Consider the following 288358-nt stretch of genomic DNA (forward strand, 5'->3'; position numbering starts at 1 on the left):
GCACCGTATTTCCTGGTCTAATTTTTGCTATGGAATGATCAGTTTCCAACCCACTTTCCCGTTCATCTGCAAGGGCCTTCATGGAGGAGGAACTCTGTGGAATCTGGACCAGTAGTTTCCAAATGAGGCTCCAGCTCATTTCAGCAGCTTCAATGAGAGGAACTCTAAATTTTACCCATTTTATACAGCGGGATACCAGATAAAATTTCATATTTTAAAAAGATGCTTTTTCTGCTTGAAAGTTTTTTTATACACTGACCTGTGATATCTGAAAGAAAAGATATGCAGGATGTAGAGAAGTCTCTGAGTTAGTTCAGATTTCAGTTGTTCCACTTACTGTGCAACAAGCTACTTAATTTATATCTGAGTTTCAATCTCCTCATCTACAAAGTGGGGAATATATGTGAACGTTTTCAGCACACTAGAGTTCACTTTCCATTTTCTTTTCTTTAAGAATAGATGAAAGGTAGGCTTCCCTGGTGGCTCAGTAGTAAGGAATCTGTCTGCCAATGCAGAAGACATGGGTTCAATCCCTGATCTGGGAAGATCCCACATGTCAAGGAGCAGCTAAGCCCATGTACCACAACCTATTAAACCTGTGCTCTAGAGCCTGGGAGCTGCAACCTCTGAGCCCATGTTCCCCCATAAAGCGAGTGTTCCACAACCTCTGAGCAGCTAGACAGTAGCCCCTGCTCTCTGAAACTAGAGGAAAACCCTCACAGCAACAAAGACCCAGCATAGCCAGATAAATAAATATAAAAGGCTTCCCAGGTAGTGCTAGCGGTAAAGAATCCGCCTGCCACTGCAGGAGACATCAGAGACTCAGGTTCAATCCCTAGGTTGGGAGGATCCCCTGGAGGAGGACACAGCAACCCTCCAAAACCCCACAAAAATCCACTCCAGGATTCTTGCCTGGAGAATCCCATGGACAGAGGAACCTGGCAGGCTACAGTCCATAGGGTCGCAGAGTCAGACACGACTGAAGTGACTTAGCACGCATGCATACTTAAAAAAAAAGAAATGCACACACAATCCTCACAGGATTATAAACAAAGAACAGATGGGAGTAAAGAAGGTCTTAGTGTATGATACCAGTTCAGAGTAAGAAACCATAAAATAGGACAAGCTCTTGGAGACCTAGAGATAATAATTACCATTCATGTGTGTGTGTGTTTTATTCTCGGATTTTTTGTTATCTGAAAGAGACTATGTGTTCGTTTGGAGGAATAACAGGAATGACTGAAGCTAGAGAAATTATCTTCTACTCCATGGCCACGCTTGAGGGATAAGGCTGACTGTTTCAGGGTCCAGGAGGTGGGGCAGCCCAGAAAAGCAGTAAGACTTGGCCCAAGTGCCTGGAACCACAATCACGAAGGGAAGAGCCCAGGCAACCAGCCAGCACTAGGACCATCTGGGCCTGGCAGGAGCCCTGGTTCATTGCCCACTTGGTCACAGCAGCAAATGAGACGCAGTATGCCTAGGGCTCTTCAGGAAGCACGTCAGCTGTTAGAATATCCCCAGTGGTACAGAACCCGGTTTCGGAACCTCACGCCCCTCGGAAAACCTGATAGACATATCTTACCCCAGTTCAGGTCAGAGTCTAGGAGGATAGTTCCCAGTAATTCCTTTTATCTTGTCAGAATTTTGCTCACTTTTTATCTGATAACCTTTCACTCACAAATGTGATTTGAAACACCTGAACATTTGGGTATTAGGAGATATTTCTTTTCTTGGTAAGTGGGTACCTTCTGCATCAAAACAACAACAACAACTGAGGATTTCTTATAAAGCTGAGCTCAGAGCCCTGGCTTCTTCACCTTCTTTTCTGTCCCAAACATGCAAAAAGAAAGTAACAAAGAGGCGAGGAAAGGAGGCTGTGAGTGATGTAAGGCCAGTGATGTGGTGCAAGACTGTGATGCAGGCTGGTGAGAGCCTGTGACATGGGGCAAGGTTGTGAGGTTGTGTAGGGGTCAGTCCTGGAGAAGCCTGCCTTAAAGAGGGGACTGAGGAACCACGATGGTGGAAACAGAAAGGGTTGGGCTGGGGGATAGATCGGAGTACTGAGCAAAATTCCTGTCTGGGACCCAGAACTGCTGGAAATAGACCCCTTCTCTGGAAATGGCCTATAGCAGCCATGCCTTTTTGAGCATGTTATGTTTTAAATAAGGAAAAGAAGATCCAAGAGTAGGGTGGTAAAATGGTAACTAGTTACTTTCTCCTCCTGATTCATCCCCAGGGGCCCTTGACACAACCTTACAAAGATCTCTGAGTAGACTAACTTAAAAACCTGTCTTTGGGGAGAAACCAAATGTCACATGTAGAAAATTACAGTCTCTGGGAAGTTAGCACTGATTTTTGGTGGTTTTAAGATGTAATTTTGTCCCATAGGAGACCAATAAGACTAATCCCAGGATAAATACAGCAAGTTGCCAACATTTCTTCGGATTGTACGTCCTCTGATGGCAGAGGCTACTTCTAGGATTCTCACTGAATACACAGTTCTTAAAGCAGACCCTTACAAAATGTTTACTGAGCGAATATTGTCTTTTCCTATTCAGAAACAACCAGTCTTTATAAAAATCCCTGTGAGTCTGTACAACTTTCTAACATTGTTCCATGTAAGCACTGGGAAGAAAGAGACCAGAACCAGCCTCATGAAATCTTCACTCAGCAGCGACACAGCCTCTATAAAAAAGGGCTAAATGTAAATTCTAGGGCTGACAAAATACAATAACTGAAAAGAAGATTCAATGGATTGTCTTGACACATACTGGAAGACAGATCACAGGGGAGAAAAAGAGTTGGTGAAGCTGAATACATTACCAAAATTTTTTTATTATCTTTTGGCTGCACCATACAGCACCTGGGATCTTCATTCCTCAACTAGGGATCAAATCCACACTCCCTGCAGTGGAAGTGCAGAGTCTTAGCCACTGGACCACCTGGGAAATCCCAAGCTGAATACATATGGATATAAATTTCTAATTTGAAGAACAGGGAAAGAAGGATTTCTCATATATTGAACATTAGGCAATAAAAACTGAAAAATAAATGCAGAAAATCCTACAGTTGCTCCAGTTTTCTGTCTAGGTATGGCTTTCAAACTTCAGTGCAGGGAGAGAAAACTGAGATGGAGTTCAGTAGACTCCTTGACTTGAGGAGACAAAGCTTAGAGAGTGACAAGGGCAAGGGAGCTAAAATTCATAGCACAGAGTAACAGAGCGAAGCTGCATGAAGAGAGCACTCTGGAGGTAGACACAGGGTCCCCATAGAGTCCTCAGCTGAGACGGCTCATTGCACGCCTATTAGAAAACTGCTCAAGCCTGAGGAAAAGAATCACATGAAAGGGTTTAGAAGGACAATTCTCAGAGTTCATCAGAACCAGGCACAGTTCCTATGATCATCTGTTACAGTGGGAAACATAATGCGTGGAGTAACAGGTTGAGGATTCAGGAGAGTTTTGCTTCAATAGTGCAATAAAAATGGTTGTAATATAAATATTGCTTTGGTTTCACCTAACAAAACATAAAGAAAAGCAAGATCAGAAAGGATCCAACTCTTACTAAGTAATTGAATAGCATCCCAAAACAAAGCATAATAACATTTGAAGGTATATAAAAGTATCCAGCAACTAACAAGGTAAAATTCACAGTACCTGGCATCCAGTTAAAAATTACATTAAAAGTGAAAGACACAGAAAAGAATCCTGAAAGTGGTCAGAGTTTTTAAAATTTCAAGCACACAAAGAAGAAAAACAAAACAAAACAAAAACAAAACCAATTCATTAAAGAATCAATCATAACTAACCTAGAAGTTATGATGATGACAGAATTAGTAAGCAAGAATACTAAGATATTTTTACTGCCTTCCATATGACTGAAAAAAAATCAAAGAAATATTGAGCAAGTTAAGTAGGGACAGGAAAGATATTTTCCAAAAAGTAAAACTTTTAATGACGAAAACCCTAATATCCGAGATGAAAAACACAAATGGAAAAGATGAAAAGCATATTAGAAATTACAGAAGAAAATATTAGCGAGCTTGAAAACAGGAACACAAACTACCCAAAAGGAAATGGTATCATCAACTCAATGGATGTGAGTTTGAGTAAATTCAGGGAGAGAGTGAAGAACAGGGAAGGCTGGTGTGCTGCAGTTCATGGGGTCGCAAAGGGTAGGACACAACTGAGCAACTGAACAACAAAATATGAAACACTGAGAAAAAAAAACTCAGTAAAAAATTATCAGTGACCTTAGGAAAACTTCAAATGGCCCAGCATACATGAAATTGGAGACTCCCAAGGACAGAAGGCAGGAAGGACAGAAAAAAAATTAATGACCAAAATTTACCAAAATTAATAGAAAACTACAATCCTAGTTTCCAACAGCTCAATGAACATCAAGAACAAAAACAAGAAACATACAAAGGCCACGCCATAAGCAAATGGCTTAACACCAGTGATGAGATCTCCACTTTGGCAGCAGCAGTTGATTGTAGAACAGTGGGTGATTCTCCATTCAGTTCAGTTCAGTCGCTCAGTCGTGTCCAACTCTTCGTGACCCCGTGCACCACAGCACGCCAGGCCTCCCTGTCCATCACCAACTCCCGGAGTCCTCTCAAACCCACGTCCATTGAGTCGGTGATGCCATCCAACCATCTCATCCTCTGTCATCCCCTTCTCCTCCCGCCTTCAATCTTTCCCAGCATCAGGGTCTCTTCCAATGAGTCAGCTCTTCTCATTAGGTGGCCAAAGTATTGGCGTTTCAATAGGTGATTCTAGTTTCCAGTTTTTTCCCCCTACGTTTTCAGAACCAGCATCACTGCACTGCCCCGCCCCCACCCACCCTGGAGGTAAACTATCCAGAATCGTCTCCCTCTTCTTCGAGCTTCCATGCCAGGCCTCCAGGGGTTCTCTCCTCTGTGTTTGTGAGGCATCAGCCCCGATGCTAGACAGTGCTTCTTCTTCAGTGGTCTGTGTCCACGCTCCCAGGGCCCTTCCCTTCTTCAGACTTCTAAATGCTGGAAAACCCAACCTCCTTCCCTGTGCAACCCTAGCCCAAGGGGCAGGGGGCTGCTTCCTATTATTCCCACCTCTGTGATGTCACATTGTTCTCTTTTTGCCTGTTTAACCAATTCCTTTTGTTAAATACTATTTAAACAACAGAGAAAGATGACTGCATCTTCTTGGGTAAAAGAATAAACATTTATGTGTATGCTTATATATTTTTACTTTATTCTTGTTGCTCCCACTAACGTAATCTCATGGAAAGACTTTGCCCGTCTTTTCACTATGATACTCACAGCATCAGAACCATTCCCGATACATAGGTGGATAAATAAATGAAATTTTTATAAGTTGGATGTTTGCTATAAGAGGTTATAGAATCCAATTCAAACTAAGACTGCAAAGTGGAGTTAGACAGAGACAATTTAAATTGGGCCAGGAAGTTCATTTTTACAAAGATCTAACCACTTAACAGTTCATTTTACAAAGATTTATTGAGCATCTACTATGTATCAGACACTATAGCAGAAACATTTTTTGATCATTTTATAGAATTTCAAGGATGTATAAAAGAGTGTATATGTAAGCTAAGTAGCCAGAGTTGAAACAGGTTGGTTATTGAGCTGTTCTCTCAGATTCAAATCTACCCCCTTTAGTCTCAGCTTTGTGATTTGGGGCTTTGCCAGGTGGGTGACCAATAGATTCTGCCACAGGGTCATAAGAAGCTAGACAGGGAACAAGGGACTTGCTTCCTTCTGTTTTGCTTCCTGTTTCTGTCACCATCACCTTAATAATAGCCCTCCACTTTGTAAGTAGCAATTGATTCCCAGTAGGTTCCAGTGTCTCCCAAGAGCAGCCTCCTTGTTCTCCCTGCGGAAATCCCAGTTTCAGCTGCCTGGCCTGCTGTCCTTAAATAGATATCTGAGTCCCAGCTCTGTGGATTTGCCCAACTATTTTATTTCTTTTTACTTTTTATTGGAGTATAGTTGTTTTACACTGCTGGGTCAGTTTCTACTACACAGCAAAATGAATCAGCTATACATATACATACACCCCCCTTTTTTTTTATTTACTTCATATTTAGGTCACCACAAAGCACTGAGCAGAGTCCCCTGTGCTATATAGTAGGTTCTTGTTCTCATTAGTTATCTGTTTTATACATACTGTCAATAGTGTATATGTTTCAATCCCAGTCTCCCAATTCATTCCCATCCTCCTCTTTCTCCCTTGGTATCCATACGTTTGTTCTCTATGTCTTTGTCTCTATTTCTGTTTTGTAAATAAGATCATCTATACCTATTTCTCTAGAACCCACATACATGTGTTAGTATATCGTATTTGTTTTTCTCTTTCTGACTTTATCCCACTACTGGGCATACACCCAGAAAGTGAAAGTGAAAGTCACTCAGTCGTGTCTGGCCCTTTGGTACCCCATGGACTATATCCATGGGGTTCTCCAGGCCAGAATACTGAAGTGAGTAGCCGTTCCTTCTCCAGGGGATCTTCCTGACCCAGGGATCAAACTGGTGTCTCCTGCATTGCAGGCAGATTCTTTACCAGCTGAGTTACCAGGGAAGCCCATACTCCCAGAGCAAACCATAATTCAAAAAGATCCATGTTCACTGCAGCACAATTTACAACAGCCAGGACATGGAAACAAACTAAATATCCATCAACAGAGCAGTGGATAGAGAAAGTGTGGTACATATATACAATGGGATTTTACTCAGCCATAAAAAAGAATAAAACTGGGTCATTTGTAAAGACATGGATGGGCCTATAGACTGTCATACAGAGTAAACTATTTTTTTTTTTTCCAGCTGAATTATTTTCTGAATTCCTAAGGCAACAGCACCAGTTTGGCTGTGCCCCTCTTCTGGGAGGTCTGTTTATTTACCAGTGGTGGGAACTTTTCTCCCAATTTCTCATCCCAGTAACCTAACTCCTCAGATGTCTGGATCAAATTCTCCCTCCAGCTTTTCAATTCCATGAATTCCAACTCTTCTCTTTGTCGCCACCACCCTGAAGGAGGTAAATACTTCCTGCAATTACTACCTCTGTGATATTTTCCTTTGGAATTTTATAGCATAAAGACATACTTATAAATGACACCAATTCTTTTCGAATCAGATTATACTATACTACACACAGGTTATTTTAACTTTCCTATCCTAATTTCTTTTGTCTTATCTCTACATTTTCAGAGATTTTCCATAAGGGCTAAGTTATAAATGTGCATCAGGAAACTTTCTGGTGGTCCAGGGGTTAGGACTCTGTGCTTCCACTGTCGGGGGAAGATGGGTTCAATCCTCAGTCAGGGGATTAAGGTCCTGCATTCCATGTGGTATGGCCAAAAAAATTTTTTTATTAAAAAATTAAAAACATTTAAAAATAAATAAGCAAATAATTTTTAAAAATAAATACATATGCATCCATGCTTATGAAATGGGAAAGATATACAATAACTGTTATTCTAATGTTTGTCTCACTTTGTCTGAGGGACAGTGCTTTGGGGGAGCTGAGAAATGGAAAACAAGAGGCTCTCATATCCCTCATGATTTGGGGAAAATTAACCTCTAGGAAGCTAATCCTCCTCACCTATAATATACAATTCACAGATTATTATAGCTCTCTAACAAGGCTTTATATGGAAGCACTTCATAATCACAAATGCGGAGTGTAAGTTTGTTTCTACTACTGGGATCAACTGGACTTGATGGTAGAAGAAAATGTGATGAAATAAGAGAGGTGGAAGAAAGAGAAACAATTGAAGAAAGTAATCTAGAGCAGTTTTTACCCACTCAGAACTTCACTGGAAATCAGTTTAAAAAGGAAAAAAAAAAAGTGGGCCTCTGTTTTCCCCATTCCACTCAACCGTGATCCCCATTCTTCACACCAAAGGTCCCTTTTGCCAATGAGACAGAAGCCATTTATTAACATACAGCAAATACTGTTTATTGCAGACTTTCCAGCTGACTCATGTGAAAAAGGCACTATGAAAATTAATGAATCTAGATAATCTCTCTAAATGGGTTTATGTTAAAATATACAACATTCTTACATAACATCTGTTTTATATATGTGAAATAATATAACATTTAATGACAAAAATCATGTTTCCAAAAATAACTTTGTTGAAGGTTAGGTCTCTTTCTTTTCTCTACCTAGAATCTTTCACAGGATCAAAATATGTGTGGATTATTTCTTATTACCAGAAAAACTTGACACAGATAAACACATAAGATGGCCCCAATTTGCTTTTAACTACGTATATCAATATTCAGGACTGAGGCCTTCATTAAGCAAAATACTGTAACACACACCAACGCAGGCTATTTCCTGTGACAGATTTTCAATGTATGTGACCTCTTTTGTGCTTTCTTATTATATAAGAACATGGTATAGATAATAGGCAGAATATAAACTAAACCAAAATACAAGCTATACAAGGAATTGTGAGCAACAGAGCCATGACAAATAAAATGTCTCAGGAATGTTCCAAAGGTTTCTATTTGTATGTCCAAGGCCTTGTTGTACTTTACAGTTCATTAAATGTTTCAATTTTTTTAAACTGTTGGCATTAAGAACTTTAAATAAATCTAAATAGTCTATATGTCCAAGAAGAGATCTAAGTAAGCAGAGACTAACCTAAAGTAAGCTACACCCTGGATGATACACAACATAGTCACAGGCAAAACTAAAAATATTTAGATTTTGAATCACGGACAAATCTATCTTTTTGTTTTGCTGCAATAAATAAATTCACCACTGTCAAAAAAAATTTGCTTATGCATTGAGACTGAGATGAAATAATCCATTAAAGGAAACCTCACCTTGGTCGAGTATGCAAAATATTTCCCAAGGTCAAAAATTCTGCTTAAAATTTTTAATTTTAATAAAAATAATGGGCCCAGAAACAAGTCCTCTGCTTACTTAGGTTTGCATTGTTTCTTTATGGCGATAAATTCTGTATACCAAGAAAGAAGAATCTGACATTCCTTTCATGGCTTCTTAAAACAAAGCATGGTGGAAACATGCCAAGAATAATGGGGTTTTGATACTAATTAGTGATGCTTCCCTCATCAAAAGACTCCACTCCTGAGTCGCTTGCAGCAGCACTGATTTTTTCCTGTCGTCTTCGCATGATTTCTTGCAACTCAGAGCTGCCGCTGTTATCCTGAAAAACAAACATGGTTCAGACAAGATGGTTACTGGTTTGTGAGGCTGCAGATCATATAATGAAATGGCTCAGGCTAAAAGTTCTTTGTGTTTTTCTTCTCACGTCTCTTGGCGGGGAACTGAAGGCTGCCCTCACCTAAGTGATGATTTGGACTTCACTAACCTCACTTTTTCACTTAGTGTCTAAAGACCATTCATTCACCATGCTTTCACTTGAACATGTTAAAGGTAAATCAGCAATGCATGTGGAATACTTTAGATTCCCTTGGAGAAAGAAGAGATTGTACAATAAGTACAAAAGGATGGTAACTTATCAAAGAATGCTCTTTAGGTCAAGCAAGATATTCATCTATCTGCTATAGGGGATTCTAAATCAGACCCAAAGACTGGGCTCAGAAAACACCAAGCTTCCCCACACCAAAGGATTCTGACCATCTGATATCTTGTTGGTTTTTGTCCTTTTGAAGTCTGACCTACAACCACTGTGCACCCACTATAATCCTCTCTGATCTACAGAAGTCTCTGGCAACACAGGTGAGTAAATAATGAACTAGATACAAGAGAAGGGCATGATGGGAAGGTGCCTGGGGAAGATGAAGAACCCCAGGTAACAAGTCTCTGCCTCCATTCACAACCAGAGGAAGAGGAAACAAGAGGCCAGGAGGACATGGGCAGTCAGGGAAAATGATAGCAATAGGGAGTCCGGACTGAAGGAACTCAGAAGTGTTAGGATTATGGAACTTACTTAACCCTTAGGGAGTAATTTACACATTCTCAATAAAATCAGAATGTATAATGGTAACTAAACAGTCTGAGGAAAAATATAATCCTGATTCATATTCAACAGACAGTAAGCCTAATATAGGACCAAGCAAGATCAATGTGGTAGGAAAATTTTCCAAGGGAAATATTTCTCCCGACTGAGAATGGTTACAGGGTTGCATGCACAAGGCTATTTCAGTACGTTATTTAACTGTTGAATTTATACAATATACCTGCTAGAGATAATTGTGTATTGATTTCACACCAAAGCCTATATCTTTTCATTTGAGTCTAATTTTTCACAAAAGCTATTAAGAGCTGAGAGATGTAACAGTTAGAAACTACTACCCTTACACAGCCCATGTTAAGTAGAGAAGGATATTGGAAGCTTAGGTGTATCCAATCTAGAAAAAATTTACTCTCCTGCTTCCATAGAGACAACTATAACTAAGGAACTACTCTTCAGGGCTCTCTGTTTCCAGTGGTCCCTACCTAATATTTTCCCTCTGATTATTTATATGTATAAGCGCCTGGTGGGCTGCCATCTATGGGATCACACAGAGTCGGACATGACTGAAGTGACTTAGCAGCAGCAGCAGCAGGCTTATCTGATAGCTCATTTGGTAACGAATCTGCCTGCAGTGCAGGAGACCTGGGTTCGATCCCTGGGTTGGGAAGATCCTCTGGAGAAGGGAAAGGCTACCCACTCCAGTATTCTGGCCTGGAGAATTCCATAAACTGTATAGTCCATGGGGTCGCAAAGAGTCGGGCTGAGCAACTTTCACTTCACTAAGCAGGCCTAAGGCACACAGCCCCGGTTTTAACACTTTATAACTTCAAACCTGGGTTTCCCTGGTGGCTCAGCGGTAAAGAATCTGCCTGCAGTGCGGGAGACCTGGGTTCCATCTCTGGGTTGGGAAGATCCCCTGAAGAAGGAAAGGGCACTCCACTCCAGTATTTTGCCTGGGAAATCCCATGGACAGAGGAGCCTGGTGGGCTGCAGTCGGTGGAGTCACAAGAGTCAGACACGACTTAGGAACTAAACAACAGCAATCTCTAACTTGCTAGTATCTACAAACTAAACATTAAGGACAGGCAAAAATGTTCTGGCCTCTTAGGTCATTTATCCACTTGAAGTAAATGAATAAACAAAATTCCTACAGAAGTAGTTAGCACATATAAAATGAAAGCGTTAGGCTTTTTAGTAGACATCCAAAAATACATGAAGCTCAAGCTTCACTCTGCAGGCACACTTGCAATAAATTAATCTCCCTAAAAGTGGCCACTGATGACTCCAGTAACAGATTATTAAACCTGATTCAAGTTGAATTCAGCTCTGTACGAAAGGCAGAGTGACCAGTAGGGACACAAACATTATTTCCAGAGCTTTCAAACTGCAGTCCACCCTCATGACTAATATAGAAAAACACCATCTTAGGTTGGCAAGTCATACCTCTAATGCAGCTTTCTGAACAGTGATTTGGCTAAAGACTCTGGCCCCTTCTGGGCAGACGGTTCTCAGTTCATCTTTATTGAGGGAGAAAAGTTGTGCACCATTTAATACTCCAAGACTATTAACAGTCCTGAGAAAACAAAAGAAAGAAAGGAAAAAAACAGAGCATTAAAAATACTGTCTGGACTTGTGGTGGCCAAGGGGCAGGGACGAACTGAGAGTCTGGAGTTGGCAGATGCAAACTATTATAGATAGGATGGATAAGCAACCAAGTCCTACTGTATAGCACACGGAACTATATTCAACATCCTGGGGTAAACCATATGGAAAAGAATATAAAAAAGAATGTACATAGATGCATAGCTGAGCCACTTTGCTTATAGCAGAAATTAACATGACACTGTAAATCAACTATATTTATATAAAAATAAATTACAAATACATACATACATATATACAAACTGTCTGGAAAAAACAAAAGGAAAATTTCTGTTCCTCTACAATCTCCCTTCTCTAGGTGTTCTATACACTGCAAATCATAAATGGTACTAGAGTGCTTAGGGCAACGACAGGGGGCTAGCTTGATAGTGACCTTGAGGTCATTATCACTAATAATAAGATCACTAATCATAAACAATCAAAAAAGAGCCATCTGGGTTTACTATTCTTATTATGTTGTAGCAATTCCTTGAAATGTGGTGTTCTGTAGAAGGAATAGATAACTTTCTAGCAGTCAGGCAACTGACTAACCAGTGTACCTCATTCTTTTCAGTAATAGGTGAGTTTGCAATGTGTCAGGTTCTCTTGGATATGTATTGTTCAAAGAGTTCAAATACATGTTCAAATATGTGTAACAAATATACACAAAATATTTACGATTTTTGAATAGAAAAATAAAACTTCGCTATGGATTTCCGAAAGGAAAAGCTCTATTAGGTTATAACCCATGATAAGTAATGTCATCTATTTTTTTATTTGCTTGGGATCTATATGCTGCAGCGGGAGGAAAGTTTCTGCTTTATGTCCTCTGTGGCCTAGGGAGTCAAGTTTAAGACCACAGTCTACACATGTGACTTTCTGAAGGATAAAGACAGCTGCTAACAGACTGCTTTAGAAACCAATGATGAACAGACACCACCATCTAGAAAATGGGGTGCCAACAAAAGACAGTTATTTCTGCTTCTTGCAATTCTTTTTTAACTATAAATGGCTAGAGTCATTTCCTAAGTATAACAGATGTAGCTTGGGTTCTCACATTTTCTAGGAATCACTTGTGCATCTTAGTGATCAAACTGAAAATACTGCATGCTTTACGCACAGAACTGTAAAGGGTCCCCAGAGAGACTTACACAGGGTTGAAGCCCTTTGACTGTAACCAGGTCTTCACCTCCTCTGGGGTGGAGTCATAGGTGATATTGACAACTGGCACATTCTGCCGTGGCACATGGAACTTCTTCTGGGCAGCGCTCCGACCGATGGTCAGTCTGTGGATAAGTTCATCCTGCACTTCCTCCATCTGAGATTTCCTCCCTAGATACCAACACAGAGGAGGTTATTTTTTTTGAAAGCCCCAACAACTCACTCTCTCTAGAACTCCAAAGCCAACCATCTTTTGACCCCAGCAGGGCTGACAATCTAGTATTCCTCCTATCTTCCCGTTCATTCTCACCAAGCATAAACTTCATGATCAATTATTAAAACCACTCCCTGTTTCTTCTCTGTCTTCACTGTATTCATTTGGCAAGACCCCCGCCCTTGTTAAATCTCACTTTCTTACTCTGTGCTGCACCTGCACACAGAATAGAACATAACAGTGCCGAGTGAGCTCATGTTAAATTCATGATCACGTACCTCCACTGGGCGGTTAATGCTCCCTGATAACCACACTACATTTCCTGAGGCCAGTGGTTTTCAACTGGGTGGGGGATTTTGACTCCAAGGGACATCTGGCAACAGCCAGAGACACTTGGAAGATGTCACAAATGGGGGTCGAGAAAGAAGGAAGCTACCATCATGCAGTGAGTAGAGGCCTGAGATGACAAGACAGGCTGCAATCCATGCAGGTCAGTCTCCTACAGCAGAGAGGTACGCAGCCTCAAACGTCCACAGGGCTCAAGGTGAGAAATCCCACGTTGGACCATGCAATTGCCTGCTGTTACACAAACATTGCCTATGTTCTTCCTTCCGTGAACCTCCCAACACCCAGTCTCCAATCCTTACCCTGAGCTGATGATCTCATTTTCATCATTTCTGGGTAAAATAAAGAAGTTAAACTGAGATCCCTAAGTTTCCTTAGCAGCTCTCCCCGCTAAGATCCCCTAGAAGCTCTCCTCACCACCAGCACCACCAGCACCTTCTCTGTACACTCTGCCAGCTGTCCTTCTATTGCATTAGAGACAAGTGACTCCACAGTCCTCAGGCAACCCCTCTACAAGTGCACTAGACCCCATGGCCTCTGTCGATTTAACAGTAATTTCCCCCTGCTTCTTCCATGTTATCTATTTTCCTCTTTGACTGAATCATTTCAACCAATTAACATGCTATTATTTTGTTACTTCTCTCACATTTAAATAAGAGCTTTTTTTTATTAAGATTTTTAAGTGGACCAATTTTAAAGTCGTTACTGAACTTGCTGCAATATGGCTTCTGTTTTTGTGTTTCGGTTTTGTGGCCGTGAGGCATATGGGATCTTAGTTAGCTTCCTGAGTGGGGATCAAACCTGCACCCCCTGCATTGGAAGGAGAAGTCCTAACCACTGGACTGCCAGGGACGTTCCTAAATAAGCCCTTTCTTAATCCCATGTCCCCTCTCAGCTACTGCCTATTTCTCTGCTCCTCTTTTAGCAAAACTAGAAAAACTGTCCAGACTAGCCTACTCAAACTCCTGTTCTTCAATTTCCTCTTAAATTCACTGCAGTTAGGCTATTGGTGCATCTCTCCACATCATTTTGCTAAGCTCCAATGGTTGATTCCCAGTCATTTACTTATGCCATCCATCAGCAACATTTGAAGAAGGCAACTCCTCCTTGAAACACCTTCTTATGGCCTTCAGGACACACACACCCTCTGATTTTTCTCCTGTCTCACAGGCCTCAATATCCTATTCTCGGAATTGTCTCATCTCCCTAACTCTCCAGGGCTCAGTCCTTAGACCTCTTTTCTCTGAACCAATGATCATTGTGGGTGGTTTCATGGCTTTAAACACCATTTAAAAGCTGGTGACTACCCAAATTATTTCTGCAGTCCAGGCTGGTCCTCAGAACTCTAGACTCATATTACACCAACTCTCTACTTGATATATTCATTTGGATGTCTACTAGATATCACAAATGTAACATGTCCACATTGGAATGACTCATCTTCTCCTGAAGCTTGCTTTTATGCTAGACTTCCCAACTTAGTTGGGAATTCTATTTTTCAGTTCCTCCAGCAAAATACCACTGAGGTATGCCTGATTCCCCTTTGCCCTCAATTACATCCAATCCACTGGCAAAACTTGTTAGTCCTACCATTAGAATACGCCACACATCCAACCACTTCACTCCATCTTTTTTCTGTTGCCAGCTTGGTCTGATCCACCTGCCTGTTCACAGATCTCTCTGTTGCTTCTCTCCATGACCCCACTCTTTGTTCTTCATTCTTTTCTCAATACAACAGCTAAATTTATCCATTTAAAATCTGAGTCAGAGACATACACATACATATCTGCAGTATATCACCTTCAAGGATTAAGTACAAAGAACTGATACAGTAATCCGATTTAACTAAGTTCGCAAGTGACAGTGACCTGGTCACTAAAGCGAGCTTTTGTGACCACTCTTCTGATTCTTTTTTTCAGGAAGAATATTTCAGAAAGTATTTGGTGTCCCTGGGAAATAAGTGAAAGTGTGTAAGTGAAAGTGTGAAATAATAAGATAGTGTTATTTTAGCCTAATTTTTTTTTAAATTCCTCAAGTACCCAGGAAAGCTTTTGAAGAAAAAAGAAGTCAAAAGAAAGAGAAATAAGTGAAAGGAAGAGAGGGAAGGAGGGAGTATGAGAGGCTAGAGAGAGAGGGAATATTACCAATGGTTACATTTAGCTAATACATGGCATGCATTTTATTAGTTAACTCTTTTAAATCACTACGATTTAGTCACACTGCCATACAACAGAGGAGAACATCTCAAAGAAATAATAAAAAAAAGTATCACCACACTAAAAGATTTATTTCCTTCTCTGTTGACTTAGCCACTGCAGGACCATCTCCAGTCTAAAGTATAACCTCTTTCCCAGGAATATAAAAACCTCTTGTGATGTGTTCCTGGCTTTGGTTTCCACTTGCAATGTTCTAGCACATAACAACATACTAGACTAACTTTACACCTCTCTCTAAAACAACACTTCTTATATTACTAAAGATTAAACTCAAATAAAAGAAGTAACATTTCAAAGGAAGCAGAAGACATGCAAAACAACTGAAGCATTGATCTCTTCAAAAGTGGGAAGAGGAGAGCCTTTTTGAAAATATGATGAATAGAACTGAATAGCTTATATGACAATAGAAAACAATAGAATGGGAAAGACTAGAGATCTCTTCAAGAAAATTAGAGATATCAAGGGAACATTTCATGCAAAGATGGGCAAAATTAAGGACAGAATTGGTATGGACCTAACAGAAGCAGAAGATATTAAGAAGAGGTGGCAAGAACACACAGAAGAACTATACAAAAAAGATCTTCATGACCCAGATAACCACGATGGTGTGATCACTCACCTACAGCCAGACATGCTGCAGTGAGAAGTCAAGTGGGCCTTAGGAAGCATCACGACGAACAAAGCTAGTGGAGGTGACGGAATTCCAGCTGAGCTATTTCAAATCCTAAAAGATGATGCTGTTAAAGTGCTGCACTCAACATGCCAGCAAATTTGGAAAACTCAGCAGTGGCCACAGGACTGGAAAAGATCAGTTCTCATTCCAGTCCCAAAGAAAGGCAATGCCAAAGAATGTTCCAACTACCACACAATTGCACTCATCTCACACGCTAGCAAAGTAATGCTCAAAATTCTCCAAGCTATGCTTCGACAGTAAGCGAACAGGGAAATTTTAGATGTTCAGGCTGGATTTAGAAAAGACAGAGGAATCAGAGATCAAATTGCCAACATCCACTGGATCATAGAAAAAGCAAGAGAATTCCAGAAAAACATGTACTTCTACTTCATTGACTACACTAAAGCCTTTGACTGTGGGATCACAACAAACTGTGAAAAACTCTTAAAGAGATGGGAATACCAGACCACTTTACCTGCCTCCTGAGAAATCTGTATGCAGGTCAACAGTTAGAACTGGACATGGAACAATGGACTGGTTCCAAATTGGGAAAGGAGTATGTCAAGGCTGTATACTGTCACCCTGTTGATTTAATTTATATGCAGAGTACATCATGTGAAATGCTGGGCTGGATGAAGCACCGCTGGAATCAAGATTGCTGGGAGAAATATCAATAACCTCAGATATGCAGATGACAACAACCTAATGGCAGAAAGCAAAAAGGAACTAAAGAGCCTCTTGATGAAAGTGAAAGAGGAGAGTGAAAAAGTTGGCTTAAAGCTCAACATTCAGAAAACTAAGATCATGGCATCCAGTCCCATCACTTCATGGGAAATAGATGGGGAGAAAGTGGAAACAGTGGTTGACTTTATTTTTTGGGGCTCCAAAATCACTGCAGATGGTGATTGCAGCCATGAAATTAAAAGACACTTACTCCTTGGAAGGAAAGTTATGACCAACCTAGATAGCATATTAAAAAGCAGAGACATTACTTTGCCAACAAGGCCTGTATAGTCAAAGCTGTGAATTTTCCAGTAGTCATGTATGGATGTGAGAATGGGACCATAAAGAAAGCTGAGTGCCAAAGAATAGATGCTTTTGAACTGTGGTGTTGGAGAAGACTCTTGAGAGTCCCTTGGACGGCAAGGAAAACAAACCAGTCAATCCTAAAGAAAATCAACCCTGGATATTCATTGGAAGGACTGACCCTGAAGCTGAAGCTCCAATACTTTGGCCATCTGATGTGAAGAACACTCATTAGAAAAGACCCTGATTCTGGGAAAGACTGAAGGCAGGAGGAGAAGGGGATGACAGAAGATAAGATGGTTGGATGGCATCACCAACTCAATGGGACATGAGATTGTGCAAGCTCCGGGAGTTGCTGGACAGTGAAGGATAGCTGATGGACAGTTGATGGACAGTGAAGCCTGGGGTGTCCTGCCTCTTTGTCCGACAAACAGTCGGACAAGACTGAGCAACTTGAACTGAACTGAACTGAGCTCATGTGACACAAGGCTCTAGCAGCTGGTTTGAATCAATGGACCTGTTGACTTTTTCTCCTTGTCCATGGCTATCTGGTAACATTTTTATGGGTGAGTATTCAAATTACAGCTCCTTCAATTTTATCTTATCAGAAGTCTTATCAGACTTATCAGAGACCATATGCAGAGAACACAGGTAGCACAAAATCTATATTTTGAAAGAAACCAGGCTACCGATAAAGAAACATGTCTGTTTGCTTCGAAAAGACTGTTGAGAAGCCCCAACATTCATTCAGAATAAATGTTCTCCAAAAAAGTACTCACAAAGATAAAAAGTTATCAAGAGGATATTTGTTTTACAAAAAGGATTATCTTTATTTAATGACAAACTATTTTTTGAGCTACCTTTAAAAGGAACATTATATAAGTAAATGTAGAATGTTACTAGTTTAAGGAAACAAGTACAAGTGTTAATTTGGGGAGAGATGTTTATGTTTTACATACCAATGTCACCCTTTTACTTATGAAAAACAGACTTAAAAATGATGAGTCACAATTATCAGGAGAGTTCTCTATCTTTAAAGAATTCTAACCACACCTCTTTCCCATTAGGTTATTCTTAGTTTCTTAGAGTAGGACAAAGAACAAATTGTCCCAGCCCACAGAATGTTCCAAAATTGGGCCTGGATGCCTATGAACCCTGATCCCAGGCCTGGAAAAAAAGTGCCACCATGTCAAAGATTACTGCACTGACGGATCAGGGAAGGGGGATATTATAAACTGGTGTAAGAAGGAAGAAACTCTCTGAGAGCAATGTTTTCCTTAGGGAAATCAACAAAGACATTTATAGAACTTTCTCATCTCAAAACTATGTCTTTATTGTCTGAAAAAAAAGAAAAGCAACCTTTTAAAAAATACAGGGAAATGTAGCCATTTTAAAATTTAGTAGCCAATTATACACACACTCTCAACCACACACGTGCGCAGGCATAGTTATTTTTGCTGCACAGAAAAAGTTCGTCATTTTTCCAAAACTTCATTTTTCCATTAGTTTGTTTGGTAAGGTCAAGATATAGATAAGAAGGTAATTTAAACTTTACTATACTTCAGTTGAGAAAGTAATGTATAAAAGTAGGTTTGTGCTTATTGTATTTAGCCAGAATTTCCAAAACAATTAAACAGTAATAGTTTCAGGGTCTTCTTTTAAAAAAACTTTTAATTTATCAAGAAGGACCACAACTGAATAGATGGGGCTATGATTTACTGAGATAAGAACCTGAATCTCAAGTATCCGATCCAGCTATAAAGTTAATAGTTCCAAGACATGTATCTGGATGCCAGAGATGAGATTTCACATGAAGATGAATTTTCACTCCAACAGTATAAATAATATTGAAAGTAAAGAAAATAGAGTGATCATCTACAGTAAAAGTATGTTTATATGAGCAAAGAACAGAATTCAGAACTAATTATATTAAGCTAGTGTGATTTTGTGTGTGTGTGTATACCTACCATATATACGATAGGGACAGAGTAAAGGGACAAAAGAAAGTGAAAAGTGTTAGTCGCTCAGTCATGTCCAATTCTTCGTGACCCCACGGACTGTGGCCCATCTGGTTCCTAAGTCCAAGGAATGCTCCAGGTAAGAATACTGATGTGGGTAGCCATTTCCTTCTCTAGGGTATCTTCCCTACCCAGTTGTCGAACCTGGCTTTCCCACATTGCAGGCTTTACCATCTGAGCCACCAAGGAAGCCAAGTAGGTGAGTAAATAGTTAATCCCACTACAGGATTGTAAGTAAAAAATATGGGAGACCCCTGTAAGTTAATGATTACTCAGGAAAGTAGGTTTGCTTAACTGCAAAACCAAGGAGGCATGCTTAACAACAAAACCATGCAAGAGAAGCATGAGATGTGTCCCAAAACAATAAAACAATGGTGGCATGACACCCACATCCTGCCCAGTGAGCTCAGGAAGTCAGTGATCCCTAGGACATGCTCTCTGCACACATAAACAATACTCTGTGGACCTAGTTTCACCAGGCAGGGACAAGAAAACTCCCTTGCCCGACCTTGAGGAGGAGCTGATGATGGAAGCATGACATCCACTCAACAAAGACAAAGAAGTTCTTCTTCCCCTCCTGATGTTTCCTTTGATTAGAAAACTGTAGCCCAGTAAGTTCTTGGGGCAAGACATCTCTCGCCCACCAGTTCATAAGCCTCATAAGTGTTTTATTCTCATAAATCACTTTTTATCTGTCTCTTTGCTTCTCGTTGAATTATTTTCTGCACTGAGACATCAAGGACTATGGTACTAGAGCTCTTCGGAGCCCCTGAACCAACACCCAACAGTTTCGTGTGTGTGTAAAGAATCTGCCTGCAATGTGGGAGCCTGGGTTTGATCCCTGGGTCAGGAAGATCCCCTGGAGAAGGAACTGGCAACCCAATCCAGTATTATTGCCTAGGAAATCCCATGGACAGAGGAACCCGGTGGGCTAGAGTCCATGGGTTTGCAAAGAGTCAGATATTAAAGTAGAGAGAAAATAATTATATTGTTGAAGGTCTCATGGCCAGCAAGTGATGTTTCACTATACAGACTCAAGTCTGTCTGGCTTCAGAGTCTGCATTCAGCCACCACAATATATTGGAATATGTGTAGAAATGCACACATTAGAGAGTAAAGAGGACTTCCTGTTTCTTAGAATTACTTGGAGGATGAGAAATGAGATATAAGGGACTTTGCAATCAATGAAGCACCATGCAAGTATAAAGGACTATTACATATATTTAATAATATTTATTACCAGCAGAGGGGCTTCCCTAGAGGCTCAGTGGTAAGGAATCCCTGAAATGTAGGAGCTTCAGGAGACACACGTTCAACCCCTGGGTCAGGAAGATTCCCTGGAGGAGGGCATGGCAGCTCACTCCAACATTCTTGCCTGGAGAATCCCATGGACAGAGGAGTCTGGTGGGCTACAGTCCATAGCGTCGCAGAGTTGGACATGACTGAAGGGACTTAGCATATACCAGCAGAAACAACACTCAAAATTTTTTACCTAGTAGTGCTTTTAATTCACAGGAGAAACTGTGTATTTTTGCCTCCCTGGGAAACTTACGGTCCACAGGAACTTGTTTTTGTCGCTGGCTGTCTCGCACAATACTGCCACCACTGTCGCTGGAGCTGCTGTTCTGACGGGTTATGTTTGCCGGGATCTTTGACACCGGAATAGGTGCTGGAGTGGAAGGTGGGAGGGGGACAGTGACAGGAGCCGGTGCTGGAGGAGGTGATGGGGCAGAAGGAATGTCGGTTGCTCTTGGGCCATACTCCATCCTTTGTTTCTACAAAGAAACAAATAATTCATTCAGAATTGTGAAGATATAAACCTAGGCTAGGAAAATAAATTATACTTTGACTGGATGTTGTTGGCTATTTATTTGTAAACTTACTTGCAGATCCATAGCAAATTTGTGGGTGCGTTAATGTACACACATGCACACATATAATCCTCCAATCCTACATGATGCAACAATTATTAAAAATTACTTTTAAATATTCTACACATTTCTTCAGAATCAAAATGTAAATTCAGCAGTCAAAAGTATATACCAATAGCAAACAGGAGTACTAATGACAGTAATAAATGACAAGAAAACTAAATTTGAACCAGGAATCATACAACAGCAGGGTAGGCAAAAGATGTCTGATATCAACAACATAAGGCATTAGTTACTCCTTATTTTAAATGCATGTTTTATTCAAAAGTGTTTAATTCTGTTGTTTCCAAGTAATTTGCTAAAAAGAAGGATAATATTTCAATAGATAAAAGGACTATGCTTTAAAATAAACAAATTTAAAATACTGTTAATTTTTTCAAACCATAACCTTTTTGGCCATCATCTTAAAGCTAACTGGTTAAATTTCTTGTTAAGTGGTGAGGGTCATGAGATAATCTTTAATTAAATGTTTATGACTACGTCTCAAAAGCATATTATTAGAAAAAAAGGTCATGTGGGGATTTTTATTTTAAAAGGTGGATGTGACAGAATATATAACTTTCAGTAATTTTTAAATGATTTAGGCTATTATAAAATAATATTTATATACATATATGTATTCCCTATTAAACTAAAAACAATAGTTAAAGCTTTAAACAAAATAACAGATAACTGTATTAGAATAAGTTCCAAATTCACAAAAGGCAATTTTTTGGATCAGATCAAAGCTACAGAGCAATGACTTATAATTTAGGTAGAGTTTAGATACAGTACTGGCACAATTTTAATTATTCTGAAATTCAGGATTAGCCAATAAAATGCAAAAAGCAAGCCTTTTGGTAATCTGGTTCTTTGGCTAGAAGAGTTTTTTAATTTCTAAATTGGCCCAAATATAAGGCAGTACTGATTTTAAAAGAGGCCTTCCCAATTTCCACAGAGATCAAAAATATCAAAACACACACCACACACATTCATCACTTTTTCTTACTTAAGAAACAACACACCATCCTCAGAGGCACCTTCACAGCAAATGAGTAACACCTGTGGAAACCAGATGGGGATGCAGCGTGGGTTCACTACTGTCTCTTTAAAAGCTTCCATTCACCCACCCGTGGGTAGGGGAGGCAGGGGGGTTATGAACCAAGGATGGGAGAAGAACTGAAAGAAGAGTTTATCCTGCTGCTATTTCTTGGAGGGAGATGGGAGGGCGGAGGAGTTAAATTCACAGAGCAAGCCATGGAGTTAAATGGGAGAGAAACAGACTTTGCTGGCCCCTCCACATCCAAGGCCTGGAAACATTTCTAACATTTGATAATCGAATACATTATTATTATGATGACGATCTAAAAAACAACGTTCCTATATTTGGGCCAATAAAATACTTCGAGCAATCAAAATACAGCAAACATCACAGACATGTAACACTTAGCACACACCAATGTCATCTGATTAATGTATATACAGTGTTCCCTTGACAAGAATGTCCTCGGCACATGATTTCATCAAAGGTTAGTGAATTCTCAAGTTAGGATTTCAAAAGTGTCAGCATTTAAATGATTGCTTTTAACGCTTAAACAAACCAAAAAATGCTATCAGCTTCTGCATTCCATGGTATGATTCATATTTTTCTGCTTTCAAAAAAACAAGAACAGCTCGTGTTTTGCTAGCCATCAAATAATACTGTGAACAACTGAATACCTGTGTTATTGTCACAATCAAGCCTGCACACAGGCTCGCCAAATCTTCTGTGCCTCATTTCAATCATCTGTCATTGCTACATAATACAACTTTATCAGTATAATCTATCACAGGCTTAAACAAACAAAATATATATATGTATGTGTGTATATATATGTGTATATATAATATACAGAGAAATCAAAGGAAAATGATCATGAACTAGGTTGTAAATTTTACTTACTTGCATATTTTCCCCTTTTCATGGTTCTCCTACCTGCCTCATGCTTTTATCCCTCATGGAATAAAAAAGGGATGGGGTGGGAAGCACTTTCCTTAAATCATTACAACCTGTTCTGAAACCAAGGTGGTTTTTACATGGAAATGGCTAAGTCATCCTCCATGGGAAGGAAAGAGAATCAGGCCTGACTCGTGAAATCCCTTTTCTCTCTCTGGGCCCCCATCCTCTCCACTGTTGTCTACTTACCACCCAGTCACTGCTCTTCTCCTCCTTCCCCTGCTTCTCGGTTACTTCTGGTTGGAAGTAGAGAGCTGATGGCCCATCAACTTAATGGAAAGTCTTAGAGAGTAGAACTCTACCCCGAACTTTCTTCTCCTGAACCAAGGGTGCTGAGTCTCCAAACCCAAAAAGAAATCTTGGCCAACTATTCCCATTTAGCCTGGGACCCTCCCAGGGTTAGCACTCAAAGTCCCACATCCCTTCAAAGCCCTCAGTACTGAGCAGACAGGGATGATGGGTCATCTCGGTGTGGCCCTACTTCTCTACCATCATCAGTACTTCCTAACTCTTGCCTTTTATCTCCCGCAAATATATTTCAAGTTCCACTTAAAACAAAATATCTCTTGTGTTTTTTTCTCTTTCTCAGAAAGTCAGAGTTGCTAGATTCCATGGAACATGTTGGCTTCCCAGATGGTGGCAGCGGTAAAGAACCTGCCTGCCAATGCAGGAGAGTCAAGAGACTAGAGTTTGATTCCTGGGTCGGTAAGATCCCCTGGAGTAGGAAACGGCAACCCACTCCCGTATTCCTGCCTAGAAAATTCTGTGAGGAGACTGGCAGACTACAGTCCATGGGGCCACAAAGAGCTGGACATGTGACCGAGTGACTGAGCACACATGGAACATGCACTTTCTGTTGATAATTAAGTCCAGTGAGTCACTTTTCTGTAGCAACTAAAGCTAAGTAGAAATTCTCAAGGATTAAAGAAAGAGATTTGTCAATATGTTCTTGATTCATGCAAGATATTGCTTCAGAGGGGAAATTATGCAAGCAAGCTCAACAAAGCCATTAAAATTGAACTGTTCTTAAAAATGGATCTCCACATTTTTCCCCCTCTAAATTTAGTCTCTTTGGCATTCTACAGTGAAAACTAGGCACAGCTGGAACATTTGGAGGGTGTTAAGTCCAGAGATTGAATCCAAAAAATTACATCAAAAAAGAAGTGCCTTGAGGGAATAAACGTGGGTTACCTCTGACAGCTCGCCAAGTAATTGCTATTAGGAAAATGGAGCAAATCACGTCAAATGAGAAAATTTAACATAGGAGATGGAAAATAATATCAATTATACTTCACATCAAGTATCAGAGAGTGTGAGATAATTAGCTTTTGACAGTAAAATTACCTGCCCACTAATCAACCAGAGAAAGAGCCTGTAAATATATAATTAATTTCCACCACTATCTAGTCATATAAAACAAATTATATAGACTCACACTATAGTATAAACAGTGTGGAATATTTCAGTGACTATTTGTGTATCCAAGTATTGTGTTTTAAAATACTAAGATAAGGGTTCATCTTATAGTTCATGAAGAATACAATTACAGTTCATTACATGTAAGACTAATTCTTCTTATAAGTTGCTTTACAAAAGGAAATACATATATATCATGGTGTGTTTTTTAGCAAGTTGAACTTGAAAGCACTTAAACAAAATTTTATAATTTTGTACACATGCATGTTGGGCAGGAATTTATACATACATGGAAAGAGAGAAAGACAGTAGGTATTATTCAAATTACTGCAAGAAATATTTGGAAAAATTTTCATGCATGAAGCAGAATAAAAGTATCTAAGACTATCCACCATCCCAGTCTAAAGACCATGCCTCTACTTAATAGATAAATAGAGTGTTCCAAGATTAACTTCAAAAAAAATTTTAAGAACTGAATATTATTAGGAAGTTGGTCTGCTGGAATGAATATAAAGACAGCTTTAGTAAACTTTTCCTCTCTGTCCAGCAGTATCTGAATATCAGGATTGAGCCTGAAAAACAGAGCATTCATAAGAGGAGCTGAAATTAGTAGCACACTGGTTTAGTATTCACCTGGAGAAAACATCTCCACTTTTAATTTAGGGCTACTTAAACATGTATAGAATATAAAAGAATTTTATATCTAGACTGGATTCTCGAGATCATGAAACTTGGCCCCTTCCATTTCACAACTCAGCAAACTGGAGCACAGAAAAATAATATATGAGTAGCTCATGGTGCTCAGTATCAGAAAGACAAACAACCCAATAAAAAAAACGGGCAGAAGACATAAACAGACATGTCTCCAAAGAAGACATCAGCTCAGTCAGTTCAGTCGCTCAGTCGTGTCCGACTCTTTGCGACCCCATGAACTGCAGCACGCCAGGCCTCCCTGCACATCACCAACTCCCGGAGTTCACCCAAAGAAGACATACAGGCAAATAAATACATGAAAAGACACTCAACATCGCTTATCATTAGAGAAATGCCAATCAAAACTACCATGAGATATCACCTCACACCGATTAGAATGGCCATCGTTTAAAAAATCTACAAACAGTAAATGCTGGAGAGGATGTGGAGAGAGGGGAACCCTCTTGCTTTGTTGGTGGGACTGTAAATTGATACAGCCACTGTGGAGAATAATATGGCGATTCCTTCAAAAACTAGAAATAAAACTATCATGTGACCCAACAATCCCACTACTCGGCATATACCCTGAGGAGATGCTTTCTTTAAGGTCATACAGCTACTCAGGGGCAGAGCCAGGACTAGAATCCTCATCGACCAGGACCTAGACTGGAGCTGTTTCCATAATACAACATCTCTTGCTCTGCAACAGAGCAGACAGGAAAACTTTCTGTTGAACTTACTGGACTATAATGACAAGACATTCAAAATTACATGCATCTTGGTAGGGTAGCATATCTAAAATAATAATAAGCAGAGACTTAACAATTAATAATAAATAAGAGTTCTTCAGTCAAGCCTCTGAGGATACTGGAAATAATAGAAGGGCAGGGGTTGGTTTCAGACTTGGCATTCAACATGAAAACCTATGTCATGGAGATCAGACTTATGGACACGGGGATAGATGAGGAGAGGGTGACGTGTATGGACAGAGTAATGTGGAAACTTACATTACCATATGTAAAATAGAGAGCCAATGGGAATTTGCTGTATGTCTCACAGAATTCAAACAGGGGCTCTGTATCAACCTAGGGGGGTGGGATGGGGAGGGAAATGGGAGGGAGGTTCAAGAAAGAGGGGACATATGTATACCTATGGCTGATTCATGTTGAGGTTTGACAGAAAACAACAAAATTCTGTAAAGCAATTATCCTTCAGTTAAAAATAAATTTTAAAAATAGAGATATAATATACAGCATGATTTTAAAAAACCTATGTCGGCAAAAGGGTGATTCTGGTAGACAAACAGTCCAAGTGTGAGACGTCAGGAAGTCAAGTCAGCAGACCTAGAGGAAACTTGATGTGGCAAGTAGACGCCAGGAGGGCAGGAAGCATCCTGGAGGTCCATGTGTTGCCCAGCGAAAGTAAGCCAGAGGCCTGGAATGCTCGATGACAGTCTTTTCATCAAAAGGTAGGTCATTTATGTTCATTTCTCCATCATCTCTCAGGAACATTTACTTTTTTTCCCCAGTGGTTTCATCCAACCTTTTCTTTAATGTCCTTTATCTTTCATAAATTCTTTATTACCTCCCTTCCCTTTAATTTTAAAGCTTTGCTGAAGCCATGGGGGGAAACACTTTCGCTGGGAACAGCTGTCTTTATAGAGAGCTGTTAAAATTCACTCCAAATGTGAGGATCTTAAGCAGCCTGGACTCATGGGGACATCAGGTGGCAACTCAACAACTATTTCAGACTGGTGCCAGGTATGAGCATCCCTGCCAACAGCAGACAATCTCTATCCAAAAGTGTTGAACCACAGGCAATGGTTGTTCTTATGCCCCTCCTCTAGCAACCGCCACTAGTTATTGATTGCCCCAAAAATTTGTTTGGGCTTTTCAGGAGCATTATATAGAAAACCTGGACAAACGTTTGGGCCAGCCAATTATATATACTTATTTACAAGAAATGTAAACATATGAGAATAACAGTCCTAACACTGTGCCTTTTAAAATTCAGTGCCTTGTAGATGCTGCATGGGCTTCCCAGGTGACTCAGGGGTAAAGACTTCGCCTGCCAATGCAGGAGACTCAGATTTGATCCCTGAGTTAGGAAGACACCCTGGAGAAGGGAAAGGCTACCCACTCCAGTATTCTTGCCTGGAGAATTCCATGGACAGAGGAACCTGGTGGGCTACTGTCCATGAGGTTGCAGAGTGAGACATGACTGAGTGATGAACACTTTAAGCTTTCACAGTGAACACTCTATGTCTATGCAAAACAGGGTATCAATCTTTTGTAAGCACTAATTTCCCATGTCAGTCAAGTATATTAGAGCGTGGGTTATGATTCTAGAGTCCCAGGGCCCCATTCTGCTTCATGCAGCTGTGTAATTGTGGGCAAGTTTCTTCTATGTACTTAAATTTCCTGATACATAAAATGTGCCTACTTCACAAGGTTGATGTATAAATTAAATATCCTAGTATTTGTGAGGTCCTTAATGGACATGGCAGATAGCCTGAGCATCTTTCTGTGGTACAGAGATTTAGAATGTTTTCATAAGAAGTTTCTTTAAATTTCTGTAAAATTTTGGTATCATTGGATGGACGAGACAGGGAGAAAAGTTGTCAGTCACTTCTGAGCAGAGAGAGGGTCACTGCTCCTGATACACAAAGTAGGGGCAAAGCCAGGGGAGATGGCCTGGAGATTTGATTCTGGGCGGCAGGCTTTTATAGAGGATCTGCTCAGTGCTAGGATTTTTGTCTTTCTCTTCATCAAGTGTGAGATGCTGGCACTCAATAAACATTTGCAGGGTGAAAGAATGAAAGATGAATAAGACACAGAATCCACTTTTGATATGTCTGTAATCCAGTGGAGTTCTATCAGATTAGGGTGTTAGGATTACTGTAACCAGTAATATGGTGGTATCTTTATTTATTGTCATTCTAAAAACAGCTGCATAATTTTTATTTAGATACTTGAAAGTATCTGGTAACACTTATAGAGACAAAATAACTGGCAAATATTTCTCAGGCTGTTTTTCTTTTCTTTTTTACTCTATCTAGTCACTTTTCTCTGAGTGTGTTACAAGTTCTTTGAGAATAGGAATTCTTTCAGAGTCATATTTATGCCAGATAGCAGATTTTCAAGCTTGCTTATTAAAATTTTACAAGATTCCGGTGGTTTTGCTGGGATCAGACCAAAGTTTTCAGGGGGTGTTAAAAAAAAAATAGATTGCTTTTAATACCTTTTAAAAGTGGTGCTTCCAAGCTAAGCGCACACACACACACAGCTTCTATCCACATTTCTATGTACTTTGCCACATTCAGAGCTATATCCAGAAAATTTCAACAGTCAGATAGTGTTGAAAAATTTAAAAGGAAAACAGCCCAAACAAGCAATCCCTACAAGTTTCTATTTACATAAAGTAGCCAAGCAAACTCCTGAAACCCATGAGCACTTAAAAAATTTCTTGGTTTTGCCAAAGTTGACAAAAAAATATCAGCTGAGGCTCTGTTCAAGGAAGGAGAAATAGATTTTATGTTCTCAGAAAGTACTCTACCTATGATATGTATTAATAGTTTGGGTTCAGGTTTAGACAGAAGCAACCTTTAAACAGAAAGTCAACTTATGGCCCAAGCCAGGAATCTGAACTGAAGAAAAAGACAAGACTGAACAGTAAACAGGGAAGGGTAAGAGAGGTTAAACTCCCCAGGAAATCTCAAGTGGGCAAAAATACTTAGAATTCATGTTTGTGTTTGCAAGTTTCAGGTGTCTTATTTTACGGGAGTTTGCCGTTCCTAGCAACAAATCACACAAATAAAAACACATTTGGCAAAGTGTTTCTAACATTTTAGATATAAAATCTGGGCTTCTGTTCACATACAGCAACTCAGGATATCCTTTGTGAATAGTGCTTCTTGTTGTTTACCATGAGTTAAATATTAAAAACAGTGCTTATAACATGTACACACTGCTATATTCAAAGTGGATAACCAACAAGGGCCTCCTGTATAGCACAGGGAACTCTGTTCAATGTTATGTGGCAGGCTGGATGGGAGAGGAGCTTGGGAGAGAATGGACGCATGTATACGTATGGCTGTCTACCTGAAACTATCCCAACATTGTTAATCAGCTCTACCCCAAGACAAACAAAACAGTTTAAAAAACAAAAACAGCTGCTACAGCTCAAAGGGTATACACTCCATCACTGGTTTAGGCATACACTCTAACACTGTTTAAGGCATTCAGTCAAAACCTCTATAGGAAAGAACACAAAGAATTGATATTTACAAACCAAATAGAAGCCTGATTTTGGTCAGATAATCACATCACAAAATCAGAAAAGTAAGAACTTAGGAAAGAAAAAAGTATTAAGACTCGATTAGAAAATTCACTTCATGGGAAACAGAGTAGACCATACCTTGAATAACTCAAACTCCTTCTTTGGCATCAAGAGCTAATGACAAATGATGAACATAAAATAAGTACATGATACATAAGCACAGCAGGCCAGCCCAAACATAAGCACAGCAAACAGGATTCCCACTGCCATCACTTTAAGTTATCAAGATACATAAATTGTACATCAATTCTTTATTTTAAATGTTTGCTTGATTCTGGAATTCCAGTAAGGTCAAATGTCTCTCCAGATAACTGTGGGATGCGTACTGGGCTTGAATGTTGTGTGAAGCCAGAAGTCCTCACAGATTGATGGTAACAGCACATGACCATAGTTCTAGGCTTGGACAACCTGTGTTTTACTAAGCCTAGGCATGGAATTTTACTATTTCACTGCATATTCTACATAGTTTCAGCTTCCACTCAAATCTTTGACACTATTATGCAGTCAGATGTGACCTTTTGCTCAAGATTCTGAAAATGAAAAGAATTTTCCCGGGGCCATGGGAAGGTAGTCACCGCGGGTTCAAAGGCTAAGCGTGGGACAGTCGGTCCATTCCATCTCTGCTGACAGGTCTGACTCTAGAGATCAGGTCACGGATTTCAAAGCACACGGTGCTGGCCCAAGTCTCACATGATTACCAAATGTGAAGAAAGATAATGGCGCTAAAAATTGGGTGGAGGGTCTGCCATGTGAAGGTAGTTTTTTAAAAGGGATTAGGATGCGATAGTTGGAAAGTTGAAAGCAAACAGACTATAATCAGTCTATTCAGAGGATGAGGGCAAAGTCTGGGGAAAATGAGCTGGTAGACACTCCAACCACTGTCTCAGTGTCATCCTCTATCAGGACCCTTGGACAGGGGGGCTCTGGGGAAGAGTGAAGAGGCAGAAATACTACTGGGTTGGCCAAAAAGTTTGCTCGAGTTTTTCTGTAACATCTTAAGGAAAAACCCGAATGAACCTTTTGGGCAAACCAATATTTCTCCAAATGTCAAAAATATTATATGGTAGAAAAACACAGTATTCAGAGAAAACAGTCACTGAGATAAAGACCTTAAGCAATTGTCTGAAGAAGTAAATCAGAAAATATATGTACAATTCTTCCTTACGTCCCTAGCCACTGTCCCAGCTACCTAGGGAAAAGAAAGGTATAAATTATACAATCAATGAAGTCTCAAAATGACTAGTACATAAAAAGTATTTAAGTTCTGTTGAGGGGCAATGAATCTAAAAATTTGAAAAAGTTAAATTTTTGCTCAAAAATCGTCATTACCTGTATGGTATGCATGTAAGGTGGATCAGCACGTCCTAATCCAGACTCTGGAGGTCTCACGATATCCAAAATGTTATTTGGCACAAATCCAGAGTCTCCACTTGCATTTCGAACTTTCCACCATTGCTTCCTATCGTCAAGGATCTGTCATCATGCAAGAAAATAAAGATGTCATTTCTGTACCAAACTAATCTATGAAGGAAGTTCAATCTTTATTCTTAGACTTCTAATACACTGACTCAACCCCAACATACTGTGGGTTAAGTGATTCTCAGGAATTACACTAAGAATTACAATGACTAATATAGAACAGGTATGGTACCATTCCACCCCCAGGTCCATATTACTTCCCAAGAATGTTTAACTATTTGTGGTATCAGAAGTGTTTAAGACGAGTCACTTGGAAAAGGTCTATTGTTTCCACCATTAGAACAGACAGGAAATATATCAAAAACATTTTTTTTACAGTAACTATTATGACCTGGCCACATTATATATTTAAAAAGATGACGTCTCAATTATAACTAAAGAAAGGGATTTTGGTCATGGTGGATTATTCCCAAAACCATTAGCACACTCACTGCTGGGAACATGTGTGCAAGGGTACTAAAATAGGAAGGAGGAAATGTTTTCTCTTATTAAAATAAGATGGTGTCCCACTACTGGGCATATACCCTGAGAAAACCATAATTCAAAAAGATGCATGCAACCCAGTGTTCATTGCAGCAGCATTAACAATATAGCCAGGATACAGAAGCAACCTAAATGTCCATTGAGAGATGAATGGATAAAGAATATGTGGTACATATATACAATAGGATATTACTTGGCCATAAGGAGGAAGGAAATTGGGTCATTTATAATGATGCAGATGAATTTAGGGTCTGTCAAACAGTGAAATAAGTCAGAAAGACAAAAAATATCATATATTAATGCATATATATATGGAATCTAGAAGGATGACACTAATGAACTTATTTGCAGGGCAGGAATGGAGATGCAGATGTAGAGAATGGGCATGTGGACACAGTGTGGAAGGGGAGGGTAGGACAAACTGAGGGAGCAGCATTGACATATACACCATCATGCGTAAAACAGATAACCAGGGGGAAGCTCACACACACCGGGAGTTCAGCCTGGTGCTCGTGATGACCTAGCGGGGTCGGATGGGGCGGTAGGCGGTAGGCTTAAGAGGGAGGAGACATATACACACACACACATATAGCTGATTCACATATAGCTGACTCACTTTGTTGTACAACAGAAACTAACACTGTAAAGCAATTACATTCCAATTAAAACAAAAGCAAAAATTATGGTGCATCTACATCTGAAGTGATAATCAGCCTTGATTCCAGAAAAAATAAAGGCCAGAAGAGGGAAGAGGCCAAAGTAAGCCAAGAAATCCAACCACATTCCCCACAAAACAAACACAAAAGAGACAAATCAGATATCCCTTCCTAAGCAGACACAGGTATCTATAATATGCTGTATCCTTGGAAAGGTAAAAGACACCAAAGAATAATTTCTTGACCTCAGCATTTCTTTGAGGAAGGTTTAGATATACACCAGAAAAGGAAAACAATAAGTTTACTTCATTAAGAGTATAAAAAGGTAAAATTCTATTACCTCTAAGATATCATCCTTTTGAACAGAGAGCTCACTGTTGTTCCTTGCCACAAAGTCATACTTGGATTTGGCATATTTCTTGGGTTGTAGATCATAGTTTCTACAAAAAGAAAGAAAAAACACGATTACCCCGCTAGCTTTTCCTAAGAAAAACAGAAGTAAAATGCTAAGGCAAGCCAATTTCTACCAGAAACCATTTGGACAAGTTATTTAGATAGTAGTTATTTTATTATACCTTCTAGAATACAAGAACTAAAAGAAACTTTGGCGATTTTACCATTAAAATGAACAAACTACGGCCAGGGTAAAAAAAATAATGCAAAATCACAAAGCTAGTTAGTGCAAAGCCAAATCTAGAATGCAAATCTTTGAATTCTTTGCCCATTAAATCCAATATCCAAAATACTGGATATTGTTTTGTAAACCAGCATTTCTACCATGAAAGGGCCAGGATAATGATCAATGTTACCATGTGTCATAAAATTAAAAGAGACTGATGATAATTTCCAATTGTGGTAATTTAAATTATATGTTGATTTCACTGATTCAAGCAATGACTTCAATTCATTAACCAAATAACTATGAAAACATTATGACTAGGTGATAACTTTTAGGAAATCTTTGTCTGGTTATCTAAATTGCAAAGGAAGGTATGGATTAAGTACAAGACAAATAGCATTACTTAATTTGTTAATTAATTTACTATAAACTTATTATAAGAGTAAGAATAGGTATATTTTAAAAAAAACTTTATTTTGTATTGGGGTACAGCCAATTGACAATGTTATATAAAGAACATAAACAACGTTATATAAATAGTTTTAGGTGAACAGCAAATGGATTCAAGACATAAATATACATGTATCCATTCTCCCTCAAACTCCTCTCCCATCCATCCAGGCTGCCACATAGCATTGAGCTGAGTTCCACGTGCTATACAGTAGGTTCCTGTTGGTTATCTGTTTTAAATATAGCAGTGCATACATGTCCATCCCAAACTCCCCAACTATCAAGAACATGAAAACCAAACACGTCCTTTAATCATTAAATGACAATTAACAGATTTAACAATGTACTTTTAAAATGCTTTTATATAATAAAATCAGACATATAAACAATATACTAATATTTTCATTGCAATAATGAAATAATAATTTTATTTAAAATTAATTTTACTCCCTAATCTTCTCCTCTATTTACATTCCCACGTTTCCTCATATATCTCTGTAAGAGAAAAAGCATGAAGGAACTAAAGATGCTTGGTCATTCTTCCCCTGGGAAGTGGCCATTCAACTTGTTGCCCGCCTAGATCATCTAGAATACTGAGTCACAGTGGGGCGTGCAGGACAGTCTTTGCTATTTTGTACGTCTTAGAAGTAACTGCCAGCATGCACTTACAAAGTGCTTTAGAATTTACATCTTCGTGGTTTATAGTTTCTTGCCCTCTATAGATTAAACATGGGTAAGACACCGACCATAGTCATCAATCTGAAAATCACACTTGGCAAATTTTTAGATGTACCAATGCTTCTTAAGAGATCTAGAATGTATCAAAAGGTATGGTCTCTGTTTCTGACATGGAGTAATAGATACACACCTGATATAGAGTCTGCATATAGAAATACACACCTGACATAGAGCAGACACAGAGAAGGTAATGATATGAGACTTCTAAAAAAAGCCATGAATTGCTTTTGAATAGCAGCAAACTACAATCCCTCAAAGGTGAGGGCTCTAAATTCAAAAAGTGCTTTCCCTAAATGACACTATAATTTCACTGAAGAGTGAAGATACTTCATATGGTATTTACTGCATTTCTGGCATGTAGTAAGAGTTTAAGATTAATAATAATTTAAAAAAAAAACCCAAACCTCTGTATTACATTTCAAACCAAAAAACTTTCAAATAGTTTTTGCAAGAATGATGACAAATTTTCTTAGCAACATCAAAGATCCAGGTGTCTATTAACTATTCAGCTTCTGTTATAATACGCCCAGCTGAGAGACTGGACCCCTGAAGATAATTGAAATATTCAATTTACTCCTTTAAAAAATTCTTTCTCTGGCTAAATATTGACAGTCTTAAGGTCTCTATACTTGAATATCCCTTCATGGAATTTCCTTCACTAATCTGAAATAATAGAATAATGACAGCTAAGACAGAGGAAAAAAAAAAAGGAAAAACAAAATACTAGGCTGAGGAACAAGTTACTCAAGAAGAATTTCAATGAAATAATTTTTAAACTTCAAAACTGATTTTCACCTGTATCTACTAAAAATTGAATCTATAATTAAAACTTCTTTCATATGTTGACATTTTCAAAATGTATTACTCATTGCTGACTTTTCTTTGTACTCAATTTAATATGTTACTAGTGCCCTTAGAATAATAACTGTATAATTTCCACATCTCATTTTACTCAAGTGTTACCTCTGTTATCACTCCTGACAAAAAAAAATTTTTAAACCCCACCTTCTCTAGATTCTATTAAGGAAAAATATATACTGAAATTAAGAGTGTCTAACACTCATAGTAAGAGATGCTTTGAGATAGGAAAGTACTGGGGCCAGCTCTCTACCCCACTTCATCTGAATGATCATTCTCCTATACCTTTGTTATCAACATTTCACCTTTTCCTTTCTCTTATGTATATGGGTCATCTCCATATAAACCTCACATGCAGTTTACATTGGAAACAAGATTGAAAAAGTGAACCTATTTCAATTTAATTTGTTTCTTTCCCATCTTAATTCTCCATTTTTGCCTATACTGATTTTTTTGAGAGAGGAAATATGGGAAAATAAATGAAATATGAAACTGAAAAGTAAAAATGAAATACAGAATGAAATGGTAAATAAGGCATTGATTCTATTTAAATATTCAGTTTATATTTAGTTTAAATACTTCTATCTAAAGGACGGTTTGTTTGTTTTTGCTGGGAGAGATAAAGATAGAAATTATTTCCTTTAAAAGTTACAGAGCTGGAAAGAGTCTTAGAGACCATCTGGTATACACTAGAGAGTTTCAAAACAACTCTTCTTAATTCACAGATTCTGTCAGAAGCATCTTTTAAAACATGGAAAGTCATCCAATGGCATTTGCGCTGTTAGAATTATAGACTGGAGACCTTGCTCACCAAAGCCAGCTCTACAAAGGAACAGCTGAAACTTTAACAGATAACTACTAGATGGGAAGTTTAAAGAAGTAGTGAACAATGCAGACACTGGCACCTCTATCTGCGTCAAACCAGAGATAATCATCTACAGCTCTCCAAATGAGGCCCATGAAAAGTTACCTATCTACGTGGCGAAGAGGAGTTGACTTAAAAGCAACAGCAGCCTCCCCTTGGTCCGAATGGGGCCCTCTTCCATAAATGTTACCGAATGCCGTGTACCCATCAGCTGAAGGATACTCTGATGCACTGGAGTGCTGAAAGACAAAGCCGGGAAGATTAAAAAATCACAAAAACTATTTGAATGAGCACTGGCATCAGTTAACAAGAACCATCTACACTGTGATCAGTTTCATTTTCAAGTGATTGACCATTACATGTTAATGTATTATGAAACGGGAGGGTGATACATTTTTGGCAAAAACCTACCTATAATAAAAAAAGGTAATCAGTGTAAAGACTAAATCTTAATTCCGGAAATAACCAGGTATAAAAACAAGAAATTCTTTCCTGTGTGTGCGTGGCTCAGTAGTGTCTGACTCTTTGTGACCCCATGGACTGTAGCCTGCCAGGCTCCTCTGCCCACGGAATTTTCCAGGCAAGAATACTGGAGTGGGTTGCCATTTCTTATTCCAGGGGATCTTCCCCACCTAGGGATCAAATCCACATCTCTGTATCTCCTGCATTGGCAGGAGGATTCTTTACCACTGAGCCACCTGGGAAGACTTCTTTACTCTGAAATTTCAATAATAGGTGATTTTGGTATTAGGCAGACTTTAACAGCTTGTATAAAATAAAACTGGTTGAAAACCAACAATAATAAAACTCTTAATCTTTGCTTCATATGTTTAAGAAACACACCTTTAACACTCTACCAAAGGAAATACTACTGCAAGAAAATCATCTGAACTCTACACATTAAAAGTATACTACTCTCTATTCTTGTTTTTAAATGTACATGGACACTATGTTTTTTTTTAAAATGGCACCACTACTATCAGATTTACTGTTAACAGAAAAACATTGATCTTGACAGCCAATAGTACAGGATAAGAAAATGCTGAAGTCATTTCCTTTTGCATTAACACAATGCGGACATGAGCCTACTGGGCTACTAAAAGGGAGAACCATTGCATATGGGTGCCATTAAGCAGCACAGCTTTAAAGATATGTGCCCCTCACAAAAGCAAACAAAAAAGCTCATCTAAGGATACTTGTACTGTTTCCTTATATAAAATGAACTGTGATAGTTATTCCCAGGTGGCACTAGTGGTAAAGAACCTGCCCGCCCACCTGCAGCCTATAGTCCATAGGGTCTCAAAGAGACAGACATGACCGAAGTGACTCAGCACACATGCATGCACACGGGAACTGCACAACAGAACCTAAAGCATCAGAACTCCTTGGCTATTTTAATTGTTTGTGGGTTCACTGGGACAAAATATTTGAAACTGGGAATGTTTCCAAAAAGTTTTGAATGCATCTTTACTATAGTTAATTCTAGTGACTAAGTTGGTAGGCATAGGGCTAAGTTCATCCACCGACAGATGAGGTGAAGATGTCTCCAATGGACTACTGCTGATGTCAAAATGCCCATTTCATGTAACTCCTGTGGAATATTTATCAGGATGTTTCACTTAACATACAAATACAGATAAACAATTTTTACCATTTGAATACCGTAGCTTAAACCATCAGCAGAGTGAAAAGGCAATTTATGAGATGGGACAAATCATGTATCTGATCATGTATCTGAGAAAGGGTTAATATCCAAAATATATAAAGAACTTAACTCAGTAGCAAAAAGCAAATAATCCAATTAGGAAATGGGCAGAGGAACTGGATAGACATTTCTCCAAAGACATACAAATGGTCAACACGTATATTATGTAAAGGTGTTCAACATCACTAATCATCCTGGAAAAGGAAATCAAAACCACACTGAGATATCATGTCACACCTGATAACAGCTATTGTCAAAAAGGCAAGGGATAACAAGCATTGGTAAGGATGTGGAGAAACGGGAACCCTTGTGCACTGTTAGTGGGAATGAAAACTGGTACAGCCAGTAAGGAAAACAGTTATGAAAGTTTCTCAAAAAACTGAAATAGAACTTTCATATGATTCAGCAGTCCCACTACTGAGTATAATCTTGAAGAAGATGAAATTAGGAATTCAAAGAGAATTCTGAACCTCAAAATTCACTGCAGCATTATTCATAATAACCAAGATATGGAAAGAACCTATGAGTCCATTACAGATGAGTAGATAAGGAACATGTGGTATGTGTGAATATACAATGGACTATTATTTGGTCATGTAAAGGAAGAATCCTGCCATTTGTGACAACATGGATAAACCTTGAAGACATTATGCTAAATGAAATAAGCCAGGCAGAGAAAGACAAACACCACTTGATATATGTGGTGTGTAAAAAAGAAAAAAATCAAATTCATAGAAACAGAGAATAAAAAAAGTGGTTGCCAGGGTTGGGGGATGGGAGAAATAGGGAGAGGTGGGTAAAAGGGTACAGACCTTCAGCCATAAATAAATAAGGTCTGAAGATCTAATGTAAAACGTGGGGACTACAATCGATAACATTGTATTATATAATTAAAACTTGCTAAGAGTAGAACAGAAATGTTCTCCACAACAGATAAATATGTGAGGTGACGGGTGTGTTAACTAAATAGATGGAGGGCAGGGAATCCTTTCACATTGTATACCTACATCAAATCACAATGATATAGACTTTAAAAAGCTCGTATTTTTATTTGTCAATACACTTCTACGAAACTGTAAGTAAAAAATAAAATAAAGAACAAATGGCTTAATTTAATTCAGTTTATCATTTCCGTAGGAGCGAGCACTGGCCGTAGATGATCAGGCCATTTTTATTAAACGCTATTATAAAGGGGAGAGTTGAAGAAACAAGAACCACCCATCCCTTCTGCCTGGCTCTGAGCATGACAGTGTGGTCAGACAGTGTGAAATCACTGGTTTTGAGAAGAACTGGGAATATTAGCAGGGAGGAGAGAAATGATGACAAGTCACTAACTGTGATGACTACACAACGCAGATCAGGCGGCTGCTGGTTTTGAGGAAGGAAAGAAGCTGAGTATCACCACCCATGTTTGCCACTCCTCATCACCTAGGCCTTTCAATTCAAAACAAAATCACCAGATCCTGAATCACCCAAGTCTTGTCCTGAGTGCCTCTACTATAGTTGCACTAAAGTATAATACAATCTCTCTTCTGGGGATGATTGCATTTTATGCATTGTTAAATCACCATTACTTCAGCCTCTTTTCCAACAAAATCTTAAGGCATAAAATCCCCAAGAACTGCTAGCAGGTGCTTTTCAGTTCCTTTTTTTCAAATGTCTGAATAAGTGCTCAAGCCATAAAATGGAAAATAGTTTACAATGGGAAAATGATAACTCATTACAAGGAAGAATTCTCAATAATTCTTTTAAAGATACTTATTCACTGAGAGTAGACAAACTTTTACACTGGAAGCCAGGACATATTACTCTCTCTTTAAATGCACAAAATGAAAGAGAACTCACAAAAGTGAATTTCTGAGGCATACATTATTAAATGGATAAATTTTCTTCTTTAAGATCTGAGGACTGTAAGCAAAAAATTTCTATGATTTGAAAGTACTCAGCTGTAACTATAGCAACAGCAAGTGTATCATAATTTCATGACTGATTACATTTTTTTTCCTCCAGAAAAGTTACCCTTTACGAGGAGGGAAAATTCATTGTGATGAGGTCTGAACTATAAAATACAGCTAGGGACATATGTCTGCTACACAGGGCCAAGAACTGTGAGGTCATCTTTTTAATCACGCAATTAGAGGGAAAGGCAGTTACAGAATTCACCCCAACCATTATCTGCAGCCAGAGGAAAAAACAGAGTAGAGAAAGATTATTTTCAGAGTAGTAATTTTGCCTTATTTATAAAATTTCAGAATTTAACTACTCTTTTATAACACTATGGCTATTGTCCAAAGAATTAATTTTAAGAAATTTAATTTATATAAATATTTCTCCCTAAAAGTGAGGATTTACTTTGATTTGCTATTTCATTCCTCGATATCACAGTTGCCACACTGTAAATACCCACAGGGATCTGGGAAAATTAAGGAATTCAACAAAGGAAATGAACAGGACTTCGAGGAGGATCTAGCCATGAATTTTGTGTTTCTCCTTCCAACTAGACCTCATTTGTCTAACTCCTCGGGTTCCAATCATGCTATTTGATTTCGTTCCACTTTAAATGGTGTTTAATTTTCTGTCATTACAAGAGGAGTCATAGAAAAACTCATTTTTAAGGAATGTGAAGAGATAGCATACCCAATTTGAATCCCTCGATCCACTCTCCCAATAAATTACAGTCTAAAGTCTACCAAAGATCATAGAAGATACAATAAATTTTACGATCTCCTCAGGGTGTAATAGTGGTATAAGTCATCCTTTGGACCTAGGACTTGAGTCCAGCAGAAGCTCTGGCCTTCTAGCCAGGCTGATAGGACTTGGGAAGGCTTAGTATGAGGCCAAAAAATAAAATAAAGAAAGAAATGAGGCATTCAGGAAAGAGCAGCTTGGAATAGGCTTAGAGGTCCTGGGTCCAAGGGACTGTCTTGAGGGTCTGATGTTGGGAGAGGAACATAAGAAAAATGAGCCCAGCCACAGCAAGGCATTTCCCTGATAAGGAGACAAAGTACAGAGTCCAAAAGACGGGATCATCAGGGCTCAAGAGCCCTGGCATGAAGGGCAGGGAGGAGAGCCAGCAGGCTGGGAGGGGTGATACCGACGGGATTCAGGCTTCACAGGGAAACAGAGCAACTGTCACCATGACAACGAGGTGAGAGGTATCTGAGAGCAGCAGGACATCGAGTCAGTGAGTCGAGGACAATCTTCAGGTCAATAAAGTGAGAACTCACCATCAGAATTACATGAGAATGCACAAATGACTGCACCTCCCTCAAAAGATGATGCCAAGGACGCCCCTGGTGGCTCAGTGGATGCGAATCCGCCCGCTTGCCAGGGCAGGGGACACCACTTCCATCCCTGGTCTGGGAAGATCCCACGTGCGGCAGGGCAACTAAGCCCCTGTGCCACAACTACTGAACCCTCCCGCCTCAACTGCTGAAGCCGGTGCTCCCCAACAGGAGAAGCCACCGCGATGAGAAGCCCCTGTAACGCGATGAAGGGCAGCCCCCGCTCACCACCCTAGAGAAAGTCTGCACAAGCATTAAAGACGCAGTGCAGCCAAAAATTAACAAATGTGTTTTAAAAAAAAAAAAAAGATGATGCTGAAAGACTACCTCTGTGGATAATCTCTTTGTTTCTTGCTTGCGATGATGTTCTGCTGCGTTTGCCACAGACTCATTCAGTTGAAAGAGATCTGGCTCCACGGATGATCCCATGAAGTTCAGCATCGGGGGCTCCCAACCACTGCGGAATCGCGGGACGTATGGTGGAATAAACTGTTCTTTTGGCCACTCTGCTCTGTGGGAGGACATTAAGACAGGTGAACAGTCTTAAGAAATTAAGAAATGCTTCTATGCTCAAAATGACCTTCAGTAAGGCTGGCCACACACACACAAAAACGAAAACAACAACAAAAACAATTCACACCTAGTCTGCCCTCTTTCCATCCAAACAGAGAACCTTACATGTTTATGCTTATATTTAATGGTGATACATGAAAGGAAGGCCAAGTTCTACTTCATGATCTGCTTCTGCGACATTGCCTTAATGCTCCATCAACTCAACTTTTAACATGGATATAGGTCTTTGACAATTTGAGGAAAGAATGCAAAGCTAGAAGTGTGATGAGTACTTAGTGCATAAGGTTCTCCAAGCATCTAAAGCAGTTTCTGATCTTCATCTTATTCATTCCCCTCCCATCACCATGATACTTTCTGATATATATTTTTCAAAGGAGAAACAGCAGACAACATTCTTAAGGCTCATGACTTTCTAAGTTATGAAGTCTCCTAAAATGAAGCAGATTACCGATTTTATATATTAAATGGATCAGCTAGATTTTCATCAGTAAAATCAAGTGAGGTCTATCTGTAATAAAATCATGATCCATTCATTACTTAATAACTCTGAGACTTAGTCCTGCAAGCTTCTAATCACTTATGAACCACAACAACTAAATGGAGAGACATTATTAAATTCTGCTAAAATATGTTGTTTATGTTTCACACATGACTTAATTCTTCAGGTTGTATTTCTACTATGATGAAGTGAGCTATCATTCAGATTGTTATGTACCTTTATGATTCTTTTTTTATCTTTGTGAGTTTTTAAGTCAGCATATTCATTTCCTAATACTCTAAATAATCAGAATAGGAAATGACCATTTTCTCAAGTCAAAAGCTAACAATATGAGTTCCTTTCAATGTAGTTTTCCTAGTAGTCATTAATTTTCTCATTTTGAGGTAGAACCCAAGACAAACTAAAAAGCCTAGACTATTTTACTACTATGAGGTCTGATAAATTGAATAAAGTTTAGAGAAAAAAATGAAAAGACCTCTACCTATGCTTACCACAAAATCATAATCTACATAAATCTAATAGATTTAAGAAATCTATTTAACCAGTTTTTACATAGTATGAGATATATAATACATTCTATATTAATATATAATAATATGCATAAACTAATTTAGATAATATTTTCAATATAAAAGCAGCAACAGCAGTGCTCTTTAAGAATCTTCTGCTTGGTAAACCACTTCACGTGTAAAGCATATTCCAACACAAGCAGTTGCCAAAGTCCAAAATCTAAGTGGGAAGGGTTTAGATATATTTCAATAGAAAAAAGGAGAAAAAGATATGAATTGGTCCATTACTTTTAGGCTAGTCTAAAAGCCTTAGGAAGACAAACTTCCAAGTGATCATATGAATGATTTACTCTACGCAGGGAGATTAATACAAAGACTGGAATAAATGAGGCGAGAAGACATTATTTAATCACATGTAATGAAATGAGAATCACATGTAATGAAATGAGAAATATTTTTGAAACTTGCTTGGCCCAGCAAACTCGAATCCTGCAGTTGATGATTTCTTTTCCACAGTCACCTTACTGACAAAACATAATTGTAAAATCATTCCCTCCCCTTTTCCATGTCGTCCACCACCACAGTTCTTGTCTCAGGGAATGCTGATTAATAAGGAACCTCTACAGTTGCATTACTGTCCCAAGGGTCCTCGTGCCTTGGGTGGATTTTGTCCACGTCACTACTAGACTTAACGACCAGACTGACCTTTGAGAGGTGTGGCTGTGTACGTGTCACACTCCCATTCACAGAGCTACTGGTTCTCCTTAGCATGGCACTGGGAGCCTTCGGACCAGCCTTGCTTGTCTCTGTAAACCTCATTCACCACCAATCTTCCACCCCCTGTTCTCCACACTCCTCTACAACCCAGATCTATACTCCAGCTAATTCCACACTCATATTCCATTCTCTTGACTGCCTGCTTCATGCCTTCACTCACGCCACTCTCTCAACTGGACAGGCCCTTTCCCTGACACATGTCTGGGGAAATCCTACTAAGCCTGTTGAAAGGCACCTAAGCAAAACAACTATGAACATCTACTCCAGGACCAGACTGCCTAGGTTCGCAGCCTAGCTCTGCCACTTATGAGTTGTTTGGCTTTCGGAAAATTACTTAATCTCTCTTTGCCCTAGTTTCCTCACCTGTAAAATAGGCAGAATACAGGGACCTATGTAAAGTGCATGGTAGAGTGCCTAGCAAACACTATATGGACACATATGATTATACACATGTATAACTGGTGTTATCATCTGATGATTTTAAATGCCAGCCCTTCTATGGAAGATCCCCTGGAGAAGGGAATGACAATCCACTCTAGTACTCTTTCCTGGAGAATTGCATGGACAGAGGAGTCTGGTGGGCTATACAGTCCATGGGGTCATGAAGAGTCGGACGTGACTGAACATGACAAACACACGGCTTCTTTGAAAGCTAACTGCTTTCCTCTGCAAACAGTCTTCCTGACGGCTCCATCTTGCCAAGTGACAGTTTTAATGAGTTTCTCCTAGGACTCATCACCTTACACTTCTGACTTCTCCACTAGACCTCCAGCTTTTTAAGAATTTAGGCCTTCTCATCTATAACATCTACTCCTTCAAACATAGAAGGTTTTAATGAAATAGCTCACTAGATTTGTGTACTAAACAAACAACACTTAAAAGTTATTATAGGTGTGCTGTCCTTAGTCATTCAGTCCTGTCTGACTCTTTGCGACCCCATGGACTGTAGCCCACCAAGCTCCTCTGTCCATGGAATTCTCCAGGCCAGAACACTGGAGTGGGTAGCCGTTCGCTTCTCTGGGGCATCTTCCCAAGCCAGGGATCGAACCCAGGTCTCCCGCATGGCAGGCGGATTCTTTACCATCTGAGCCAACAGGGAAGCCCTAGTAAATGTGCTGTGCTGTGCTTTAAAAAAGTTATTATAGGTATTCGATGCTAAACACGTACGTATGTTTACCTGGTTTTCATCCAAGAGTCTCCCAGTGACATCCACAGCTGCCTCTCATCGGCACTGACCGTGTAATTTAAGAAATCGATGGTGTCCTTCGTCAGCAGGGGGCTGAGCACTGAACCGGCCAGCTCAGGACCTCCTGTTGCCTGCACCACCTAAAGTGGCAACAAATCACTTTTTAGCAAGAAGATGATGATTATATGTACATTTTCAAAATGTGTAGATTTAAAAAAAAACATGAAAAAGACAAGTGGTCTTTATACACTCCAATTAAATCTTGATGCAGATCAACCTGCCCAGCCCAATGGTGACTAATAATTTAAAATGAAAAGTTAACAGTTTAACAGTTTTCACAGAATCTGTCTATTGGCTTCACATGACTGTACATTCCCTGGAAAATATTCATGGTTACCCAGAGAAATCTCAGTCAGATGGTTTAACTATTGCTGCCTTTTAATATATATATATATATATATGTCTTTACTGGAAAATCTATTATGCCAAACTTGAGAAATACAGTTCTCGAAATGAATACGCTAGGGAGAAACAAGGCTTGAGTTAACAGTCTATGACTGTGCCTATAAAGACATACAAAAATAAAGGGATTCAGAGGGAAAGGTGAGAGAAGAAGGAGAAATGGTCTTCTGAATCTACGGTATTGCTTCCCAGAATTTAATTCAAGGGAACGCCCTGATATAAAATAGATATCTTCATGATTAACAAATGCGAATAAACAGGTGCAACTTTCTGATAAGCAAAATGATGATAAGTAGATGTCTGAAATCTGCTCCAATGTTACTTCTAAGGGGCTGTTTCCTGGCTAAAGAATGGTAATCTCCTAGAGCAGAAACCAGAGCCCTTTTATAAAAATCTCACCTTCCCGGAGATATGGCACAAGAATAAAGGGATCTTTTTTTGAACGGCGCCAGACCAAGAGTCAGTTTCTCTCCAGTCATCCTCGTGTGCTGAGCCTGCCAAGCTGTTTTATGTCTGTGTCTCTGCACATGCTGGTTCCCAGCACCCCCAGAAGGCCCTTCCTCCTCATTTTAGAACTCTGCTCGGGTCCCACCTCTTCTGAGAAGCCCTTCCTAACCCCACAGTATAACTCTGATGCACCCTGGGGACCGCAAGTATGCATATCAGTCACACATTTCACTGTAACATGGACCTTATTTTTCAGTTCTCCTCCCTTGAGAACATGGACAAAAGTTTATCTGACTTTGAACTGCAGAAGACACAAGGTTAGGGGAATGAATGAGAATGCATGAAAGAAAAGATGAAGGATGAGGGAGGTAGGCAGACTCTTATTTGAGAACAAAACCTACCATGACAGCCTGGCACAGGGAAGTTTAAACTTCCAAGCCCTAGAACCTCTAATAAATAGGTAGCAATGACTAAGAGGGAAAGTAAGTAAGTAAAGAAACACTAAAATCTTTGGTTTAACAGTGGGAATAGGGAAGGGAACAAAAGAAAGTAAATGAAAGGCATGGGCCAAAGCCCCCTCTTACGAATGTAAGTAGGCATGTGTGCACATGTATGTGCTGTGGGTATGCTTGCATGGACATGCTGAGGACAGAGGGAGGTACCCACCAAGTCTTACGGTTTAATCAAATGTCTTTGTTTAAATTGGAGTATAATTGCTTTACAGTGTTACGATAGTTTCTGCTATACAACAAAGTGAACATGTATACACGTCTCCCGTCCCTCCGAGCCTCCCTCCCACCCAGCCCACCCCTCTAGGTCACCACAGAGCTCTGGGCTGAGCTCCCTGCGCCACACAGCAAGCTCCCCGCTCGCTATCTATTGTGCACATCGTAACTCACAGGGTTGAAAACCACAGAATTTTGTCTGGCTGGTAGCAGGCACTGAATAAATGCACCTATCCATTTCTCTTGTCTAAATAAAATGTCTGTGACTCAGTAGGCAGCACACTGGATGAAGCAACTGAAGCGTTATGTTTGGGAGACCGTTAATAAGGAGTCATTTTTGAGAAATGAAAATATAAAATAAATCAGTGTTTTCAGATGCATAGCCTGATTACAAAGACTAATTTTTGTATGTTAGGGAAACCAGTCCCATTATTTTGTAGCTCTGTTCTGTGTAATGTCTAGATACCTACTTACGATCTGTGAAAGACTGTGAACAGAATCAAAGGAGGTGGCAAAAACTGCTTTCTAAACAATACTTCCTAACACTCGAACTAAGATAGTTTCAAACGTGTTGAAGAATAAAGAATAAAAATTTTGTTAATGACCTAGAATCAGTTTCTTTGCATGTGGAGAGCCTTGATCCAATTTTTAAAAGTGCTTAAAAAGCAAGAATTATTCAACAATAACTAGGCAAGTAGAAATCAGATGCTCTATTTATAGCAACAACATAGGGACACGTTCATAAATTATTGATGTAGCCTTGAACTTTCATCTTCCAACTGCTTATCACCCAGTTCTGAAATTCATGTTGATAAGGTTACTTACTTTTCTATGTTTGTAAAGCCGTATTCATTTCTTATTCTACTTTAGGTCTTGTCTAGTTACCCTTGGGGAAAGAAGAATGAGGTGTATTCCTTTTTGTTACCTGGATTCTTTTTCTCATTTTTTTCTGACATTCAGGCAAAACCTATGAGAAATGCTTGAATTTGCTCCATTTTTTATAAAGATTGAAGAACTCAGTGGCCACGGTCTTCATATGCTCTAAATCAAATTAGTGAAATTTATCTGCTTCATAGTTACCATTCTTACCCTTTAAAAAAAGATCTCAGAAATAACACACAGAGCAGTCACATATCACTAACAATTATCATTATTGCTATTGTTATTCTAGAAAGCAATCATTCGCTCTTTTGACAGGATGAACCATTCAAAACCACTCCATCAAACAGAAAACTGTCCTTCTAGAGAGGTATTTAAAAGAAAGAGATTCTGTCTTCTCGCCGGGACTCCCTCACTTGCCCTCCCCACAAAAAGAGGAATGACATCAAATGTGTGGTCTTATACTGTATCTTAGAAAAGAGTGATTTGTAGCCCAGTCTCTTTTGGGACCTGTCTGTATGAAAAGCTAACAACTGTTCCATCTGCTTTCTGTTGCCATGCTTTTCTTAAATCTCAGTGCTTTTCTTTGAGCCCTCAAATATTATTTCAGCTAATTTTCTTAGTTGTCCAGGAGGATAAGACAGTGGTACACGCTAGCTTGGAAAACCCACTATTACATAGTTTGTAAATATAAGAAAGAGAAAATGGGAAGGAAAGTATATTACTGTACCTATTTCATTAATTGTATAAGAAAAGACCATACCTGGGTATGGAAAATCTAGAAGATGAAAATGTGTATCTTGGATCCTGGCCTAAGACACAAGTGGTATTACCGTTTGCTGGATAAAATCATGGAAATATCCAGCTTCTTCATAAAGTGACTGTTCCCAATGCACCATTTTGTTAGCTTCAAAAATTACACCTTATATAAAAATATACTTTTTACAAAAATACAAGAAGGGGAGTTTTCTGCAGGAAAACCTGTGTTATGAATATATCACTATACCTGGCATGTATGGGCCTTCAAAGACTGCTAACTATCCCCTAGTATCCATTCTCTCTTCTTACTTCTAAAAAGAGAAGTCCCTACATTTTAGATGGACTCATAGCTGCTCCAATGGAGATGCCATGCCTCTGGTGTTAGGCATGGCCATATGAGTAAGTTCACACCATTTGGATAATGCCAGTAACTGTTTAAGCTCAGTTACCTTCTTAAAATTATTTTTCTTTGCCATTGTATGACTGTTACAAGGAAATGGAGGTAAGTCAGCTTCCACATCAGAAATGCCTAGCTTGAGTATCTCAATTCCTCCTCTTGCAAACATTTTCTTCATTTGGCTTCTAGAATATCTACCATGATACTCCTGTTTTTCTTCTCCTGATTTCCTGTTTATTCTCACTTTTTTGCTGATTCTTCTCACTCTTTTATCACTGAACCTACCTAAGGCTCCATCACCCCTTCTTCTTTTTTATTTATCATCATTTCCTTGGTGGCACCATCCAATTTCATGGCCTTGTATGAAGAGGATCTTCACAGTTATAACTCTAGCCTGATTTCTCCATTGAACCCCAGATTCATACATTCAACTACCAATTCAAATTTCTCCATCTGGACATAACTCAGTTTTGACACTGTCTAAAGAAAATTCCTTACCGCCTGCTAAAAACCCATTTTACTCACAGTCTTCCCCATCTCAGTTAATAATTAGTCCATTCTTTCAGTCTTAAGCCAGAACTGTGGAGACGTCTTGGACTCCTACACAACACTTACAATCTGCCAGCAACTCCTGTTGCTTCTGTTTAATAACAAGAATCACACTTCTCACCACCTCCAATGTTACTTGGTGGCAACTACATAATCTCCCATCAGGATTATTTCCAGGGCCACCTCAGTCCCTTCCTCCCTCAAATTTCTAAACACTGCAGCCAAAGCAATCCTTTTCTACTGAAAATCCTCCAAAAGTGTCAAAGGTTTCACAATCATCTGTGAAGACCAATAGAATATGTCCTCCTGTTTGCTGACCTCATCTCCCTCTGGTAGAGCTCCCTCTTATTCCATTCAAGTGACAATACCCATTTCTCCCAAGAACAGGATTTACATGTACCGTCTCGGAGCATCAACATTAGCTGTTTTCTGCCTGGGAAGTCTCTTCCTTCCGAAATCCACATGACTCATTCCTTACTTCATTTCCTCAAATGATACCTTTTCAGTGAGTCGTTCCCTTAAACAACCCTATTCAAAAAAGTGTAATACTTCACAACACACACACATACACACACACACACACACGGCACTCCCTGTCTCCTCTGTATTTTTCCACACAGGTTTATTTTGAGTGAATTATTTACACATTTTTCAGATTATTGGCTGCCACTCCACAGTACAACGTAAGTTCCCATAAGAATTTATGTGTTCATGGTCCGAAAGGATACAAACACCCCAATGTTCACTGCAGCACTGTTTATAACAGCCAAGACATGGAAGCAACCTAAACATCCACTGACAGAGGAATGGATAAAGAAGATGAGGTACAGTGGAATATTACCTAACCATTAATAAGAATGAAATAATGCCATTTGCAACAACATGGATGGCCCTACAGACTACCATTCTGAGTGAAGTCAAAGAAGAAGAAATATTGTATTACAACCCTTAAATGTGGAATCTAAAAGGAAATGATACAAATGAACTTATTTACAAAATAGAAACAGACTCTCAGGCTTAGAGAATCAATGTATGGCTGCCAGGAGGGAAGAGGAGGAGGAAGGGACAGTTAGGTAGTTTGGGATGGACATGTATACACTGCTATATTTAAAATGCTTAACAACAAGGACATACTGTATAGCCCAGGGAACCCTGCTCAATGGTATGTGGCAGCCCGGATGGGAGGGGGGCTTGGGGGAGAATGGATACACACGTGGGTATGACTAATAAGCCCCTTTGCTGTCCACTTGAAACTATCACAACATTGTTAATTGGCTGTATTCCAATACAAATTAAAAAGGTTAAAAAAAGAATTTATGTGCTTTGTTATTGATGAGCTACCAATAATGCCAAGCATGTAGCAGGCTCTCAGTTAATGTTTGCTGAATAAATAAATGAACGAACAAGTGATTGAATCAGATGCAGCTCAGGAGATGGAGAACATCTCACTGAAAGAAATCTGGATCTCTGGATAACTTCATAGAGCAAAGCTGTCAGCATTGGACTCCTCATGTCTAGCCTGTTTTGAGAGAAATAAAACTTTCTATATTGTTCAAGCCATTTATGCTGTATACTAGTATATACTGAAACACAGGCATTCAATAAATCTTTCCTTTTTCTCATCTTCTTAGTTCTGTCAAAGACATCAGTTTCCTCAGCTATAAATTAAGTATTTGGACTAGGCAATTTCTACGTTTCTTTTCAGTTCAGTTCAGTCGCTCAGTCGTGTCTGATTCTTTGAGAACCCATGAACCGCAGCATACTAGGCCTCCCTGTCCATCACCAACTCCCAGAGTTTACCCAAACTCATGTCCATTGAGTCGGTGATGCCTTCCAACCATCTCATCCTCTGTCTTCCCCTTCTCTGCCTGCCCTCAACCTTTCCCAGCATCAGGGTCTTTTCAAATGAGTCAGCTCTTCACATCAGGTGGCCAAAGTATTGGAGTTTCAGCTTCAACATCAGTCCTTCCAATGAACACTCAGGACCGATCTTTAGGATGGACTGGTTGGATCTCCTTGCAGTCCAAGGGACTCTCAAGAGTCTTCTCCAACACCACAGTTCAAAAGCGCTCAAATTCTTCAGCACTCAGCTTTTTTTATAGCCCAACTCTCATATACATACATGACCACTGGAAAAACCATAGCCTTGACTAGACGGACCTTTGTTGACTAAGTGATGTCTCTGCTTTTTAATATGCTGTCTAGGTTGGTCATAACTTTCCTTCCAAGGGGTAACCGTCTTTTAATTTCAAGACTGCAATCACCATCTGCAGTGATTTTAGAGCCCCCAAAAATAAAGTCAGCCACTGTTTTCCCATCTATTTGCCATGAAGTGATGGGACCGGATGCCATGATCTTAGTTTTCTGAATGTTGAGCTTTAAGCCAACTTTGTCACTCTCCTCTTTCACTTTCATCAAGAGGCTCTTTAGCTCTTCTTTTAGGCTTTCAAATTTCACATCATCAATGTCTACAACAGACGCCAAAAGAAATAGTACCCAAGCAAGGCAATGAAGAAAAACTGTCTAGATAATCTAAACAGCTATGTGGGGTTGAAAAAACGCTAAGAATAATTACTTTCTGAAATTAACAAAATCTTACCATATTTAATGGAGTGAATAAAAAGTGAACCAAATCTGCAGCACTAGGATTCTGGATGTGAGATTTCAATTTGGCCTGTAAGATTAAAAAAGCAGGCAAATACATTACTACAATGTAATCAGGCCAAAGACAGACATTCAAAAAGGTTCAATACAGACCCAAAAGAAGAAGTTTTGCTACTAGTTTCACCTTTGGAATCTTAATTAGCAAGCACTGAATTAGACTAGGAGAATTTCATTTTAAAAATTAGAGTCATCCTTTTTTGATCAAGTCTCTTAGAAGTGTAAGTTTTACAATCTGCTATTCTAATTAAAGGCAAATAAAAACACATACAAAAAAAATCCACAATAACAGTGTAATCTCTTAATTTGATCAGGTGCATCCTGGCTAGACTCTGATCTCTTCCGTTTGTTGCTTCTAATCGTACATAAATAAATTTCACTTACCAGAAGGTTAAATCCATGTTTAAACTTTTGGAAACAGTCCACAAATGCATCAGGAGGTGGAGGTTTTGCCCGCAGTGTTAAAACACCCTCTAAAGAATGAAATAGGAGAAGGGGGTAGATGAGAGCAAAGTTCCAAGAAAACTTATTCAATGAAAAGAAAACACATTTCTGTTTGTAAAGTTTGATGATCACATCAGATATCATGCTACCTAGTTACCTTCCCATTTCTCATAGACTGACTATAACAAATTAAGATGACCCAACCTTTGAAATGGATTCCTGTACCCTTAGGCACTACCAGATTACTCATCAGGTTCCATAAATTTATATTGCAGCCCTTCTACATGCTAATCACTGTGTTTATCACCGTGAAGACTATAAAAATGCCTAAGTTGTGTAAGTTACACATCCTACTCCTAAGGCCCTAAAAATCCATAGACAATATGAATCAGATAAGTAATAGAGATGTGTCAACTGAGGCTACAAAGAGACTACAGATGAGGAAATGTGTACTTAAAGATGTGTTCTGGGAAAAGCAGTTTTTAGATGGGATTTGAAAAGTTTGTTCCAGGGCAGTTTGGTAAGAAAAATATCATGATTGAATAAAAGCAGCATTAGCAAAACCATGGAAAAAGGAAATAGTCTCTACATGAAACAACAAACAGAAAAGCAAAGACACACAAGAATGGAAAAATAGATCAAGGTGTGACTGTGAATGACCTTGACTGCCAGGGTGAGGAGTGTGACTTACATAAAGCAATAGAACATGGGATTAACAAGCTTTTCAGCAGAAAAAAATGAAGTAACTGCCTTACAGCTTTAAGAAGAATGTCCTCACAAAACGGAAGACTAGAGGCTTGAAGGTTACTTAGAAAGCTGGGTAAAAAAATGAGGTGCCGTGAAGCAGCTGCTGGATATGAAACCGAAAAGGGAAAAAAGCTATACAAGAGAGGCTGAAAAAATAAAATCAATGTTGGTTATCAACTAGAGAAGGGACTCACAAAAAAATCTATGGTTCTGAATTTGGATGACCAAGAAGACGGCATACCCTTTGTAAGGAGTACAAGAGCAGCAAGTACCTCAGAAAGCCATAATGCTGAGTTTCAGAATATATGAGGGAAAGTGTATCCACACACACACTTCTAGAAGACAGGTCTACTGTCATATGCTTACGATGTAGACAGAACTAGAGCAAGATGTGGAAGTCATGTGTAATGAAAAGAACATTTACTCTTCTCTTATATATTTCAATCTATACCATCTTGTTACAAAATTATAATTTTATATACCTTGAGGTCATTTTAAATAACTGAACTGCAGCATATGTAAAAACTGCTTGAAGGTGACCTGAACATACTGTTTGGAGTTTTGTGATAAAAAATTAAAATCCATTGACATTTTTAACTATTTTAATGAGAAGAGTCAATTCTTTAATTTAACAAAGTAACGAGGTTCTATATTTATAGTAAAATAAATTTAAATATGAGAAGAATGGTGCTATGACTTTCTTTAACAGACATTATCTTTACAATGTCTAACAAAAACTATAGACAGATGGCCACTATTGAATGAGTCTCTAATTAATTTAGGAAGAATGTCTTAGAGTCTTTCTTTACTGTAGCCAAATTGGGACCAAAGGTGCTATTCCCCAGGTTTATTGTGCTCTCCGCCTACATCACTGGTTCTCTCAAGACCAGAAAAGGGACCTTGGTCTCTGGTCAATGAGTCCTGTTTAACAACTCTGAAGTGCCAGCTCTGCCTAGCCCTGGCATTCTGAATGGTTCTTTAGAAGGTTAAGAACATCCAACTTACCTCCTGGCCCTTTCTTTTTACCTTTCTTAGCTTTCTTCCTTTTAGAAAGTTCAGTAAACGCTTCAGCTGCTTTTTGGAGTTTTGTGATAAAAAATTCAATGTCATCCAAAATGTGGTTTAAGATTTGCTGAAATTAGAAATTACAGAATAAGCTATAAAGCAGAAGAAAACTATTTTTGCCTTAGCTTTACACCGTGAAGGAAGATGAGAAAGTTTAAAAGAAAGAAAGAAAGAAAAGAAAAAGGAACACTTCCCACATATAAATTTCAAGTTTATCACTAATTCTAAGAAAAAGTATTCAACTAAGTATACCTGTGGCTAAAGTCTAACATTTACATTTTTATTTAGTTTTATCTTATTCTATTTTCAATATCATAAAGAAAACATTCAAAATATTTATTCAGATTATTAACTATTTTCAATTACTCTAATTTTCTCATTGTGTTCTTCCCGCATAAAGTTGGGGGGGGGGGATTCTAAAGAAACAGTTTGTTAGAATAGCACCAGCATTTCAGTTTTTCTAATAAATTTCCTAATAAAGCAAGGACAATATTATTTTTCAGGACTAAGGGTATATAGAATGTTGTGATAACCTAACACACACATTGATAATCTGTAATAACAGGCATTAATAAGAGTTTCTACAGGGTAAAGCAGAATTAATGATGCACTATGCTTTCACAGATCATGGGATCAACTTCAATTATACTATATATTATATTATATATTATATTAATATATACTGTATATTATACATACAATAGTCTTTCTTGACTTCCTTTTATGTGTGAAACTTGACATTCTTTTAAAGACCGAAAACTGAGATTAAATAAGCTTTTGAGTATTAAATAAACCTTTAAGTGTTAACAAATAACACTGTTATATAAAAATTAAATTTCAAACTCTAAAATCCTTTAAGTATTTGTTTTCAAATAAGCTCAGAACATGAGTATAAAAAGCAATTATACTGACATCATATTTTATAATTATGTCATAGGGCAGTGTCATTTTGCCAGGAAATTACTATAGAGAAATCAAAATCAATATAGCCTTATCTTTTATAAAGTATTAAAATATACTTACCTACCCTTAAGAAATGCCATATAACTTTTATCTTTCAGGCATTATAAAACATTTTAGAATAAATTCCAGGAAGACAAATTAAAAAGATATTTTAATTATAGATTACAAGCCACAAGAAAAGAAGAATCCCTCAAATCTTGACAATTTAGCTTAAATTCCTTTGTAAACCAGTTAATATTCTAGCTGTATCACAGCCATAATCTACTAGTTAAATATTGGCATAAAGGCAAAAATTGTTAAGAAAAAAAAATAATTCAAAGGTCATAGCCATCACTGAAAAGAGAAAATATAGTTTTCACAAAATGTCCTTACTTAAATCAACTTAACTTTCCCTGTTAATATTTCTTCTCTAAAAAAAGAAAAAGCCAATGATCTAACGACGACTATTTCACTTACCACATCTCTGTCAATGCGGGCCGCCATCATCTCAGGTGTTTCTTCCTGCTGGTAATAATTTCTCTGTTTCTCAACTAAAGAAAAGAAAATCATACATCTTTCAACCTGTTGCTTAAGTGATACCAATATAAATAACCAGACGTGCAAACTGTCTAGAAAAGAGTGTCACTGGCAAAAGTAAACACTTGCACGGGATACAAAAATCAAAGCCGTGCTCATCGCCTCTGGCCTGCCCCTCACCACTAGCGTCTGACACGTATCCTCAGCACCGTCATCGCTGACACTCATTCCCACCACCACACTCGACACTGAAGTACCAGCCTTTCATCTGCATGGTATTGATTTACCCTGTAACTTCCCGTCTATTCTCTCTTCCAACGTCAGATGCCTGTGGAACCAACCCTAACTTAGTACCCTTTAATTCCTACAGAAGAAAAAATATACACACTTTTAAGCACCTATTTCTTAAAACGGGCCAACTAAGTTCTAAGTTTTAAAGCTCCTCATTCTCGTACTTTCTAACATCATGATAATAGTAAAGCTTTGGGTCTTGTGATAGTAAAGGGCTTCTAATGTTCCAGTTGTAATTAAGCTTAAAGCCCACAATGTTGGGCTCATTCTCATTGGAAGCTATATGCTTTAACAGCAGAAATACCTACAAGAATTTGCAAATTGAAGAACAAAAGTCTCGAGATATTATGTTAGCTCAACTGGCTAGGGCATGATGTTAATCAGTATCATTATTTGAACTCCTTCCAGCTACGAGACTATTAACACTTTCAATTAACACAGATACTCATTCCAAGATTTCTCAGTAGATGAAATGAAAGAAAAAGGGATGGATGGGACAGGAGAACTGCATCATTACTAAATGGAAACGCAACTCATGATGGATCCTCACGGCTCATCACGTTCAATACAGAGAACTTCAAAAAATACTGCAAACTGCTCTGCCTCCTCTATGTCTGACTTTACCCTTAAATGGAATATTCACCAAAAAAGAAAAAAAAATAACTGAGTCTTAGGAAACTTAATCAGTACCATTTCCATATATGAAATCTAGCAAGTTAGCTGTTGTTTCTACATGTGGTTGGCTGCTCTCTTGGTTATAGGTATACCAGGCAGCAGTTAAGTTGAAGCTGAAATATAGGTATTAGGAACTCTACTAGGTCCCAAAATATCATTTGGAGGACACAGTGAGGGATATGTAGTATTTCTCAGGGTTTTTCATATTCTGAGGCACTACTAGGAATGCACTGCAATTGCCACTATTCTACAGAGATCTCTTCTGGAGTCATGGTTGAGCTATGGCTGCATCCGTGCCTGCATGCTCAGTTGTGTCTGACTCTGGGGCCTGTGGACCGTAGCCTGCCAGGCTCCTCTGTCCATGGGATTCTCCAGGCAAGAATACTGGTGTGGGGTGCTGTTTGCTCCTCCACCAGGGGATCTTCCAGACCCAGGAATCAAACCCAGGTCTCCTGCAATGGCAGGCAGATTCTTTACCACTACGCCGCCTGGGAAGCCCCAAGAGCTATGCCAAGGATCCGAAGAAGGAGTCATCCAACCTAAGTCAGCTGGAGCCTTCAGGCGGAGCAGAGATACTCCTCTTAGAGGGCTTTCAACTGCAAAGTGGCCTGGATCCAGGCAGAACCTCATATGCTAAGCGGTGTGTTCTGTTTGACCTAGTAGTAAACTAGAAGTTCTGAAAAGTTTTTCTAACTGTAACTTAATAGATGAGACTGTACAGAGTACTTTAGACAACATCTAATGAGGGACTTCACTGGTGACTCAGACTGTAAAGAGTCTGCCTGCAACGCAGGAGACTGGGATTCGATCCCTGGGTTAGGAAGATCCCCTGGAGAAGGGAATGGCTATCCACTCTAGTATTCTTTCCAGACAGAGGAGCCTGGTGGGCTACAGTCCCTGGGGTCACAGAGTCGGACATGACTGAGTAACACACACAATGAGGGCTCAGAAATTCCTGGGAATAGATTTTTGTTGTTGTAAATTATAGGTTTGATGGATGTTTTTATAGGTTTATTCAGAATGCCTAAAAAACTTAAGATGTCTTATCCTTCCTCAACTTCAAGGAAGACCATTTTGACCTCTCTCAAAATAAAACCCACATCTCTACCAAAAGAGTAACAATAGCAAAAATACTCTAAGTACACAAGAAGTAGAAAACACTATAAAATTCCACTTAGCATTTTAAATACAAAGTGGAAATGTATATAAAGTGTTATAAAGTTACAGTAACTAATAATTATGCTACTTGATTTTTGAAAAATGGATGTTTCAAAGATTTCTTTCATCTGTTTGGTAGCTGGGCTTATATATAGCTTTAAGGACACAAGAGTCTAAATAAAATGGAAAGTGATTAATAAAATGAACTCAATGTGGCAAAAATGATTTCCTACTATACGTTCCAGGCACTATCATATACATTATTCCCTTTCAGAGTCACAGAAACATATGAGCTTAACTCATTCCCATTCTGCAAGTGAGGCATAACTTTTAAGGTCACACAGGTAGGCTTGCCCCAGAGCCTAAATTTTGGTTCACCAGACTCAAAGGACAGTCCAGTATCACTCATTTTGTCAATTAAGTTTTGTAGTTTAACTACACTGCTAGATATTCTTATGAATGATGCTTTACTAGTTAAAGAGTAAGTGATTTAAGTAGTCACACTGAAAGTGAAAATGAAGTCACTCAGTCATGTCCGACTCTGCGACCCCATGGACTGTAGCGTACCAGGCTCCTCAGTCCATGGGATTTTCCAGGCAAGAATACTAGGAGGTAAAAGAATTGACACTATGGTCTCCCATCAAATTCAAACTCACCAGATCACAATTTATTTACCCTTAAAATCAAGAGACTGGACTAAACATATGTGAAGGCATTTTCCAATTATAAAAATTTCAGACATTGTGAAACATTCTGACATATATTACACTATGCTTTTTGGTACGATTATTTGCTTTAAAGAATATCAAGGCAAAATGACAGTACAGACATAAGACCCATTGGGTAAATTTACATGATGGTGAATGCTATTTAGCCCTTTTCCACCTCCCTGTCCCCTGTCCTGACATCCTGCCCTTGTAAACATGAACAGTTTGTCCAAAAGAGGACAGTGGTAAGATAACAGTAATGGAAAGAACTTTGAGGTATCATTATTAAAAAATATTGATCTAAATTATATTAAATATTAAAATATTTCATTTATATATTAAAAATTATATCAAACATATCATATTAAATATAATATATTATACTAGGTATAATATATTAATTTAAATATATTTTATACTATTAAGTATATTAAAATATTCTATTATCATTCTTTTTATTGTTAGTTGAGTCAAACTCCCTCTTTGAGTGCTTTAAAAAGAAAAGACTCTAACACTAGATTTATTAAAAGACTGGTCTTAACTCTTAGAGACAATAATCTTACAAAGCCCAAGGTTTAACTTTCCTTTATGTAAGATGTATTTTTACAAAACTAACCTCAAGTTTCAGCTTAGAAATCAGCATCAGAGGCCGAAAGCAAGAACTGGGTCACAACTCAAAGTAAATGTTCAATAAGTACCAATCCCCGGAAGTACTCACAGTCTCCTTGATCAGCTGCCAATGCGGACCAGGCTGCCACTCGACTCCTAACGTCCACCTGGGTCACAGTGCCAGGGGGGACGGGGGCAGGAGCTTTGGGTGGAGGTGGTATACCAGGATCTGCTTTGGAAATCATCCTGAAAACAGATGAAAACAAACTAAATTTTTACCATCACTATTTCTATAATACATCCGTTCTCTCACTTTTAAGTATTAGCTCTTTAACCTCAAGAACTATGCCTTGGGGTAGAAAAACAAGGATTTCTTAACCATTCCATATTATGTATATTTATAAATGTATATGAAAAGTATAGAACATTTTCAGTTCAGCTGAAAACCAGGTTTAATGTTTTTTTCTGGGTCTCCTATGATTTGCAAAGGGTGTTAACCAAACTAGAGTCCTAGTATCTATTTATATTCCCTTAGGCTATCTTCCCTTAAAATGCCACTCTTTTGTTCATGAGTCTCTAGGACAACAGAAGTGGGAGAAGCCATACCAGAGAAATGCCAGAATTATGGAGAGAAAAGCCATGCGCACACACATACACACCAACAACCTTGAGAAAGCAAATGAGTTGAGATTACAGACTGCAATCTGTAAAACATGATAATATATCTTTGCTGAAAATATTTTAATTTTTAAAGAAAAAAATGACTTAAATAAAAACCAATTCTAGCCCTTAATTTCTTTTAATGTTTTTACCTCAAGACATCAAGCCGCCTCTTCTGCTTTCCGCCTTTACTGTCACTGATTGCACTCTCAATATCTTCACTAATTAGGTTTGCCTGCAACGAAAGACAAGTTACCTGGGAGGTTATGGATTTCTTTATCTTGGTATGCAGGTTAAAACAGAAAGAGGGATTATGTTCGCTGTCCAAATCAATAAATGTCTTGATGCAAAAGAAAAGTGACTTTTTTTAAAATCTGCTTTTGAAACATGACACTTGTAGTTTTCTTCAGTGAACTTTGTAATGAAAGGATTTGAAAATGGAAGGAATTTTTAAAGATTATTTCATCCAGACTCCTTTAATTAAAAAAAAAAGCTATACTTGTATAAAAGCAAAGGGAAAAAGGATTTGCATATGTTGAAAGTATAATCACATGCTGAAAATGTAACTGGGTTAATACCTCTGCCTGGGAAGAGGTGAAGGAATCGGAAGTACCAGCATATGCACCAGCATCCCTCCCCTCCTCCATCCTCACCATCCACTGGGCACCCATTAACCATGGACATACGTAACTCAGTTCCAGCAGAGCCACTCCCCCAGTTTAAGGCAGCCCCAAGTCATCACTAGGTGGACCCCAACACTTGGCCACAACCCTTGTGATAACCCTTTTATTCTGTCATTTTAGGTTAATAAAATTTAGCTTTCTCCAAAGGAATGATGTTTCTGATACTCTTCCAACAAGAGCACTTGAATGTCTGATATGGTTTTCTTGGGAACCAACGTGAGATTAGCAGCTAAGAAGTTTGTTTGGTTCTGAAGTTTATTTATAGCCAGTGATTATTACTGTATATCACATTCTTACTGGGATATATTCATCTCCTATGTCTGCTTGTTCTCTTTAATTATGTTATCCTCAAATACACACACACACACACACTCACACACACATTGTTATTTAGTTGCTAAGTCGTGTCTGACTCTTTGCAACCTCATGGACTGCAGGCTGCCAGGCTCCTCTGTCCATGGCATTTCCCAAACAAGAATACTGGAGTGGCTTGCCATTTCCATCTCCAGGGGATCTTCCTGACCCAGGGATCAAACCTGCATCTCCTATATTGGCAGGAGGATTCTTTTACCATGGGGCCACCAGGGATGCTCCCATATATACACATACATACATAGTTATATATTATACTCCTTACCATAGGCACAGGTAATCATAAAATTTTAGAAGTGAGGTGACACTTAAAGATCATATAATCTGTTCTTGTTTTATAATTAGCAAAACTGAGGAATACTCATATGATGATTTGGCCTAGGTCACACAACTATTAAACGAGAATGCTAACGTGTCCTAGTCCAGCTTCACTTGGGTAAGAACATCCTAGTTTTAGGAAGGCACTACAAACATCACGCCAAAGGCTTTCTATTATGTGAGGAAATAAAATTGAAGATGTCTAGGAGTCCTGAATTTCCTATGGGCAGGGTGTGGAGTTGGCTATCATATTTCCAAGAAAAAAATTTATACTGAGGTGGGCAGGAGCATTGTATAATGATAAAGAAAGGTTAAAACTCAAAAGGGAAGTTGCAAGATGACCCATACGAAAGAAACTACATACATCATTGCATTTATATTTCTAATGGGGCAAAGAAAAAAATCCATCCCAAATGTGGAATATGGCACCAGTGAGTACATGCATAGAGCTGTGTGGTGGCACTTGAGTTTTTAAGCAGGACAAAACAGCATTCAGTAAATCTGTTTTGGACCCATCAATATCATCATGCCCCAACAAATAAAGCAAGCCCTTTATCCTCAAAACTGGAATCCAGAAACTTCACTCAGTCCAATAACAGTTTCCAGGGAGAGATTTTCAAGCACTGAGACATATAGCAGATTTAAATGTCTTTAAGCATAGCTCTAAGTTTAAAATGTTTGAATTAAATTTCACTGTTTTCAGAGTAAAATATCCATCTTAATCCTTACTGATGTAATAAATATAACCTTGCAAAAAAAATTCTTAACGTGTTTTATGACTTTACAAAGGCAACATATGAGAAGTCGGATGAACTTATACAAATTATCTATTGCCACAATTCTTTCCAAGTAAGATTTTTAGAAAGTTATTTATGACATAAATTGAAATAAAAAGAAAATTATAAAATACACTACTTATAGTCAATCTTAATTTACCTATCATATTTTAATGTCAAAGAATTACAGAAAAGATCAAATGACACTTTATGCTAATCTCCCAACATTTCTTTATAAGAAAAAGAATGCCTGTATATATTACATACAATCAAGAGGTAAATCACTGTCTTGGCAAAGCAAAAATCAACTCAATTAAAAACAATTTCCCTTTTAGAGAAATCAACTCATGAAATAAAGATTCAAGGTTTCAGATAAATTCTAATGTCCAATAAAGCATCACAAATTATAATCATTTGAAAATTACAGTGTACTTTGAAATATAAATCTTCAGGATATGGCGTATTATTACCAGTAACTATGCTCAACTCTTTTCACATTATGACTTGGGGATTACATAACTTGAACAATTATTCAAGTCACATAATTGAACAGTAACCCTTAAATCAGTACCATGGAAAATGTCCAAGTGTTTCATTGCAATAACCCATGATATGTGATTGGTGCCAGAATAAAACACAGCATAAAACACATGACATGGTTATTGTCTGTGAAGCATGATTTTTGAAGAATCAATCTTTAATTATAAGTCCAAGTCCCTCAGTGAAGAATTTAATGTATTATCTGCACATTTTCTAAATAAACAGAATGCATCTGATTTTTTAAACAACATTCAATCTTCTCTTTATTTACTTAGCCTAAACACCCTAGGGAAGATACTGAGGTGTTTTCCTTACAAAATTGTAAGAAACTAAAAATCTAGTATCTAGTAGCCATATGATTGAAGGAGGTAATCAAAAGCTAGAACATCTGCTTAAAGAGAGAGAAAATTCACCAGTCTTTTACCTTAATCTCATCACACTGGAAAAGATGAAGGTCTGGCTTGCTCTGGGTTGGCTCTTTGCACACCAGGGCAAGAATTGAATCATAGCTACAGGAGTGCATCACAGCTTGGCAATGCTGAATGGTGTTCAAAGGAAAATTCTCCAATTCATTCTAAAAAGCAAAAATACAACTTGCCTTACTTTTCATTGGATATATAAAACCTACTCCACAAAGAGCTCTAGGCATCATACCAATAATTTTTAAAGTATGCAAACCACATTGACAACACCAAATGAATACTAGTAAACACAGAAAATATGGAGGATGAGTATGTACAAGGAGACAGCAAAGACACCATCCTGGGCTAGAGGAGGAGTGAGAGAAAGAGCAAAAAAGATGGAAATATTTAATAAAGGAATGTGGTTCTGTTCTTAATAAACAGTAGAAAACCTGAAATTAGTACTACTGATTTCCTAAGATTATTGGATAGAGAGGATGTCTTTAAGAGAAAAATAGGTAAACTGATGCCTCTTTCCAAAGTTATTCTCCATCTTACCTGGTATTCTTCTCCCTGTGGCTCTATAATATCAAGGTTTTGCTATGTTTTGTTTTTACTTGAATATTATAGTCATACTCTTAGTTTTTATCTTCAGTAATCACAAATGTTAAGCTAAGAATAATACATCATTTGTACACTTTTTATTTCAGTGAATCTCTTGGAAGGAAAAATTCACTATACAAGTTTTTCCAACCAAAAATGTCAAACATCAGGGTTAGAAGAATCTTGCTAAAAAATACATTCTTTGAAATGATTAAGCTATTTGGTCATATGAAATTGAATAGTCTCTAACCAATAAAAAGACATGTCAATAAGACCTTGATAGATCAAATAATTACTTCTGAAACAAATGAATTTTCTGTTCATAATAATAATGAATTATTTGTTAATGAGATACATTTAAGGTGGTTATCCTAACATGAATGGCCTTACACAAACAGCAAGCAGTGTCATGATGTAATTGATGGAAGAAATGGTGGTTTTTTGAAAGTAAACAAAATCCAATATCCCTGATAACTGGAACATAAAAAAAACAACAACTTTTATTACAGATAGCACATATACACAGACATCACATTTTTTCATTGGATATATAAATTAGAAAAATTTATTCTAAGCTCTCAGTCCTTGGGACCCAGAAAATGTGAAACAAAAAATGCAGATTCCATTAAAACAGAATGTAATTTCTAAGCCACACCAGGGAGATAGCAATTTTCTTTCAAAATAAATTAAATAATATACCTTCTCTATAACTACTTGAAACTAGGAGGATTAGAGAAGCTCCCGGGTATTAGTCTCTCACAGAATGCAATGGATGAGATGAAAGAAAGGGCAAATTTTACATCCTACTCCTATCAGAATACTTTAACATGATTAAAAAACTTGTTTTCTTTATCTTAGCAACTCAAATGCCTACTAGGCGATGGGGCTCAGAAAAGGCCTTTTTTAAGAGCACTAGCATCTTACCTGACTACCTATGTGAAAGAAAGTTACCCGGTGTTGACCTGGTGGAAGTTGAGACACATACACACAAACTCCTTCATCCCAATTCACTCACTGGGGTTCAAACCACAACACTTGGATATGGCTTGGCCTAGCATATAATTAACATACGTCTTAAAGAATAGTGCCCTATAGGGGTTTTAGTTTAGCACTACGTATTTTTTCCTCACTTCTTCCATCTCATCATATATGGTTAAAGAAACACTGTATCCCTCTATTTCTAGTTTAAAAACATGATTTTGCATGCATAAAGTATATGGAGAAGGACATTTTCCCTTCAAATTCACTGACAAGAGTATTTTATGGTGCCAAATATTTACCTATTTTCAAATAATGTGACCTAACACGAACATAAATATTTTTAGACTTTCTTGAAAATAAAATAGCATATGTTTTTCAAACTTGCCTTTGATTCTAAATCGATCAGGCTCACAGCTTTCTCATCCACCTGAAGAATCATATCTTGAGTCCATACTTTGCCCTTGGCATCGAGCAATTTCAGCTTCCTTATTCCATCATCAACAGTTATCATAGCATCTTTCCGATCCAGAACAAAGGTGGTCAAGTGCTTGTGATTGAGAAAAGAAAAAACATAACACACACAGCCTCTTAATAAACATTTTCCCCCGCAAACTGTAAAGTTAACCTAACTGAAGTCAGCTAATAAAGGGGAAAGACAAAGATTGGGTTGGTCAAAAAATTCATTCAGGATTTTCACACCTCTTACCTGAAAACCCAAACAAACTTTTTCACCAACCCAATACAAAGTACTTTAGAACTTCAAGGGACCCTTACTGGGATAATAAAGTCAAAACAGGTTTTTGATAAATAGAGGAAATGATGCCTTGAATCCTAAAATATCTAAATCTGTTTAATACTGAGCCTTGTTGAACTAGACAAACATGAGAAAAACAAACTTTAAACAGCTTAAATAACATGCTCTTTATTTAATCTACTTTATTCCATCTTGGTTATTTAGATGTTGAACAACAGAAGGCAGTCTACAAACCAGCCTGAAAACTATAGATACTGGTAGCTGAGAGCACAACAGCAATTCTAGTTTGCAACAAGTGTCCAATTATTCACTCCACTGAAACAAAACTTTAAATTTTATTAAGCATGCTTGAGGAAATAGAAACCTAAAAACAGGAGCAATTTAAAAATTATTCCCTAATTCAATATTTTCTATTAAAATAACCAAAGTTCACCCAAATAGATCCCAATTAAGAGCAAGTATCTTAAAACACAGCAACAGAGGGAAAATTAAAAAAAAAGAGAGACCACTGTTTAAACAGAACTTGCAATAACTTTAGACAAAACCATCAAGGCTTATTTCAAGAAGATTCCATAATACATAATAGAAGTCTTTGTTCTGTTTTTAACCAAAAAAAGGCTGATAACGATAAATGAGTAGTTAATTTATTCTCCATGAAAACAGATTAACTAGATACTTTTATATTTAACATCTGTTTTTAAAAAATCTAAAAGAAAAATTTCAACCCAATTTACAACATCATAGACATGAAATAAAACATCGCTCTGATTTTACTACCAATTTTTATGTCCCTCAAGCTTCATTCTACATTGTAGCAAACAGCAAAGTATCTTACTTCAACGCGGTATTGGGATATATCTGACACGCTGCTGACACTGTCCCGTGCATAATTCTTCCTTTGTTCTGGAAAAGAAGTTTAAAAAGCTGTTATTTACCCATGAATACGCTAAAGTTCATATAGCAGTGTCTCATGGCCATCTCTAAAACTAGTCTATCTCATATATAAGTACAGTAGTTGACAAGTCACCATTGTGTGGTTATCTGAAAATACTCATTATTCATATTCAATGAAAAAGTCATGCAAAAGCTTACATGAAATTCAAAAATGATCTGACCAACATAAATGATGATAATCCCAAAAGTTAACAAGATTATTCATGTATAAGAAAAAAAGCTATTTCATCTAAAGATGCTATTAATCAGGGATGTCCTCTTGACCAGAATAGAGAAAAATCTGGCTTGTAAATTTCATCTTTTAACACACTGAGAACAAAATGGAACTGCAAATACTGTCACGGATACTGTATTATATGAGTTAGACTACATTATTAAAATAATAATGCAAGGCACACGTTTCACCATATCCACACTAGGGAGCGGGTTAGAGGAGATTCAAAACATGATTCAATCACACTCAATGCCATTTAACTCTAATAATATTCACACATATACAGAACACAAATGTGATACTCAGAATTGTAGGTATAAGCTATCAGAAAAAAAAAAGAAAGTTAGGTAGAAAGTTACTGCACCAACTATATAAAAAGCAAAAAGCAACCTGTCTTTCTTTTTTTGCAAAATGCTGCAAAACCAAAATAAAATACGTGACGGCAATATTTTGTACTTGTTGCTTTCTAATCAAGCAACTTGATCATTTGTAAATTTGCAGTTGCCCAATTTTTTTTCCTATGGTGAAAAAAAACTTTAAGTGGGAAGCAGAAAAGTTTGGATTATCGCTTTTGTCTCTTGTCACTAAGCAGGAGACTGATTTTGGCCAAAATCTGCATTTCAGCACCCTTATTGTAAATACAAGGTTAAATAAGCTCAAGTTTCAAGATTCCTACAGCACTAAAATTTATTCTCTCTCTCTCTGCCTCTGTCTCTACCTCTCTCACATAAACACGCCTTAGCTTTCCTAGTAACCACATTTTTATCCAAATATAAGCCTGCTTGTTTCAGGTAATATAGAAATTTTCTGATTTTGCTAAAACAGAAGTTGAAAAGTTCTGCTGAACATAAAAGCAAAGTAAGTACCAAAATACTAACTCAGAAAGTTAATACGTAGGATTTTTTAAAACGGTTAACTTTTGGTTTTACAATACCTATTAAAGTTACAACTTTTCATTTTTCTTAAAGCCTTAGGTGAGAATATAAATATGCCTTTTATTACATCACTCTGATATTATTCCAATACATTGTTTTTGCTTTTGCAGCATGAAAGTTATTTACTAAAAACAGGCACACTATAACATTCAGCATCTGCTACCTTTCTTTTTTTGTTTGGATGATGATCTGAAGAAGTATGATCCATCTGGTCCTACCAAAACAATGTCACCGAAAAGAAACATCTGATTTCACCTTAAATTTTCTATTACAGTATGACAAAACATAAACCTTAATTTACACCTTTTTAAGAGTGAACAACCATAATTTTTCTGATTATCAGCCAAGGATTAATCAATGTGAAATATGAACAAACGGATACTTGATGATAACTCTTAACCCATGATAATGCTTAAAAAGTCAATATTTAATTCAGGGGCACATCTGAGAAAAGCACTGTTAGAAAGAACCAGTATTTCAGAATCACCAGTTCCTCATATTCTAACACAATTCTCCAGGCCCAACTCAAAACACGAGGGCAGTTCTGTTTCCTTTTGTCTGGCCTCAGGACCATAAATGAAATGGCAGCGGTTGCCATGGTCTCCAATATTGACATGGCAACCCTGGGATGTTCAAATGCTTGAATGAGTTTTTCATTTAAGTGAATGGCAAACACAGTTGAAGATAAAAACTATTGGACATTTTGTAATTAAATATTCTTATTACGAGACAATAAAACTTTGTTCCCCCAAATTTCCTAACACATAGTTTCTCAAACCTACAGAAAAATACTTTACAAAAGTAGAAAACACTGTTTGATAGCATTCATAAACAGTATGATGTTAACTGATAGATAAGGTACCATTTCTAATATTCTAAATTACAGATCCATTGTCAGAATTCCTAAGCTCTTTCTCTCCAGTGTTATACAATGAATAAGATGTATGTGTTACAAGAAATCACCTTTTAAAAATCCTAAAAATGTGCAAATGCCATAAAATGGATTTATAAATAAACTAGTAGTTTCAGTGATTTAAATCAATGAATAAAAGTTACTATGAACATTTTAATAGGAAATTTTGAAATAAAGCACCTAAAAGGCAATTAGAGCAACATTTGTTTTTTAAGAAAATCATATGTACTCTCAAGTACAGCTGTAAACAGTAATTATGCTCCTAAGCCTGAATTATCTCACCCGGAGCTCTAAAACAGCATGGAAAGCCTCAATAAAGTTACCATGATACTTAAGATAAAGTCTCTATTGAGGTTCTTCACTTCTCTAAGAAATGGTTCTCAACCTTGGCTGCACATTAGAAAATGAACTTTAAAAAACAGTGCACGCCCTCCCCCACCCACACTGCATAGCCCAGGATTCTAATGTAGTTGGTCTAGGATGCAGTCTGAGCATTGGGCTTTGTAAAAGCTCTCCAGGAAATTCTAATTTTTTTCATTCTAATTCCAAGGTTGGAAACTACTATTCCAAAATCAGTACAAAGGCCAATTCAACTACCACCTCCTAAGTTAAATTTTTTTTTAGGCTAATTACTTTACAATATTGTATTGGTTTTGCCATACATTGACTTCAATCCACCACGGGTGTACATGTGTTCCCCATCCTGAAACCCCCTCCTACCTCCCTCCCCATCCCATCCCTCTGGGTCTTCCCAGTGCACCAGTCCCGAGCACCCTGTATCATGCATCAAATCTGTACTGCTGATCCGTTTCACATATGATAATTTACATGTTTCAATGCCATTCTCCCAAACCATCCCACCCTCGCCCTCTCCCACAGAGTCCAAAAGACTGTTCTATACATCCGTGTCTCTTTTGCCATCTCGCATACAGGGTTATCGTTACCATCTTTCTAAATTCCATATATATGCATTAGTATGCTATACTGGTGTTTTTCTTTCTGGCTTACTTCACTCTGTATAATAGGCTCCAGTTTCATCCACCTCATTAGAACTGATTCAAATGTATTCTTTTTAATGGCTGAGTAATATTCCATTGTGTGTATGTACCACAGCTTTCTTATCCATTCATCTGCTGATGGACATCTAGGTTGCTTCCATGTCCTGGCTATTATAAACAGTGCTGCGATGAACATTGGGGTACACGTGTCTCTTTCAATTCTGGTTTCCTCAGTGTGTATGCCCAACAGTGGTAGCTGAAGTTTTTTCTTTCCAAATTAAGAGTGCAAGTCATGGTCAAATAGTCTCTCTATCTGATACATTTAGAGTTAGGAACAAACTCTACTTGACTGTAGTGCCACTGATGGTGCTTCACTGTTTTTCCTGATGGCTTTATTCCATGGACCAGAATATACAAACCCAAAGGGATGGAATTAGGTGGGTTCAGTTAGCAAAGATGGACATTCTTTATGCATTATTTTAGTGTTATTGAGTTGATACAGTGCTGTGAAAACTGATATTTTACTTCTGGACCAGGTACTTAAACTTAGGTTTCAGTGAACTTTGGATGATTAAGATGTATCACTGTAGGTTCATCAGATCTAACAGGTTTATTCCCCTGAAGGTGGCTACTGACAGTGGAGGAAGCTAGGCTGTGGGGGTTTATGGAAAATCTTGGTACTCCTCAATTTTGCTGTGAACCTAAAACTAACCCCTAAAATGTCTTAATTAAAAAAAAAAAAAAAGGTTTCACTTAATTCTTCAACGAGTACAATGACCACTATACCAATATTCAGGTCTCAGCATTTAAACTTAATTCTCATTTGCCTATATTGCTGTTTACATATAAGATAGCAAGATTTGAAACAGCTAATATTCAGAAAATTGTTATTTTCTCTTTCTCTGAAAACAAAATGCTGCTCAGAAAGTAAAGATTTGGTTATTAAAAATAAAAAGTGTAACATAAAAGTGAAAGTGAAACTCACTCAGTTGTGTCCGACTCTTTGCAACCCCATGGACTATACACTCCGTGGAATTCTCTAGGCCAGAATACTGGAGTGGGTAGCCTTTCCCTTCTCCAGGGAATCTTCCCAACCCAGGGATCAAACGCAGGTCTCCTGCATTGCAGGCGGATTCTTTACCAGCTGAACTACCAGGGAAGCTGAACAAAAGTAGCTGCCAAGTATTCCTCTAAGTAAAACAATGGGTTATTGTTCATACTACTTTACACTTATAGAAACTTTCAGCCATAGGAAAGAAGAACTCCTTTTCCATTATTTTAGTGTTTAATTTCTGTACAGGAGAGGTGGCTTAGTGGGAATCAGTAAGAAGCAGTGAGTAATAATTACCAGCTCTCATGATGTAGGCAACTATAAGCAAGATTGACAAATCAGTCTATGAACAAGATCACTTTTTAAAAACAAACAAGGTTATTTTTACAAAACCACGTAATTTAAGAATTCATTTTATTGTCTGGTCCAACAAGTTGTTAAAACAGCTCATCTCCCAAGGAGAAAAAAAGCTTTAAAACTTTCAGATAACATAGAAAATTTGCCAAACTGTCTTTTTGAGCCACAGGCACTTGACATACTCTATGAAGCTGGATGTCGGCTCTAACATTGCCCAACCTCCTGGTAATATACAGTCAAGAGCCTTTTACTTATTACAGTTTTTAAAAATGCTTTTTCTTAAAATATGTATTTTTTCCAAGCAAATTACACCTTGTCAACAATGAGGATGGAAATAAGAAAAGTGGGTTTTAACCCTTCGGTGCCACCTGACTTTATAAGACCTCTCCTAGACTTCAAATGGGACAATTAAAGAGACTGATAATTCCAAACTAAGAACAGAAAGAAAAAGATAAGAACAAACTGAAAAATATGTGGGTCAATATCTATTAAGAGAAGTGGTATATTTGAGAACATTGCGTTGAGCACTGTGTAAAAATACAGCAAAGTTTATAGTCAGTTATATAGAAATGAAGCATATAGATAACAGATTACTGATGCTCACTTTACCAGTACCTCCACAAGAAGAAAAAAGAAAAGCAAGAAGAAAGCAATTATATCTTCCTACATGTTAACATCACAACAGTGTTCAAAGTCCAGGTAAAATGGAACTTGAGAGACTGCCTGTCATATTTATCTTTTACTACATCATTGCCCAACAATATAATAAATGTAGGTCATGACAATAAAGTATTACTAAATGGTAATTCTGTGAAACATATTTTTCTGGTGATAGGATGACTTTAAACAGCTGATTAGTTATGGTAAGTTGTCATATTCCACATTTAGCTCATTTAAAGGGAAGTCACTTTTCTAGGAAGTTCAGCTGTTCAGAACACAGCAAAGAACCCACACTTAAATAAAATAAGCCCTCCGAGTGGGAGACAGAGATGTCACAATGTCTAATGTTAATATTTGCACATGTTAATGCATAGACTCTCTATTCCCTACTTACAATCTATGTGTAATACTCACAAGATTTCCTATTAGTTTCTTACCCTACATATATCAAAAGCAAAGCTAGAAGCAGGCACGTTACCAACAAAGGACAGTTCACCTGAGTTTATTAAAACTGCTAGCCACAGGAGCTAGCCACCCAGGAAAATACAACAGCTTCAAATACTCCCAAGGGAAAAGATCCTGTATGATTTGGTGTAAAGTTAAGGAATGGGCTTCCCTGGGGCTCAGGGGTAAAGAATCCACCTGCCAATGCAGGAGACGTGAGTTTCATCCCTGGGTCGGGAAGATACCCTGGAGGAGGAAATGGCAACCCACTCCAGTCCTCTTGCCTGGAGAATCCCATGGACAGAGGAGCCTGGCAGGCTACAGTCCATGGGGTCACAAAGAGTTTGACAGGACGTAGCAGCCAAACAACAATAACGGCAACAAAGGTAAGGAATGTGGTCTCTGAGCACCTCACAGTATACCAGCTGGAGTATACGCCACCGACCCTCTGAGTCACGGACAAAGGATTACAGGAGACACGCCCCAACAGAAGGGGATGTCTGAGGCTTTTTACAAGCATTTTCCTTAAAAAAAGACTATGACAAGCAGGCTAGCTGGAAAAAAAAATACATACAATTTTCAATTCCCTGATAATGGCAGCCAAATGAAATGTTACCACCATGAGATAAGAAAAGAAAGAAACTGTAGAAGAGAGAAATTAATATGTATTTTCTACTTATATTGTCAGGGACTTCACTGATGCAGAGCCTCTCACATGCTGGCTTTAAAATTTCTTGTATAATAATGAATCAATGACAGCTTAGGGTGATTAAAACTGCAGCACAACTTAACCATTTTCCTTGAATAAATTAAAGAATATATCTAGAAGAAGCAAATTTATTATCATAATTGTGCAGTTCACATTCACAGGACTTATAAAAAAAATATTCCTAGTGATAGCTGGGATGCAAACTTTAAACTATATGATGAGGATTACCTCTTGTTCCTGACAAAGTGTCACTGAGATGAGATGTATGATATTTGGAGGTAATATAAAAATATTAAATTTGATGCATCTGTGAACCCGTGACTAAAAGTTACCCTCCTATACCCTTCCTCACTACCATGATGGGTTCACTACTTCTATTTTTTCATACATTTCCTGCAATATTATCATCATTTCTATTTTGCAGTTGAGGAAACTGGGACCAACAGATTAAATCGTTTGCTCAAAACGGCGGTCCTTTTGGTAGAAGTGCTATGATTCAGCCACGGATCATGTGGCTCCCCCCAAACCCATGCACTGCCTCTCTGAGAGAGATACTGAAGCAGTCATAACGGTGCATTATGGTGTCAGACTGAAAAGTGTTCTCATAAAAAAGACCAAGCTGCATGAAACTCCTGACACAGGCTCTAGCCTGTGCTCGGCACATAAAAAACACTGGTCATTGCTGTGAAACTCATATTGCAGCATGCTAAATAATGTCCACACATCCCAGAGGTATCCATGTGCCAGGCATGAAGCCAAGTGAATTCTTGAAAGATTGATTCAACTGGTTTCATCACTGGAGAGGAGAAATCTTAAAGGCATGCACTGTAACACGATAAATGACATTACAAATCTCTCCTTTACCAACACGCTAATTACAAAAGAAAAGTTAAAACTGTGCAGTTTGGGAGGCTAAACAGTCCTAAAATTAACTAATTATAGTTAGAGCTTCAACTGGAATTTTATTCCAGCTGAATAAACTAGAAAAGGTTTGTTCAAAACCTGGACGTGTTTCTACGCTGTCATTCATCCATGTAACCATTCATTCCATTGAGTGGGAACCTGTCAGAGAGAAGGCATAATGTACATGTGTGTCTTTGAGGACAGTGTGCTGAGAGGGAAAGGTGAGTATTAGCTAGAAGGAGGAGTGAAATGTTACCTGCAACTTCAAGGAATTTAAAACCCTCTGACATCTAAGCCTAACACACTGCTGAGTCTTCTTTCTTGCTGATAAATGCCTCTAGCATTTGCCTGTTTCCATCATTCTATTTATGTCCTCTGTTTACCTATATGTTGCTCATTTTTGTCACATTACCCCAAATTAACTGTTACTTTTTCTGACAGTCAAAATTTTTAAACTTATGTTACTTTGACAAATTACCTCACCTTAGAAAGGAGCCCCAGTTGGCTTTAAATGTAAAAAGGGGGGAATAAAAATTTACTACTTAAAAGCTAAAGATTCAATTCCTGGGTAGGAAGACTCAATATTGTGAAGATGACTATATTACCAAACGCAATCTACAGATTCAGTATGAATCAAATTATCAAATTATCAATGTCATTTTTCACAGGACTAGAGCAAAATATTTCACAATTCATATGGAAACACAAAAGATCCCGAATAGCCAAAGCAGTCTTGAGAAAGAACAGAGCTGAAGGAATCAACCCTCTGACATCAGATTATACTACAAAGCTAGTCATCATGACAGTATGGTACTGGTATAAAAACAGAAATATAGACCACTGGAACAAGACAGAAAGTCCAGAAAAAAACCCATGTACCTATGGGTCCTTATTTTTGACAAGGGAGGCAAGAATACACAATGGGGCAAAGACAGCCTCTTCAATAAATGGTGCTGGGAAAACTGGACAGCAACATGTAAAAGAATGAAATTAGAACACTTCCTAACACCAAATACAAAGATAAATTCAAACTGGATGAAAGACCTAAATGTAAGACCAGAAACTATAAAAATCTTAGAGGAAAACACAGGCAGAACACTTGATGACATAAATCAAGGCAAGATCCTCTATGACCCACCTCCTAGAGTAACGGAAACAAAAACAGAAGTAAACAAGTGGGACCTGATTAAACTTAAAAGCTTTTGCACAGCAAAGGAAACTATAAGCAAGACAGTCCTCAGAATGGGAGAAAATAATAGCAAATGAAACAACTGATAAAGGATTAATTTCCAAAATATACAAGCAACTCATACAAGTCAATGCCAGAAAAACAAACAGCCCAATCAAAAAGTGGGAATAAGATCTAAACAGATATTTCTCCAAAGAAGGCACACAAATGGCTAACAAACACATGAAAAGATGTTCAACTTTGCTCATTATTAGAGAAATGCAAATCAAAACTACAATGAGATACCACCTCACACCAGTCAAAATGGCCATCATCAAAAAGTCTACAAACAATAAATGCTGGAGAGGGTGTGGAGAAAAGGGAACACTCTTGAACTGTTGGTGGGAATGTAAACTGATACAGTCACTACGGAAGATGGTATGGAGATTCCTTAAAAAACTAGGGATAAAATCACCATATGACCCAGCAATCCCACTCCTAGGCATTTACCCTGAGGAAACCAAAATTGACAGAGACACATGTATCCCATTGTTCAGCGCAGCACTATTTACAATAGCTAGAACTTGGAAGCAACCTAGATGTCCATCAACAGATGAATGGATAAAGAACTTAAGGTATATATACACAATGGAATATTACTCAGCCATAAAAAGGAATGCATTTGAGTCAGTTCTGATGAGGTGGATGAACCTACCTATTATACAGAGTGAAGCGAGTCAGAAAGTGAAAGATAAATATCGTATTCTAACACATATATACACAATCTGGAAGGATGGTTCAATTCAGTTGCTCAGTCGTGCCCGACTCTTTGCGACCCCATGAACCACAGCACACCAGGCCTCCCTGTCCATCACCAACCCCCGGAGTCCACCCAAACCCATGTCCATGGAGTTGGTGATGCCATCCAACCATCTCATCCTCTGTCATCCCCTTCTCCTCCTGCCCTCAATCTTTCCCAGCATCAGGGTCTTTTCAAATGAGTCAGCTCTTCACATGGAGTGGTCAAAGTATTGGAGTTTCATCTTCAGCATCAATCCTTCAATGAACACCCAGGACTGATCTCTTTTAGGATGGACTGGTTGGATCTCCTTGCAGTCCAAGGGACTCTCAAGAGTCTTCTCCAACACCACAGTTCAAAAGCATCAATTCTTTGGCACTCAGCTTTCTTTATAGTCCAACTCTCACATCCATACATGACTACTGGAAAAACCATAGCCTTGACTAGACGGACCTTTGTTGACAAAGTAATGTCTCTGCTTTTTAATATGCTGTCTAGGTTGGTCATAACTTTCCTTCCAAGCAGTAAGCGTCTTTTAATTTCATGGCTGCAATCACCATCTGCAGTGATTTTCCTGTCTTAGCTCTCTGAAAATAGACCTCTTTTTTTTTCTCATTTATTTTTACTAGTTGGAGGCTAATTACTTTACAATATTGTAGTGGTTTTTGCCATACATTGACATGAATCAGCCATGAAAATAGACCTTTGAATCTACAGTATTTGTGAAAAGCTTAATACTCTTTCTCCTTAACAAAAATCTTTGGGTTATTATTTAGATATCTGACTTATCTACATTATTTAGGTCTCTGATTCATCTATTCCCATCCATATACATCGAATCCATCTTCACTTGCTCCCAGAGTGATCCAAGACAAACAGGACCTATTATTCTCCCCCGCTCCCCGACCCCCACCTCCACTAAAGCACTTCACTGACCAGTCATTCCTTTTAAACAGTGTTCAGATGCCAGTGCATTGTTTTTTTCTAATGTGGTCTATGTTTGATTTTCTGATCTTATTTCCCGATATTCCACCTTGAACCCGCCAGTTAGTACTCAACTGTTTACAACTCACTGATGCACTATATTTATTCTACAGGTGTTAACTGAGCGTAAGTTACACATTAGCCAGTGAGCTAAACTTAGGGAATCCTGATGCTAAGAAGGCAAAGGTGGCCCACATTCATGGAGCTTAGGGTCTAGTTTTAGAAGGCTTAATACAACTGTTTAAGGCACCCTCTAGCCCCACAAATGCCTGGAGAATTGCAGAGTTTACCCTCTCTATGAAATTCTTCCTGGTCACCCCATTCACATAGAAGAGTTGACTCCACTGCACCACCATCTGCACCTCATTGCCATCCAAGCTTATTTAAAGCACTTTATAACATTTCATGCACAGGCCTACCTCACCAAAACAGTGCCCAACAAGTGACCATCTCTTATTGATCTTTGAAATGAATCAAATGACATGTAAACAGAGACTGTGAAGATCACAGTCAGGCACACAGAAACAAATAAGTATCTGTCTTGAAATGAAAGACTGAAGGAATTATTTTTGCAAAAAAGAAAAGTTTTTCCCTTTTCAGCTTCTTCAAGTCATGCTCTAGAGTGTAAGTCTTATAAAGTCAGGGACCTTATTACTGGCCCTATTTGGGGCACATATATTACTGGCCCTGTTCTGGGCCCGTATTAATCACAAAATAAATATTTGTTGAATATATTCCCTAGATCTACAACTCATAATGACTAGGGCATGGTAAGAATGTCACAATATCGTACTCAAGAGAACGGAAACCAAAGCTAATCAGATTGACAAGGTCATAGGAAAATGTATATGGTATAAAATCCATTTTATGAATGTGTCATTTGAGTCCTAAAGTCTAGTCACTGCATATACAGGAAGAGAAAGAATCACAAAACCTTAGAATGAGTCATTTTTACCACAGCCAAAATTTTGTAGCTCTCAATGATGTAAAAAGAAAAGAATTTCAACTTGAGAAAATGCTATTGGTTCCTACAGTTGATAACAAACGACAGCAAATATATACAGTGTCTTCTGCTTGCCAGGCACTGTACTAAGCATTTCACACATAGTAGCTCATTAAATTCTTATATCAAGCCTATGAGATAGTCCCATTATACAGATAAGCAAAATGAGGGACACATAGGTAAAGTAATTTGTTCAGGATCACTCAACTAATAAATGGCAGAATTGGATTTCAACCAGGAAGGCTGGCTCCAGAGTCTTTGCTCTTAACTCTAATACTAGTCTCATTCTTTGTGGGTATACAGTAACAAAAGGCCACACAGATCCCATAAAAGCAAATGTCTTCCTAAACACATGTGATACGTTTCAGGAGTCCTCAACTTCTTTGTAGTACTGAATTCTGTTTTATATTTGAAGTTTAAAAAAAAAAACCAGTATTTCCTTCTGAGACAACAGAAGGAAGACAATGGAAGTTAGAGAAAGATCAATAAGAAATTCCATAAGGGCTATTGGTCAAACTGTAATACTACCCAAAAAGTTCAAGAGCTGTAAGGAAGAATTCCCGCTGTCAGCCCATGATCAACAGGATCAGTCATAAACATCAACAAACACATCACGCATCATTAGATGGGGAAATCTACCTAAGGTACTTAGGTCTCCATAGAAAAAGTCTCCATAGAAAGCACTGAATACATTTCATCTGTAGTTCTATATTGTATGACAGCCAGCAGAGATTATGGCTTTGGTAGCTTCACAAACATTATTTTTAAAATAATCCTTATGCATTTATCTCTATTTCATTCCCAAAAATATAAACAAGCCATAGGTTCAAACTGTGGCTTTGAACATGTCATTTGCAAAGGTAGTCAGAAACATATTTATATCCACTTAAATATACGAACATACCATAGAGAGCCTTTGCACTTGTTCGTGAACTGTGATCTCTGTCCATGGAAAAGGTGGTTGATGATCCGTAGCCACTGTAATTAAAAAAAAAAAAAAAAGGTCAGTGTGATGACTTAAAGTCCAAACGAAGCAATAAAAAGTCAAAACTACAAATACAAATTCCAGCATACCACAATCACCATATGCTTTTAGAAAAATATAGAGAGTTTATGCAGCTGGTTCTGTCCAGAAACAGGTCATTGGATCCTGATCCAATATAGATTCTCTCAAATGCCAAGTCAGAACCACAGCCAAGGGACTTCCCTGGTGGTCCAGTGGTTAAGACTTTGCGTTCCAATGCAGAGGGTACAGGTTTGATCCCTGGTAGAGGAGCTAAGAGCCCACATGCCTTGTGAACAACAACAACAAAAGACCAAAACATGAAAACAGAAGCAATATTGTAACAAATTCAATAAAGACTCAAAAAAAAAAAAAAACCAGCCATGGAGATTCAGTAAGGTTGAAGCTAGCTTAGAAAAATTTAAGTTTACCATAATAAATTGAGTTTTGAGCAGTGATCCAATTATAAAAAGTTTTCAGTCATTCAAACTATAGCAAAATAGACACTATTGTTTTGAGAAATACTTAAAGAGAAGTTAACAAAAATAACTTTATCATTAAATTCGACTAGCTATATCCTACTTCTAACTTACTGTTATGTGAAGTAAACATTATTTAAATTTTTAAAATTTACTCAGTAAACATTTATTAAGCCCTAAAATCTAGAAACTCAACATTCAGAAAACTAAGATCATGGCATCTGGTCCCATCACTTCATGGCAAATAGATGGGGAAACAGTGACACACTGTATTTTTTCAAGCTCCAAAATCACTGCAGATGGTGGCTGCAGCCATGAAATTAAAAGACGCTTGCTCCTTGGAAGAAAAGTTATGACCAACCTAGACAGTATATTAAAAAGCAGAGACATCACTTTACCAACAAAGGTCTGTCTAGTCAAAGCTATAGTTTTTCCAGTGGTCACGTATGGATATGAGAGTTGGACTGTAAAGGAAGCTGAGCATCGAAGAACTGATGTTTCTGAACTGTGGTGTTGAAGAAGACTCTTGAGAGTCCCTTGGACTGCAAGGAGATCCAACCAGTCAATCCTAAAGGAAATCATTCCTGAATATTCATTGGTAGGACTGATGCTGAAGCTGAAACTCCCATACTTTGGCCACCTGATTCAAAGAACTGACTCATTTGAAAAGACCCTGATGCTGGGAAAGATTGAGGGCAAGAGAAGGGGATGACAGAGGATGAGATGGTTGGATGGCATCACCAACTCAGTGGACATGAGTGTGAGTAAACTCCAGGAGTTGGTGATGGCCAGGGAGGCGTGGCATGTTGCAGTCCACGGGGTCGCAAAGAGTCAGACACAAATGAGCAACTGAACTGAACTGAACTGAAAATCTAGAAAAGTGAGGAGTAATGTGGGTGGATTCCCTGGTGGTTCAGTGGTAAAGAATCTGCCTGCCAATGCAGAAGACACAGGTTCGATCCCTGTGTTGGGAAGATCCTTAAGAGAAGGAAATGGCAACCCACTCTAGAATTCTTGCCTGGAGAATCCCATGGACAGAAGATCCTGGTGGGCTGCAGTCCATGGGGTCGCAAAAGAGTCAGACAGGACTTAGCAACTAAACAACAACAAAGGCGGGGGTAGGGGGGTAAGGAGTGTATTGTTCACACAACAAGTAAAATGGGTACAATAGAATGTGATATCTGGGTAAAACTAATAAATAAAACATCAAAAAGGGACTAAGTTTCTATAAGGATGCTCAAGAAGAGTTGACTGGCATTTAAGCAGAATCTAAAAGAATGGAAGGAAGCTCCAGAAGCAGGTGAGAATTAAGTGAGGAAAAAGCATGTAGATCTGGCTCAAGAACCAGGATGGCTGCTGAAGGAATAAGCATCTAATGGGATGTGCTTGGCAGAGATGAATGGCTCAAGAAGCAGGGAAGGCAAATAGAGAGCTTAAGAAGTAAATTTCTGTTCTCTTTATACAGGGAAGTAACATGATCCAAACTACTTTTTAAGAAAGATAATCCAGGAATTAATGGCAAGGTAACCAGATGGAAAGACTGAAAGCAAAAGGAGAAGAGGGTGGCAGAGGATGAGATGGTTGGATGGCATCACTGAGTCAATGGATATGGATTTGAGCAAACTCTGGGAGATAGTGGAGAAGGCAATGGCACCCCACTCCAGTACTCTTGTCTGGAAAATCCCATGGATGGAGGAGCCTGGTAGGCTGCAGTCCATGGGGTCGCTAAGAGTCGGACACGACTGAGCAACTTCACTTTCATTTTTCACTTTCACACATTGGAGAAGGAAATGGCAACCCACTCCAGTGTTCTTGCCTGGAGAATCCCAGGGACGGGGGAGCCTGGTGGGCTGCCGTCTATGGGATCACACAGAGTCGGACACGACTGAAGTGACTTAGCAGCAGCAGCAGCTGGGAGATAGTGAAGGACAGGGAGGCCTGGAGTGCTGCAGTCCATGGGGTCGCCAAGAGTCAGACATGACTTAGCAATTGAACAAAACCAGATGGAAAGGGACTGTAAAAATTCACGCAAGAGATAAAGCCCACAAATAAAGTTAGAAGAGAAGGAATAGTTTGGGATAGAAATAAGAATTCCTTAATAGAAGAAATTATAATAAATTCATGATTAAATGGATATTTATTATAAGAAAAAGGGGAAAAAATGAAGCTGTGGTAAAACTTTCTGACTTGAATAAACTGATGGGCAAGATAAAGATGACGCTTGATATACTCCCCTGGTGTCTCTTACTGACCAGCACTAAAGGCATTGGTGATCATCTTTGTAAAAAGAAAATGTGAAGCAGTGTGAACAGGCTAGATCTGAAAATTGTGAATAACCGAGCTATGAAATCTAGTGAACTCTAAATTAGAATGGCCAATATAAAATAACAACAATATTAACCACAATATACAAGGCAATGGCCACTTAAGTTGGGGTACCAATTTCAAATTATATGTAAAGCCACAGGAATTGGCCTTTTTTTTATTTTACACAATGGTAAATATCTTGAGAGACTGGACTAGATGACATTTAACTTTCCTCAAATGCAAATATTTTACAAATAACAAAACTGAATGCTCCAAGTCTACAAGCAATAAATGCTGGAGAGGGTGTGGAGAAAAGGGAACCCTCTTACACTGTTGGTGGGAATGCAAACTAGTACAGCCACTATGGAAAACAGTGTGGAGATTCCTTAAAAAACTGGAAATAGAACTGCCATATGACCCAGCAATCCCACTTCTGGGCATACACACTGAGGAAACCAGATCTGAAAGAGACACGTGCACCCCAATGTTCATCGCAGCACTGTTTATAATAGCCAGGACATGGAAGCAACCTAGATGCCCATCAGCAGATGAATGGATAAGGAAGCTGTGGTACATATACACCATGGAATATTACTCAGCTGTTAAAAAGAATTCATTTGAACCAGTCCTAATGAGATGGATGAAACTGGAGCCCCTTATACAGAGTGAAGTAAGCCAGAAAGATAAAGAACGTTACAGCATACTAACACATATATATGGAATTTAGAAAGATGGTAACGATAACCCTATATGCAAAACAGAAAAAGAGACACAGAAATACAGAACAGACTTTTGAACTCTGTGGGAGAAGGTGAGGGTGGGATGTTTCAAAAGAACAGCATGTATACTATCTATGGTGAAACAGATCACCAGCCCAGGTGGGATGCATGAGACAAGTGCTCGGGCCTGGTGCACTGGGAAGACCCAGAGGAATCGGGTGGAGAGGGAGGTGGGAGGGGGATCGGGATGGGGAATACGTGTAAATCTATGGCTGATTCATATCAATGTATGACAAAACCCACTGAAATGTTGTGAAGTAATTAGCCTCCAACTAATAAAAAAATTAAAAAAAAAAAAACTGAATGCTCCAGAGAAAGTGAAAGCTATGAAATAGAGTACATATTCAACTATGGAAAGCATTAATACATAAAATACCAGAACAAAACATCTTCAATTAGATCATTGTCATTGGGGTTGATTGCCTAACCATCTTTTTTCTTATGAGACACCGTAAACTTTTAACAATAACATATCTTAGTGTTACAAGAAGTTATATATTGAGGAATGAACTACATAAAGAAGTGAAACAGATCTTTTTTTGAAAATATAAAACAATTAAAACTACCAAAACAAATTAAAATAAGCAAAAAATTAAATATAAAATTTCAACTTACTTCATTTGAGATGGATTCATTCCAAAACCACTGGGATGATTGGAAATATGACCATTCATCGTGATTTTAATGCTTGTGTTCTGAAAAGAGAAAGGTTCATGGATTGAAGGCAGTAAAAAGGTTGAGACATCTCAGCTCTAAAGTTATTCATTCAACAAAATGTGTGTCATTTCCAGGATGACGCTAGAAATATAAGTATCTCCACCCTTAGAGAGCTCAAGCTCCAGAATTACATATGGACATACAAACAAAAATTAAAATGCCATTTAAAAATTGTTTTCCTAATATTTATTTACTTATTTAGCTGCACCGGGTCTTAGTTGCACCATGTATGATCTCTGGTTGCAGCACATGGGATCTAGTTCCCTGATCAAGGATCAAACCCCAGATGAGTAAAAGAAAAATTGTAAATATAGTTCTGAACCCTCAAACTAGATAAGCATAATTCTGTATTTTACTCAATTTTATTAGATGTTATTTTAATATTTCATTATGAACGTAATATAAACTCATTAAATTAAAAAAAAAACTTGAAAAATACAGAAAAGCACAAAATACAAAATAGTACAGAGGGGAAAAGTATCACCCAACCCCATCATTTAAAGAAAACCATTTAACAGTCCTGCCAGTTTCTTCCAGTCTTTTTTTTCTGTATTTAGCTTTTCTTTCTTCCTTTCTTCTATCCTTCCTTCCATTTTCTTTATTCCTTCTTTCAAAGCATATCTGACCACATCCTATCCATACACTTGGATACTTTTTTCAAGAAGGTATTCATTTATACATTCCTTTTACTCTTCACAAGAAAAGCAACTTTTTAAATTAACACCAGATACTTCTCTTCAGAAACCATTTTTAATCTGTTTCATAAACTGAACAAATTTCCTTCAAATAAGATAAGTGCAAATAAGTAAAACTTCCTTATTGCCATATCCAATGGCCTTTTCTTTTTCTCCTAGACAGCATTCCTACAGCTGAATTATTTCTATTCACCCCTAAATACTCGGCCCTTCTTGGTTTCTGTGGCACTAAACTATTTTGGGTCTTGTCTTACATTTTTGACTTTTGTATACATTACATCACTATGTTGCTTCAATAACTGAGAGGTAGGTGGGACGTATCCCAGCTTTATTATGAGACAAAGGCAAAGACAGTAGAAACATTAACAGCTACTGTGTGAGTTACATGTCAGGTTCTATGATGAATACTGGGACTCCTAAGGAGATCAAAAGAGACATAGTCCTAGCTTTGCGCCAATAGTCTAATAGGAAAAACATACTTAGTAAATAAATATATTTTAAATTGTTGTTACTGTTACAAAGGGAAAATTAAGGGCCATATGGGGGACGGGTATATGATTTATGGGAACTTAAATAGGGAGGGCACAGAAAGTCTACATAAAGAAATAATATTCAAGACCTAGTAACTTCAAATTAACTCTTTTCCATTCTTCAGATCTTAGTTCAATCACCATGTCCTCAGGGAAGCATTTACTGACTTCTGTGAATAGATAAAAGCCCACTATCAGATACACTCAGCACGATACACAATTTGTCAAAGTATTTACCACAGTTGTAATTTCTCATTTGTTTAAACTAATTCCTGATTCTTCATTAGACTTTAAGCTCCATGAGGGCAGAGACTTATCTGATGACTGCTGTTTCTTAAGCCTTAAGAATGGTACCAGGCACAGGCTAGGTGTTCATTAGATATTAATTCAAAGAAAAAAGCATGGACTGGATATCTACATCCTATTCTTCAAAGAGTTTACTGTATTCTTATGGAGACAAAACCAATCCATATGAAACACACAGTAAATAGGTCCCAAGGGATAAGGCTCTATTTTAAATCTGTTAGAGGTTCTGAGATAGGAAAAGCAAGGCAAACACCATAATTTTTGAAAGGGTTGGAACTTGACCTAGTTCTTAAGAATGGATAAGATTTATAAAGGTCCTCAAAACACTCAAGTTTAATTCATCATTTTCTGAGAGTCTTGTCCATATTTATTCATAGCTTAGAAGCAAATTTCTAAATTAAGGAACAAAGAAATATTGATCTTTAACCTAGGTAAATAGTATACCCATAACATTACATTTATGCTATATTACTGTTTCTGTTTTTATTATTGTTGTTGATTTTCCTTTGGTTTATACTTAGATACAATCAGTGCACAGAGGTAAACCAGTTCTCTAGAGAAAAACAGAACCCTGATTTGTAATGCTTCCTGTATTCCCACTATGGCCCATTCCAAGCTAGCAATGGTTTAACAGCAGCTTACAAAATCCTGAATATTTCACAGTTGGTTCTCACAAGCCTATAGGATCAAGAGAGAGCACACCACTGCTACATTCTAGAATCGGGGCCGGGACAGAGGCCTGAGATAACATTATGGTGTCCTTGTGTGGTGCGTGTGTGTTCAGTTGCTCAGTAGTGTCCAATTCTTGGTGACCCCATGGGCTGTAGCCCACCAGGCTCCTCTGTCCATGGGATTTCCCAGGCAATAAAACTGGAGCGGATTGCCCCTTCCTCCTCCAGAGGATCTTCTGGACCCAGGGATCAAACCTGCGTCTCCTGCATCTCCTTCACTGTAGGTGGATTCTTTACTGCTGAGCCTCCAAGGGAGCTAAAGGTTGGGACAGAGGCTTTCACAAAAGCCTAGAACTTTAACACCATTTCTGGCACTAACTAGCCTAAGCAAGTCAATTAAGCCTCTGTCTCTATTTTTTCATCAGTAAAACAGAGGTAATTCTTGCTCACAGGGCTAATGAAAGATCAAATGAGATAGGTGTACAAGTTTCTTCTAAAGGTAAAAAAAAAAAAGTACTCTTTTAAAACAAGCTGCTTTTCATTCAGTACATAAATTAAACCCCCAGGGTTTGTAGTGATTTTGATCTAGTTTGCATTTTAAAACCACAGCAGGTGGTTTTAGTGAAAAGCGATAGCCACAGCTCATCTTTTTCATGTTTAATTCTTCATGACAGTCAAATAAATGCATGGTTTGTGTTTTGTTTTAAAATAGTGATTTGTCAGAATGAGACACTTGAAAAAGGAATAGAAAATGTTGATTTGCTAAACTGAATTTTAAATATAGAAACTTTCCTCTTTAGCAACCATAGTGTCATTTGTCACAGATGCTCATGTAGCATTGTGGAGGCTTTTAGATATTTAAACAAAGCAATATAGAGCACTCTTTGCAAAGGAAACAATTACAAATGTTTCTTTTAAAAGATATATCCAATTTACACCTACATGGACCATATATATATACACACACATATATATGCTGAGTCCTCTATTGCTTAAGTTATGTCTGACTCTTTGCAACCCCACAGACTTAGCCCACCAGGCTCCTCTGCCCATGGAATTCTCCAGACAAGAATACTGGAATGGGAAGCCATGTCCTCCTCCAGGGAATCTTCCCGACCCAGGGACTGAACCTGCATTTCCTGCATTGAAGGCAGATTCTTTACCACTGAGCCACTATAGGCCATACACATATATGCATACATATATATATACACACACACAGACACACATATATACCATATGTAGATACATATCTCTACATAAGTCAAGTGGGCCTTAAGAAGCACTGCTGTTAATAAAGCTAGTGGATGTGATGAGATTCCAGCAGAACTATTCAAATCCCTAAAGGATGATGCCATCAAGGTTTTGCATTCATTATGTCAGCAAATCTGGAAGACCCAGCAGTGGCCACAGGACTGGAAAATGTCTATCCTCATCCCAATTCCCAAAAAGAGTAGCACCAAAAAACACGCTAACCATTGGACAAATGCACTCATCTCCCATGCTAGTAAGGTCATGCTTAAACTCTTGCATGCTAGGCTTCAGGCTTCAGTATTATGCGAACCAGGAACTTCCACATGTCCAAGCTGGGTTTAGAAAAGGAAGAGGAACTACAGATCAAATTGCAAACATTCACTGGATTAAGGAGAAAGCAAAGGAATTTCAGAAAAACATCTATCTCTGTTTCATCAGCTACACTCAAGCCTTTGACTATGTGGATCATGACAAACTGTGGAAAGCTCTTAAGAGAGATGGGAATACTAGACCATCTTACTGTCTCCTGAGAAACCTGTATGCAGATAAGAAAGCAAAAGTTAGAATCCTGTATGGAACAACAGACTGGTTTAAGATTGAGAAAGCAGTATGACAGGGCTGTGTGCCGTCACCCTGTTTGTTTAATCTATACGCTGAGCACATCATGAGAAATGCCGGGCTGGATGAGTTACAGGCTGGAATCAAGACAGGCGGAAGAAACATAACCACCTCAAATATGTGGATTATACCACTCTAATGGCAGAAAGTGAAGAGGAACTAAAGTGCCTTTTAATGAGGGTGAAGAAGGAGAGTGAAAGAGCTGGCTTAAGACTAAATATTAAAAACCCAAGATCATGGCATCTGGCCCCATTAGTGCAAGGCAAATAGAAGGGGAAACAGTGGAAGTAGTGACAAATTTCCTCTTCTTGGGCTCCAAAATCACTGCAGATGGTGACTGCAGCCATGAAATCAAAAGACAACTGCTTCTTGGCAGGAAAGCAATGACAAACTTAGACAGTGTGTAGAAAAACAGAAATATTACTCTGCCGACAAAGGTCCGTATAGTCAAGGCTATGGTCTTCCCAGGGGTCACGTACAGTTGTGAGAGCTGGGCCATGAAGAAGGCAGAACACCAAAGAACTGATGTCTTCAACCTGTGGTGCTGGAGAAGACTCCTGAAAGTCCCTTGGGCAACAAGGAGATCAAACCAGTCAATCTTAAGGGAGATCAACCCTGAATACTCACTGGAAGGACTGATGCTGAAGCTGAAGCTCCAGTATTTTGGTCATCTGATGCGAACAGATGATGCATTGGAAAATTCCCTGATGCTGGGAAAGATTGAGGACAGAAGAAGAGGGCGTCAGAGGATGAGATGGCTGGACGGCATCACTGATGCGATGAACCTGAACTTGGGCAAACTCCAGGATAGGAGGCGAGACAGGGAGGCCTGGCATGCTGCAGTCCATGGGGCTGCAAAGAGTCAGACATGACTGGGCGACTCAACAACAACAACAATATATGCATATGTGTGTGTATATATATGTATATACACATATGTAGATATATATGTATCTACATACAGGTACAGATATAGAAGAATCATCAACTCTTACTGAGAAATTATATGCTTTTACTTTTATTAACTCTTAGACAAAACAACTCAAAAACTGAGACAAAGTTTTTCTTCACTGCTCTTAAGGGTAGAAAAATTCAGCTAACTCTACTATACAGTAACCACTTAATTCTACTAAAAGTGTACACTAAAATCTTCATAATAGCTTCCAGCAAATTGGAAATAAGAGCATCAATCTCCTTATGAAAACACTTTTTGTAAGTCACAGTTACTATAATTTTCCCCTCATTTTCTCCAGAAAATAGCATTCCTTTGCAATTACAAAGATAAGGAGGATAAATTTAAGATCTAAGTTAAGCATATCAAAAATGTTCAACACTGAAATTTTCAAAGGCAAGCAAATAAAATGTATGAAAATCACTGTAAGAGGAAATAAATAAGGCTATAATAAGGCTAAACTAGCAAGCTAAACTTTTATCAGAAAATTTAAGATCCCAAATATAAATAATTTATATTCCCTATTCTTTTCCATTTACAAATTGATTAATGAGTCTGTAGGCATTATTCAATGTCAGTATCCCACTACACAATCTAGCTACTACACAACCAGCAGCCCTCTCTGCATATTAAGCTGTTCTGAAATGACATATGCCCTAAGAAAAACGTCACAGATTTTTGTTTTCTTGTTCATTTAAGTTTTTGTTAGCCTATGTGTGACCAAGTACCTATCTTGAAGCAACTGTATTTCAATTTCAACTTAATTTTTTTCTCTTGATCTAAGTGATAACCAAACTGCAGGAGGTTGATTATCATTATGTAGGGTTTTAAGTAAAAGACCACTGAAATTTAATTTCTACCAATACCGTGTGACATTGTCTATTAGTGATTGTGCTTACAGTATAAAAAAGACCAAAAAGTATAATTTAAACCTTCTGAATCATCACATATTCTAACTCCTTCTGTGTCTTCTAGAGCAATCACTTTTCAATACATCTTACCAGTATTGTCACCTGTAGAAAAGTCATCATCTATTTCTCTATGTCATTGGTTGCCCATTTAGGAATAGAGAAATTTTGTGTGTGAAAAAACTTAGGGAAATAATAACACTAAACTGTTATTTAAAAAAAATGATGATGATGACAATAGTATCTAACACTTGTTAAAGTATCACAATAATTTCTAGGCTATATGGAAGCACAGTATTTTCTCAAGGCCAATCTCCATGTAGAAAGAATAATTCTGTGCCTTAAAGGCACAATACATTGCAGTCATTTAAAATAATTATCTCGATTCTTTTTTTTCATAATTCTGAGACAATACTTAGGCTGTTTATAAGTTAGGTCATAATTCTGGGGAAAATCTATGTTCAATTCAGCATGTCACTGGCTTAACAACTAGGTGAAAAAAATACTTGTTACTAAAACTTAACAAGCAACTAACAAGAAACACTCTAGTCATAATTATATGTTTAGTACTTAATAGACTTCTTAGGAAGGCCTAGCACAAAGAAAAGACACATATACCCTGTTAGAACTATCTGAGTATTTCCCTCTAATTCTTATTGCTATGATGATATCATCAGTGTATATACACCTCTTTGATATGATATATGAGAAATGACTAACATCTCAGCTCAAAACATTAATACTATACTGATTTGGGAAAATGTGCTACTTTTAAAAAGAACATCTGCTATTCATCAACTGTTTGCACTGTATCACATATTGTGCTAAACATTGTCTATCCATTATCTTATTCAATCTTTACATTCATTCTTGAAAGAAGTAACTCTTTTCCATTTTACAGATGAAGAAACTGAGCTAAAGAGACTAACTGCCCACAGACATAGACAACAAATGCCTGAATACTAAAGGGTAAGCTGGTGATAGGATGAATTAGGAGATTGGCACTGACATATGTACACAATTGATACTTTATACAGAAACTAATAATCCACACCCATTTCTGGATGTGACTGGTGATGGAAATAAAGTCCGATGCATTAAAAAGCAATACTGCACAGGAAGCTGGCATGTTACGTCCATGAATCAAGGCAAATTAGAAGTGGTCAAAAAGGAGATGGCAAGAGTGAACATCGACATTTTAGGAATCAGCAAGCTAAAATGGACTGGAATCGATGGATTTAACTCAGATGACCATTATATCTACTACTGTGGGCAAGAATCCCTTAGAAAAAACTGGAATAGCCATCACAGTCAATAAGAGTCCAAAATGCAGTACTTGGATGCAATCTCAAAAACGACAGAATAATCTGTTCATTTCCAAGGCAAACCATTCAATATCACAGTAATCCAAGTCTATGCCCCAGCCAGTAATGCTGAAGAAGCTGAAGTTGAACAGTTCTATGAAGACCTACATGACCTTCTAGAACTAACACCCAAAAAAGACATCCTTTTCATTATAGAGGACTGGAATGCAAAAGTAGGAAGTCAAGAAATACCTGGAGTAACAGGCAAACTTGGCCTTGGAGTACAAAATGAAGCAGAAAAAAGGCTAACAGAGTTTTGCCAAGAGAACACACACTGGTCATAGCAAACACCCTCTTCCAACAACACAAGAGGAGACTCTACACATGAACATCACCAGATGGTGAATACCAAAATCAGATTGATTATATTCTTTGCAGCCAAAGATGGAAAAGCTCTATACAGTCAGAAAAAACAAGACTGGGAGTTGACTGTGGCTCAGATCATGAACTCCTTATTTGCCAAATTCACACTGAAATTGAAGACAGTAGGGAAAACCATTAGATCATTCATATATGACCTAAATTAAATCCCTTATGATTATACAGTAGAAATGACAAATACATTCAAGGGATTAGATCTGATAGAGTGCCCTATGGACAGAGGTTCATGATATTGTACAGGAGGCAGGGATCAAGACCATCCCCAAGAAAAAGAAATGCAAAAAGGAAAAATGGTTGTCTGAGAAGGCCTTACAAATAGCTGAGAAAAGAAGAGAAGCTAAAGGCAAAGGAGAAAAGGAAAGATATTCCCATTTGAATGCAGAGTTCCAAAGAATAGCAAGAAGAGATAAGAAAGCTTTCCTCAGTGATCAATGCCAAGAAATAGAGGAAAACAATAGAATGGGAAACACTAGATATCTCTTCAAGAAAATTAGAGATACCAAGGGAACATGTCATGCAAAGATGGGCTCAATAAAGGATAGAAATGGTATGGACCTAAAAGAAGCAGAAGGTTTTAAGAAGAGGTGACAAGAATACATAGAAGAGCTATACAAGAAAGATCTTCATGACTCACATAACCACAATGCTGTGATCACTCACCTAGAGCCAGACATCCTGGAATGGGAAGTCAGGTGGGCCTTAGGAAGATTCACTACGAACAAATCTAGAGGAGGTGATGGAATTCCACTTGAGCTATTTCAAATCCTAAAAAATGATGCTCTGAAAGTGCTGCACTCAATATGCCAGCAAATTTGGAAAACTCAGCAGTGGCCACAGGACTGGAAAAGGTCCGTTTTCATTCCAATCCCTAAGAAAGGCAATGCCAGAGAATGCTCACACTACCGCACAGCTGCACTCATCTCTCACGCTAGCAAAGTAATGCTTAAATTCTCCAAGCCAGGCTTCAACAGTACGTGAACTGTGAACTTCCAGATGTTCAAGCTGGTTTTAGAAAAGGCAGAGGAACAAGAAATCAAATTGCCAACATCCACTGGATCATAGAAAAAAGAAAGTTTCAGAAAAACATATACTTCTGCTTTATTGACTATGTCAAAGCCTTTGACTGCATGGATCACAACAAACTGGAAAATTCTTCAAGAGATGGGAATACCAGACCATCTGACCTGCCTCCTGAGAAATCTGTATGCAGGTCAAGAAGCAACAGTCAGAACTGGACATGGAACAACAGACTGGTTCCAAATTGGGAAAGGAGTACGTCAAGGCTGTATATTGTCACCCTGTTTATTTAACTTATATGCAGAGTATATCATGTGAAATGCTGGGCTGGATGAAGCACAAGGTGGAATCAAGATTGCTGGGAGAAATATCAATAACCTCAGATATGCAGATGACACCACCCTTATGGCAGAAAGCGAAAAAGAACTAAAAAGCTTCTTGATGAAAGTGAAAGAGGAGAGTGAAAAAGTTGGTTTAAAACTCAACATTCAGAAAACTAAGATCACAGCATCCAGTCCCATCACTTCATGGCAAATAGATGGGGAAACAATGGAAACAGTGACAGACTTTAATTTGGGGGGGCTCCAGAATCACTGCAGATGTTGACTGCAGCCATGAAATTAAAAGATGCTTGCTCCTTGGAAGAAAAGCTATGACCAACCTAGACAGCATATTAAAAAGCAGAGACATTATTTTGCTAACAAAGATCCATCTAGTCAAAGCTATGGTTTTTCCAGTAGTCATGTATGGATGTGAGAGTTGGACTGCAAAGAAAGCTGAGCACTGAAGAATTGATACTTTTGAACTGTGGTGTTGAAGAAGAGAAGACTCTTTGAGAGTCACTTGGACAGCAAGGAGATCCAACCAGTCATTCCTAAAGGAAATCAGTCCTGAATACTCACTGGAAGGACTGATGCTGAAGCTGAAACTCCAACACTTTGGCCACCTGATGGGATGAACTGACTCACTTGAAAAGACCCTGATGCTGGGGAAGATTGACAGCAGGAAGAGAAGGGGATGACAGAGGATGAGATGGTTGGATGGCATCATCAATTCGATGGACATGAGTTTGAGTAAGCTGTGGGAGTTGGTGATGGACAGGGAAGCCTGGCGTGTTGCAGCCCATGGGGTCACAAAGAGTCTGACACAACTGAGGGTCTAAACTGAACTGATAGAAACTAATGAAAACCTACTATATAGAACAAGGAACTCCACTCAGTGCTCCATGATGACCTAAATGGGAAAGAAATCCAGAAAAGAGAGGATATATGCATACATATAGCTGATTCACTTTGCTGTTTAGAGGAAACTAATACAACACTGTAAAGCCACTATAGTCCCATAAAATTTTTGAAAAAATAAAATAAAATAGTTCAGCAAATCCATGGATCTGGGACTCAGATCTCCAAAGAGAGCAGGTCAGGCAGTTGGAACTGGAATTCCTGAACAGGAACATGGAGTTTGCTACTGGGAGTGTGGGGAAGAGCTGGTGGTTGGATCAGATCTTGAACAATTTCTGAGCAAGGTTTCCATGAAATTTCACAAGTGGTATGAGGAATTTAAAATGAAATCTGTATATATTTATTTATGTATGAGTTTTCCTTTTTACATGTACCCTCCCTATACAGGCTCGATAAAACCTTTCATCAAAATGTGTACCTTCCACATTATATTATTTCCATGACTAATAGTGGACTTACAGTCTTATGGACTGGTTGCTACAATAAACTGACTTCCTGTTTTATTTTGTTTGTGTTTCCATCACTCTAGGAGACAGATTTAAAAAGATATTGCTGGTATTCATGTCAAAGAGTGTTCTACTTACGTTTTCCTACAAGGACTTTTACAGTGCCTCATTTTACAATTAGGTTGTTATCTAATTTTGAGTTTACTGTTGTGTATGGTGTCAGAGAATGTTTCAGTTTCATTCTTTTACATGTAGCTGTCCAGTTTTCCCAGCACCACTTATTGAAGAGACTGTCTTTTCTCCATTGTATATTCTTGCCTCCTTTGTTGTAGATGAATTGATATTAGATGCATGGGTTTATTTCTGGGTTTTCTAACCTATCATTCTATTGTCATATGTCTGTTTTTGTGCCAGTACCATATGGTTTGGATGACTGTAACTTTGTACTATAGTCTGAAGTAAGTTACCCTGATTCTTCCAATTCATCTTTCTCAATATTGCTTTGGCTATTTGAAATCTTCTGTATTTCCACATAAATTAAAAATTTTTTTGTTCTAGTTCTGTGAAAAAGGCCACAACAAATTGATTTTTAAAGGGGCATACACTTTATCAGTTGGAGAAGGAAATGGCAACCCACTACAGTGTTCTTGCCTGAAGAACCCCAGGGACGGGGGAGCCTGGTGGTGGGCTGCCATCTCTGGGGTCACACAGAGTCGGACATGACTGAAGTGACTTAGCAGCAGCAGCAGCACACTTTATCAGTGGAAATTTTTGACTCAAAAGTACCCTGTGATGTAATTAATCAGCTAAAGTAGATTCAGGTGCCTCCTCACCACCTGCCACCCCTTTAAAGAGACTCATTTAGTCCACTGAATACACTTGAAGTCTTATTAAAACTGCAGCTATTTATTAAAACTACAGTATTTTGAAATAAAATTTTAAATTTTGGAATCATTTTAGGTTTATAGAAAAATTATGAAGATAGCACAGAAAATTGAGTTCCCCATTCCCTTGTTAATATCTTACATTAATATGGTATATTTGTCACAATGAATCATTATCAATATTTTATTATTAACTAAAGTCAATACTTTATTCAGAGTTCCTTCGTCTTTTTACCTAATAATTTTTTTTTTCTTTTCTGGAATCCTATCTACAATACCACATTACATTTAGTCCCCATGTCTCATTAAGCTCCTCTAGAGTGTGACCATTTCTCAAACTTTCCATGCTTCTGATGACTGAAAGGGCTGGAATAAAAAATTATCACAAATTAGGTGACTTAAAACAACATAAATTTATTCTCTCATAGTTCTGGAGGTGAGAAGTCCAAAATCAAGGTGTCAGCAGAGCTAAGTTCTCTGTGAAGGTTATAGGGAAGAATTCTCCCTTGCTCCTCTACCTTCTGATGGCTGCTGCTAACCTTTGGTTCCCTTGGCTTGCAGATGCAGCACTTCAGCCTCCGTCTCTGCCTCCATATGGCCTCTCCCTGGTGTGCCTCTGAGTCCAAGTTCCCTTCCTTTCACAGGGACACCGGCCAGTGGATTAGTGTTTGCCCCAGTCCAGTATGACCTCACGGTAACTTGGTTCATCAACAAAGACCCTATCTGAATGGGGGGTTCACAACCAAACTAAATTGGTTCAGCCACTATGGAGAACAGTACAGGGATTTCTTAAAAAACTAAAAATAGAGCTACCACATGACCCAGTGATCCCAATCCTGGGAATATATCCAGAGAAAACCATGATGTGAAAACATCCATAGACCCCAGGGTTTGCTTCAGCACTATTTACAGTAGCTAACACATGGAAGCAGCCTAAATGTCCATCAATAGATGAACAGATAAATAAGATGTGGTTTATAAACATATATATATTATATACATATAATATATATAGTAGAGTATTACTCTGCCATAAAGAGTTAAATAATGCCATTTGCAGCAACATGGATGGACCTAGAGATTATCACACTAGAAGTAAGCCAGACAGAGAAAGACAAATATCATATGACATTGCTTATATGTGGAATCTAAAAAAAGTGATACAGATGAATTTATAAAACAAAACAGACCCACAAACATAATAAATTTATGCTTACTGAAGGGGAGAGGGAGAAGGGATAAATTAGGAGTTTGGGATTAACATAAACACACTATGCGTGCATGCTCAGTCACTTCAATCTTGTCCAATTCTCTGTGACCCTATAGACTGTAGCGCACCAGGCTCCTCTGTCCGTGGGATTCTTCAGGCAAAAATACTAGAATGGGTTGCATGCCCTCCTCCAATTGGTCTTTCCAACCCAGGAATCAAATAGCATAAACACACTACTGTGTATAAAACAGACAACCAACAAAGTCATGCTGCAAACACAGGGAACTATACTCAATATTCTATAATATCCTATATGGGAAAAGAATACATATAACTGAATCACTTTGCTGTATGTCTGAAATTAATGCAACATTATAAAATCAACCATACTTCAACTTAAAAGAATTTTAAATTAAAAATAAATAAATGAGGTCACGCTAATATGTACAGGGCAGTAGGACATGAACATTTCTTTTGAGGGGACACAATTCAACTTGCAGTGATGACCTTGGCAGTTTTCTGGGGAGTGCTGTACTTTGCTATTCTGTAGGATGTCTCTCTGTAGGGGTTTGACTGATTTTTCTCTTGTGGCTAGAATGGAGTTATAGGTTTTGGAAAGAAAGACACAGAGAGACACGTGCCATTCTCATCACACCATACCAAGAGCAGTACATGTCGCTACCCTGACTCCACATGGTTTATGCTGACCTTGTCAGCATGTCAGGTCTCCCCATGATAAAGTGACCTTCCTCACCACCATCACACAAGCCCTCTTGGGAAGGAGGTCAGTATGTATAGAACATTCTTAAGGGGTGGAGAGTGATGCTCCATCTCCTTGAGGAAGGACTATCTACACAAATCATTATGAATTATTCTACATAGAGATTTGTGTGTATTTCCCACCATTACTTTATTCATTCTATTTTTTTAAAAAAGATATTAAACCGGTAAGATGGAAAAATAAAAAAGAAGTTTAGTTTCACCAAATAAAAACCCCTGTAAAACTCCTATTTCAGGTGGTCCAGAGAAGGTCTGAGTCAAGCTTCAGTTGTGCTGGATACAGAATACCGCTAAAGAGAGAAAGTGGAGAGAGAGAGAGAGAGAAAGAAAAGAACTAGAAAATGAAACCAAGAAAGCAACTAAAATCAGGGCATGAGAGAGATTATAACCCTCAACAAAAACCCTGGCTACCACCAGCAAAAGACGATCAGAATTTTAAAAAGTAAACATTATTTAAGACGTTCCCATCTTCCCAGAAGTAAAGAGTTGTTGGGCACAGATTCTCAGAAGGGGCGAGAAAATACTCACTGGGGACATTTTCTCTCAGGGTACAAATAAAAATATAGATTTTTTTTCTGTCAATTCATGCCTCAACTGAGCAGAATTCAGAGAACATTTTGGAAAAAGAAGTCAAGAAGGCCATCTCACCCACACCACCTGCCACCTCCCCCAGTAATGTTTTTTTTTTCAAATTTCCTCTTCTTGTACATCAGCCTGGAGGGTTACTATTCACTGATATTGTATGAACTTTGGTGGAAGGTTTCCAAAATTAGACTTGGTGCCATTGACTGATACAAAACAAAAGCCATGAGGAAATCAAGACTTCATATGATATATGATATATCTTAATTGCTAAACGTCCTTTTTCCATGGTAGTACCCTACACTAAATTATAGCAGGTCAACATATCTTTTAACAAAGGCAAGCAAAGAGTTATCTGGGCCTGACGACGTAACCCAGCTGGGTGGAGAGACAGACCAAAAAATAAAAAAAAAAAGTTCTAAATTTATCCTTAGTGAAATCGAAACTCTTGAATTCAAATTTCATTATGATGTACTAAATGGTCCCTAAAAATAGTACATCATAAAACCTTACAGGTACAGTGAGAAGAGCTCTGACCCACGTATGAGACATAACATTTTAATATTTAACTACCCTGTTGCCAAGATTCCCTTCCTCAGCATTACCTAGAGCAAAGGATGTTAAACAATAAACAGAACGTGGCAAGCAATTCGCTCTGAAATTTTCAGTACAGCTCCTTAAGAGGACCCATGTTTTACAAACTAGACAACATAATTTTAGAAATGCTCACAACCCACAAAATGGGAAATGTCACCTTTAAGCAAATGTTGTGCTGAATTCATCCCACTTTTCCAAAACATAAATACATCTCCTTAAGGTTATTAGAAGTAAAAATGTTTAAGCTGAACACTTATCAGGATTGATACAGGACTTTAGAGGAAAAAAAAGCAATTCTGTACAAATGAAGATCAGATCCGCTTATTGATGTATTATAATGCACATGCTCACATCACCCCTACTCTGCTTCTCAGATACTTTATTAAGGGATGCTACTTCCCATCTTAATTTCATCTCTCCCTGTCTGCCATATCACTCAAACATTGATTAATTTGATAAGAAGAGATGGAGGTCTCACATCTTATCAAAGACTATTCATTATTTCAATTTGTTTGATCTGTTTTAGCAAGACACGGTTTTACAGACCCAAATATCAGCATAGTGGTTACGCGGGGGCAGGTATTTCACTCTGCTAGAAGACCTTGTGTACTGCTCTAGGTATCAGAGCATATCAAGCGCAACATACATAACTTTACAAGCCCATGGAAAGTTCATGATTAGGCAGATAAGGTAAAACTCTCAAACCATTCTGAACTTTTTCTTATTCCTATTTTTCAATACAGCTTAATATTTTTTTGACACATAAAAAAATTTATATTTTGACAAATATAAAAATGCACTCCTTTCAAAATACTATTTTTCATTTATCCTCAGAAACAGAGGCAGTCCTAGTATACTGTTAGAAAGTGATGCAACAGAAAATAGTCAAAACAAAAAATGTCAATTCCAGTGATCACCTGCATTTGGTTGAATATGAAAATAACTGCTCAATAGTAGGTGTTCCTGCTAAGAAAATAACCCGTGGCACCCCATCAAACTCACAGAAGATCCAGCACTAACAAAGCCTTCCTTGAAAATGTGTCCATCTTACAGAGATGGGGAAATTTTAGAGGAAAAAAAAAAAAGGAAAGAAAAGGAGTATTTAGGAAATGAGCACATTACAGGTAATGTAAAGCATAGTACGGAGTTCAGGAGAACTAGATCAGGAGTGGATCTACAGAACAAAACCTCCCTCAAAAAAGGACTGAATCAAAGAAGGCAAGATAAAGACCTTTAGAAATGTATGGTACAGTGCTGGAGAGGCATCAAAAGGATCATTTATGGTACAACGTGGTAAGCAGAGCGCAGAAGTCTAGGTGAGCACCTCCTATTGGGAAGGGGAGGACAATTCAGTTCCTAAAAGCCTTCCTTCAGATCTTCAGTTCATGATGTATGAACCAGGTAAACCACAAGAGAAAAGGGAAGAGTGAAGATAAGAGTCAGCTTCACACAGTTAGGAAACTCAGGAGTTCAGAGTTACTGCAGAATAACTTGAAGAGGGAGGACAGAACGAGGAATGAAGCTGGAGATACGATGAGAATGAGTATCACAAAAGGCAAAGTTACATGTTTATCATATTTGGTTAGACCAAAGTTCAGTTCATTGTGTCTGTGCAATTGCCACTCACAGTACACTGAGGTTAAGTTTCTTTTTCATACAATCTTTTCTCTTCATTAATAATTTTCTTACCCTTGATCCTTAGTTCTCCTATGTACTTTTATTAATTTCATTCCTTTACTGTCCACCAGAAGTGGTGGTCTCCTTTCAATACATTTAAACACCATCTAGTCTATCCTTTTCCTCTTTCTGTGGGCATCTCTCTCTGATCTCTATATATTCCTACCGTGATCAGAACTGATTACTCTCTAAGCCTCCAGCAAGCTTTCATCATGGTACCCAAATTCAGCATCTTCCTCTTCATTACCCTCATCTTTCTCCTACTTTCCTTGTTTCCTGGATCCCAAGTTTCCCACTTTCTTTTTTTTTTAAATCTTGGAAAAGCACATACTCCTGGAAATTTCTGAGAAAGAGTATGATGAGAAAGGTAATTTCTGAAGCTTTATATAACTGTAAACATGTTTAGTCTACTTTCGTAGATGATCAATAGTTTGTCTCAGTTTCAAATTTCATACTGGAAATTATTTTTGCCCTGTAATTTTGAAGGCATTGCTCTTGTATCTTCACTGTTTTTCCTGAGATGACAAGGGTCATTCTGTTTCTCAGTATTCTATAAGGGCCTTTTTTTTTTCCTGCAAGTTCTGGAATTTGGTGATCTTCAGTTTTCTCCCCTGATGTTTTCATGAATACATCAGTGTAGGAGTGTTTTTTAAAATTAAATATATTAGAAATTCAATACACCTTTTAACTTTTAAAATCATTTTCCTTAAATTCTAATAAATTTTCTTGAGTTATTTCTTACACAGTTTCTTCACATTTTTTTAAAATTTTCTTTAAAAAAAAAAAAGCTTATTATTCAGAATAGGACCTCTTGGACGGAGTCTCTAATTTTCTTGTCTATTCTCTTTTGTTTTCCATTTCCTGTTATTTTTGTTCTACTTTTTGAGTGGCTTCCTCAACTTCATCTTCAAAATACATTTTCATTTCTCAATGTCCCTCATCAATTTTTGATTTTCAGGAGTACATTTTCATGCCCTATATGTTTCTTTCCTTATAGCACCTCTTATTTCCTAATTGCAGCGTAGTCGTCAATATTTCTGAGAATATTAATCACAGTATTTAAAAATTTTATTCGCCCTTCATTGTCTTTGTTTCTGTCAATTTCCTGGTTTAATCTAGGTTTGTTTTGGTCTCTGGATTTCTTCCAATGTCTGGTGATCACTGGCTGTTCCTCACCTTGGAGATGGAGCACTAAACAGCTGACTGGAAAGTCGGGGTCAATGCGCGGGTCTTGTTAACAGGTGGGCTGAGTACTCTAACACTGCAGGGTAATCTGGGTGGGCTGTTCCACCTGGAGACCCCAACCATCAGTACCTACAAGTCTTCTGCACAAATGGATCACAGTCCTCAAAGAAGCATCTTCTGGTTTCACACCTAGAGAATACATACCTGACTTCCAAAATTGGGGGGAGGAGCTGAAGTACCCGGAGGGTGTCTCACTACTTATTAAGTATTAGGCCTCTACCCCCCATCTGTGCCTTGGTATCTCCCGCTCAAGAGTTCTCCACTTCAGTTCTCCACGGAGTAAACCTCCAGTCCTGCTGGACAGTGGGGAGGTGCCTGGGGTCTGAGTTCTCTGGAAACACACTGCCACCTCTTCCTCCTGTTTTCACCTCACCCTCACTGCTGAGCCTTTCTGATGTGAACCTCAGTGCCTCTCCCTAGAGGCCTGGGTTTGTTTCTCAGGATGTGTAGGCTAGTTACAATCATTTCTGGATTTTCCAGGCTCCCTTGGTCTTACCAAGTTTCTGCATTTTAAAAATCCCTTCACTGTCATCTTGGAAGGAGTGGAATAAATGTATGTGCTTAATCTGCTTCTTTCTCTAATGTATTTTTTTAATCAAAAACATCATCTTTATTACTATTAAGTTGTACTTAAGAACACGGCTTGCATGCAAAATTAGATAGCTCATGGGAATTTGCCATATAACATGGCAAGTTCAAATCAGGTGCTCTGTGACAACCTCAAGTGGTGAGATGGGGTGAGAGGCAGGAGGGAGGTTCAAGAGGGAGGCGAGGTAAGTATACCTATGGCTGATTCATGCTGATGTATGGCAGAAACCAAAACAATATTGTAAAGTAATTATCCCTCAATTAAAAAGAAATTAAAAATAATTTTTTTAAAAGGAACATGATTTGACTTGTGGTTTCTTATCATATCGTAAAATGTGCTTTTTCCCTTTTTAAAAAAAATTATATTTTTTTTTCTACTCTTTTTCAAATTCTTTTCTTATTTAGGATATTACATATCTAACATATTTTCATAGCCTGAAAATGGACAGATATCTGTTAATGAGAAACTCAGGAGAAAAATTCAAGTCACCTCTAATATGAACTTGAGAAGTTAAGGTGGCTATGAAACATGAGTACAAGTTTATACTAAAAATAAAACTACCATAGAAGTCAGAGTAAAAGCACACACACACACACAAAATGAAGGTAATTCACTTTACAAAAAGTCAGCTGATATTTTGGTAGTATACAATTTACTGCCTGTTATTTTTGTAACAACAAATGCTATTTTCAATTTCCAGGAAAGAAACATTATAATATGTAAAAGTGAGGCAACATCTCTAGCTAAATCAGGCATTATTGTTAACAAAAAATGCTGTAACTATTTTTCCAGAAATTAAATCATAGCACAACAGAGTTAGGTTCCTAAATGAAACCTGAAATTTATCCTTAGGTAAATAGCCACTAATTCATTCATTTTAATTAAACAGATTTTTAAATAGTTTTTTCCAAAGAGATGCCTTTTAAAATAAATGTATCTGGGAACAAATTCTTTGTGTGTTCCCCTCAAACAAAAGTCAAGAGATATCTGTGCATTCCTTTTAAAATTCAAGTTGCCCATAATAGAGTGAAGCTTTCTTTTCTTCAGAGATTAGATATTTTTATAGTCATAAAAACTAAAGGAAGAAAAATTTAAGTCCCATGGGAAAATTTTTTAAATCAAGGCTATGAAATTTCATACTTAAAAGACAGTAAATATAAGCTTTGACTGTGGACAGTACTACTTTTAAAAAACGTCTGCCAAATTATAACAAAATGGACATTTTAAAAAACAGACATATCTCTGTTTACTATTGTAAAAAAAAATAATGCTCATTTATTAAGCATTTTAGGATGTCAGCCACTGTGCCAGGCACTATTTGTACATTATCTTACTAAATTCTTACCACCTTATGAGGTTATAAGAGTTTATTATCCCTATTTTAACAGGAAATCTGGGACCTACAAAAGTTACAAGTAAAGGTAACTTGGCCGTGGTAGCTGTGTACCACGGCTGAGAGCTGACCGCCAGTCACGCTTTTAACCACTGTTGTACACTTTCATTTAACTAATGACAAACCTGGTATTTTGAAGCTGGCTGGGGCAACGTCAACACTCCTGAATTAAAAGCCAAAATGACCTTTGTAAACGATTACTCAAACAAGATTCATCCAGCGTTTTTCGGCACATCGGCACAAGCCAATAACAGTCCTTATTCATGCATTTGCTCCTTCACATGGATTTACTAATAACTCTTCCATAGTTATTGGTGCTCAAGATAAACACTGTTAAATAAAACTTCCATTGATGAAAAAGAACAATGTCATCACCGTTCAGTGTAGTAGCTGGGCACAAGTATTCAACACCTGAAGTGTAACTAGTACCACTGAGGAACTGAAATTTGAATTTTACTAAATTTAGATTAATTTAGTGGTGCTTCTTCATGGTGCTTATAATCTAGTGGGGAAGCCAGAATGAAATAAGTAAAATAACAAATATAATAATATATCATTTGTTAATTGCTTAGAAGAAAAAGAACAGAAAAGGCAGAGGACAGAGGAGGCTGGTGTGCAACAGTCCATGGGGTTGTGAAGAGTCAGACGTGACTGAGCAACTGAACAACAACTTATAAATCTATAAAGTCAGATTGAGTCAAACCTAACTACAAAATTCTGAAAAGGATGGGACTGAGAGATTCATTCTGAAAATGTTATTTCAGGATTTCATCACTTAAAACCTAGGATAATTAGTAACTTTAAAACAAAGAATTTATGCATGTTTTTGAAAGCGCTTTCAGTGTTTCAAAAGTGATGAACAGAAACAACGCCCTATTGGCAAATACATGCAAAAACAACTCTGAATGAGAATGTTGTCTTTTTAACACTATTCCAGGTAACAATCTGAATTTAAATTAAATAAAATAAAAGATAATCGGAAAGAAGAATTGAAAAAATTAAAGTAGGAAATTAAAAGAGGATTGCTCCTTGGAAGGAAAGCTATGACAAACCTAGACAGCATATTAAAAAGCAGAGACATCACTTTGCTAACAAAGGTCTGTATAGTCAAAGCTATGGTTTTCCCATTAGTTGTGTACAGATGTGAGAGTTGGACCATAAAGAAGGCTGAGCACCGAAGAATTGATGCTTCTGAATTGTGGTGCTGGAGAAAATTCTTAAGAGTCCCTTGGACAGCAGGAGATTAAACCTGTAAATCCTAAAGGAAACCAACCCTAAATACTCATTGGAAGGACTGATGCTAAAGCGGAAGCTCCAATACTTTGGCCACCTGATGTGAAGAGCTGACTCATTGGAAAAAAAAAAAACCCTGATGCTGGGAAAGACTGAAGGCAAAAGAAGATGGCGGCGGAGGATGAGATGGATGGCATCGCTCGCTCAATGGACATGAATTTGAGCAAACTCTAGGACACAGTGGGCTTCCCTGGGGGCTCAGCTGGTAAAGAATCCGCCTGCAATGTGGAAGACCTGGGTTCAATCCCTGGGTTGGGAAGATCCCCTGGAGAAAGGAAAGGCTACCCACTCTAGTATTCTGGCCTGGAGAATTCCATGGACTGTATAGTCACAAAGAGTCGGACACAACAGAGCAACCTCCACTTTCTGGGCCATAGTGAAGGACAGGGAAGCCTGGCATGCCACAGTTCATGGAGTCACAGAGTTGGACACAAATTAGAAGCTGAACAACAACAAAGGCAGTAAAATCTACAAAATGGTAACTGAAAGTACTTCAAATTTAAGAACCCAGGAAATGAGAGAGAAATAAATGAACTATTATTACTACTTGGGCAGAAATGGAAGTTTTTATAACAACATGTCCACTATTGGGCCAGAGTCAATTTATAAATCAAAACAACAAAAATATTTTCCAGGGATGAAATTCTGGATTTGAGCACCTGGAATGGAAACAGAGCAAACACAACTCTCCTGTGAATTAATAAGTGAAAAAAGGTGTTTGGGTCAGCCAGGGAGGGGAGAATCACTTCAAGCTGTCATGTTCCTGGATCACATTGTGTGGATTTTTGTTTGTGAGGTGAAGATAGATCTGTTTGGGGAAGCAGGCTATTTGAGGTCTAAAGGAAGTAGAAATTTGAAGAGGGAATTATCACAAGGCTGGTAATGCCACATTTGCATTTCTTTCCATTCCCACAGTTCCCAACTCTGAGCAACTGGGAAAATGGCCCACAGGCTGAGGGAGTTAGAAAAAATGGGGAGGAGCATGACTGGATGTCATTAAAAGGCAGCGCTCGTAACAAGCACAAGTTTATTTTAATATTTCTAAATAGCCCCAAATTGATTCCAGCTCTTTAGTAAATAAACTTGATATTGTTTAGCTAGCATAATTGCTGTCCCCCTGTTTAAGCCAAATGATTTTATAGGTCAATGCGCTAAGAGAACTAAACTAAACTGCTACTGTGTGACTGCTAACAGAAGTGACTGGAACAAAGAGGAAGAGAAGGGGCAGCAGTAACAGCTAACAGTCTGAGAGCACTATGTGCCAGGCACACTCTGAGTGTGTCCTATCTACTCACTTTCTTTTAATTGTCACTGCAAACTTAGAAGGTAGGGACCATGACTATGCTCACAGTACTCAGGAGTTAGGCTAGGTACAGAGCTAAATAACACGCCAGTGTCACTACGTAGTTATCTAAATAGGAAACTTAAAAAAAAGCAGGAAGTAGGCATCTGAAAAAATATATACAAAGGAACTTACTTATAAAACAGAAACAGACTCACAGACCTAGAAAAACTTACGGTCACCAAAGGGGAAAGGGGAGCAAGGGATAAACTGGGAATTTGGGATTAACAGGTACATACTGCTATACATAAAATACAGAACCAACAAGGACTTACTATACAGCACAGGGAACGTTATTCAGTATCATGTAATAACCTATAATAGAAAACAATCTGAAAAAGAAGAAATATATATGTAATATATATATTATATACAATATATACACATGTGTAACAAACACTCTGCTGTACATCTGAAACACTATAAACCAACTATGCTTCAATTTAAAAAAATTCAAAAAGTTAATAAGTAGTAGATACAGAATAAATTCAGCCACTCTACCACAGAGAGGAAAATAATGGTCAGAGGTTGTTTTTCACCTGAATTCACATAGCATCTAAATAGAATTAAAGTGATTTTTTTTTCTTTTGCTATAAATTTATTGCAAATGAGGTGTGTACATTTGTATAGAAAGGAACAGTTGAGTTTACTTATATATAAGAAAGAAAAGGTCTAGATTCTGGATATTTACGAAGTAGAGGCAGGAGATAGTTAGGACTATTAGAAATCGTTTGAAGACAAAGGCAAAGCCAGTACCAGGATAAAAACAATGGACCCGAGAACTTCAATAGGATCACAGAATTCTAAAAGGGCATGATATCACCTTGACTTCTGTTTAGCAAAGTCTGTGCCTATTACGGGCTTCCCTAGTCAACTCAGATGGTAAAGCATCTGCCTGCAATGCAGGAGAGCTGGGTGCGATCCCTGAGTCAAGAAGATCCCCTAGAGAAGGAAATGGCAACATACTCTAGTATCCTTGCCTGGAAAATTCCATGGACAGAAGAGCCTGGCGAGCTGCAGTCCATGGGGTTGCAAAGAGTTGGACATGACTGAGAGACTATCTCACACACACACACACACACACATGCCTATTAGAGCCTTTCTCTATGAGAACACATTCCCACCTGTATAACTGCAATCAATAAAACCAGAATTAACCTTTACATCCAACTTTGAGGCAATGTATGTTTTTATAATCATGGGGACGTAAGAATTATTATGAAAGATAGATACAAAAAAGTGCCCCCCAAAAGCCTCATGAAACTGTAGAGACATTCCAATTTCCTTCTATGAAACATAATAATACACAGTGGGCACTTCTCCTCCAACTTCTGTGGAGGAAGTGCCTTCATCTCTCAGGAACTTCCACAAATCAGCTTAAAAACATGTGCTGCTTTTTCTAACAATTTTATTTACTTTTACTGAAGTCAATGGGAAAAGAGCTAACAGTTTTCCAGCTGCTAAGTGTCAGCATAGCTTAAACTCAGCAACCTCTTCTAAGAGTTACAAAATATTACACTCCAAGGGAGACAGGTGATTGTTTCTGATAACACACATTTTTTAATATTTGGTGTTCTCTCTTAAGTAATTCTGAAACTCCATATATTTGTGTCATGTAAGCACTTTAAAAAGGGCTTCCCTGGTGGCTCAGCACTAAGGAATCTGCCTGCAATGCAGGACACACAGGCTCAAGCCCTGGGTGGGGAAGATCCCCTGGGGAAGAAAATGGCAAAACACTCTATTACTCTTGTCTGAAAAATCCCATGGACAGAGAAACCCAGCAGGCTACAGTCCATGGGGTTGCAAAGAGTCGGACACGACTGAGCATGCATGCAGTGCGCTGAACTGAGATTAGAAAGAACCCAGAACACCAAAGTCCATACTAGGTCTTGCTTTGCTAATACTATTCCTAACTCTGTGCCCTTGGACATGTCATGTAAACTTATAGTTTCTTAATTAGTACCCAGGTGGCTCAGTGGTAAACGATCTGTCTGTCAATGCAGGAGACACAGGTATGGATTCGATCCTTAGGTCAGGAAGATTCCCCTGGAGGAGGAAAGGGCAACCCGCTCCAGTATTCTTGCCTAGGCAATTCCATGGACAGAGGAGCCTGGTGGGTTACTGTAACATGGGGTCACAAAAAGTCAGACACGACTGAGTGTGCATGCGCGCGCACACACACACACACACACACACACACACACAAGCTGGAAGCTAGGGTATCTCCAAGAGCTCTTTGCAACTCTAAGGTCTGGTGCATTAGCTTGATGACATCAGTGACAAAAGCTAGCACATTAGCTCAGTGACCTGCTTCTTGTCATACAAAGTTACCTGCACAGACCATCTGACAGAATAGAGAAGGGCATGCTGTTTTCTCACTGGTGGAGGGTGTGGTCCTTACATAAGTAACTTTGAGGACTGGCTGAACTCTACCCTCATAAACCCCAAGCCTGACTATGGAGAAAGCATGTGACACGAGGAATGTTGTCCTTTTTTTTTCCTTTATAATTTAGCTGCAAAGACACCCTGGGGATAGCACGGAGCAGCACGGTAGCATAGTAGCATATGAACTAGTTAGCCACAAAGAATACAGTGCATTTCCCTGCTTTCTTAGGAATTGAACTGTTTCATTCCAGGATGCTGAAATGGAATTTTTTTAAACAAGTCTTTGCATTTGGTAAGATATGAGACTCAGCGTTTACACAAAGTGAAAGGGGCTTCCCTGATAGCTCAGCTGGTAAAGAATCCACCTGCAATGTGGGAGACCTGGGTTCAATCCCTGGATTGGGAAGATCCCCTGTAGAAGGGAAAGGCTAGCACGTAGCAGCACATAGTCGCATACGAACTAGTTAGCCGGGAAGAATATAATGTATTTCCCGGCTCTCTTATGAATGGAACTGCTTCATTCCAGGATGCAGAAATGTAAAATTTTTTAAACGAGTCTTTGCATTCGATGAGATACGAGACTCAGCATTTATACCAGGGCGATGCTTAACCTCAACTGCCACTGTTGACACCTCCAGGAGGGTTGTTTTGTCAAGAGCCATGCAGGCTTCCCTGCCATGAAGGAAATAGGATGAAACTGGAGTGGCAAGCTCCGGTAACAACTGTATGTGCCAAGACAGAAAATCAAAGACTCCGCTGATCAAGGCTCAAGTGCTTAAGACGGAAAAAAAAAAAAAAGAAAAATGACCAACTATCCATCAACTAAGTAGACAAATGATCCACAGCATAGATCACCTCTGCCCACACATGATCCCTAAACATATTTCATGGTCCTTGCAAACCGTACAGAGGCTCAAATGAGGATAATCTCCTTTTAGAAAATAAAGATGGCCCAATTGCTGCTCTCCAAGAAGATGGGTGAGCAAGCTTACCCAGGGGCAATTTCCTAACATCCAAAACCCATTTTCCTATTCTTAAAAAAGGAACAATAATAATGCTTCTGCCAAGAAGGAAAATGCTTTGAGGGTACTTTTTCTCCCTCAGAGCCACTGGAAACAATAAAAACTTACTAAGTACGCATGAGTACTAAGTCACTTCAGTCATGTCCAACGCCAAGACTTCATGGACTGTAGCCTGCCAGGCTCCTGTCTGTGGGATTCTCCAGGCAAGAACACTGGAGTGGGTTGCCATGCCACCCTCCAGGGGATTTCCCCAACCCTGGGAATGAACCCCCATCTGCTACATCTCCTGATTTGGTAGGCAGGTTTTTTTGTTTTTTTTTTTACCACTAGCACCCCCTGGGAAGTCCACTGAGTATAGTCCAATGCTTTCATTGTGGTATTGTGAAAGAAAGTGAAAGTCACTCAGTTGAGTCCAACTCTTTGCAACCCCCTGGACTATACAGTCCATGGAATTCTCCAGGCCAGAATACTGGAGTGGGTAGCCTATCCCTTCTCCAGGGGATCTTCCTGACCCAGGAATAGAACCGGGGTCTCCTGAATTGCAGGCAGATTCTTTACCAACTGAGCTATCAGGGAAGCCCATGGTATCATGAGAGAACTAACAACAACAAAAATTTATGAAGATAGGCAGCCCTGAATTAATTAATTTTATCTGCATACCCCCTATTTTATTTGTTTATTATTTTTTAGACTTTTTATTGGGGTGTAGCTGATTAACAATATTGTGATAGTTTCAGGTGAATGGCATAGCAACTCAGCCATACACATACATGTATCCATTCTCCCCTAAACTCCCCTCCCATGTAGGCTAGGGAGCCCTGAATTTAAATCCTGACTCTACCATCTTTCTGTGATCTTGGACAAGTCATTATCCTCTCTAAGCCTCTGTTTACTTATCTATCAATCAAATGAGGATAAGAATGTCATAAAGATTATAAAAAGTCACAGGTCCCTTGAGATCTATATCTGTATCTACGTCTATCATCTCCTTTATTTTCCTGAAGAAGTTATTTAGGAGAAAAATAGAGATGGAGACCTTTTCTTTAAATACCGTTTCTAGAAAATGAAATTTACTGAAGCAAAATCCAGTTTCAGTCAATCAAACAGGACACAAGAGAAATATATGATACAAAAATAAAGAATGTTACTCACTACACTTGCACATGCACAAAAAGAAAATTCCTTAGCTCATCTTTCAAGACCAGGAAGAGTTTGCTGGCAGTCATCTCTCCAGGCTTCCACATTCTCATAGGTTCTGCCACATATAAAGCTTCACTAGAACCACAGGCTCTTCTGGGTCCTTCTTGCACCAGTTAACCTACAGGCTTCTGCTCCTAAAGCCCCACCCACTACTTTATACCAACCATCCAGCAATTGCTCAATTCCCACTTCTTTCTTTTATCTTAAGGTTTTCCTGACTAACTCAACATTAGCAACAGCTAGTCATCTGGCAATTACTTATCATGTTTAACATTTTTTAGTGTAGCTTGGAAGAACCTCTCTGCTTTATTTCTTGGGAAATCTGACATTGCTCTGGGGTGTGGCAAACTCGTACAGTCTTTAGCAAAATAATTTCAGTAACCAAGCATGTGCTACAGAAAGCTTACATATGCATGCTAAAAAAATAACACATAGAATTTTAGTGACCAAAGTAGATACTATTAGCAATAGAAATGTCCTCTATGATTGACACAGATGACCATGTGATACAAATGACTCTCATCTAAAGAAAATTTGATACAAAATAGAAACAAATTTAGAAAGTACAGAACTGGACTAAAATTTTTTTAAAGAATTTATTTAGCAGAATTTCTACAGTCACAATTAGGTAAGACCCTCAGTGTTGACTGAGCGGAAATACCAATGAAAGCGCTGCTGCTGGTATGGGCATGTATAAACGATGATTTTAACATCTGATCTGAAAAGCAGAAGTTTGGGTAAAAGTGCGCCTATTTATATCAAGGAGGTTCAGAACTGACTCAGAGGAAAAAGTATTATCCTCTGACTAACCAAGACCACTTCCTGAAACACCCAATGTTTTTCTTGGAAGGAAGGATATACAAATGCCGTTTCTCTCAAACACTGATTAAACAAAATTGAAGTCTAACACAAAACAGACAGAAGACATATATTTTCCGAAGCCAACCAGGTTTCAAAGTGGAGACCATTCCATAAACATATATTATCTGGTCATGAAAAGGAGGACTTTAAATACAGTCAAAAATGTATAATTCAAGGTATATTATAATGAATAAACCACTAACCACCTACACATATCCCTCTTTATACCAAAATCTCTTAATGGTGAAGAAACATTATGATTTTTCATCCACAAAATTAACTAACGTCTTTCGCTTAAAACAACCTAATTTTTTTCTTTTCTCTTCTCTGAATCACCTGTTGTCCAATATTTAATGTGCTCAGTAACTTCATTCATGTCCAACTCTTTGTGACCCTCTGGACTGTAGCCTGTCTGGCTCCTCTGTCCATGGGATTCCCCAGGCAAGAATACTGGAGGGGGTAGCCATTCCCTTCTCCAGGGGATCTTCCCAACCCAGAGATCAAACCCATGCCTCCTGAGTCTAATACATTGAAGGCAAATTCTTTATCCACTGAGCCACCGGGGAAGCCCAATATTTAATAATAATTTACAAAAACAATAGGTAATACGGAAGTGCTTGTATGTGCCAAGTCTTGTTATAATTCTTGGCATGCATTAATTTGTTTGACAACCACAACTCCTCCAAGAGGAGTTGCTGTCTCTATTCTACAGAGGAGTAGGCCGAGGCACAAAACAGTAAAGCACCTTGGCCAGTACCATTCAGTGAGTATATGATTAAGCCCCTAACCCAGGCAGACCTACCTAAGAGCCCAAATTCCCAGTTTCTGTGCTCAGTCTGTGTGTGTGATACCCTTGCCCACTATAAAGGTTGCTAAAACTTAAAAACACCTAAACACACACACATACAATGACACATATATACATCTGTATTAAGCAGGCTTTCCAGGTGGTGCAGTGGTAAAGAATCTGTCGGCCAATACAGGAGACACAGGTTCGATCCCTGGTTTGGGAAGATCCCCTGGAGGAGGAAATGGCAACCCACTTCAGTATTCTTGCCTGGGAAACCCCATGGACAGAGGAGCCTGGAGGGCTACAGTCCATGGAGTCACAAAAGAGTCAGACACGACTGAGCAACTGAACACACAGGACATCTGTATAAACAAGTCATATTTACATAATCCTAGCTGAAATCTACGCATGCCCATCTATGTGACGACCATACCAATAGCATTTGGGTACCACTAATACCAAGTCCTTTAATCTAGAAGAACAATTACTTAGATCAACTTCGAAACATTCCACTGGTCCAGATACCCTGATGTCAGTCTCACTTGTTTTTTTAGTCCTAAAATGTTGGAAACATCTCACGGGACTACAAAAACACCACAATGATCCTGCCCTGGACAAGGCCCTTGGGGGAGAAAAATACACATAACATTTCCTTCTTCAAAATAACAAGCAATTAAACTGAGTTTTGCTGTTTTCTTCCTCTTGAGTAATCTAGACTGGAAAGGGTTCAAATATCTGACTCCTGCAGTATTTTGCTTCCAGGAAAAAATCATGCTTTAATATGCCATGTTGGCTAGTAAGTGTTCGTTCCTATCTATAACTGATTCATAGAAACCAGGTTAAATATTAAATGACCCCCTATTTCTTGTTCTAAACACTTGAAAAATAAATTCCTAGTTAGCTAAGGAGGCAGAAAACGCACTTTGGAACAAGTCACACCACCCTGACCTTCAGATGATTAGGAGGAAATTGAGAAGGAGGGGATTTATCCCAGAAGGGTGAGGCCTTTAAAGCAGCAGCCTCAGGAAGTACATTGCCAGTGTGAATGCCACTGTGGAGGTGCTGAAGATTCAGGGGTGCTCCTAGAAGCCTGCCTGCCTAGTGTGATTTGAGGGTTAACATAGAGTCCTCTTGTTACCTTAAATGATACCATTTACCCAAGGGACAGAGTGAATGAAATTCTTATCACTGGAGATTTATTCTTTTAAATTAAGCATTTTTATCCCTAGGAACCATGATTAAAATACAAACACCTCTGGGAGTAATAATGTCTTATGCTATCAACACTTCAGTATAACTTATCAGATACTTCTCCTAAGGTAGGAGGAAACCAGGGTAATGTGAGAACGTTACTGATGAGGTCAGTATGCCCAAAAATGTAAGAAATCTGCACAGAAATGGAGCAGTAGCAAACAACTGAAGGAAAGTTTGCCTGCTTCTCACATGGAACTCTGCTCAATGTTATGTGGCAGCCTGGATGGAAGGGAAGTTTGGGGGAGAATGAATACACGAATATGTATGGCTGAGTCCCTTCACTGGTCATTTGAAACGATCACAATATTGTTAATTGGTTATACTCCAACACAAAATAAAAAAAAATTTAAGAAGGTAAAAAAAAAATTGCCTGCTTGATACCTTTGCCTATGGTAAGACATTTAGCTATTAATAACTGCTTATGAAATTATGAAAAAAATCCAGCTTAGAGATGGAATGATTACTTATTAAAGGTAGACATCCCATACAGTGAGCAAAATCATGCAAGAAATTCTCTCAGTGTTTCTGTCTACATCTACCAGGAGTTAGGGCTTCCCTGGTAGCTCAGCTGGTAAAGAATCTGCCTGCAATGCAGGAGACTCCAGTCTGATTCCTGGGGCAGGAAGATCTCCTAGAGAAGGGATAGGCTGCCCACTCCAGTACTCAAGGGCTTCCTTGGTGGCTCAGCTGGTAACAAATCTGTCTGCAGTGTGGGAGACCTGGTTCGATCCCTGGGTTGGGAAGATACCCTGGAGAAGGGCATGGCAACCCACTCCAGTATTCGTGCCTGGAGAGCCCCCTTGGACAGAGGGGCCTGGTGGGTGACAGTCCATGGGACCACAGAGAGTCGGACACGACTAAGCGACTAAGCATAGCACCAGGGGTTGGGCTTCACATGAGGGCATAAAAGAGCCACCGTGGATTCTCTCTCTCAGCAGCACTTAGTTGACTGAGACATGTGCAAAGAGATAATTACAATGCAACTTAGTAAATGCTACCGTCTTGGTACAAAAGATGTACTATGAAACCATCAACCTAGGATAGCTGTCAGTAGTTTTCATCCGAGAAGAGACAGTAGAACCAGATGTGAAAGACAAAAGGAGTGTGTCCATCAGCAAGAGTACCGGTAGCAGACGACATTCTAAGCATATGCAAAGCGTGGTACATGGAAAAAGGCGAGTTTTAGGGAATAGTGAGATAATTCAATGTAACTGTGATACAGGGTATGTAAAAGATGATGGAGCAGAGAAAAGTGTGACACCAGATTGTGAGGGGCCTTGTAGACCATGCAAAGAAATTTAGACTCAGTTTTTATGGAAACAGTAAACCAGTGAAGGGAGTAACAGTCATGTTACTAATTTTGATGAAATAACTATGGGGGCATTCTGGAGGGTAGATTAGATTAAGAAGCAAAATTAGCTAATTTCGAGATAATTTTATCTGTTTCTTTCATTCCTGTGGGACTCTCCCCAATTATATTCTGCTCTATATATTTTTTTTAAAAAAATTAAGACTCACCTATGTCATCCTCATAATGTCTTCAAACTTCTGAACTCCCCAAGGAGAAGCATAAAGATAGTTTAACTAATTTAAAATGTGCTCACCAACAACCTTTAAGGACACGGCTCATATTTTCTAGCGTTATTAGTTACATAAGAAACCCAAGGGAGCTATATTCATCCTATTTAAGAAAAGTCCACTTTAAAAATGCAGAGACTGGGAGTTTCTGGTGGCCTAGTGGTTAGGATTCTAGGCTTTCACTATCATGGCCCAGGTTCAAACTTTGGTCAGGGAACCGAGATCCTACAAGCAAAGCAGCATGGCTGAAAAGAAAAAAATCCAGAGACATGAAGATTGCTTTTTGTTTTTTGGGTTTCTTTAATAACTAAACTTATTTATTTTTAATTGAAGGATAATTGCTTTACAATATTGTGTTGGTTTCTGCCAAACATCAACATGAATCATGTTTTGTTTTTTGTTTTTAATTTAAAACATTCCTTTAATGGTGTGGCCATTGTGAAAAATGATGGGCAGTTACCCCCAAAAATTAAACATATAAGTACCACATGTTCCAGAAATTCTACTTCTGGGTGTCGACCCAGAACTGAAAGCAGGAACTCAGATACTTGTAAACTCATACTCAAAGCAGCATTATCCACAACAGCCAAAGGATGGAAGCAGGCCAGGTATCCACCAATAGATGAATGGATAATTAGGATGTGGTCTATACATACAGTGGAACATTATTCAGCCTTTCAAAGAAATTCTGATGCATGCTACAACATAGATGAGGCTTGAGCCATTATGCCAAGTAAAATAAGCCAAAGATCAAACACTGTATGATTCTACTTACATGAAGTACCTAGAGTCGTCAAAGTCACGAACTTAGGAAGGAGAATGGTGGTTGCCAGGAGCTGGTGGGTGACAAAAAGGTGATGAGTAGTTAAACTCTAATGAGTATGGAACCGTTTGTGAAGATATAAAAATTGCAAAGATGGATGGTAGGGGCAGTTGCACAACAATGTGAATGTACTTAATGCCCAAGAATTTATACGAAAGAAGATTTAAATAGTGAAATGAAGAAAGCACCCTTGTGACCGCATGCTAAGTAAATCAATCATGTTCGACTCTTTGCAACCCCATGGACTGCAGCCTGCCAGGCTCCTCTATCCATGGAATTCTCCAGGCAAGAATACTGGAGTGCATTGCCATTCCCTTCTCCAGGGGATTTTCCCAACCCAAGGATCGAACCTGGGTCTCCTTCACTACAGGCAGATTCTTTACCATCTGAGCTACCAGGAAGCCATTGTATGTTACATATATTTTTTTTTTCATGATAATAAAAAATGTAAGTGAGGGATGAATAAACCACTGAGTGTTTGCAAGCCTATCAGGTGTGGCTGTCTGAAATGCTGTATCTTACTGCATCTGCCTCTGTCATGAGGACATACCAGAGGCATCAAGACTTCTGTGGCAAACACACACAGATTAAAACCACCCTTCCAACCCTTTGTGTGTATATATGTGTTCACATAGATATATAGATATACATGGGTATATATATGCACATATTTTGTTGTTGTTGTTTTAGTTGCTAAATCATGTTCAACTCTCGGCAACCCCATGGACTGCAGCCCGCCAGGCTCCTCTGTCCATGGGATTCTCCAGGCAAGAATACTGGAGTGGGTTGCCATTTCCATCTCCAGGGGATCTTCTGATGCATACATATTTTAATTTGAACTAAATTAGATTATTATATATCATACTTTAATAAAGATCAAGAGATATAATCCCTAATTTGCAAAAGCAATAAGCTAAACCGTGTTTGGGGGATAAAAAAGAGCACTAATCCAGTTTCACCAATTCTCGATTTCTCATTCAGCGCTAACCATATTTGGCAGCCCCTCTTAAATGCCATTTCTCAGTGACCCATAATTTTTTCATTACTCAAATGAAGTCGGATTCTATGTCCCACCCCCTACATACCAATCTCATAGTATATTAATGGGATAAACTAAGGCAACATATATATATTCTAATATACATACACATATAATTATTTTAACATAGAAAATTATTTGGAATAGATATGCTACTTTACAAAAGGGTCATTTGACGTATGATCAAATGGCTCAAACAATGTTTTTAAATTCCTCTGTATTTTTTACTTTTTAAGTGAATGCTCAAATAATCTAATATGCATGGAAACTTTGAGGCAAAATAAAATACATCAGTATTCCTAAGGGGGTAAATATATAAATATACAGATATATATAGAGAGATATAGATAGATAGATATATAGTATACACATATATAGATCAGCATGCTCAGTCACTCAGTCATGTCTGACTCTTTGCAGCCCCATGGACTATAGCCGGCCAGGCTCCTCTGGCCATGGAATTTTCCACGCAAGAATACTGCAGTCAGTTGCCATTTCTTACTCCAGGGGATCTTCCCAACCCAGGAATCAAACCCATATCTCTTGCATCTCCTGCACTGGCATCACCTGGGAAGTCCCATATTGTATATATAATATACACTTTTTCAATAAGATGGCTTCAAAGGTCAAACTTTTAAAGTAATAAGATTTAGATTTTGCTTTCATTATTAATCAGTTCATTATTAAGTCCCATACCAAATATCAAAAGGAATTACAAAATTACATTAATAAAAGTCAAGACTCATTTTAAAAGGATAAGAAACAAGTCTGTAATTTTAACAAAGCTATCATTAACTTGATGTATTTGGTAAATCAATTGTTAACTGCAGGAGTTAGTCCCTGGAAATAAGCCATGTGACACTGACAATATCTAACTCAGATATTTTAATACTTAAGAAAGAATCTGTTTCAAAAAAAAAAGTTTTCCACAACTCATTCCTCCCAACGTACATCTGAAAAGCTTATATTCTTTAGAGGGCATGGGTTGTCTTTTTTCCTCACTAATCAAAATGAACTCACAACTCTGAGAAAGCACACCCCATCTGCCAGCCAGTATTTCTCTTTTTGTAAGAAAATAGACTTTTGACATCCAGTATGAAATTCCTCAAACTTAACATTAAATCCCGTCAACTAAAGTTCATTAAAGTTTAAGCTTAAAGCACAGATAAGTTTATTATTAAATTCTTGTATGATCAGCTATATATGTATTGCTTTTTACCACTTATGGCTCTTTTCAACTCAAAATTAACATTTCAGAATAACTCTAAAATGTTTTCTTTCCTTCTGTCTTCAAGTCCCATTCTCCTTCCCACTTAAGTGACCTTCTCTTCCCTTAATTGTAGTAAACCCCTATTTCACCTCTATTTTATAGTAAATATCTTATAAAACAGTCCTTTCAAATCCACTACAACTGTAGTTCACCCCCTTGGGAAATATACAATTCTCTCCCCTTCTCTTTCTACTTCATAAATCCCTCAATGCACTCAACCTGTAAGTGACACTATCTCAGTTTAGAAGTTCAAATTTGATTTTGAAGAAATAAGTTCTACAAACAGGAAGTGCTTCAGTATTTAACTTCTTAATTAAATCTCTAAGCCCGATTATCACATGTTACTTGGTCAGCCGGTGATCACCCAGAGAACCTGGGCTCATGTGCTCTAGGACAGAACACCCTCCCCCTCAGCTGGTTGTTTTTGGCAAAGTAGCTATACTCATTCTCTCTCAGAGTTAGTCCTGGCGTTGTCATAATGCCAGTTCACTTCTCCTGCTCGGGACCTGATCCGGCTGAAGTGGTCTACATTCCTTTTTCCTGCCTTTTCTGTGCAGACTTTCTCCAGGTCAGGATCCATTCAGATACTTAACAGCAGTTAAGAAGGTTTGGAAAAGCTGGGCTGCCAGTGGCCTAGAGTAACCTGGGATTACCAACAGTCCGAGGGCTTGAATGTAATTAGGTGAGCTACAGAGAGGAGGGCAGTAGGCTACATCCAGCCAATCCCTGGACTCAAAATTACACCATGAATTTCCCAGAAAAATATCTATTCAGTCTTTGTCCCTTTGGTAAATCTTGCTGAGAGCGTCCTTTGTGCCAGCAAGTATGTCCGAGGCTGGATATATACAATGATGAACAAACAGATACAATTCCTCTTCTGAGCCGACAGGAGACACAGTGGATTCCTTTGATCATCTCTTGAATATCCCAAGCTCTTTCCATCCTCAAGGCCTAGAACTCTATGTCTGGAGTAATCATCCTCTTTGTCTTTGACTGCCTAAATCCTGTGCGTGTGGGCTCAGTCGCTCAGCTGTATCTAACTCTTTGTGACCCTATGGACTATAGCCTGCCAGGCTCCTCTGTCCACGGGATTCTCCAGGCAAGAATACTGGAGTGGGTTACCATGCCTCCTCTAGGGGATCTTCCTGTCCTAGGAATCAAACCTGTGTCTCTTGCATTGGCAGGCAGATTCTTTACCACTGAAGCCACCTAGGAAGCCCCTAAATCCTGTGTCTCAATTTAAATAAGCCTCTTGAGAACTATTCCTCTGACACCTCCAATCTGTATTAGATCCCTTATTGCATGCTTTCATTACACCCTGAAGTCTTCCTCATAAAACTTTACCATTAGACACACGGGCCAATATTTGTTTGATAATCTGTTTTTCAAAGATAAACTGCTATGTGGTAGAATCTCTACTGAAGCAGAACATACTTTTCTGCTTTGTACTTTATATTGAGAATACTTTAAGCTTCATTTTTCTTTTAGGTGAATATTAAGTTTTTAACATGAGGCTTGAATTCTCTCTTCTTTACATTTTCTTTACAACTCTTTATACAAAAATCTTCCTTCAGGGGCAATTTTTATAATTACACAGTTCTCACCAGCCTGCATGGGAGGGGAGTTTGGGAGAGAATGGATACATGTACATGTATGGCTGAGTCTCTTCGCTGTTCACCTGGGACTATGACAACATTGTTAATCAGCTATACCCTAATATAAAATAAAAAGTTTAAAGTTTGGGGGGAAAATTACACAATTCTGCAACCAATTCTATTTTTTGTGTACACAATTAACATTTTTTCAATATTTTAGATACTAGCTAAAATTACTAAAATTATTCATATCTGATATCTAGATATTTTCAAGTCAGAATTCTGAACAGACGATACTCAATTTTCATGAACAAATTTTCTCTACCATGTTCTTATGTGGAGAAACCCAGACAAATATGAATCCCACTACTTAATAAATGTGAAGGTTTACTTAGCCTCTATAAGCCTGGTGTCCTCATTTCTAAGTGTAAAATCTTTCAAGGGTATGAGAAATAAATACAAAGCATCCAAAGTCCCTAGTAAAATACTATACTACATATCAATTCCTTCCTCCATGAAGGGGGAAGAAAAAGTCTGTGAAATATACCAGATTCTGTTATCTAATCTGATTTTCTGAAAGAAGACAAATCTAACTTTTTCTGCTTTATAATCTATACTTCAGGGTAGGGTTGAAAATTTACTGTAAAGAGCCAGGTTGTAACTATTTGGGGGTTTCTGGGTCACATGTGGTGTCTATCAAATTCTTTGTGTTTATTTTTAATAACCTACAAAAAATGTGAAAATCATTCTTGGCTAGTAGAAAGAAAACCCCGGACACAGTTTGCTAGCCCCCTGCTCTAAATTTATAGATGCTCATTAATCCTCATCTCATTATCTGTGTAATATGAGGCTCTTCAATACTTAACTGAAAATTTTCTCTACTATTTATCAACTCTTCAGTGTTAATAAACACTAATTAACACATTTATATGCAAAGTGCTATCAGGCAACAGATTACCTAAAGAAAAAGAGATACGTCTCATGTGATTAAAAAGAAGTACAAATAAAGCCATTTGAAGCTCTCCTCTATTGTCACTTCTGTCTTTCCATTTTTTTTTTCCCCCCTGAGCCTACTACTAATCCGGATTTACAGCATAACCAATTTACATTCATGACCTCGGGCTTTGCTTCCCATAATCCTGAATTGAAATTGGTGCTAGTTTGAGCTCCTTGATGAGAATCTGATTAGGCTTCTTGTATCACAGAGCTGGGCTTCCCTGGTGGTTCAGTGGCAAAGAATTCTCCTGCCAAACAGGAGATTCAATCTAGAGATTGAATTCGATCTAGAATTCAATTGGTTCAATCTCTAGATGGAGGAAGAGTCCCTGGAGAAGGAAGTGGCTACCCACTCCAGTCTTCTTGCCTGGAGAATCCCATGGACAGAGGAGGCTGGCAGGCTACAGTCCATGGGTTCGCAAAGAGTCAGATACGACTTAGAGACTCAACAACAATCACAGAGTTAGGGGTCCCCCCACTGCCTATCCCTCCTCAGGCTCTCTCCTTTCAATTCTGATACACTTTTATAAATTCACCTTTCTCCCCCCAGCTTCCAAAACAATAATTTCTTCCTCTCTTCCCTATTTCAGCTCACCTGATGCCTAGCTGTCCAATTTCTGTCCCTTTTCACACATAATCACAATGGAAAAAACTCTGAATTCCCTGTCAGAATGAGTTGTTACTGCTCTGCCTCTGAGAGTCTGTGCAATTTCTTAGCCTGAGGATCTGATTCTTCATCTATCACAGGGGTTAAAAGACAGCCTGTGATGCCAATCAGGTGCAGTTAAGCCAGAGAAAATAACAGTCGAAGTTTTTCTTTATAATCTGTAAAAGTACTCTAAGAAACCTCTGAGATCTCTGGTTCAGAAGTCAAATGTGAGTCAAGATCTGGCTCTGCCATTTATGTTTATGAATTAATGACCTTGGGCAAGTTAACCCCTCTAAACCTTATTTTTCTTCATCTGTAAAATAAAAACAGTAATAACATCTACTTATAAGGTTTTGTGAGGGTTGCATGGCTTAATCCATACCCAGCACTCATTATGGTAAAGGCTGACAAAAAGTTAAACATAATTATTATCTAAGGGTAAATCAGGGATTCCCTGATCTTTTAGGTTACCTTCCCAGTCCCTACATACTTCTAAGTGTATCTATTTATTTCCACAGGTCAATTTATGCCTTTTTTTCAATGACACTGGTTAAACAAGTTCTCTGGCATTTTTCTCTGTTGCACTGTGTTCCTCTTACAGGGATTTTTTTTTTTTTTAATGTCTCTCACCATTCAAAGAGAGGGGAGAGGGAGGACAGAAATGAAGGAAGGAAAGAGAGAGAACTCTCAGTTCACATTCTGTATGTTATCAATTAGTACAGCCAGTTTGGTTATAATGTGGCATATGTGTTCCTGAAAAATCGTGATGCTATGCAAAATCACACCACGAAAAGCACAGGACTGAGGGGAGAAAATAGCCGTCAATGACACATAAAAAAGACAAGACCTTAGCACAGTTTTTCAAATGTTAAATGGCTAAAAAATAGATAAAAACAATAATAAACATGGTACCTTACTTTGCAAAAGACCTGAAGTTTGCTTGTGGAATTGGGTGTCCAAGGGCTGTGGCTTGTGAGTTCATTGTGCAATGGTGGAAGAAGGCTTATCTGAAATTGGAGGCTTATGAATCAAGACATGGGTGGTCGTGGCTCATGATATGCAGTGAAGTCAGGGAGCTGTGGAGCGGCAGAGATGTGTGCATGGGTATTTTGTCAATTTCTACGTGGCTCTCAGTTCAGCTACGTGAAATGCTCTGTGTTCACCCACTAGGTGAAAATAAAGTAAAATCAGGCACAATAAATGTGAAATCTACATTCTACTCAAATTGCTCCCTAACATCAATGCTATAGGAATAAAATTTCATTTTCAAAACAAGCACGGTAGCTGAACTGACTGTATTTATCTCCAAACTGTGAACTCCCGAAAAACATTCCCAGAAATATAATCACTATTTTCAAAGTCGGTGTTGCCCTTCAATTTCCTAACAGCCCAAAGCCTTTACCAAGAAGTCATTCTTTCCTCGTCAGTATTGAGTTACTATACATAATCTAAAATATTTAACTGCATCTTTGTTTCTTCAGCTTTCCCAGCTATGGAGAGCTCTGATTCAGACAGCCATGCCGTATGTGTTTAGGTATCTAAACAGTCCTGTCCCCAAAGGTGTCCATTGCAACAGAGGAGGAAAAGGCCTGCTAGTCACTAACTCACTGGCATGGCACGACATTTACTCAGCTGTCAAATATTTACAGTGAGAATCTCCTAAGTACATGAAAGCATAGGAGTTATAAGATGAAACCACATCCTACACTGCTACATTTAAAATGATAACCAACAAGTCCTACTGTACACACAGGGAACTCTGCTCAATGTTATGTGGCAGCCTGGATGGGAGGGAAGGTCAGGGGAGAATGGATACATGTGTATGCATGACTGAGTCCCTTCACTGTCCACCTGACGCTATAACAGAGTTAATTGGCTATCAGTTCACTTCAGTTGCTCAGTTGTGCCTGACTCTGCAGCCCCATGGACTGTATACTCCAATACAAAATAAAAAGTTTAAAAAAAGAAAAAGATGAAGCCACATCCAACCCATCATAGTAAGAGGTAGAGACTCAACTCAGTAGATTATTTCAAGTCAATGCTATGTAAGGGCTTCCATGTTATGTAGAAGGTGTAAAATATTACAACACATGTAAAAATAACAGTAACACAAAACATAACATGAAGCACCTTAATAGAAAGTACAAAATACATTACCTTCAATGTTGGAAGAGGGGACCAGGAGAAAGTTCATGGAGGTGATTAGCAGACCTGAAGGATGAAGTAAATTTTGGATATGAGAGAGAGACTACCTTAGTGTGGCATGAGTCAAGAAAAAAGCAGGACATGGAGATGTAAAGCATAAAGATCAAGAAGTGCAGGCCATAAATTAAGATATATGACAAGTGTAAGTTACGTACTAGACTTTGCATTTGACATGATGTGAAATGGAAACACCACGGACAATTTTCAGCCAATGGAATGCAACATCAGTGATGAATGGGCAATGGGGAGCCCAAAGGGCTTTCAGAGATCCCGGGCTTTGAATAAGTTAAGAGACTTCATTCAGAGTCTTTGGATGCCAGGCAAGCACAGCAGGAGGGCTTCCCCCAGCTACAATTCCCGGCTTTGTGTCCAAGATTGATATTCACGGCTCTACTTAATGGATACTAACTGTGTCATTTGGTCTGGCAAATTGTATGAAAAAGTGGAAAGAAAAAGAAAAATTACCTACAAAATGAGGAATAAGTATTTTTTAGAAACAAAGAAGGAAACAAAAGAATGCAATGCAACCTACAGTAGTAATAATATTGTCAGATATTTAAATCTGATGTTCGTTAGGATCATATAATTAGGGGAGTGAAATAATATGATTATGAATACATTTAAACATCTGACACAATGTATTTTTAATACTCAAAAAACTGTACACCAATGTTCCTAAAAGCAAAAGCATTCTTGAACAGATGTTCATGTGAGATCTACAGCAAGATTAAGAAACATACATGCATTTCAACTGAGATTTTACATTACCAAGTAGAGACACAAAATTTTACAAGGTGCTTTAAATTTTTAGAAAATATATTGAGAATTAAAACTACCACAAGCTTCTTCTAATCAAATTCCCAAACCTAGTTAATACATTCTATACAGAAGACTTGTATTCAAAGCCCATAAACTTTAACTAAAATAAGAAGTATAGTTTTTCACATAGCTGAAAAGTCCAATTAACATGCTCACCTGTCAAACAGTTAAAAACATACACAAACTTCAACTCTAAAATAAAAAAGAATTTTTAAAGACTATTTAATGGTTTAATCAAATCAGAACTATCCTATAGGGCAAATGATCAAAAGAATGTATGATAATCTACCTCATTATATCACCTTCACAAAAATTTTATGCAACTCAACTAAGCTATTATTTAAAAATCTAAAATATAATGAGCTGACTCGGAGTCCCTTAAAACTCCAAGCCAGTTCCCTTAAGTAAACATCATACCTACCTTGATGAGTTAATGACATATATGATTTCACTGAAGAATAAATGAAAAAGGAGACCTCTCTATACAACTTATTTCAGAATTATTTACATAGAAAATGAGTCTAAACATTTATCTTAACCTCTTCTAAGTCATTCCCTCTTATATGCAATTTACTTAAACTGAAGAAACTGTGCACAAGTTTAGTTACTAAAAAACAGAAACCTCCTAGAAAATACTGTAGGTACAGTAGGTACAAGGATATCCTTCTTCATGCGGAAGTAGGTGTGTCAAAAGACAAAATATTTTACATACCATCCCCAGTGCTTGTATGAGATTTATACTAACAGTGACACTGACATGTGCCTGGGAATTTTGGCCTGTAAAGCTGACCAAAGCTTTGTAGCAAGGATAAAAGTAAATCAAGCCATAAACATCTCAAGGAATCTCATTTTCTTTTTATGCTGACAAAAAGCTGCATACAATGGTTGTATGAGTAGTTTAAACTTGTGTGAACTGTTAATATTCCTCACTGTGTAGAGAGTCTCAATAAATAACAGACACATTACAGGAAAATCAACATATCCAGGACTCCATTTCCAAAAGGATCCATACAGTCATAGCCACAGCACCTGAACTCAAGAAGGCATGACACTTCCCAGCACCCTAACAGTGACATAATCAGTTACTTCTGCTATGCACTGCACTGTGATACACTTTTACTAGCTCTCCTCTGATTTTCTACAGTATCTTAATTTATACTTGCACTTAATTATTAGTAAGGGAACAAAAAGCCGCCTCCTGAATAGTAAATGTAACAAATAAATAGATAAGAGCTACAAAAAATAGTAGATCTCTATGTACTAAGAATTATATATACTTGCCATTAAGCTCATACTTAAAAAAACTCTAAGTATAAAATTATGGAGTGTTATGAAAGAGTTTTATGAAAAGTTATGGATTTTTGGAGAAGAGTTGTTCTTTGAAAAATTCCATTAATTGACTATTTAAACATTTAAAAGATCCATTAACATACATGGGTTTAAAAAAAAAAACTTTAAAGACACATATTCACTACTTTCTTGGTCCCAAGCAAAATGTTTACACAGAAATTTGGCAGTGCAAAGTCTTGTGCTCAGAGCCAATAAAAACTTAAGAAAACTGAGCTTGGTAATAAGCACATTTTCACAGCACAACTAAAGTCATAGAACAACCCAAAGCAATTAATATTTATAGGATAATCACAGTATTTTGCATATCAGATTAATTTTTAAGTAATTTTAAGAAAAACTGAAATTCACAGACACACACACACACACACAGACACACACACACACACACACACACACACACACATACTTTCCCAACTGTTAATAGTCAACAGATTTTTTTCTTAGTTATAATGATGGAGGGAGGGAGGATTACTCTCTTAAACACTGACCTAAGGGAAGAAAATTGTGCGTATCCTCACCTCTATAAGCAAGAACCCTGGAGGCAGGAGGCGGGACCCTATAGCACCTAGAGTACCAACTTCACCAAGTCCAGAATTCCCCTAGAGGTCCAAATAGGAATTTACAATATTGTCAAAGGGCTTATTGGGACTAAAAGTATTACCACATGTTTCAAGGTCTACAAATATCCTCCATGATAATTACGCCTTTGAGAGCCCTCCTTAGCAAAGAAAACATTCACCAACTCAAACTTACCCACACAAGCCAGGAAGGCTGCTCTGAGCGATCCTCCCGGCAATGCTGAGAGGACATTCCTCTCCGTTCACTCCGGTGCCAAGTGACCTTCGGCACATCAACATCAGCAAGGGCGGGGCTTGGAGCTTCAGTTTCGGCATTGTGCTACCCTGGACGAAGTTTCTCTGGTTTCTCCAGGGCGTTAACTAAGACTTCCTCTTCTTGTTAAGTCAGTAAACACAGCCACTACTATGCTTCCAACTCTTCCCTAAAGTGGTAAAGCCGTAAATGGTACAAATACTGATGGGGAAATTGCTAGGTGCTCAAAATTTAAACTAACGCTGTACAGATGGGCTGTTATTATTCCCATTTAAAGAGGTGATTTCGGAGGAACAGAGGTTAATAAGTAACTTAATGGGAATTACAGGCGCCACAATCCAGTCAACTGAGCTAATGAAGAAGACTTTCCACCATAGATACACAGAAAAAATGAAAAACAGAAACAGATTTTTAAAATGAAATACACAGCTCCACTTGCAGTAAAGGAAAATCCCCCGGTGTCAAACCAAAGCCAGGACTGATGGCCAAAGTGCTAGCAAGCACAAAAGCAATTATCAATAGTTGTGGCCAACAGAAGAAATCACAGGAGTGTCTTTAAGGCTTATGTCTAACTGAAATTGGTACAGAGATGTCCCCTCAAAGAATGGGATCAGAAGAAAGTTCTCTCCAAACTTATGGTTGCCAGCAGGGAATGATGGGGGGAAGGGATAGTTAGGAAGTTTGGGATTGACATGTATACACCACTTATAGTTAAAATGGGCTTCCCTGGTAGCTCAGACCATAAACAATCTGCCTAGGATGCAGGAGACCTGGGTTCGATTCCTGGGTCAGGAAGACTCCCTGGAGAAGGAAATGGCAACCCACTCCAGTATCCTTGCCTGGAGAATTCCACGGGCAGAGGAGCCTGGTGGGCTACAGTCCATGGGGTCACAAAGAGTCAGACACGACTGAGCGACTAACAGACACAAAATCTTTGTTGCAACATAACATTGAAGGCATGAACTATGGGAAAAGCACAATACTTTCATGTCTGAGCACTAGCTTCTGGTTTCAGCTTCATAGTTAAAACAGATAATCAACAAGGACCTACTGGACAGCACAGGGAATTCTGTTCAATGTTATGTGGCAGCCTGGATGGGAGGGGAGTTTGGGGGAGAAGAGATACATGTATGTGTATGGCTGGGTCCCTTTGCTATCCACCTGAAAGTATCACAACATTGTCAGTCAGCTATACTCCAATATAAAATAAAAAGTTAAAAAAGGAAGAAGAGAGTTCTCTCTCAGGAGACCACACTAGATTTCCAGCCCTGCTTTTCTTCAGCACAGTATACAAACTGCCCAACCGTCCATAGCAATCCTAATGCTCATATAGGGGGAGAAGAAGAGGCACACAAGTTGGAAATAAAGTTGGTTCTGAGGTCCTTCCATAAAACTGGAGCTGTCAACAAAGGACTGTGATCACAATTATGGAATGATGAGGGTGACAGGAGAAATCCACCCATTGTCCTAATAAGATTTTCAGTAGAGTTTGTCTCTGAGAGTCTGGGTGAGAGGTCAGGGGAAACACAGCCAGAAATTAACATCTTAAGCCTGGGGCTTCCCTGGTAGCTCACTGGTAAAGAATCTGCCTGCCAATGCAGGAGACATGGGTTCGATCCCTGATCCGGGAAGATCCCACATGCTGCAGAGCAACATAGCCTGTGTATCGCTAATACTGAGCCTGTGCTCTAGAGCCTGCGAGCCACAACAACTGAGTCTGCAGGCTCTAGGGCCCGTGCTCCACAACAAGAGAAGCCACCGAAATGTGAAGCTTGGATACCACAACTAGAGAGGAGCCATCACTCACCACAACCAGAGAAAAGCCCCAGGCAGCAACAAAAACCCAGCACAGCCAAAAAAATAAACTGATTAAATTAAAAATAAGACAAACAAACCCCAAGCCTGTGTCACAACAGTTCTGAAGTCTGTGAGAATCTCCAAAGTAAGAAATGGAAGAAAAATGGATCCTGGGCTTGTGATGCCCCTGGAGTACCTGAAATAAACAAACATAAAACTCCATCAAAAGTAACACTACATCAACAAGGCCATGATGGAGTCCCACAAGCTAGAAAAACTAAACCAATACGAAACAAAAGCAAAAAAGAATCCTCACTAAAAAAGGAGCTTATAATTTAGAAATTACAAAATAAGTGAGAAAATGATTTACTGTGATTTGATGTATTTGAGTACTAACAAATATATCAAATGGAAAATTTAGCACTCAACTAATGTTTTAACATGAAGATGCCAGAAAATCAGAATTATTAAGAGATGGGGGAAGAAAAGAGCCTATAAATAGGGAAGTGAAAAAACAAACAGGTTTTACAACAATCAAACTGAATTTATATGCATATAGATATGCACATTTCTCTGCATAGAGAACCCATAGTTTTCATCAGAATCCTGTAACTTAGAAAGGGAATAGCATCACTATAAATAGAATTTTAAAAACTTGTTTAGAAAAGTGCTAATCGATACCAGAACTTAATTATCTGGCAGAACCTAATCACACCAACTTTTCTTCTCTACTATTTTTCAACTTCCTGACCACTTTGCTCTGTAACTATTCATTCCTGGAAATTCTAATCTATCCCCCAAGCCCATTCAGAAGCCTCCAACCCTTGCAAAACAGATCAAGTGGAAACTGTGATGTGCCACCCTGATCCTCTTTCACAACTGAAGGATTTTTTCCCCAGATGTTGTAGTGATGCCAGCATACAGGCATTGGCTATCAGCTCTCTTAAGAGTGGCCTTAGCTGCAGAGTCTCCTCATGTAAGTTCATGCTCCCCTCTCGGGGCAGCCCACATCCAAAGACTGGCTGGAGACAACGGTGAAAAGCCCTCCCAGCTGTAGAGCCTCCGGGAGTCAGACTTCCACCAAGACTCCAAGACAGCCTAGCTTCCCCCGGCCCAGAGTTGGTTTCTTCCTTCCACTCCCCAGGGCTTGATTGATCCCAAGGGCACTTTCTGAGAAATTTCCAGTGCACTAATTTCCATCTGAGTTTGCATCCTAGGAACTCAAACTGCAACAGAAGAAAATCAGAAAGGAATAAAAAAGACAGGATATGAGAGCAATACTATCAAGGAAGTGAAGAGAGTCAGAAAGACTTGTAACCAGCCAGGAGAATGACAAAAGGTATTAATATAATCTCTTTCTTTGATAACAGAAGGGAAGGCCTTTTTGAAAATGAACAATCACAAAAATTCCCACCCACCGTATCAGTGTATCTCTGAACTTGAGAGTCAAAAGGAATCTTAACAGGGTATTCCAGTTCTAGCCCCTGTCACTTTGAAGATAAAGCTCTTAGGCCCAGGAGTCTGTGAAATGCCAAAACTGTAGCTGCTTAGAAATAGGAACATTTATTCTTTTAAGACAGTCACTTTTCCCAAAGCAAGTTAACAGGTATATTTAATACTCTGCTACGACAAGGTTACCAGTAGTGATATGAGTGTGTGTGTGTGTGTGTGTGTGTGCGCGCGCGTGCGCAATTTCTGGCTTCCTTTAATAGTCATGGAAAAATGTGCAGCAAATAAATGTGTCACATTTCAAATACATATTTCTCATGGCTACTTCTGGTGAGCTGCCTTATCTTAGAAAGGGGAGAGAGTCAAAAACCCATGAGCCCATGGGTTAGATTTGTCCCATGCCCCAGTAGCAGAATTCTGATATATCTTTTAGTTCTGAATCACTGATAACAATGTTAATGATAGTTTTATAAAAGGCTAATCTTAACCTAGTTGTGGTGTGTGCTCAGTCATCAGTCATGTCCAACTCTTTGTGACCCCATGAACTGCATAGCCCACCAGGCTCCTCTGCCCATGGAATTTTCCAGGCAAGAGTACTGGAGTGGGGAGCCATTTCCTCCTCCAGGGGATCTTCCCGACCCAGGGATCGAACCCACAGTCTTACTCTGGTACAAGCTGGTATATGACTAATCATTATCCAGAATACTAAAAACAAAACAAAACAAAACAAAACTGCACAAACTAAAACAATATTCATACACACACTCAGAATGCCAATGACACTGGACAAATCTAATCAAGGTTCATGGGTATTTGTTGATTCCCTTACCTTTCAAACAAAGAGCAGAACACCGGAAGCAGTCATGAGAAACAGTATATATTTGAAATGTGACAGATTTGATTGCTATACATTTTTCCCATGACTACTGAAGGAAGTTGGAAATTGTGCAGGCACACACACACACATCTCTACTAGTAACCTTGTCCTACATTCCACATTTTGTAACCACAAATACAGAAGCAGACAAGATAAACTGTAGCAAAACCTCTCAAACTAAACCCACCAGATCCAAAAAGACATAAAGGCATTTACATAAATTGTTAGGGCCGCCAAGCAGAATGAATCAACACTGTCATAATCCACTCATCTTGCAAACCTAAACAGAGTCTCACTCTCAGTTCTTCAATTTGTCTTTAATTCCTTCCTCTCCTAAGAATCACAATCTGCTGGGTCTTCTCTAAGCCAACCCTTCTTCTCCTTCTAACTTTAAAACCTTTTTTTAATGAGAGTAAGAAACTAATGTGCTAGAAATATGAGAAAATCCAAAAGAAATTGTGTGTGTGTCTGCACTCAGTTGTGTCCAACTCTCTATAGACAGTAGCCCGCCAGGCTCCTCTGTCCACAGCATTCTCCAGGCAAGAACACTGGAATGGGTTGCCATTTCCTCCTCCAGGGTATCTTCCCAACCCAGGGATTGAACCTGCATCTCTTGTGTCTCCTGCACAGGCAGCCAGATTCTTTACCACTAGCTCCACCTGGGAAGCCAAAAGAGGTTTCTAAACTCTAAATGTCAAACCTCAATTATATACAAACTAAGCTAGTTGAATACATACCGGTAGAATGACTAACAAAATACCTTAACAACTTATCTGGAAAAGGAATGAGAGTGCAATATAACACATATTGGGGGAGAATCATATCACATTATTAACACTTTACAGGCATACAAAAGGGCAAACATGCATGGCATGTGAATGAGAGGAAGAACCAATTTGTTCATATAATAAAAGATCAAATGAGTCACTATGGGTTTAGAGTCATTGTTTGGACACAGAATCTGGATAAAAGGTAGAAAACATAAAAACAGAAGAAACATAAATGGGCACTTCTTGTGAATAAATATACACAGGACTAACAATATTCATTCTTCACATAAGTCATTTAGAAGAATGAGATCATAATTCAATTTCAGGTCTGTAGACAGCTTGTGCTGTGTTATGCTTAGTCGCTCAGTCGTGTCCGACTCTTTGTGACCCCATGGACTGTAGCCCGCCAGGCTCCTCTGTCCATGGGATTCTCCAGGCAAGAATACTGGAGTGGGTTGCCATGCCCTCCTCCAGGGGATCTTCCTGACCCAGGGATCAAACCCAGGTCTGCCACATTGCAGGTGGATTCTTCACCAGCTAAGCTACCAGGGAAGCCCATAGACAGCTTAAGTCTCTCTTATTATAAGATAGAAAATACTGATTTGAGAACAATGAACTCATCATTACTGTAAAATAATATAATGGCATGTAAGTAAACAAAATGGCAGTTTTGCCTTAAATTGGCAAAGTTTTAGGTATATACCTAGGAAACATCACACAGACTTACCTGATTATGGATTTCGATGTCATTTTCAACCTAGGAATCACTGTAGCGTTCCAATGAGTCATGCTTTTATTTGACAACTTCAATCAAAAGGCCAACAAAATTTTGAAAAACATGGTGAAAACAAAGGATTTCTCATTTCTATTCATGTCCTACAACCAAAGAGAAGTTGGAAAGTGTGGTGACCTCAGCTCAAAGAAACTGATCGCTTGTGTTTATGCCCTCACTCTGCCACTGAATAGCTCTGTACCTCAGGGAGTAACCTAACCTCCCTCTGCTCCATTTCCTTACCCGTAAAAGGAGATCAATGAGACCCGTTTGTAAACTCTCATTCACGTCTATTCTAGAACATTTACCTAATTCAAACCTAAAAACAGAAAATCTACGTTATTAGATTTGGGCTAAGACGGGTTGCAAAGAGTCAGACACGACTGAGTGAACTGAACACACAGCAATTGGCAGTTTCACTCTTTTCAACAGAAAATGGTACATTTTCAGAAAAATAAAATTACCAAGGAGAAAAGTGTGTGAAAGTGTTAGTTGCTTAGTCGTGTCCAACTCTTTGTGACCCCATGAACTGCACAGCCCACCAGGCTCCTCTGTCCATGGAATTCTCCAGGCAAGAATACTGGAGTGAGTTGCCATTTCCTCCTCTTAAGGGATCTTCCTGACCCAGGGATGGAACCCAGGTTGACAAATCAGGGGAAAAAAGTGTCAGTTGCCATGAGGACAGCTATAAATTCACCTCAGAAATTATAAAGAAATACTTTTACAGAGCCTCCAACTTCTGCTGAAAAATTCCCATTTACATATACAGACTCCACCAAAACACAATAGGAACAAAGAATTTCTGAGAGGCAGAGAAAATAGAAGTTTTTGGCACACATACCAATATTTCTCATCATTATAAAGATTTTACTTACAGCTTCCTCATTTCACCTGACTCAGATGCGGCTGGCATTTCACAGAACTGGCTGGGTGAATGCATATCAAAAGAACTGCCAAGATGTTCCTTGTAAAACAGCATTTTTAAACTTATAACATCATCCCCCAAACCTATGCTTTCCACAAAAAAGTTAAACTCTAAAAAAATGATCAGACCACATTAGCCTATTAAAATCATGGGTGCTTCAGGATATTTAAGTGCCATTTGGAAAGAAAAAGACATTTAATATAAGAGTACCAAACCGTTCCCAAAGTATTTTTACAGTCAGAAAATTACCACATTAGCTCGATAATATGACATAAGGTGGCTCGGTGGTAACGAACTCACCTGCCAACGCAGGAGACGCAGGAGATGCAGGTTTGATCCCTGGGTTGGGAAGATCCCCTGGAGAAGGAAATGGCAACCTGCTCCAGTATTTTTGCCTGAGAAATCCCATGTACATAGAGCCTGACGGGCTACCATCCATGGGGTGGGAAAGAGTCAGATACGAATGAGCATGCACACACACACAGATATACACACAACCTCTCCTAAGTATAATCATATGCTCTGGCACCAGGAAGAAAGGAAGGAGCAAGTCAGCAAAGGCAGAAAATGAACCGTGAATGCTGATATGGTACCATCTTACCAAAGACTCCAGAGAAAGGCACCCTGTGAAAGACTGTGAAGAATCATCCTATATACACTTTAACAAGCTAATACTAAGCAAGCAGCCTTGAAAAATTAAATCAGGCGGCATTACGATAAACAGAATGAAGTGCCTGTTTTCAGAGTAAGCAGTTTAGAAAAAGCTGTGTAAACAGTCCTGAGAATGACATAGCCTATATCATCCTTCGAAAATACAACTTGCAATTAAATTTGCACATCAAATGATCTGTGAAGCTTATATGTTACCAATAAATAGGGGTGGCAGAGGGGTCTTAAATCATATGAGCCTCGCCAGTGGCACAGAGAACCGCAGTCACATAAAGAAAAGCCACTGCAGCAAACACTTCAACATGGGTTTGGATGCCACAGTGATGCACGGATATTAAAGTGCTAGAGGCTGTGTTAGCTTTAACTTCTTTGAATATCATTGGACTTGAGTTTGCCCAGGCAACAGAAAAGTGCTAATACAACGAAAGTGAGTGGCAACCCACTCCAGTATCCTTTTGCCTTGAGAATCCTATGGACAGAGAAGTCTGGCGGGCTACAGTCCATGGGGTCTCAAAGAGTCAGACACGACTGAAGAGACTTATTACACATGCACACACAACCTTAAACAAACCATTAACATAGGCAATAGGATATAGTTATAAAGAACCTGCCTTTATGTGCAAAACAGGTTCAGATACCAGTACTGTTACTCACAGCTGTATGACTTTGGCCAAATTACTAAGTCTTTATGCTTGTTTATGAAGTGAAAATAATAGACTCTTATTCATAAGAGGCTGAATGAAATGAATGTAAAGCACACAGCCTGATTAACTGTCAGGAATGAATGGCAGTTTAACAAACATCACCACTTCTCTGAGTTTTCTTTACCTTTGCCTGAGTACGATACTAAACTGCTGCATGTTATATATCCTTATCAAATGAACTCTCATCAAAACTTTAACCATGACTATTTTTAAGTCTTTTACCATTCACAATTATTGTTTTACTCTGATTCTTCCCTGAAAGCTTTTATAATCAGCTACTGTGAGAACATTCCAAAATGGCCTAACTTGAATAACGTAGAGACCATGCCACTGGGCTGTGGTAAGAATTTCCAGAACTAATGAGGAAACTGAACTGCTAACTAAAAATCAAGCAGAATATGGGACTGAATGAACTAGTGTGGATGATTATAATTTTTTTTACTTTTGTTTGAAGCATTGCTGGCTCTTTAGTGTTATATTTTCCAGATTTAAAGAAATCTTTTTTCTCTTTTCTCTTAAGCTACCTATAATTTATAGCAATCTGGTAAATTATACTTTTGGAAACAGAATCAAAGCATTTATCTCTTCTCCCTACCTGATCCCCCCAGAATCTGAAAACTCTTAGTGAATATTCTATCTGCACAGCCATATAGTTATCTACATAAAGTTCAATAAGCATTTGTTCTTCTAAAAGGAGAGAATGGTAAACACTGGCTATATTAGCAAAACTTGCACTAGAATGTCATATCTGAGAATGATGTGCACAGAGTCAAGATATGATGAGACAGCTTTAAGGAACTAAGGCTGAATTTAGGGAGCCAATTTTATAAAGCTTGCTTCAAAAATCAGCCTGATACCTTGCTTATATGGTTTCTGCCTAACAAGTGAGCAAGCAAAGTCTATTCTTACAAGACCCAGGAACCTAGGGATATTGTTGTGGGGGGGACCTCCAGAAGACAGGAATTCACCTGTCTGTAAGTACTGCAGGCAAAAGCTGATGGTGAGTCACTGGCTTGGTTTCCTAACCCCAGAAGATTTTAAGAGGACAATCTGAGATGCCTTATTACAAGTGGTTAAGTGCAATCTGAGATTTCTTATTAGAAGTGGCTCCAGGCAAAGCAGACTTAAAAAAAGCATACATAGTTGATAACTATTCTTACAGGACTGATATAAATTATCCCAAGTTTAATGAGACCAGACTTACTTTGCAAACAAATTAGTCTTACTGAAAATATCTTTGACAGAAATGAGAGTGTCCCCAAAGACCAAAATTATGTTTCAGTGCAAAACTACAGCACACTCCTGTGGGTATCAAATTCTTGTCCTGTTCATTGTCTTTGAGGTTTGGTCAACTACCTGTAAACTGGACTGGATCCTGAAGTCTTCTAGGCTCCCCCAATATTTAGCTACAACTCTCCAAACTAATGTGTTCAATTTTTTTCCCATTCTTCTGACTTGGAATCACTACATTAAAACTGCCTCTTTCCCAAAGTCCTTCGAGCCGAAGCTGGACAACTTGATGTGAACTTCAGGGAAATCACCACAATAACTCACGCATGGACAAGCCTCCTTCCTGCCGCCATATGAGTCCCTCAGAAAGTTCTCCAGAAGGCCTGATGACATCACAGAGACAAACTGCAAATGAGGAAAATCTGCCACATTGCTGCGAGCACTCCCCCTAGTCCATCTGAAGATTCTCTGAGTCCAACATCTAGAAATATTCTTGACGACTGATTGCCCTCTGGACTCAAAAACTAAGTTCATAGTTCATTCTAACCATTAACCTGTTTTTTGTATTTTTTGTCTCCAGAGAAATCTCCAGCACCTAGAGACCATTTCAATGGGTTATTGGACAAGCTACACTAACTCAGTTTTTAGACCTTGAAAGTTCTTGGCGAAGTTTCAGAATGAATGACAGGGTTCGGGACACACTACTCCCAAAATACAGCACCTCGGCATAGACTATTTTAAGTGGGGAGATAGTGGAGGACAGAAGAGCCTGGTGTGCTACAGGCCATGGGGTCGCAAAGAGTCAGACATGACTTAAACTAAACATCAAAAAGTGAGGAAAAAGCAGAAGCAAGACAGTCACCCGACCTTCCTCAAGCCTTTCTCCCCAGAAACAGGTCCTAAAATCGTCATGTGAGAGGTGCCCCTCCTATACCCAGAGAAAAGGAACATCTTTATCTCTGAAGAAAAAGGCACAGAGAACAATCTGAACACACAGGCCTTCTTAAATTTCCCCCCAGTTCCCAACACTTACTTCCTACTCTTTAATCTATCATATTCCTCCACAACTGTCCATTCTTCATCAAAACCAGCATAAAAACACTCAAGTCTGTTTCTCCATTTCCTTAGAAAGGCTTCATGTCACAAACAACTTTTACTAAATAAATGTGCGTGCTTTTCTCCTGTTAATCTGCCTTTGTCAGTTTAATTTGCAGCTCTGGCCAGGGGACCTGAATGAGGGAAAATATTCTCCCCTATGCTCCAGACATCATCTTCACGTGAGTTTATAAGTTTTTTTTTTGTTCACCCACACTTTCACCAAACACTGCATGTCATTTGTTTTAAAAACTTATTTCAATTTGGCAGAGGAAAATTTTTTCAAACATCTCTTAGTTTAGCAGTCATATTCATCTCTCTTTAAAATGATTTCCATATAACTTCCTCAAAATTTTCTTGCTGATTTTTCATCTTTTTTTTTGTTTTAGACAAACAGGATTCATCTGTCAGTTGTCAGCATGAGTGTTTTAAAATTGTGTATATATAAGGCATAAACATGCATAAGATTTTTTCCTCTAGACCAAAATAAACATGCAGCTTAAATATATGCTTTCAATGTCAAGCTCCAACTTAGAACATATACTGTAGACCTTATATCCATATCTTTTATTTTTTAAATAAGGTAGATTAGGACTTTTTGTACTTTTTATAATGGTCTCAGATGTGCCTGTGCGCCTGCATGCTCAATTGCTCAGTCATGTTTCACTTTTTAAGACCCTTTGGACTGTAGCCCACCAGGCTCCTCTGTCAACTTTTCAGGCAAGAATACTAGAGTAGATTGCCATTTTCTTCTCTGGGGGATCTTCCCAACCCAGGGATCGAAGCCAAATCTTCTGTGTCTCCCTCTGTGTTTCCTCCTGATTCTTTACCCTCTGAACCATCAGGGAAGCCCATAATAGTACCAGACATTATCTCTAAATTAGGAACAACATTAATCTTTTTATAAATTGGATGCATGTGGTAATCCTTTTTTTTTATACCTGTCTAGATTACTCTGTGGTGGTTTAGTTGCTAAGTCGTGTCTGACTCTTGCGATCCCATAGACTATAGCCCATCAGACTCCTCTGTCCATGACATTTCCCAGGTAGGATTACTGTGGGTTGCCATTTCATTCTCCAGGGGATCTTCCCGACCCAGGGATCAAACGCCAGTCTCCTACACTGCAGGCAGATTCTTTACCAACTGAGCCATCAGGGAAGCACCTCAGTCAGTTCAGTTCAGTCACTCAGTCGTGTCTGACTCCTGGAGACCCCATGGACTGCAGAACACCAGGTCTCCCTGTCCATCACCAACTCGCGGAGCTTATTCAAACTCACGTGCATCAAGTTGGTGATACCATCCAACCATCTCATCCTCTATTGTCCCTTTCTCCTTCCGCCTTCAATCTTTCCCAGCATCAGGGTCCTTTCCAATCAGTTGGTTCTTCGCATTAGGTGGCCAAAGTATTGGAGTTTGAGCTTCAGCATCAATCCTTCCAATGAAAATTCAGGACTGATATCCTTTAGAATTGACTGGTTGGATTTCCTTGCAGTCCAAGGGACTCTTAAGAGGAACCCAAAACAACAAAGTAAATGGCAACGGGACCACACCTATCAATAATTACCTTAAATGTAAATGGGTTGAATGCCCCAATCAAAAGACAAAGATTGGCTGAATGGATACAAAAACAAGACCCCTATATATGCTGTCTACAAGAGACCCACCTCAAAACAAGAGACACATACAGACTAAAAGTGAAGGGCTGGAAAAAAATATTTCACTCAAACGGAGACCAAAAGAAAGCAGGAGTCGCAATACTCATATCAGATAAAATAGACTTTCAAATAAAGGCTGTGAAAAGAGACAAAGAAGGACACTACATAATGATCAAAGGATCAATCCAAGAAGAAGATATAACAATTATAAATATATATGCACCCAACATAGGAGCACCGCAATATGTACGGCAAACACTAACGAGTATGAAAGAGGAAATTAATAGTAACACAATAATAGTGGGAGACTTTAATACCCCACTCACAACTATGGATAGATCAACTAAACAGAAAATTAACAAGGAAACACAAACCTTAAATGACACAATGGACCAGCTAGACCTAATTGATATCTATAGGACATTTCACCCCAAAACAATCAACTTCACCTTTTTCTCAAGTGCACACGGAACCTTCTCCAGAATAGATCACATCCTGGGCCATAAATCTGGTCTTGGAAAATTCAAAAAAATTGAAATCATTCCAGTCATCTTTTCTGACCACAGTGCAGTAAGATTAGATCTCAATTACAGGAAAAAAATTGTTAAAAATTCAAACATATGGAGGCTAAATAACACGCTTCTGAATAACCAACAAATCATAGAAGAAATCAAAAAAGAAATCAAAATATGTATAGAAATGAATGAAAATGAAAACACAACAACCCAAAACCTATGGGACACTGTAAAAGCAGTGCTAAGGGGAAGGTTCATAGCATTACAGGCTTACATCAAGAAACAAGAAAAAAGCCAAATAAATAACCTAACTCTACACCTAAAGCAACTAGAGAAGGAAGAAATGAAGAACCCCAGGGTTAGTAGAAGGAAAGAAATCTTAAAAAATTAGGGCAGAAATAAATGCAAAAGAAACTAAAGAGACCATAGCAAAAATCAACAAAGCTAAAAGCTGGTTTTTTGAAAAAATAAACAAAATGACAAACCATTAGCAAGACTCATTAAGAAACAAAGAGAGAAGAACCAAATTAACAAAATTAGAAATGAAAATGGAGAGATCACAACAGACAACACTGAAATACAAAGGATCATAAGAGACTACTACCAGCAGCTCTATGCCAATAAAATGGACAACTTGGATGAAATGGACAAATTCTTAGAAAAGTATAACTTTCCAAAACTGAACCAGGAAGAAATAGAAGATCTTAACAGACCCATCACAAGCAAGGAAATCGAAACTGTCATCAAAAATCTTCCAGCAAACAAAAGCCCAGGACCAGATGGCTTCACAGCTGAATTCTACCAAAAATTTAGAGAAGAGCTAACACCTGTCTTACTCAAACTCTTCCAGAAAATTGCAGATGAAGGTAAGCTTCCAAACTCATTCTATGAGGCCACCATCACCCTAATTCCAAAACCAGACAAAGATGCCACAAAAAAAGAAAACTACAGGCCAATATCACTGATGAACATAGATGCAAAAATCCTTAACAAAATTCTAGCAAACAGAATCCAACAACATATTAAAAAGATCATACACCACGACCAAGTGGGCTTTATCCCAGGAATGCAAGGATTCTTCAATATCCGCAAATCAATCAATGTAATACACCACATTAACAAATTGAAAGATAAAAACCATATGATTATCTCAATAGATGCAGAGAAGGCCTTTGACAAAATTCAACACTCATTTATGATTAAAACTCTCCAAAAAGCAGGAATAGAAGGAACATACCTCAACATAATAAAAGCTATATATGACAAACCCACAGCAAGCATCACCCTCAATGGTGAAAAATTGAAAGCATTTCCCCTGAAATCAGGAACAAGACAAGGGTGCCCACTCTCACCACTACTGTTCAACATAGTGTTGGAAGTTTTGGCCACAGCAATCAGAGCAGAAAAAGAAGTAAAAGGAATCCAGATAGGAAAAGAAGAAGTGAAACTCTCACTGTTTGCAGATGACATGATCCTCTACATAGAAAACCCTAAAGACTCTACCAGAAAATTACTAGAGCTAATCAATGAATATAGTAAAGTTGCAGGATATAAAATTAACACACAGAAATCCCTTGCATTCCTATACACTAACAATGAGAAAACAGAAAGAGAAATTAAGGAAACAATACCATTCACCATTGCAACAAAAAGAATAAAATACTTAGGAGTATATCTACCTAAAGAAACAAAAGACCTATACATAGAAAACTATAAAACACTGATGAAAGAAATCAAAGAGGACACAAACAGATGGAGAAACATACCGTGTTCATGGATTGGAAGAATCAATATTGTCAAAATGGCTATTCTACCCAAAGCAATCTATAGATTCAATGCAATCCCTATCAAGCTACCAACGGTATTTTTCACAGAACTAGACCAAAGAATTTCACAATTTGTATGGAAATACAAAAAACCTCGAATAGCCAAAGTAATCTTGAAAAAGAAGAATGGAACTGGAGGAATCAACCTGCCTGACTTCAGACTCTACTACAAAGCCACGTCATCAAGACAGTGTGGTACTGGCACAAAGACAGAAATATAGATCAATGGAACAGAATAGAAAGCCCAGAGATAAATCCACGAACCTATGGACACCTTATCTTTGACAAAGGAGGCAAGGATATACAATGGAAAAAAGACAACCTCTTTAACAAGTGGTGCTGGGAAAACTGGTCAACCACTTGTAAAAGAATGAAACTAGAACACTTTCTAACACCATACACAAAAATAAACTCAAAATGGATTAAAGATCTAAATGTAAGACCAGAAACTATAAAACTCCTAGAGGAGAACATAGGCAAAACACTCTCCGACATAAATCACAGCAAGATCCTCTATGACCCACCTCCCAGAATATTGGAAATAAAAGCAAAACTAAACAAATGGGACCTAATGAAACTTAAAAGCTTTTGCACTACAAAGGAAACTATAAGAAGGTGAAAAGACAGCCCTCAGATTGGGAGAAAATAATAGCAAATGAAGAAACAGACAAAGGATTAATCTCAAAAATATACAAGCAACTCCTGCAGCTCAATTCCAGAAAAATAAATGACCCAATCAAAAAATGGGCCAAAGAACTAAACAGACATTTCTCCAAAGAAGACATACAGATGGCTAACAAACACATGAAAAGATGCTCAACATCACTCATTATCAGAGAAATGCAAATCAAAACCACAATGAGGTACCATTACACGCCAGTCAGGATGGCTGCTATCCAAAAGTCTACAAGCAATAAATGCTGGAGAGGGTGTGGAGAAAAGGGAACCCTCTTACACTGTTGGTGGGAATGCAAACTAGTACAGCCACTATGGAAACAGTGTGGAGATTTCTTAAAAAACTGGAAATAGAACTGCCATATGACCCAGCAATCCCACTTCTGGGCATACACACTGAGGAAACCAGATCTGAAAGAGACACGTGCACCCCAATGTTCATCGCAGCACTGTTTATAATAGCCAGGACATGGAAGCAACCTAGATGCCCATCAGCAGATGAATGGATAAGGAAGCTGTGGTACATATACACCATGGAATTTTACTCAGCCGTCAAAAAGAATTCATTTGAACCAGTCCTAATGAGATGGATGAAACTGGAGCCCCTTATACAGAGTGAAGTAAGCCAGAAAGATAAAGAACATTACAGCATACTAACACATATATATGGAATTTAGAAAGATGGTAACGATAACCCTATATGCAAAACAGAAAAAGAGACACAGAAATACAGAACAGACTTTTGAACTCTGTGGGAGAAGGTGAGGGTGGGATGTTTCAAAAGAACAGCATGTATGCTATCTATGGTGAAACAGATCGCCAGCCCAGGTGGGATGCATGAGACAAGTGCTCCGGCCTGGTGCACTGGGAAGACCCAGAGGAATCGGGTGGGGGGGGGGGGAGATGGGAGGGGGGATCGGGATGGGGAATAAGTGTAAATCTATGGCTGATTCATGTCAATGTATGACAAAACACACTGAAATGTTGTGAAGCAATTAGCCTCCAACTAATAAAAAAATTAAAAAAAAAAAAAGAAAGATAAAAACCATATGATTATCTCAATAGATGCAGAGAAAGCCTTTGACAAAATTCAACACTCATTTATGATTAAAACTCTCCAAAAAGCAGGAATAGAAGGAACATACCTCAACATAATAAAAGCTATATATGACAAACCCACAGCAAGCATCACCCTCAATGGTGAAAAATTGAAAGCATTTCCCCTGAAATCAGGAACAAGACAAGGGTGCCCACTCTCACCACTACTATTCAACATAGTGTTGGAAGTTTTGGCCACAGCAATCAGAGCAGAAAAAGAAGTAAAAGGAATCCAGATAGGAAAAGAAGAAGTGAAACTCTCACTGTTTGCAGATGACATGATCCTCTACATAGAAAACCCTAAAGACTCTACCAGAAAATTACTAGAGCTAATCAATGAATATAGTAAAGTTGCAGGATATAAAATTAACACACAGAAATCCCTTGCATTCCTATATACTAACAATGAAAAAAACAGAAAGAGAACTTAAGGAAACAATACCATTCACCATTGCAACAAAAAGAATAAAATACTTAGGAGTATATCTACCTAAAGAAACAAAAGACCTATACATAGAAAACTATAAAACACTGATGAAAGAAATCAAAGAGGACACAAACAGATGGAGAAACATACCATGCTCATGGATTGGAAGAATCAATATTGTCAAAATGGCTATTCTACCCAAAGCAATCTATAGATTCAATGCAATCCCTATCAAGCTACCAACGGTATTTTTCACAGAACTAGACCAAATAATTTCACAATTTGTATGGAAATACAAAAAACCTCGAATAGCCAAAGTAATCTTGAGAAAGAAGAATGGAACTGGAGGAATCAACCTGCCTGACTTCAGACTCTACTACAAAGCCACAGTCATCAAGACAGTATGGTACTGGCACAAAGACAGAAATATAGATCAATGGAACAGAATAGAAAGCCCAGAGATAAATCCACGAACCTATGGACACCTTATCTTTGACAAAGGAGGCAAGGATATACAATGGAAAAAAGACAACCTCTTTAACAAGTGGTGCTGGGAAAACTGGTCAACCACTTGTAAAAGAATGAAACTAGAACACTTTCTAACACCATACACAAAAATAAACTCAAAATGGATTAAAGATCTAAATGTAAGACCAGAAACTATAAAACTCCTAGAGGAGAACATAGGCAAAACACTCTCCGACATAAATCACAGCAAGATCCTCTATGACCCACCTCCCAGAATATTGGAAATAAAAGCAAAAATAAACAAATGGGACCTAATGAAACTTAAAAGCTTTTGCACTACAAAGGAAACTATAAGTAAGGTGAAAAGACAGCCCTCAGATTGGGAGAAAATAATAGCAAATGAAGAAACAGACAAAGGATTAATCTCAAAAATATACAAGCAACTCCTGCAGCTCAATTCCAGAAAAATAAATGACCCAATCAAAAAATGGGCCAAAGAACTAAACAGACATTTCTCCAAAGAAGACATACAGATGGCTAACAAACACATGAAAAGATGCTCAACATCACTCATTATCAGAGAAATGCAAATCAAAACCACAATGAGGTACCATTACACGCCAGTCAGGATGGCTGCTATCCAAAAGTCTACAAGCAATAAATGCTGGAGAGGGTGTGGAGAAAAGGGAACCCTCTTACACTGTTGGTGGGAATGCAAACTAGTACAGCCGCTATGGAAAACAGTGTGGAGATTTCTTAAAAAACTGGAAATAGAACTGCCATATGACCCAGCAATCCCACTTCTGGGCATACACACTGAGGAAACCAGATCTGAAAGAGACACGTGCACCCCAATGTTCATCGCAGCACTGTTTATAATAGCCAGGACATGGAAGCAACCTAGATGCCCATCAGCAGACGAATGGATAAGGAAGCTGTGGTACATATACACCATGGAATATTACTCAGCCATTAAAAAGAATTCATTTGAATCAGTTCTAATGAGATGGATGAAACTGGAGCCCCTTATACAGAGTGAAGTAAGCCAGAAAGATAAAGAACATTACAGCATACTAACACATATATATGGAATTTAGAAAGATGGTAACGATAACCCTATATGCAAAACGGAAAAAGAGACACAGAAATACAGAACAGACTTTTGAACTCTGTGGGATGTTTTGAAAGAACAGCATGTATACTATCTATGGTGAAACAGATCACCAGCCCAGGTGGGATGCATGAGACAAATGCTCGGGCCTGGTGCACTGGGAAGACCCAGAGGAATCGGGTGGAGAGGGAGGTGGGAGGGGGGATCGGGATGGGGAATACGTGTAAATCTATGGCTGATTCATATCAATGTATGACAAAACCCACTGAAATGTTGTGAAGTAATTAGCCTCCAACTAATAAAAAAAATAAATAAATAAAGGTTAAAAAAAAAAAAAAGGAGTCTTCTCCAATACCACAGTCCCAAAAGCATCAATTCTTCAGGGCTCAGCTTTCTTTATAGTCCAACTCTCACATCCATACACAACTCCTGGAAAAACCATAGCTTTCAATAGACAGAACTTTGTTGGTAAAATAATGTTTCTGCTTTTTAATATGCTGTCTAGATTGGTCATAGCTTTTCTTCCAAGGAGCAAGCATCTCTTAATTTCATGGATGCAGTCAACATCTGCCGTGTGATTATGGAACCCAAAAAAATAAAGTCTCTCACTGTTTCCCCACCTACCTGCCGTGAAGTGATGGGACTGGATGCCATGATCTTAGTTTTCTGAATGTTGAGCTTTAAGCCAACTTTGTCACTCTCCTCCTTCACTTTCATCAAGAGGCTTAGTTCTTCTTCAATTTCTGCCATGAATGTGGTGTCATCTGCATATCTGAGGTTATTGATATTTCTCCCAGCAATCCTGATTCCAGCTTGTGCTTCATCCAGCCCAGTGTTTCTCATGCTGTACTCTGCGTATAAGTTAAATAAGCAGGGTGACAATATACAGCCTTGACGTATTCCTTTCCCAATTTGGAACCAATCTGTTGTTCCATGTCCAGTTCTAATTCTTGCTTCTTGACCTGCATACAGACTTCTCAGGAGGCAAGTCAGGTAGTCTGGTATTCCTATTTCTTGAACAATTTTCCACAGTTTGTTGTGATACACACAGTCAAAGGTTTTGGCATAGTTATTAAGAAGAAGTTTTTCTGCAACTTTCTTGCTTTTTTAATGATCCAGCAGATGTTGGCAATTTGATTTCTGGTTCCTCTGCCTTTTCTAAATCCAGCTTGAACATCTGGAAGTTCACGGTTCACATACTGTTGAAGCCTGCCTTGGAGAATTTTGAGCATTACTTTGCTAGCGAGTGAGATGAGTGCAATTGTGCAGTAGTTTGAGCATTCTTTGGCATTGCCTTTATTTGGGATTGGAATGAAAACTGACCTTTTCCAGTCCTGTGGCCACTGCTGAGCTTTCCAAATTTGCTAGCATATTGAGTGCAGCATTTTCACAGCATCATCTTTTAGGACTTGAAATAGCTCAACTGGAATTCTATCACCTCCTCTAGATTTGTTCATAGTGATGCTTCCTAAGGCCCACTTGACTTGGTATTCTAGGATGTCTGGCTCTAGGTGAGTGATCACACCATCATGATTATCTGGGTCATGAAGATCTTTTTTGTACATTTCTTCTGTGTATTCTTGCCACCTCTTCTTAACATCTTCTGCTTCTGTTGGTGGTGGTGGTGTAGTTGCTCAGTTGTGTCTGACTCTTTGCGACCCCATAGACTGCAGCCCACCAGGCTCCTCTGTCCATGGGATTCTCCAGGAAAAATACTGGAGTGGGTTGCCATTTCCTTCTCCATTTCCAGCTTCTGTTAGGTCCATACCATTTATTGTGCCCACCTTTGTATAAAAGCTTCCCTTGCTTTCTCGAATTTTCTTAAAGAGATCTCTAGTCTTTCCTATTCTATTGTTTTCCTCTCTTTCTTTGCACTGATTGCTGAGGAAGGCTTTCTTATCTCTCCTGGCTATTCTTTGGAACTCTGCATTCAAATGGGTATATCTCTCCTTTTCTCCTTTGCCTTTAGCTTCTCTTCTTTTCTCCACTATTTGTAAGGCCTCCTCAGGCAATCATTTTGCCCTTTTGCATTTCTTTTTCTTGGGGATGGCCCTGATCACTGCCTCCTGTACAATGTCACAAACCTCCGTCCATAGTTCTTCAGGCATTCTATCTATCAGATCTAATCCTTTGAATCTATTTGTTGCTCCCCTTGTATAATCATAAGGCATTTGATTTAGGTCATACCTGAATGGTCTAGTGGTTTACCCTCTTTCTTCAGTTTAAGTCTGAATTTGGTAATAAGGAGTTCGTGATCTGAGACAGTCAGCTCCCGGTCTCGTTTAGATTACTCTAATTCTATTTAACCCAAAACCTGAAGTGCCTTTTTGACGAACTCCCAATTAAAGTCATTTTTTACTTCAGAAGACAAAAACTTACACATTAACCTAATGCTTCTTCATCCATCCCCAAAAGGAAAAGCTTGATTTTTACTGTAAAAGTAGAAGTAAGTTTTACAATAACCCATACATTGATTATACTGGTACTAAAGTTCAGTTCAGTTGCTCAATCGTGTCTGACTCTTTGAGACCCTATGGACTGGAGCACGCCAGGCCTCCCTGTCCATCACCAACTCCCAGAGTTTACCCAAACTCATGTCCATTGAGTCAGTGATGCAATCCAACCAACCCCTCCTCTATCGTCCCCATCTCCTCCCACCATCAATCTTTCCCAGCATCAGGGTCTTTACAAATGAGTTAGCTCTTCGCATCAGGTGGCCAAAGTATTGGAGTTTCAACTTCGGCATCAGTCCTTCCAATGAATATTCAGGACTGATCTCCTTTAGGATGGACTGGTTGGATCTCCTTGCAGTCCAAGGGACTCTCAAGAATCTTCTCCAACACCACAATTCAAAAGCATCAATTCTTCTGCACTCAGCTTTCTTTATAGTCAAACTCTCACATCCATACATGACTACTGGAAAAACCATAGCTTTTGACTAGATGGACCTTTGTTGGCAAAGTAATGTCTCTGCTTTTTAATATGTTGTCTAGGTTGGTCATAACTTTTCTTCCAAGGAGTGTCTTTTCATTTCATGGATGCAGTCAACATCTGCAGTGATTTTGGAGCCCCCAAAATAAAGTCCATCACTGTTTCCATTGTTTCCCCATCTATTTGTCATGAAGTGATGGGACCAGATTCCGTGATCTTAGTTTTCTGAATGCTGAGTTTTAAGCCAACTTTTTCACTCTCCTCTTTCACTTTCACCAAGAGGCTCTTTAGTTCTTCGCCACTTTCTGCTTAAGGGTGGTGTCATCTACATATTTGAGGTTATTGATGTTTCTCCTGGGAATCTTGATTCCAGCTTGTGCTTCATCCAGCCCAGTGCTTCACATGATGTACTCTGCATAGAAGTTAAATAAGCAGGGTGACAATATACAGCCTTGACATACTCCTTCCCTATTTGAAAGCAGTTTGTTGTTCCATGTCCAGTTCTACCACAGCATTTATGTGAGGATGCCTCTTGTCATTCTTTCTTTATTTCTTAATGTCTTTGAGTATTACTGTATTCATTAATGTAACAGAAAACTTTTATGGCTTCTTAAAATAAAATCAAAATATCACCCCTTAAACAGTCAGCCAGTCAGTCCCTAAAGTTTATGAACTTTCAGAGCTTGATGTCAAATCCAATCCTCATCTCAGACTCCCAGGATAAACTGTGCATTTTACACGTATGATCGGCTACCCTGGTGGCTCAGATGGTAAAGAATCCACCTGCAATGTACGAGACCCAGGTTCAACCTCTGGTTTGGGAAGATCCCCTGGAGAAGGGCATGGCAATCCATTCCAGTACTCTTGCCTGGAGAATCCCATGGACAGAGGAACCTGGAGGATTACAGTCCATGGGGTCACAAGAAATCAGACACGACTGAATGACTAACACACAGTTTAACATATATCGTATGTTTCAAAAACCACCCTAAATTCTCCCTTAACTGACTTTGACATTCTAGAGGAAACTAAGATTCAGAAAGAATAAGGTAGCTTTTCTGAATGTGAATTAATTTTATCAAAGGTTTTCTATATCTTTAAATATTAAAAAAAATAATTCAAATCAGCTATACTTCTATTTTAAAATTGGGTGGCTATGGTACTACAAGTACATATTACATGGTCACTTATAGGGATTTTAAATTAATGCTTACATGGATCTTTGAGAAAGACACATACATGTACATAACTCCCATACCCATTCTCTTGGCATTGCTCCATTTGGTAAGGGAGCCTATTTACAGACATCTCAGGACCTGAAAGCAATGGATACTGCTTTATTCTGAAAAGCTACCAGTCTTCAAGATTCCTCCCCAAATTAAAATTGTTAATAATCTGTAAAAATAATGAGCCTTCAGTTCACTTTATATCATTTTGATTCATTTAACAATGAAACAAAATTCAATATCGACAGAAGATTACTCATTCCCAGGTATCTTGTTAGGGAATATTTATTTTTTAATTCACCTTGTTTACTTCAAGGCAAACCCTATTCTGCATGCCATGAGGGTACCACTAGCCCACAGATGCATGCCAATAAATCAGGATAAGGCAGAAATATCTGATACTCACCTGCTAAGCCAATTTCCACTCATTTGTGAGGACTGTCAGTAATTACAGCAATAACACACTTTATCTCACACCATCAACTTTGTATTGCTTGAAATCACTCTCCAAGTGTGCATATGTAGTGCATATATAGTCTACAGAACACTTTCGCTTTTTTTTCTTCTTACTTCTCTCGTTTGTCACCCTATCAAAATTATACAATGGGATTTACAGTAATTATTCTTAGTCATATGGTGACTCACCCACTACTCAGTACTGACCTTAAACATCAGACCTGTAGAAATCTCATTATAAGAGCCCTGATTCATCACTGAAGGACAGAGACATGGATGAAGAAAAATATGAATGACGGAAAAAATGTGAATTTTAAAAATTCATAAGCTCTGTAAATAAACAACTACTTAGTATATATTTACTAAACAGTATATATTTCTGTTGAAATTAAGTATTTGTTGAAATTTGTCTCGTGTGAGTATGCTGATTGGTTCATAAACAAAGTCAAGAATTTGCCCTTTAGGTTACTCTGTATTACAGACATAGATACACACGCTAAAAGCATACAAGTAGCACAGGTATATGCATGAACATTAAACACAGCATAAACCTAATAAAAATCATACTTAAGTACAAATAAAAGATCAGAAGACTTTAATATGATAAGTAGGGAGGAGTTAATCACAAAAACTGAATGAATAGACAAAAGATTGCAAGAAGGAAACTGCCACTTGTTTCCTATTAATAGTTAAGTTAGAAAGACTTTGCAGGGAGCTAATTCTGAAGATGATTTCACAACTGAAACGAAACAGCCTGATAAAGCGAGAAGGATTAAGTGTGTCTTTCCTATGACAGATAAGCCAAGGAACAAAGGACACAAGCAGAAAGAAAAACAGCAAGAAACAAGACATATAACAATGTCAAGGAGAACAGAGTGATGGGATTGTGGGAGGGGACTGAGAATTTCACATTCAACTGTGGGCTATAAAATTCAGTCTCTGGGGTTGTCGGGGGACTGTTGTTTAAGATTTAAAAGAAGAAAATCTTAAAAAGAAATCACCCGGAGAAGGCAGCATCAGCTCAGTATAGTTCAAATATGTGCCAGAGAACTAGAACAACTAAGTTCTATAGTGATCAATGCCAGGTGGATTTATGAAAAACAGTCAAAAAGGAAGTGCCAGGTTTTGTCAAATACCTAGACATCTATGGAGTGACAGGAAAGAGTGAAGAAAAATACACATATACACAAATACATATATACAGAATGCTTTGTTACTTGAGATATTTATGATATAGCAGGCATTCCTCAAAATAGTGAAATACACTGAGGGTGGGATGATCTGAGAGAATAGCATTGAAACATGTATATTATCAATTGTGAAACAGATCGCCAGTCCAGGTTTGATGCATGAGACAAGTGCTCAGGGCTGGTGCACTGGGAAGACCCAGAGGGATGGGATGGGGAGGGAGGCGGGAGGGGGGTTCAGGATGAGGAACACATGTAAATCCATGGCTGATTCATGTCAATGTATGGCAAAAACCACTACAATATTGTAAAGTAATTAGCCTCCAACTAATGTAAATAAATGAAAAAAAAAATAGTGAAATACAATAAGAGGCGAGTTTTAAAGTGATAATCTGTAGCTTTATCTTTTTTACTTATTTATTATTCATTCATTTAACATAAGTCAGTTTTTAGTTTTCCTGCCTCCTTTTGCCTCCTGAAAGCATGAATAATAGATTTATTGAGTGCCTATTGTGAAGCATGTACCATACTAGGCATAAATGAAATCATCCTAGAAGCATAAATGATTTTTATGGATTCTCTTAATCCATAGAAGTAGAAGAGGGAGCAAGAGGGAAATCTCTTCAACTAATGAAATGGAAAACAATTTTGATTACTGAGAGTTATGAATTAGAGAAGACATATAACCAGAGCTGAACTAAATGAAACTTTGTTGCATATGACCTCTTAAATTATTAAATAGATTAGAATGACTGTAATTCAGTAAGTGGTATTTCCCCAGTGTTTGAAATTCACTAGCTCTTTTAAATCATCATTCCACCCAGGAAATCGTATTAAGTAGTTTAGCTAAATCTGAGCAATACACAAGTAACTACAGTTTTACTGTTTAAATTCCTCACAAGGCCTGTGGCATCTGGAGTTCTGCTTGTTTTCCTGGCTGATTTAATTTCTAAACATCTAGGAATATATTCAACTGGGATTGCTATAGGAAGCTCTCATCATATCCAGTCTGACCATTCAGCATATAGTATATATTTCCAAATTAACAACCCATTTGATAACCCAAGATTCGTCGTATCACTGGTGATCATCACTCCTCATTCCTACGTTACACTTTAAATGTAACTGAAAAATCTTAATATTTATTTTAATGTTCGTAGATATGGACAAGTTTAAGGTTAAGACAGCTGACTCATTGCCACAGCTTACAAAAAGTACTTGAAACATGGACACATTAAAATCAAGAATGGATAAGTCTAGTTTCCTTTCTCAAGATGTTTTTGTGAGTTTCCTTCTCCCTCCCCTGTAATTCGTCAACAAATGACAAATCTACAACTACAGAACAGGATAGTCATTCCCCACCAGTTCCAACTGTGAAGGGAAGCTTAAAAGCAATGTGAAGAGTAAGTGCCTACTAGTTAGCACTGAAAGGAAATAATCAACAGATTAAAAGCAATGATGCAGCTAATTCTACTAAATCACTGGTTTTGCCTTCTAACTACTTGCTTTTTACTGGTGGAAATTTAACTGTTGCCCAAAGCACAGGCAACTGGTTGTAAAAAAAACACAGGTGACCCAAGCTGGAAGAATCATGCCAACCATAAAACTAAGCAGACTATTCATCACCATGGTAATAACTCTTAAAACAGACACAGAAGCCAATTCATAGGTTCCATTTTCAAACCAGGAAGTGATTTGGGAGTGTATGCATGTATATAATTTACACAGTATCCTGTGCCAAGTTAATAACAGTCCAAGAGATGAAGCTAAAAGAAACTACAGAAGTGGCCCTTTCACTAACATGGACTCACAATGCATGGAAAGGTAGTCTGTTTCTTTCGACAAAGAACCTCAGAGGATGTTACAACAATATTCAGGAACATTCTCCCAGGTATTAAGTCATTAATTGAATTTGAAAGGTCACACATTACTACTAACATCTACTTGAGGACAGCACATCTCTTTTGCAAGAAAATAAGTCCAAAGTTTAAGCTTTGTGACTTACTTTCAATACAAAAGAACACTACCTAGCTAAGATTTTGAATAAGTTTAACTGAATATGGTCTTTTCAGAGAGACTACTTCCAGAAATATTCAAAGCATAACATATTTTGACCTCAAACTTCAGTAGCAAAATATTCAAACCAATAAAAATGTGCTAAACACAACTAAGAAAATAAAAAGATAAGGCACAGACTGGAATATTAGAAATCACTTTTCTTTTAATTTTTCCTTCAAGGCAAGGGTACTTGTGACAAATCCCCATGTGTTTTGCAGTTTTGGTACTGTCTGAGGAAGTCTTCAGTTCAGTTCAGTTCAGTCACTCAGTCGTGTCTGACACTTTGTGACCCCATGAACCACAGCATGCCAGGCCTCCCTGTCCATCACCAACTCCCAGAGTCCACCCAAACCCATGTCCATTGAGTCGGTGATGCCATCTAACCATCTCCTCCTCTGTCGTCCCCTTCTCCTCCTGCCCTCAATCTTTCCCAGCATCAGGGTCTTTTCAAATGAGTCAGCTCTTTGAGTCAGGTAGCCACAGTATTGGAGTTTCAGCTTCAACATCAGTCCTTCCAATGAACACCCAGGACTGATCTCCTTTAGGATGGACTGGTTGGATCTCCTTCCAGTCCAAGGGACTCTCAAGAGTCTTCTCCAACACCACAGTTCAAAAGCATCAATTCTTCGGCACTCAGCTTTCTTTATAGTCCAATTCTCACATCCATACATGACCACTGGAAAAACCATAGCTTTGACTAGTTGGACCTTTGTTGACAAAGTAATGTCTTTGCTTTTCAATATGCTGTCTAGGTTGGTCATAATTTCCTTCCAAGGAGTAAGCGTCTTTTAATTTCATGGCTGCAATCACCGTCTGCAGTGATTTTGGAGCCCCCAAAAATAAAGTCAGCCACTGTTTCCACTGTTTCCCCATCTACTTGCCATGAAGTGATGGGACTGGATGCCATGATCTTAGTTTTCTGACTGTTGAGCTTTAAGCCAACTTTTTCACTCTCCTCTTTCACTTTCATCAAGAGGCTCTTTAGTTCTTCTTTACTTTCTGCCATAAGGGTGGTGTCATCTGCATATCTGAGGTTATTGATATTTCTCCTGGCAATCTTGATTCCAGCTTGTGCTTCTTCCAGCCCAGCGTTTCTCATGATGTACTCTGCATGTAAGATAAATAAGCATGGTGACAATAAACAGCCTTGACGTATTCCTTTTCCTATTTGGAACCAGTCTGTTGTTCCATGTCCACTTCTAACTGTTGCTTCCTGACCTGCGTATAGGTTTCTCAAGAGGCAGGTCAGGAAGTCTTCATTTCTCCTTTATTTCTGAAGGACAATTTTGCTGGATACAGAATTCTCAGTTGGGGATTCTGGCCTTGGTTTTCCCACTCTCTAAAGTATTTAAGTCTACACTCCTCTGCTTGCTTAGTCCACAGGTAAGAAACACTGGGTCTTTCTCTTCTGCACTTGATATCATACTGCCAGTTTAATTTAACCAATACATACTCTAAGCACTGAGGTAGTATTGAATATAATCTGAAAAATAAGGATTCAGTAAGACAATCTGAAAAATAAGGATTCAGTAAGATACACTGCAACTAGACTGTTCATATCTGCAGGGAGCTTAGAAATTAAGAGGTTTTAAAACAGATCATCCTAATTTGTATATGAAACTATTAACTTTTTGAGGACAGAGACCTTACTGATACGCTGACCTCCTACAAATCAACCTTCAGTACATGTGCACTTCCTGTGTTGCTAGGGAGAACTACAAACTTGACAGTCAGGAACCCTGTAAATCTATGCCAGTATTAGTTGGTCTCTGATTGCTGCTCATCAAACTTTCTTTTTGATTCCATGACATATTCCCTATAGCAACCATATTCTGAAGCTGTAATACAGCTCCTCTTTTCCTTCATCCTGCTCAGAAAATAACTGCACTTCACATATAACTATAAAACAATAGAGACGAGCTGGATGACCTCCCTAATCTACATGGAAATAAGAAAATCTCCAATAACACAAACGATCTATTAGCTATTAATACTGCTTTAAAAATGGATTCACAAATGACAAGCTTCCATATGACATTTAAAATACTCCATGTGCTCACTTCAAAAATGAAAAGTTAGTCAATAATATAGCCTATAGTATTATCCTATAGGCATGTCTTTATATGATATGGAAATAAATCTTTTCTGGATGGAATAATCAAAATGTTCTGGGCAACTGTTACCCAAGTTTTTTAACTGATTGAATCAAATCCCCCTACACAGAATCCTTGTTCTCTTGGAAATAGTTACTGCCTTTTCAAAGTATTGTGAAGAATTAAATTCAGCATATAAAACTTTAAAATAAATGTTTCACTCACTCAGGCTTTTTCACCTCAAGCGAACTTCATGCTAAAGAGTCAGAGCTAGAGTGTTTTCTGAATAGAAACATTTTTTTCTAGTAATCTTGCGCAAAAAAAGATTTCATTCAGTCTGACGTGTCAGAAGTTTCAATTATCCCCACACTGACAGCAAGAAGTTACTCCATGCGCTGTTATCCTACCCCGACAGCTTGTACATTCTGAACTGAAAGACAAAAAGTAAAGTGTGCCTGTTTGTAGGCAAAAGAAAGCTGATGATTTATCACTATATATCTAGTGATGTATATATATATATATATATATATATATAGAGAGAGAGAGAGAGAGAGAGAGAGAGAGAGTCTGTTCTTTAAAATCTGATTTCACAGATTTTAAAATTTTTTTTAATTTAAAAAATTCACAGATTATAAAATTTTTCATCATATCCATACAGTGTAAACATTTGGAAAAGGTGGATTTTAAGTAGTTATTGCTTTTTTGAGTATTGCTTTTGCCAAAGAGTTTAAATAACTGTCTGCTTCTAAGAGTAGTTAAGTCTGTAGTTAAACTATGCATTTCATAAAACTAACACTATTACCAGAAAGAGCTCATTAGTGACCAATCAATCCATTTTTGTAAGTCAATGTTGATCTATCTGTAAGCCTAGACTTTCTCATCCTAACAAAGATGAATAGTGCAACAAAGAACTTCAAACCATACACAATTCTCAAGGTGATATATTGAAACAAGGCTACATTCTATAATTATGAATATGATCACAAGGTGGAGGAGAAATCAGCAATGACAATAATTAACTAAGTACCTATTTATGCTTTGTGCTGTTCTAGACACTACGTTATCTCATTTAATCCCAACAATTCTATAAAGGCAACACCGCACCCACTGTATAACTCTGAAGGTTGAGACTCAAAGCAGTTACATGCCCAAAATTTTACAAGTATTAGATGGTGAAGACTATGAACCCAGGCCTTTCTGCTACATCCCTCACTCACTATTTAAATTTTTTTTTAATTGGTAAAAGCCTCCTAAAATGATGTTTCTTTGGACTGGTCTACTACTTTTGTGGAAACAAAGAAATGACTTATAAGTGAAACTAAATAAACCAATTGTTTAACAAGTAAGAAACCAGCATCTCTTTTGAAGACACAAAAAAATGTGATTTGCCATTGTATAAAGAGAACACAAAAGTAGTTGCCAGATGACTCAGCCAAGCAATAAATTAGAGGTTAAAGAGGCTACAGAGGAATTGAAACTGTAGCGCTACCTCTGAAGATTAAAGGACAAGTCACTAATCATTGTGAAAGGCCCTGAACACAGCATCCACTCAGTCACTTAGCAAGGAGCTGAATAATAAATAAATTGTGCAAGGAAAATGTAACACTTTCCTTGAGACTAAGACAGTCAGCAGCTGCAACATTAGACAAAAGATGACCAAAATAACTAGTTATAGAGTAACGACCACTATACTAGAATGGGATAATACCTACAACAGAGTACAGTAAGACAGTAATTTCACAGTATTTCTCTTCTAAGACATAGAAAAATAACCTCAAAACTAGTTACCAGAAAGAAACATAGTAATCACATTTACTAAATATTGTCCTGGCACTTTAAAAAAAAACAAAAACAAAAAACCTTAGTATACATTTTGGGAGACCAAGAATCAGAGGATATGTGAAAACAGACTTAGGGAACAAACTTACGGTTGTCAGTGGGGAAGGATGGGTGGAAGGGATAGTTGGGGAGTTTGAGATGGACATGTACACACTGCTATATTTAAAACAGATAACCAACAAGGACCTACTATATAGCTCAGGGAACTCTGCTCAATGTTATGTGGCAGCCTGACCGGGAGGGGAGTTTTGGGGAGAATGGATATATATACATATATGTATGTATGTATGGCTGAATCCCTTCACTGTTCACCTAGAACTATAACAACACTGTTAACTGCTATACTCAAAAACAAAATAAAAAGTTTAAAAAAACAGGATATATGAAACACTCTTTTGGGCAGCCCAAACAGAAGACAGACCATGGTGTGTGCTTGTGGGCTGAAGAACAAGAGAAATACAGGAAGTTAAAAAGAAAACCAAACAAAAAAAACTGACAGAGTTAGAAGAAACAGTTTTACCAAGCTTCAGACCACAAACATCAAGGTAGACAGATGAATGGCTAAAACTCTAGAAAAGGGAAAACTAAGAACTAGAGTTTTTTCCACAGCAAGAATGTAAAATTCTGAATATAAGGATACTGCAAATAATGTAAAAAGGTTTCTAATGAAAGATACATTTTTAGCAACTCACAGATTAACAATCCTTTCTAATATTTCCTAGTAAGTTAAAGACATTTATAGTTCTAGAATTCCAGTGATTATAAGACCATCTAACTGGTTTTATTTTATTTTGTGTTTTTTCCTCCACCACATCTACATTCTCTTAGTTTTCTCATCTTCTCCTTTTGTGCTTGCCACTTTTTTCAGAAATGAGACATAAGATGGTCCTGTCTCACTACAATTACCACTGGTTCAGTGATATTAGGCTATGACTACATTCAAAAAGTTCATTCTTAAAAAGATTCTCTCCAAGTAAACTGTTAATTCCCATTTAATTCATTGTGACAGTTCATAATACTAAGGCCTCTACCTTACATTTTTGTAATTAAAAAAACTTCAAATCCATGATCTCAACTTATTCTCACATGTAATCTGGAAGGTACTAGAGTCAATAGCCATATCACTCCCATTTTAAAACTGGCAAACTGACCCAAAGAATTCAACACCAAGGGAAGCTTCAGCAAAGCCGGCTGGTGCGGGAGAGCTTCACGCAGCCAGAGGTTCCCACCACCTCTCCACACTAACAGCTTTTCATGGGCAATTGTGGTATGTTTCTGAGTACACGCAAATGACAAAATTTCCTAAGAAACAGAAGACTGCTTTAAATAGACTAGTGAAAGTGATAGTTGCTCATTTGTGTCTGACTCTTTGCGACCCCGTGGACTATACAGTCCATGGAATTCTCCAGGCTAGAATACTAGAGTGGGTAGCCTTTCCCTTCTCCAAGGGATCTTCCCAACCCAGGGATCAAACCCATTGCAGATGGATTCTTTACCAGCTGAACCACAAGGGAAGCCCTAAATTATCTTCAAAAGAACTCACCGCAAAAATGAAAACATGCTCCAATTCTTATGTTTCTCACTTCAGCCCATTAAGAGGTATATTAGAGATGACCTTCACATAAAAGTAAATGAATAAATGTAAGGTAAAATATCACTCATTTTGAAGCACAGCTTGCAAATAACAGTTGCTTTTGCTTAGTAAATACACTGTGCTCTCTTGTACTTACACTCTGTGTTCTCTGTTTATTTTAGATTGAAAATTATACAGGTGGACAAGATAAAGAGGAAAGAGACCATGAAGAATCACATACTGTGACAGGCACATTAACATGCTATCTGATTTAATCCATGCAGTCACTCTGGGAAGTACTGAACAAACTAAGACGCTTGATTAAAACTAGGACTTGAATCCATGTCTAATCCCAGATGCGTCAAAGACACTTTCTTTTGCATCTTTCTAATAGTTTCTAGAATTTTACAAACTGTTAAGTAGAATAGGCATATTTAACTATTTCTTATATGTAGTTAAACTTGTATATTCAACTCACAGCCTACAGATAAACACAGTAACCAGGGTATTTTAAATATACCCATATTAAAAGTATGTTATTAAATGACATACTATATCAGTGTATGATATATCTATGTAACTTACAATGTCTATGTAATGCCTTACAATTATCTATGTAACTTACAATGTAACTTACATTATCTATGTAACTTACAATGTCTTACAATATCTATGTAACTACAATGTAACTTACATTGTCTATGTAACTTACGATGTCTTACAATATCTATGTAACTTACAATGATGTAAAGTACATTTAAAATGTGTACCTATCTGTGCATGTATGCATGCTCAGTTGCTAAGTCGTGTCCTACTCTTTGCAACCTCATGGACTGTAGCCCGCCAGGCTCCTCTGTCCATGGGATTTTCCAGGCAAGAATACTGGCCTGGGTTGCCATTTCCTCCTTCAAGGGATCTTCCCAACCCAAGGACCAAACCCGCATCTCCTGCATTGGTAGGTGGATATTTTATCACTGAGACACCTGGGAAGCTCAGAATAACATACTGAAAGATTCATAAATGAAACAGTATGTCTGAAATATGCTTTGTTTTACAAGTGAGGGAAGAAAATGCGGAGATGGATGCACCAAGATTAGCCAAGAGTTAATAACTGTTGATTCTACATCACGGTTATAAAAGTGTTTGTTACACCATTCTGTCTACTTTGTATATGTGAAACTTTCCACAGTACAAATGATTTTCATTCTAAGAAATTTAGCGCATCAAAAAATGGTACCACAAGTATTATAACAGAAGTACTTTAAAGAACAATTTAAAATTTAACTGCATGTTCGTATAAAAAAATGTTTTGACTAGATAATAATACTAATGTGTCAACCAGAAGATATTTGCCTCAATTCTGTACTGAAAATGTTGTTTTGTTTGTACGTTATGGCCCATCTCTTTGTTAAGTTCTGCTAGTACACTGGAAACAGCAATTTCTTGGAAACTTGAAAAGTAACAACTGGTTAAAAAATATAAGCAAACTGCCAGACTAGACTTTTTTTTTTACTTCTAAAGTTTTTTGTTTACTTCAACTGACACTAAGAAAGCTCATGATGAATGAGAATGGTAGCACGGATTTTGGTTTAAATTCTTCAAGTCTGGATAATGCATTTTTAATTTAAATTTCATATTATGAATCTTTGCTAAGTAAGAAACAGTTGCATTCAACATAAAAAGGTAAAAAGAACAAAGGGTCTGAAATTTAATTTTGGTTCTATTGCTGAGTGGTTTTACATAATTTCAAGCAATTTCAAATTCCTTCATCTATAAAATAAGGAAAGTCGTGTTTTCTATATGATACTATGATGTATGGATTTGAATTACTGTATATACAATATATATAATATATATGATATACACTACAGAAATATATATATGTTCCTGTAATGTTTAATACACAGTAGCTAATATTCTAACTGTCAACATCTAGTAATTATTCTACAAGTTGATATGATTATTTTGCCAGTTAACATAGACTTATTTCTCCCCACATGCCAACAATATTTCCCATGGGTATAAAAAGTCACTTGGAAAACACATCCACTCTGATGGACTAAGAAATTCTTTTATACAGTGAAGTGTAGAAATGTATAAGTGTCTTCATGTAATCAGCAGACAACAAAAATTTCCCTGTAACTTCTATTTATCTAAGCTGTAAAGATTCTGAATAAATAAAATGGTTAAAAAGTTTAAAGAGAGGATGCTTTCAGTTAAGTAGCCAAAGTAAAGTTACATTTTAAATGCATTTGGCATTTGAAGGATCAATTCACATGAAAAACGTCAAAATAAATCATTAGACTTACTGATAATGCTCCTACTATAAGAAAATTCTTACCCTTGAAAATAAAGTCTCAGCAAAGAATGACTGCCTTCTAACTAGCCAGATCCCCTAGGGTATTCTGCAAGTACTTTGAAGCACATCATGTTATAGCACTCATTTGTTTACATATTTGTTCCCTAGTTGGAATATGAATTCCAATAAAACAGATGCAAACTTATCTTCTTTCTGTATCACCAGAACCTGCATACTGCCTGACAGTAACAGGTGCTTAATAAATATTTTTTAAATTCAGCTATGAGTACATTTACCTTCACTCCCAGGACTTCTGGATCAAATCATTCAGTTCCCCACAGTTAAATTCTATGGTGGAGCTGAGTCTACCAAACCTGGGATTAGGATCTGAGAGACTTTCAGTGTGGTATCACCGTTCCCCCTTAGTCCATGGAGGTGACATCTACTCTAATTCAGCACAGACTCTCTTCCTGGGTTACTCTTCCAAGCCTCGCCTTCCAGCCATACAACCAGGTAACACAGCACTCTACGTGCCAGGCACCACACCTAAACACAGCACACATTTCAGTTCACCTGATCTTTACAATAACCTGGGAGGTAAGTACCAGTACGACTCGCATTTTACAGATAAAGATGCCAAAGCTTGGAGATTATAAAATGTGCAGGAAGTCCCAGGGTTACAGAGCAGAGGCACGGCCTGAGCCAGGCCAGTCTGACTACAGCTCATATTCCCAACAATGAGTCTCTGAACAGAAGCTTACTAACAAACAAAGTCTTTTGGAAAGGGCTCTAAAAGTCCCTTGAGGTCACTTCAGATGTTTTTTTAATGAGCTTTTAAACAGCGATGTTAGCTTCCTTTGGGAGTCCTTCATTTTTCCGTTAGGTCTCTGACACACAGGGAATCCATCGATACGGAGAATACTAACCAATAGAAGCTCTCGGATGAGGGCAGACAATAGTTGAGAACGGAAAACATGCACAAAGAAAAAAATCTAAGCCATCGAGAAATCTTGTGAACAGAGGATCAGGGGGAAAATCAAACTGACAGATGCAGAATCCTACTGCACAAAGGATGAGATATCTATTAATGACTGAGATTTGGATAGAGCTTAAAAGTTACAGAGCACTTACAAATACATATACTAATTCAATAAAAGAGAATGTCCTCAGGCCCAAAGCTGCCAACAGAACATAGATGCCCTGTAGATTTGACACTAAAACTTTCACTGGAACCAGTAGAAGCTACACAGGCTAGTGAATAAGACCCTCTTTTCCAAGTTTAAATCTCAGTTTTGCCAATTATGCATGTCTTTGGCAAAGGTACTGATCAACCATTCTGAGCCTCGGTTTCCAGAGATGTAAAATAGAAATAATATCACCCTTATCATCAAACAGTCTACAAATAATAGATGCTGGAGAGGGTGTGGAGGAAAAGGAACCCTCCTGCACTGTTGGTAGCAATGTAAATTGGTGCAGCCATTGTGGAGAATAGTATAAACAATCTTTGAAAAAAAAAAAACCCTAAAAACAGAGTTGCCATATGATCCAGCAATCCCACTCCTCGGCATATATCTGGAGAAAACTCTAATTTGGAAAGATCCATGCACCCCAATGTTCACAGCAGCACTGTTTACAATAGCCAACACATGGAAGGATCCTAAGCAAATGAATGGGTAGAGAAGGTGTGGTACATATACACAATATTACTCAGCCATAAAGAGAGAGTGAAATAATGGCATTTGCAGTAACATGGATTATCATACTAAGTGAAGTAAGTCAGAAATAGAAAGACAAATACCATATGATGTTACTTATATGTGGAATCTTAAAATATGATACAAATGAACTTACAAAAACACACAGACTCACAGATAAAGAAAACAAATTTATGGTTACGAAAAGGAAGGAGAAGGATTTGGTTAAATTAGGAGTTTAAGATTAGCAGATACAAACTACTATATATAAAATAGCTCAATAACAAGGTCGTACCATATAGAAAAGGAAACTATGCTGAATATCCTGTGATTAGTCATAATGAAAAAGAATATGAAAAATATTATGTATCTACATACACACAATTGAATCATTTTGCTGTACACTAGAACCTAGCACAATATCATAAATCAATTATACTTCAATAGAAATAAAAGAAGAAATACCTCTCTTGTAGCAAAATGATGAAGAAAAAACAGTTAATGAATCATGCTGTCCAAGACCATTAGTTGAGTACATCTATGTGGACTACCAGTGATAGGAAAAAGGTAATATTCTTTTAAAAAAAAATAGTGCTTTCAGAGAGCCTGCAAGGAGATCAAACCAATCAGTTCTAAAGGAAATCAACCCTGAATATTCATTGGAAGGACTGATGCTGAAGCTGAAGCTCCAATACTTTGGCCACCTGATGTGAAGAGCTGACTCACTGGAAAAGACCTTGGTGCTCAGAAAGATTGAGGGAAGGAGGGAAAGAGGGTGTCAGAGGATGAGATGGTTGGATGGCAACACTGAATCAATGGACATGAGTGTGAGCAAACTCTGGCAGATAGTGAAGGCCAAGGAAGCTGGTGTACTGCAGTCCATGGGGTCACAAAGAGTCAGATATGACTTAGCGACTGAACAACAAAGAGACGCTGAACATTCAAAATGCCAACAAAATGCACAATAAGGCAAGCTTGTCCTCACGCTCAGATTCCCAGGCAGAACGAACTGCCCGCTTAGAGGATCCCACTCAGAAAGGACCATCTGAAAAGACTGTTCTTCACCAGGGCAGGCTTCATGGTCAAGCAAGCAGAACGGGCACACAGGATCTCATACACAAAGGCCCAGGATCTTGTTCTGCAGTAACTGTCTTAAAATTCTTAATAATCGTACCTTTGAATCTGTGTTTGGTACATGAAGTCCAGTGGGATGATAAGGCTTGGCTTAGAGCCTTGGTACATGAGGAATCCCACCTCTTAACACCTCCTTACCAAAGGCAGTAACTGGACTGCTGGGAGGCAGGGAGAAGAAACATTGGCCATCCACATTCTAGCTGGTAGCACCACAGCCTGTTAGGTGTGGCTCACGGCATCCTCTTGCCCACTCCCAGTGAAGGAACCAAGTAAATCTGGGGGCAGCCCCCTGGAGGTGGACCATAGTTTGGCGTGGCAGTGCATGAGAAAGAGGGACTGACTTTTCCACCCAAGCTGAACACCCCACTTTTCATTTTGCTCTGGGCCCTACAAATTACATAGCCTGCTCCATCCTTCTCTCCATGATGGCAACAAAAATACTGCCACCAGGAGAGAGGCGTTTGGTGAGCACATATTTCTTCAAGTATAAAAGCTACTGGGAAACTATTAGCCACTCCCAACCTAGATCGGCCAGCAGTTTTCTTTACAACAGCACACAGGGGATCAGTAACAGAAAGTCAAAGACGTCTTCACCTAGAATGGAACTGAGCAAAACAGGAAATGTTGTTGCTCAGTCGCTAAGTCATGTCCAACTCTTTACGACCCCATGGACTGTAGCCCGCCAGGTTCTTCTGTCCGTGGGAATTTCCAGACAAGAATACTGGGGTGTGTTGTCTTTTCCTTCTCCAGGGGATCTTCCTGGATCAGGGATCAAACCCACGTTTCCTGCATTGGCAGGTAGGTTCTTTACCACAGAGCCACCTAGGACAGCACTTGTGAAAAAAGAGCTGGCCTCTTCCTGATCCCTGCCATGAGGTGTCCTGGAATACCTTCCCAGCCCCCTTCCTTATTTAATTCATCCTTGAAAGTCTTCTTGGAAGCAGACAGTTCTAGGTCCAGGGCATATAAGAATGAACAGGAGAGAAAGTGAAACAGCTCAGTAATGGTAGCAAGAGCTAACACCTAAGAGCTTGTAATGTGCCAGGCTGTTTAAGTATTTGACATATTTGATGATTTAATTCTCACAATGAGCCCATGATATAAAGAAAATACTGTCCTATCTTAGATATGAGAATATGGAAACATGGGGAATTTGAATATCTTGCAGCTACTAAGCACCAGGGAAGCCCAAGCTGGCTCAGTGGTAAAAGAACCCGCCTGCAACGCAGGAGACGTGATAGGAGTCACAGGTTCAATTCCTGGGTCAGGAAGATCCCCTGGAGCAAGAAATAGCCAACCTGCTCCAACATTCTTGCTGGAAAATACCACGGACAGAGGAGCCTGGCGGGTAACAGTCCATGGGGTTGGGAGAGAATCGGTCACGACTCAGTGACTCAACAACAGCAAAGCATGAAGCTTGGTTTCAAACCTAGGCAGATAATGACAACACAGTGTGATAAATGCTGGAACATAGGTTATGGGAAGTACCTAGAACCAAGAATTTAAGTAAACTGGTTAATAAAAAATAAAATTAATAAATACATTGGTTAGTAAAATATAAAATTAATAAATATGTTGAAAAGCCTTAGAAATACACAAAGAGAAGGTAAACAAAGATACTGGCCCTCTCTTTAAATTTTTCATGAGCCATTTATTAATAGATAATAGCTCCAGGTCACTACCTTTTAGTAGAAACGTCACCAGCTATCCTATTTGGTTTCAGTGATACACATAAGTTTAAAAACAACAAACGATCAACGACTAGGGCAAATACATTGCCAAATAAAACTAGTTAACTGCTATTAACCTGAATTACAATCATGATAAAACATGTGATCATATCATAAAGTATTGCAAAGCCACTCTAGCAATGGCTGAAGAATTCACCATTTAATGTAACATGTAGTTTTTACATGGGGTTGCATATCCAACTAGTAATTTTATTGGAGGAAAAGAAGCATCATACAGTCAGACCTATAAAGGTCTTTCTGAGGTGAGCCAATCCACACCAGTCAATGAACCAGCTATTTCACTCAGCAGCTCATCTAACAGATTTTTTTTTCTTGATACAACAGTCCTAGGAAGATTTTCTAGAATTAAACTGCCGTCAACTGTTCTGTGTGGAGAGATTAGTCCTATAATACGTGCTGTCCGACAGGTCAATCCTCATTATCTGTAAAGTAAAATTTAACATCTATAGTATCAGCCCCATATTCTTTAACTTTTTGTTTTACGATTTAACAATGGTGTAGCAGTTTCAGGTGGACAACAAAGAGACTCAACCATACATATACATGTATCCATTCTCCCCAAACTCCCTTCCCATCCAGGCTGCCACATGACATTGAGTTCCCTGTGCTCTACAATAGGTTCTTGTTCACTTCTCCATTTTAAATATAGCAGTGTGCACATGTCCATCCCAAACTTGATATCTTCATCTCCTACTCTTCCCCGCCCCCAGCCCCATATTCTTGCCTACCTAATAAAACATTTCTCCTTTATGTCCTAATTTATTCAACACTGAACCTGCTCTTCCCCACAAAACAAGGTTACTCTTCAAATATCCTCCTTTACTTTAAGGGCACTTCCTTTCTCGTCATCACCCAGCTTGAACATCATCTAGTTGTTACTGGCTCCTCCATCTTCCACTCAGCATCACCTCATGATCAAAATAAGCTTAACTGGTCTTCCTAAAACAGACCATTTCCTCATCTAAACCTTTTTATAAGATTGAGAAAATAATTAACTCTTAAAAAACACTGTGGACTTCCCCAGTGGTCCAATGGTTAAGATGCCACGTTTCCACTGCAGGGGGCAAAGGTTCTATTCCTGGTCCAGGAAGTTCCACAAGCCATGCAGTGCAGCCAAAAAAAAAAAAACATATTAAAAGGAAAAAGCACTGCTTCTATTCTGCTGTCCAGTGGCAACATATGAGGTCACTTAATAAAAACAAAATTAGTTTAATAATCAAGCAGCCTGGATTTCAGCCTCAATTCCTCCACTAACTCATTTGAGTAACTCAAATAGGTTTTCTTACCTGGAAAACATGAGTCCTGGAGTAGAAGAGTAATGCAGTCCCTTACCATGAGAACAACAAACCTTTTATACTGGAATTCATGGTCCACCACGCCAAAACTTAGCTAATCAACCTCATCTACAATTGTCACCCAAGGCATATGCTCTGACCACAAGCTACTCTCATGCTCCTGAGTTTTGTCAGTCCCTCCAGTGCCCTACAGACAATTCCTTTTCCTAAAATGATGTCACCCTCTCCTCTCATTAAAGACATTCTCAAACAGAAGGCATACCAGGGATTTTTTTTTTCTTTGTCCTTTTCTAACATTAGCAAATTCTCAACAGTCACCACATATTTTGTATGCAGTAAATACTTGGGGGAAAAAATGAACTTCCTAAACTAGAACTACAAGATAAAATTATTTCAATATAGGAAATAGTACTGAAACGAGTAACCCTCAATGGCAATCCTCTTTTTCCTTCCTAGGAACTTTCTTTGCTGAACATATTTGGCCCTGTTAACTCTAAAACTCAGTCTACACAGGCTGTGGCTCCAATATAAGGACTCAGTAGTTAATGAACTAATTTTATTTTGGTCCTCCAAACTGTACAGTCTAATTTATCATTGCTGAACCGAACTGGATATTGTATATAGCTAATGTGGTCATGTGAAAGTTCTTAATCTTAGTACATTAACCAACTGTTTCCTAGAAACTCAACCTATTTTTAACATTAAACCATGTTATTTTATGAGAAGCAAGTTAGTTCCAGTAATATCAATTCAGTCATTTGACAAGGGAAATTATTTTTGTGAACTGACCTGAGAACTCCCAATTACCAGCTACAAGGCTGCACTGGTAAGAAACTGATGAAATAATAATTTGGGAGGCGCTCCAAACGTATTTTCACATCCCCAAGTGGTCATTCAGTTGCCAGAAAAAAGAAATCAATGGCCCAGAGATATCATCCAGGTCTCTAGAATCTGTGTTGACCTGATTCTGACACAGAAACAGAACTAGTGCTTCATATACACACTAAAGGGCTTCCTTGGCGGCTCACTTGGTAAAGAGTCTGCCTGCAGCGCAGGAGACCAGGGTTCAGTCGCTGGGTCAGAAGATTCCCTGGAGAAGGGAATGGCTGCCTACTCCAGTATTCTTGTCTGGAGAATTTCACAGACAGAGGAGCCTGGGGGGCTACAGTCCTTGGGGTTGCAAAGAGTCAGACATGACTGGGTGGCTAACATGCATGTACACACACACACACACACACACATACTAAAAAGAGCAAAGAATTTACTAGCAAAAGGCTTGTGCCAAACCCCACCACTTAATAACTCATAGCCACAGGCAAGTCTTATCACCTTTCATCCTCAGATTTCTCATCAGCAAAATGAGGATAATCATAACACCAGCCTCCTCTACTATATAAGACCTCTGAGGTTCCAGTGATACAATAATGTAAAAGTGTTTTTGAAAACTGCAAAATGCTTCACAGATACAAATTAAGATATTATATAACAATATTCTTAAATCGAATACTCACAGTTGTGTTTATTATCAAATATATACCACCTAGTAAGAAAACAAAAGTGAGTAGGATTAGTAAGAGAAAAATCATCCTTAATGATACCAATTTCCTAAGTCTGGATTTTCAGACATCTTGCTTTTTTAAGTAGGACACACAAAACTCTACACAAACAATTTCAGGCAGTTAAGTATCTGAACACCTTTCCTGGAAGATCTCCTGGGAGAGAATTTCCACAGCTCTGTTGGTGTTTTTCATTGGGGAACTGAACAATTCAAATAAGGTACACATAAGTACCTTGGAGAAGAAAATGGCAACCCACTCCAATATTCTTGCCTTGGATATCCCATGGACAGAGGAGCCTGGCGGGCTACAGTCCATGGGGTTGCAAAGAATCAGACATGACCTAGTGACTAAAAAAACAACAAACAAGTTCTCTTTTCTTTCACCAGATATAAACAAAATATAACATGTTGGTTTAAATGGAATAATTAGATATAAAATTCTATTCTGCAACAAGTTTCTTGGCAGTTCAGTTCAGTCGCTCAGTCGTGTCCAACTCTTTGCGACCCCATGAATTGCAGCACACCAGGCCTCCTTGTCCATCACCAACTCCCGGAGTTTACTCAAACTCATGTTCATTGAGTTGGTGATGCCATCCAGCCATCTCATCCTCTGTCGTCCCTTTCTCCTCCAGTCCCCAATCCCTCCCAGCAGCAGGGTCTTTTCCAATGAGTCAGCTCTTCACATGAGGTGGCCAAAGTATTGAAGTTTCAGCTTCAGCATCAGTCCTTCCAATGAACACCCAGGACTTATCTCCTTCAGGATGGACTGGTTGGATCTCCTTGCAGTCCAAGGGACTCCCAAGAGTCTTCTCCAACACCACAGTTCAAAAGCATCAATTCTTCGGCACTCAGCTTTCTTCATAGTCCAACTCTCACATCCATACATGACCACTGGCAAAACCATAGCCTTGACCAGATGGACCTTTGTTGGCAAAGTAATGTCTCTGCTTTTTAATATGCTATCTAGGTTGGCCATATTTTCCTTCCAAGGAGTAAGCGTCTTTTAATTTCATGGCTACAGTCACCATCTGTAGCCATGTGATTTTGGAGCCCCCCAAAAATAAAGTCTGACACTGTTTCCACTGTCTCCCCATCTATTTCCCATGAGGTAATGGGACCAGATGCCATGATCTTAGTTTTCTGACTGTTGAGCTTTACGCCAACTTTTTCACTCTCCTCTTTCATTTTCATCAAGAGGCTCTTTAGTTCCTCTTCACTTTCTTCCATAAGGGTGGTGTCATCTGCATATCTGAAGTTATTGATATTTCTCCCAGCAATCTTGATTCCAGCTTGTGCTTCTTCCAGCCCAGCGTTTCTCATGATGTACTCTGCATATAAGTTAAATAAGCAGGGTGACAAAATACAGCCTTGATGTACTTCTTTTCCTATTTGGAACCAGTCTGTGGTTCCATGTCCAGTTCTAACTGTTGCTTCCTGACCTACATACAGGTTTCTCAAGAAGCAGGTCAGGTGGTCTGGTATTCCCATCTCCTTCAGAATTTTCCACAGTTTATTGTGATCCACACAGTTGAAGGCTTTGGCACAGTCAATAAAGCAGAAATTGATGTTTTTCTGGAACTCTTTTGCTTTTTCAATGACCCAGAGGATGTTGGCAATTTGATCTCTGGTTCCTCTGCCTTTTCTAAAACCAGCTTGAACATCTGGAAGTTCTCGGTTCATGTATTGCTGAAGCCTGGCTTGGAGAATTTTGAGCATTACTTTACTAGCGTGAGAGATGAGTGTAATTGTGCAGTAGTGTGAGCATTCTTTGGCATTGCCTTTCTTTGGGATTGGAATGAAAACGGACCTTTTCCAGTCCTGTGGCCACTGCTGAGTTTTCCAAATTTGCTGGCATATTGAGTGCAACACTTTCACAGCATCATCTTTCAGGATATGAAATAGCTCAACTGGAATTCCATCACATCCTCTAGCTTTGTTCGGTAGTGATGCTTTCTAAGGCCCACTTGACTTCACATTCCAGGATGTCTGGGTCTAGGTGAGTGATCACACCATTGTGATTATCTGGGTCATGAAGATCTTTTTTGTACAGTTCTTCTGTGCATTCTTGCCACCTCTTCTTAATATCTTCTGCTTCTGTTAGGTCCATACCATTTCTGTCCTTTATTGAGCCCATTTTTGAATGAAATGTTCCCTTGGTATCTCTAATTTTCTTGAAGAGATCTCTAGTCTTTCCCATTCTGTTGTTTTCCTCTATTTCTTTGCATTGATCATTGAGGAAGGCTTTCTTATCTCTCCTAGCTATTCTTTGGAACTCTGCATTTAAATGGGAATATCTTTCCTTTTCTTGGCAGGTGAAGACAAAATGTTAATATGCAAGGCATACTGGACCTAAGCCTTTTCTCCTTCATTCAAGTTCCCTCCTGGGAGAGGCAGAAATATCCATTGACAAGAAACAAATCAAGATCAGGCTTCACAGATTTCACACTGAAATGGTAACCTTGACACCTGGCAACTTGCAGTAAAAAAACATACAATGTCTTGTCTGCAATCCACAGCACAAAACATCAGCATTTTATGCACTTGTCAACGTTGATGTTAAACTCCTCTAACGAAAGCAAATATTAAGACATATGATACTAGAGAGAATTTAAGGCCCATTTAACACAATTTCTCCAGCTCCATCCTTGTGTTTTTTTGGAAGAGCAGGATGTAATGTACTGACAGAACACATCCACTACTTGACTATTTAAGGAGAGCCCCAGGCTCTCATTGAAGGCTCTCATTGAAGGACGACATAAGAAAGAAGGACTTTAAAGAATGCTTTCATTCTGTCCAATATGTTATTCAGTGTATCTGTTAATACAATATCTTCCTATAGCCCTAGCTTTCTGTGGCACCTCACTGAGAATTCACACATTATGAGTTATTGAAATTCTTACTGAGTGTCTTTCACCTCCCCTGGTCAGTAAACTCAAGGGCAGAAACTACATCTGATTGAACATTTATTTCTCAAATACTGAGTACAGTGTCTGGCACATAAGGGAGTTCAATAATCATCTATTGAATGAATAAATCATATACCATAATTTTATTTTTCCAGAACATATGTTCAGTCCTCCTGGGCTGGGGAGATCCCCTGGAGAAGAAAATGGCAACCCACTCCACTATTCTTGCCTGGAAAATCCCATAAACAAAGGAGCCTGGCAGGCTACAGTCCATGAGGTTGCAAAGAGTCAGACACGACTTAGCGACTAAAAATAAAAAATGGAAAATTATCTCTTTAAAAGAAGAAACCACATCTTCCATTTATTTATCTTCTCTACTCTTCCTGGAACTTGCTGTGATTATAGCAAGGAAGTGAATCATAAATATTTGATGGTGATGATGACAACAATCATGAGAGTGGTAACAGTGGGAAGACAAATTATCCTCATTGAAACAACATATAGGGATTTCCCTGATAGTCCAGTGGTTAAGAATCTGCTTTGCAATGCAGGGGATGAGGGTTCAACCCCTGATCGGGGAACTAACATGCCACATACCACTGGGCAACTAAGCCCACGGGCCATAGTGGAAGAGCCTGCATGGCGCAACAAATATCCTGTGTGCTGCAACTAAGACCCAACACAGATGAAAAAAAAGATATATATTGTTCATCATTAAAATCAGATGCGACTGTCTCTGTATGCTGAGATTATAAATGGTTACTTTCCTATTTATCCTCTAGGTTTGCCCAGATTGGTTTCCAAGATTTGAGTGATGCTCCCATATACCAGTAAGCCTAAAAAGAATTAGTTTCTTATGTGTAAACAAAATCTAGACTGACTATAATAATTCACCTAAGAAAAATGAATCTCGAACCATATGGAACTGACACTGCAGAAGCCGCCAAGCCTTTTGCCTTTTGTCTCCTATGTCCAGTGACTTCAAATGATAATTTTCCTATTTCCTCCTGCTGAGGAAGACTGCCCAGAGAATTGGATGCTATCTTTCTAAACATGCTGGGTGCTTGGATAAAGGTAAGGTGAAAGCAGGGAGCCAAGAGCTACAGTGATCTCCACCCTGTAGAGGACACACCTGCCACTCTGGTGCTCAATGTGTTTGTCACATCACTGCCCTAATTCCAACTCCAGTTTTATTCATAGCTGGCAGAAGCCACTGCCCTTGATTAGTAAGCCTGGCTTTATAGTCTGTCCTATGGCAGACACACACAGAGGCAAAATCTCTACCTATACATGAAACTGTTTATTACAATCAGGGGTAATTTGATTTGATAAGCAGCAGTCCAAATACCCAATGAAGACAAAACCGAAAATGAAACTCCTCTAAGTGTTACTATCAAGATAAGTTCTCCTTCCCCAGTGGCTCAGAGGGCAATACAAGGTACCTGGGTTCAATCCCTGGGTCAGGAAGATCCCCTGGAGAAGGGAATGGCAACCCACTCCAATATTCTTGCCTGGAGTATTTCATGGACAGAGGAGCCTGGCGGGCTACAGTTCATGGAGTTGCAAAGAGTCGGACACGACTGAGCAACTAACACTTTTTCAATGAGATCATTTGGTTTATCATCTGAATAGGGTTTACTTCCCCAGAGTAGCAGTGTTTAAAAATATATATATCTATGACCTAACATGGTCCATGTCAGAGTCCAGAGACAATGGTAGACGAAGAGGTGAATCTGACAGCCTGTCACCCAGAGTCAAGGAACCTCAAGCGATAAATAACTACTCAACACCACAGGGTGCCAAAACAAGCAAGAAGGGGAAGAGTGGGGGACTTCCCTGGTTGTCCAGTGGTTAAGACTCTCCCTTCCAATCCATGCAGGGGACAGGGGTTTGATCCTGATCGGGGAACTAAGATCCCATGTGCTACAGGGCAACTAAGCCCATGCACCACAACTAGAGAAGCCTGCACACTGCAATAAAAAGCCCACATGCTACAATGAAGACCCAACACAGCCAAAATTTTCAAAAAAAGAATGAAACTAGTGGATGCCTTTCCTCACTTTGTTGAGTACTTGAAACCACAGCAATTATTCACAGAATACTGAATAGAAATATACTTCTGCTATTGAGGTATAAAAACATGTGGGCTATCCATTCAAGCAAGTTTCAAAAGCATTTTTTAGAAACATGTCCATTAGTCAGATATTGGACTTTAACTCAAAGAAAGAGCATCTTATATAAAAAATATCTCTTCTTTTTCTTGATATCAAAAGGATATTCTTCCTCAACTCCTCAGATCAAATAAGCACACACAGAGAACAAAATGATCACATTAGATATCAAAAACAAACAATAAGATCCAGAACTCTGCTTGTTTCATTGTCATAATAAAAACCAAGTCCTTGTCTCAGCATTTGAGATTCTACATTTTCAGTTTCAGCATTCCAGCCTCAATTCCACTGTTAGTTGCTCAGTCACGTCTGATTCTTTGTGACCCCACAGACTGTAGCCGGCCAGGTTCCTCTGATCATGGAATTCTGCAGACAAGAATACTGGAGTGGGTAGCCATTCCCTTCTCCAGGGGATCTTCCCAACCCAGGGATCAAACTCGGGTCTTCTGAATTGCAGGCAGATTCTTTACCATCTGAGCCACCAGGGAAGCCCCCAACTTCAATAACCCCAATACTTACTGACTCAGCAAAAATGCTGGTTGGCCAAAAACTTCATTTGGGTTTTTCTATAAGGTATTATGAAAAACCTGAACTTTCTGGCTAATCCAATATATGAAACGATGGCAGTCAACCACGCTAGGATGATCCCAGTCTTTAAAATTCACTTTAAAGTGTTTTTCACTCAAACCAGTCAATTCAGTATGTCCTCCAAATGCCCATTCAATAAATATTTACTGGACAGGTTAGATGTTGGGCACTTTTTCAGACACTAGCAATACAGCAGTAAACAAAAGGACATTTTTTGCCTTTATAAAATGCACACCCTGTGGATGAAGAAATGTGTACCTGTCCCTTAATACCTTTATGCTGTGTTCACATCATTTCTCCTTTCTCCTCTGTGACCTTCCAACACATTCTCTTCATGCTAGCACTAATCCTACCAAATCCCATGTATGCCATAGTTCAGACAACATGTTATGTGTTATCTAGATTGCTGATGAATAACCTGAGACTCAGGCAAGATTGAAAACTGAAGCATGTGGAAGGAGAGCAGAGGGTCAGCTAAATTTAGGAAATCAAAGAAGCATTAAGGGATTCTGCCCAGGTCTTTAAGGCCAAGACTAAGAGTCAACATGGGAAATCAGTGACTCAGCCTGGGGTGCAGCTGAGGGTTTTGTCAAACAAGCAACACAGAAACCCAGTTACCAGTGTGAGGCACACAGTTAACGCAAAACCAGCAGCAATGGTGCTTGACATCAAGTAAGAACCACTGTGTGTGTGTGTGTGTGTGTGTGTGTGTGTGTGTGTGTGTGTGTGTGTGTGTGTGTGTGTGTGTGTGTGTGTGTGTGTGTGTGTGTGTGTGTGTGTGTGTACATGTGCACACAGTCATGTCTGACTCTTTGTGACACCATGGACTGTCATCCTCCAGGCTCCTCTGTCCATGGGATTCTCCAGGCAAGAATACTAGAGTGGGGGGTTGCCATTTCCTCTTCCAGAGAATCTTCCTGGCCCAGGGACCAAACCCACGTCTCCTGTAATGCAGGTGGCTTCTTTACCACAGATCCATTGGGGAAGACACCGGTTGAAGAGTACAAACTTTCAGTTATAAGATGAATAGTTTCTGGGGATCCAATAGCACAGTACTTAGAGTTAAGAATACTGTATTATATATTTGAAATTTGCTAAGACAGTAAATCGGAAGTATCCCAAAAAAAAGGTAACTGTGAGAGGTGGCAGATATAGTAATTGACTCTAGCAATCATTTCACAACACCTAAGTGTATCAAGCCACCACACTGTACATTTCAAATATATACCATTTTATTTTCCAATTATATATCAGTAAAGTGTGTGGGGGAAAAAAATTCAGGGGCCTGGAACGAGAAATATCATTCTACTGAATCTCAGATTCTCTTAAGAAAAGGAAAAAAATCCCCAATTATATATTATAAATTACCTTTCCTTTCCTGATAAGTTTGTTAGGAAGTAAAAGAGATGGGCCTGAGAAATTATGCTCCAACATCAAAGATATTAATAATATCGATGTCAGTAATGATAAAAGATCACCTCATGGCAAATAGATGGGGAAACAGTGGAAACAGTGGCTGACTTTATTTTCCTGGGCTCCAAAATCACTGCAGATAGTGATTGCAGCCATGAAATTAACAGATGCTTACTCCTTGGAAGGAAAATTATGACCAACATAGACAGCATATTGAAAAGCAAAGACATTACTTTGTCAACCAAGGTCCATCTAGTCAAGGCTATGGTTTTTCCAGTGGTCATGTATGGATGTGAGAGTGCCGAAGAATTGATGCTTTTGAACTATGGTATTGAAGAAGACTCTTGAGAGTCCCTTGGACTGCCAGGAGATCCAACCAGTCCATTCTAGAGAGATCAGTCCTGGGTGTTAATTGGAAGGACTGATGTTGAAGCTGAAACACCAATACTTGCCCACCTGATTCAAAGAGCTGACTCATTTGAAAAGACACTGATGCTGGGAAAGATTGAGGGCAGGAGGAGAAGGGGTTGACAGAGGATGAGATGGTTGGATGGCATCACCGACTCAATGGACATGGGTTTAGGTGGACTCCAGGAGTTGGTGATGGACAGGGAGACCTGGCGTGCTGCGGTTCATGGGGTCACAAAGTGTCAGACACGACTGAGCGACTGAACTGAACTGAATGATAAAAGTAACAGAAAACTAACTGTAATAACATCAATAGCCACAATTATAATGCCTCGTTATTGAGGCGTATATATTTATGTTATTCATTATAATGTTAAAAAACACTTTCGAATCTACTAACTCATTTCATTTCATAAAATCCTATGAGGAAGGCAGGAAATCATTATTTTTCTAATGACATCAACAATATTAGTTGCATCATTTCAGTTACATTATGGTGGAGGGGGCATTTGTAGGATAATCATAATTTATCTATAGCATTGGTGTCTTAAGAAATGTGACTCAGGCTGTAACTGGAACCTCAGGAAATCAGGATATTTCCGTGAGCTGCAAATCCAGTGGTGAACAAGAGACTCCAGCATGGGCTGGCAGAAAAACTGTTTTCTTCCCAGTCTACCAAAGTAATCTGGCCTTATCTAGAAACATCTAGAAAGAGGACACGGATGCCTGGTGTGCTGCAGTCCATCGGGTCTCAAAGAGTCGGATACAACTAAGCCTGAAGAACAACAACTGATGAGCTTCAGAAATAGTATCAGTGGGGACATTCATGGTGGTTCAGTGGTTAAGACTCTGCCTTCCAATGCAGGGGTTCAATCCCTAGTCGGAGAGCTAAGACCTCACATGCTTCAGGGCCGAAAAACCAAAACATAAATCAAGCAATATTGTAACTAAAATTCAATAAAGATTTTAAGAAAAGAAATATTATCAATAAAGTCCTTGGGCTCTTTTGTTTCTTTTCAAAAATATTTTTAAAAGCAAAAATTAAATAAAATGCAATTGTTAAGAATGGTACAAATAATGCATCCTAGTCATAGAAAGCAAGTGTAAGTCACTCAGTTGTGTCTGACTCCATGCGACCCCACAGGCTGTAGCCAGGCTCCCCTGTCCATGAAATTCTCCAAGCAAGAATACTGGAGTGGGTTGCCATTTCCTTCTCAGGGAATCTCCCCAACCCAGGGGTCAAACCCTCATATCCTGTGTCTCCTGCATTTGCAGGCAAATTCTTTACTGTCTCTATACAGTTGAAGCTCTGTGAAATGACCAAGGTCTTTTCTCCTTTTCCAGAATTCCTTCTTGAATTTTTCATATACCTCCAACTTTATTTGAGGACTGAAAACTTTTCATAACAGCTGTAAATGACACTACCATTACTGAGATAAGGAGTAATTAATACTATAATACAATCCAGGCACAAAAACATAAGTACCAGCACATGCAGTGGATATATTTCAACTTAAGACCTTGGATGCTCACGTCTGTCTTACAGATGTCAGAAAATGGCTAAAAAGTAAAAGGTACTAAAACTAATTAAAGCAAATCTCAGTAGAAGTATTTCTAGTGATCAAAATAACTAAATATAGTACATGAACTACACTAGTTTAATCTAACTGAGACCCTCTCACTTCCCCTATAATGCTCATGCCAGAACTGTTTTAATACTTAAATAGTCTGGTACGAAATGGATTCCATTCTTGAATTTTAGCAAGTAATTTAAAGCTTTCATACTACCAATAAAACAGCATTGGTAGCATAGCAATTACAGAGTTTAAAAAAAAAATGATGTAAATGTTAAGTAACAGTGAGGATAGTTACTGTTTCCACAAAGTAACTCCTGCAAGGGAAGGGACAGCTGGGCATTTTATCCCAGACCTGAGGGGGCCCAGGGGAAGGCCAGAGCCAACAGTTCACCCACCAAGCTGCCATCTGGCTTGGGACCAAGCAGAACAACAGAGCCTGGCAGGAGAGTCGCTGTGTTGTGTCTCCAACTGGGCATTAGCTTCATCCCGGTGGACGCTGTTTGGAGACACAGTTTCACACCATTCTTCTCCTCTGTGAGTTCTCTCCCTGTGCCAGTGGGGGTGAGGGGAAGATTCTGTCACAGTAGGTGTTGGCCTGACCTCAATTAAAACACTTGTCCCATTTGGAAAAAGAGAGTCTCAATGACTCTGTTCTATAAACTCCCAGAGAGTCCAGAACTCAAACCAAAATTGCAGGCAGATGAAGGAAAGGATGGAACTGGCAGGGATCATGAGCTTGGCCAGAAAGAGAAGAGCAGGAATGGAAATCCTGAACCTCTTCCACATCACAGCATTATAAATCTGAAATACAGGGGGAAAACACTCAGGGAGGATGAGTCATGTAATAGCACAGTCCTGTTTCATTTAGTAGCTGGTTTGGGAATAGAGCAGTTGGCATGGCTTGGTAATCCATGAGGAATAAGTGAGTAGCTACTCCTCTCAAGGTCCTGGGCAAACAGGAATGTATGCTAGCAGCGGTAAAGACATCCAAATAACTCTCAAACTCTTCTTCCATAGCTGAAGATGATGACTCTTTCCCTGAACATCCAGTCCCAAGTTTTCCAAGCAAACCGTCTATAAAAATTTTTTTAGCTAAAAAATGTGAATGAAATATGGGAAAGAAACCTCCCATTCCACTTCCTGCAAAGAAAAAGAAATCTCTACAAGCAAGCAACAATATTAACTTTTTTCCCCAAGTGATAGAGGCAGAGATGCAGGCTGGCTGAGCATGTGATGCTGTGATGTGATAAGGCCATGCAACCTGCCACTCAGTCACTTTTTACTTCGCCTCTCCCAGGTGTGACGGGAGGGAGTCTGGCTTCCCCTTGGAAGCCTAAGCCTCTGGAGCTGAGTTCCTCCCTTGGCTATCCCCTCGACCCAGATACCACACGGGTCTGATGTGGGCACAGGCAGAAAACTGTCCTGAGGTCAAGTCTGCTGGATCCTAGAAGGCAAAGATGTCAGGAGAACAGGTTCGACAAACACTGTCTATCAAAGGTACAGGTGAACGGCGTGACTCACACATGAGCCCTTTCAGAGCCTTTTAGGTCCTGCAAGCCAATACACTCTGCCTGAAGATTTTGGAAAACCAGCCCCTCTTTTTTTATTATTTTTTTTAATTTATTTAATTGGGGGATAATTACTTTACAATATTTTGATGGTTTCTGCCATACATCAACATGAATCACCCATAGGTATATTCATGCGTCCCGTCCATCCTGAAGCCCCCTCCCAGCCTCCCTCCCCACCCCATCCCTCTAGGTTGTCACAGAGCACTGGTTTTAGGTGCCCTGCTTCACGCATCAAACTCACACTGGTTATCTATTTTACATAAGGTAATGTTCATGTTTCATTGCTATTCTCCCACATCATCCCACCCGCTCCTTCTCCCAAGTCTTTATCTTGAAACCACCTGCAGCAATTGGGTCTCAGTCTATGAGTTTCCCACTCAGCAAATCCCTAAACTAGTCTCTTTCCTAACCACCCAAGCCCACATTTATACTTCAAAATTTAACACTCTCCTCTCCTCTCCTTTCCCATCTGCCAGTGTCCAACAATATCCTAATACTGCCTCCTTGTCTCTCCAACAACTCTACCTACCCTCTGCAGTTTTTTTCCATCTCTTAAACAGTCCTGTGTTCCTTCACATTTATCTCACACAAAGATAAACAGGGTTAAACACAAAGGCCTTCCTATCACCGTGGGCCTCTCAAAATTTTATACTTTGCCAAACTCACTTATTTCTTCATTGCTTTTTCCCCAGCTAAACAAAATTACTTTGATATTTTCATATGATTATGAAGCAGCCAGAGTTGTATTCCGATTTACTTTTCTAAATTGTTAATTGATTCACTCACTCTCTCATGGAATTTTTCCTGTAACCAAAGTTACACTGCAGAAAATGTTGCTAAATATTCAGTCTGAGAGCAAGTAGCAGGTGAAAATGTACAGCCCACAGAAGAATTAAATATCATGAACCTGATCAACATTAGCAGCGTAGTCTAACCAACAACTGTTTCACCAGAGAGATAACGATGAAATATTCTAAGTAGACCCATAAATATACACTAAGATGATTAAAGCAATAAATAGCAGAAATCAATCCTTCCTGCAGGGCTTACAAGAAGTGTTTTTAAACCACAGAAATCCCAACAACACAGATTTGCAATGAGATTTCGCTGAGAAAGTTTTAAAAGTTTTACTTTGTTTTCACAATATACAGAGGGATGAAGTCCTTCTTTGAAAGTTCCAAGCTCAAACAAACAAACAAAAAGGACAGGCAGTACAAATGAAAAAAAATTTTAACTGGACTATGTCGTTGATGATAACATTAAATCAGAGTTTAAAATTTTAGTATAAAAATAGTCTAGTGATTATGTAGGAGAATGTTCTTGACCTTAAGAGATACTTAATCAGTAATGAAATATCTTGACCTCTGCAGCTCACTGTGAAATAGAAGGAAAAAAAGCATTACATGTATATATACCTACACAGAGAAATAAAATATATGTACATATACATTCACAGCCCCCCCCCCCAAACACACAAAACAAATAGGTGGGGAGGGAGGAAGAGGGAGAAAAAGTGAATTCAAATGTGGTAAAATGCTCACAACTGGTGAATTTGAATGAAGCATAAATGGATGTTCATTGTGTTATTCCTCCAACTCTCCCATAGGTATTAAAAAATTTATTAAAAAGATGTAGAGAAATTAAATTTTCCTCCTTCTTTAACACCTATTATAAACTTCTTACATGAACCATATCATTAAAATTAGCTTATGGTTTCATATTTTACAACTTGGTACTTTATATCATCTACATTTTCACTGATTTCATAGTAACCAAAAGAGTGCTATAATCTATGAAATGTGTCCCAATAAACATATTTTGATTAACTAATTAAGTTTTAAAAGGAACATCTGTTCATTCAATTGGGAAGCAGAATTATTTCTTGCCAAATAAAGTTATATCATGCTTTTAATGTAGCAATTAAATATATTTTCACAATCTCAATATGACTTAATATAGAACTAATGTTTTGCAATAAAGAAGCATTCTAATGAAGTTCTATAGTATTTCATACAATAGAATTACCAGCTACCAATTAAGGAACATACCAGCATCAACAACTGAAACTTCTGTATACTAAAAAAGAATTCTCAGCCTTGTTTAAATTTCAGGAGGGAAAACAGAATTTCAATTGTTTTTTCACTATAAAATTGTGGTTAGCTGTTTCTGCTATATAGGTTTAGGTTATATTTTAAAATAATGGGATAGGATTCTTTCCAAGAATCAGGTCATAGTCATAATCTGGATAGACAGGGAAATGGGTGTGTATGTTAATGACATCCGACAGTGATATCCAACTGGGTTCAGACAGTAAACTTCTCACGTTGGTGATAAAAACAAGACAAGTCAGGGAAAGATGGGAGACGATATTTAACAACCTACAGGATGACACATCTGGGTGAGTTCCAGAGTAAGTGGGGAGACTGCACAGATTAGAGACACTGGAGGATGCTGAAACAGCCTGACCGCTGCCTTAGTCCCCCAACAATGGTCTCTGAGAAAGGAGCAAAGCTGACATGCAAGACTACCTACCATCCCACAACACAGTGACTCTGCTGGGTTCACAGCAAGGGGACCCTGTTCCTTAATGTAAAAAATTGCAAACTTCAAACAATATCTATAAACTGTTTCTATAAACTGGAACGACGCAACTCTCAACTAGATGATAAAACTAGAAGAAAGATAAACTCACCAGGAGATATATATATGTACCCACTACATAGCATCTTCTTTTCTCCATCCCATTTCAGTCTGGAATCAAATTTTAGTGCAGTTCTTCTGTATCATAATGCCAGTGGTCCAGTTTAGACTTCAAAGTCCCCAATTCCAGACTCATTTCACACAGAAGGCATATCTATCCCAGGCCTCCTCCACTTGTTCATGCCCCCACAATATTTTACTAGTGTATATTAGAATTATTTATCTTCCAAGGAGATTTCTTGCTACTGTGAAAACAAATCAGGACTTATTTTTTTTTTCATTTATAACAATACTCTGCACAGTACTTGTACAAAGCTAGAGTGTAAAAAATAGTCTATAAGAAAAGTAAGAAGTAGCTAGCTGAGAGGTTAAGAGATTATGTGTTCAACTCAACAAAGTTCAAGGCAAAAGCAAGCTTTAAAATATCCTAGTATCAGTAGGAGAGAGACAAAATATCATACAGTAGCTCTCAGAACCAAGAACTGACTTTACCTGAGGTGTAAAACCTACAAACTTTTGAAGACCTTTTCTCTGTGTAAGTCTATGACTGCCAGTCATAAGGATTACATTTTATGGGCTTGGTGAAACTTCAACTAGATAAAAAATATCTGAACTTCAGAAGAAACTGTACTTCAACAATTTATCTTTTTTCAATGAATACCCAAGAATGATATAAATCTAAGGTGCTAGATTCTAAAGAAAAGAGTTCAGTTTGAATAACATGACTAAAACTTGACCTCTTCTTTATCTAATCATTCATCTCGAGGTACAAGGTGCTTTCTAAGAATGATATTATAAATAACTCAGTGAAAGATAAGTACTATCAACAACCATTATAACTAAAGCATCATCAATGCCATGTACAACATCATTCTCTAAAAAGAGGAGACCATTAATCACTTTCCATTAAATCATTTCATATTAAAGTCAGAAACATCTTTTTTTATAAACAGAGATTAAGCTGCATTTAATATTGATCAGGTTGTAATTAAGCTTAGGAGTTCTTTCCGTTATGGGGTCACAGTCAATTTAGAATTCCAGAGAAATCAGAAAAAAAGCAGCAGATCCAGAAATTCCTAGTGGTCCAGTGGTTAGGACTCCATGCTTTCACTGTTGAGGGCCTTGGCTCAATTCCTGGTCAGGGAACTAAGATCTCACAAGTTGCAGCCAAAAATGTCTTAAAAAAAAAGAAGATGATGATCCAGTTTTTAACATTTTAAAGCTTTTTTCAGTTCACAAATCAAAACTAACAACCAGACTTCCCTTAACAAAAGAAACTGGAAAGAACACCTAGATGAAATAAAATAAGCTTGTCCCCTGAAGATTAATGCCTAGCAATGTATTGCTTCACTTTAAAGTTATCAGAGTACAATAAACTACAGAATACAAGTAAAAGTCTCATGCATAAATACTTGTTAGGGACATGGGTGTGACTCCATACTTGTACTTATGTCCCCACACCCACTGCTGATTTCTACATCCATCTCAAACAGATGTTAGAGCGGTTAGATATCAACAATAGTGTGAAAAAAACCTCTTCTTGGGGATCAAAGAGAAAGAAAAAAAAGAAAGGGGAAAAAAAACAGAGCCCCCCGTCCAAAGAGAGAGAGAGAATAAAGGATTAGAAAACTGTACCCTTCAAACAGCTTTCAGTTTAAAAGAACAGTTGGTTTTGTTTTTTAATTATTAGAAAAAAAAGAATGAGACACAAAAATTATTGACGGTAGGGAAGGAATAAATAAATGACAGGAGGCCAACAAAACTCAGAGAAACAAATTTCTTCAGAAAAGCAAGAAGTGAGGTAATTAGTATTACAAACAAGTGATTTTCAAGATGTCTACATGGAGTTAAAGGAATTATGAGTCTTCTATAAGGCAAGAGTATTTTGATTTTAGATAATGTATCTACACTCGGAGAAAAGGTTTAATAGAGAAACGAATACTTGACAAGAACATAGGCAGAACACTCTATGGTATAAATTGTAGCAAAACCCTTTTAGATCTGTCTCCTAAAGCAAAAGAAATAAAAGCAAAAATAAACAAATGGGGATCTAATCAAACCTAAAAGCTTTTGCACAGCAAAAGAAACTATTAACTAAACAAAAAGACAACCAATGGAATAGAAGAAAATATTTACAAATGATATGACTCACGAGGGGTTAATATCCAAACTATATAAACAGTCCATACAACTTAATACAAAAAAAAAAAAAAAAAAAAAAACCCACACAATCAAAAAAACGGGCAGAAGACCTAAAGAGACATTTTTCCATAGAAGACATACAGATGGCTAACAGGAACATGAAAAGATGCTCATCATTGCTAATTATTAGAGACGTGTAAATGAAAACCACAGTGAAATATCACCTCACCCCTGTCAGAATGACTATCATGAAAAAGTCTACAAATAACAAACGCTGGGAAGGAAGAGGATAAAAGGGAACCCTTGTACTCTATTGGTGGGCATGTAAATTGGTATACTCACTATGGAAAAGAATATGGAAGTTCCTCACAAAAACCTAAAAACAGAACCAACACATGCTGCTGTGCTTAGCCGCTAAGTCATGTCCAACTCTTTGCCACCCATGGACTATAACCCACCAGGCTCTTCTGTCCATGGGATTCTCCAGGCAAGAATACTAGAGTGAGTTGCCATGCCCTCCTCCAGGGGATCTGCCCAACCCAGGGATCAAACCCAGGTCTCCCACATTGCAGGCGGATTCTTTACCGTCTGAGCCACCAGGGAAGCCCAAGAAGTAACATATGATACAGCAATTCCACTTCCGGGTAGAAAGCTGAAGAAGATAAAAAACACTAATTTGATAAGATCCACACACCCTAATGATCATAGCAGCACTATTAATAACAGCCAAGAACCAGAAGCAACCTAAGTATCCATCAACAGACAAATGGATAAAGCAGATGTGGTGTATACACACACACACACACACACACGCACACACATGCATGCTGGAATATTACTTGGCCATTAAAAAGAATGAAATTCTGGCAGCAATGTGGACGGGCCTAAAGAATATTATGCTTAGTGAAATAAGTCAGAGAAAACAAATGCTGTATGACCTCACTTATATATATGATCCAAAACATAATACAGATAAATGTATATATCAAAACAGAAACAGACTCACAGATTCAGAAAACAAATAACAGCCATGAGTGAGGAAAGGGAAGTGGAGGAGGGGTGGGTTTGGGCTACAGGACTAAGAGATACAAACCACTTGTATAAAGTAGATAGGATATATTGCACATGCCAGGGAATAACAGCCATTATATCAGGGCAATGTTTAATGAAGTATAAACTGTAAAAATACTGAGTAACTATGCTATACACTTGACACCAAAATAATATTGTTAATCAACTACACTTCAATTTTAAAAACAGAATGTGGTAATGACCACACCCTAGTTAAAAGTTAAATGAAACTGATTGTGATGCAGGCTTAAATTTACAAAATAAGACTCCCTGGGGTCATGTAAACATATATCTAGCTTGATTTGCTAAACCAGGCAAAAACATTCAATCATTACTACCAAACAGAATTAAATTCTTTAACTATTCATAATTTTAAACACCAGGTCACATTTTAAGTTTCTCAGATCTTTGTGTGTGCTCAGTTGCTCAGTTGTATCTGACTCTTTATAGCCCCATGGACTATAGCCCACCAGGCTCCTCTGTCCATGGAATTCTCTGGACAAGAATACTGGAGTCGGGTGCTATTTCCTATTCTAGGGGATTCTCCTGACCCAGGTGTTGAACTCACGTCTCCCATGTCTCCTGTGTTGCCGGTGTATTCTTAACCACTGTGCCATCTGGGAAGCCTCAGAGTTATGCTTTTCACAAATTCTACAAACCAGTCAAACAGCAGTCTCTGTTTTTTAAATACATATATTAATGATAAATCAACAGTGGCAATGGTGATGATGATGATGACGGAGAAAACGAATGGCAGCAGCCAACATTTTGGGTGATGAACAAGAGATTGCATGTTGCTTCTTATATTCCAGTGTGTTTATATGATCAAGGAAAACCTAAAGAATACAGTTTACAATACATACAGGCTAATGAAACGCTTACAAAGTGGAATTGGAATGAGATAAAAATAGAATCAAAAGAGCTCAGGTCTACTTTTTCCACAACGCAACTTTATAGAAACAGACTAGTTCTACCAGTCTGAGGTCAAGTGAATACTGCTCGCCAATGCTATTTTATACAAAAACCAAAAACTTTGTTTCTGCTGTAAGGTTTGTTTTGAAGCTTTCTTTTCTAAAGCCACAGAGAGACAGTACACAGGACAAAGTCATTAGATGGCAGAGAAAAGTGGTTCCCCTTTTGGGAATATCCTCTTAAATGGAAGATGCAAAAGTTCACGGTATCAGGTCAGTCTTGGGCCATAAAAAAAGTACTTTATACCAACATTGTGAGTTTCTCTCTTCTTCTTTAACACTGAAATAAGTGTTCTATTTTTCAAATACATTTTAAAAGTTTTATACTCACCCACCTCCCCCAAAACTAAATATTTGTTTCAAATTGTGTCTTGTTCTCTGCTAAACACAGTTGTTGTAATAAGGAAACTGAAGTGGTTGATGGCTGTAGCTCTTCTTCCAGGAATACCTGTCAAAATACTCATTTGTCAGTTTCAAGCTGTCTGGAAATCTATTTTCCCAATTATATTTCACAAAGTAAAAGCATTGCAAGTGTAAAGGGAAAAAAATGTATTAGAGAATTGCCTTTCCCCAGAGAATAAAAAGCTGGATATTTTTCAGTTGTTATTTTACAAATAAATATTTCCACTCAATTTAAGATAATAAAAATAAATGTAAGTATTAACTTAAAAATTAGAATTATGCCATGCTTCCCTGGAGTAAGAACTGAGCTAAATTAAAATCAATGATTTGTAGAATATTAGAGATGGAAAGTGTCTTGGAGGTGTCCATTTTTTAAAAAGACCATTCTGGATTATACGATTAACTTTCGAATAATCCTGGGAAGGGGCTTGCCAGTGGCTCAGGAGTAAAGACTCCACCTGCCAATTCAGGAGACACAGGTTCAGTCCCCGGGTGGGGAAGAACCCCTGGAGAAGAAATGGCAGTCCATGCCAGTGTTCTTGTCTGGAAAATCTCAGACGGAGAAGCCTGGCGGGCTACACTCCTCAGCGTCGCAAAAGAGTCAGACATGACTTAGCGACTAAACAATAGCAAACCACAATCCTGGGCAAACAGGGGCAGATGGGATTTTAAGAACAGAAGTAAAGAAGGAATAAGTTCCCCGGCAGCTTGTACAAACTTGGGTGTGCTCTATTTACTAAGAATTAATTAAACAATACCACTCTAAAGTTGAGTTCTTGATACTTCAAGATTATTAGAGAAAAAAGCATTTTCAGTATTAAGCAAATATAATCTCCTTCCATCATAGTAGCGATTTAGCTATCTGCACATAAGCACAGGAAAAAAACTCTTTTTCCCAGGCCTTAGAGGTAAATGACTATCATTAAACAATAGTGGCAGCTGCCTCTTGAAGTCATATTAACAGTGACACCAGAAAACATGATACAACAGTAACAAAAAGACAAAAGGAGACGGTCTGGCACTCTCTGAGAGTTTCCAGGTTTACACACCTTTTGATTCCATAGAATCAGGAAAAAGAAAAATCTAAAGGGATCAAAATCATTTCTTAGACACAAATTATTTTAATCAGACTATACTTTTAAGGTTTTATAGATAAAAATTAAAGTCACCTGAGCAATTTCAATATAAAATAAAAATAAGACACAACTATAATTGTTCACAACTGAGTAGCAAAGAGTTCTCTGTAAGATATTTAAATTCTTTGAAGAGAGTTCATTTTTTCCCATATGCTCCCAAGTTAAACCCCAGTCTCTCTCTGTCACCAAATAAGACCTCACTTTATGCTCCATTAATCAAGACTGCATGAACTAACCACTAAAAAAAAGGATGAGTTCTCTTTCTATAGAATAATGTCAGCAAAATAAACTGACAGTTATCAAAAAGCATACACAATAATAGACATAGTCAGGAACATGTTACAAGTCATTTTTCCATCATTAATAACACAAACAGCAATTCACAAGTCATTTTTAGATCATTAATAACACAAACAGCAATTCTACTTCTGTAAATTTTATTGACACTCTCATTAAAATAGATGCCATAGTTGGTATATACATATAAGGAAGAAATAAATGAAAAATATACCTTTGTGGAAATATTTAAGAGAATTCTTCAGGATTTTAAGTAAAACAAGCAAACCAGCATTATGATATCAATCAACTTTCATTTAAACACATATGGTGTAAGACACCATTGAATGAAACAATTAGAATATAACATGTCCACAGAAATATCTTAAGCACCATATCTGGAAAGCAACACTTAAAACATTAACACAGAAGATGTATTTATAATTTAAAACAGTCTCTAGAAAACTATTCCATACATGTCATGAGAATGTTCAAGACTCAGCTGAATTTCTTCTCAAACAATGAACATCTCTAAATAGTAACTATATTTTCAGTCCTTTGTCTAATGCACCAGAAAATGAGTACAGAGCAAAATAAATGAATTGAACACAGTACAAAAACTTCCTAAGCATTCTGACCAGAGTAAAATTTCTTTATTTTTCAAATTTTTTTTGTAGTTATACTTGTTTTGCTTTCAGGAGCTGAGTAATAACCAAAATAGTTCCAGTGTCTTAATTATTTGTAATTTTCATTTCTTAGTTGGACTTCATTTCAATATAAAAACCTGGATTGAGAATCACGTGATAAACAAAACTCTAACAAGCAACACTGAACCCAATTTACTTTACCAAAGAAAACTGAGAAATAAGAAAAAAAGAAAAAACAGAAAAAGAATGGATATTATTCATACTATTAAAAATATTCACAATTATCATGGAGCTTTCTAAAAACAATAGGCTGAAGGACTGCTTCTGAGGCCCTTTTCAGGCAGGTTTGATTAATAAAAGTATCAGAAATATCTCACTGTCTCACTCACAGGCTGGCATTTTACACCAACCTTAACTGTTCTGTAATGACAGGAATGGATAGAACAGAAAGTGTCAAGTCGAAATACTCTCACCTTTGTTAGCCTTCTATTTCAAGAGTTCAGTTTCTTCACGGAGTAAGGTATAAAAACTTTAACACAATGGCTCACTCTATTAAATCTGTGAGATGCTTAAAGGGAATAATCATAGCCCACATTTAAAAACTGAGAACTTGAAAAACAGGTGTGTTTGCCAGAGGTTTTTTCCCTAAATGACAGAGTACATTCTGATTGTCCCCATGATTAAACTTTCACAGAGTATTTCAATGTAGGCTCAGGAAAAAACTGTGGCCAGTATTAAGATTTTTCTTTTCAGGTGTGGGAGTAAAATTCATGGTGGAATATGCAGGACAGAGATTCATTTATTTTGCCATTTAACTAATACATATATTAAAGCTTTTATCACACATAAAATCACTGCTCTAGGCCTTGTGGCCCAGGCAGGAGTAAAAATCAGATATGGAGTCCACCAAGTCAGAAGGTACAGGGTAAATACCTGGCGTCTGGTGAGACATACAGATATACCTCACAGCACACAACAGAAGTGAGTGAGTGCCAAAGAGATCCTAAGAAAACAAACTGGAGGACTGTGGGAGCAGTAGGGGGTGTTATCAGGGAAGGTAAATTTTATTCCATGATGGCACAGAATATATTTGCCAAAAGAGAGAACAGATTTGCATATGAAGATAAGGTCAAAAGACATTCCAAGTAAACAGAGAGAAGAGGGACATTAAGAGTGGAAAACCTGGGGAGATGGAAGAATTCAGGGGCAAGTGCAGAGTGCTTCATTTTGGCTAGAGAGTCATTTATAAGAAGGGGAAAAAGGGAGGCTAAAGTAAAAATGAAAGCAAGTAACCAGGTTATGGAGGGCCAAGACTGAATCTTCTCCTGTTGGCAGTTTTTTAAGGACTGGCCTGACATCATCTGTAGCTCAGCTGGTAAAGAATCCACCTGCAATGCAAGTGACCACAGTTCGATTCCTGGGTTGGGAAGATCCCCTGGAGAAGGGATAGGCTACCCACTCCAGTATTCTTGGGCTTTCCTGGTGGCTCAGACAGTCAAGAATCCGCCTGCAATGTGGGAGACCTGGGTTCGATCTCAGGGTTGGGAAGATCCCCTGGAGGAAGGCATAGCAACCCACTCCAGCATTCTTGCCTGGAGAATCCCCATGGACAGAAAAGCCTGGCAGGCTACAGTCCACGGAGTCACAAAGAGTCAGACACATAACTGAGCAACTAAGCACAAACTGACATCATCTGAGCTCGGCTTTAGCAAAACTGAACTGGAAGGAGCAATCAGAATGAAAACTGAAGTAGGACAGAAGCAGATGCAGAGATGGCTTAGGAGGTAATAGCTTAAGAAAACATTTATGTGGCCCTAAAATTGTGAATGTTAAAGCAGACAGGGCAAAGGCAAGGATTAACTTTAATGTGAAAGCCGCAGGAGTTGGCAAACAATTGGACATGGCTGGCAAAGGAAAAGGGGTCAAAGATGTGCTCTTCTCATGGGCTAGAGATTCTCCCTGGCTGTGAACTATCTCCGAAGCTAACTCACTATAAGGATTCTTTGTGACAGTATTGGAGCTAATTTCAAAATACAAAGGAAAGAGGGAAAGAAACATATTTTGTATAACTTAATCATGTATTCAAATGAGATAGTACGAGGAAGTGATCCCAAAGTCCCTTCACTATTTTGTCCTTTTTTCTTTCCCTCTAAGTTTTTGGAAGTGAATTAGAGAAAACGTGCCTGTCATATAAAAGCCCTTTTACTGACAAATGTAAAATAAAACTTAAGGGCCATCTGATCATAACTTTTCCTTTTTAATTCCAGGCAACAAGGCACTGAATATAAAAGTAAACTACCCAAAGTTTACCACTTGGGTAACCACCCAAGTGACGGCTGCAATCAGCACAGGGCAAGCAGTCCGGGTAAAGCAGCTTTGCTCTCTAGAGAGCTGTGGCTTCAGATCCACTTTCTGTCAAAATAAGGAGTTCGACTTTTGGACATCAAGTGAAATGCAAGTCCAAGCCCAAACACTCTGTTACCAGAAGAATTGATGCTTTTTAACTCTGGTGTTAGAGAAGACTCTTGAGACTCACTTGGACAGCAAGGAGATTAAACCAGTCAATTCTAGAGGAAATCAATCCTGAATATTCACTGGAAGGACTGATGCTGAAGCTCCAATACTTTGGCCACCTGACACGAAGAAACGACTCACTGGAAAACACCCTGATGCTGGGAAAGACTGAGGGCAAGAAGAGAAAGGGGCAACAGAAGATAAGATGGTTAGATTGCACCACCAACTCAATGGACATGAGTCTTGAGTAAACTCTAGGGGATAGTGAAAGACAGGGGAGCCTGGCGTGCTGCAGTCCATGGGGTCGCAAAGAGTCAAACATGACTTAGAGACTGAACAAAAAAGAACAAAACTATTCCTTGAAACATGGCTGAGCAAACTTGTCCCTCATGTTTTTTAGCTTCTTGCTTTAATTTTAGAACATTTTACAACCAGTCTCTAATTCTATCTAATTTGAGCCAAATCACTTTAGATGAATCTGAAAAAGCAATCACTTGATCAGCACAGAGAAACTTTGGGAAAGAGTCAGGATGCTACCAAAAAAAAAAAAACTCACCCCACACAAACGTATATCGCATACACATAATTTAAGATCAGAACAGCTAAAATGACATAAACCAACTTAATCACTTTATCATACAGAAACAAGTATCTTCTTTCAGCAAGAAAGAAGTTATTTTACTCCTGAATCAGCAAAGGAAAAAGATGAAAATCCCTCTCTAGGGGAAAAAACAGATTGTTGAAGAACACTGGAAAGACTAGAGAGAATATTTTTCAAAAGGTTTTAGCAAGAAGGGTAGGATATGTTTCTCAGGTTCTGAGATAGATTTTATGACTCTTGTTCCAATTATAAAAAGAGAAAACTTTGGCCACTATAACTCAACTCTATTGAGGATTAAATAAATTTCTGCAAACTATGAACATAACGTTTTTACAATGTTTTGGAAAAGCAATTTCAAGCACAGGACTTTTCCTTAATATTCATTCAACGTCTTTATAGAGTTTCTGCAATAAACCAGACCATAACTTTGGCACTGGACAAAATCGCTTTTTCAAACTTAAAAATCTTCAAAAATATGTATGCGTACACATAAATAAATGAATAGTAGCTTCTCAATATCATAAATGATATATAACAGATCCCTCTTCATTTCAGTTATATAGCATTTCCAATGTAGTTACACATTTTATGTTTTTGATGTCATAATTTACCTCTTTTTATACTGTGTGTCCATTAACAAATTATTGCAGCTCTAGGTATTTCCCATACTTTTGTCCTTTAAACTTTATACTAGGGTTAATTTTTTAACACACTACTGTAATACAGTATTAATGTATTCTGAATATGACTACAGTTATGTTTATCATTATATTTTACATTTTCATGGTTTTTTGTTACCATTATAATTGGGGTCCTTTCATTTTCAGCTTAAAGAACTTTCAGCCCTTTCCATCAGGCAGGTATAATGGTGATGAATTCCCTCAGCGGTTGTTTGTCTGGGAAAGCCTTTATCAATCCATTCTTTTTTTATTTGGCTGTATGGAGTCTCAGTTGCAGTACATGAGACTTTTAGTTGAGGCATGCAAAGTCTTAGTTGCAACACATGAGATCTAGTTCCCCACCCAGGGAGCGAACCCAGGCCCTCTGCATTGGTAGCACCAAGTCTTAGCCACTGGACCACCAGGAAAGTCTCTGTATCTCCATTTCTGAAGGACAACTTTACTGGATAAAATACTCCTAGTTGGCAGTTTTTTTCCTTTCATCACTTTGAATGTATCACCCCACTCTCTCCTGGCCTTCAAGGTTCCTGCTGAGAAACCCACTGATAGCTCTGTGGGGGGTTCCCTGTCTTTAAGGAATGTTTTTCTCTTGCTGCTCTTAAAATTCTCTTTGTCTTTGATTTTAGACTGTTTTATTATAATGTGTCTTGTAGTAAATCATTTGGGTTAAAATCTGGGGAGAAATTATGAGCTTCATAAATTTAGATGCCCAACTTTCTCCCCATATTTAGAAAATTCTCATCCATTATTTCTTTAAATAAGCTTTCTGCTCCCTTCTCCCTCACTTCTCCCTCTGGGACTTCAATAATATGTAGTTGTTTCTCCTAAAGGTATTTCATAGTTCACATAGGCTTTCTTCATTCTTTGTCATTCTTTCTTCTTTGAACTCCTCTGACTGGATAATTTGAAATGACCTACCTTCTGCTTCACAGATTTTTTTCTTCTGCTTGATCCAGTCAGACACTGATGCTCTCTAATGCATTTTTTAATTTCATTCACCATATTATTCAGCTCCAGAATTTCTATTTGGTTTTTTTTTTTTTTGATTCCTGTTTTTCTGTTTAACATTTCATTTTGTTCATATATTAATTTTTTTTAAATTTCATTGAATTGCCTGTGTTTTCTTGTAGGTCCCTAAGCTTCCTTAAAATTACTCTTTTGAATTCTTTTACTGGGAACAATTGTAGCTCTCCTTTTTTGGGGTGGGGTGTTAGTTACTGCAAAATTATTGTGTTCCTAAGTGGTGTCATTTTTCCTTAATTTTTCATGTTTCTTAGAGTCTTGCATTGCTCTCTTTGCACTGAAGAAGCAGTCACCTACTCCAGTCTTTACAGACTGGTTTTAGGAGAAAAAAACCTTCCAGAGCCTTGCTAGGAATCTGGAGACTTTTTCAAATCTTTTCTATGGATTCACCTATTCCACACTTATTGTTCCTTTTTGTGAGTGAATTCTTAAGACTGTATGCTTCTGTGGATCCTGCAAAGCCAGGTCAAATGATGACAGCCTCCCATTTTGCTTTCCCTGGGGCAGCCCTGAATGCTCAATGTTCATGTGGTCTCTCCCAATGCTGCAGAGTCCAGTTGGCTTTCCACTTGTGCTCACCAATGGCTGCAAAGGTTAACTGTCTTTGCTTCAGGGGTGTACACAGGGAGCTGGCCAAAGGGTAGAGTATGGAACTATGAATGGATGAGGCACCGGGGGTGCTCAAACACTCTCAGTTTTCCCTGTGAAAGAAAGCATCGGTCAGGAAGGTTCCTATTGGCATTGGGCTGTACCACCTTGTGGAAAGGGTGATGCAAGTAAACCAAAACTGTTCCTGTTGCCCTCTTCAAGGCATGCAATCTCAGACATTTTCCCCCCACAACAGTAGGCTGAACTTCTCTGCTGGACCACCAGACTTCCACAAAGGCACTGCTGTCCACGGGTGATTGTCAAAACCAGGTACTCTTTGTGGGGAGAAAACAATGGTTGTTGTTGTGCAGTCACTAAGTCATGTCCGACTCTTTGTGACACCCCCCGCCATGGACTGCAGCACACCAGGCTTCCCTGTCTTTCACTGCCTCCCAGAGTTTGCTCAAATTCATGACTACTGAATCAGGGATGCCATCTAACCGTCTCATCCTCTGCTGCCCCCTTCTTTTGCCTTCAATCTTTTCCAGCATCATGGTCTTTTTCAATGAGCCGGCTCTTTGCATCAGGTGGCCAAAATACTGGCATTTCAGCTTCAGCAACAATTCTTCCAGTGAATATTCAAGGTTGATTTCCTTCAGGATTGAGTGGAGAAAACAATAGAAACTCTCATTGCCCCATGTGATGATACCATTCTTCTGCAACCCAAGAGACACTCAGCTCACTGATGCTCTGCTCAGGACTATAGTCATTTCCTAGTCTGCAATGAGTTTGGGCTCTTCCGCCTGATATATTAACATATGTGTAAATAAATTAATTTTTTTCTCTTTCTCCCCAGCTTATCAGCTTCACATTTCTGTTTATAAAGCTTTCTAGAACCTCATCATCATCTACTTTTCTTTCTTCCTGTTTGCTCTGGGATTGGGAAAAAAAAGCTAAGCAAGTTTGTTCTCAAACTTTAATAAAGAGATTTTTAATATAGGCCAAGTATTATACCTGTGACTTGAGTAGATAAATATCATTTATATCACTTTCATAATTTTTAATGCCTCTTTCACTCCACGATTTAGGTGCAACCAGGGAGAGCCACCTTATTAGCATCTGTATCATCAGTGCCTAGAACTATATCTAGTTCTGTGTTTTTTTGAAGATAGCTGATAAATATTTTGAATAAATCAATTTTCAATTTCCTGTCAAATTCAATAGAGCATCAGGCTCATGACAGTACAGTTATATGAAGGCTTAGAATGCTTAGATATTAGGAAATTCTGCAATAAACTAGTTGCATGACTTAGGACAAATCACTTGACACATCTTGGTTTTACTTTCTTCGTCAGTAAAATAAGAATGCTGAACTACACAAACTCTAAATTTCTCATATATATAATATTTTAATATTCTTATTTTGATTACTCATAAGCTACTTTTTCTTAAATAATTTTATTTTTCTTAAATAATCATGATACAAAATGAGTCACTGCCAGATAGGCGTTTTGGTTGGGTCCTGATCTCTCACTGGCAAATACTATAGGTCTTCTTTTCATTGAAAGGAGGGTTGTGAAGGGTGGTGGCAAGCAAAAGGTTCTATTTAAATTTAACATTTAAACTGCCCCGTTTTAATTTTTATTTAAATTTTTTAAATTTCCCAATCTCAGCATTTTATCTATAAATTACAGGCTCTCCAGCCAGACATAACTGAACAATATATTTCAGTAGTTCACAAGGGTAGAGAAAACGGTCACAGAGATATGTCTTGGGTAACTGGAAGACAACCTTAAGGCATCTACGGTGCAACATGTGGAAGAATGATAGGAGACAGGGGAAGAGAATATACAGTAAACAGACTGCCTCAAAATTTCACCTCCAGAAGGCTCTGTGAAAGGAAGCAGGTGAAATGGTCCAATAGTGAATAAATAAATCCTGCTCAGCTTTTCCATCATACTCTCTTTACCTGTAGAAGAGAAGCCCACTAACACCAAAAGGCATGCTAAGCATACATTGACCGAATATACATTAAAACAAAAACTGAGTACATACTCTGCATCCAGCATTGTGCTAAGGGACAAGAAAGACAAAGATTATTCCAACACATCCTCCACCTGTAAGTGCTCAGACTGGTTAGAGAGAAAAGAGAGTAAACAAACCATAAAACACAGCATAATTACTATTTTAAAGTAAGTATATCCTACCACTTAGGCACAAAGAAAGGACTTTTTTCTGGGAAAGTGATCTTTAAGCCAAATCTAAAATGATACAGACAAGCTGATGAGGACAACAGAGAGGAAATCCAGGCAGAGGAAATGGAGTGTGCAAAGTCGCAAGAGTGAAGCTGAGTGTATCCAGGGAATGACAATTGTTACAGCATTTGTGGGGCACTGGCAGTCAAAGAGGAAAAGCCTGGGAGGAGAGCAGGAGCTGTTGCGTGCCATACCAGGGGGAACTGTACTGTGTAATGAACATATGGGGAAACAATGAGGAATGTTAAGCAACATAAAAAATATGATTAGCAGTCAAGATAGGGAAGAAGGGATGCTGTCACCCATGCTATAATAAGAATCAACAAACATCCCTTCAAGGTTGGAGGAAGTGAAGGGTTAAGGCAGAATTAGGAGTTCAGAAAGATTCACAGATGTTACCATTTGTGTAACAGTGGCTCCATTCAGAGGAACAGGAAGAGAAGAGAAGGGAGCTGGATTAGGAAAAAGGCAACAATGTATTTGGACAACTGTGAAGGCCAAGGGGCCTGTGCAACATGCAGGTACAGTCAGAACTAAAGGCCTGGACCTCAGGAGAACAGCATCTGCGAGAGATAAAGAATTGAGAGTCAATGTTCTAAGTGAAACAATGTGAGTGGCTGAAGTCACCTTGGAAGATAATGAAACATGAAATTAGATGAAGGCTGAGAAAAGAATCCTGGAAAATTCAGAAACTTCTCAACCTGTAAGTATTCAGATTATAGACAAAACCATGAACCGAGAAGCCACTCATCCCCACTCTCCCATCCCCCATCCACTCCTGCAAGAAAGTGCTGGCTCTCCTTGCTACCAACAAATGATGCTAGAACTTACTTTAGAAGATTACCACCGTGGAACAACTTTTCACATACCTATTAAACTCCAAGGAGTAGAGCTTCTGAATCAACATCTAAGTACAGATAGATAAAAAAAGAAACCAGGAAAGAACAGCACCGTGGGAGCCAAAGGAACAAAACATTCTTCAGGGGGAAAAAAAAAAAAACAGTGATCATTGCATACATATATCCATTCAGCAAACAGACAATCTAGGGGACTTCCCTGGTGGTCCAGTGGTTAATAATCCACATTGCAATGCAGGGAACACAGGTTCAATCTCTGGTCGGGGAACTAAAATCCCGCATACTGTGGGGCAAGAAAGCCCATGTGCCACAACTAGAGAGAGCCTGGGTGCTGCAACTAAAGGTTCCGTGTGCAGCCACTAGGACTGACGCAGCCAAATAAATTAATACAAATAAGTAAATAAAATTAACAATCTACAGAGTACCAGAAACTCTAGGTGATAAAAATTCAATACTGAACAAAATATAATCCATGTTCTAATAGCCACAGCAAAATCAAGTATGAGAAAAACCAAATGTTTTCCTTTAAGTTTGGTCTTTACGAAGATTACAAATAACCTACAGGAATGAGCTTAGGCAGCAGACTAAAGTGGGCTGACATGTGTATAGGAAAAGTGAACTAGAGAAAGCAACAGGTACAAGCTTCGTGTCAAAAAATCTTAGCTGGGAACCAGATGGAAAGGCAGCACAAAAGATCATTAAGAGAACAGTTTCAAAAAAAAAAAAAAAGAGAGAGAACAGTTTCTAGCTGTGCATAATACCACACCAAGAGGCCCATGACTCCAACAGCTTACTATATAAACACTCTGACTCAGACACATGCATATGACAGAAGAATAACTGTTTAAACTGACTCTTTAATACATTTACCAAGATAGAGAGGCCTAAAGTATTAAAATTACATTCCAATATTATTAATTTTGATTATTAATGACTCTCTGACTACAATTTGGTCTAAGTCACATTGAAAATTAGAAGGCAGTCACGAGGTCAGAAAACTTCAATCACATCTGAGGAAGAAGGAAAATGAATGAGATACCTCAGTGCAGTTTGGGATTAAAGACAGGCATGGGGCCAATTACCTGTTGAAGAGAGATGCATGACATATTTTAGAACTGGGTTTACAAGCCCCTTCAAGACATGCTGGAGAAAAGTGAGAAAATGTTAGGAGTGGGAAGAGAGACATGATATGGTAGAAGTAAGTATTTAAGCACAGCTCTCATCAGAAAAAAACTGTTTAAAAAGTCTAGCTGATGCAAGTCTGAATGAGTTTTATTATTCCAGCAAATAATCTCCATATATTTCAAAACAGCATATGACATGAACTATGTATACACAGTAGGAAAAAGAGTTCCTATTCATATCAAGTGGGAATATGTAAAGACAGGAGAGCAATTAGAAGTCAGTGTAGGACTTTCCTGGTGGTCCAGCGGGTAAGAATCAGCACTTCCACTTCGAATGTCATGGGTTCAATCCCTGGTGGGGGATCTAAATTCACATGCCATGAGGTGTGGCCAAAAAATAAAAAAAAAGTCAGTGTATAACCAAAAAGAACTGACTCACATTGGTATCTAAAATTCTCATTTTTGTAGTAACAACTTGTAGAATGTATTAATATAACAAAGGCTGGAAATCTTATGTGACTTTTAATATCACATAATCAACTTCAGGTATTCATAAATATTAATATCTGCCTAGTGAGAGAAAAACAAGCCTCATCTTATTTGGATAGTTCAGGAACTGCTACCAAAAATGCACAAACTAATTTACTACAAAAGCAAAAGGTGAAAATGATTTCACCCACTCTAACCAATACGTTCAAATCTTACCTTTTTCTTTAAGAAAAAAAAAGACTTCAAAAATAACTAACTTCTAGTATGCCATCAATTAAAATAAAAAAAAAGTTCTTCTGGTATTTAATTTGTTTGGTAGTGATTTGTTAACATATAAGAAGTAATAGCCAAAATGAGGAAATAATGAATTAAGTTTTCTTTTAGAACAAAAGTGCTTCTATATTATGAATTTGGCAAACCTGCAGAGATGGAATTTATATACCCACCCCCTCTCCCTTCCCCAACCCCTCAATTTGTACACAAGCCTACAGTTCTTCAAGCTGACAGCACACAGCTAACTCTCCAGTTAGGATGACAGAGCTTGGAAAATCAGGCCACAAGGTTGCCACGTGGACTCTTTAATTATCTGTCTGGCAAGTTTGCATGATGTCCTACTCCCCTCTGTGATCCTGTCATATATCACCTGGTAGGCAAGATAAGGGAAAGGTTAGCAGGGTTTTCTACAAAAATATTTGATCCAAATCACTAGGAATGTGGGAAAAAATGCAGGCACTCTTCTCCATCTATGTCAACACTGTCATCGAAACATTTACTCAGAAACTTCTTGGGGCATGGAATTTTTTTAAAAGTCCAGTGTCAATCATGACCCAAACCATAAGTGCTCACTTACAATTTAAAAACAATTCTTGATCCTGTTCCAATCAACCTCTCTGTAATGCAAATAAAGGCGTTTTTCTGAAACAGATAGTTATGAATCTTTCATTCACAACAGCTAACAAGAACCACATGAGCCGAACACATTGTGGGGATCATGTCAGTGGTGTGTAATTCGAGCAGTGTGTTAGGAAGTGCTGGGCTCCACCAGAGGAGGAGGCCGCAGTGCTGCTTCAAACGAAGGTCTTCAAGTTACCCACATTTCAAACTCCCAGTAAGACACATTTCGCCATCTCTAAAGATGACCACTTTACGACCAGCCTGAGGTCTTCAGCATGACTTCATTTTATGAATAATGGTTTCTTCATTCCTAGGCATTTCCAAGAAAAGAATACTGAGTAGTGTCTATAAAACTAATACAAACCATACTTGTCTGTTCTGATCTTAAGCTGACCTTAGCTGAAAAATCTTTCAAAGGGAGTGCTGGTATACCATAATTTTTCCCAAAGCTGTTCACAAATAACAAATATTCTTCTGCAGGGTGACTGCAAAATAAAATGTAATTTGAAAATGTTATTATTTTATAAATCCACAATATTGGGCTGTGTTGGAAAATATAATACAAAATGTTAATATCTTCACTCTCTTAGAAGTGAAAAAGAGAAAAAGAAAGAAAAGGAGACAGATGAAGGAAGGCAGGGAAGAAGCCAGAAAGGTTATTCTTTATTTTACACATTTTTGACCATTTACATTGAATCTGATGCTTCTTTTAAGTTTTTTATGCTTCTTCTAATCTAGATTTTTGACACTGTGTACTCTAAGGTTAGCAACTTTGTCTGTTTTGTTAATTACAGTAATTATTGCTACTTAGTAATGCAGGCATTTATTTAATATTTCTTTATTGAAAAATAAGTTTCACTAAATGAAACAAAATTATTTTCTATTAAATAAAGCTGTATATGTCCAAAAATGTTAGATGAAGGAATTAGATTGGGTTGAATTAAGCCAATGTGCTTGCTAATGGTTTAACCAAATCCTTAATCTCGCCTAACTATCTCATATATGCATATCACAAAAGGATCACTGGAGAAAGTTGAAATGAGTCAAACAAGATCTATCACAACAACGACTAACAAAACTCACCCTCACAAACAAAAGACCTTCCAGGATGTATTTTGCTATATTCATTATACATTTGTATACATATTCCTCTTCTGTAATTTTCCTTTTAAAGGAAATGTTACCACAGTATTATCCTTCCCATGGACAAAGGAGCTGGCAGGCTACAGTCCATGAGGTCACAAGAGTCAGACATGACTTAAGTGACTAAACCACCACCATCACATTACCGTTCCCAGTGACTGTTAGGACGGACAGCAGTAACAGAAGCTTACTAAGAATAAAGGGGAAATAGGAAGCTAAGGCGGAGAAGGCAATGGCACCCCACTCCAGCACTCTTGCGTAGAAAATCCCACAGATGGAGGAGCCTGGTGGGCTGCAGTCCATGGGGTCGCTACGAGTAGGACACTGAAGTCGCTGCGAGCGACTTCGCTTTCATTTTCACTTTTCACTTTCACACATTGGAGAAGGAAATGGCAGCCCACTCCAGTGTTCTTGCCTGGAGAAGCCCAGGGACGGGGGAGCCTGGTGGGCTGCCGTCTATGGGGTCGCACAGAGTTGGACACGACTGAGCGACTAAACAACAGGTATAGAGAAGGTGTGAGAGGGGAGGCTTTGAGGGCAAGATGAGGGAACCTTTAGTCCTATTTGAAGACCCTTTAGAACACCATGGACTTTTCCATATAAAAAAAAAAAAACAAAACTTTTTTACATTATACAAATTTACCTGACAACTATTTGAATTGAAATTCTAAAATTCCCTGTAGTATTAAGGGGCTCCTACAAAGCAAAATGTTTTTTAAAAAGTCACTAGCATATACTCTAACATACAAACAAAACCATGGTGGATCTTTTCTAATTAGTACAAAAACTGAGTGGTGTTCAGATGCATTCCAGCTGAAGTCAGTCACTGTGAATGTACTTAGTCTGGACAAGATTTCATTATCTTCATAATGAGACTTTACTACTTCCAAAATACTTTACTTACTACCCAAATAAGACGGAGGTGATGAGGCTTCAATCTCTCCTTTGTTTCAAACTCTCTGGCAGCCTAAACCTAACCTTCACTGTCAGAACCACCATGAATGTCTCTTTTATTCAGATTTCACTCATCACAGCTGAGATCTCACCACGCAGTGAAAAAGTCTGAATGGTAACTGAAAAGATAGCAAAGTTATGAAAGATACATTTTCAACTAATGCCATTTGGGCCCTGAAAAAAAGTGGTCAGACACTGGGGCTGGAAGACAGAATAAGGCAGGAAAGAGGGAAGTAGGATAGAGAAGGGGTATTGAGAAAAAACTCACATGGTCATTTATCTGCTTCAAGAATTTTATAGGACTGTTTTCTTCGTGATACTATGGAAAGTCTTCAGATTAAACTGAAAAACGTGAAATACAATCAAGTGCAAGGACACTGTAATAAATGGTGCTGAAACTTTTGTTTTGGTCGTTTGGATAAGAAATATATGAAAAAGTAAAACAATAGAAAAAGATGGTACTTTAAACTCAGTTTATCTTATAATGCTGCATAGCAAATATGCTAATATAGAAAAATAGAAAAATAATTACTCCTAAATTTAAAGAAGTTATAAATGCTTTTGTTATTATTCTTTACACATTATACTTAAAAACAGAAGAGCTAAGACTTTAAGCAAATCTGTGAATCCACGAACGTTAAAAAATAATTAAAAACACCCTCTTTAATATATATACTTCAGGCATACATATTAATTCTACACCTTTATATGCATGAGTATCATGTGAATAATGCTACAAGATTTGGCCTGATGACTAGATTTTTATCACAGAAAGAATTCCATTGCTTTTAAATTATTCAGAGTCTAACAAGGCCCCACAAAAGAGCTAAATAAAAAAACTACCAACAAAACCGATGTTTTCTCTTGACTAAAAGGATCCTGAGATATAAAAAATATCTAACCTAGCTTATAGTCCACAAACTAAAAAGATTTTATATCAGAAGTTCTGATAATGCAGATAAATATACTAAAATAATAAAGACAAATCAAGAAACCCTAAAGATAGGGTTCTAAATCAGTATTTCTGAATTAAAGAGCAATATTTTTAAATACCAATATACAGTTGTTCATAAAACAAAGTTTTCAAATATACTGGAAAGAAAAACTGGAAATTACATATATACACATAAACACACAGACAAGATTAACATGCTTATTGGGGGGAAAAAATCTATATAGCTATAATAATGTCTTATTTTCTTCCATATGAAAGTTAAATGTATCTGCTCTCTCTTTCATCATAGTTATATCTTTCTCACATTTAAAAGTAAATATGCTCACAATCATCTTATTATATGTTCATGTCTAAGATTACATTAACTCAAAATGTCAAAATTATTGTAGAAAATTAAATCATGTTCAATGTCTTCTCAAAAGTAATGCATTTCAAAAAAAAAAAAAAGGTAATGCATTTCATCCACGTATTTCTTTATGAATTTGTTCTGCTGCTTATATTTTTTAAACATTTATTTTCTAATGAAAAATATTAGAAACAATTACAATATTACAAAACATTACAAATATTAGAATCTGAAGAAAAATCAGAGTATTCAGTCATCACAAATGTTATATTTCAGACACTGGAAACATTCTATTGTTGCATTAAGCCAATATGTCACTATTGGCTTTCTATATCAATAATATGCATATATTTCTAGGAAAAGGAATAATATTCTAATGGTGATAGAGAAGTAATTGCTAATTGTGCTAATAAAAAACTTTCTACATAAAATGAAATTCATATCACTAGCCTTTAACAGAGGACTTTGAAAAATATCTTTTTCCCTCTACTTAAATATAAACTTCTCTTCCTTCTATTGAGCTTCATGTTCTTTTCTTTCTCCTTAAATTAAAATCACAATTTTTCAACTGCAGAACTCTGACCTCTTATCAATTCATAATTGATTCACTGAAAAAATTACTTTAGCACATTCCTAAGTATTATGTTTCAGGTTCTGGTGAAAAACTGTTCATGGTTCTTAGAATTTTGGATTGACTCAAACGGGACTAGATCCCACTTCATTAGGATATTAGATTCTTATGTTGCTATGCTACTAAATATAGGACTTCCCTGGTGGCTCAGACAATAAAGAATCTGTCTGCAATGCATGAGACCTGGGTTCGATCCCTGGGTTAGAAAGATCCCCTGGAGAAGGGTATGGAAGCCCACTCCAGTATTCTTGCCTGGAGAATTCTATGGACAGAGGAACCTGGCAGGCTACAGTCCACGGGGTGGCAAAAAGTCAGGCATGACTGAGCACGAACACTTTCATGCTACTAAATACAAGAACACTTTGATAATAAACCACAGTGGAAAAATATGTGTGTGTATATACATATATATAATTTATCTGTATGTGTATGTCTCTCTCTATATATATATGTATATACACATATATAACTGAATCACTCTGCTTTACACTATAAACTTATATTGTAAATCAACTATACTTCAATTTAAAAAAAAAAGAATGATCTGAAACTATCACATTGTTAATCAGCTATACTCCAATATGAAATAAGAAGTTTTTTTAAAAAAAGAATGGTTTGAGACAGGACTTGTGATTTCACCCAAACACACAAGTGCTCTTTCTTAGTAAAATCACTTGAGTGTCACAGGGCTGAAAAGGAACACAAGAATTTATCTGCTACATAAAGGACTACATTCAGAAATCACATGACTAGCAGAAGGCATTCATGCAATTCTTCTAGCAGGTTTGGTACCTTGAGTATCTCCTACTCCACTTTAATGACTACTCTTTTGTATTGTTATTCATAAAAATGAAAAGTAACTGGTTATTCAGTTCTAATAATCCTCGGGGCTCCATCTGTGAGAACGTGCAGAACTCCGCATCGCTCCTGTCATGCCAACCCATTCTGCACACGTCACATGTATTTATCTTTCTGCCTGGAATGCCCTGGAGTCCTCTCATTCTTGACCTCAAAAATTTATCCTATAATAAAGCCAAGTGTCACATACCCAGTAAAGACTTTCCTGACTCCATCAACAACAGTGAGCCTCTCCCTTCTTCTATGTACTGAGATATAAATATAAATGTGTACATTTTTTCCTCTTGTTCACTTAACCTCCTCCCAACAACTGCATCAACGGTACTGCTATTGTTTCCACTTCTAACATAAGGAAACTAAGGCAGATAAGGTCTCTCTGATTTCAAAGTCCATTGGTTGCTTGTTTGCTTAATACATACTCCATTTAGCTCCACACTCTATTGAGATGGTTGTCTGGTTGCCTCCATTCCCTGGGTTCCCTGATGACAGAAGGCAGAGATCCTGATTCCTCTCTGTGTGTGCAGTGTCTGGCACAGAACAGATACTCAACAAATGCTCGATAAATGATGAACTGAATGAACAAATGAAAAATAATTACCTTCAAAGTCCCAGGTGAAGAAGAGTTCGTCTCCTTCTAAACATTCTAAAGATTCTTCTATAAAAAGCATGATAGTGTGTTGATTTCATCCAGCAAACGTTTTGGGAGTGGGTAGCACATGTGATGTGCTTAAATATCAATGAGACACTTTCTTGCCCTCAAGAAACTTAATTCAGCAAGGCATAGGGATAAACAAATAGCTAATGACACCAATGCGTGTTCTACTTTTTCTAATCCCCCGCAACTTCCACTCTTGAAAGGAACCTCATTATTTACAGATATTGCAATACCTCATAGCTCTGGGTCAGTGGGATGTAGATCCATCAACATTAAAAAAAAAAAAAAAAAAGAATCTCCACAGATCTCAAAAACACAATCTTCTGAGGCATTCGCAGTTAAATCAGTAGTCATTTAAGTACTATGTTAAAGAAAAGAATAAAATCAAAGACACATTAATACTACCCTAGCACTTTTTCAGTTACTAGAGATAACACCAGCTTACTAGAGCTGTAACATCAGTAACATCAGTTATTAAAGATTCTTTACCAGCTGAGCCACGAGGGAAGTCCAAGAATATTGGAGGGGGTAGCCTATCCATTCTCCAGGGAATCTTCCCAACCCATAAATCAAACCAGGGTCTCCCACATTGTAGACAGATTCTTTACCAACTGAGCTATCAGGGAAGCGAGATAACACAAGAAAGCTAAAAACATCGGTTTTAGAGCCAGAAAGATCAAGATATCTATCCAAACTCTGTCTCTCTCTCCCCATGCAGACCACAGGCAAGTCATTTTCTCTTTATGAACCTATTTCTTACCTGTAATATGGAAATAAGGAGACCTGCCTTCAAGAGCTCTTGTGAGAATTAAAAGAGATAATGTATGTAATGCTTGCCACACTAAAGGTGCTAGTTTTATAATGTTTGATCTAATCTAGATGCTTCTTGAAGAGTTCTGGTTCTATCTGTAATATAACAATACTGCTGGCCCTAGTGTCAACAACAAAAAGTGATGACCAAATGAAAGGTACTTGAAAAAAAAAAAGTCACTTGAAAAAAAGGAAAGAGAGTCTCAGGTTTCTAGATGGTGTGGATATCATCTGTCCCTTCTCAGCATACACCCTGCAAATCCCTTATTTTGGACCTTTTCTGTGAAAAACAGAACTTTATTATTTCTATGATTAGATTTAAACTAACTGACATGTGTTACTCAATTAGCAATTCTCATTTCCACAAAGAAGAATCTTTGAGTTGGTGAGAAAGAAGAAAATGAATTATATACGATGTCCAGGAATCAATCTTGGTATATAGTCTAAAGTCTGTGCAGTGTTACATTTTGGTTTTCCAAGTCCATTTCTTAACTGTTTCTTTTAACTGATTTTGCAAAACATGTAAAAACAATCAAATAAAACACTGTCCTTTCCACTGTAAACCTAAATTTATAATCTACTTTACTTAAAATATCACATTTACTAGCTACTGGTACAACTTGAAACCCACCAGGAAAAAAAAAAAAATGAATCTAGACACAGACTTTACTCTTTGTATAAAAATTAACTCAATATGGGTCACAGATCTAAAAGCAAAACACAAAACTATAAAACTTTTAAGGGGTGGGAAAACAGAATAAAATTTAGGTAGTCTTGAGTTTGGCAATGAGTTTTTAAATGCAACACCAAAAAGCCTCTCCATGAAACTGATAAGTTGGCCTTCATTAAAATTATTTGCTCTGTAAAGACGCTATTAAGAGAACAAAAAGACAAGAAAAATACAGTTGCAGAACAAGTATCTGATAAAGCACTTGTACCAAAAATATATATAAAGAATTCTTAAAATTCAACAAGAGAAAATGGGACTTCCCTGGTGGGTCCAGGGGTTAAGAATCCACCTTGCAATGCAGGACACACAGGTCTGATCCCTGGTCCGGGAACTAAGGTCTCCCATACCGTGGGGCAGTCAGGCCCCATTGCCACAACTGCTGAGCCCTTGCACCATAAAGCCTATGCTCCACAACGAGAGAAGCCCAAGCACTGCAACTAGAGAGTAGCCCCCACTTGTCACAACTAGAGAAAGCCTCTGCGTAGCAAGGAAGACACAGCACGGCCAAAAAAAAGAAAACAGAGATCTATTCAAAAATGGGCAAAAGTTCCTAACAGACATCTCATCAAAGAAATATACAGATGGGAAACAGCATATGGAAAGATGCTTAACATTAAATGCTATTAGGGAAAGGGCCAATTAAAGCAATGAGATATTCCTATGTACTTATTAGTACAGATAAAATCCAAAAAACTGATAATATCAAATGTTAAGAAGGATGAGGAGCAAAGGGAGCTTGCATTCACTGCTGGTAGAAATGCGAGATGTACAGTTGCTCTGGAAGACAGATTGGCAATATGTGACAAAGCTAATCAGAATCTTACCATATGATCCAACAATTGTGTTCCTAGGTATTTATCCAACTTATTCGAAAACTTTTGTCCACACAAAAATTTACCCATGAATAATCATAGCAGCTTTACTCACAGCTGCCAAAATTCAGAAGCAAGCAAGATACCCTTTAACAGATGAATAGATACAAACTGTAGATATATCCATACAATGCAATAATATTACATGATAAAAAGAAATGAGCTATCAAACCACAAGAAGACATGAATGAACCTCCAGTGCACATTCCTAACCAAAAGAAGCCAATCGAACAAGACTATATGATTTCAGTGATATGATATCCAGAAAGGGCAAAACTACAGAGACAGTAAAAAAAAAAAAAAATCAGTGGCTGCCAGGGGAAGGGTTAAGGGAGTGATATGTGAAACAGAGAAGATGTTTAAGTGTTGAAATTATCCAGTGTGATACTTTTGTAAATAAATAAAAGAAATTACACATTTGTCAAAACCCACAGAACTTCACAGAAGAAAGAGTGAAACAATATATGTAAATTTTTTTAAAAATCACTTAGAAGGTCTGGGGATCCCAGGATGGAATTTAGGATGTAACAAAAGTATCTACTTGTATCATAAATGTGTGCAACAACCTCACTACAAAGGATAGGAGGGAAAGGAGTGGCATCTCTAAGAGAAGTGGAATCTGTAAAAGGAACAGCACACAAGCACTGTACTCTAGTTGATAAAGCTGTTTCCTCCTCTTTCTAAAGAAAGCACAGGTTAACAATTTTGATACTGTTGTACACACATAATGGGTTTGAACAATTAAGTGGCAGATGGTGAAAGCCAGGTTTCTTCTCCCTGTTAGAGTGAATTTACAGATAAGCGAGGAAAGAAATCCAGAATGATATAGGTGGTAATGGACTAGGCAGAGTAAGAGACAACCATATGAACTCATATTTAGCTTAAAATAGATATGCATGTGGAGGAGACGGCACTCCAGTCCCGTATTCTTGCCTGGAGAGTTCCATGGGCAAAGGAGCCTGATGGTCTACAATCCATGGGGCTACAAACAGCTGAACTGGACTGAGCACATGCACACAGATACACATGGTTACAGAGAGAAACATGCATAGCTAAGTATATATACAGGCATTTGTATACACTTACATGCATTCCCTGCTGTCAGACGAGAGGTTCCAGAAGTAATGACACCTCAGTAGCAGCAAGAATACCTAGAGTCTGTGATGACCTAGAGGGGTGGGAGGGAGGGGCATATATGTATACATATAGCTGATCCCCACTGTTGTACAGCAGAAATGGACACAACATTGTAAAGCAATTACACTCCAATTAAAAATAATAATAATTTAAAAAAAAAAGAATACCTAGAACCCAGATCTTGGCTTCTAACATCATTTCCCAAGAAGATGAAGCAGATTCTTTCTGGCTAACCCGAGGGCTGGGGCAGGAAACAGAAATACACAAGATAATCATGGCACATCTTTTAATGTTAGAAAGTAAGGAAAAAATTTTTTTTTAACTTACATTAATAGAGAGATGTCAAAGGAAGACAGGAACCAACTGAAAGAGTTCACAGTGTCCAAAACTGAAACAATTCGGGGAACAAAATAAAGTAGAATTGGATTCCAACCCAAAGTACAAATATAAATATACCCAGGAGTCCAGACCAATATAAGCAAATGATTGAGTAAATTAATAAATGGAGTGTGAGTGAAAGTCGCTCAGTTGTGTCCAACTCTTTGCGACCCCATGGACTATACATGCAGTCCATGCTTTTCTCCACGCCAGAACACTGGAGTGGGTAGCCTTTCCCTCCTCCAGGGGATCTTCCCAACTCAGGGATCAAACCCAGGTCTCCCGCATTGCAGGGGTATTCTTTACCAGCTGAGCCACAAGGAAAGCCCAAGAAAACTGGAGTGGGTAGCCTATCCCTTCTCTAGGGAATCTTCCTGTCTCAGGAATCAAACCAGGGTCTCCTGTATTGCAGGCGGATTCTTTACCAACTGAGCTACGAGGGAAGCCCTTAATAAATGGAGGAAAGAGACAAATCTTCCATGCAAAAAAATTCCAAAAAATGTATATAAATACTCTACCCTCAAGAAGGAGAACCGTAATTCTCCACTTCTTAAGTACAGGCTGTTCACAGTGACTTCCTTCTAAGAAACAGCATTAAAAGAAAGAAAAAAGAGCGATTTTTTTCAGTGCAGAAAACTACTACTACTGAAGCCAGGTGATCAAGATCAATATCAACAGTGATAAATCATGTCTGATAGTGAAAGTCACTCTGTTGTGTCTGACTCTTTGCAACCCCATGGACTATACAGTCCTTGGAATTCTCCAGGCCAGAACACTGGAACGGGTAGCCTTTCCCTTCTCCAGGGGGTCTTCCCAACCCAGGGATCGAACCCAGGTCTCCCGCATTGCAGGCCGATTCTTAACCAGCTGAGCCACAAGGAAAGCCCAAGAATACTGGAGTGGTAGCCTATTCCTTCTCCAGCTAACTTCTCGACCCAGGAATCAAACCAGGGTCTCCTACATTGTAGGCAGATTCTTTACCACCTGAGCTAGTAAGCACCCTTTCCATTATGTGATAAAAGTAGCACTGTACCTTAGTGATCTTCCTCTCAAAAGCCCAAAACCTCAATCTGATAAGGAGAATAATATTCAACTAATTCCTATAAAGGGCATTCTCCAAATACCTGACCAGTACTCCTCAAAACTGTAAAGAGCATCCAAAACGAGGAAAGTCTAACAAGCTGTCACAGCCAAGAGAAGCCTAAAGACCCGTGACAACTAAGTGTACTGTGGCACCCGAGATGACAGCTGCTGGAAAAAAAGGCACATTAGATATAACTAAGGAAATCTAAAGCATAAACTTTTGTTAATAATAATGTACCAATGAGCGTCCCTGGTAGCTCAGTGGTAAAGAATTCGCCTGGCAACACAGGAGATGCAGGTTTAATCCCCGTGGCAGGAAGATCCCCTGGAGAAGAAGATGGCTACCCACTCCAGTATTCTTGCCTGGGAAATCCCATGAACAGAGGAGCTTGGCGGGACTAGAGTCCATGGGGCTGCAAAAGAGTCCAACAGGACTCAGTGACTACACAACAATGTACCAAGACTGTCTCATTGATGTAACAAATACTAATGTAGGGTAGTAATAAGAGGGGAAACAATATGGAGGTATATGAGATGTCACTTTACTATCTTCACACTTTTTCTATAAATTTGATCTAAAAAATAAAATGCTTTTAAAAATACCATTTAAGAATGTATCTAGAAAACACTGAAGAGGCTGTAGTAAAGCATAGAAGAACCTCACACCTTCCATGGATACACTAAACCTCAAATGTTTACAACTAGTCCATTACAGAATTCTTCTGAAGAAAATATTTTCAGTCACTAACAGCTGCAAACAATTTCACACAGTAATTCCCTGCAGGGATGTACCCTAAGTGAAGTGCTTAACTAAAATTAAAATTCTTTTTCCTCTTACATACCATTGCAGATGTCTGAAAGTTTGGAATTATCATTAACTTCTATTTCCTTCTGATGACCCAAACGTAGTTGTATGCTTAATACAACTCCGAAAAGCTAACAAACTTTAAATAAATCAAATCAGTGCTAAAATATCCATCTGACAAAACTTCAAACATCTAAACCAAGACCTTAAGAAAAACCATCATCTTTTATTCTGGATACTCTTAATGCATTTCCTTATATACATCGTGGTTCAAGTGAGCTGCTGCAGAATTAAAGTAGGTAAGTGAAAAAAAAAAACAGAAGAGTCCAGAGAAGAATAAAAAGTAGTGGGTGAGGATTTCCCCCGTGATCCAGTGGTAAAGACTCTGCCGCCACTGCAGGGGGGCATGAGTTTGATTCCTGGTTCAGGAACTAAGATGCTGCATGGCCAAAAAAAATTTATAAATTTTTTTAAAAAGTGTAAAGTAGTGGGTGAACATGGGTGTAAAATAATGAAAGAAAAGGAACAGATTACTATTTGAAATGTATCACATAAAATCACTGAAAGGAAAGGGCAGGAAGCCTATGTCATAGCATAAAAAAAAAAAAAGAAACTGGTATCTGTAAAGTATTAGCATAGACAAAAAATTAAAAGCAGGAAAATCTAGAGACAAAAGTAAAATAAAAATCTTTACATTTGATCAGAAACAAGCCAAGTGTTCAAAATTTGGCATTAGATTCCCAACAGGGAACAAACAAGAATAAACCATTTTGAAGAAACTTCATGCTAAATACAACTTAAAATATTCCTCCAATATTAGTAAAAGGATGAAAATTATTATACAATGATATTCAATGACACTGAAAAGTGGGAGAAAAAAGATTACAAAGAGGATGTATTAAATATTGTGAGTTATCTCACAACACTGGAATTAAAAGCAAGTTATCTTTCCTTCTCATCTTCTATGAAGAGAATAACTTGTGGAATTTTTAGAAGTCTTAATTTCTGAATTCTGCACTAAAGGCAGTCTATAAAATGTTACTATATTTGTGATACATTCTACCCTACCCTTTACATGGCAAGTCTACAAAGTGGGTTATTTTTCAAATTGCCAAGTGAAAATGTGAACCCATGACCAAAAAGTTCCCACACCAGCTACATAAGAACTACAGTAATATGTCCAGAAAACTCCAATTCCAAATAGAAAATAGGTGAGAAAGGATAACACAAGTCTTTAATTTTCAATGACCACATGATCTAAATTACCGGTTCACACTTTACAAAACCCAGTTCCCTGTAGAAGAATAGTATCCTTTCAATGGGAATACATTAGAAGCAATACACAACACAGTTACTTTGTTGTATGTATATAAAGAAGACTTCTGGGAATCCCAGTTCTTCTATTCCACCCCTCCCCCCAAATAAAGCCAAAACCAAAGTAGTCACAGGCGCCTCAAACCAAGTTTTATCTGAACTCTTCAGATATTAGCTATTCCTCTTATTATCTGAGGTGAGGACTGAAACCGTCAAAAGAAAAGCAATAATACATTCCATGGAAATACATTTTGTAAAGGTGAATTCCAATTCCTAATGCTCTAGCACTCTTGACGCCTAAGGGGTTCAAATCCTCATACCTAATACAGCATCCTACCCCCAAAGAGAGTCCAGCGAGGCTGTGGGTACCATGGGGAAAGGATTTGACAAACAATGCAAGCGAGGGGACGATCCCTGGCAAGATTCTGCCTACAGGGAGTCCTTGAAAGGAGAGAAGAAAGTGAGAGCGTAGGAGGAGCGGGCAGGGTCTTGGAAACCCACTCCGAAGGCATTTACTGACAAAGACCCCAGAAGGGCCGTCTTCCCAAAAGTAAAATGGTGAGTGAGCCGAGTGAAGCCGCTAAGAAAGGAAAGTCACCAGGAATTAGCAGTGACAACTACGCACAAACAACGAGCTCCCTCGAAATTGGAGGGGTATGCGATGGGGTCTTGTTGCAAAGTGTCAACGGAAAAGACCACACACTCTCCCCCCTCCCCCCGCAATGTGGGGACGGGGAGGGTAGCTCTATGAAAGCCCAAGTCTCAGACAAGCCGGGAGAAGAATATTCGGTTCTGGAGTCGCCCGGAGGACCAGAGAAACGCAGGTGTACCTGCGGAAGCTCAGGTTACCGGGAAATATGACAAGGACCGTGTGCGTCTCCTCCGCCCACCCTGCCGGAGCCCCGGGCGCAGAGGGCGGGCACCGGCTCCGGGCGCCCGGGACCCGCGCGCGGACTCGCTCCGGAGGCAGCGCCCTAGCACACCTGGCTCCCGACACCAGTTGAAAGCAGTCAGAGTGAACGAAGGCGGACGCGGCGCCTGGCACCGCTCCATCTCGGCACACAAAGGCGGGTTTTGAAAATCGACGGAAGAGTCCGAGCCGCGGGACCCCGGTAGGCGCCCTTCTCCGAGGGGCTCTTACCTCGGATCCGCCCTCGGGGCCGCGGCTTCCCCGGAGGCGCCTCGAGCCCTCACCCGGCGGGAGGCGGCCGGGAGAAAGCCCCCGACCCGGACCGCTCCCTCTCAGTCCTCCGCGAGCCGCCAGCCGCCGTCGGCGCCCGGCCGAGGAGAAGCGGTCTCCCGGGGCGAGCTCAGCGCCGGCCTCGCGCTCGGCGAGACCGCCTCGCCCGCCGCCGCCGCTGCCGGGGAAGTCTGGAGCTACACGCCCGCTCGCCGGCTCGCCCGCTGAATCGGCCGCGCGCCGCGCATGCCCAGTGCTCCTGCCGGGAGCGAGCGCGCGAGCGAGCGCCGCGCGGCCCTGAGCCCGGCTCCGCTCTCCGGGTCTTGGCGGCAGCCGAGCCGCCGAGTAACTGGTCGACCCCAGCGCGGGACGCGAACGCACCAGGAGGCCGGGTGGGCGGGAGAGGGGCGGGAGGAGAGAGGGCCGGGCACCGAGCGCAGCTGTCAAGGCCAAGATCAAAGTCGGACCGAAGTTCTGAGCCGCCGACGGGTTTCCAGAAGTGCCCTAGCAGGACCGACTAGCAGCCGGGAGGCGCTGGAAGGGGAGGAGAGCAAGAGGTTTGCCCCGGGCAAGAGTGGATGCTCCGAGCGGAGGGAGCGCCCCAGCTCCTGGTGCTCACGTCGTGGCCGCTAACCTGCGAACCGTAAACCCGGCGCACCCAAAGACCCTCCAGCATCTGTCTTCCTCCCGGGACCCTCCCACCTATTTTTCCCCTTTTGTCGCTTCTTTTTGTTTTTCTCCCCAACTCATGCCATCAACTGGTGACACCCAAGGGGGCCTCTCTTCGGTCCCTGGGAGTCTCCAAACTGCCGGTCCTTAGCTGCAAGCAGCAAGACCAGACCCGCTTCACATGCCTGCCTGCGATGCTATTTTTTTCTCGTAGCTCCTGCCAAGAGCCTGATGTGGTTTGAAATAGTGGAGGCTTCTTCCACATAATGCCTCTCACGACCTTGCTCAGTTCAGTTCAGTCGCTCAGTCGTGTACAACTCTTCGCGACCCCATGGACTGCAGCACGCCAGGCCTCCCTGGCCATCACCAGCTCCCCAAGCTTGCTCAAACTCATGTCCATCGAGTTGGTATGCCATCCAGCCATCTCATCTTCCGTCATCCTAACCATCCCTCATAACCTTTTCTCCGCCCAGGAGCCCCTGGAACCCTGGAATGAAAAGTCCTTCCGTGTGTGACATTGCCTTCACTTCTTCTTGAAACCCCCAGTTTGTCATAGCTATGGCCCCCTCCTTTCTTCGTTCTTTAAGGTCACGACTCCCAGGAATCAAGGAAAGACTATAAAATAAATTTGGTTAAAATAGATTGAATCTGCTTGTTTCGTCCATTAAGGAATAAGGGTAGTCAGGGGAAAGAAAGATTTCACACCAAGATGGGAAATAAAACCAGTACCCTAAAAGTAGAAATAGACCTTAAGTCCGGTCCACTATCTTAAGTAGAAATCCTCTCTCCAATATTTCCTCTACACCATCAACCACTTAAACTTTTCCATTGTTAGAGATCTCTATTTTTATCTATATTATATATAATTATAATTTTTATTGAATACTATGCCAGGAACTATGCAATTTTTATATGCTGTTGCTAATCCTTAAAATGAGATGGGCCTTGTTGTACCTATTTAGCAGGAAAAGGAAACTCAGAAGTTTCATTCCTTTTGGCAAAGCCAATGCTGATGCCAGAATTAAAATCCAAATTAAAAATGCTTAACTCTAAAGTCTGTGTCATTTGATTTGTGAACATCAAATCAACTTTCCTTAACTTAAGCACTGGTGCTTATTCTGCCCCTAAGAGCCGCACAAAATTAACCTCATTTCTTATAGACATTGTAAGCCTTGATATATTTGAACCAATTAAGTAACTACCAGATCTTCTCAAAATTTCTTCTTCTTCAAAATCTCTAGAACCTCTCACTGTTTTCCAAGTGGAATGGTGAGTCCTCATAAGTACACTCCACACCCTGCCTTGAATGTCCTTTGAGTTTTCACTTTTCTCCTTAAATTGTGTGCTCTGAAGAAAATACAGTGTTCAAATACAGTGGGTTGAGAAGCAAGTATTGCAGGGATCAACCCCTTTGATCGAGGCATACCCTGACAATCAGTTCAGTTCAGTTCAGTCGCTCAGTCACGTCTGACTCTTTGCGACCCCATGGACTGCAGCACGCCAGGCCTTCCTGTCCACAACCAACTCCTGGAGTTTACCCAAACTCATGTCTATTCAGTTGGTGATGCCATCCAACATCTCATCCTCTGTCTTCCCTTTCTCCCACCTTCAATCTTTTCCAGCATCAGGATCTTTTCCAATGAGTCAATTCTTTGCATCAGGTGGCCAAAGTATTGGAGTTTCAGCTTCAACATCAGTCCTTCCAATGAACACTCAGGACTGATCTCCTTTAGGATGGACTGGTTGGATCTCCTTGCAGTCCAAGGGACTCTCAAAAGTCTTTTCCAACACCACAGTTCAAAAGCATCAATTCTCCAGCACTCAATAATGCATCCCAAACCTGCATTAGGTTTTTTAGCAAGCATGTTGCTGCTGCTGCTAAGTCACGTCAGTCGTGTCCAACTCTGTGTGACCCCATAGACGGCAGCCCACCAGGCTCCCGTCCCTGGGATTCTCCAGGCAAGAGTACTGGAGTGGGCTGCCATTTCCTTCTCCAGTGCGTGAAAGTGAAAAGTGAAAGTGAAGTCACTCAGTCATGTCCGACTCTTCCAGACCCCATGGACTGTAGCCTACCAGGCTCCTCTGTCCATGGGACTCTCCAGGCAAGAGTACTGGAGTGGGGTGCCATTACCTTCTCCTAGCAAGCATGTTACAGAGAGGTAAAATATCCAAGTCAATTTCACATAGACTACAATTAAACCATATCTTTCACCTAACATAGTTTATACTTCCATAATTTTATGTTTGGGCTTCCCTGGTGGCTCAATGGTAAAGAATCCACCTGCAATGCAGGAGATACAAGAGATATGGGTTTGATGCCTGGGTCAGGAAGATCCCCTGGAGAAGGGAATGAAAACCCATTTCAGTATTCTTGCCTGGAAAATCCCATGGACAGTGAGCCTGGCAGGCTACAGTCCATGGGGGTGCCAAGAGTTGGACATGACTAAAGCAACAGCACATGCACACACACTCATTTACATCCTTACAACAATCTTCTAACAGTCTCCATTTTATACAGGACAGGGGAAAATACACAAAAACATGAGCCATAAGTCATCTATTATGTGACAAAGTTGAGGTTTGAACTCAGACAGCTTGGCTCCAGAAAACATGCCTTTGATGATTATGTTCTACAGTATATTAAAAAGGAGTAGACAGTGTAGAAATTCCAAACCAGAAGAGGAAGGGCAAGGCAATAAGAAATGAACAAATAAATATAACAGTATATCCATTTTTCTACCCTGTGCAAAGAAAAACTTAAAAAATACTGGAAAGAAGTGTAGAAAAGGGGGGTCAAATAAAAGATAGAAAGTAAAAAGTGAAGGGAAAAACATTCAAATATGTAAGTAATCACAACATAAATAAATTAAATTCTACAGCTAAAAGAGTCAAAGTACTTTTCAAAAACATTGGTAAATGTTCTTATAAATGTATTTATAAAACATAAGGACACTGAAAACATAAGATATATCGGGTATATAATAATGAAAAGAAGACTGGTGAAGCTACATTAATATCACACACAATGAACTTTAAGATTAAAAACCATTATTGGAGATAGAAAGGGCATCACATAATAATAAAACCTATAAGGAGAAACTGATAGATCCAACATTATGTTGGGGTTATTTCAAAGTTATCTTACCTATTGATAAGTTATTGATAATTCCATGTGTATAGATAGATACAGATATATAGATACACAACATTTAGAGGTTACAATATCGACATACAACACTAACAATACACATTCTCATCAAACCTGTAAGAAATACTTACATAAATTTACCAGTGTACCTTAATGCATTTCAAAGAATTTGGATTATTTAGACCAGGAGTTGAAAAGCTACTGTAATCGGCTAGATCCCAGGTGGTACTAGTGGTAAAGATCCCACCTGCCAACACAGGAGATAACACAGTAAATAGCTCTGAAACATGTGTATTACCATATGTAAAATAGATGACCAGTGCAAGTTTGATGCATGAAGCAGGGCACTTAAAGTCAGTGCTCTGGGACAACCCAGAGGGATGGGGTGGGGAGGGAGGTGGGAGGCAGGTTCAGGATGGGGGAACACATGTGTACCTGTGACTGACTCATGGCAATGTATGGCAAAAACCATCACAATATTGTAAAGTAATTATCTTCCAATTAAAATAAATTAATTTTTTAAAAAAGAAAAATAAAAGACTCCACACCTCCACTGCAGGGGGCACAAGTTTGATTCCTGGTTAGGGGAACTAGGGTCCCACATGCCGAGTGGCCATAAATAGATAAATAAATAAAAATATGCCAACCATTGTTAGCTCACCAACTGTAAAAAAACAAAAAAACAGGTGTTGACTGGGTTTGTTGATTCCTAATCTAAACTTCGTAATCTCTGCTCACAAGGCAACTGATTTAGAAATACATTGCAGATTAATTTTTTTAAGATTTCATTTAAAAGTTAAATAACAGTACATTTTAATTTTTAAAGATCCACTTAAATAAGTGGGATTTAAAAATATACTTCCAAATAGCCATGGATCAAGGGGGAAATCATGAATGAAAATTTTAAAATACTTAGAACTGAAAAAAAGAGAAATAAGTTCTGGCATAGTCAGGACATGAGATATTCTCTAGCAGTGAACATGAGGTGACCACAACATTCAGCAGCATAAATGATTCTTAGAGAATAAAGTTAAGTGAAGATCACATAAATTATGTACAGTAAATTGCTCCTTTTACAAAGTTCAGGAACAAGCATAACTAAATAACATATTATTTGTTGTTGTTCAGTCAATCAGTCATGTCTGACTCTTTGTGACCCCATGGACTGAAGCACGCCAGTCTTTGCTGTCCTTCACCATCTCCCAGAGCTAGCTCAAACTCGTGTCCATTGAGTTGGTGATGCCATCCAACCATCTCACCCTCTGTCGCACGTATATAGTTGCTAAAACCAGTGTATAAACCAAGGAAAGTTTATCTTAAAATTCAGAATAGTGGTAACATCTAAGGAGTCAGGAAGGGAAATGAAAAAAAGGAGGTTTTTATAGACAAATTGTGATGGTGATGTACTGGTGGTTCAGACAGCAAAGAATCTGCCTGCAATGCAGGAGATCTGGGTTCCATCCCCGAGTCAGGAAGATCCTCTGGAGAACCCCTGGAAAAGGGAATGGCAACCCACTCCAGTATTGCCTGGAGAATTCCATGGACAGAAGAGCCTGGTGAGCTACAGTCCTTGGGGTTGCAAAGAGTCAGACATGACTGAGTGACTAACACTGAGGCTACTTCTAATGTACTGTGTGTCACTGGTGGTTACCGTAATTACCACTCTTGCTCCTGTGGAGGAGAAGGTTGTTGAATTGCACACAGCAGGGAGGAGGACATAAATGCAGGGAAATGGTTATAGCTATGGAAAGGCTGGAAAAGATGAGCCAGAATGAGAGAAGAGGGACAAGGCAATTGTTACTCAGATTTGTGGTGAAAGCGATCCAGTTACCGTTCTCTTATTTACCTGGACACAGTTCCTCAGAATGTGAGATTGCTTTTTATCCCTGACCTTTCAAAGTCCACTGAGCTCTGTAGATAAAGCACTCCTTTCCAGGAGGACCACAGATAGTCTATCCCTAATTTTAAATCTGAAAGTTTGCTTTTACACCAAGGTTTATTTCCTCCAGAAATTCTAATGTCTCTGTACAATCGAGGGAAATTTAGTTCTCCTAAATCTGACTGTTATTGATTCCTTTCCTAGTAACACCTGAATATTCTTTAAAATGCAGATGAGACACCGTTCATTTTACCTTTTTGAGATAACTGTACTGCTCATTCCACAGAATGGAAATTTGCCTTTTGAAAACAGTTATCTCACTAATTTTTTTAAAGGGAAGCAAGGCAACTTTTACTGAATATCTACTATGTGCCAGACACTGAGAGCTATTTGTACATATTCTCTCAATTAATCCCTACTCCAAGATCATGAGAATGATTTTTTTATCTCACTATTCATAGCTTTTTTTTCTAATCAGATCTAAACTTTTTATTTTTCCACTTGTGTCTAATCACAAAAGCAGATGAAAATCAAAAGAGAAACATAAAATAGCCATGGGGGAAAATAAGCCTTCAAAAAATCATTAATTTTAAATTACAGAATAGCCCTAAATGGAATTCTAACTCACAATGAAAAAGAATGAAGTGGTTATATTAATTACTAACTTGGATGAACATCAAGATATATAGTCGTTTACAAGGAAATGTGAGTTGTAATACACTATGTAGTATGAATGAATTTATGTAAGAAAAGAATAACAGCTAAAGAAATACAGGCCATATTTTAACAGTATTTTTTATGGGAAGAAAGGTGATAGTGTAGCGAAGAGTTCCTTTCACTATTTAGTTAAAATTTTTTTGTTAATTTAATTTTATTTTTTTATTTTTTTTTACTATTTTAGTTAATATATTTTTATAATATTTGAATTTTAACAATGGACCTGTATTAATTTGTGGCAGAGAAAATTTAACATGGTAATATTTCATGCATTTTGTGTGTTTCTGTCTAGAATTGAGTGAGATTTTTAAAATTTCGGTTACTGAGGTCTAAAATATCTTTAGGTTTCTGAGCTAGAATAACCCTCAGGCTATTTAACAATTCCCCTTGGGTACCCTCATTGGCATTGCAAACACAGACTCTGTTTCCTTAAGTTGGCACCCAAATTTTTTTTCCATTGACAGCAGAATCCTGGAGAGAAAAGAGGGTGGAATAAAACAAACAAACCAACAAAAACACCTCCTATTACACATTTGAAGATTTTAAGAAGCAAATTCACACCTCTTATTAGCTTTCTCACTCCAGTCACTCTGGTACTCAAGAAAATTCCAGCAACTTGAAAGATAATTTCCCTGATTGCTGTTGTTGTTATTCAGTCGCTCAGTTGTGTCCGACTCTTTGTGACCCTATGGACTGCTGCACGCCAGGCTTCCCTGTCTATCACCAACTCCCAGAGCTTGCTCAAACTCATGTCCATTGAGTCGGTGATGCCATCCAACCATCTCGTCCTCTGTCATCTCCTTCTCCTCCTGCCTTCAATCCTTCTCAGCATCAGAGTCTTTTCCAGTGAGTCAGTTCTTCGCATCAGGTAGCCAAATTATTGGAGTTTCAGCTTCAGCATCAGTCCTTCCAATGAATATTCAGGATTGATTTCCTTCAGGATTGACTGATTTGATCTCCTTACAATACAAAGGACTCTCAAGAGTCTCCTCCAACACCACATTTCAAAAGCCCTGATAACGATGGGTGCTTAAATCCAAGTTTCGGCAAGACAGCAGCAAAAATATCCCCCAGATTCCAAGTCTAATTTCATCTTAAAGAACTTGGACACACACACACACAGAAATCTCTGGGTGCTTGTTGACTTTGCAGATACACTTTCCTTCTCTCTAATGAACACTTTATTTTAAATGCAAAGCTTTCAAAGTGTGTGTCACACTTTCTTATCTCCCTAAGCAGGGTGTTCATCTTTCTCACCACAGTTATCATTGTGCACATTCATGATTGTACCATGCAAGTACACAATTCTTTATACAAACCCTTGCAACTGGATGTTTGCATCTTGTGAAGGTAACATGGTGCTTATAATAGAGACCTATTCATAGCACCCCAGCAGGGTCTGTAATTAACACATTACTTCTGCAACAAAACAAATTCACACACTTTAAAATGAAGCTCATTAAGTAGCCTCATAGCCCTTCAGATTAGACAAGCACAAGTCAGGTCAGGCTTTGTCACCAAATGAAATTTGGAAAAAAACAAAAAAGCAAACAAACAACTTTTAAAAAAACTTTTGACTTGATATTGCAGATAAAGCCATCATGAACCTGTATAATGGTGCCTCAGGAGGAACTGCATTGCTGGCCTTGCATTTGAAACGCTAATGGCTATCAGTTTGAGTGCTTAATGTTTGCTTCTTTAAGTCTTTCTGCCTCCTTTGTGTAGTTGGACAGTCTTCCATCCTTTTTTTTGTTTTTGCTGTAACTTCCTCTACTACCTTCCTGCCCTAATAATTTATTATTTTTCTAAATTTCTTTACTTTTTAATTGAAGGATAACTGCTTTACAGAATTTTGTTGTTTTCTGTCAAACCTATTATTTTTAATCTCCTGTGACTTGAAAAAAGATAAATTATTATAATTGAACAAGAAATTAGAGTAAGTAGATTTTAATAAGGAGCCCTAAAGTTATTTTTTGATAAGACACAAATTTTACTCACGTTCTTGACAACACCTGTTTCAACAATTTAAAGACTTTATTCTTTACTAATGATTGTCACCTGTATTCACAATTTTTGAGATTGTTATCTTTGGAAAATAACTCTAACTTCCTGCTCTACAAAAAGGAAATATTATGTCTCCTTTTATAGATGTCACCTAGTTTCAGAAACTGACACCTGGTGAATCATGCTATTCTAAAATATGCATGTATGACCTTTCGGTGATATGAAAATAAGCTAAGGGCTACAGTTTATTTCAGTTCAGTTCAGTTCAGTTCAGTCGCTCAGTCATGTCTGACTCTTTGCAACCTCATGGACCGCAGCACGCCAGGCTTCCCTGTCCATCACCAACTCCTGGAGCTTACTCAAACTCATGTCCATTGAGTTGGTGATGTCACAGTTTATTTCTTAAACAGTTTATTTACTCTTGCCCCAAAAATAATCACATTAGTTGCCTACATGCTCAGTCATGTCCGACCTTTTGCGACCCCATGGACTGTAGCCCACCAGGCTCCTCTGTCCATGGAATTTTCCAGGCAAGAATACTGGAATGGGTTGCCATTTCCTTCTCCAGGGAATCTTCCCAACCCAGGGATCAAACCTATGTTCCTGCCTCTCCATTGAAAGGCAGATTCTTTACCAGTGAGCCACCTGGGAAGCCACAAAAAATGTTATTACAATAAATATTAAAGTATTTACAAAACCTTAAATTATGATCTCAGGGTGACATTTCTAAATCATCACAGTCAGTTGCCTGTATTTTCCTTCTTTACTCCACTGACAAGTCCTTCTGTGTTCTGACCCCACCCTGTATATTTATCTGCATTCATCAATGCTCCAGCTGTGAGCTTCCCACAGCACCAATATGTGGAACCCTTCCATAGCCTTGCCCACAAGGGCCACACTGATCATTGTAACATGAAGAAGCCTGGGGTGGAGTGGAGGGGCATGACTGGAAAGCAATACAGGAATGTTCATGATGGTTCCAGGAGGAAAGTAGCCAAAGCAGGTGGAAGATCAATACAGGTGCTGAAGAGTGACATGATGAAAGGAAAGTATTGAAAATTGTAGGAACCCAGAAACCCATTCAGATGACTCAAGCCTAAGAAAGCGTCTACAGGCCTCTGATTCATCCATTCAGCAAAGGTTCAAGCACTTGTCAAACACAGGGATGGGCCATGGGGATACAAAAAGCAGTACAAAATGGTCCCCACCCTCGAGGGCTTGCAGTATTAGCACTATCTGAGCCCAGAGAAATGAACGCCAACTCAGCTGTGCAAAGTCAGGCTGGCAGCACGGGGACTCGTCCAACTGCCTTTCAACTTCCCAGATGTTCCTCGAGCACCCTGGCCTCCTTCCACCATAGCTGCAGAACTTGCTGTTCCCTGGCCCCGGAAGGCTTGTCTTCCAGATATCCACATGGCTTGCTCTCTCGTTGCATTCAGGTTTCAACCCAAATATTACCTCATCAGAAAAGACTTCTCTGACCAATCACTCTATTTAAAGCTATATACCCCCCCACCCAAAGTATTGTGTGTTGAGTCACTTCAGTCTTGTCTGACACTTTGTGACCCCATGGACTGTAGCCCACCAGGTTCCTCTGTCCATGGGATTCTCCAGGCAGGATATAGTAGAGTGGGTTGCCATGCCCTCCTCCAGGGGATCTTCCCAACCCAGGGATCCAATCCACATTTCTTATGTCTCCTGCACTGGCAGACAGGTTCTTTACCGCTAGTGCCACCAAGGGGAGGGATTAATTAGGAGTTTGGGATTCATAGATACACATTCCTATATACAAAATAGGTAACTAACAAGAGTTTACTATATAGCACAGGGAGCTATATTCAAGATCTTGTAATAATCTCTAATGGAAAAGATCTGAAAAAGAATAGACTTATATATATGTATACACATATATATATTTATCAGTCAATTCAGTTGCTTAGTCGTGTCTGACTCTTTGAGACCCCATGGACTGACTGCAGCATGCCAGGCTTCCCTGTCCATCACCAAACTCCCAGAGCTTGCTCAAACTCATGTCCATTGAGTCAGTGATGCCATCCAACCATCTCATTCTCTGTCACCCCCTTCTCCTCCTGCCTTCAATCTTTCCCATCATCAGGGTCTTTTCAGATGAGTCAGTTCTTAGCATCAGGTGGCCAAAGTATTGGAGTTTCAACTTCGACATCAGTCCTTCCAATGAATATTCAGGACTGATTTCCTTTAGGATTGACTGGTTTGATCTCCTTGCTGTCCAGGGAATTTCAAGAGTCTTCTCCAACACCACAGTTCAAAACCATCAATTCTTCAGCACTCAGCTTTCTTTATGGTCCATCTCTCACATCCATACATGACTAATGGAAAAACCGTAGCTTTGACTAGACGGACCTTTGTCGGTAAAGTAATGTCTCTTTTTAATATGCTTTTTAATATGCTATCTAGGTTGGTCATATATATATGATATATATATATATATATATATATATATAGCTGAATCACTTTGCTGTGCAGCTGAAATTAATACAACATTGCAAGATAATTATATTTCAATTTTAAAAAATGGTACCACCTAAACACACACAAACTCAATTCTTTCTCTCTCCTTCTTCCTATGGTTTCACTTTGTCTTCTTTTTTCTCAACACTAATCACAATCTGTGATAATCTTGTTCAATTAGTCATTGTCTGTTCCCCTCATATAAATTCTGTGAGAGTAGGGATTTCACTCATATTTATTGCTCTATCCCCAGTGTTGGACAGAATTAAATGAACAAATGAATGAGGAGAAATTTGAGCTGAGTTATGAAGAATATGTATCAATTTTTCAAGGGAACAAGTATTGTGTGTGTGGAAGGGGCCAGGGAGGACAGCAGAATGTACAGAAGAACAAGGATAATGCAAAGGAACCAAAGCACCTTGGAAGGAATTTAGAGGGAAATAAAATGATTGGTGGGTTTTCATTCACTGTTAAGCAAGTGACAGAGTAAGTAAACGAATGAATGAATGCATGATTGAATTAATGACCAAGTTTTGGTCTTAAAGAACACATAAGCATAGATGGGTAGAACAGAAGACAGGAAGTGGAGATAATTGAGAAGGCTGGCCTTCTACAAAGAGGAAAATAAGGAAGACCTGAATGAAGAAAGTGGGAGCAGAGAAGAGAGACCACACCTGAGAAGCAAATAGAGCTGTGATGTGATTGAATGTAGGGGGAGTAGATGAAGGCAGAGGATTCTGACGGAAGTGTCTGGATGGGTAGGGGTACCATTGACCACACAGTAAAACCAGGATTGGTGAAAGGAGATGAGCTGTGCAGATAATTCACCCTGTGTTGTAAATCTTAGGATTAAAGTCTCTCTGTAATAGGTGGAGACAACTAATATGTAGGTGGAACTGTGGACCTAAGTGTAAAGTGAAGACAGAAGACAGGTTTAGAATAGCATGGATGCCTTTATCTTCAGGAAAATAGAACAAGAAACAAAATTTAAGGATAATTTAAGAGAGCAAGAGGTAGAGGGAGGAAGAGGAATGTCCACCAAAAGCAGAGAAGCACAGAGTAGGGCGGTTAGGGGAAAACTGGCAGCTTAAGCCCCTGAGAACAAGCATGTGCTGTCTGGCTCACCGCTGCAGCCCCAGTATCCTGGCAGAGGGGAAGTTCACTTCAGTCGCTCAGTCGTGTCCAACTCTTTGTGACCCCAGGAATCACAGCACGCCAGGCCTCCCTGTCCATCACCAACTCCCGAAGTTTACTCAAACTCATGCCCATCGAGTCAATGATGCCATCCAGCCATCTCATCCTCTGTCGTCACCTTCTCTTCCTGACCCCAATCCCTCCCAGCATCAGGGTCTTTTCCAATGAGTCAACTCTTCACATGAGGTGGCCAAAGTATTGGAGTTTCAGCTTCAGCATCAGTCCTTCCAATGAACACCCAGGACTGATCTCCTCTGGGATGAACTGGTTGGATCTCCTTGCAGTCTAAGGGACTCTCAAGAGTCTTCTCCAACACCACAGTTCAAAAGCATCAATTCTTCAGCCCTCAGCTTTCTTCACAGTCCAACTCTCACATCCATATATGACCACTGGAAAAACCATAGCCGCAATAGACGGACCTTTGTTGGCAAAGTAATGTCTCTGCTGTTTAATATGCTGTCTAGGTTGGGCATAACTTTCCTTCCAAGGAGTAAACATCTTTTAATTTCATGGCTGCAATCACCATCTGCAGTGATTTTGGAGCCCCAGAAAATAAAGTCAGCCACTGTTTCCACTGTTTCCCCATCTATTTCCCATGAAGTGATGGGACCAGATGCCTTGATCTTAGTTTTTCTGAATGTTGAGTTTTAAGCCAACTTTTTCACTCTCCTCTTTTACTTTCATCAAGAGGCTTTTTAGTTCCTCTTCACTTTCTGCCATAAGGGTGGTGTCATCTGTGTATCTGAGGTTATTGATATTTCTCCTGGCAATCTTGATTTTAGCTGGTGCTTCTTCCAGCCCAGCATTTCTCATGATGTACTCTGCATATGAGTTAAATAAGCAGAGGGTAAAGACATTCGCAAATACATGTGGGAAAGGGAGGAAGGGAAAGAAGGGGAAAAGGAAGGGAGGGAAAGAAGCTTGGAAGGAGGGAACTGATTAACAGTAGGACTACAAAGGTGGCAAGAAGGATAATGAGAACGAAGAGCTCAAATTCATCTTATTAAGGGCTTATAACATGACAGAGACCATTTCAAGCAGCTTCTGTGGCTTCTCTCATGCTAGTCTCACAAAGCTCTTGTGAATTAGGGATGATGATGATGATGACTGCCTCTTTATAGACGAGAAAATGAAGCCAGAGAAGTGAACTTACCCCAGTTTACACAGGAGGTAAACGACAGAAGCAAGACTTCAAGTCCAGCCTCTTACTCCGAAGCCCACTTGGCACAGATGGAAGAGAGTGCTTTGTGAGGGCCCTTGAGGGAAGAGGATTTCAGTGGAGGGGCAGCTCTGTGACCTGGGAAGGGGAAAGGAAGGAGAAGAAGTGGAGAGAGCAAATGTAGACTGCTACTGCAAGGAAGGAGGAGGGACCCATCGTAGCTGGAAAGGAACACAAGAGTGGCAGAAGCCGTTTTGTGTTTTTAATGAGCGAGTCTGGAGCATGTGGACTCGTTACAGTCTGTTTACATCACACCCCAGAATTGCTAAAAAGAAAAATGAGGGGGTTGGATGAGAAGACACGCGGGTTACTTCCAACTCTGATTCTACTATTCCACAACTTCGAAATTCTTTCTCAGTGGAGCCAGATGGAATATTTCACTCGATAACATTAGCTGGAAAAATGATTTAGTATACTTTTAAAGAGGTAGTTAAATAGAAACCCTAGCCTCTTTATTTGAGTTTCCTTATAATTCATGAGTTTTTCATCTTTTCCCATCCTGGTTAGTGACACTTCTTGTCTTTATGAGGAACCTAAAGTTTTTCTTTGTCTTTAGACACAAAAAAGCCTAATGACATATTTTTGCTTTCTTTTCATAAGTTAGGAAAGGGTCAGGGTCATCTGGGTTCATATCCTTTTTACTCATTGCCTTTTCCCTTTTGTACCCTACTCCTCATTCCACAGGAAAAAGTTAATTTAAGTGTAGGCAGTTATAGACAAGACATAATGCTTCTTTCACAATATGTCTTAAACCATGTAATCATTAGTGTTGTTTCCTGCAATTCTTTCTCCACTAACAATTCCTTGAAACCTTTCCTTTCCCCCAGTTTTCTTTCTTTTAGGCTAAACTTTTCCTTTCCTCCTCCTCTACAAGCAACTGGAGTGTACACATACCATCCACATACACATTCTGGATTTCATAATCCCAGAAATTATCCCAGACTCTGATTCTCCTTTTCCCTCTATTCTCAGCACACAGAGCCCTTTCAGTGACAAACATTCCTATCTTTTTCATGTCTTTGCCCAGCTTTTCTATCTCTGCTGCTGACAAGTGCTCAGTCGTGTCCAACTCTTTGCAACCCAAGGACTGTAGCCTGCCAGGTTCCTCTGTCCATGGGATTTTTCCAGGCAAGAATACTGTAGTGGGTTGCCATTACCTTCTCCAGGGAATCTTTCCAACCCAAGGATCAAACTCATGTCTCCTGCATCTCCTACATTGACCAAGGGATTCTTTACCAATTTGTGCCACCTGGGAAGCCTTCTCTATCTCTAGTTGCTCCTTTTCTGATCCACATGATGTCAGTTTTCAATGATCTACAAGCAGGGCTATGAGGATGGGGAAAGAGTTTGGCTATGGAAAACACAAGACTCATTTCTTTGCTGGCTTTGGGATGTGTTTTCACACTTACCCAAATTGGTATATACCCAATTTTGGAAAATCACAGCACTTCAAACAAAGTAAAGCTCTACTTGGAAGACATGTCTCAAAAGGAATTATGAAGCTATCCACTCAGCTAATCTTTGCTCATTTTGATTCTGGGCATCCCTCCAGACAATGGATGAATAGCGTTATCTCTTAGACAAATGCAAATAATCTTCCCAGAGAGATCTTTATTTTCCCCTCTAAAACATGATATCTTCCTAGCTCTCAATTCCCTGGAGCAAGGTGATAATTAAAGTGTTTCAGGTTCAAAGGCAGTCTCTCTGAAATTCCTGATGAGTGAGCTTCAGACAGGAGGAAGAGTAAACAGAGATGGCAATGATATCATAAGTGAAACAGGTTACGATGTTAATAACATGTTGAAAATAAGATGTTTCTGCCTAGTATCAATAATTGACTCTGTTCACATTTTCCTGACACATGTGAATCCAAATCCCATCATTCATAATAGTCTCTATTTTGGCAGGCGTTTGCACCAAGCAAAGACGAACAGAGTGCAAGTAGAGAATCTTTGTCAGTACCCTAGCCAATACCATGATGGCACCTCATTATAAAGAGACCTAAAACAGTTCATGACAGCCAGCAACCTTTCTCTAGAAAGAGCACAAATCTCCATATCTCTGAAGCCAAATAATGATTTGCACCTTTTATCTTTACAGGCTGTGCCTTTGAAATTATAAAATGTTAGAATACTCGGCAATGATCTGTGGTAACCCAAGTACTTCTTTCTTTATCTATAAGCAACATTTTCAAGTACTGACAATCCTGATGATTCTTAACCAATTTAATCTGCTTAATCAGCAAGGTTTCTTCTCTTATTTGTGATAAGAATTATTCTCATGGTATTTGATACAATTAAAAAATAGATAATATCTTCAGTCTATTTTTCCTTATTTCTGTTTTTTCTTGATTAAAAGAAATCTGAATCTGAACTGTTAAACCAGGAAAACGTTGCATTGGCTAAGAATATGGAACTTTTTAGCTCAAAACAATTAATTGGCAAAAGGCCAATGCAAATGCTTGCTGTCTATTCAACTTTTATATCTATTTTTACAAAGGCTAAAAATATCTAGAACATGTGATTTATGCCACCTCACAGTGAGAATTCATCTGTATATGATAATGTAAGATACATCTGTAAAAGGAAAAATTTTCCCTAAATGAGTTTTTGGATTTCCTGTATTCCTGGGGCACAATAATTTCTGGCTGTTTGACAAAACCCATATTCTAGAGCTTCTAATACTCTTCCCTAAGGGTCAGTGGGAAGAAGCTTCCTTTTTACTTTCTCTGGGAGGAAAGACCAAAACAACTCTCAGGCCACCATTTTCTCTCATGACCTCCTGTCCTTCCCTGCTCTTAGCTCCCAGGGGTCATGACAAAGATTGCTGGTTTTAATCCAACTTTTTAAACTGAGGGCTTGGAGAAGCAAAGTAGAGTTGCATAACATTTTTCTCTATTTTATAAGACATGAGATAAAAAGATTATTCCAAAAAACTGACTTTCAAACCCCTAAATGGCCTTGGACATGCTTTCATTGGCTGAGTCTAAGAGACCACTATGGTCCCAAGACTCTTTAAGAGGTGGAATTTTATTTCTGAAATGGATTTTGGACCATATGCAATACATATAAGAAAGTTGTCTTTTCCAGCCACAGTGGAAAACATCTGTTTTGCTAATGGATTTGACTCTATTTGCCAGAATAACTTCCCAGATGTTTTGAAAACTCTGAACAACTGCAGCCTTTTGGACCTGCTCTGGTTCAAAACTTGATTTACTAAGAAAACATGTAGGTCTGTGACATAAATGAAAATGAAAATATTTCTCTTAACAAATCCTTAATACCAAAATATTTTAGGTATGGCCTCAGATTAATGGTCTTTTATACATTTTTTTCTTCTTAGGATATGCATTTAGACATGTATATACATAACTTCTTGGAAGGGATTAGAGTGTGAATAGAAAATTATTTCCACTCTTCTGAATCTAACTAGTGCTACTATTAGACTATTTAGGCTCCTTTTTCAATTCCCCAGCTTTCAGTAAATGCATGCGTGCTAAGTCATTTCAGTCGTGTCTGACACTTTGTGGCCCAGTGAATTGTAGCCCACCAAGCTCCTCTGTCCATGGGATTTCCCAGGCAAGAGTACTGGAGTGGGTTGCCATTTCCTTCTCCAGGAGATCTTCCTGACCCAGGGATCAAACCTACATCTCCTGCATTGGCAGGTGAGTTCTTTACCACTAATGCCACTGGGAAGACTTTTCCTTCCATTTCTGTGTTCTATTCAATTTTCTTCTTCCTCCTTTGTGAAATCCTCTAGGAGATCACACTCTTATGTCTGCTACAATTCAGAAATGCAAAATGTTTTTTTTTTTTTAATTTTTTAATTTAATTTTATTTTTGTTTTTTGCAAAATGTTTTAAAAGAAAATTCCAAACAAGACAAAACAAATCTATTGTGTATTCAAATGCAGTATGTATTCCCCTTATAAATACTTGCTAACCTTTTATATGCTTCGTTACTTGTTATACATACGTTTTTAAACAGCAAGAACTTATATTTTGAGTATTTTTTAGTTGCTACAGTTGGTCAGTCATTTCTAATGATCACACCTCTTTTCATTCATCCCCTAGAATGTAGGCTTCATCTTGCTCAACTTCACATTGCATGCCTGCATGCTCAATTACTTCAGTCCTGTCTGACTCTTTGAGAACTTTGCATTACCAGTGCCTAAAGAAGAGCAGTTGGTAAGCATTCAATTACCATTTGTTGAATACATCTAACATCCCCTATATGGGGGAGGTGAGTGGGTATTATGCCCCAGGAACCATGCGAAGTAATCTTACAAACACACACACACACACCATATATATTCCATGTAACCTTCTCAGGAACTCAAGTAAGAATTATTATCCCCACTGTACACCTAAAGGAAGAAGAAACTCAGAGAGGGAGGAGAGTAATCTATCCAAATTTACACAGGTAGAAAGTTGCAAATTACTTAGCTCCAAAGAAGGCTCTTTGAATAAAATGAGAGATAAACAAGACCCATACAAATTCTTTTTTCTTTCCCCCCATTTCCCTCTCTGGTGGCTGGTTCTGAAGAAGACTTTAAAAATACAATTGACAGAGTAGCATTGAAACGTATGCATTACCTGATGTAAAATAGATAGCCAGTGGAAATTTTCTGTATGATGCAGGGAGCTCAAACCCTTTTCTGTGACAACCTAGAGGGGTGGTGTTGGGAGGGAGGTTCAAGAGAAAGGAGACATATGGAAACCTGGTGCTGATCCATGTTGATGTGTGGCCGAAACCAACACAGTATTGTAAAGCCATTACCCTCCAATTAAAAATAAATAGTATTTTTTAAAGAAATTTAACTCTTCTTCCCTAATATAGAAAAGCTGGAAGGGTCCAGACTTATTTAGTCATGATTTTGTGGTCAAGATATCTCTGCAATCACTGTAAAGAAAAAGCAGCGAACTTACATTGAGCTGAATAGAAAAGTTTGGGGAGCACCTTGGCAGGAACCCAGTTATCCACCTTTGATCAAACTTCATTGGACTTGGCTGTGTGTGTGTGAATGTGCTCAGTCATGTTTGACTGAGTCTCGATGGACTGTAGCCCACCAGGCTCCTCCATCCATGGGATTCTCCAGGCAAGAATACTGGAGTGGGTTGCCATTTACTTCAGGAAATCTTCCTGACCTCTACTCTATTCCCTAAGAAGAATCGTAGGTGAGATCCTTAAATGGTTTTACATTTTCTGATGTAACTTTTACCGTGAAGTAAAAATTAAAATTACAGTCAATGGTAGGGTCCAAAGTGTAAACAGAAACAAATCTACCAGAAATTTTACTAATATTTGCTGTCATCCTGTTAAGTTACACACATACATATTGAGAATACAGTCCTTGGAAATTATGATATTTGCTTTTTCGCTTGTTTATGTGATTTAAATGCATCAACATAATCATTAATTTATTCAACAAATAGTTGTTGAATATCTGCCAGCTATAAAGTAATTGGTAGTACAAAAGAGTTATTGAAATCCACTAATCAATATAAATCATGTGAAAAAAGATTCAAATTTAAAGCATATGTGAGCATTGTCAAAAATTATAAAAGGACAAAACGTTTTGAGATTTCAGAGTGAGGAAGGGTTATAAATAGCTAACGGGAATCAATGGTGATTTTGACGTATTCATCTTTATATTTTAGCTTATGTTTTACTTACAGGAGTAATAATCAAAGTTTTTGAACAAAAGCCACTTTTCAGGACTTCCCTGGTGGTCTAGTGGTTAAGACCATGTTCCAATGCAGGGGTGCAGGCTTGATCCCTAGTGGGGGATCAAGGATCCCACATGCTTCGGGGCTTGGCCAAAAAAAAATTATTTTTCAGACACTGTGTGGACTGTTTATGGCACTATTGAATTGATTAGAATTGCCTTTAGCTGCCATTTGCTTAAACAATAGTGAGACATTTAGATATTTCACTCAAAAAGAAGTCTGGAGGTAGGCAATTCAATAGCAGAGGAAGGGTTTCAATAATATCACAAACAGCACGGGTTCTTTCCATCTTTACCCTCTGCCAATTTTGTGATTGCAAGATGGTTAACGGACTTTCTTTAGCATCATGTGCTCAGACAAAAACTTTAAAAGTAGAGAGAAAAGCTGTATTCTCCTTAAGCGCCTCTGTTATAGGGAAGGAAATGTCTTCTACATGTTCCCTGCTCACTTTCCCCATGTCTTTTTGGTCAGACTTGGCTCACATACACTCCCCTAGAGCAATTGATGATGAAGAGGAATAGCATTGTCATGATATAGTAACAACTACATGTACTGTCTTCTCGCCTTCTCTCAAGACCTCAATTTAAATAAATAATATGTTTGCATTGATAGTAGAATTTTTAAATTACTCCTTTTAATAGAATTATTATAACAGTTTTTGATTTGTCAACCATTGCTACAGTCCAGTCCATCAAAGGTGTATTTATCTTATTTTAGTACCAAAAAGCAATAAGTATTGTTTAGATGGAAATGGTGATTCACTGAGGTCAAATTATATTCAATTTCTTTGTCATTTTGCCCAAACTGTGATCCTAAAATTTTACTGAGTGGAGTTCCAACTCCAAACTTGAGAATGAAAACTAGTCCATGTGAAGTTATTACTGTTATGTCAGAGAAAGTATGTGGCCAGTAGATTTAATTCTAATTCCAGAGGGAATTAGATTAATAAGGCAAGCATATTTGAAATCATTGTACATACCAGTGTCATTGTCTGCTTGAATTCATTGTGTTAATTTCTTCCACCTTTTATATTTAACCAGAGTTCCAGCTTTCCACTTTGTTCAGTCCAAATATCAGAGTAGTAATTCTGCTCTTATTGCTTGTAGTATGAGAGAACTGTTTTAACATTAAAAAAAAGGAATTTGTCTTAAAATCATGTGTCTTTGAAACTGCAATATGAATATTTTTATTTATGGATTTTTCTTCACTCAAACCATGATGTTTCTAAGACTATGTTCCAGTCACCTATTACTGCATGACAGACCACCCAAAACATAGTAACTTAAAACATACCCTGAGAAAACCACAATTCAAAAAGACACATATACCCTACATGTACCCCAATGTTCATTGCAGCACTATTTACAATAGCCAGGACAGGAAAGCAAGCGAGATGTCCATTAACAGATGAATGGATAAAGAAGTTGTGGTACTTATATACAACGGAATATTACTCAGCCATGAAAAGGAACGAGTTTGGGTCATTTGTAGTGATGAGGAAGTCAAACTTTTCGAAATAGAAAGCAGAAGGGTGGCTGACAGAGTTTGAGGGGAGGGGGAATGGAGAAACTGTTCATGCAGTGGATATAAAGCTTCAGTTTTGCAAGATGAAAAGTTCTCAAGATGTGACACAATGATACAAATGTACTTCACAGTACTGAACTGGTGGCTCAGGCAGTAAAGGATCTGCTGCAATGCTGGAGACCTGGGTTCAATCCCTGGGTCGGGAAGATCCCCTGGAGAAGGGAATGGCTACCCACTCCAATATTCTTGCCTGGGAAATCTCATGGACAGTGGAGCCTGGCAGGCTACAGTCCATGGAATCACAAAGAGTTGACCCAACTAAGCGACTGAACAACACAAGCAACGCTGAACTGTTCACTTAAGAATGGTGAAGATGATAAACTTTATGTGCTTTTTTACCACGATAAAAAACAAAAGAAAAAATTTTTAATAATCATTCTTTTGATAAGAAGAGTGTCAAAAAATATGACTGTCTTTAAACCTCACAGACTGGAAAGAGGATTTGGTTCTATATTCAAAGTTCATTCTCATGGAAATTCCTTATTCTTTATGATATAGTTTCTCCAAACCCTGAAAATTTCAAATTTTGTAAATAAAAACCACAGTACAAATATAGTAGAGTTTAAGTACAGAAGCTACCATCATTTTTGGCATTAAAAATAGTCTAGATTAAAACTTTAACTGGAAACGTCAACATCCTCTGATATCTAAAATTAAATTGTATATTTTATATTTTATAAATTATGCCAATGCTACATATTATTTTAGATAATTATTTTGTTTGGGTTTTGAGCATTAGAATCAAAACCTGATTTTTTTTTCTTTTTAAAAGTTGCTTGTAAATATTTGCAAATTTTAAGTTGCAATAACAACAATTTGTAATTACAGAACTCCAATTAATTTTCACTTTTTGCGTGTGTGTGTGACTTCACTTTACCCTTGCAATATATACTTTATCCCATTTTTAGGTAACAACAACAAAGTCTAGGTATGTTAATTAACTTTTTCTCTAAGATTACTAAAAATACTAGCTACAGAATCAAGACTCAAGTTTAGTTGCCAACAAATGCTTTTTCACTCAGAAAATTGGTCAGAACCAGTGCTGATGATGAAGCAGTTTTGGTGTATTATTTAATATGATAATAATGACTAAGTAGGAAATGTCCCTTGCTTATACTTCCTTGTTCTAAGCAAATAATTCTTAATTAGGTAAGGTATTTTTCCTTTTAAAAAAGCAATATTTTAATTCTATAATCTGTTAAATATTTTAAAATTGTATTTTGATATTTAGTTATAAGAAAGTGAACTAGACTGGAGAAGGAAATGGCAACCCACTCCAGTATTCTTGCCTGAAGAATCTCCTGGACAGAGGATCCTGGCAGGCTACAGTCCATAGGGTTGTAAAGAGTTGGACACAACTGAAGTGACTGAGCATGTGTACATGCAGAAAAACACGCATATTTATTGAAGTATAGCTGGTTTACAATGTTGTGTTACACTTTTGGGAAAAAAAAAAACAAAACCTGAAGCCAAGGAAGGATTTACCTCCAAAGATTCTCATATCATTAGATGTGAATGGGACCTGGGAATTGGGACTTTAAAATTAACTCCTATATAGCCCATATTGCAAACCAGGGGATTTGAGAATCCAGTCACTATGTACTAAATTTATTCCTTTAGATTGATACCTGTGGCCCTGAGTTCAAAAGTGAAGGCTTATTTTCCCCCCATTTGGAGCAGCATGCTTAGTTTTGACAAACAGCAGTAATGATGGAAAATATTGGAATTGCTTATTAATGTAATGTCACTGTTGAACTTTTTTTTCCTCTTGATATCACAACTTGACTTTTTGAAACAGAAGAAGGCTTGCAATTAACTCTATTATTTACAGCCACTGTGATTTGCCAGGGGAGTCTAACACTTGCTGGGTCAAATGATGTCTGAAGAAGTATTTGTCATTTATTTTCTCTGCTTGATCTCTTTATGTTGAACAAATGTACCCGATAGAAATAAAAATATGATGTGCTATGACTGATTGGTCATGTTAATCTGCATTCCATGTAGCTGATCTCTTTGATAAAGTTGCAAAATACTTTTCTCAAGTTTAGAGCTTTATAAATGAAAACTCAAAAAGATTTTTTTTCTGAACATTAATGTTAACATCTTTGTTAAACCAGAAGTTGTTAAAGCAGTTAACATATTCACCAATGCTCTTGAAATCACATATTTGTTTTTAAAGAATAGCATGCTGTTTGCTTCAATTAATTTCTAATTTAAGCTTAATTTCTTCAGTTGTATAAATGTTAGTCCAACTATATATGTACCAGGGAAACTTCAATTCCCTGATAGTAAAGATGCAAATTACTTGTGAGGTGTCTGATTGCTTCAGTGTTTTCTTTAAGATGAGTTGATGCCTGTTATAGTTATGGGTCAATTATATACTGTTAAATTCTATAGTTTAAGAAGATAGTAGAAGTAATTTCCAGTTTATACTTTTAAATTAAAGTACTATGTAATTTAATTGTGTTATCCATAGGGTGATTATGTAATATATAAAAAAGCTTATTTTGTAATGTGCTGAAAATCCAAGTCTAAACCAGAATAATAAAAATCTTTCAACAGTTAAAAAAAAAAAAAAGAAAAGAAAGTGAACCAGAACAGGGATTTTTCCATATGGAGTTAGATGGAATTTGGTAGGTAACTTCTGATGGTAAACATATAAAAGTCATTTTTATATACTGGGAGAATAGTGCTAAGTCAGTGTCAGGCACACCAAGGTAGTTTCCAATTAGCTTTTTTTTAATGAGGATGGTGTGCTTGGACTTTATAGAAATTGAAAGGTTTCATGATACAGTAAAGGACAAATCTTATGAGCTTTCTTCTATTTATCATTTGACTGCTATAGAGAAAGGTGCCACTTTATTTCTTAGATCTTAGAAATTAGAACAGATCTTAGTTCTTAGAACAGAGAAAATTCTCTGTTCTCTAGTTTTACAGGCATCGTTAATATTGTTTGTCACTTATTGTTCAACAGCAATGTGCAAGGTTAGGCATGAGCAATCACAGCCATAAAGTGAGAGGATAAAAAATAAGGAGGTATTTGCACAGCTAGTATCTTTCCTTCCAAGGATAAGCTATTCAGAGTTTCTAGTACTATTAATCAGAGGACCACTTCTTTCTGGAAAACTGTGATGATATTGCTATTTTTCACTGGTTTCATTTTCCCTGACCAGTAGCTTCTTCACAGTCTAAAACAAGTCTATCTCCTCTTTAGTTGGCAAAATTTAAATATGGTCTGTAGGTAGTTGCTTATTCGTGTCTGACTCTTTGCAACCTCATGGACTGTAACCCACCAGGCTCCTCTGTCCATAGAATCCTCCAGGCAAGGATACTGGAGCAGGTTGCCATTTCCTCCTCCAGGGGATCTTCCCAACCCCCAGGGATCAAACTCAGGTTTCCTGAATTGCAGGTGGATCCTTTACGAACTGAGCCGCTAGGGAACCCTCAGTAGGCTAGATAGTAGTGCTCTATTAATGTTAATCTCCTGATTTTGATCACTGTCCTGTGGGTATGGAAGAGAATGTCCTTGGTTTTAGGAAATATACGTGAATAATTAGGAGAAAGAAGAGTTGTATGTCTGCAATGTACTCTCCAATGTTTCAGAAGAAAATAATAATACATGTATTTGTTTACATAGGTGTGAGAAAGAGTGAATGAAAAAGTGAAAGAGTTAAAATGTGAACAGTGGGGAATATGGGTGAAGGGTGTACAAGAATTCTTTGTATTGTTTCTAAAACTTTTTCTGCAGGTCTGACTTCAAAAAAAAAGGCTTGGGAAAAAAAGAACCGTCTACCTCCTCTTTCTACCTGGCAACTCTCATGTCTGCAGTGTTGCTCCTGGTACTTTTCTATTACAATTCTACATTTCCTGATCACAACACCTAATATTTTGGCTTCTAACCCAAAGTTCTATACCAAGTTCCACACCTATGAGGGCTTCTCTGGTGGCTCAATGGTGAAGAATCCACCTGAAATGCAGAAGACACAGAGACACAGGTTCAATTCCTGGGTTGGGAAGATCCCCTGGAGAAGGAAATGGCAACCCACTCCAATATTCTTGCCTGGAAAATCCCATGGACAGAGGAGCCTGATAGGCTTCAGTCCATGGGGTTGCAACAGAGTTGGACATGACTGAGGACTAACCAACGACAACACCTGTAAGCCAGTATTTCTACCTGTACATCCTACAAGATCTTGTCCTTCTTCCAAATCATTGACAATTGGTCCCCTTCGCTCATATTCACTAGCTCAGCAGGTTCTATTCATTTCTTCTTAAAATATGCTCATTCTACCTGGAGGGGTGGGTGGTAGGAGGTCCAAGAGGGAGAAGATATTTGTATACTATGGCTAATTCACTTTGTTGTATAGCAGAAAGGAACACAACGTTGTAAAGCAATTATCCTCGAAATAAAAATAACTTAAAAGAAAACATGCTCATGTGTGCCAGATCCTTTTCATCCCCATTACCACTAACATCTTTCAGGCCTATATTTCTTTCCTAGATCATTACAAAGGTCTCCTTACAGGTCAAATTTTCCAGTTTCACCCCAAACCATCCTGTGAACTGCTGCCAGATGATTGTCCTTAAAAACGACTAAGCACGTGACTACCATACTTAAAATGTCTTCCCTCGTTGCTTAGAGTGGAGTCTAGTCTTTCTCTTCAAATATAATAAGCCCTCCAAAACACGGTCTTTGCCTTCCTTTCACTTATTTTTTCCTCCACAGATTGCCCAAACTATTCATTTATTCCTGAAAGAGACTTCATATTTTTTCATGCCTCCATACCTTCATTATTTCAGCCACCTGATGCAAAGAACCGACTCATTGGAAAAGACTGATGCTGGGAAAGATTGAGGGCAGGAGGAGAAGGGGGCGACAGAGGATGAGATGGTTGGATGACATCACCGACTCAATGGACATGAGCAAACCCTGGGAGGCAATGAAGGACAGGGAAACCTGGCATGCTGCCGTCCATGGGGTCGCAAAGAGTCAGACAGGACTGAGCGACTGAATAATAAAATACCTTCACACACAGGCACGCATACACCCTTTGAATGAAATTATTCCTTCCTTCTCTTCATAGCTATACTGTCTCTGTTCACCAAGCCCTTGAGTAAACATAACCCTCTCTTTGAAGCTTTCTTTTGTCCCTCTTTCTCTGCTGCAGGTGGTTTATTGCTAAATGTATCATGCTACCAGTTTTGCCTTGACCAAACATAACTTCTATTATTGCACTTACAGGATTGTATTTCTATTATTTTTTCATGTTTATCTTCTGCAGAAAAGCATGAGTTCTTTGAGACAGGGAACCTGACTTCTTACCAGCAGCATATAGTTGCAGAACCTTCCACAAAACCTACCAAATAAGTTACGTAGTATAAGTGGAGAAAAAAAATGTGAAGATAAGCCACACTAAATATAGAATGCTTATTAATTTCTGAAATTGTGTTAAGAGACAGAACTACATTTTACTCTGAGAGAGAAAAGGCTTAAAATTAAATACTCAGACAAAGTAACACTTTGAAATCCAGTCACAATAAAAAAAAAAAAATCAGTCTGTCAGGTTGAAATAAGTAGTATCAGATGCTTTCCTATGTCACAATTAAAGCCAGAAATTTTTCAGAAAACATGATTAGAAAAAAACAAATGGAAATAATAAACATTCCAAACAGTTGCAGAGGCACAACATAATGAAATTTATTTGCTATTGCTTAGAAGTTTTTATATTATGAAAATCATAATGTGGAATAATGTGAAACACACAAAATAATCAGTAGAAAAGGAAGAAGCAAAATTATAAATAACAGTAATAATAATCACTACTGTTTATTGATTATTACATGCCAGGCACTGTGCTGGAACTCTATATATTTTACCTCATTCTAGTCTCAGAACAATCCTCAATGTAGGTATTATTGTTTATCCCATTTACCGATGAAGAACTTGTGTCTTAGAGAAGTTAATTAAATTAGTGAAGTCACATAAGTGACATGTAAGTCATAATTACGTAAGTCACATAAGTGACAGAGCCAGGTCTTAAAGTCTGACTTGGAAACCCAAGCTCTTACCTATTGCACTAAAACAGAAATAATTCTTTAACCATGTTTGACAATGTTTCTCTTGTTCCTTAGGGAGGAGAAGCTAGGAATCACATCAGAATCACATAGACTCTCCAGGGACTTCCCTGGTGGTCCAGTGGTTAAGAACCCACCGTCCAGTACAGGGGATGCAAGTTCGATCCCAGGTTGGGGAACTAAGATCCCACATACCTCAGAACAACTAAGCCTGTGTGCCACAACTAGAGATTTCATGCACTGCAATGGAAAGATCCCACATGAGGCAGCGAAGACCCCACACAGCGCAACTAAGACCAGATACTGCCAAATAAATAAATATTTTTGGAAAGAATCAAACTTCATTTTAATTATAGTACTTGGATGAGACTAAATTTTGTGATCACGCTCTTGCAATCATGAGAGCAGCAGTTGGGAATGGCCTATTCCCTGAAGAGAACATATATTTACCATGTCAATCATCTATCCACTAAGTAACCCCCACCCATAATTGAGAATCAGACAGCCAGTGACAGCGGGAGATGTGAGAAGAGAGAAGTTTCCCATGTCTTGGGCTAGAAAGCAATTGATCTTTGTCCCCCAATAAAAGAGATAGGATATAGTTTTGGTGAAAATTGATGACCTGCGGCTGGCACATAGTCAAAGTGTTTGCCTAATAAGAGAAGAGGATCAAAAATTGGGATTGGTGCAGAAGTTATATGTTCTCATTAGTTATCTATTTTATACATAGTATCAATAGCATATATATGTCAATCTTCATCTCCCAGTTCAGCCCACCACCACCCCCTTCCCCCCTTGGTGTCCATATGTTGGATCTCTATTTCTGCTTTGCAAATCCATCTATACCATTTTTCTAGATTCCACACATATGTGTTAAGACATGATATGTATTTTTCTGTTTCTGACTTACTTCACTCAATATGACAGTCTGTAAGTCCATATATGTCTCTACAAATGACCCAATTTTGCTACTTTTTATGGCTGCCCGATTGCTAATTCCTCTCCTACCAGCCTTCTGCCACCACACACAGGCCCTTAAATTCAAACATACTGAGTTATGAGCGCTTGTCCAAATGTGCTGTTCTCTCTTTTGCATTTGGACACATGATACTGCTTCTGTGTGTAATTCATTTCCCCAAACTCTTCCCTCATTCTGTCTCTGAAATTGATTCCTTTGGGTCCAATTCAAGAGTCATCTTTTCTAAGAAAACTTTCAGGACTAAGAATTGAGCTTCTTAGTATGCTCTACTCTCCCTTAAAACTCCATGGAGACTTGAGCTCTAGACTTTATCACACTGCATTGTTATGTTATGTTTACCTATCTACTTCCTTTTTACACCACGTGCTTCTGAGGTGCCTGGCCTAGGGCAGGACACGGTGATATTTGTTAAGGGAGTGAATGGCCGGTAATCCTCTTATTCATCCATAGTCACTGCTTTAGTCCTAGGAGATTTGCATGTACCCTTTCTTGTGTGAAAGTCCTGTAGACTGGAGGCTGGCTCTTCCTTTAATTTGCAAATAAATCCAATCGAAACTGAAATTAGTAAGGAGGGCAGAAAAAGAAAAGGTTGACAGTATTTTTTTTCTTCCTTAGTTATATTCATAGAAGTTATTATTGATATTTTCATGTATTTAATACATGAATTAAATTGATAATACTTAGCATGGCCAAATGTATAACATATAGATATATTATTTGCTGCTTTCAAGATAGCTGCTGAAGGAAGTATTTCTTTTTTTTTTTTTTAATGTGTTCACTAAGTAGATTTTCTATGAACAGTTTTTCTATTCTCCTTTTTCACTGAAGAAAGAGATACACTTTTCCTTTAGGCAAGATTGTTGTTTAGTTGCTAAGTCCTGTTCAATAGACTGTAGCCTGCCAGACTCCTCTGCGCATGGGATTTTCCAGGCAAGAATACTGGAGTGAGTTGCCATTTCCTTCTTCAGGGGATCTTCCTGGACAAGGGCTTGAACCTCATCTCCTACAATGGCAGGCAAATTCTTTACCACTGAGCCACACACACAGAGCTTGAGAAACCCAATTTTGACAATAGTTCAAGGTAAAATGAGTTTACTTTCTTTGGAAATGTCACAGTCAGCATATAAATTTGTTTTTCTTGTCTAAATAAGGACAGGATACTATAACTGAACAGTTATACTGAACAGTATACTGAATGGTATACTAAAACTGAACAGTTTTTCTATTCTCTTTTATCACTGAAAAAAAAAAACACCACACTTTTCCTTTAAACAAGGTACAGTATTTGAAATGAATGAAAGTACATCAGGACACAAAGATTTAATTAATTCTCCCAATTTATACCCACTAAGACTTCATAGCTCTTTGTGAATAGATCTTTCACTACCATGTCATTTTTTTTCTGGCACTGTTATCCTATTCATGGAGTAGTAGAATATATTGATCTGACTTCTGACACAATAATCAAATTTCATTAAACTTTTAAATGAATTTGAATTACAACATTTGTAATAGAGATCAATACTCTTTTTATTGGAACATAATTGCTTTATACATTGTGTTAGTTTCTGCCGTACACCAATGTGAATCAGCCATATGTATACATATATCCCCTCCCTCTTCAGCCTTCCTCATCCCCATTTCACCCCTTTAGGTCATCACAGAGCATCAAGCTGAGTTTCCTTGCTTGTTAAATTAATATATATTTATGGAACAGACTGTTTTGCTGGAAATTTCTGTCCCAGAGCATATGATCTTTCTATTTTAAATGACCAAGGGAGAGCCTCTCTGTTATGCTGTGTTCCAGTTCTCTTTTGCTAGTATTTTACTGCATAAAAATGAATATGGATTACAACTCATAATGATACTGACACTCTTACACACCCCTTCTTTCTAATTGTTAAATCAAGTTTCTGTATTTTTCTTGCAATTACATTAACTCCCCTACTCACAGCTTTCCCTCTCCCACTGATTGAATATTGTTCTTGCTTCTTCTTCTGGGAGATTTTGCACCAAATACACACCTGAAAAAATATTTAAGCTATTTTTTTCCCCCCAACACTTACCCAAACCAATGTGAACTGACTCTATATGCCATCAACCTCCATATCAAGATTTCATCTGCAAGGGTTGGTTCAAATTTCTTTTTTGGTTGTAAAGTACTCAAAAAGGCATAGAGACAATGAACACATGAGAACATGCTAACATCATTAGCCATCAAGAAAATGCAATTTAAAACCATCACACTCAATAGTATAGCTGTAAAAATAAAGGACTGAAAAATAACGTGTTGGTGAGGATGTGAAGAAATTAGAATACTCATACATCCCTCATGGGAATGTAAACGACACAGTTTCTTTGGAAAACAGTTTTGACAGGTCCTCAAAACACTACACATAGAGTTAACATATGACCTAGTTATTCCACTTCTAGGTAATGTGAACATATGTCCACAAAAGAACTTATACACAAATGTTCATAGCAACATTATTCATAATGGACCAAAAGTGGAATCAATCCAAATTTCAATCAACTGATGTTTGCATAAACAAAACATGACATATCCAAACTATGGAATATTATTTGACCATGAAAAGAAGTACTGATATGAAATGACAAAAATAGGCAAATCTATAGAGACGGAAAAGATTAGTGCTTGCCTAGGGCTGTAGAGGATTTGGAGGAAATGGGGAGTAACTACGAATGGGTTCATGGTTTCTTCTGGGAGTGACAGAAATATTCTAAAAATTGATTAGGGTGATAGTTGCACAACTTTGTGAATATACTAAAAATCATTAAATTGCATGATTTAAGTTGGTGAATATATATGGTATGTGAACTTTGTTTCAGCAAATTATGTTAGAAAATACACAGAATAAAAGAACCTACGCACTGCATAAAGAATATGTAGTAGAGACCATTATCTCCAAGGTTTTAAATATGTTGTTTTGCTATTTTTGCACCACATTTTTTTAAAAAGCAAAAGGCTATTAAATAAATTGAAATCCTTGGTCTTCACTTTTCCCACCTTACCTAGAAATAACCACTATCATAAAGTTGGTGAGCATCATTCCTATGCATATTTTGATCCTTTTACTACTTATGTTTATATACATTAACAAAATATGAATCTACTTTGAATGCTTTTGACATTTTACATAAATGGTATAATAAAGTAGCTTTCAAAGTTTTCTTTTTTCACTTAGCTTGGTATTTAAAGTTTTTAAATGTGACCAGTAAACATACAGACCTACATCATCCTCTTAAATTCTATATAGTACTCCACTTTGTTAAAAGAGCACAATTGATTTACCCATTGTTCTAGTGATGAAAATTCAGGCTGTTTTCAAACATTTACTTCTACAAAAAAAAAAAAAAAACTTGAAAAAAATCCTTGAACATGCTTCATAGATGTGTTTACCATAGTTTATCTAGAGGTATACATACTTAAAGTTGAAAATTTCTGGGCAAGAAGTTATGACCAGTTTAAATAAAGTGCAAGCTAATTTCCAAAACATTTGTATCAATTTACATCCTTGCTGAAGTTTTTGAGGATACTGTTTTCTCCCACCATGGCCATCTCTCAGTATTATCAATCACTTCAAATCACTTCAGTGTAATGGTGGTGAAATAATATCTCACTGTATTTTCAGCTATTATCCCTTTAGATATTTCCTCAGGTCCTTCTCCTTCTGGGCCCCTATAATGCAAATGCTGGTGTGTTTAATGTTGTCCCAGAGGCCTTTTAGGCTGTCCTCAGTTTTTTTTTTTTTTTTTTCATTCTTTTTTCTATATTTTGTTTTGCAGCAGATTTCCACCCGTCTGTCTTCCATATCACTTATCCATTCTCTGCCTCAATTATTCCACTATTGATTCCTTCAAGTGTATTGTTCATCTCTGTTTGTTCTTTAGTTCTTCTACATCTTTGGTAAACATTTCTTGCATCTTCTCCATTCTTTTTCCAAGATCCTGAATCATTTTCACTATCATTATTCTGAATGATTTTTCTGGAAGGTTATCTCCACTTCATTTAGTTATTTTTCTGGGGTTTTATCTTGTCACTTCATCTGGGACATAACCGTCTACATTTTCATTTTGATTAAGTTTCTCTGATGTAGGTTTCATTCTAGCAGCTTTGGGATTGTAATTCTTCTTGCTTCTTTTCAATATCTCATTGTATTTTAATTCTATTTTCTTGAATTCAGGTGTGACTGAGCATCTCTGTGTCTACTGTCCTTTGGGTGTTGTTTCTGTAACATTTTTTTCCCTATTAATTGCTTATTTTCCTATTGGGTTATTTATTTTATTCACTCTTGTTTGTAGGAACTCTTCGTGTATTTTGGATTGTAATACTATATTAGTTAGCATATGTATTTCAAAGATCTATCCCAATTTTGGTTTGCTTTTTAAGTTTTTAAATAACGCCTTTGTCAGATGCAGGTTTTCAATTTTTATATCATTAAATTTAACAATCTGTTCTTATGGTAGGTGTTTTCAGAGATATGAAAAAATTTGGCTTCATTTTTTGCTGCACATTTTAAGATTTTACTTGTATATGAATCTTAATCCACCTGAAATTATTTTTTTTATTGTGTGAAGTAGAAAAATATTTTTTTTCCCTTTAATACCATGTATCCCAGAACCCTTTCTTCAACTGACTAATAACTGTTATACCTCAAGTTCCCTGTATAGATTTTTGGCCATTTCTGGATTATTGATTCTTTCTCCTTGGTCTATTTATCCTTCGCTGTGTTAGTACAACGCTGTTTTAATTACTGTAACATATAAATCTTGCTCTCTGGCTATGTTTTGCTACCCTATCAGCAGTGCTTTGGAAAATTACAGAATAAACTTGTGAAGCAAAATACTCTAGGAAATAAATTTCTCAAAATGATAAGATGTTGGCATTGATTTTGGAATGTTATTTGGAATAATTCACAGTGGTACCTGTTAGCAATCTGTACAACTACCTGAAAATATTTTGAATCATGACCAGCTGCTATGATTTTGGCTTGCAAAGGAAGCTGCCTCTGGATATTGAATATTATACCTACTATGTAAAAGAATTTTCATCTGAACTCCATTAACACACTGATGCTATGAGAAAGCTTTGCCTTCAGATTTTTTAAAATATAAAACTATGTATATATGGAAGTATATAACTATTGTATATGGAAAAGTTATTTTGGAGGCAAAATAAATTCTGAAATAGTAAGACATATTAATTGTAATATGAGTTTCTATGGTGCATAACAAAACATCCATATACACAAGTATTTATAGTAAAAATTATTGAATACACTGAAATACACAAAGAGAAAAATTAACAACATGGAATAGATCTTACCAAGGTGGTAATTAGCACTCGTCAAATAGCTTTTCTGACCCTGAGTTCTTGATAATCGCCTGTTCGGAAATTTCCTCTGAAAATAGCATCATTAATTGAAGTTCAACATTTCTCAAGATGATTTGCCCACATGTCAGTTTTCCCTCTCAACTTTCCTATTTCTGTCCTTGGTATCATTGTCTTTACAGTGTCCCAGATTCAAAAGCTTGGAATTATCCTTGATTTTTTACCTTCATATAATCTACCTCTCCAGGTGCCCCATTATCTACTGGGCTTCCCGGGTGGTAAAGAACCCACCTGCCAAGGAAGGAAACGTAAGAGATGCAGGTTCAATCCCTGGGTCGGGAAGATCCCCTGAAGGAGACCATGGCAACCCACTCCAGTGTTCTTGCCCAGAGACTCCCATGGACAGAGGAGCCTGGTGGGCTTCAGTCCACAGGGCCACAAAGAGTCAGACAGAAATGAAGTGAGGCAGCATACATGCACTCTATCTATGGTAAGCAGAATGATGGCACCTCCCTCCCCCACCCTCAAAGAAGTTCATGACCTAACCTCTGAAAACTGTGACTATGTTATGTTACATGGCAAGGGGAAACCAGAAGTTGGAAATGGAATTAAGGTTGTTAATCAACTGTCTGCAAAATAAGGAGATTATCCCAGTGTATATGGGTGAACCCAGAGTAATTGCTTGCTTGCTTAGTTGTTCAGTCACGCCCAACTATTTGCAACCCCATGGACTGTAGCCTGCCATGCTCCTCTGTCCATGGGGATTCTCCAGGCAAGAACACTGAAATGGATTGCCATGCCCTCCTCCAGGAGATCTTCCCAACCCAGGGATCAAACCCAGGTCTCCTGCATTGCAGGTGGACTCTTTACCATCTGAACCACCGGAGAAGCCCAAGAATACTTGAGGGGGTAGCCTATCCTTTTTCCAGAAGATCTTCCTGACCCAGGAATCGAACCAGTGTCTCCTACATTGCAGATGAATTCTTTACCAGCTGAGTTATCTGGGAAACCCAGAGTAATACAGGAGTCCTTTAAGTGTGGAAGATGGACATAGAAGAGACAGTGTTAGAGTGATGGGCCTTCAGAAAGGTTTAACAGGCTTTCCTGGCTTTGAAGATAGAAAGGGACCATGAGCCAAGAAAGGCGGGCAATGTCTAGAAGCTGGAAAAGATAAACAGATCCTCCCCTAGAGCTTCCAGAAGGAATGTAGCTGGCCAACACCTTGATTTTAGTCCAGCAGAACCCATTGCAGACTTCTGACCTTCCAGGATGGCAAGATAACATATCTGTGTTGTTCTAAACCCTCAAGTCTGGGGTAATTTGTTAGAGCAGCAAGAGGAAACAAATACCCTGTCCAGCCACCAATCACGTCTCCATTGTTTCTTACTTTACACTTCTTCTCAAATGTCCTTTTCATCTCAATTTCAAGTGGCAGTATCCAGTTCAGGCCTTCATTTGTTAGCTCTGGATGTTGCAATAGATGCCTAACCATGATACAGTGGACATAGTCCTAAATTGTGAGGAGGGATACTTGGTTTCTAGTCTGCCTCTGCTATTAATTAGCCTGTGACCTAAGGAGAACTCGATGTCAAACTTCCTCACCCTCCATGCAACACACACATATACACACTCTCATATTATAAGATAATTAATTCTGTTATTTCTAGCCCTTTTAAAGCCACTGGATAGCTTGTCTACCTCTTATATCCTCAAGTCTTCAATCCATACTATGCATCTGTCTAGAATGTTTCTTAAATCCTATTTTGTATAAATTACACACATATGTACAAACCTGCATTGACGTTTCATTACTTATAGGTTACATTAGTCCCTATTAAAGAACTTTTACAATGTGTGCATACTGCCCCATCTCTCTCCAAGATTTCTTTTTCTCTCCCAGAATATCCTGTCCTACCCATTTCAGTAAAACAGGTATATTCATTCATTCCTCAAAGGTGGCCCCTTCAGACTCTTCCTCCCTCCTGCAATTTCCATACCCCAAATTTCCAATTATCTGAGTCTCACTCTACTAAGAGTGAGAGTGGGCTTCACTGGTGGCTCAGTGGTTAAAGCGTATGCCCGCAATGCAGGAGACCTCGGTTCGATCCTTGGGTCGGGAAGATCCCCTGGAGAAGGAAATGGCAACCCACTCCAGTATTCTTGCCTGGAGAATCCCATGGACGGAGGAGCCTGGTGGGCTACAGTCGACAGTGTCACAAAGAGTCGGGCACGACTGAGCGACTTCACTTTCTTTTCACCTTTCACTCTTGTGAACATTTCCCAGGTGGCGCTAGTGGGAAAGACCCACCCACCAATGCAGTAGACGCAAGAGATGCGAGTTGGGTCCCCGGGATGGAAAACCCCCTGGAGCAGGAAATGGCAACCCACTCCAATATTCTTGCCTGGAAAATTCCATGGACAGAGGCTGGTGGGCTACAGGCCATGGGGTCACAAGGAGTAGGACACGACTGAGTGGCTGAGCACACTCATGCTTTCTGCAAAGGGCCCAGTAACTGCCACCCTCCGCAATTACCGCCTGTACTGTTTCTCACATTAAATTATGGTAGGAACTCACAAATGATCTAAATTTTCCAACTCTCAATGGGGTTGAGATTGGTAAATGGATGGGAGAAGAGCCATAAAGAAAAAGAAAAACTAGTTCAAAGGGCTAAAGCTTTGCCTTTCAAGTCTCTGGAAAGAGTGAGGAAACAAATGTAGTCACAACTAATCTGGTACTTTCTTGCTTTAGTAGTTCTCCCTTCCCGGGTATGTCTTGTCTCCCAAAGTATAAGCCTTTAATGACAGGGTCATTTCTCATGTTTCTTTTATCCCTATCAATTAGAAAAGAGTCTGATGTCTTACCAACAAAAGTTACTCACTGGTTTGCTCAGGGTTACAAAACATAAATAGTAATGACATTAACATACCAAATCCAGTTTTAGTTTCCATAGTTCACAAGGGATTCAAAATACTTAGAAAGTATTGAAACAATGAGTTCATCCATCAGATATTTATGAAAAGCTTGCTTGAGCTCAGTGTATGTTAGCCAAATAATCCCCAATGCTGGAATATGTAGACTCTCACTTAATCTCCTTAATGCTTTGGCCTCCAAAACCCATCTCCCCAGCAGCACTGTTTGGTATCTGCCAAACATGACTCATAGTCCTCTGATCCTTCTTGAATTCCTCTGGATTCTGGGAGGAAGTTCTTCCTACCACTGATTCAAAGCCTACCTCACTGCAAGCTGTAGAGTCACATAAATCCTAGGGGGGGTTCATTTCCCCCACAACTTCCCAAAAGGAACAATGTCTTAAGAACCTGGGCATCTGTGGGTGGTATTATAATAAATTAATTGCCATGCTGCAACTAATGTTCATGAAACATTTTTAGATGTCTTTGATTTAGTTAACTCCTAACAGCATTTATCCGGATTCTTTGCATGAAACTTTGTGTCCAAGCCATCTATTCAGCCAACGTTTTCAATGCTGACTACAGCATCATCTCCATGGGTGCTTTATATCTTTGCCATTTTATCCTGAAACCAGGATTTCTTCCTGATCAACTTACACTCTCATATTCCATGATGCTAATAGATGAGTTGCCCTGATGGAGGTGAGCTGTTGGTTCAAGTCTAGGGTAAAGATTTTAACCCAAAGTGAACCTGAGTACTTGGTCTGAAATCTCAGACAGCATGTCAGCACAGATCCATCACTGAGAATCTTAGACAATTATATTTAAGAACTGTTTGTTGTTCTGTCACTAAGTCGTGTCCAATTCTTTAGGACTTTCACACACCAGGCTTCCCTGTCCTTATTATCTCCCAGAGTTTGCTCAAACTCATGTCCATTGAGTCTGTGATGCCATGCAACCATTTCATCCTCTGTCGCCCCCTTTTCCTCCTGCCCTCAATCTTTCCCAGCATCAGGGTCTTTTCCAATGAGTTGGCTTTTTAAATCATGTGGCCAAAATATTGGAGCTTCAGCTTCAGCATCAGTCCTTCCAATGAATATTCGGGTTGATCTCCTATAGGACTGACTGATTTGATCTCCTTGCTGTCCATCACATATGGCTAAACATTTGTTTCAATTGTTTTTTCTCTATGTTCTATTTTCTTTCAGTTGTCTTTTTCCTTTTTTCCCCCACGCTTAAATTTACTTCCACATACACATTGTACCAACCGTCAGTAGCATACAAATGCCTCCTTCTTTGGCTTGTCAGTGACATGAATTTTTTTCTAGCAAATCCTGACAAGGGCATTGTATTTGAAATGTCATTTCCTTCTCTCATTTAGTCATAGAATTTAAGTCTCTTTCAAATATTCTATCTTTCTCATACACAATCTTTTGCTTGTCCAAAATTTTTTTCTTTCCCACACCAAATGTATATATTTATATGACATAATAGAACTGTTAAGGAAATTACTGCTTCAGTTTTCTAAAATCATGATAGTACCTTGGAGCTAATATACTGTAAATTAGCTATTTCAGTCATATATGTGTGTGGAAATACATAGATATACATAGATATACTTGCAATGCATAACCATCCTTAAACCATGAGTAATATACTGATGTACAAAGTCACACATATAAACTAACTATTGCTGATTTAAATATACAGCACAAGTCTAACCACATAGTTACAGGGCTCCCCAGGTGACGATAGTGGTCAAGGACCCATTTGCTAATACACGAGACTTAAGAGATGTGGGTTCGATCCCTAGGCTGGGAAGATCCCCTGGAGGAGGGCATGGCAACCCACTCCAGTATTCTTGTCTGGAGAATTCCATGGACAGAGGAGCCTGGCAGGCTATTGTTTATAGGGTCGCAAAGTGTAAGACACGACTAAAGCAACTTAGCATGCACGCGAGTAGATAGTTGTCTCCATGCAGGAGACCTGGGTTTGATCCCTGGATTGGGAATATCTCCTGGAGAAGGTAAGAGCTACCCATTCCGGTATTCTGGCCTGGAGAATAATCCATGGACAGAGGAGCCTGGCAGGCTACAGTCCATGGGGATGCAAAGAGTTGGACAAGACTGAGTGACTTTCACTTTCACTTTCAGCTAGCCATAGCAGACACAAAGGCCAGAGTCTTGAGACCCAACTCAGAGAGACCCAGCCTAAATAACTGCCTTGACAAAAGTCTGACTGACCTGTCTCCAGGCCTAAATGTGACAATTGCTTTAAGCCAGAGAAACACCCTGAATGGATAGTGAGGCTTTGAGGAAACTGCTTGAAAACGTCTTGAGGAACTCAGTCCAGTGTTTATGATAGCAATGTGACTCCTAGGATATAGGCAGTATCAGACTCATGCATGAGACTTAACAGGGGAAATGTAAATAGCAATGGAAGATGAAGTAATAGTGAGAATTAAAAGCAAATATGAGGAAAAGGCCAGTGCAAGCTTCAAAGCAATGTTGACAGTAATTCAGAAAGAATAAAACAGGCAAGGATGAAATCCTTTAAGCCAGTAAGAAGTCTAACAATAGATTATATATTTGCCATCTGTAGGGACAAAGATCTAGGGATCTGTTGGGAGAGGAAATTGGCTAATGGGTCCTAAGAGTCCCATCAGAGTCTTGCTAAGTATGCCAAGAACACAAGGCCTCCACTGGTCTTACCTGGGCCATTTCTCAGGGTTATATGTGTAGTAAGCAACTTGGGAGGGAAGGGCTTCCCAAGTGGCTCAGTGGCAAAGAATCCGCCTGCCAAGCAGGAGATGTGGGTTTGATCCCTGAGTCAGAAAGATCCCCTGGAGAAGAAAATGGCAACCCACTACAGTATTCTTTCCTGGAAAATCCCATGGACAGAGGAGCCTGGAGGGCTATAGTCCAGGGAGTCGCAAGCAGTCAGACACAACTTAGCAGACCAAATAGCAACAGCAACTTGGGAGGGAAGAGGTAACAACTCCCCTCAGACAAAGAACAACTTGTTCTCTCTGAAACTGATGGATTCTCTAAGCACTGTGTTCCTCTCCTGTAATGCAACCCAACACGTGTGGAGGCATCCACGTAGGCCCACCTGAGTTATCCTGTGGAAACTGGGGGGTGTCAGAAACTGACACAAGCAAAGAGGAAGCTCATATTGCCTGCTGTGCCCTCAGTAATAAAGTCCTTCATCTTTGACCCCAGTCTCATATTTCCTGCCAGCATCCAGACACAATAACAGGCTTGCTTATTGACCTGAAAATTGAGTAAGATTCCCAACCCTTCCTCAGCTCAACTCCCACCACCCAGAATAATACCCAGTGAAGAGGGGTCGTTTGATTTGTTAAATGAGTCCCTTACTTAATGAATATCTGAATTTGCTTTATCTTACTATTAACCTCGCTTATGAGCATCAAATTAATTGACATATAGTTGTGAAGTCATGAGGCCTATTATTTATTCCTGATTAAAATATCATGCTAAAGAGACATCTCTGGTGGTCCAGTAGTTAAGAATCCACCTTCCAACGCAGGAGACCTGGGTTTGATCCCTGGTCAGAGAATTAAGATCCCATATGCTGTGGGTCAAGTAAACCTGCGTGCCACAACTACTGAGCCCACGAGACACAACTAAGACTCAACATAGCCAAATAATTTTTTTTTTTGAAAAATGATCATGCGAGGTGCTTACTATTTAAACTAAAATAAAATGGAGTTAGTGAAATTCCCATTAAGAAATGCAGGCAGCCGACGCAATTTGAAGGTACATTGTTTACACCTGTGTGTCTTCAGGTTCAGTTGCTCAGTCGTGTCCAACTCTTTTCGACCCCATGAATCACAGCATGCCAGGCCTCCCTGTCCATCACCAAACTCCCAGAGTTTATGCAAATTCATGTCCATCAATCAGTGATGCCATCCAGCCATCTCATCCTCTGTCACCCCCTTCTCCTCCTGCCCCCAATCCCTCCCAGCATCAGGGACTTTTCCAATGAGTCAACTCTTTGCATGAGGTGGCCAAAGTATTGGAGTTTCAGCTTCAGCATCAGTCCTTCCAATGAACTCCTTTAGAATGATCTCCTTTAGGATGGACTGGTTGGATCTCCTTGCAGTCCAAGGGACTCCCAAGAGTCTTCTCCAACACCACAGTTCAAAAGCATCAATTTTTCGGCACTCAGCTTTCTTCACAGTCCAACTCTCACATCCATACATGACCACTGGAAAAACCATAGCCTTGACCATACGGACCTTTGTTGGCAAGTAATGTCTCTGCTTTTTAATATGCTATCCGTGTTGGTCATAACTTTCCTTCCAAGGAGTACGCGTCTTTTAATTTCATGGCTGCAATCACCATCTGCTGTGATTTTGGAGCCCCCCAGAATAATCTGTCACTATTTCCAGTTTCCCCATCTATTTCCCATGAAGTGATGGGACCAGATGCCTTGATCTTAGTTTTCTGAATGTTGAGCTTTAAGCCAACTTTTTCACTCTCCTCTTTCACTTTCATCAAGAGGCTTTTTAGTTCCTCTTCACTGTCTGCCATAAGGGTGGTGTCATCTGCATATCTGAGGTTAAGGATATTTCTCCCGGCAATCTTGATTCCAGCTTGTTCTTCTTCCAGTCCAGCGTTTCTCATGATGTACTCTGTCTTCAGGTTATTATAACCTTCTGAGGACAAGAACTGTGTCTTTTCACCCTTGGATTTGCAACACTTAGTATGTGCCTGGCACATTTAAAAGGCATAATAATGATAATGATGATAAGATCATAATAACTATCATTTGTTGAGTACCTACTCCATGCCAGGCCATGTGTTCAACACTTCATATGTAATCCGTGGAACCATAACATAAGTACTATTATTATCTCCATTCTAAAAATGAGAATCTACCAGGGATTGAGCCCATGTCTTCTGCATTGGTGGGTGAATTCTTTACTGGAGAGCCACCAGGAAACCCTAGAGGGGAAGGATGGGGTGGAAGGTGGGAGGGAGGTTCAAGAGGGAGGGGACATATGTATACCTATGATTGATTCATGTTGATATAATGCAGAAACCAACACAACATTGTAAAGCAATTATCTTCCATTTAAAAAGAAATAAATTTAAATAAATAAATAAATTTAAACTTAAAAAAAAAAAAACACGAGGCTCCAGAGGCACAGAGAGGGGAGGAAGCTTGCCCACAGATACACAACTAGTAAGTGGTGCATGTGATGGGCTGAACACTGGTGCCCAAAGATCTCCACATCCTAATTCTTGGACCCCACAAATGTTACTAAAGAGACTCTCCAGGAGTGATTAATTTAGGGATCTCAACACAGAAGATTATGCGAGTTTGTCTGGATGCATCCTGAATGCCACTACAAGCGTCCTTGTAAGAGGAAGACTAAGGAAGATTCCACAAACGGGGAGAAGAAAGCAACGTAATCACTGATGCAGATGCTGCCCAGCTGGCTTTGAAAATGGAGGAAGGGATCACAAGCCAAGGAGTGCAGGTGTCCTCTAGAAGATGAACGAGGCAAGGAATAGATTCTCCCTTAAAGCTCTTGGAGTGGGCACAGCTGTGCCAACACCTTGATTTCAGCCTAGTGATGCTGGTTTCAGACTTCCAGCCTCCAGAACTATGAGAGAATAAATTTCTGTTGTTTTAAGTCAAGAAAAATAAAGAAAAAAGAAATGCTGCCAATAATTCCCAACTATTTGTCAACTCATGTGCTAATCATTTATAACATATTTGAGAGAAAGCATCAAAATCTTAGTTATATTACAGATAATATATTTTAATTTTGTGTTTAATATTTTTAAATGCATTTTAAGAAAATAGTGAATACCAATCAATAAGGAGATGAAAACAGACCTCTTGCTATTAATTTTACCCAGACCAGAAATCCAGATCAAGAAGCCTAACAAAAATAAACAGCCTAATTTTTCCCTTCACCCTTAAGAAAGTCACTGGTTTCAGATCCTCTAAAGCTATTGACATTAAGACCTCATGGATAATCCTCTCACTTCTATCTAGAACTGATTTGAAAGTGAAAGTGAAGTCGCTCAGTAGTGTCCAACTCTGCGACCCCGTGGACTGTAGCCCACCAGACTCCTCCGTCCATGGGATTCTCCGGGCAAGAATACTGGAGTGGGTTGCCGTTTCCTTCTCCAGGGGATCTTCCTAATCCAGGTCTCCTGCATTGCAGGCAGACGCTTTAACCTCTGAGCCACCAGGGAAACCACCCAGGGAACTGATTTATCAATACATAAATAACCACTGATTAATGATATCTGCCAACAGAATCTTTTCCAGTTATACACTAAAAAATAAAACAATTGAGACTTCAATTATCACGTGCAGCAAAGCGTATGTGGTGTGCCAGTCTCTGCTATGTACTTTTACATACACAGTGATGCATAATTTCTGAGCACCACCTGGCAGGTATGAAGTCTTTGTAACTGGCTCATTGTATTTTTCTCAATAGGTTGCAACCCTTTTTTGCATGTGGGCTCCACACCTTTCTAAATACTTGATAATTTATGGGAGAGGCAACTTTCTTTTCCTGGTGAGAGGCTGTAGAATTTGTTTTAGCTGAAATGAAGAACTTCCTTTATAGTTTAAACAACGTGCAACTATAAGCGACCAGCAGTGGCACAAGAAAGACTGGAACAAAACTTCAGTGTTCAAAATGGGCCATCAATGTTGGTTCAAGTCTTCAAATTTGACAGTCGCCTTATCTTCTCTAGATGTCTAAAAATAAATTGAAGCTAAAAAGTACTTTACTATGAACAGAATAAAATGGGGCCATGAGAGTAAGCTCATTACACTTTTTTTTTTTACCACCACTCTTTCATCTTTCTCCAAACAATTCACTCATGTAGGATTCCAGAACCTTATGGTTTGGACTAATATGGTCATTAAAATCCCATGTTTATAAATGAAGATCAACTAAAACATTTAGATTATTCAGATCATCACATTTAGTGGAAAAAAACAGTATCTTTGGAAGTGAAACAAACGTGGAGCTATGTAAATTTTCTTAAGAGGTATTGCACATAATAATGTTGTTTGGTCGCTCAGGGGAGTCCAACTCTTCGAGACCCCACGGACTGCAGCACACCAGGCCACCAGGCTTCTCTGTCCTTTGCTATCTCCCGGGGTTTATTCAGACTCATGTCCATTGAATTGGTCATGCCATCCAACAATCTCATCTTCTGTCATACTCTTCTCCTTTTTTTCTTCTTTAATAATAACAATGTAGAATTTATTAAAATGCACATATATTTTTAGGTCGCCACTAGGACAAATGTTATTGCAGATTTGCCTCACTTCTGCTCTGAAGCAGAATTTTCTAAGATGCTCAGTGATCTCATTACAACCAAAAAAAAAAAAAATACCCTATTGTGTTAATTTTTAAAAGCATTTTTTAAATCACTGTTAGTCACACCCACTTTCTTACATATTATTAATATATATAATATTAATATATTTACAATATTTAAATATTAATATATTTACAGTCATCTCTTCATTAGTCTATTGCTACCACTGAAGGACTGAAGATCCTTGATGGTAGAGACTATCTTATTCCATTAAGTATATTCCTATAATCATACCTATTTATATGCTTGGAACACACTAAATTATTAGTAAAGGAATTCCCTGGTGGTCCAGTGGTTAGGATTCCGAGCTTCCATTGGAGGGGGCTTGGGTTCCATCCCTGTTTAGGGAACTAAGCTATACGACATGGCCAAAAATAAATAAATGTTAAAATTTTAAAAATAATTTTAAAATTTTAAAAATAATTTTAAAATAGATTATTGGTAAATGTTGCCTTAATAAATAATATTTGTATTCCCCCTCTATTCAGTTTTCAACTTAGAGCTCTTTTACCTCTACACACACTTCTGAGGTTTTCATCCATATGTGGAAAGCATCCAAATATGTCTGTCCATCCATCCACTCCCTCCAGATCTCAAGTCTTTTGATTTTAGCTGATTGCCGATATTCCCTCTGAATGCCCTGCAAGTCTGTACTCTCAACATGTGTAAAATTAAATTCACAGTAGTTTCCACAAATTCAATTCATCTTTAAAACTACAACTCAAGAGATATTTGTTGACATCCCTTTGCAAACAGCACTCACTAGACAATGGGGGTGAGATGAGCAAGGTAGTGTCAGGCCTCAGGAGACTTATAGACTAGTAAGGGAGATGAGCGCTTTCAGGGTACCAGGTACAGTGTGATGAATATTAGAAGAACAAAGAACTGAAAATTCTGGAACTGCTCACAAACACCAACTCTTCAGGAAGCAAGAACATTTCGTCAAAAGCTAGATATGAACTTAAAAAAAAAAATCTCCAACATTTTGGCTTCAGAGGATCCTGACCCACTTTATCACTTGCTCCACATTCTTAGCTTTAACTTGCTGGAGGTAGTCTGTGCATCTCCCCAACATTTAGACCCCTACTTGCTGTCTGAGAACTGGCATCCTGGCTCCCATCTATCTGGCCTTCTGTGCTCTCATTCTGCCTCAGATTGCTTCTAAATCTGTAAGATGTACTCTAAAAGGGGACTTCCCTGGTGGTCCAGCAGTTAAGACTCTGTACTCTCCTTTGGGTCCGGAGCGTGAGGCTCCAGCAGAAGTATTCATGAGCGGGTGACCCAGAACGGTCCTTCTTGGAATTGGATAGCCATTTTATTTCTCTTGCTGCTAAGTCACTGAGCCTAGAAGAAAGTTTTATTTCTGGGATTCCTGTAGACACACCCACCCACATACATACATACATACATACATATACATATATATATTTTTTTATATTAAAAAAAAGACTATGCTCTCAATGCAGGGGACTGGGATTCAGTCCCTGGTCAGGGGACTAGATCCTACCTGCTGCAAAGACCCCACATGCTGTAACTAAGACCAGGCTCAGCCTAACTTCATGGGGTCACAGAGTTGAACACAACTGAGCACACATGCATACAAATAAATAAAAATAAAAATATTTATTTTAAAAAGATGTGTGCTTTTAAAATGGATAACGAACAAGGTTCTACTGTATAGCATAGGGAACTCTGCTTCATGTTATGTGGTAGCCTGGATGGGAGGGGAGTCTGGGGGAGAACGGATACAAGTATATGTAAGGCTGAATCCCTTTGCTGTCCACCTAAAACTATCACAACATTGTTAATGGGCTATACTCCAATGTTAAATTAAAAGTTTTTAAAAAGATGTATACTGAGAGGAAATAAAATACCATATTTCAGGAAATACTTTAAGAAAGAATCAGCCTTTGACTTGAATATTAGAGTAAGTTTGATTTTAAGAGGACAACAAAATTGGAAAACTCATCTAGTTAGATGGACTGGTCTGAGCCAAGACACAAGAGACAATCTAAGGGCATATTCCAGAAAGAGTGGGTGGGAATTTGCTGTGTTTGGGCCTGTTTGGTTCCCCACTGTTTACTTACTCTTCTACTCACAAAATAGGAACACTTGATCAACAAGATCCTCACACTCAAGGATGTTAAGATACTCCTAATATCAGGGGAAAGGATTCATATTGTGCCAGAAAAGGGGAAGTGGAAAGATGGAGAATGAAGTACCTATGCAGTAAAAATGAAGCAGTAAATAAACTAGAGTGAGTAGCAGAGTCACACAAGGGCAGTTTAAGGGTGTTGATGGTGGAGGAATCTTACATGATTCCCTCATTCATCAGCCCAAGGCCAGACAACCAAAGAGCTTATGAGTAACAGTAACAGAAGAGTGTGTGAGTGCTCAGTCGTGTCTGACTCTTTGCGACCCCATGGACTGTAGCCCGTCAAGCTTCTCTGTCCATGGGATTCTCCAGGCAAGAATACTGGAATGGGTTGCCATTTCCTTCTCCAGGGGGATCTTCCTGACTCAGGAACCAGAACTGCATCTTCTGAGTCTCTTGCGTTGGCAGGCGGATTCTTTACCACTGAGCCACCTGGGAAGCCCCTCATAGAATAGTGGACACTCTAAAGAGTCTCTGGGGATTTCCCTGCTGGTCCAGTGGTTAAGACTCTGAGCTCCCAATGCAGAGGACCCTGGTCAGGGAACTAGATTCCACATGCCTCAACTAAGATCCCAACTGCCCCAAAGAAGATCGAAGATCCTGCATCCCATAACTAAGACCTGGCATGGCCAGATAAACAAAGAAATATTTTTTTTAAATAAAGAAAGGCAATGAAGATAAAATAATACCTTCTGAGTCTGAATAAAAATGTCAACTATGGAATGACAAAGTGTCACTAGGAATCATACCGTAGAACTGTTTCAATGCCTGCTAAGTTGCTTCAGTCGTGACCCCATGGACTGTAGCCCATCGGGCTTCTCTGTCCAGGGGATTCTCCAGGCAAGAATGCTGGAGTGGGTTGCCATGCCCTACTCCAGGGCATCTTCTTAACCCAGGAATTGAACCCATGGCTCCTTTGTCTCCTGCATTGGCAGGCGGGTTCTTTACCACTAGTGCCACCTAAAACTATTCATCAGGTAACAAGGATCCATGTCAAGCAGATGGGGAAACAATGGAAACAGTGACTGACTTTATTTTGGGGGGCTCCAAAATCACTGCAGATGGTGACTGCAGCCATGGAATTAAAAGACGCTTGCTCCTTGGAAAAAAAGCTATAACAAACCTAGATGGGATATTCAAAAGCAGAAACATTATTTTGCTGACAAAAGTCTGTCTAGTCAAAGCTATGGTTTTTCCAATAGTCATGTATGGATGTGAGAGATGGACCATAAAGAAAGCTGAGTGCTGAAGAATTGATGCTTTTGAACTGTGGTATTGAGAAGATTCTTGAGATTCCCTTGGATAGCAAGGAGATCAAACCAGTTCATCCTAAAGGAGATCAGTCCTGGGTGTTCATTGGAAGGACTGATGCTGAAGCTGAAACTCCAATACTTTGGCCACCTCATGCGAAGAACTGACTCATTTGAAAAGATCCTGATGCTGGGAAAGATTGAAGGTGGGAGGAGAAGGGGATGACAGAGGATGAGATGGTTGGATGGCATCACTGACTTGATGGACATGAATTTGAGCCAAGCTGCGGGAGTTGGAGATGGACAAGGAAGCCTGGGGTGCTGCAGTCTCTGAACTGAACTGAACAGAAGGATCCATGTAAGAAACTAGTAACATTATGTTTTGTCTTGAAACTAAATATTTTTTTCAATTTCATAGCAAGTGGAGGATTAACATAAACTGCAAATTTTTATGAAGCTGGAATATGTTTTTTTTTCTTTGTTGTTGAAGAGAGTTGAAAGTTGTCTTCAACATATGTTGAGAATTTCTCCTTAAGATGGCTTCACACAGAGAAAGCAAGGCACGTGTTTAACTAGAATAAGCCAGGTGAAGACATTTATTACATTTATTACTTCCTGGGTCAGGAAGATCCCCTGGAGAAGGAAATAGCAATCCACTCCATAGATTCTTGCTTGGAGAATCCTGTGGACAGAGGAGCCTAGTGGACTACAGTCCATGGGGTCACAGTGTTAGACACAATTGAACATATTCACACACACACACACAAGATTCCCCAGGTATGGTTAATACATTCGCTTTGGGGGCCAAGGGGACAGTCTTTAGTAGGGCCACAGCCCATCCGCACAAGAGCAGCTGTGTGAATAAGGAAACGATACCCCTTCATCCAAGCAGATATATTCTCATGTAGGCACACAAACTAGCAAGCCAAATGAGAGATGGATTTAACCCTATGTGCCCCCTTAGCAGACCCATGTGTACTTCACAACCTGTGATTAAAAAAAAACAACTAGGCAGCCCTCATGTTCTAGCTACATTTAAAGTGAATTTGGGAGACTCCATTCCCCTTTGCTGTCTGACCTAGAAATAGACACTTCAAAAGACAATTAGTCTGTTTTCTGGCATAAGACATAAGGCTGGGTTCCCCACCCCCATGCCTACTTTTCCGGCTGTGTTTCTTTGAGATCAGATTACTTATAGCCTTGAGTGTTGAAAAGGGAAGATCAGACCCATTTATTTAATGTCACGACCAATATTGATCCCAGGCCTATCTACTGGAATAGATTCTTGGTAGGCAGTGCTTACTGTGGCTCTTAGGAGTTCAGGGAGAATTTATGAGCTCAATTCTTCTTTCAGTTAGAAAGGAAACACATTCAAGATGTACTAAAATAGCAGAAAAGAAGTGTAGTGCCCTATTTTATGAGCACAAGATGAGCTTGTATTTACTAGACAAAGAATTTATAGCTGGGAGAAGTAGATTTCAGCTTATGAGAATTTCTAACTGTCTACTTACACCAATAGCTCATTGTACAAAATTGGTTTCTGAGAGACTCTGAAAAATGATAAGGTCATAAACAATTGGGTAATAACATTCAATTACTAGCTTTCTCAACAAGTACTATTGCCTGATGATTTAGTGCAATTGTAATTTATAAATAGCCACTTAAAATACATTCTTCCATTACATACAGTGAAATATAACTTTTTAGATAGGTTATTACAATAGAAAGCAGCTACCTATAAACCTTGGTTGCTATTGAAAGATTTGTTGTAGGAATCTAAAGAAAGTGTGGACTGGAAAGTACTTTTTCAACTTGCATAATTGTAAGACAAGATGAAGCATTTTATACTTTATGACATCTTTTAATTAGATGAGAAATTAATATCCTGTTTTGTTGTCTCTGGTTTTCATTTGCAATTACATGTAAGGCTAGTCACAAGTTTTTGAAGTTATAAAGTATTGGAAGAGTCATAGTAAGGCTTTCTGTTTAAAATGAATGAGACAGAAAACTGGACAATTGAATCCTATCTTAACATCCTACAGTGTGACAAGAAGCATGTCCCTTCACATTTTGGCATTTTTATGTTGCAAATAGATATTTTAACCCCCGTTACCCTAAGGTTTACTGTCGCAAAATGAATGATGATTATCTCATAAAGATTAGATAGAGTCAATGCTTACTACCCTCTCCCTAACATAAATCCCTATTCTGCTCTCTCATTGTCTTGTAAAGAGGTTAGGGTCTGTTCTAATGGCAAACTAGTGTTCAAAATATTTCCCATCCCTGATAGTTAGGGACTTAGGAAAGGTCATGTATACACTGCTATATTGAAAATTGATAACCAACAAAGATCTATTGTATAGCACATGGAACTGCTCGGTGGTATGTGCCAGCCTGGATGGGAATGGCGTTTAGGAGAGAATGGATACATATATGTGTATGGCTGAGTCCCTTCATTGTTCACCTGAAACTAACACAGCATTGTTAATCAGCTATACCCCAATACAAAATGTTTTGGGTGTTAAAAAAGAAAAAAAATTTTTTTTCCATCCCTGAATGGGTGTTTCATTAATTTTTGCCTTTCCAAATTCTACTTATAACCCAAAGCTTCTTTAGCAAGCCCTCTCTAACCCATCCTACCTCCTTTGAGATCTGATATCACTTATACTCATATACTTATCTATCTAATTTTAATGCGATCCTATGCCATCTTACAGTATGTCTGTCTAACATGCATGAGCTTTGTTTCCCTGGCAACACCGTAAGCTTCAGAACAGAAAACGAGGTGTATCTCACTTTTGTTCCTGTATAGAGCTTGCTGTAGAGCTGAGCACAGAACTGGTGCTACTCAATTTAATTCAGTAAGTTTGATTCATGTTCCCTTGACCATACAGACTGTGCAAATTCCCAGGATGTTAGGTTCTATGATCAGTGATCACCCCCACATACATCTCTTGACCCAATGCTACAAACTATATAGATAGACAGATAGATGATAGACAGATAGATATCCATATTATTTTTTTAACCACCAACAGTCACTAAATTTAATCCCCCCTTTAACCATAGTTTACCACCTCATTTAAGAACAAGACACACATAATTAAAATATGTTAGAGGAAATTAATCTTAAAATTCAATTCCTTCAAGAGACTTATTAATAGTTTGGAAATTAAAAGTGTTTAAGAAAGCATAATCAGCATCATAATATGTGACTAGAGAATGAATGTGGACCACTTTACCAAATGCGTGAAAAGAAGTAAAATTGAAAAGACTGGATAAGGATTAGCCAAAGTCCTTATATCAAGAAAAATACTGGGGCTTCCCTGGTGGCTCAGTGGTAAAGAATCCACCTACTAATGCGGGAGACATGAGTTCAATGCCTGGGTCAGGAAGATCCTACATGCCATGGAGCAAGAAAGCCCATGCACCACAACTATTCAGCCTGAGCTCTAGAGACCAGGAGCTGCAACTACTGAAGCCTGCATGCCCTAGAGCCCATGCTCTGCAACAAGAAAAGCCACTGCAATGAAAAACTCTTGCACTGCAGGTAAGAGAAGCCCCTACTCCCCCAAACTAGGGAAAAGCCCGAGCACCAACAAAGACCCAACACAGCCAAAAATAAATAAATATTTTTAAATGTGTGAAGTTACATACTGTTGCAAAATTCTTTTTTAAAAAAGAAAAATACATGGGTTTCAGTATAGATTTAGATAAATTCATGAATGAAAGATGCAGCATAAATCATCCAATGGGCAAGAAGGAATATAAAATAATGTCTACTGCTTACTGAGCACTTACTGTACATTAGGCTCCACTGTAGATGATGTCACTTTAATTTTCATAAAAGACCCTTGGGTGCAGGGGTACTCTCATGGTCATTTAGTAGAGGAGGAAACTGAGGCACAGAGAGGTAAAGTTGCTCAGTTAATCCACGACAGAACTGGGATTCAAACCCAGAAAATTGATATCAGATATGGAGTTTGAAATAAGATACCCGTTTAACCCTGGGTGGATATCTGGTGGCAGCTACTGTACATTTAACAAGGTCCTGTCCTCTAAAAACTTGGAGACCACTTTGATCTGAACTTCTTCCTCAACTGCTCTGAGCACAGACTTTTTGTGGTAGACACAACATAAGGGAACCCTCAGTGAGTCACACACCCTGTATAATGTCCTCCCTCTGACTGCAGCATGGAAACTTTAACTTGCTCTAAGTAGAAGAACATGGATATGACAGCCTGGATGGGAGGGGGGTTTGGGGAAGAATGGATCCAAGTATATGTATGGCTGAGTCCCTTTGCTGTCCACCTGAAACTATTACAACATTGTTAATTGGCTATAACCCAATACAAAATAAAAATTTTTTTAAAAATAAAGAACTCCAAGAAGCAGAAAATAAAGAAAGAATACAGCAATGATAATAGGATAACACTCTCATAATTAGATTACATCATATAAGATTCTGTGTTAGCAGATTGGACAAAGATGCTCTCTTACTGGTCTTCAAGAAGCAAACAGCCGTGTCATGATCTGCCTATTGAGACAGATGGTTCTATGGCAGGGCATTGTTGGGGTACCACTAGGACCAGTGAGTGACTCAGCCAACAGCCAACGAAACTCCAAAGTCCTCAACCACAGAGCTGGTAAAGAATCTGCCTGCAATGCAGGAAACCTGGGTTTGATCCCTGGCTTGGGAAGATCCCCTGGAGAAGGGAAAGGCAGCCCACTCCAGTATTCTGGCCTGGAGAATTCCGTGGACTATATAATCCATGGGGTCGCAAAGAGTCGGACACGACTGAGAAACTTTCACTTCACTTCACTTCACTTCAACCACACAGTTACAAGTACATGAATTCTCCCAACAACCTGCATCATCTTGGAAGCACATTCTCTCCCAATCAAGCCTTCAGATGAGAAAACAGCCTAGCTGACATTCTGATTACAGAATTATGCAACTGAAAAGCAAGATTCTATGATTGTCCTCCATACCCCCACCCTCTAGGGTACACACATCTTCCCCTAGTCAATCTAACATGAATCTAGGTGCTATTGTGAAGGGATTTTTCAGATGCAGTTACGATCTGAAATCAGATGACCTTAAAGTAGGGAGGTTATCCTAGTTTGGCCTAAACTAAGTGATCCAGTAAGAGGGACTGGACATTTGAAATGTGAGGCATATTTGACACAATGGAGACTCTGTTGGCTTTGACGATGGAGGGTGCCAAGGGGCAAAGAATGTAGGAGGTCTCTATGACCTAAGAGAAGCTCCCCATTGACAGCCAGCAAAGAAGGGCCAGCCTCATTCACGGAACTAAATTCTACTTGGAAAAATGATCCTGACATCCAGCTGAGAACAGAGCAAGGCTGATACCTTGATTTTAGCTCCGAGAGACTCTGAGCCTTCAGGTGCACGGTGCCCATACTGTCCAGATTTCTACACGGCAATGAACTAGTAACTGGGCAGGGTTTGTGGGGATTTGCTCAATTTGTTACATAGCAACACATAACAGATACATGTGTCATATTCAGAGTTGACATAAATTGAATTCATAAAATGAATTTCATTAAATGAAATTGAGTCATTTCAATTAAACAGTCAGACCAGGGAATCTAAAGAATCCACCTGCAACGCGGGAGACCTGGGTTTGATCCCTGGTTGTGGAAGATCCCCTGGAGGAGGGAACAGCTACCCACACCAGTGGAAAGAGGAACCTGACAGGCTATAGCCCATGGGGTCGCAAAGAGTTGGATACAACTGAGTGACTCTCATTTTCACAATGCCTGGAATATAGAAGATGGTAAGCATCTGTGGGGACTTTTTCTCTGAATGAGCTCTGAAATACAGAATTTATTCTGTCATTGTCAAAGTGGCCAGTACTATTGTTACCGAAAAGTGGGGGGTCTGGCTGCTCACTGCCCAAAAGCCAATAAACAGGCCAGGTTGGTGAAAAGGAAAGCTTGCTTTATATCAGATGCCGGCAGCTGTGAGAAAGGGCAGACATGTCCAAAAGCCAACTCCCTCCTCCCTCTTTCCCCCAATAGGCAGAGTTGGGGGAGAGGGGCTACATGTAGAAATTGCACAGTCATCTTCAAATGGGTCATCAGTGGTCTGACCAGTGTCACTTTGGTTGTTTTAGGTACAGTTAATCTTTAGTTCTAGGGTCTGTTTGTTCCCATTTCTTTGAGGTCAGTTCTCACAATTGTGGTAGCTTATGTCGTGGGTACAGTCTGATCATCACATAGTTAACTTCTTCCACCTAGTGTTTTAGTACCTATAAGAGCTCACTGGATATGGCTCAGAATATTATCTATAGCCCTTGGGAAGGAACTAAGGGTCCTTGACTATGCTTAATTAGTACATTATTATTATTTCATCTTCTTTGACTGCTTTTCTTTGTGTCCACATGTTCTCACTTCTCTGATTAAACTTATTCTTTGACTAATGTTTTCCACCACAGACAAAAGGCAGGCAGAGGACATGGCAGGAAGGACCACAGGGTCCTGCTCTGTTTCACTATTTGCAGGAAAAACGTTCACCATTCAGAACAAGTGAAAAATACTATGCAATCGTCTATGGAAGCACAGTGCAGCCAAACTCTCCTTTGGATATCTATGAGTACCCAGGAATCAAAACAAAGAGAATAAAAGTCACTGAACTTTACCTGTTGGGGCTTCCCTAGTGGCTCAATGGTTAAATACATACATACATACATACATACATACATACATATTTATACATATACACACCTGCCAAGGTAGGAGACACAAATTCGATCACTGAGTCAGAAAGATCCCCTGGAGAAAGAAATGGCAACCCACTCCAGTATTCTTGTCTGGGAAGTTCCACGGACAGAGAAGCCTGGTGGGCTATAGTCCATGGGGCCGCAAAAGAGCCAGACAAAACTTAGTGACCACACAGCAGCAATAACAATGAACTTTACCTGCATATCTCAGAATCAGAATACAAAGAATTCAAGTTATTATCCTGGTTCTTAAAGATAGAATTTTAATATTTCCTATTTCAAATTATTCCACAACTTATTATCTCTCCGACTTTCCAGCTTTCCACCATAAAGTCCTGGGATACTGAGATCATGGGGAAAGTTTCAATAAATTGTCTCCTGTCTCCTGACTGAATCATAAAACTTGGCAGCTGTGAATTTGTTTGTCATCGATATAAGATGATCTCTGTGTTGAGAATTCAAATGCTTAAATTCTGGCCTATGTGTCATAGGTAATTTGAGTATCGGTTCCAAGGTCTTGGGATACGTTCCAGCATAAGTATGTGTTGTCTGAAATTTAGAAATTCTCCCTCAGTTGAAAGCTTCTCACTTTCTGCTTTAAGAGAAGTTACCAAATCAGTTCTATCTGAGCTTGTGTGGCCCAGAGGTGGTTTCATATCACTGGTAAAAATCAGTGATTCTCACTTACATGTTTATTTAGACCACCACAAAGATAAATTTATCCTTTAAAGAATAAATTTCTTGAGACACTGAGCTGTTTTATGTTGGTTGTGAATTTATCATACTTAATTTTTTTCTTTTGTTTCTGAGGCATGTGGGATCTTGTTCCCTGATCAGGAATCGAACCCAAGTCCCCTGCACTGGGAGTGTGGAGTCCTAGCCACTGGACCACCAGGGAAGCACCCACATTTGCTTTTGAATGGAAAAAATGTTCAAAATTTAGTTAAGTTAAAATGTTTTCTTTCTTTCTTTCTTTTTACTTTAAATTCTACCTAAATCTGCTATCCAAACCTCTAGTCCTGCCTTAGAAAGACCTCTTCATTATTTCTTACAGTAAAGATAATGTACTCCAGTTTCATCCATCTCATTAGAACTGATTCAAATGAATTCTTTTTAACGGCTGAGTAATATTCCATGGTGTATATGTACCACAGCTTCCTTATCCATTCGTCTGCTGATGGGCATCTAGGTTGCTTCCATGTCCTGGCTATTATAAACAGTGCTGCGATGAACATTGGGGTGCACGTGTCTCTTTCAGATCTGGTTTCCTCGGTGTGTATGCTCGGGCCTGGTGCACTGGGAAGACCCAGAGGAATCGGGTGGAGGGGGAGGTGGGAGGGGGGTTCAGGATGGGGAATACATGTAAATCCATGGCTGATTCATGTCAATGTATGACAAAAACCACTACAATATTGTAAAGTAATTAGCCTCCAACTAATAAAAATAAATGGAAAAAAAAAAGATAATGTACTGCTTTAGAAAGGTAGAGATTCACTAATTTTTTAAGGGGCATGGCATTTTTTGCCCGTGAAAGTATTATTATCACAGATTCTGACTGGTACTTGGAAATTTACAAATTTTATGCTGAAGAAACTTTATACTGAAGCTCACCAAATAGGCTGGTTCACAATTTGATACAAAAGATATTGGAAAGGTGTTACCCTTTGAGGATTCTGGAATGCCGGAGATGTTCTTATTACATGCTGGAAAACAATCTCCTGTTAGGATGACTTAGTGGTCTATCAGGTATTTTTCAAAATGTTATGTGTGTGCCTGTGTTAATTGCTCAGTCGTGTCCAACTCTTTGCGACCCCATGGACTGTAGCCCACCAGGCTCCCCTGTCCATGGGATTCTCCAGGCAAGGATACTGGAGTGGGTTGCCATTCCCTTCTCCTGGGGATCTTCCCAACCCAAGGATCGAACCTGGGTCTCCCGTATTGCAGGCAGATTCTTCACCACTACGTGACCTGGGAAGCCCTCTAACCGTTATCCTTGGGGTAAAAGAGATGAGATGGGCTCTGTAAGATGAGTAAAACACATGAAACACCAGGCCAAGAAGGCTTTACCTATGGGAAAAAAATAGAGGATTTTGGAAGCACTCTTCTAAACAGAATAATAAGAGATTCTGAAAGCTGGAAAAAAACTATTGGAAGGGAAGAATGATAGCCCGAGATATGGAAAGATAAAGCACGGTTAAGTATAGTATAATAAACAGCTCTCTCTCAGCTCTCCAGCTCTCTCTTGAATCACATTTCTTCAATTTATTTATAACCCCCATTGTTTCCATATATCTCAGGTCCCAAAGTGGAATTCATTTTCTTCCCTAAAACACTGCTCGGTAGACGGCACCACCACCAAATACCTGAGACTCTTCCTGGACTCCCTTTCCTGGCCTATGTACAGCTAATGAGCAAGCCCCTCTGCTTGAAGCTTTCAGATACGATTCTTTCATTTGCTTTGTTTTCCAACTTTGGCTTTAGAACCAACCCTAGCCGTGGCATGTCTGAAATGTTGTAACAGCCCCCTCCTAGCTGGTCTTCCCTGTCCCCACGGCCACATGTCTATCCCTCCCCCACACTCCCAGCTAACCCTCATGGTCAGCTGGAATGATCTTTCTAAAAGTCTCATCTTTCCATTTCCTTGAATGATTTCCCATGGTCTAAAGAATACGGTCCAAACTCTTCAATGTGATGTAGGAAGCGTTTGAGATTCGGCTTCTGCTAGGTCAGCTGCTTTTCTGATGGTTCCTCCCTATCCAGAACATACTATCCCCACAAGGATTCCCTCCCCAGGGGCCCTTCTCAGCCTGTGATTCCCTTTTTTCCTTTATCTGTCTGATCGGCCTCTACTTTTCCTTCTATTTCAGCTGACTGCCCGTTCAGTCCATCTCATTTCTTTCATTCATCCACGAGCAAATGACTGTGAAGATATAAAGATGGATTAACACACAGCCAACCCTCAAGAATCCTAGTCCAGTGGGATTCAGTAGAGACCCAGGAGCAGGTTGACATGGCCACATGTACTGAGGGATGCCAGGCGCTGTGCTGTGGGGGTTTAGAAGAGGGGATAAAACAATAACAACAACAGTCTGTACATTTGCATCCTGTTACCATCTTTCTTAGGAAGAATTTAAAAACCACAGACCGCAGGCTGATCCAATATAGTGTTTCAGTTATTCCCCAAACATTTCATATTTAAATGTATTCCTCACAAAAGCCATAGCTAAATGCAACAAGGGTTTTGCTATAATATCATGTACAAGTGAATGTATTTATTTCCTTTTTTTAAAATTGCTTTTTGCAAGGTACTAATATTCAACAAACACTTGAAGTATAAACATGATTTTGAAGTTCATTCAGCTGTGTTGTTTTGCTTTATCTTTTGTTCTTGTTCATAATGATTTCTTCCTAAATGTACTTCAGCTATCTATACAATAATTCAGCCACATTTACTTTATATTTGTGGCTTGGTTTTAATTATGGTACTTGTTGAAATTCTGTAGTGGCATTTGCTTTACTGTATTATGTGATTTCCAATTACAAGTAAAATTGCTGGGTGGCTGCCTGCTATCTGCCAGTACTCCATGACACCAAAATATTTCTTTTGAAATTTGCATTTTCCGTTTTTCAAGGCTAAGAGTTCTACATACCCAGAATTGATGCCCTCCTGCTGGATCACAGTATTTGTATTTGCATGAACCAGATAATACATTTCTCCTCACAAAATCAATTTTGGTATGTTTGATAATGTATACTTATCCCCACATCCTATAATAAAAATTCCATTGTAAACTGGAGGCATATTTTATTTACCAGCAAATGTCAGCAAATAGAGCACTTCCAGTTAAGGGATTTGGAGAAAGATCTGCAAAGGAAGTAACAATTGAGTTGGGTTGTGATGGATGGTTTTGAAGCAAGACAGGACTGACTGAAAAAGTAAAACCAAGTCTAGGAGGAAAATTCATGGAGATGGGAAAGTTCAGAGTATAATTGTGGTTCTTCGGTAACTCAGAAAGACTACAACCAGCATTTACACAAGGAATTTTAGGAGGAAAAATTGAAAAACTAGATCATGGAGCCAGATCATGAAGGCCCTGAGTGAGAGGCTGCATGCTAAGTCGCTTCAGTCGAGTCTGACTCTCGGAGACCCCATGGATTGTAGCTTGCCAGGCTCCTCTGTCCATGGGATTCTCCAGGCAAGAATACTGGAGTGCGTTGTCATTTTCTTCTCCAGGGGATGTTGCTAACTCAGGGATCAAACCTGGGTCTCTTAGGTCTACCTGCATTGGCAGCGGGGTTCTTTACCACTAGCACCACCATAAGAGGCTATGGGTATAGAAGTTCAATTGATGAGAAACTGGGAGACATTGAAGGGGTTTTGTTTTGATTGAACTTTAATTGAACTATAACATGGTGTAAGTTTGAGCTGTACAATGTGTTAGCTTCATAATTTACATATTGCAATATGATTACCACTGTCATGTTAGTTAAAACCGTTATCATATCAAAATACTTATTATTTTTTGTGTGTTGAAAATAGTTAAGATTTAGCCTCTTGGCAACTCTGAAATTTATAATATTGTTGACTGTAACCATTACTTTGTGAGTTAGCTCTCCAGGATTTATCTACCTACTTCTTTTAGGTTTTTACACTTTAACATCTCCCTAGGGACTTCGCTGGCAGTCCAGTGGTTAAGATTTTGCCTCCAATATTTGAGGTATGAGTTTTATCCCTGGTCAGAGAGCTGAGATTCCCACATGCCTTGCAACCAAAAAAACACAACATAAAACAGAAGAGATATTGTAACAAATTCAATAAAGACTTTAAAAATGGTCCACATCAAAAAAAAAATAATCTTAATAAACAAAAACATATCCCTATCCCTGGATCCTGGTAACCACCATTCTACTCTGTTTTTACAAGTGCAAGTTTTTCTTGTTCCACATATCAGAGAGGTCATACAGGTTTCTCTGTCTGACTTACTTAACTTATCATAGTGCACACAAGGTCCATCCATGTTGTTGCACTTGGCAGATTTCCTTCTTTCTTGTGACTGCTTAATATTCCACTGTGCATATGGGTCACATCTTCTTTATCCATTTATCTGTTGATAGGTTGCCTCCATATCTTGGCTCTTGTAAATAATGGTGCAGTCAACATGAGTATGCAGCTATCTCTGAAAAGTTTTTATTTTCAGAATAGAAATAGTACAATGGCTGCCCTTCAAAGAGACGGACCTGGCAGCAGCACTTTAAATGGATTAGAGAGGAAGGTTGGGAGGTGGGGGACACCCGTAGAGAGGCCAGCCGTGTGCATAATGTACCATAAATGTGATGAAGGTCTAAACCTGAGAACTAACATTGGCTGCCTGCAGAGGAACAAAAAGAGAAAGAAAAATGGGATAGACACTGAATCGACAGAATGCATTAGTTATTTGGATCTGGAAGGCAAAGGAAAGAAGAGGTAAGGTGGGCTTTGGTACTTGGGAGAATGGTGATATGAGTTAGGACAGAACCAAGTGTTCATTTTGAATGCACTGAAGTGCTGAACTTGGGCATCAGCAGGCCATTCAGATGGAGCTTTCCAGGAGGCACTTCACAATTTAGGAGCAGAAACCAGGAAAGAGACTGGGTTTGGAGATACTGACTTAGTGGTTGTGGCAGCCACCAAAGTGAGGAATGTGCCTGACATACGCCCTACTTCAGAGAAAGTCATTAACTGAAGGTCTCAGCTCTTGGACTTAGTTTTTGAGCTGAGGACATGCATCTCACAGATGGCTTCCAGACAATGAGGAAGGTAAAGTGGCAATAGTAAGGCAGACCAGCCAGAGAAGACAAAGAATTCCCTGCAAATTGGTGCAGCTGCTATGGAAAACAGTAGGGAGGTTCCTTAAAAACCTACGAATAGGGTTTCCAGATGACCCAGCAATCCCACTCTTGGGCATATATCTGGAAAAGATGAAAACTCTAATTTGAAAAGATACATGTACTCCAATGTTCAGAGCAGCACAATTTACAATAGCCAAGACATGGCAGCAACCTAAATGTCCATCAACAGATGAATGGATAAAGATGTGGTACGTATACAGAGTGGAATATTACTGTCATAAAGAGAATGAAATATTGCCAATTGCAGCAACATGGACGGACTTAGAGATTATCATACTGACCGAAGTAAGCCAGACAGAGGAACACAAATATTATATGATATCACTTACAGGTGGAATCTGAAAAGGTATACAAGTGAACTTATTTACAAAACAGAAACAGACTCATAGACTTAGAAGACAAACCTACGGTTACTAAAAGGCAAAGAGGAGCAGAGGGATAAATTAATTAAGAGAATGGGATTAAGATACACACCACCAGTCACAAAATAAACCAGGAGCTTTTAGCACAGGGAACTATATTCAGTATCTTGTAATAACCCATAATGGAAAAGAATTGGAAAAATGTGTATATATGTAAAATTGAATCACTTTGCTGTGCTCCACGGCAAACACAATGTTATAAATGAATTATACTTCAGTTTAAAAAATAATAAGGAAAGAAAGAAAGGCAAAGCAACATACTGTCCGCCAAACTGGCTCAAGTGAAAGTCAAAGTTGCTCAGTTGTGTCCGACTCTTTGTGACCGGATGGACTATAGAGTCCATGGAATTCTCCAGGCCAGAATACTGGAGTCGGTAGCTGTTCCCTTTTCCAGGGGATCCTCCCAAGCCAGGGATCAAACCCAGAACTCCCGCATTGAGGGCGGATTCTTTACCAGCTGAACCACAAGGAAAGCCCAAGAATACTGGAGTGGGTAGCCTATCTCTTCTACAGCGTATCTTCCCGGCCTAGGAATCAAACCAGGGTCTCCTGCATTGCAGGCAGATTCTTTGGCTCAAGGACTCACTAATAGCTTTGCTGAACCTTCTGTTGACTGTGTGGCAATCTCTCCCTCACTTAGGATCAGACTTGCATCAAGGTCTGACCTGTCTCTCAAGCATATCTGACCTCTCCCCAATTTTGTTTTTAGCACAAGCATTTCACATAAGCCATAAAATCTTTCCCCCATTTAATGCTGTCTTGGCATCTGCTTCTCAGAGCATCTAGATTAACACAAGTGTTACTTGAAATAGATGATATATACTCCTAAGCCATTTCGTATAACTGGCATTGATGCTCAAAATAGTGATATTAGGACTTCCCTGGTGGTCCCGTGGGTAAGACTGCATTTTTCCAATGCAGGGAGCCTGGGTTCAATCCCTGGTTGAGGAAGTTCCACATGCACACTGTAGCAAAAAAAAGATCTTAAATTTCCTAAGATCTTGAATCATTAAAGCAATATTGAAGTAACAAATTTAATTCATAAATTATAAAATTATAAATATTAGATAATACCTTTAAATGAGGATGCTATGCACTTATATTTAAAATATTACTTTAAATGGGAAGGGGGAGTAATTATAAGAAGCTTATATTAACCTCAAATAAATATTCCAGAGTTACGAGTCTTTGAGTTAGAGTCACAGATGAGTGATCTTTGAGGCACTGCAAAACCCCAGGTAATTAATGTCTTTTATTTTCCAACTACTCAGAAAGATGGAGATCCATTTATGTTGTTCTCTGGCACCTTTTTGCTCCTTTTTAAAACTTTTGAACAACATTACTGCTTTTAATATTAAAAAAAAATTCTGATAATATATGTATTTTATAAATATGATGGATAAATACTAAATACAAACATTAAAAACACCTGACTAACCAACCACTATAGTGTATCACAGTGAGTTCAGCACACACGGAAGGCCTTCTTGATTGCAGGAAGCACATAATCTATAGTTTCTCTTATGCCACTATTTCCAAAAAAAATCTATGCTAAGACGGTATGGCTTAGAATCAATCAAAACAAATGATTTAATCAATATAATAATTAGGCTAGCAACTGGATCATTCAAGCAACTATGGTTTTCAGTTTATTGAGTATTCTAAAGACCAGTGTAAATAGAGAATTGTTGCTTTGGTTACTAGAATGGTAGCATATCTCTTTAGATGTTATAATTTACCTTTGAAGAAAATGTCGTATGAATAAGCCTTTACTCCAAGGACTTGTGTTTCTTCACAACCTTAGGAATTGCTTACTTTCTCTTTCCCATTAAGCTGTGGTTTAGAAACCAAGCATGTTGCTCTATCTCTACTGAATGCCTTTTGACTCAGGAGACTGACAAACAATGTTGGCAGGAACATCAGTCAATCTTCTGAAAGGTAGCCAATGAATTTGGAGTTCTTTTGGCCAGACAAGTCATGGGATCACAGCCCAGCTCTGAGCTAAGTTTAAGGACAATAAGATTAGTTCTGATATCTAGAAAAAGAATAGAACATATGGAAAAATGCTAGACTTAGAAAAAACTGACATTCTCTGATTTTTCTTCACAGTTAAAACTAATGAAAAGTTAGAATTAGCATTGCCTAGAAAGGTTATAGAAATGTATACATGCACAATTAAAGGGTCGGATGATTACTTGGAAACTTTGGATCGTATAAAATTTTACTATGAAAAAAGACCAAATACAAATCTGTCTTGACTGTGTATGAGGTTGCATCCAAATAAAACCATTCATAAATTGAAAATACGGTAAGTCAAAAATGCATTTAATGTATCAAAACTATGAACATCATAGCTTAGCCTAGGCTACCTCAAATGTGTCCAGAACACTTACATTAGTCTACAGCTAGGCAAAATCATCTATCACAAAGCCCATTTTATAATAGAGTATTGAATGCCTCGTGTAACTTATTGCACATGCATGCTTAGTCACTGTGTGTGTGTGTGTGTTGGACTGTAGCCTGCCAGGCTTCTCTGTCCATGGGATTCTCCAGTCAAGAATAGTGCAGTGGGTTGCCCTCGTCCAGGAATCCTATACCCCAATACAAAAAAAAAGTTTTTAAAAAGAGAGCTCTCTCTCTTTTGAAATTGCTCTTCTGTATTAAAAAATTAAATAATTATATACCACATCATATATTAATAGTATAACAATATCGTATTGTATATAATGTGACATACATTAATATGTACTGTATATTACATATTATATGTGTATTATATAATATATAATTATTACATTTATAAGATAATAGCACATATTATACATAAAACTCAAAACGTTGGGAAAAATTACAGTCAGCACCCAAGTAAACTTAAACCAGAGACCCTCAAAGTTAATACACAGTGTCTTCTGTTCAAAATTTGATACCATCTTATCTTTAACTCGGCAACACTAACTAGAATATAACAGAACTTTTAGGATCATCCATCATCTATCACAGGCAGACAAATAAATCAACATGTGACATTTTTACATCTCCAGGGTCAAAAGGTATTACTGTTTCATAAATGACAAAAGAAAGAGAGAAACGTGCCAGTGTAATTTTCTTATTTCCTTCCAAACTATTAACATATAAATTGTCATCCTGTTTTCCCAAAAAAGCATAGCCGAGGTCTAAAGCTCACACATCAGGTTTCCAGTAAGAGTCTCAATTCTATCCACCAGCATCTTACTCAGGGTATGGATCTTTTGCAGGCTTTGTGGCTTTACAGACTTACTGTTTGTAGGTTGATGGCCTTCAGAAAGAATTTAAAAAGTGATTAACTTCTCTTTTTGGTCTGCACATATGTATTTACTTTGAACACCAATATCAGGTGAAATAAACAAAATTAACCTCTGTTTAGAAAACAGTAAACCAAGATATTTGTAGTGGACTTATCCTATTAACTTGTGTATTCTTCAGTTTAGGTAGCTATCAACTTTCCCTCATTATTTGAAATGTTTTTATTATGTTCAGGTATTTTGGGAATGATACTATGACTCAGAATTATGTGGTAATAAATGTTCAGATAATACACAAAATGAAATGAATAAGTTAGAGAAAAACATAGCTAACCAACTGATTATCATTTAGGTGCATAGTATCTATATAAGAAAAAGTTCTATACTTAGATGAACCAGCTTCAAACCCCATTTCATGTATTTATTGTAAAATGAGGCTGACTAATAGAATCTACCTTTTAGGGTTAATGGGATTAAGTATGAGAATTCTTGTAAATCCCATTAGCATGGGGGCTGACACATAGACAGGACTTGATGATTATTACTTTGTTATTACCAATCTCAGCTGTCACCTCATCTTTGAAGGTCATCTCCTAAATCTTTTAAATACTTTAATGACAATTATCCCCCTCCTTCTGTACTACTTTGCGATTTTGTTTACATCTCTCTTATAGCACTTCTACTGTGAATTATGATAATTAATACATGCTATGCCTGCCTTCCTCATTAGATATTAGGTTACAGATGGTTAGCACCACTTCTTCTTCGTCTTTATATTTTAATCTCAGTACCCTGAGCCCACTATACAGAGTGAAGTAAGCCAGAAAGATAAAGGTCAATACAGTATACTAACGCATATATATGGAATCTAAAAAGATGGTAACGATAACCCTATATGCAAAACAGAAAGAGAGACACAGATGTACAGAACAGACTTTTAGACTCTGTGGGAGAAGGCGAGGGTGGGATGTTCCAAGAGAACAGCATTGAAACAAGTATACTATCAAGGGTAAAACAGATCACCAGCCCAGGTTGGATGCATGAGACGGGTGCTCAGGGCTGGTGCACTGGGAAGACCCAGAGGGATGGGATGGAGAGTGAGGCGGGAGGGGGGACCGGGATGGGGAACACATGTAAATCCATGGCTGATTCATGTCAAGGTATGACAAAAACCACTACAATATTGTAAAGTAATTAGCCTCCAACTAATAAAAATAAATGGAAAAAAAATGAATTTTTATTAGAGTATAGTTACTTTAAAAAAAAATAAAAGGAAAACATAAAAAAAATAATAATAATCTCAGTACCCTTCCTCCAAAACCTAATACCAGGTTTATATATACTCTGGACTTTAAAGATTTTTTTTTAATTAAAAATTTTTTTTTCTTACATTTTTTTTTTACTTAAATTTTTTTATTGTTTACAAACCCTTGGGTCAAAGGCTGACTTTCAATAGATCGCAGCCGGGGAGCTGCTCTGCCACGTTGGAAATCCCAACCCAGAAGCAGGTCGTCTACAAATGTTTTAGCACCAGATTCCCCACGAAAGTTGGGTGTAAGGGGGCTCCCTTGCATGATGGGCGAGGGGGCCGTGCCTCGTGGCCTAGGACAAAGGGTTCTCCGCACCAGACCTGGGTCCTCACGCGCAGCGGGGCATGAAAGATTATTATTATTATTATTATTTGATGTGGACTATTTTCTAAAAGTCTTTATTGAATTTGCTACAATATCATTTCTATTTTGCTTTTTGGTTTTTTGGCTGCGAGGTATGAGGGATCTTAGCTCAGCGATCATGGATTGAACCTGAACACCCCGCACTGGAAGGCCAAGTCTTAAACCCTGGACCTCCAGGGAAGTCCCTACACGCTGGACTTCAAGTGACTTATTAATGACAGATTCTTCATCACCCTTTGGATCTCACTTCAAATGTCAACCTCTCTGTCCACGGATTCCAAGAGTGCCTCCCCAGCCCTACCCACCCCCTACCAAAGTAACTCTTACATCACCCTGTTTATTTCTTTCATCGTCCGTATCATTTTGGGAAATAATGCAATTCACATACATACTTGTTTGTTGTGCGGCTCTCCTGACGGAATGTAAGCACCAGGATTGGAAGCCCTTGCTCACCAACGAATCCTTAGCCCCAAGACAGTTCAGTGTCAACTTGGGTTCTTAGAAAGTACTTCTCCAACGAACACCTCCTATGGCCCAGGTATGACGGTGGCAGTTGAAGTGATGTGCTCTAGTGTCCCTGGTTTAAAGAGCTAGTAAAGTTGGCGACGACCTTTGAATGTTTAACAAGGTGAGGTTCAGGAAAGATTGTGATAAGATGGCAGTCCCTGCCTCACTTCCTCTGCCTTTGCCATTCCAGTTCCCTCTGCCTGCTCACAGGGAGCATCCCCTACAGGCTTAAGCCCCCCAGAATTCCCAAACCAGTCATGGTGAGGAAGGAAAGCCTTAAACAGCGATTAGAACCACAACCAAAGATCTAGTGAGGGGCTTCCCCGGTCACTCGGTGGTGAAGAATCTGCCTGCCAATGCAGGAGGCATGGGTTCTTTCTGGTCCAGGAAGAGCCTCTATGGGATGGTCTGCCAAATAAAAACTCCCCAGGCATGAACGGTCTCTTAGGATAGGTAATGAAAGACCTTGGCTCACTAGAAAACAGGGACTTTGTGCCATTTGAATGATGCAAATTCAAAGTTTTGAATTGCTTCACTATATGTAGTAGATGGAGATGGCCTCCCACTTGGCTCATTCCCAGATTTGTGTTGGGGTCTGGTGAGTGACCTGGGGCCTTGAGAACTAATCCAAAAGGTCTGGTAGGATCTTTGGTAGAAATAGGGTTGGATTCTCGTCATCATTACAGAGCAAGGGCTTTTTCTTCTTTTTCAGGCTGAAAACTACAGGAGTCTTCACCAATTCCATGGAGTGTTGCATATATTATGGCTTGGAAAGAAAATAAATCCCTTAAGGAAGCTGTGGTACATATACACCATGGAATATTACTCAGCCGTTAAAAAGAATTCATTTGAACCAGTTCTAATGAGATGGATGAAACTGGAGCCTATTATACAGAGTGAAGTAAGCCAGAAAGATAAAGAACATTACAGCATACTAACACATATATATGGAATTTAGAAAGATGGTAACGACAACCCTATATGCAAAACAGAAAAAGAGACACAGAAGTACAGAACAGACTTTTGAACTCTGTGGGAGAAGGTGAGGGTGGGATGTTTCGAAAGAACAGCATGTATATTATCTATGGTGAAACAGATCACCAGCCCAGGTGGGATGCATGAGACAAGTGCTCGGGCCTGGTGCACTGGGAAGACCCAGAGGAATCGGGTGGAGAGGGAGGTGGGAGGGGGGATCGGGATGGAGAATACGTGTAAATCTATGGCTGATTCATATCAATGTATGACAAAACCCACTGAAAAAATAAATAAAAAAAGAAAATAAATCCTTTGTGGCAGAAATTTGTGAACTTGGTTTTAAAGAAATTGCATGAGCTATTCCATGGTATACAATTATCAACTCAGCTTCTCATTAACTAAAAAATAGTATCACTTGGACCAGAAACTTGACTCTGGAGGTTTCAGGTTGGTGACCATGTGGAGATGGTGAAAGAGTGGCACGCCTGCCCAGAGAGGGCAGGGAAGCTCCGTGTTCCTTCCCACATACCTTGCCCTGTGCATCTCCTTTATTTGGCTATTCTTGAGTTATATCCTTTTATAATAAACCAGGCTTAATCTAAAATACAAGACACATAGAGATAACATTACATGAAGACAGATGTAGGGACTGGATTGATGCATATACAGCCAAGGGACACCAAGAATTGCTGGCAACACCAGAAACCAAGAAAAAAAAAGCAAGCACACAATAAAGAAAGAAACTCTTTGCTAGAAACTTGAGAGAGAGCATGGCCCTGCCAAGACCTTGATTTTGGATGTCTGGCCTCCAGAACTGTGAGAGAATAAATTTCTGTTGTTCTAAGCTACCCAGTTTGTGATACTTTGTTTTGGTAGCCCATTTACAGATTAACCAACTGGTAACAAAATTTTCTTCTGAGCAAAGCATTTACTGCATAGGGAAATACGCCCCCAAATAATTTGATTGTCAGAGGGTTTATTGTAGTGGCTAGGTTGTTGTTTACTGAAGAGGGATGGAAAGTCTTTTCAGTTGTGATGGATTCTTGTGACAGATAAAAGAAGGGTGCATGTTCTCTTCTGTGAAAATTATAGAAATAACCAGGAAAAGAGGAGACTTCAATGTTCATTATATAATGCTGGGTGTAAAATGAGAAGAGAATTGATTTTGTACCTGTGGTGGGTCTTGGAACCAATCTCCTGCTCAGACCAAGGGACTACATATTTACCTACTCACTGTAGGTACACTGAAAGTAAATTATTTGTATATTTTATTTATTGCTCTACCCCTAATCTCTAAGACAGTCCCTGGAGTACAGTGGCACTAAATAGAGATTTTTTGATACATCTCAGTCTGCATTTTTCTGACGGCTTCATTAGACTCTAAGTAAAGGCTATTTAAAAAAAAATTGAAATATAATTGCTTTACATGCAACTATATTGCTTTAAAATGTTATTTTCTGCTGTACAACAAGGCAAATCAACTCTAAGTACACATGCATCCTCTCCCTTGAGCCTCCCTCCCACCTCACCCTCATCCCACCCCCTAGGTGATCACAGAGCAGCGAGCTGAGCTCCCTGCTATATGGCAGCTTCCTAATAGCTATTTTATACACGGTAGTATATATATGTCAATCTCAATTTCCCAGTTCATCCCACCCTCCCCTCACCCATGTCCACATGTCTGTTCTCAACATCTGCGTCTCTATTCCTGCCCTGCAAATAGGTTCATCCTTACCGTTTTTCTAGATTCCACATATGTGTTAATATACGATATTTGTTTTCCTCTTTCTGACTTACTTTGCTCTGTATATGATCTCCATGCTTCACATATGTTCTTTCAATGAATCAATATAAAACATTTTGAAAGAAATTTAAAGCTCCATTTATGAAGAAATTCACTTTGCACTTACATCAAATAGCAATTAATAGGCACAGATGGTGTTATTTTTAGATTTGTTTGTTTGAATAAAAGAGGAAAGTAATTGAAAGAAACCAATATTCCTCTTGAATACTGACTTCTCATCTTCTTTTTGTTTCTCAACTTCTTATTTTAAAATTCAAATTATGCTCTGAAATGTCCTAAAGGATTGAAGCAGACATTTTCAGTTCCATGGATACTGAATCCATATTTCTTAGGTTAATGCAAAACTGAGGCTCCCTGTTCGCTTATTTTAATTTTCTTTTTTTCCTCCATTTCTATATGCAGAGGATAAAGGGAAACATTCATCTGCACAGAATGGCGTGGCATGCAGAAGTGATGAGGGCTGCACTCCAAGAGGATTAAGCACACAAAGAAGATAATTAACTTGCTGAGGCCCTACAGAAAATTGTGGAATGGTAAGAACGGCATTCAGAGTTTCTGCTATCCTAAGAAAGATCGATTCAAATAGCTACAGTACATACCTCAGAGTTCATTTGTAAGCCCCAAGTGTTCATAGAAACGAAGAAGAATATTTAACCTTAAACATCAGGCAAAGAAAATAAAATGTTGATAATTTACAAAAGTGGTTTGCTTTTAAATAGAGGCTGGCATCTAGTTCAAGACCAAAACAGACTATATTTTTGTTACTGCTTTAAAATCATTCAGCATAGCAATAGAACTCCACATAATAAAATTTCACTAGGGAAAGTGATGAAAGCGCAGAGATCCTAGACTTCTCTAAATACAAACCCATATATACATATATATATGGGTGGTTAGAATAGACACTGATACATATATATATACATATACATATATACATATATATACATATTATATACATATATATATGTGTGTGTATATATATATATATATATAGGTGGTTAGAATAGACACTGATAAGATGTTTTCCTGGGTGGGAAAATAACGAGCAATTTTAATTTTCCTTATTTGAGCACTTGTTGTTGTTTAGTCACTAAGTCATGTCTAGCACTTTTGCGACTGCATGGACTGTGGCCCACCAGGCTCCTCTGTCCATGGGATTTCCAAGGCAAGAATACTGGAGTGGGTTGCCATTTCCTTTCCCAGGGGATCATCCCGACCTGGGGATCAAAGCCGCATCTCCTGCATTGGCAGTGGGTTCTTTACCACTGAGCCATGAGGGAAGCCCAATTGAGGTCTCAGAGTCTTTCAAAAATTTTATAAAAAAAAAAAAAATTTATAAAGAATGTGTATTTTTTTATCAGAAAAAATTATGAAAATTATCATGTACCTATGTATTATTTCTAATATATATAATGGTCAGCCCTTAAATCTAGACATCAGAAATGCACTTCATGTGTTTGAAAGCAAAGCGCCCCATTGACTGGGCAGAAAAACATCTCCAAGTTTACCAAATTTGATGATTCCGACTGCTATTTATTGTAAATTGAAAGTGTAGTGCCAGGCACGTAAGTCATCATCTGAGATAAGAAAATCAGACAGCAGAACCATTTTGGACGAGCAGTTGGACTTTGGAAAGAAAGACCTAGGGAAAGAAAAATTGGAGACAATTTGAGATTCCTTTGATGCCTGTAATACCCTATACGTAAGCAGCAGCGAGAAATGGGCAATAGCTAATTTTTTAAATTTTTATTTTATTTTTAATTGGAGGATCATTACTTCACAATATTGTGACAGTTTCTGCCATACATCAACATGAATCAGCCACAGGCATACATATGTCTCCTCCCTCTCGAACTTCCCTGTCCCCTCCCTTCCCATCTCACCCCTCTAGGTTGTCTCAGAGCACCGGATTTGGGTTCCCTGTGTCATACGGCAAATTCCCACTGGTTATCTATGTTAAACACAGTTATGTATATGTTTCAATGCTATTGTTTCAAATTATTCCACTTCTCTTTTTCCCACTGTGTCCAAAAGTCTGGCCTTTATGTCTTCATCTCTTTGTTGCCCTACAAATAGTTACTGTTTAAAATCTTGCCTAAGAACTTGTGGTGGTTGTGCTCTAGTCACTGTGTCCAGCTGGAGCCTGCCAGGCTCCTCTGTCCATGGAATTCTCCAGGCAAGAATACTGGAGTGGATTGCCATTTTCTTCACCCGGCATCTTCTCAACCCAGGGATTGAACCCACATCTCTTGCATCTCCTGCATTGGCAGGCAGGTTCTTTACCACTGAGACACCAGGGAAGATGGCCTAAGGAACTATTATCCTCTAAAATCTTGGGAATATTCATTAATATTACTCAATACATTATTTCAGACAAGATTTAAAATCATTGTGACACAGATTTCTGACTTCAGAATATTCCGCACTGGAATATGCATTCTCCTTCCACTCTCTGGCTTTGGGAAGCTTCATTCAATTTGATCCAACTCAGGTCTCTGCCAATGCAGAAAGAAGGTGGCAGTCTCCACCTTGAATAATATCAGCTAGACTAAGTCATTCCTCTGGGTATCATCTGCAAGCCTAAATGTATAAATCAAGAATAAAAACAAAAGGATTTCAAGGATAAAGGGAATTTCCACCGCCTTTTAAGTAGAGATGGGGATGATTGCAGTGGAATTGGTTGGGACAATCCCAATAAATGGGAGATGTTCTTAAGGAAATTGATTTAAATCTTAGATGATTTAAAAACACAAATTTCTTAGTTTGCATTGAAATATAAGTATAAACAATATAATATGTGAATTTAAAAATAAAAATATTTGTGTAAACCACACACAGTCCCTTCAAAGGGTCATTATAAATGGGGAATTATATGGGAAGAGATTGCCATCTAGTGGATAAAGGAAAAATACATTATTGTGTAGGAGGCGGGCAGGGTTAAAACTCTTTATGCAAATATTAGCATTCCTCATTACACTACTTTATTAATCAAACACTTCTTTCTTAATTTAAGAATCATGTAGGCTTAGATATTTGGATATATATAGTGTTTTAAAACACATAAATGATTTTACCAATAAATTTTTATTGTTTTTCAATTTAAAAGTGTAATACATGCCATTGAAGAAAATTTCTGAGCTACAGAAAAGTATAGAGAAGAAATCTATAACTCTGCTGCCTAGAGACAACACAGTTAACATTTTAATGAACTTCTTTCAACCTGTTTTCTATGCATTCATAATTTTTCACATAATTGACATCTCAGAGAGTAATGTTGGAAGAATGCTTTAAAACACTTAAGTTACATTATGTGTTTTTAAACCATGTGATTTAAACTTGCTTTTGTCTGAGTGAGCCTCCTTTCCTGCAGGAAATAAAACATGCATTGCATGGAAAAGTAAGAGAATATCCTATGTTCAGGAAATTGCAGTGGCTTAATACTGTTGGAAAATGAAGTTAGAAGTCAAAGCTCAGTGAGAGTGTTAGGGAGAAGATGAACAGGAGATGGAGCAGTATGTGGAAAACGGGCTCAGGAGAATCTTGGGTATGCCAGATGGATACATTGTCTGCTGATAGGGGTAACTACTGAGGAATTTGGGGTAACAGTGATATAATTGGATTTGGGTAGCACACAATAATAAATAATAATAATAATTGGATACTAATACAGAAAGCAGACTAAAATAATGGTTCTCCAAGCTGGCTGAAGTTTAGAACTACCTAGGGAGCTTTAAAAATACTGATCCCCAGCTCCAGTCCAAACCAATTAAATCAAGATCCTCAAGAATGAGATCTTTTAAGTAGTTTCCCAGATGGTATTATTATACATCTTGGGGTGAGAATCACTAGACTAAAGAGAGATGAAACTAGAGACAGAAAACCACTAAGAAGGGGGTTGCATCTGATCATGTGAAAAATTATATGCACCTCAACTAGGTTAGTGATGGTATGAGCATGGAGAAGTTGTGTAAGTGGTAGAGTTGGCATAAGTTGATAATTAATTGAACACAAAGTATGAAAAACAAAAGAATCAAAGATTATCCTCAACTCTTCTCAATAATCTATAATGGCTGTCCTCTGTAATGGCTATATAGGAAAAATAAATTTATAAAAAGTGGAAAAGATTATTCTCTAATGGTGTCTTGGTAGATGGTGTCTTGGTGTCGGGAGGAAATACAGCAAATTGGGCACGTGTGTGGGAATCAGAAAGTGTGTAAGAAGCTACAGTTTTCCTTTAGATTCATCACCGATGACACAAATATACCAGATACATTTTCTGTTTGTCCTGTTGTAAATCTTTGGGCCAGGAAATGTCTCTCAGCTCCACCCCACCCTCTGATTCTCTCCTTTGGTGACCTTTGGAGTGAGTTGCCTCCAACTCCTTGTGACCCTATGGACTGTAGCCTGCCAGGCTCCCCTGTCCATGAGATTCTCCAGGCAAGAATACTGGAGTGGGTTGCCATGCCCTCCTCCAGGGGATCTTCCCAACCCAGGGATCGAACCTGCATCTCCTGCATTGCAGGCGGATTCTTTACATCTGTGCCATCCGGGAAGCCCAGGTGACCTTGGGACCCAGACTACAAATCACGTCTTTGCTCCACCAGGCTCTTCCCAGCAGGGGGCGCGAGAGGAACACCACGACTCTGGAGAAGAGCGCTTTACTCCTCCCTGTTTGCCCTCTGGTGGCTTTCTGACTGGCAGGGGTCCACGGAGAATCACAGTAGGCCAATCCTTTTCACCCCTGTAGCCAGCGAGCCTTTTTGTAGCAGCCACTGAATCCAATTCGCAATTTTTTCAACACGCAGAGAAAGAGCCTCATCCTCCCGATCCGTTCCCACCCCAGACATCAGCGACCAGCTGTCTGATGTCCCCTCCTCAGAGGCCTGGATTTCAACATCCTAGGGCCCCTTCTCTACGTTTGTACAATTTTCTTTGTTCCCTTTGCTCTTTCAGGCCTAGGGATGGTATCTGCTTCCCGGAAGTTGTGATTTCCATGATTCCTTCGAGTTCTCTTTTTACTCATTTAGTGATTAATATCTGTATATCTAATGGTAAAGAAGCCGCCTGCCAATCTAGGAGACTCGAGTTCAATCCCCGGTTGGAGAAGATCCCCTGGAGAAGGATATGTCAACCCACTCCAATATTCTTGCCTGGAGAATTCCATGAACAGAGGAGCCTAGCGGGCTATGGTCCACAGGATTGCAAAAATCAGACACAACTGAAGCAACTTAGCACATCTTTATATATATGTCTACTCCTTATATTATGTTTTTTCTACTCAAATAATGTGTGGTTTCTGTCTTCTGACTTGACCCTACGGGGCCAGTTGGGATGAAAAAGTGCACCCTCAGCCCTCATTTGCCTGATCCTCTTTCCACATTTCCAGACTAAATAAATATTGACCTACAATGGGTGTTTCAATGGCTCTTTTTATAGAAGAGTTAAATAAGCATTTAACTTACAAAGTATGTGGTATAAGAACCTAGAAGTTATAACTTTATCTAATTCTTTCTCTTGAACCCATGAAATGAAAAATGTGTGTGTGTGCGAGTCGCTCATTTGTGTCCAACTCTGCAACCCCATGGACTGTAGTTATAGCCCTCCAGGCTTCTCTGTCCATGGAATTCTCTAGGCAAGAATACTAGAGTGGGCTGCCATTCCCTTCTCCAGGGGATCTTCCTTACTCAGGGATTGAACCCAGGCCTCCTGCATTACAGGCAGATTCTTTACTGTCTGAGCCAGCAGGGAAGCTCTGGCTTCCGAGAAATGAAAGTATCTCCTGCCATATCAATAAACAGGAAATATCACAACCATCAGCGATTTCTGGCCTCCAAATGTGAATGAATGCTCCCTAAACTGTGAGCCAACAGATGCTGCCACCCCCCCCTCCCCAACCACCCCACCGTCCAAGGTGATTGCTGGGGATCTGAAGTGTGTGGAAATGCAAGAAGCAGCCATCTGTCACTCCTTAAGGTGAACAAGGAAACAGGATTTGGCCCCAGATAGCTGAGGTGCATATGAAAGGAATGAATTCAGTGAGCCCAGAGGCTTGCATCTTCCCATACATAAAATGCTGAATTCTTTAACTTGATATCTGATCTTTAATGCTCAGATTGCCTGATTTGCTTCCTTCCTGCCTCCTTGGAGCAGTTTTTTCAGAGCTACTGAGACGCTGCCCCCTTCCTGGGCTCAGAGGAGTCCTAAACATTCCCACCAAATAAAATAACTTTCTACTTTCAGGTTGTGACTGTATTTTTTAGTTGACATACCACACAAGTGAGAGGAAGACTGAGAGCCCTCAGCATTTAGGCCTTCAGGCGGTTGTCCTTTGTTTCTGGATTCTGTCTCCCCAAACTCTAACCCTCTTCCTGCAGACTTGCTCTAGCTTGCACCACCGAGGGTTTCCACCTACTTTCTCAGGGAAATTCAACTTCTCCCTAGTTGAGAAAATTGAAGGTGCTCAGTTGTGTCCGACTCTTTGCGACCCCATGGACTGTGGCCCCCCAGGCTCCTCCGTCCATGGAATTTCCCAGAAAAGAATACCTTCTCCAGGGGATCTTCCCGACCCAGGGATTGAACTCAGGTCTCCCACATTGCAGGCAGACTCTTGACTGTCTGAGCCACCAGGGAATCTCCTACTTGAGAAAGGGGCCACATTACCATGTGTGGTTAAACTACAAAGGTTTTGCTCACAAGGTGATGAGGTTTTCCATTGCCTGAGGTTTCCCGAAGGAACGGAAGAGTTTGCCAGGGGCCCTGCAGGGGTTCCAGGGCGAAAAGAGGGTGAGTGCTCTGATTCCAGACTGGTCTCTTTTTCTTTGGGTGCTGCTGCCATTTTCCACCCGATTTACAAAAGAACAAAGGCAGCTCACTTCCATGAGTAGTTTTCTTCCCAAGAAAACACAATCTAGCATCCTGATGTGACGTTAGAGTCTACTCTTTTGTGAAAAAATAACCTTTGATTTTCTGGACGTGGATCTTCTGGCTTTTTCCTGGGTATATCCATATTACTAGAACCATCCCTCTGGTTTGGAATTGCTTTGCTTGAATAGTTTAGGAAAAATGGTGTCAGCTTTGAAACTGTTTACCACAGACTGGGACTTGAACCCATGTGGCTGGGACTCGAATTCAGCCAAAATCCGCAGTACCTGGTTTCAGGGCCTAATGAAGTTCAGGTTCTCGATGTCTTATCGCAGAAAGAATTCACTGAGAGACAAAGTGATAGGTAAGAAGTGGATTTATTCAGACTCAGAGAGAAGCACACTGCACAGACAGATCTCTTTTATATCATCAAACTATCTCTATATCTATATGTATCTCTATGCCTAGGGGTGTGGCCAGGTCTATGTTTATGTCTATATTTATGTCTGTATCTCTATCTCTGTCTCTACCTACAGAACCAAAACAGCTGATCTTTCTGTCCTAAATACTAAGATAGATATACTACCAAAGTATCCATATTGTCTCCCTTTTCTTCAATTGGAATATAATTTGAGATTTCTCACCCCACAAGCAGTGAATCTCTTTCCAAAATCATAAACTAAAAAGCAAAATGAATGAGAAAATATTTATAAACTGTTTATCTTTTGCTTAGTTGTTAAGTCATGTCTGACTCTGCAATCCCACCGGCTATAGCCCACCAGGCTCCTCTGTCCATGGGATTTCCCAGGCAAGAACACTGGAGTGGGTTGCCATTTCCTTCTCCAGAAACTTTATATCTGATAAGGGGTTAATACCAAAACATATGAAGAACTTACACACCTCAATAGCAAACACTCAAGCAATCTAACTTAAAGATGTTACAGAGGAACTGAATAGACATTTTTCCAAAGAACAGATGCAATGACCCACAGGTGCATGAAAAGGTGCTCAGCATCACTAATCATCAGGGAAATGCAATTGAAAACCACAATGGGATATCACTTCACATTTGTTAGAATGGCTATTATCAAAAAGAAGAGATAACAAATTTGGTGAAAGTGTGGAGAAAGGGGAACCCATGTGCACTCTTGGTGAGAATGTAAATTGCTACAGCTACTATGGAAAACAGTATGGAAGTGCCTCAAAAAATGAAAAATGAAACTACCATATGATCCAGCAATCCCACTTCTGAGCATACATCCAAAGGAAATTAGTGTTGCAAAGAGCTATCTGTCCTCCAGTGTTTATATCAGCATTATTTACAATTAGCCAAGGTACAGAAGCAACTTAAGTTTCCATTGACAGATGCATGGATAAAGAAAATGTTATATATATATATATAAGACGTTGTTCAGCCATAAAAAAATGAAATCCTGCTATCAGTGACAACGTAAGTGGACCCTGAGAGTGTTATGCTAAGTAAAACAAATAAGACAGATAAAGATGCCATATGATTTCTCTGAAATGTGGAATATAAATTTTTTTAAAAAGCTCATAGATATTGGGAACAGATTGAAAGTTGCCAGAGGCGGAGGTGGGGGGTGGGGGAATAAAGTGCATAAGGAGCTCAAAAGATACAAAATTTCACTTAAAAACTAAATAAGTGGATGGAATGTACAGCAAGGCAACTATAGTTCATAATACTGTATTGCATATTTTAAAGTTGCTAAGAGAATACATCCGAAAACTTCTCATCACAAGAAAAATAATTTTAACCATGTATGGTAAGTGATGTTCACTAGACTTATTATTGTGATTGTTTTACAATATATACAAATAGCAAGTCATTATGTTGTACACATGGAACTAATTTAATGTTATATGTCAAGCATATGTCAATACCTTCATTTTTAAAAGTTAACAGCCTAAAATGCCACAAATTTGTTATCCTGTAGTTTCTGTGTGTTGCAGTCTAGCATGGTTTAACTGGGACTTCTGTTCAGCATATTATAAAACCCAAATAAAGGTGATGGTCAGCTGTGTCATCTGGAAGCACCATTAGGTAGATATCCGCCTTCAAGCTTTACTGAAATTATTCTTTTCTAGCTGATCTGCAGTGCAGCTTTGCATTGATTAGATTTCTATCTACATGGACTATTTTGTTCCTTTTTTCTATTCTAATCACTGTGCCATTGACACAATGTTTATTATGACATCAAAATATCTGTGATAGCTAGGGCTTCCCTGGTGGTCTAGTGGCTAAGAATCCACCATGCAATGCAGGGGATCCCACTGGTTGAATTCCTGGTTTGGGAAGATTCCACATGCCTCCGGGCAACTAAGTCCTTGAACTACAGCTATTGAGTCTGTTTTCTGGAGCCCCCAAGTTGCAACTACCAAAGCCTGCATGCCACAGAGTCTGTGCACCAAGAGAAGCCACCACAATAAGAAGCCCATGCATGCCAAGTCACTTTAGCTGTGTCCGACTCTTCGCAACCCTATGGACTGTGGCCCTCCAGGATTCTCTGACTGTAGGATTCTCCAGGCAAGGATACTGGAGTTGGTTGCCATTTCCTCCTCCAGGGGATCTTCCCAACCCAGGGATTGAACCTGTGTCTCTACGTCTCCTGCATTGGCAGGCAGGTTTTTACCACTAGCACCAGCTGGGAAGCCCCTAAGGAGCCCGGTGCACCGCAACCAGAGGAAGCCTGAATCAGCAAAAAAGACCCAGCACAGCCAAAACTAAATACATAAATATTAAAAAATAATCTGTGATATCTAGTTAGAGAAGTCTTCTTTCCTTTTTTTTTCTTCTTTTGGGGTGTCAGGGAGTTTTGGTCTTTTGCTATTCTATATAACCATTAACATGAGCACGTTAAGCTTTATTTGGAACTGAGGCTTTGGTTTGGAGTTGCATTGAATCTGTGTATCAGTATGGTGATGTATTCATTTGCTAGAGCTTCTATAACAGAATACCACAGACTGGGTGGCTTAAGCAATAGGA

General features: G+C 38.7%; 1 protein-coding gene across 9 annotated transcripts; it reads right to left on the minus strand.

The window, feature by feature from the left end:
- Positions 1-7934: 7934 nt before the first annotated feature.
- Positions 7935-210687, minus strand: EPS8 (epidermal growth factor receptor pathway substrate 8). Of its 9 annotated transcripts, XM_043441715.1 has the most exons (25): positions 210419-210575; positions 205865-205938; positions 205647-205728; positions 121398-121451; positions 113644-113704; positions 81702-81781; positions 77423-77496; positions 65262-65329; positions 64058-64219; positions 62112-62261; positions 59151-59233; positions 58448-58584; positions 54839-54912; positions 53360-53486; positions 51548-51636; positions 51102-51176; positions 44276-44424; positions 41068-41251; positions 35857-35990; positions 32562-32661; positions 30933-31076; positions 20803-21025; positions 12749-12929; positions 11400-11529; positions 7935-9182 (listed from the first exon to the last, which is right to left on the minus strand). In XM_043441715.1, exons 6-25 carry the CDS (start codon positions 81758-81760, stop codon positions 9066-9068), a joined length of 2460 nt encoding a protein of 819 aa, XP_043297650.1. In that variant the 5' UTR covers positions 81761-81781; positions 113644-113704; positions 121398-121451; positions 205647-205728; positions 205865-205938; positions 210419-210575; the 3' UTR covers positions 7935-9065. The 9 variants fall into 9 exon arrangements, with proteins under 9 accessions (XP_043297650.1, XP_043297648.1, XP_043297649.1 ...); XM_043441713.1 differs by lacking the exons at positions 113644-113704; positions 121398-121451; XM_043441714.1 differs by lacking the exons at positions 205647-205728; positions 205865-205938; positions 210419-210575 and adding an exon at positions 124368-124447.
- Between the last annotated feature and the right edge of the window lie 77671 nt (positions 210688-288358).

This window comes from Cervus canadensis, chromosome 21, assembly GCF_019320065.1.
Source record: "Cervus canadensis isolate Bull #8, Minnesota chromosome 21, ASM1932006v1, whole genome shotgun sequence".
NCBI classification, from domain to species: domain Eukaryota; kingdom Metazoa; phylum Chordata; class Mammalia; order Artiodactyla; family Cervidae; genus Cervus; species Cervus canadensis.

Excerpts from the sequence above, each read along its gene's own strand:
- EPS8 (XM_043441711.1), bottom strand. The coding sequence starts at position 134,031 with ATGTCATCAGGCCTTCTGGAGAACTTTCTGAGGGACTCATATGGCGGC. Across the intron at positions 77,497-81,701 it reads ATGAATCCATCTCAAATGAA|TGGCTACGGATCATCAACCA; the intron begins GTAAGTTGAAAT and ends TTTTAATTACAG. Across the intron at positions 41,252-44,275 it reads GACTCTTGGATGAAAACCAG|AGCAGAGTGGCCAAAAGAAC; the intron begins GTAAACATACGT and ends GTCCTCCCACAG.